Source organism: Paralichthys olivaceus, chromosome 14 (assembly GCF_024713975.1).
Source record: "Paralichthys olivaceus isolate ysfri-2021 chromosome 14, ASM2471397v2, whole genome shotgun sequence".
Taxonomy (NCBI): Eukaryota; Metazoa; Chordata; class Actinopteri; order Pleuronectiformes; family Paralichthyidae; genus Paralichthys; species Paralichthys olivaceus.
The window spans coordinates 1,722,323-2,010,680 of record NC_091106.1 but is presented as its reverse complement, the minus strand read 5'-3'; the positions used below and the strand labels follow the sequence as shown (position 1 = coordinate 2,010,680).

The following is a 288,358-nucleotide window of genomic DNA, read 5'->3' as shown; positions in this document are numbered from 1 at the left end:
TTGTCTTGGTTAAGAAAAGTTCTGCATTGGAATGCATCAAAAGCCATTTCCCCATGTGAATCCAGCCCAGATCACCTCAAATGGAGCCACTGATGATACTATTCTTCATAAGTGCTTCTCTTTGGGGTTGTCTTGGTTAAGAAAATTTCAGCATTAGACGATTCAGTAAAACTTGACAATCATTTTGACAAAGCCTGTATTTTGTTACACAACTAAGTGATCACACACTTTACCCTAACTCAAGCACAGACTTGACTCCTTAATGTAGTAAGTGCTATTTGTTGGGGTAGTGTAGCTGATTTTGCCATTCTTTTTCCTTCACACATTTCATGAAGACAGACATGTTACAATTGTGGGAAAAAAATCCCAGTTTAAGTCCTACCTATTCCCCTAACCTGAGCATTGACTGGACTGTTGAATACAGTAAGTGCTACTTGTTGGGGCAGTTTTAAGTGACAACAACAACTAAATGAATCAAAAGCCATTTCCCCTTGTGAATCCAGCTCAGATCACCTCAAATGGAGCCACTGATGATTCTATTCTTCATAAGTGCTTCTCTTTGGGGTTGTCTTGGTTGGGATTAGTAGGCAGTGGAAGTCTTGTGTTATGTGTACAATCAAGGGAAATTTCAGCAAGTAAGAGATCCTTTTCAGCTTTATTCAGAAACACAGCCTTTTCATATTATTCAGAAACACAACATTTTTACTGATTTCCAACACAAGAGGGTTTAGGTTTCATTGCTCTTTTATTCATACAATTACAACCAATGCCTCAAGTTTGAAGTATTTATGCAGTTCTAGTTGGTATAATGTGATATGTTCTGTAGTTGCAACTGCTGGCTACTATTTGGCAATGAGATACATTCTCAAAAGTAACTGGATTCTAATTGCCTTCTCATCTACAAGCCTGAATACATTTAAGATGATGGTGGTCTATTCAAGAAGGTGTGATCCTTTCCATAACGAACCATTAACAAGACCATTGAAACTTCATACAAAAAGAAGGTGGGGCAGGATGGGTGTGGCTACATTCTAGTTTAAGATGGGCAAAGCTATAGAAGAAATCCCACTGCTGCTGGGACACAACACAGAAGATACTGCAATGGATCATCTTGACCATGAGGAAAGTCTTACCTGAGGTAGAGTTCTTGTCCAAAAGGATATTGCCAGTGACCCAGCTCCAACTTAGTCAATTATTACTTTGTCACTAATATTACTCTAACATAAGCACAGACTTGACTTCTGAAAGCAGTAAGTGCTATTTGTTGGGGTAGTGTTGCTGATTTTGCCATTCTTTTTCCTTCACACATTTCATGAAGACAGACATGTTGCATCATCAATTGCTGATAAATTCCAAGTTTGAGAGTTGGTCCTATCTATTCCCCTAACCTGAGCATTGACTGGACTGTTGAATACAGTAAGTGCTACTTGTTGGGGCAGTTTTAAGTGACAACAACAACTAAATTAATCAAAAGCCATTTCCCATTGTAAATCCAGCTCAGATCACCTTAAATGGAGCCACTGATGATTCTATTCTTCATAAGTGCTTCTCTTTGGGGTTGTCTTGGTTAAGAAAAGTTCTGCATTGGAATGCATCAAAAGCCATTTCCCCTTGTGAATCCAGCCCAGATCACCTCAAATGGAGCCACTGATGATACTATTCTTCATAAGTGCTTCTCTTTGGGGTTGTCTTGGTTAAGAAAAGTTCTGCATTGGAAGATTCAGTAAAACTTGACAATCATTTTGACAAAGCCTGTATTTTGTTACACAACTAAGTGATCACACACTTTACCCCAACTCAAGCACAGACTTGACTCCTTAATGCAGTAAGTGCTATTTGTTGGGGTAGTGTAGCTGATTTTGCCATTCTTTTTCCTTCACACATTTCATGAAGACAGACATGTTACAATTGTGGGAAAAAAATCCCAGTTTAAGAGTTGGTCCTACCTATTCCCCTAACATGAGCATTGACTGGACTGTTGAATACAGTAAGTGCTACTTGTTGGGGCAGTTTTAAGTGACAACAACAACTAAATGAATCAAAAGCCATTTCCCCTTGTGAATCCAGCTCAGATCACCTCAAATGGAGCCACTGATGATTCTATTCTTCATAAGTGCTTCTCTTTGGGGTTGTCTTGGTTGGGATTAGTAGGCAGTGGAAGTCTTGTGTTATGTGTACAATCAAGGAAAATTTCAGCAAGTAAGAGATCCTTTTCAGCTTTATTCAGAAACACAGCCTTTTCATATTATTCAGAAACACAACATTTTTACTGATTTCCAACACAAGAGGGTTTCGGTTTCATTGCTCTTTTAATCATACAATTACAACCAATGCCTCAAGTTTGAAGTATGTATGCAGTTCTAGTTGGTATTATGTGATATGTTCTGTAGTTGCAACTGCAGGCTACTATTTGGCAATGAGATACATTCTCAAAAGTAATTGGATTCTAATTGCCTTCTCATCTACAAGCCTGAATACATTTAAGATGATGGTCGTCTGTTCAAGAAGGTGTGATCCTTTCCATAACGAACCATTAACAAGACCATTGAAACTTCATCAAAAAAGAAGGTGGGGCAGGATGGGTGTGGCTACATTCAAGTTTAAGATGGGCAAAGCTGTAGAAGAAATCCCACTGCTGCTGGGACACAACACAGAAGATGCTGCAATGGATCATCTTGACCATGAGGAAAGTCTTACCTGAGGTAGAGTTCTTGTCCAAAAGGATATTGCCAGTGACCCAGCTCCAAATTAGTCAATTATTACTTTGTCACTAATATTACTCTAACATAAGCACAGACTTGACTTCTGAAAGCAGTAAGTGCTATTTGTTGGGGTAGTGTTGCTGATTTTGCCATTCTTTTTCCTTCACACATTTCATGAAGACAGACATGTTTCATCATTAATTGCTGATAAATTCCAAGTTTGAGAGTTGGTCCTATCTATTCCCCTAACCGGAGCATTGACTGGACTGTTGAATACAGTAAGTGCTACTTGTTGGGGCAGTTTTAAGTGACAACAACAACTAAATGAATCAAAAGCCATTTCCCATTGTAAATCCAGCTCAGATCACCTCAAATGGAGCCACTGATGATTCTATTCTTCATAAGTGCTTCTCTTTGGGGTTGTCTTGGTTGGGATTAGTAGGCAGTGGAAGTCTTGTGTTATGTGTACAATCAAGGGAAATTTCAGCAAGTAAGAGATCCTTTTCAGCTTTATTCAGAAACACAGCCTTTTCATATTATTCAGAAACACAATATTTTTACTGATTTCCAACACAAGAGGGTTTAGGTTTCATTGCTCTTTTAAGCATGCAATTACAACCAATGCCTCAAGTTTGAAGTATGTATGCAGTTCTAGTTGGTATTATGTGATATGTTCTGTAGTTGCAACTGCTGGCTACTATTTGGCAATGAGATACATTCTCAAAAGTAATTGGATTCTAATTGCCTTCTCTATAAGCCTGAATACATTTAAGATGATGGTCGTCTGTTCAAGAAGGTGTGATCCTTTCCATAACGAACCATTAACAAGACCATTGAAACTTCATACAAAAAGAAGGTGGGGCAGGATGGGTGTGGCTACATTCTAGTTTAAGATGGGCAAAGCTGTAGAAGAAATCCCACTGCTGCCGGGACACAACAGAAGATGCTGCAATGGATCATCTTGACCATGAGGAAAGTCTTACCTGAGGTAGAGTTCTTGTCCAAAAGGATATTGCCAGTGACCCAGCTCCAACTTAGTCAATTATTACTTTGTCGCTAATATTACTCTAACATAAGCACAGACTTGACTTCTGAAAGCAGTAAGTGCTATTTGTTGGGGTAATGTTGCTGATTGTGCCATTCTTTTTCCTTCACACATTTCATGAAGACAGACATGTTGCATCATTAATTGCTGATAAATTCCAAGTTTGAGAGTTGGTCCTATCTATTCCCCTAACCTGAGCATTGACTGGACTGTTGAATACAGTAAGTGCTACTTGTTGGGGCAGTTTTAAGTGACAACAACAACTAAATTAATCAAAAGCCATTTCCCATTGTAAATCCAGCTCAGATCACCTTAAATGGAGCCACTGATGATACTATTCTTCATAAGTGCTTCTCTTTGGGGTTGTCTTGGTTAAGAAAATTTCTGCTTTGGAAAATTCAGTAAAACTTGACAATCATTTTGACAAAGCCTGTATTTTGTTACACAACTAAGTGATCACACACTTTACCCTAACTCAAGCACAGACTTGACTCCTTAATGCAGTAAGTGCTATTTGTTGGGGTAGTGTAGCTGATTTTGCCATTCTTTTTCCTTCACACATTTCATGAAGACAGACATGTTACAATTGTGGGAAAAAAATCCCAGTTTAAGAGTTGGTCCTACCTATTCCCCTAACCTGAGCATTGACTGGACTGTTGAATACAGTAAGTGCTACTTGTTGGGGCAGTTTTAAGTGACAACAACAACTAAATGAATCAAAAGCCATTTCCCCTTGTGAATCCAGCTCAGATCACCTCAAATGGAGCCACTGATGATTCTATTCTTCATAAGTGCTTCTCTTTGGGGTTGTCTTGGTTGGGATTAGTAGGCAGTGGAAGTCTTGTGTTATGTGTACAATCAAGGGAAATTTCAGCAAGTAAGAGATCCTTTTCAGCTTTATTCAGAAACACAGCCTTTTCATATTATTCAGAAACAACATTTTTACTGATTTCCAACACAAGAGGGTTTAGGTTTCATTGCTCTTTTAAGCATACAATTACAACCAATGCCTCAAGTTTGAAGTATGTATGCAGTTCTAGTTGGTATTATGTGATATGTTCTGTAGTTGCAACTGCAGGCTACTATTTGGCAATGAGATACATTCTCAAAAGTCAGTGGATTCTAATTGCCTTCTCTATAAGCCTGAATACATTTAAGATGATGGTCGTCTGTTCAAGAAGGTGTGATCCTTTCCATAACGAACCATTAACAAGACCATTGAAACATCATACAAAAAGAAGGTGGGGCAGGATGGGTGTGGCTACATTCAAGTTTAAGATGGGCAAAGCTGTAGAAGAAATCCCACTGCTGCTGGGACACAACACAGAAGATGCTGCAATGGATCATCTTGACCATGAGGAAAGTCTTACCTGAGGTAGAGTTCTTGTCCAAAAGGATATTGCCAGTGACCCAGCTCCAAATTAGTCAATTATTACTTTGTCACTAATATTACTCTAACATAAGCACAGACTTGACTTCTGAAAGCAGTAAGTGCTATTTGTTGGGGTAGTGTTGCTGATTTTGCCATTCTTTTTCCTTCACACATTTCATGAAGACAGACATGTTGCATCATTAATTGCTGATAAATTCCAAGTTTGAGAGTTGGTCCTATCTATTCCCCTAACCGGAGCATTGACTGGACTGTTGAATACAGTAAGTGCTACTTGTTGGGGCAGTTTTAAGTGACAACAACAACTAAATGAATCAAAAGCCATTTCCCATTGTGAATCCAGCTCAGATCACCTTAAATGGAGCCACTGATGATTCTCTTCTTCATAAGTGCTTCTCTTTGGGGTTGTCTTGGTTAAGAAAAGTTCTGCATTGGAATGCATCAAAAGCCATTTCCTCATGTGAATCCAGCCCAGATCACCTCAAATGGAGCCACTGTTGATACTATTCTTCATAAGTGCTTCTCTTTGGGGTTGTCTTGGTTAAGAAAATTTCTGCATTGGACGATTCAGTAAAACTTGACAATCATTTTGACAAAGCCTGTATTTTGTTACACAACTAAGTGATCACACACTTTACCCTAACTCAAGCACAGACTTGGCTCCTTAATGCAGTAAGTGCTATTTGTTGGGGTAGTGTAGCTGATTTTGCCATTCTTTTTCCTTCACACATTTCATGAAGACAGACATGTTACAATTGTGGGAAAAAAAATCCCAGTTTAAGAGTTGGTCCTACCTATTCCCCTAACCTGAGCATTGACTGGACTGTTGAATACAGTAAGTGCTACTTGTTGGGGCAGTTTTAAGTGACAACAACAACTAAATGAATCAAAAGCCATTTCCCCTTGTGAATCCAGTTCAGATCACCTCAAATGGAGCCACTGATGATTCTATTCTTCATAAGTGCTTCTCTTTGGGGTTGTCTTGGTTGGGATTAGTAGGCTGTGGAAGTCTTGTGTTATGTGTACAATCAAGGGAAATTTCAGCAAGTAAGAGATCCTTTTCAGCTTTATTCAGAAACACAGCCTTTTTATATTATTCAGAAACACAACATTTTTACTGATTTCCAACACAAGAGGGTTTCGGTTTCATTGCTCTTTTAAGCATGCAATTACAACCAATGCCTCAAGTTTGAAGTATGTATGCAGTTCTAGTTGGTATTATGTGATATGTTCTGTAGTTGCAACTGCAGGCTACTATTTGGCAATGAGATACATTCTCAAAAGTAATTGGATTCTAATTGCCTTCTCATCTACAAGCCTGAATAGATTTAAGATGATGGTCGTCTGTTCAAGAAGGTGTGATCCTTTCCATAACGAACCATTAACAAGACCATTGAAACTTCATACAAAAAGAAGGTGGGGCAGGATGGGTGTGGCTACATTCAAGTTTAAGATGGGCAAAGCTGTAGAAGAAATCCCACTGCTGCTGGGACACAACACAGAAGATGCTGCAATGGATCATCTTGACCATGAGGAAAGTCTTACCTGAGGTAGAGTTCTTTTCCAAAAGGATATTGCCAGTGACCCAGCTCCAACTAAGTCAATTATTACTTTGTCGCTAATATTACTCTAACATAAGCACAGACTTGATTTCTGAAAGCAGTAAGTGCTATTTGTTGGGGTAGTGTTGCTGATTTTGCCATTCTTTTTCCTTCACACATTTCATGAAGACAGACATGTTGCATCATTAATTGCTGATGAATTCCAAGTTTGAGAGTTGGTCCTATCTATTCCCCTAACCTGAGCATTGACTGGACTGTTGAATACAGTAAGTGCTACTTGTTGGGGCAGTTTTAAGTGACAACAACAACTAAATGAATCAAAAGCCATTTCCCCTTGTGAATCCAGCTCAGATCACCTCAAATGGAGCCACTGATGATTCTATTCTTCATAAGTGCTTCTCTTTGGGGTTGTCTTGGTTGGGATTAGTAGGCAGTGGAAGTCTTGTGTTATGTGTACAATCAAGGGAAATTTCAGCAAGTAAGAGATCCTTTTCAGCTTTATTCAGAAACACAGCCTTTTCATATTATTCAGAAACACAACATTTTTACTGATTTCCAACACAAGAGGGTTTAGGTTTCATTGCTCTTTTAATCATACAATACAACCAATGCCTCAAGTTTGAAGTATGTATGCAGTTCTAGTTGGTATTATGTGATATGTTCTGTAGTTGCAACTGCAGGCTACTATTTGGCAATGAGATGCATTCTCAAAAGTAATTGGATTCTAATTGCCTTCTCATCTACAAGCCTGAATACATTTAAGATGATGGTCGTCTGTTCAAGAAGGTGTGATCCTTTCCATAACGAACCATTAACAAGACCATTGAAACTTCATCAAAAAAGAAGGTGGGGCAGGATGGGTGTGGCTACATTCAAGTTTAAGATGGGCAAAGCTGTAGAAGAAATCCCACTGCTGCTGGGACACAACACAGAAGATGCTGCAATGGATCATCTTGACCATGAGGAAAGTCTTACCTGAGGTAGAGTTCTTGTCCAAAAGGATATTGCCAGTGACCCAGCTCCAACCAAGTCAATTATTCCTTGTCACTAATATTACTCTAACATAAGCACAGACTTGATTTCTGAAAGCAGTAAGTGCTATTTGTTGGGGTAGTGTTGCTGATTTTGCCATTCTTTTTCCTTCACACATTTCATGAAGACAGACATGTTGCATCCTTAATTGCTGATAAATTTCAAATTTGAGAGTTGGTCCTATCTATTCCCCTAACCGGAGCATTGACTGGACTGTTGAATACAGTAAGTGCTACTTGTTGGGGCAGTTTTAAGTGACAACAACAACTAAATGAATCAAAAGCCATTTCCCATTGTGAATCCAGCTCAGATCACCTTAAATGGAGCCACTGATGATTCTCTTCTTCATAAGTGCTTCTCTTTGGGGTTGTCTTGGTTAAGAAAAGTTCTGCATTGGACGATTCAGTAAAACTTGACAATCATTTTGACAAAGCCTGTATTTTGTTACACAACTAAGTGATCACACACTTTACCCTAACTCAAGCACAGACTTGACTCCTTAATGCAGTAAGTGCTATTTGTTGGGGTAGTGTAGCTGATTTTGCCATTCTTTTTCCTTCACACATTTCATGAAGACAGACATGTTACAATTGTGGGAAAAAAATCCCAGTTTAAGAGTTGGTCCTACCTATTCCCCTAACTTGAGCATTGACTGGACTGTTGAATACAGTAAGTGCTACTTGTTGGGGCAGTTTTAAGTGACAACAACAACTAAATGAATCAAAAGCCATTTCCCATTGTAAATCCAGCTCAGATCACCTTAAATGGAGCCACTGATGATTCTATTCTTCATAAGTGCTTCTCTTTGGGGTTGTCTTGGTTGGGATTAGTAGGCAGTGGAAGTCTTGTGTTATGTGTACAATCAAGGGAAATTTCAGCAAGTAAGAGATCCTTTTCAGCTTTATTCAGAAACACAGCCTTTTCATATTATTCAGAAACACAATATTTTTACTGATTTCCAACACAAGAGGGTTTAGGTTTCATTGCTCTTTTAAGCATACAATTACAACCAATGCCTCAAGTTTGAAGTATGTATGCAGTTCTAGTTGGTATTATGTGATATGTTCTGTAGTTGCAACTGCAGGCTACTATTTGGCAATGAGATGCATTCTCAAAAGTAATTGGATTCTAATTGCCTTCTCATCTACAAGCCTGAATACATTTAAGATGATGGTCGTCTGTTCAAGAAGGTGTGATCCTTTCCATAACGAACCATTAACAAGACCATTGAAACTTCATCAAAAAAGAAGGTGGGGCAGGATGGGTGTGGCTACATTCAAGTTTAAGATGGGCAAAGCTGTAGAAGAAATCCCACTGCTGCTGGGACACAACACAGAAGATGCTGCAATGGATCATCTTGACCATGAGGAAAGTCTTACCTGAGGTAGAGTTCTTGTCCAAAAGGATATTGCCAGTGACCCAGCTCCAACCAAGTCAATTATTCCTTGTCACTAATATTACTCTAACATAAGCACAGACTTGATTTCTGAAAGCAGTAAGTACTATTTGTTGGGGTAGTGTTGCTGATTTTGCCATTCTTTTTCCTTCACACATTTCATGAAGACAGACATGTTGCATCCTTAATTGCTGATAAATTCCAAATTTGAGAGTTGGTCCTATCTATTCCCCTAACCGGAGCATTGACTGGACTGTTGAATACAGTAAGTGCTACTTGTTGGGGCAGTTTTAAGTGACAACAACAACTAAATGAATCAAAAGCCATTTCCCATTGTGAATCCAGCTCAGATCACCTTAAATGGAGCCACTGATGATTCTCTTCTTCATAAGTGCTTCTCTTTGGGGTTGTCTTGGTTAAGAAAAGTTCTGCATTGGAATGCATCAAAAGCCATTTCCTCATGTGAATCCAGCCCAGATCACCTCAAATGGAGCCACTGTTGATACTATTCTTCATAAGTGCTTCTCTTTGGGGTTGTCTTGGTTAAGAAAATTTCTGCATTGGACGATTCAGTAAAACTTGACAATCATTTTGACAAAGCCTGTATTTTGTTACACAACTAAGTGATCACACACTTTACCCTAACTCAAGCACAGACTTGGCTCCTTAATGCAGTAAGTGCTATTTGTTGGGGTAGTGTAGCTGATTTTGCCATTCTTTTTCCTTCACACATTTCATGAAGACAGACATGTTACAATTGTGGGAAAAAAAATCCCAGTTTAAGAGTTGGTCCTACCTATTCCCCTAACCTGAGCATTGACTGGACTGTTGAATACAGTAAGTGCTACTTGTTGGGGCAGTTTTAAGTGACAACAACAACTAAATGAATCAAAAGCCATTTCCCCTTGTGAATCCAGTTCAGATCACCTCAAATGGAGCCACTGATGATTCTATTCTTCATAAGTGCTTCTCTTTGGGGTTGTCTTGGTTGGGATTAGTAGGCAGTGGAAGTCTTGTGTTATGTGTACAATCAAGGGAAATTTCAGCAAGTAAGAGATCCTTTTCAGCTTTATTCAGAAACACAGCCTTTTCATATTATTCAGAAACACAACATTTTTACTGATTTCCAACACAAGAGGGTTTCGGTTTCATTGCTCTTTTAAGCATGCAATTACAACCAATGCCTCAAGTTTGAAGTATGTATGCAGTTCTAGTTGGTATTATGTGATATGTTCTGTAGTTGCAACTGCAGGCTACTATTTGGCAATGAGATACATTCTCAAAAGTAATTGGATTCTAATTGCCTTCTCATCTACAAGCCTGAATACATTTAAGATGATGGTCGTCTGTTCAAGAAGGTGTGATCCTTTCCATAACGAACCATTAACAAGACCATTGAAACTTCATCAAAAAAGAAGGTGGGGCAGGATGGGTGTGGCTACATTCAAGTTTAAGATGGGCAAAGCTGTAGAAGAAATCCCACTGCTGCTGGGACACAACACAGAAGATGCTGCAATGGATCATCTTGACCATGAGGAAAGTCTTACCTGAGGTAGAGTTCTTGTCCAAAAGGATATTGCCAGTGACCCAGCTCCAACTTAGTCAATTATTACTTTGTCACTAATATTACTCTAACATAAGCACAGACTTGACTTCTGAAAGCAGTAAGTGCTATTTGTTGGGGTAGTGTTGCTGATTTTGCCATTCTTTTTCCTTCACACATTTCATGAAGACAGACATGTTACAATTGTGGGAAAAAAATCCCAGTTTAAGAGTTGGTCCTATCTATTCCCACATGAGCATTGACTGGACTGTTGAATACAGTAAGTGCTACTTGTTGGGGCAGTTTTAAGTGACAACAACAACTAAATGAATCAAAAGCCATTTCCCATTGTAAATCCAGCTCAGATCACCTTAAATGGAGCCACTGATGATTCTATTCTTCATAAGTGCTTCTCTTTGGGGTTGTCTTGGTTAAGAAAAGTTCTGCATTGGAATGCATCAAAAGCCATTTCCCCTTGTGAATCCAGCCCAGATCACCTCAAATGGAGCCACTGATGATACTATTCTTCATAAGTGCTTCTCTTTGGGGTTGTCTTGGTTAAGAAAATTTCAGCATTAGACGATTCAGTAAAACTTGACAATCATTTTGACAAAGCCTGTATTTTGTTACACAACTAAGTGATCACACACTTTACCCTAACTCAAGCACAGACTTGACTCCTTAATGCAGTAAGTGCTATTTGTTGGGGTAGTGTAGCTGATTTTGCCATTCTTTTTCCTTCACACATTTCATGAAGACAGACATGTTACAATTGTGGGAAAAAAATCCCAGTTTAAGAGTTGGTCCTACCTATTCCCCTAACCTGAGCATTGACTGGACTGTTGAATACAGTAAGTGCTACTTGTTGGGGCAGTTTTAAGTGACAACAACAACTAAATGAATCAACAGCCATTTCCCCTTGTGAATCCAGCTCAGATCACCTCAAATGGAGCCACTGATGATTCTATTCTTCATAAGTGCTTCTCTTTGGGGTTGTCTTGGTTGGGATTAGTAGGCAGTGGAAGTCTTGTGTTATGTGTACAATCAAGGGAAATTTCAGCAAGTAAGAGATCCTTTTCAGCTTTATTCAGAAACACAGCCTTTTCATATTATTCAGAAACACAACATTTTTACTGATTTCCAACACAAGAGGGTTTAGGTTTCATTGCTCTTTTATTCATACAATTACAACCAATGCCTCAAGTTTGAAGTATGTATGCAGTTCTAGTTGGTATAATGTGATATGTTCTGTAGTTGCAACTGCTGGCTACTATTTGGCAATGAGATACATTCTCAAAAGTAACTGGATTCTAATTGCCTTCTCATCTACAAGCCTGAATACATTTAAGATGATGGTGGTCTATTCAAGAAGGTGTGATCCTTTCCATAACGAACCATTAACAAGACCATTGAAACTTCATACAAAAAGAAGGTGGGGCAGGATGGGTGTGGCTACATTCTAGTTTAAGATGGGCAAAGCTGTAGAAGAAATCCCACTGCTGCTGGGACACAACACAGAAGATGCTGCAATGGATCATCTTGACCATGAGGAAAGTCTTACCTGAGGTAGAGTTCTTTTCCAAAAGGATATTGCCAGTGACCCAGCTCCAACTAAGTCAATTATTACTTTGTCACTAATATTACTCTAACATAAGCACAGACTTGACTTCTGAAAGCAGTAAGTGCTATTTGTTGGGGTAGTGTTGCTGATTTTGCCATTCTTTTTCCTTCACACATTTCATGAAGACAGACATGTTGCATCATTAATTGCTGATAAATTCCAAGTTTGAGAGTTGGTCCTATCTATTCCCCTAACCTGAGCATTGACTGGACTGTTGAATACAGTAAGTGCTACTTGTTGGGGCAGTTTTAAGTGACAACAACAACTAAACGCATCAAAAGGCATTTCCCATTGTGAATCCAGCTCAGATCACCTCGAATGGAGCCACTGGTGATTCTCTTCTTCATAAGTGCTTCTCTTTGGGGTTGTCTTGGTTAAGATAAGTTCTGCATTGGAATGCATCAAAAGCCATTTCCCCTTGTGAATCCAGCCCAGATCACCTCAAATGGAGCCACTGATGATACTATTCTTCATAAGTGCTTCTCTTTGGGGTTGTCTTGGTTAAGAAAATTTCTGCATTGGACGATTCAGTAAAACTTGACAATCATTTTGACAAAGCCTGTATTTTGTTCCACAACTAAGTGGTCACACACTTTACCCTAACTCAAGCACAGACTTGACTCCTTAATGCAGTAAGTGCTATTTGTTGGGGTAGTGTAGCTGATTTTGCCATTCTTTTTCCTTCACACATTTCATGAAGACAGACATGTTACAATTGTGGAAAAAACTCCCAGTTTAAGAGTTGGTCCTATCTATTCCCCTAACCTGAGAATTGACTGGACTGTTGAATACAGTAAGTGCTACTTGTTGGGGCAGTTTTAAGTGACAACAACAACTAAATGCATCAAAAGCCATTTCCCCTTGTGAATCCAGTTCAGATCACCTCAAATGGAGCCACTGATGATTCTATTCTTCATAAGTGCTTCTCTTTGGGGTTGTCTTGGTTGGGATTAGTAGGCAGTGGAAGTCTTGTGTTATGTGTACAATCAAGGGAAATTTCAGCAAGTAAGAGATCCTTTTCAGCTTTATTCAGAAACACAGCCTTTTCATATTATTCAGAAACACAACATTTTTACTGATTTCCAACACAAGAGGGTTTCGGTTTCATTGCTCTTTTAAGCATACAATTACAACCAATGCCTCAAGTTTGAAGTATGTATGCAGTTCTAGTTGGTATTATGTGATATGTTCTGTAGTTGCAACTGAAGGCTACTATTTGGCAATGAGATACATTCTCAAAAGTAATTGGATTCTAATTGCCTTCTCATCTACAAGCCTGAATACATTTAAGATGATGGTCGTCTGTTCAAGAAGGTGTGATCCTTTCCATAACAAACCATTAACAAGACCATTGAAACTTCATACAAAAAGAAGGTGGGGCAGGATGGGTGTGGCTACATTCTAGTTTAAGATGGGCAAAGCTGTAGAAGAAATCCCACTGCTGCTGGGACACAACACAGAAGATGCTGCAATGGATCATCTTGACCATGAGGAAAGTCTTACCTGAGGTAGAGTTCTTGTCCAAAAGGATATTGCCAGTGACCCAGCTCCAACTTAGTCAATTATTACTTTGTCACTAATATTACTCTAACATAAGCACAGACTTGACTTCTGAAAGCAGTAAGTGCTATTTGTTGGGGTAGTGTTGCTGATTTTGCCATTCTTTTTCCTTCACACATTTCATGAAGACAGACATGTTGCATCATCAATTGCTGATAAATTCCAAGTTTGAGAGTTGGTCCTATCTATTCCCCTAACCTGAGCATTGACTGGACTGTTGAATACAGTAAGTGCTACTTGTTGGGGCAGTTTTAAGTGACAACAACAACTAAATGAATCAAAAGCCATTTCCCATTGTAAATCCAGCTCAGATCACCTTAAATGGAGCCACTGATGATACTATTCTTCATAAGTGCTTCTCTTTGGGGTTGTCTTGGTTAAGAAAAGTTCTGCATTGGAATGCATCAAAAGCCATTTCCTCATGTGAATCCAGCCCAGATCACCTCAAATGGAGCCACTGATGATACTATTCTTCATAAGTGCTTCTCTTTGGGGTTGTCTTGGTTAAGAAAAGTTCTGCATTGGAATGCATCAAAAGCCATTTCCCCATGTGAATCCAGCCCAGATCACCTCAAATGGAGCCACTGATGATACTATTCTTCATAAGTGCTTCTCTTTGGGGTTGTCTTGGTTAAGAAAATTTCAGCATTAGACGATTCAGTAAAACTTGACAATCATTTTGACAAAGCCTGTATTTTGTTACACAACTAAGTGATCACACACTTTACCCTAACTCAAGCACAGACTTGACTCCTTAATGCAGTAAGTGCTATTTGTTGGGGTAGTGTAGCTGATTTTGCCATTCTTTTTCCTTCACACATTTCATGAAGACAGACATGTTACAATTGTGGAAAAAAATCCCAGTTTAAGAGTTGGTCCTACCTATTCCCCTAACCTGAGCATTGACTGGACTGTTGAATACAGTAAGTGCTACTTGTTGGGGCAGTTTTAAGTGACAACAACAACTAAACGCATCAAAAGGCATTTCCCATTGTGAATCCAGCTCAGATCACCTCGAATGGAGCCACTGGTGATTCTCTTCTTCATAAGTGCTTCTCTTTGGGGTTGTCTTGGTTAAGATAAGTTCTGCATTGGAATGCATCAAAAGCCATTTCCCCTTGTGAATCCAGCCCAGATCACCTCAAATGGAGCCACTGATGATACTATTCTTCATAAGTGCTTCTCTTTGGGGTTGTCTTGGTTAAGAAAATTTCTGCATTGGACGATTCAGTAAAACTTGACAATCATTTTGACAAAGCCTGTATTTTGTTCCACAACTAAGTGGTCACACACTTTACCCTAACTCAAGCACAGACTTGACTCCTTAATGCAGTAAGTGCTATTTGTTGGGGTAGTGTAGCTGATTTTGCCATTCTTTTTCCTTCACACATTTCATGAAGACAGACATGTTACAATTGTGGAAAAAAATCCCAGTTTAAGAGTTGGTCCTACCTATTCCCCTAACCTGAGCATTGACTGGACTGTTGAATACAGTAAGTGCTACTTGTTGGGGCAGTTTTAAGTGACAACAACAACTAAATGAATCAAAAGCCATTTCCCCTTGTGAATCCAGCTCAGATCACTTCAAATGGAGCCACTGATGATTCTATTCTTCATAAGTGCTTCTCTTTGGGGTTGTCTTGGTTGGGATTAGTAGGCAGTGGAAGTCTTGTGTTATGTGTACAATCAAGGAAAATTTCAGCAAGTAAGAGATCCTTTTCAGCTTTATTCAGAAACACAGCCTTTTCATTTTATTCATAAACACAACATTTTTACTGATTTCCAACACAAGAGGGTTTAGGTTTCATTGCTCTTTTAATCATACAATTACAACCAATGCCTCAAGTTTGAAGTATGTATGCAGTTCTAGTTGGTATTATGTGATATGTTCTGTAGTTGCAACTGCAGGCTACTATTTGGCAATGAGATGCATTCTCAAAAGTAATTGGATTCTAATTGCCTTCTCATCTACAAGCCTGAATACATTTAAGATGATGGTCGTCTGTTCAAGAAGGTGTGATCCTTTCCATAACGAACCATTAACAAGACCATTGAAACTTCATCAAAAAAGAAGGTGGGGCAGGATGGGTGTGGCTACATTCAAGTTTAAGATGGGCAAAGCTGTAGAAGAAATCCCACTGCTGCTGGGACACAACACAGAAGATGCTGCAATGGATCATCTTGACCATGAGGAAAGTCTTACCTGAGGTAGAGTTCTTGTCCAAAAGGATATTGCCAGTGACCCAGCTCCAAATTAGTCAATTATTACTTTGTCACTAATATTACTCTAACATAAGCACAGACTTGACTTCTGAAAGCAGTAAGTGCTATTTGTTGGGGTAGTGTTGCTGATTTTGCCATTCTTTTTCCTTCACACATTTCATGAAGACAGACATGTTGCATCATTAATTGCTGATAAATTCCAAGTTTGAGAGTTGGTCCTATCTATTCCCCTAACCGGAGCATTGACTGGACTGTTGAATACAGTAAGTGCTACTTGTTGGGGCAATTTTAAGTGACAACAACAACTAAATGAATCAACAGCCATTTCCCCTTGTGAATCCAGCTCAGATCACCTCAAATGGAGCCACTGATGATTCTATTCTTCATAAGTGCTTCTCTTTGGGGTTGTCTTGGTTGGGATTAGTAGGCAGTGGAAGTCTTGTGTTATGTGTACAATCAAGGGAAATTTCAGCAAGTAAGAGATCCTTTTCAGCTTTATTCAGAAACACAGCCTTTTCATATTATTCAGAAACACAACATTTTTACTGATTTCCAACACAAGAGGGTTTAGGTTTCATTGCTCTTTTAATCATACAATTACAACCAATGCCTCAAGTTTGAAGTATGTATGCAGTTCTAGTTGGTATTATGTGATATGTTCTGTAGTTGCAACTGCAGGCTACTATTTGGCAATGAGATACATTCTCAAAAGTCAGTGGATTCTAATTGCCTTCTCTATAAGCCTGAATACATTTAAGATGATGGTCGTCTATTCAAGAAGGTGTGATCCTTTCCATAACGAACCATTAACAAGACCATTGAAACTTCATACAAAAAGAAGGTGGGGCAGGATGGGTGTGGCTACATTCTAGTTTAAGATGGGCAAAGCTGTAGAAGAAATCCCACTGCTGCTGGGACACAACAGAAGATGCTGCAATGGATCATCTTGACCATGAGGAAAGTCTTACCTGAGGTAGAGTTGTTGTCCAAAAGGATATTGCCAGTGACCCAGCTCCAATTTAGTCAATTATTACTTTGTCGCTAATATTACTCTAACATAAGCACAGACTTGACTTCTGAAAGCAGTAAGTGCTATTTGTTGGGGTAATGTTGCTGATTGTGCCATTCTTTTTCCTTCACACATTTCATGAAGACAGACATGTTGCATCATTAATTGCTGATAAATTCCAAGTTTGAGAGTTGGTCCTATCTATTCCCCTAACCTGAGCATTGACTGGACTGTTGAATACAGTAAGTGCTACTTGTTGGGGCAGTTTTAAGTGACAACAACAACTAAATGAATCAAAAGCCATTTCCCCTTGTGAATCCAGCCCAGATCACCTCAAATGGAGCCACTGATGATTCTATTCTTCATAAGTGCTTCTCTTTGGGGTTGTCTTGGTTGGGATTAGTAGGCAGTGGAAGTCTTGTGTTATGTGTACAATCAAGGGAAATTTCAGCAAGTAAGAGATCCTTTTCAGCTTTATTCAGAAACACAGCCTTTTCATATTATTCAGAAACACAACATTTTTACTGATTTCCAACACAAGAGGGTTTAGGTTTCATTGCTCTTTTAAGCATACAATTACAACCAATGCCTCAAGTTTGAAGTATGTATGCAGTTCTAGTTGGTATTATGTGATATGTTCTGTAGTTGCAACTGCAGGCTACTATTTGGCAATGAGATGCATTCTCAAAAGTAATTGGATTCTAATTGCCTTCTCATCTACAAGCCTGAATACATTTAAGATGATGGTCGTCTGTTCAAGAAGGTGTGATCCTTTCCATAACGAACCATTAACAAGACCATTGAAACTTCATCAAAAAAGAAGGTGGGGCAGGATGGGTGTGGCTACATTCAAGTTTAAGATGGGCAAAGCTGTAGAAGAAATCCCACTGCTGCTGGGACACAACACAGAAGATGCTGCAATGGATCATCTTGACCATGAGGAAAGTCTTACCTGAGGTAGAGTTCTTGTCCAAAAGGATATTGCCAGTGACCCAGCTCCAACCAAGTCAATTATTCCTTGTCACTAATATTACTCTAACATAAGCACAGACTTGATTTCTGAAAGCAGTAAGTGCTATTTGTTGGGGTAGTGTTGCTGATTTTGCCATTCTTTTTCCTTCACACATTTCATGAAGACAGACATGTTGCATCCTTAATTGCTGATAAATTCCAAATTTGAGAGTTGGTCCTATCTATTCCCCTAACCGGAGCATTGACTGGACTGTTGAATACAGTAAGTGCTACTTGTTGGGGCAGTTTTAAGTGACAACAACAACTAAATGAATCAAAAGCCATTTCCCATTGTGAATCCAGCTCAGATCACCTTAAATGGAGCCACTGATGATTCTCTTCTTCATAAGTGCTTCTCTTTGGGGTTGTCTTGGTTAAGAAAAGTTCTGCATTGGAATGCATCAAAAGCCATTTCCTCATGTGAATCCAGCCCAGATCACCTCAAATGGAGCCACTGTTGATACTATTCTTCATAAGTGCTTCTCTTTGGGGTTGTCTTGGTTAAGAAAATTTCTGCATTGGACGATTCAGTAAAACTTGACAATCATTTTGACAAAGCCTGTATTTTGTTACACAACTAAGTGATCACACACTTTACCCTAACTCAAGCACAGACTTGGCTCCTTAATGCAGTAAGTGCTATTTGTTGGGGTAGTGTAGCTGATTTTGCCATTCTTTTTCCTTCACACATTTCATGAAGACAGACATGTTACAATTGTGGGAAAAAAAATCCCAGTTTAAGAGTTGGTCCTACCTATTCCCCTAACCTGAGCATTGACTGGACTGTTGAATACAGTAAGTGCTACTTGTTGGGGCAGTTTTAAGTGACAACAACAACTAAATGAATCAAAAGCCATTTCCCCTTGTGAATCCAGCTCAGATCACTTCAAATGGAGCCACTGATGATTCTATTCTTCATAAGTGCTTCTCTTTGGGGTTGTCTTGGTTGGGATTAGTAGGCAGTGGAAGTCTTGTGTTATGTGTACAATCAAGGGAAATTTCAGCAAGTAAGAGATCCTTTTCAGCTTTATTCAGAAACACAGCCTTTTCATATTATTCAGAAACACAACATTTTTACTGATTTCCAACACAAGAGGGTTTCGGTTTCATTGCTCTTTTAAGCATGCAATTACAACCAATGCCTCAAGTTTGAAGTATGTATGCAGTTCTAGTTGGTATTATGTGATATGTTCTGTAGTTGCAACTGCAGGCTACTATTTGGCAATGAGATGCATTCTCAAAAGTAATTGGATTCTAATTGCCTTCTCATCTACAAGCCTGAATACATTTAAGATGATGGTCGTCTGTTCAAGAAGGTGTGATCCTTTCCATAACGAACCATTAACAAGACCATTGAAACTTCATCAAAAAAGAAGGTGGGGCAGGATGGGTGTGGCTACATTCAAGTTTAAGATGGGCAAAGCTGTAGAAGAAATCCCACTGCTGCTGGGACACAACACAGAAGATGCTGCAATGGATCATCTTGACCATGAGGAAAGTCTTACCTGAGGTAGAGTTCTTGTCCAAAAGGATATTGCCAGTGACCCAGCTCCAAATTAGTCAATTATTACTTTGTCACTAATATTACTCTAACATAAGCACAGACTTGACTTCTGAAAGCAGTAAGTGCTATTTGTTGGGGTAGTGTTGCTGATTTTGCCATTCTTTTTCCTTCACACATTTCATGAAGACAGACATGTTGCATCATTAATTGCTGATAAATTCCAAGTTTGAGAGTTGGTCCTATCTATTCCCCTAACCGGAGCATTGACTGGACTGTTGAATACAGTAAGTGCTACTTGTTGGGGCAATTTTAAGTGACAACAACAACTAAATGAATCAACAGCCATTTCCCCTTGTGAATCCAGCTCAGATCACCTCAAATGGAGCCACTGATGATTCTATTCTTCATAAGTGCTTCTCTTTGGGGTTGTCTTGGTTGGGATTAGTAGGCAGTGGAAGTCTTGTGTTATGTGTACAATCAAGGGAAATTTCAGCAAGTAAGAGATCCTTTTCAGCTTTATTCAGAAACACAGCCTTTTCATATTATTCAGAAACACAACATTTTTACTGATTTCCAACACAAGAGGGTTTAGGTTTCATTGCTCTTTTAATCATACAATTACAACCAATGCCTCAAGTTTGAAGTATGTATGCAGTTCTAGTTGGTATTATGTGATATGTTCTGTAGTTGCAACTGCAGGCTACTATTTGGCAATGAGATACATTCTCAAAAGTCAGTGGATTCTAATTGCCTTCTCTATAAGCCTGAATACATTTAAGATGATGGTCGTCTATTCAAGAAGGTGTGATCCTTTCCATAACGAACCATTAACAAGACCATTGAAACTTCATACAAAAAGAAGGTGGGGCAGGATGGGTGTGGCTACATTCTAGTTTAAGATGGGCAAAGCTGTAGAAGAAATCCCACTGCTGCTGGGACACAACAGAAGATGCTGCAATGGATCATCTTGACCATGAGGAAAGTCTTACCTGAGGTAGAGTTGTTGTCCAAAAGGATATTGCCAGTGACCCAGCTCCAATTTAGTCAATTATTACTTTGTCGCTAATATTACTCTAACATAAGCACAGACTTGACTTCTGAAAGCAGTAAGTGCTATTTGTTGGGGTAATGTTGCTGATTGTGCCATTCTTTTTCCTTCACACATTTCATGAAGACAGACATGTTGCATCATTAATTGCTGATAAATTCCAAGTTTGAGAGTTGGTCCTATCTATTCCCCTAACCTGAGCATTGACTGGACTGTTGAATACAGTAAGTGCTACTTGTTGGGGCAGTTTTAAGTGACAACAACAACTAAATGAATCAAAAGCCATTTCCCCTTGTGAATCCAGCCCAGATCACCTCAAATGGAGCCACTGATGATTCTATTCTTCATAAGTGCTTCTCTTTGGGGTTGTCTTGGTTGGGATTAGTAGGCAGTGGAAGTCTTGTGTTATGTGTACAATCAAGGGAAATTTCAGCAAGTAAGAGATCCTTTTCAGCTTTATTCAGAAACACAGCCTTTTCATATTATTCAGAAACACAACATTTTTACTGATTTCCAACACAAGAGGGTTTAGGTTTCATTGCTCTTTTAAGCATACAATTACAACCAATGCCTCAAGTTTGAAGTATGTATGCAGTTCTAGTTGGTATTATGTGATATGTTCTGTAGTTGCAACTGCAGGCTACTATTTGGCAATGAGATGCATTCTCAAAAGTAATTGGATTCTAATTGCCTTCTCATCTACAAGCCTGAATACATTTAAGATGATGGTCGTCTGTTCAAGAAGGTGTGATCCTTTCCATAACGAACCATTAACAAGACCATTGAAACTTCATCAAAAAAGAAGGTGGGGCAGGATGGGTGTGGCTACATTCAAGTTTAAGATGGGCAAAGCTGTAGAAGAAATCCCACTGCTGCTGGGACACAACACAGAAGATGCTGCAATGGATCATCTTGACCATGAGGAAAGTCTTACCTGAGGTAGAGTTCTTGTCCAAAAGGATATTGCCAGTGACCCAGCTCCAACCAAGTCAATTATTCCTTGTCACTAATATTACTCTAACATAAGCACAGACTTGATTTCTGAAAGCAGTAAGTGCTATTTGTTGGGGTAGTGTTGCTGATTTTGCCATTCTTTTTCCTTCACACATTTCATGAAGACAGACATGTTGCATCCTTAATTGCTGATAAATTCCAAATTTGAGAGTTGGTCCTATCTATTCCCCTAACCGGAGCATTGACTGGACTGTTGAATACAGTAAGTGCTACTTGTTGGGGCAGTTTTAAGTGACAACAACAACTAAATGAATCAAAAGCCATTTCCCATTGTGAATCCAGCTCAGATCACCTTAAATGGAGCCACTGATGATTCTCTTCTTCATAAGTGCTTCTCTTTGGGGTTGTCTTGGTTAAGAAAAGTTCTGCATTGGAATGCATCAAAAGCCATTTCCTCATGTGAATCCAGCCCAGATCACCTCAAATGGAGCCACTGTTGATACTATTCTTCATAAGTGCTTCTCTTTGGGGTTGTCTTGGTTAAGAAAATTTCTGCATTGGACGATTCAGTAAAACTTGACAATCATTTTGACAAAGCCTGTATTTTGTTACACAACTAAGTGATCACACACTTTACCCTAACTCAAGCACAGACTTGGCTCCTTAATGCAGTAAGTGCTATTTGTTGGGGTAGTGTAGCTGATTTTGCCATTCTTTTTCCTTCACACATTTCATGAAGACAGACATGTTACAATTGTGGGAAAAAAAATCCCAGTTTAAGAGTTGGTCCTACCTATTCCCCTAACCTGAGCATTGACTGGACTGTTGAATACAGTAAGTGCTACTTGTTGGGGCAGTTTTAAGTGACAACAACAACTAAATGAATCAAAAGCCATTTCCCCTTGTGAATCCAGTTCAGATCACCTCAAATGGAGCCACTGATGATTCTATTCTTCATAAGTGCTTCTCTTTGGGGTTGTCTTGGTTGGGATTAGTAGGCAGTGGAAGTCTTGTGTTATGTGTACAATCAAGGGAAATTTCAGCAAGTAAGAGATCCTTTTCAGCTTTATTCAGAAACACAGCCTTTTCATATTATTCAGAAACACAACATTTTTACTGATTTCCAACACAAGAGGGTTTCGGTTTCATTGCTCTTTTAAGCATGCAATTACAACCAATGCCTCAAGTTTGAAGTATGTATGCAGTTCTAGTTGGTATTATGTGATATGTTCTGTAGTTGCAACTGCAGGCTACTATTTGGCAATGAGATACATTCTCAAAAGTAATTGGATTCTAATTGCCTTCTCATCTACAAGCCTGAATACATTTAAGATGATGGTCGTCTGTTCAAGAAGGTGTGATCCTTTCCATAACGAACCATTAACAAGACCATTGAAACTTCATCAAAAAAGAAGGTGGGGCAGGATGGGTGTGGCTACATTCAAGTTTAAGATGGGCAAAGCTGTAGAAGAAATCCCACTGCTGCTGGGACACAACACAGAAGATGCTGCAATGGATCATCTTGACCATGAGGAAAGTCTTACCTGAGGTAGAGTTCTTGTCCAAAAGGATATTGCCAGTGACCCAGCTCCAACTTAGTCAATTATTACTTTGTCACTAATATTACTCTAACATAAGCACAGACTTGACTTCTGAAAGCAGTAAGTGCTATTTGTTGGGGTAGTGTAGCTGATTTTGCCATTCTTTTTCCTTCACACATTTCATGAAGACAGACATGTTACAATTGTGGAAAAAAATCCCAGTTTAAGAGTTGGTCCTACCTATTCCCCTAACCTGAGCATTGACTGGACTGTTGAATACAGTAAGTGCTACTTGTTGGGGCAGTTTTAAGTGACAACAACAACTAAATGAATCAAAAGCCATTTCCCCTTGTGAATCCAGCTCAGATCACCTCGAATGGAGCCACTGGTGATTCTCTTCTTCATAAGTGCTTCTCTTTGGGGTTGTCTTGGTTGGGATTAGTAGGCAGTGGAAGTCTTGTGTTATGTGTACAATCAAGGGAAATTTCAGCAAGTAAGAGATCCTTTTCAGCTTTATTCAGAAACACAGCCTTTTCATATTATTCAGAAACACAACATTTTTACTGATTTCCAACACAAGAGGGTTTAGGTTTCATTGCTCTTTTAAGCATACAATTACAACCAATGCCTCAAGTTTGAAGTATGTATGCAGTTCTAGTTGGTATTATGTGATATGTTCTGTAGTTGCAACTGCAGGCTACTATTTGGCAATGAGATGCATTCTCAAAAGTAATTGGATTCTAATTGCCTTCTCATCTACAAGCCTGAATACATTTAAGATGATGGTCGTCTGTTCAAGAAGGTGTGATCCTTTCCATAACGAACCATTAACAAGACCATTGAAACTTCATCAAAAAAGAAGGTGGGGCAGGATGGGTGTGGCTACATTCAAGTTTAAGATGGGCAAAGCTGTAGAAGAAATCCCACTGCTGCTGGGACACAACACAGAAGATGCTGCAATGGATCATCTTGACCATGAGGAAAGTCTTACCTGAGGTAGAGTTCTTGTCCAAAAGGATATTGCCAGTGACCCAGCTCCAACCAAGTCAATTATTCCTTGTCACTAATATTACTCTAACATAAGCACAGACTTGATTTCTGAAAGCAGTAAGTGCTATTTGTTGGGGTAGTGTTGCTGATTTTGCCATTCTTTTTCCTTCACACATTTCATGAAGACAGACATGTTGCATCCTTAATTGCTGATAAATTCCAAATTTGAGAGTTGGTCCTATCTATTCCCCTAACCGGAGCATTGACTGGACTGTTGAATACAGTAAGTGCTACTTGTTGGGGCAGTTTTAAGTGACAACAACAACTAAATGAATCAAAAGCCATTTCCCATTGTGAATCCAGCTCAGATCACCTTAAATGGAGCCACTGATGATTCTCTTCTTCATAAGTGCTTCTCTTTGGGGTTGTCTTGGTTAAGAAAAGTTCTGCATTGGAATGCATCAAAAGCCATTTCCTCATGTGAATCCAGCCCAGATCACCTCAAATGGAGCCACTGTTGATACTATTCTTCATAAGTGCTTCTCTTTGGGGTTGTCTTGGTTAAGAAAATTTCTGCATTGGACGATTCAGTAAAACTTGACAATCATTTTGACAAAGCCTGTATTTTGTTACACAACTAAGTGATCACACACTTTACCCTAACTCAAGCACAGACTTGGCTCCTTAATGCAGTAAGTGCTATTTGTTGGGGTAGTGTAGCTGATTTTGCCATTCTTTTTCCTTCACACATTTCATGAAGACAGACATGTTACAATTGTGGGAAAAAAAATCCCAGTTTAAGAGTTGGTCCTACCTATTCCCCTAACCTGAGCATTGACTGGACTGTTGAATACAGTAAGTGCTACTTGTTGGGGCAGTTTTAAGTGACAACAACAACTAAATGAATCAAAAGCCATTTCCCCTTGTGAATCCAGTTCAGATCACCTCAAATGGAGCCACTGATGATTCTATTCTTCATAAGTGCTTCTCTTTGGGGTTGTCTTGGTTGGGATTAGTAGGCAGTGGAAGTCTTGTGTTATGTGTACAATCAAGGGAAATTTCAGCAAGTAAGAGATCCTTTTCAGCTTTATTCAGAAACACAGCCTTTTCATATTATTCAGAAACACAACATTTTTACTGATTTCCAACACAAGAGGGTTTCGGTTTCATTGCTCTTTTAAGCATGCAATTACAACCAATGCCTCAAGTTTGAAGTATGTATGCAGTTCTAGTTGGTATTATGTGATATGTTCTGTAGTTGCAACTGCAGGCTACTATTTGGCAATGAGATACATTCTCAAAAGTAATTGGATTCTAATTGCCTTCTCATCTACAAGCCTGAATACATTTAAGATGATGGTCGTCTGTTCAAGAAGGTGTGATCCTTTCCATAACGAACCATTAACAAGACCATTGAAACTTCATCAAAAAAGAAGGTGGGGCAGGATGGGTGTGGCTACATTCAAGTTTAAGATGGGCAAAGCTGTAGAAGAAATCCCACTGCTGCTGGGACACAACACAGAAGATGCTGCAATGGATCATCTTGACCATGAGGAAAGTCTTACCTGAGGTAGAGTTCTTGTCCAAAAGGATATTGCCAGTGACCCAGCTCCAACTTAGTCAATTATTACTTTGTCACTAATATTACTCTAACATAAGCACAGACTTGACTTCTGAAAGCAGTAAGTGCTATTTGTTGGGGTAGTGTTGCTGATTTTGCCATTCTTTTTCCTTCACACATTTCATGAAGACAGACATGTTACAATTGTGGGAAAAAAATCCCAGTTTAAGAGTTGGTCCTATCTATTCCCACATGAGCATTGACTGGACTGTTGAATACAGTAAGTGCTACTTGTTGGGGCAGTTTTAAGTGACAACAACAACTAAATGAATCAAAAGCCATTTCCCATTGTAAATCCAGCTCAGATCACCTTAAATGGAGCCACTGATGATTCTATTCTTCATAAGTGCTTCTCTTTGGGGTTGTCTTGGTTAAGAAAAGTTCTGCATTGGAATGCATCAAAAGCCATTTCCCCTTGTGAATCCAGCCCAGATCACCTCAAATGGAGCCACTGATGATACTATTCTTCATAAGTGCTTCTCTTTGGGGTTGTCTTGGTTAAGAAAATTTCAGCATTAGACGATTCAGTAAAACTTGACAATCATTTTGACAAAGCCTGTATTTTGTTACACAACTAAGTGATCACACACTTTACCCTAACTCAAGCACAGACTTGACTCCTTAATGCAGTAAGTGCTATTTGTTGGGGTAGTGTAGCTGATTTTGCCATTCTTTTTCCTTCACACATTTCATGAAGACAGACATGTTACAATTGTGGGAAAAAAATCCCAGTTTAAGAGTTGGTCCTACCTATTCCCCTAACCTGAGCATTGACTGGACTGTTGAATACAGTAAGTGCTACTTGTTGGGGCAGTTTTAAGTGACAACAACAACTAAATGAATCAAAAGCCATTTCCCCTTGTGAATCCAGCTCAGATCACCTCAAATGGAGCCACTGATGATTCTATTCTTCATAAGTGCTTCTCTTTGGGGTTGTCTTGGTTGGGATTAGTAGGCAGTGGAAGTCTTGTGTTATGTGTACAATCAAGGGAAATTTCAGCAAGTAAGAGATCCTTTTCAGCTTTATTCAGAAACACAACATTTTTACTGATTTCCAACACAAGAGGGTTTCGGTTTCATTGCTCTTTTAATCATACAATTACAACCAATGCCTCAAGTTTGAAGTATGTATGCAGTTCTAGTTGGTATTATGTGATATGTTCTGTAGTTGCAACTGCAGGCTACTATTTGGCAATGAGATACATTCTCAAAAGTAATTGGATTCTAATTGCCTTCTCATCTACAAGCCTGAATACATTTAAGATGATGGTCGTCTGTTCAAGAAGGTGTGATCCTTTCCATAACGAACCATTAACAAGACCATTGAAACTTCATCAAAAAAGAAGGTGGGGCAGGATGGGTGTGGCTACATTCAAGTTTAAGATGGGCAAAGCTGTAGAAGAAATCCCACTGCTGCTGGGACACAACACAGAAGATGCTGCAATGGATCATCTTGACCATGAGGAAAGTCTTACCTGAGGTAGAGTTCTTGTCCAAAAGGATATTGCCAGTGACCCAGCTCCAAATTAGTCAATTATTACTTTGTCACTAATATTACTCTAACATAAGCACAGACTTGACTTCTGAAAGCAGTAAGTGCTATTTGTTGGGGTAGTGTTGCTGATTTTGCCATTCTTTTTCCTTCACACATTTCATGAAGACAGACATGTTTCATCATTAATTGCTGATAAATTCCAAGTTTGAGAGTTGGTCCTATCTATTCCCCTAACCGGAGCATTGACTGGACTGTTGAATACAGTAAGTGCTACTTGTTGGGGCAGTTTTAAGTGACAACAACAACTAAATGAATCAAAAGCCATTTCCCATTGTAAATCCAGCTCAGATCACCTCAAATGGAGCCACTGATGATTCTATTCTTCATAAGTGCTTCTCTTTGGGGTTGTCTTGGTTGGGATTAGTAGGCAGTGGAAGTCTTGTGTTATGTGTACAATCAAGGGAAATTTCAGCAAGTAAGAGATCCTTTTCAGCTTTATTCAGAAACACAGCCTTTTCATATTATTCAGAAACACAATATTTTTACTGATTTCCAACACAAGAGGGTTTAGGTTTCATTGCTCTTTTAAGCATGCAATTACAACCAATGCCTCAAGTTTGAAGTATGTATGCAGTTCTAGTTGGTATTATGTGATATGTTCTGTAGTTGCAACTGCAGGCTACTATTTGGCAATGAGATACATTCTCAAAAGTAATTGGATTCTAATTGCCTTCTCTATAAGCCTGAATACATTTAAGATGATGGTCGTCTGTTCAAGAAGGTGTGATCCTTTCCATAACGAACCATTAACAAGACCATTGAAACTTCATACAAAAAGAAGGTGGGGCAGGATGGGTGTGGCTACATTCTAGTTTAAGATGGGCAAAGCTGTAGAAGAAATCCCACTGCTGCTGGGACACAACAGAAGATGCTGCAATGGATCATCTTGACCATGAGGAAAGTCTTACCTGAGGTAGAGTTCTTGTCCAAAAGGATATTGCCAGTGACCCAGCTCCAACTTAGTCAATTATTACTTTGTCGCTAATATTACTCTAACATAAGCACAGACTTGACTTCTGAAAGCAGTAAGTGCTATTTGTTGGGGTAATGTTGCTGATTGTGCCATTCTTTTTCCTTCACACATTTCATGAAGACAGACATGTTGCATCATTAATTGCTGATAAATTCCAAGTTTGAGAGTTGGTCCTATCTATTCCCCTAACCTGAGCATTGACTGGACTGTTGAATACAGTAAGTGCTACTTGTTGGGGCAGTTTTAAGTGACAACAACAACTAAATTAATCAAAAGCCATTTCCCATTGTAAATCCAGCTCAGATCACCTTAAATGGAGCCACTGATGATACTATTCTTCATAAGTGCTTCTCTTTGGGGTTGTCTTGGTTAAGAAAATTTCTGCTTTGGAAAATTCAGTAAAACTTGACAATCATTTTGACAAAGCCTGTATTTTGTTACACAACTAAGTGATCACACACTTTACCCTAACTCAAGCACAGACTTGACTCCTTAATGCAGTAAGTGCTATTTGTTGGGGTAGTGTAGCTGATTTTGCCATTCTTTTTCCTTTACACATTTCATGAAGACAGACATGTTACAATTGTGGGAAAAAAATCCCAGTTTAAAAGTTGGTCCTACCTATTCCCCTAACCTGAGCATTGACTGGACTGTTGAATACAGTAAGTGCTACTTGTTGGGGCAGTTTTAAGTGACAACAACAACTAAATGAATCAAAAGCCATTTCCCATTGTGAATCCAGCTCAGATCACCTTAAATGGAGCCACTGATGATTCTCTTCTTCATAAGTGCTTCTCTTTGGGGTTGTCTTGGTTAAGAAAAGTTCTGCATTGGAATGCATCAAAAGCCATTTCCTCATGTGAATCCAGCCCAGATCACCTCAAATGGAGCCACTGTTGATACTATTCTTCATAAGTGCTTCTCTTTGGGGTTGTCTTGGTTAAGAAAATTTCTGCATTGGACGATTCAGTAAAACTTGACAATCATTTTGACAAAGCCTGTATTTTGTTACACAACTAAGTGATCACACACTTTACCCTAACTCAAGCACAGACTTGGCTCCTTAATGCAGTAAGTGCTATTTGTTGGGGTAGTGTAGCTGATTTTGCCATTCTTTTTCCTTCACACATTTCATGAAGACAGACATGTTACAATTGTGGGAAAAAAAATCCCAGTTTAAGAGTTGGTCCTACCTATTCCCCTAACCTGAGCATTGACTGGACTGTTGAATACAGTAAGTGCTACTTGTTGGGGCAGTTTTAAGTGACAACAACAACTAAATGAATCAAAAGCCATTTCCCCTTGTGAATCCAGTTCAGATCACCTCAAATGGAGCCACTGATGATTCTATTCTTCATAAGTGCTTCTCTTTGGGGTTGTCTTGGTTGGGATTAGTAGGCTGTGGAAGTCTTGTGTTATGTGTACAATCAAGGGAAATTTCAGCAAGTAAGAGATCCTTTTCAGCTTTATTCAGAAACACAGCCTTTTTATATTATTCAGAAACACAACATTTTTACTGATTTCCAACACAAGAGGGTTTCGGTTTCATTGCTCTTTTAAGCATGCAATTACAACCAATGCCTCAAGTTTGAAGTATGTATGCAGTTCTAGTTGGTATTATGTGATATGTTCTGTAGTTGCAACTGCAGGCTACTATTTGGCAATGAGATACATTCTCAAAAGTAATTGGATTCTAATTGCCTTCTCATCTACAAGCCTGAATAGATTTAAGATGATGGTCGTCTGTTCAAGAAGGTGTGATCCTTTCCATAACGAACCATTAACAAGACCATTGAAACTTCATACAAAAAGAAGGTGGGGCAGGATGGGTGTGGCTACATTCAAGTTTAAGATGGGCAAAGCTGTAGAAGAAATCCCACTGCTGCTGGGACACAACACAGAAGATGCTGCAATGGATCATCTTGACCATGAGGAAAGTCTTACCTGAGGTAGAGTTCTTTTCCAAAAGGATATTGCCAGTGACCCAGCTCCAACTAAGTCAATTATTACTTTGTCGCTAATATTACTCTAACATAAGCACAGACTTGATTTCTGAAAGCAGTAAGTGCTATTTGTTGGGGTAGTGTTGCTGATTTTGCCATTCTTTTTCCTTCACACATTTCATGAAGACAGACATGTTGCATCATTAATTGCTGATGAATTCCAAGTTTGAGAGTTGGTCCTATCTATTCCCCTAACCTGAGCATTGACTGGACTGTTGAATACAGTAAGTGCTACTTGTTGGGGCAGTTTTAAGTGACAACAACAACTAAATGAATCAAAAGCCATTTCCCCTTGTGAATCCAGCTCAGATCACCTCAAATGGAGCCACTGATGATTCTATTCTTCATAAGTGCTTCTCTTTGGGGTTGTCTTGGTTGGGATTAGTAGGCAGTGGAAGTCTTGTGTTATGTGTACAATCAAGGGAAATTTCAGCAAGTAAGAGATCCTTTTCAGCTTTATTCAGAAACACAGCCTTTTCATATTATTCAGAAACACAACATTTTTACTGATTTCCAACACAAGAGGGTTTAGGTTTCATTGCTCTTTTAATCATACAATACAACCAATGCCTCAAGTTTGAAGTATGTATGCAGTTCTAGTTGGTATTATGTGATATGTTCTGTAGTTGCAACTGCAGGCTACTATTTGGCAATGAGATGCATTCTCAAAAGTAATTGGATTCTAATTGCCTTCTCATCTACAAGCCTGAATACATTTAAGATGATGGTCGTCTGTTCAAGAAGGTGTGATCCTTTCCATAACGAACCATTAACAAGACCATTGAAACTTCATCAAAAAAGAAGGTGGGGCAGGATGGGTGTGGCTACATTCAAGTTTAAGATGGGCAAAGCTGTAGAAGAAATCCCACTGCTGCTGGGACACAACACAGAAGATGCTGCAATGGATCATCTTGACCATGAGGAAAGTCTTACCTGAGGTAGAGTTCTTGTCCAAAAGGATATTGCCAGTGACCCAGCTCCAACCAAGTCAATTATTCCTTGTCACTAATATTACTCTAACATAAGCACAGACTTGATTTCTGAAAGCAGTAAGTGCTATTTGTTGGGGTAGTGTTGCTGATTTTGCCATTCTTTTTCCTTCACACATTTCATGAAGACAGACATGTTGCATCCTTAATTGCTGATAAATTTCAAATTTGAGAGTTGGTCCTATCTATTCCCCTAACCGGAGCATTGACTGGACTGTTGAATACAGTAAGTGCTACTTGTTGGGGCAGTTTTAAGTGACAACAACAACTAAATGAATCAAAAGCCATTTCCCATTGTGAATCCAGCTCAGATCACCTTAAATGGAGCCACTGATGATTCTCTTCTTCATAAGTGCTTCTCTTTGGGGTTGTCTTGGTTAAGAAAAGTTCTGCATTGGACGATTCAGTAAAACTTGACAATCATTTTGACAAAGCCTGTATTTTGTTACACAACTAAGTGATCACACACTTTACCCTAACTCAAGCACAGACTTGACTCCTTAATGCAGTAAGTGCTATTTGTTGGGGTAGTGTAGCTGATTTTGCCATTCTTTTTCCTTCACACATTTCATGAAGACAGACATGTTACAATTGTGGGAAAAAAATCCCAGTTTAAGAGTTGGTCCTACCTATTCCCCTAACTTGAGCATTGACTGGACTGTTGAATACAGTAAGTGCTACTTGTTGGGGCAGTTTTAAGTGACAACAACAACTAAATGAATCAAAAGCCATTTCCCATTGTAAATCCAGCTCAGATCACCTTAAATGGAGCCACTGATGATTCTATTCTTCATAAGTGCTTCTCTTTGGGGTTGTCTTGGTTGGGATTAGTAGGCAGTGGAAGTCTTGTGTTATGTGTACAATCAAGGGAAATTTCAGCAAGTAAGAGATCCTTTTCAGCTTTATTCAGAAACACAGCCTTTTCATATTATTCAGAAACACAATATTTTTACTGATTTCCAACACAAGAGGGTTTAGGTTTCATTGCTCTTTTAAGCATACAATTACAACCAATGCCTCAAGTTTGAAGTATGTATGCAGTTCTAGTTGGTATTATGTGATATGTTCTGTAGTTGCAACTGCAGGCTACTATTTGGCAATGAGATGCATTCTCAAAAGTAATTGGATTCTAATTGCCTTCTCATCTACAAGCCTGAATACATTTAAGATGATGGTCGTCTGTTCAAGAAGGTGTGATCCTTTCCATAACGAACCATTAACAAGACCATTGAAACTTCATCAAAAAAGAAGGTGGGGCAGGATGGGTGTGGCTACATTCAAGTTTAAGATGGGCAAAGCTGTAGAAGAAATCCCACTGCTGCTGGGACACAACACAGAAGATGCTGCAATGGATCATCTTGACCATGAGGAAAGTCTTACCTGAGGTAGAGTTCTTGTCCAAAAGGATATTGCCAGTGACCCAGCTCCAACCAAGTCAATTATTCCTTGTCACTAATATTACTCTAACATAAGCACAGACTTGATTTCTGAAAGCAGTAAGTACTATTTGTTGGGGTAGTGTTGCTGATTTTGCCATTCTTTTTCCTTCACACATTTCATGAAGACAGACATGTTGCATCCTTAATTGCTGATAAATTCCAAATTTGAGAGTTGGTCCTATCTATTCCCCTAACCGGAGCATTGACTGGACTGTTGAATACAGTAAGTGCTACTTGTTGGGGCAGTTTTAAGTGACAACAACAACTAAATGAATCAAAAGCCATTTCCCATTGTGAATCCAGCTCAGATCACCTTAAATGGAGCCACTGATGATTCTCTTCTTCATAAGTGCTTCTCTTTGGGGTTGTCTTGGTTAAGAAAAGTTCTGCATTGGAATGCATCAAAAGCCATTTCCTCATGTGAATCCAGCCCAGATCACCTCAAATGGAGCCACTGTTGATACTATTCTTCATAAGTGCTTCTCTTTGGGGTTGTCTTGGTTAAGAAAATTTCTGCATTGGACGATTCAGTAAAACTTGACAATCATTTTGACAAAGCCTGTATTTTGTTACACAACTAAGTGATCACACACTTTACCCTAACTCAAGCACAGACTTGGCTCCTTAATGCAGTAAGTGCTATTTGTTGGGGTAGTGTAGCTGATTTTGCCATTCTTTTTCCTTCACACATTTCATGAAGACAGACATGTTACAATTGTGGGAAAAAAAATCCCAGTTTAAGAGTTGGTCCTACCTATTCCCCTAACCTGAGCATTGACTGGACTGTTGAATACAGTAAGTGCTACTTGTTGGGGCAGTTTTAAGTGACAACAACAACTAAATGAATCAAAAGCCATTTCCCCTTGTGAATCCAGTTCAGATCACCTCAAATGGAGCCACTGATGATTCTATTCTTCATAAGTGCTTCTCTTTGGGGTTGTCTTGGTTGGGATTAGTAGGCAGTGGAAGTCTTGTGTTATGTGTACAATCAAGGGAAATTTCAGCAAGTAAGAGATCCTTTTCAGCTTTATTCAGAAACACAGCCTTTTCATATTATTCAGAAACACAACATTTTTACTGATTTCCAACACAAGAGGGTTTCGGTTTCATTGCTCTTTTAAGCATGCAATTACAACCAATGCCTCAAGTTTGAAGTATGTATGCAGTTCTAGTTGGTATTATGTGATATGTTCTGTAGTTGCAACTGCAGGCTACTATTTGGCAATGAGATACATTCTCAAAAGTAATTGGATTCTAATTGCCTTCTCATCTACAAGCCTGAATACATTTAAGATGATGGTCGTCTGTTCAAGAAGGTGTGATCCTTTCCATAACGAACCATTAACAAGACCATTGAAACTTCATCAAAAAAGAAGGTGGGGCAGGATGGGTGTGGCTACATTCAAGTTTAAGATGGGCAAAGCTGTAGAAGAAATCCCACTGCTGCTGGGACACAACACAGAAGATGCTGCAATGGATCATCTTGACCATGAGGAAAGTCTTACCTGAGGTAGAGTTCTTGTCCAAAAGGATATTGCCAGTGACCCAGCTCCAACTAAGTCAATTATTACTTTGTCACTAATATTACTCTAACATAAGCACAGACTTGACTTCTGAAAGCAGTAAGTGCTATTTGTTGGGGTAGTGTTGCTGATTTTGCCATTCTTTTTCCTTCACACATTTCATGAAGACAGACATGTTACAATTGTGGGAAAAAAATCCCAGTTTAAGAGTTGGTCCTATCTATTCCCACATGAGCATTGACTGGACTGTTGAATACAGTAAGTGCTACTTGTTGGGGCAGTTTTAAGTGACAACAACAACTAAATGAATCAAAAGCCATTTCCCATTGTAAATCCAGCTCAGATCACCTTAAATGGAGCCACTGATGATTCTATTCTTCATAAGTGCTTCTCTTTGGGGTTGTCTTGGTTAAGAAAAGTTCTGCATTGGAATGCATCAAAAGCCATTTCCCCTTGTGAATCCAGCCCAGATCACCTCAAATGGAGCCACTGATGATACTATTCTTCATAAGTGCTTCTCTTTGGGGTTGTCTTGGTTAAGAAAATTTCAGCATTAGACGATTCAGTAAAACTTGACAATCATTTTGACAAAGCCTGTATTTTGTTACACAACTAAGTGATCACACACTTTACCCTAACTCAAGCACAGACTTGACTCCTTAATGCAGTAAGTGCTATTTGTTGGGGTAGTGTAGCTGATTTTGCCATTCTTTTTCCTTCACACATTTCATGAAGACAGACATGTTACAATTGTGGGAAAAAAATCCCAGTTTAAGAGTTGGTCCTACCTATTCCCCTAACCTGAGCATTGACTGGACTGTTGAATACAGTAAGTGCTACTTGTTGGGGCAGTTTTAAGTGACAACAACAACTAAATGAATCAACAGCCATTTCCCCTTGTGAATCCAGCTCAGATCACCTCAAATGGAGCCACTGATGATTCTATTCTTCATAAGTGCTTCTCTTTGGGGTTGTCTTGGTTGGGATTAGTAGGCAGTGGAAGTCTTGTGTTATGTGTACAATCAAGGGAAATTTCAGCAAGTAAGAGATCCTTTTCAGCTTTATTCAGAAACACAGCCTTTTCATATTATTCAGAAACACAACATTTTTACTGATTTCCAACACAAGAGGGTTTAGGTTTCATTGCTCTTTTATTCATACAATTACAACCAATGCCTCAAGTTTGAAGTATGTATGCAGTTCTAGTTGGTATAATGTGATATGTTCTGTAGTTGCAACTGCTGGCTACTATTTGGCAATGAGATACATTCTCAAAAGTAACTGGATTCTAATTGCCTTCTCATCTACAAGCCTGAATACATTTAAGATGATGGTCGTCTATTCAAGAAGGTGTGATCCTTTCCATAACGAACCATTAACAAGACCATTGAAACTTCATACAAAAAGAAGGTGGGGCAGGATGGGTGTGGCTACATTCTAGTTTAAGATGGGCAAAGCTGTAGAAGAAATCCCACTGCTGCTGGGACACAACACAGAAGATGCTGCAATGGATCATCTTGACCATGAGGAAAGTCTTACCTGAGGTAGAGTTCTTTTCCAAAAGGATATTGCCAGTGACCCAGCTCCAACTAAGTCAATTATTACTTTGTCACTAATATTACTCTAACATAAGCACAGACTTGACTTCTGAAAGCAGTAAGTGCTATTTGTTGGGGTAGTGTTGCTGATTTTGCCATTCTTTTTCCTTCACACATTTCATGAAGACAGACATGTTGCATCATTAATTGCTGATAAATTCCAAGTTTGAGAGTTGGTCCTATCTATTCCCCTAACCTGAGCATTGACTGGACTGTTGAATACAGTAAGTGCTACTTGTTGGGGCAGTTTTAAGTGACAACAACAACTAAACGCATCAAAAGGCATTTCCCATTGTGAATCCAGCTCAGATCACCTCGAATGGAGCCACTGGTGATTCTCTTCTTCATAAGTGCTTCTCTTTGGGGTTGTCTTGGTTAAGATAAGTTCTGCATTGGAATGCATCAAAAGCCATTTCCCCTTGTGAATCCAGCCCAGATCACCTCAAATGGAGCCACTGATGATACTATTCTTCATAAGTGCTTCTCTTTGGGGTTGTCTTGGTTAAGAAAATTTCTGCATTGGACGATTCAGTAAAACTTGACAATCATTTTGACAAAGCCTGTATTTTGTTCCACAACTAAGTGGTCACACACTTTACCCTAACTCAAGCACAGACTTGACTCCTTAATGCAGTAAGTGCTATTTGTTGGGGTAGTGTAGCTGATTTTGCCATTCTTTTTCCTTCACACATTTCATGAAGACAGACATGTTACAATTGTGGAAAAAACTCCCAGTTTAAGAGTTGGTCCTATCTATTCCCCTAACCTGAGAATTGACTGGACTGTTGAATACAGTAAGTGCTACTTGTTGGGGCAGTTTTAAGTGACAACAACAACTAAATGCATCAAAAGCCATTTCCCCTTGTGAATCCAGTTCAGATCACCTCAAATGGAGCCACTGATGATTCTATTCTTCATAAGTGCTTCTCTTTGGGGTTGTCTTGGTTGGGATTAGTAGGCAGTGGAAGTCTTGTGTTATGTGTACAATCAAGGGAAATTTCAGCAAGTAAGAGATCCTTTTCAGCTTTATTCAGAAACACAGCCTTTTCATATTATTCAGAAACACAACATTTTTACTGATTTCCAACACAAGAGGGTTTCGGTTTCATTGCTCTTTTAAGCATACAATTACAACCAATGCCTCAAGTTTGAAGTATGTATGCAGTTCTAGTTGGTATTATGTGATATGTTCTGTAGTTGCAACTGCAGGCTACTATTTGGCAATGAGATACATTCTCAAAAGTAATTGGATTCTAATTGCCTTCTCATCTACAAGCCTGAATACATTTAAGATGATGGTCGTCTGTTCAAGAAGGTGTGATCCTTTCCATAACGAACCATTAACAAGACCATTGAAACTTCATACAAAAAGAAGGTGGGGCAGGATGGGTGTGGCTACATTCTAGTTTAAGATGGGCAAAGCTGTAGAAGAAATCCCACTGCTGCTGGGACACAACAGAAGATGCTGCAATGGATCATCTTGACCATGAGGAAAGTCTTACCTGAGGTAGAGTTCTTGTCCAAAAGGATATTGCCAGTGACCCAGCTCCAACTTAGTCAATTATTACTTTGTCGCTAATATTACTCTAACATAAGCACAGACTTGACTTCTGAAAGCAGTAAGTGCTATTTGTTGGGGTAATGTTGCTGATTGTGCCATTCTTTTTCCTTCACACATTTCATGAAGACAGACATGTTGCATCATTAATTGCTGATAAATTCCAAGTTTGAGAGTTGGTCCTATCTATTCCCCTAACCTGAGCATTGACTGGACTGTTGAATACAGTAAGTGCTACTTGTTGGGGCAGTTTTAAGTGACAACAACAACTAAATTAATCAAAAGCCATTTCCCCATGTGAATCCAGCCCAGATCACCTCAAATGGAGCCACTGATGATGCTATTCTTCATAAGTGCTTCTCTTTGGGGTTGTCTTGGTTAAGAAAATTTCAGCATTAGACGATTCAGTAAAACTTGACAATCATTTTGACAAAGCCTGTATTTTGTTACACAACTAAGTGATCACACACTTTACCCTAACTCAAGCACAGACTTGACTCCTTAATGCAGTAAGTGCTATTTGTTGGGGTAGTGTAGCTGATTTTGCCATTCTTTTTCCTTCACACATTTCATGAAGACAGACATGTTACAATTGTGGAAAAAAATCCCAGTTTAAGAGTTGGTCCTACCTATTCCCCTAACCTGAGCATTGACTGGACTGTTGAATACAGTAAGTGCTACTTGTTGGGGCAGTTTTAAGTGACAACAACAACTAAACGCATCAAAAGGCATTTCCCATTGTGAATCCAGCCCAGATCACCTCAAATGGAGCCACTGATGATACTATTCTTCATAAGTGCTTCTCTTTGGGGTTGTCTTGGTTAAGAAAATTTCTGCATTGGACGATTCAGTAAAACTTGACAATCATTTTGACAAAGCCTGTATTTTGTTCCACAACTAAGTGGTCACACACTTTACCCTAACTCAAGCACAGACTTGACTCCTTAATGCAGTAAGTGCTATTTGTTGGGGTAGTGTAGCTGATTTTGCCATTCTTTTTCCTTCACACATTTCATGAAGACAGACATGTTACAATTGTGGAAAAAAATCCCAGTTTAAGAGTTGGTCCTACCTATTCCCCTAACCTGAGCATTGACTGGACTGTTGAATACAGTAAGTGCTACTTGTTGGGGCAGTTTTAAGTGACAACAACAACTAAATGAATCAAAAGCCATTTCCCCTTGTGAATCCAGCTCAGATCACTTCAAATGGAGCCACTGATGATTCTATTCTTCATAAGTGCTTCTCTTTGGGGTTGTCTTGGTTGGGATTAGTAGGCAGTGGAAGTCTTGTGTTATGTGTACAATCAAGGAAAATTTCAGCAAGTAAGAGATCCTTTTCAGCTTTATTCAGAAACACAGCCTTTTCATTTTATTCATAAACACAACATTTTTACTGATTTCCAACACAAGAGGGTTTAGGTTTCATTGCTCTTTTAATCATACAATTACAACCAATGCCTCAAGTTTGAAGTATGTATGCAGTTCTAGTTGGTATTATGTGATATGTTCTGTAGTTGCAACTGCAGGCTACTATTTGGCAATGAGATGCATTCTCAAAAGTAATTGGATTCTAATTGCCTTCTCATCTACAAGCCTGAATACATTTAAGATGATGGTCGTCTGTTCAAGAAGGTGTGATCCTTTCCATAACGAACCATTAACAAGACCATTGAAACTTCATCAAAAAAGAAGGTGGGGCAGGATGGGTGTGGCTACATTCAAGTTTAAGATGGGCAAAGCTGTAGAAGAAATCCCACTGCTGCTGGGACACAACACAGAAGATGCTGCAATGGATCATCTTGACCATGAGGAAAGTCTTACCTGAGGTAGAGTTCTTGTCCAAAAGGATATTGCCAGTGACCCAGCTCCAAATTAGTCAATTATTACTTTGTCACTAATATTACTCTAACATAAGCACAGACTTGACTTCTGAAAGCAGTAAGTGCTATTTGTTGGGGTAGTGTTGCTGATTTTGCCATTCTTTTTCCTTCACACATTTCATGAAGACAGACATGTTGCATCATTAATTGCTGATAAATTCCAAGTTTGAGAGTTGGTCCTATCTATTCCCCTAACCGGAGCATTGACTGGACTGTTGAATACAGTAAGTGCTACTTGTTGGGGCAATTTTAAGTGACAACAACAACTAAATGAATCAACAGCCATTTCCCCTTGTGAATCCAGCTCAGATCACCTCAAATGGAGCCACTGATGATTCTATTCTTCATAAGTGCTTCTCTTTGGGGTTGTCTTGGTTGGGATTAGTAGGCAGTGGAAGTCTTGTGTTATGTGTACAATCAAGGGAAATTTCAGCAAGTAAGAGATCCTTTTCAGCTTTATTCAGAAACACAGCCTTTTCATATTATTCAGAAACACAACATTTTTACTGATTTCCAACACAAGAGGGTTTAGGTTTCATTGCTCTTTTAATCATACAATTACAACCAATGCCTCAAGTTTGAAGTATGTATGCAGTTCTAGTTGGTATTATGTGATATGTTCTGTAGTTGCAACTGCAGGCTACTATTTGGCAATGAGATACATTCTCAAAAGTCAGTGGATTCTAATTGCCTTCTCTATAAGCCTGAATACATTTAAGATGATGGTCGTCTGTTCAAGAAGGTGTGATCCTTTCCATAACGAACCATTAACAAGACCATTGAAACTTCATACAAAAAGAAGGTGGGGCAGGATGGGTGTGGCTACATTCTAGTTTAAGATGGGCAAAGCTGTAGAAGAAATCCCACTGCTGCTGGGACACAACAGAAGATGCTGCAATGGATCATCTTGACCATGAGGAAAGTCTTACCTGAGGTAGAGTTCTTGTCCAAAAGGATATTGCCAGTGACCCAGCTCCAATTTAGTCAATTATTACTTTGTCGCTAATATTACTCTAACATAAGCACAGACTTGACTTCTGAAAGCAGTAAGTGCTATTTGTTGGGGTAATGTTGCTGATTGTGCCATTCTTTTTCCTTCACACATTTCATGAAGACAGACATGTTGCATCATTAATTGCTGATAAATTCCAAGTTTGAGAGTTGGTCCTATCTATTCCCCTAACCTGAGCATTGACTGGACTGTTGAATACAGTAAGTGCTACTTGTTGGGGCAGTTTTAAGTGACAACAACAACTAAATGAATCAAAAGCCATTTCCCCTTGTGAATCCAGCTCAGATCACCTTAAATGGAGCCACTGATGATTCTCTTCTTCATAAGTGCTTCTCTTTGGGGTTGTCTTGGTTAAGAAAAGTTCTGCATTGGAATGCATCAAAAGCCATTTCCTCATGTGAATCCAGCCCAGATCACCTCAAATGGAGCCACTGTTGATACTATTCTTCATAAGTGCTTCTCTTTGGGGTTGTCTTGGTTAAGAAAATTTCTGCATTGGACGATTCAGTAAAACTTGACAATCATTTTGACAAAGCCTGTATTTTGTTACACAACTAAGTGATCACACACTTTACCCTAACTCAAGCACAGACTTGGCTCCTTAATGCAGTAAGTGCTATTTGTTGGGGTAGTGTAGCTGATTTTGCCATTCTTTTTCCTTCACACATTTCATGAAGACAGACATGTTACAATTGTGGGAAAAAAAATCCCAGTTTAAGAGTTGGTCCTACCTATTCCCCTAACCTGAGCATTGACTGGACTGTTGAATACAGTAAGTGCTACTTGTTGGGGCAGTTTTAAGTGACAACAACAACTAAATGAATCAAAAGCCATTTCCCCTTGTGAATCCAGTTCAGATCACCTCAAATGGAGCCACTGATGATTCTATTCTTCATAAGTGCTTCTCTTTGGGGTTGTCTTGGTTGGGATTAGTAGGCAGTGGAAGTCTTGTGTTATGTGTACAATCAAGGGAAATTTCAGCAAGTAAGAGATCCTTTTCAGCTTTATTCAGAAACACAGCCTTTTCATATTATTCAGAAACACAACATTTTTACTGATTTCCAACACAAGAGGGTTTCGGTTTCATTGCTCTTTTAAGCATGCAATTACAACCAATGCCTCAAGTTTGAAGTATGTATGCAGTTCTAGTTGGTATTATGTGATATGTTCTGTAGTTGCAACTGCAGGCTACTATTTGGCAATGAGATACATTCTCAAAAGTAATTGGATTCTAATTGCCTTCTCATCTACAAGCCTGAATACATTTAAGATGATGGTCGTCTGTTCAAGAAGGTGTGATCCTTTCCATAACGAACCATTAACAAGACCATTGAAACTTCATCAAAAAAGAAGGTGGGGCAGGATGGGTGTGGCTACATTCAAGTTTAAGATGGGCAAAGCTGTAGAAGAAATCCCACTGCTGCTGGGACACAACACAGAAGATGCTGCAATGGATCATCTTGACCATGAGGAAAGTCTTACCTGAGGTAGAGTTCTTGTCCAAAAGGATATTGCCAGTGACCCAGCTCCAACTTAGTCAATTATTACTTTGTCACTAATATTACTCTAACATAAGCACAGACTTGACTTCTGAAAGCAGTAAGTGCTATTTGTTGGGGTAGTGTTGCTGATTTTGCCATTCTTTTTCCTTCACACATTTCATGAAGACAGACATGTTACAATTGTGGGAAAAAAATCCCAGTTTAAGAGTTGGTCCTATCTATTCCCACATGAGCATTGACTGGACTGTTGAATACAGTAAGTGCTACTTGTTGGGGCAGTTTTAAGTGACAACAACAACTAAATGAATCAAAAGCCATTTCCCATTGTAAATCCAGCTCAGATCACCTTAAATGGAGCCACTGATGATTCTATTCTTCATAAGTGCTTCTCTTTGGGGTTGTCTTGGTTAAGAAAAGTTCTGCATTGGAATGCATCAAAAGCCATTTCCCCTTGTGAATCCAGCCCAGATCACCTCAAATGGAGCCACTGATGATACTATTCTTCATAAGTGCTTCTCTTTGGGGTTGTCTTGGTTAAGAAAATTTCAGCATTAGACAATTCAGTAAAACTTGACAATCATTTTGACAAAGCCTGTATTTTGTTACACAACTAAGTGATCACACACTTTACCCTAACTCAAGCACAGACTTGACTCCTTAATGCAGTAAGTGCTATTTGTTGGGGTAGTGTAGCTGATTTTGCCATTCTTTTTCCTTCACACATTTCATGAAGACAGACATGTTACAATTGTGGGAAAAAAATCCCAGTTTAAGAGTTGGTCCTACCTATTCCCCTAACCTGAGCATTGACTGGACTGTTGAATACAGTAAGTGCTACTTGTTGGGGCAGTTTTAAGTGACAACAACAACTAAATGAATCAAAAGCCATTTCCCCTTGTGAATCCAGCTCAGATCACCTCAAATGGAGCCACTGATGATTCTATTCTTCATAAGTGCTTCTCTTTGGGGTTGTCTTGGTTGGGATTAGTAGGCAGTGGAAGTCTTGTGTTATGTGTACAATCAAGGGAAATTTCAGCAAGTAAGAGATCCTTTTCAGCTTTATTCAGAAACACAGCCTTTTCATATTATTCAGAAACACAACATTTTTACTGATTTCCAACACAAGAGGGTTTAGGTTTCATTGCTCTTTTATTCATACAATTACAACCAATGCCTCAAGTTTGAAGTATGTATGCAGTTCTAGTTGGTATAATGTGATATGTTCTGTAGTTGCAACTGCTGGCTACTATTTGGCAATGAGATACATTCTCAAAAGTAACTGGATTCTAATTGCCTTCTCATCTACAAGCCTGAATACATTTAAGATGATGGTGGTCTATTCAAGAAGGTGTGATCCTTTCCATAACGAACCATTAACAAGACCATTGAAACTTCATACAAAAAGAAGGTGGGGCAGGATGGGTGTGGCTACATTCTAGTTTAAGATGGGCAAAGCTGTAGAAGAAATCCCACTGCTGCTGGGACACAACACAGAAGATGCTGCAATGGATCATCTTGACCATGAGGAAAGTCTTACCTGAGGTAGAGTTCTTTTCCAAAAGGATATTGCCAGTGACCCAGCTCCAACTAAGTCAATTATTACTTTGTCACTAATATTACTCTAACATAAGCACAGACTTGACTTCTGAAAGCAGTAAGTGCTATTTGTTGGGGTAGTGTTGCTGATTTTGCCATTCTTTTTCCTTCACACATTTCATGAAGACAGACATGTTGCATCATTAATTGCTGATAAATTCCAAGTTTGAGAGTTGGTCCTATCTATTCCCCTAACCTGAGCATTGACTGGACTGTTGAATACAGTAAGTGCTACTTGTTGGGGCAGTTTTAAGTGACAACAACAACTAAACGCATCAAAAGGCATTTCCCATTGTGAATCCAGCTCAGATCACCTCGAATGGAGCCACTGGTGATTCTCTTCTTCATAAGTGCTTCTCTTTGGGGTTGTCTTGGTTAAGATAAGTTCTGCATTGGAATGCATCAAAAGCCATTTCCCCTTGTGAATCCAGCCCAGATCACCTCAAATGGAGCCACTGATGATACTATTCTTCATAAGTGCTTCTCTTTGGGGTTGTCTTGGTTAAGAAAATTTCTGCATTGGACGATTCAGTAAAACTTGACAATCATTTTGACAAAGCCTGTATTTTGTTCCACAACTAAGTGGTCACACACTTTACCCTAACTCAAGCACAGACTTGACTCCTTAATGCAGTAAGTGCTATTTGTTGGGGTAGTGTAGCTGATTTTGCCATTCTTTTTCCTTCACACATTTCATGAAGACAGACATGTTACAATTGTGGAAAAAACTCCCAGTTTAAGAGTTGGTCCTATCTATTCCCCTAACCTGAGAATTGACTGGACTGTTGAATACAGTAAGTGCTACTTGTTGGGGCAGTTTTAAGTGACAACAACAACTAAATGCATCAAAAGCCATTTCCCCTTGTGAATCCAGTTCAGATCACCTCAAATGGAGCCACTGATGATTCTATTCTTCATAAGTGCTTCTCTTTGGGGTTGTCTTGGTTGGGATTAGTAGGCAGTGGAAGTCTTGTGTTATGTGTACAATCAAGGGAAATTTCAGCAAGTAAGAGATCCTTTTCAGCTTTATTCAGAAACACAGCCTTTTCATATTATTCAGAAACACAACATTTTTACTGATTTCCAACACAAGAGGGTTTCGGTTTCATTGCTCTTTTAAGCATACAATTACAACCAATGCCTCAAGTTTGAAGTATGTATGCAGTTCTAGTTGGTATTATGTGATATGTTCTGTAGTTGCAACTGCAGGCTACTATTTGGCAATGAGATACATTCTCAAAAGTAATTGGATTCTAATTGCCTTCTCATCTACAAGCCTGAATACATTTAAGATGATGGTCGTCTGTTCAAGAAGGTGTGATCCTTTCCATAACGAACCATTAACAAGACCATTGAAACTTCATACAAAAAGAAGGTGGGGCAGGATGGGTGTGGCTACATTCTAGTTTAAGATGGGCAAAGCTGTAGAAGAAATCCCACTGCTGCTGGGACACAACACAGAAGATGCTGCAATGGATCATCTTGACCATGAGGAAAGTCTTACCTGAGGTAGAGTTCTTGTCCAAAAGGATATTGCCAGTGACCCAGCTCCAACTAAGTCAATTATTACTTTGTCACTAATATTACTCTAACATAAGCACAGACTTGACTTCTGAAAGCAGTAAGTGCTATTTGTTGGGGTAGTGTTGCTGATTTTGCCATTCTTTTTCCTTCACACATTTCATGAAGACAGACATGTTGCATCATTAATTGCTGATAAATTCCAAGTTTGAGAGTTGGTCCTATCTATTCCCCTAACCTGAGCATTGACTGGACTGTTGAATACAGTAAGTGCTACTTGTTGGGGCAGTTTTAAGTGACAACAACAACTAAACGCATCAAAAGGCATTTCCCATTGTGAATCCAGCTCAGATCACCTCGAATGGAGCCACTGGTGATTCTCTTCTTCATAAGTGCTTCTCTTTGGGGTTGTCTTGGTTAAGATAAGTTCTGCATTGGAATGCATCAAAAGCCATTTCCCCTTGTGAATCCAGCCCAGATCACCTCAAATGGAGCCACTGATGATACTATTCTTCATAAGTGCTTCTCTTTGGGGTTGTCTTGGTTAAGAAAATTTCTGCATTGGACGATTCAGTAAAACTTGACAATCATTTTGACAAAGCCTGTATTTTGTTCCACAACTAAGTGGTCACACACTTTACCCTAACTCAAGCACAGACTTGACTCCTTAATGCAGTAAGTGCTATTTGTTGGGGTAGTGTAGCTGATTTTGCCATTCTTTTTCCTTCACACATTTCATGAAGACAGACATGTTACAATTGTGGAAAAAACTCCCAGTTTAAGAGTTGGTCCTATCTATTCCCCTAACCTGAGAATTGACTGGACTGTTGAATACAGTAAGTGCTACTTGTTGGGGCAGTTTTAAGTGACAACAACAACTAAATGCATCAAAAGCCATTTCCCCTTGTGAATCCAGTTCAGATCACCTCAAATGGAGCCACTGATGATTCTATTCTTCATAAGTGCTTCTCTTTGGGGTTGTCTTGGTTGGGATTAGTAGGCAGTGGAAGTCTTGTGTTATGTGTACAATCAAGGGAAATTTCAGCAAGTAAGAGATCCTTTTCAGCTTTATTCAGAAACACAGCCTTTTCATATTATTCAGAAACACAACATTTTTACTGATTTCCAACACAAGAGGGTTTCGGTTTCATTGCTCTTTTAAGCATACAATTACAACCAATGCCTCAAGTTTGAAGTATGTATGCAGTTCTAGTTGGTATTATGTGATATGTTCTGTAGTTGCAACTGCAGGCTACTATTTGGCAATGAGATACATTCTCAAAAGTAATTGGATTCTAATTGCCTTCTCATCTACAAGCCTGAATACATTTAAGATGATGGTCGTCTGTTCAAGAAGGTGTGATCCTTTCCATAACGAACCATTAACAAGACCATTGAAACTTCATACAAAAAGAAGGTGGGGCAGGATGGGTGTGGCTACATTCTAGTTTAAGATGGGCAAAGCTGTAGAAGAAATCCCACTGCTGCTGGGACACAACACAGAAGATGCTGCAATGGATCATCTTGACCATGAGGAAAGTCTTACCTGAGGTAGAGTTCTTGTCCAAAAGGATATTGCCAGTGACCCAGCTCCAACTTAGTCAATTATTACTTTGTCACTAATATTACTCTAACATAAGCACAGACTTGAAAGCAGTAAGTGCTATTTGTTGGGGTAGTGTTGCTGATTTTGCCATTCTTTTTCCTTCACACATTTCATGAAGACAGACATGTTGCATCATCAATTGCTGATAAATTCCAAGTTTGAGAGTTGGTCCTATCTATTCCCCTAACCTGAGCATTGACTGGACTGTTGAATACAGTAAGTGCTACTTGTTGGGGCAGTTTTAAGTGACAACAACAACTAAATGAATCAAAAGCCATTTCCCATTGTAAATCCAGCTCAGATCACCTTAAATGGAGCCACTGATGATACTATTCTTCATAAGTGCTTCTCTTTGGGGTTGTCTTGGTTAAGAAAAGTTCTGCATTGGAATGCATCAAAAGCCATTTCCTCATGTGAATCCAGCCCAGATCACCTCAAATGGAGCCACTGATGATACTATTCTTCATAAGTGCTTCTCTTTGGGGTTGTCTTGGTTAAGAAAAGTTCTGCATTGGAATGCATCAAAAGCCATTTCCCCATGTGAATCCAGCCCAGATCACCTCAAATGGAGCCACTGATGATGCTATTCTTCATAAGTGCTTCTCTTTGGGGTTGTCTTGGTTAAGAAAATTTCAGCATTAGACGATTCAGTAAAACTTGACAATCATTTTGACAAAGCCTGTATTTTGTTACACAACTAAGTGATCACACACTTTACCCTAACTCAAGCACAGACTTGACTCCTTAATGCAGTAAGTGCTATTTGTTGGGGTAGTGTAGCTGATTTTGCCATTCTTTTTCCTTCACACATTTCATGAAGACAGACATGTTACAATTGTGGAAAAAAATCCCAGTTTAAGAGTTGGTCCTACCTATTCCCCTAACCTGAGCATTGACTGGACTGTTGAATACAGTAAGTGCTACTTGTTGGGGCAGTTTTAAGTGACAACAACAACTAAACGCATCAAAAGGCATTTCCCATTGTGAATCCAGCCCAGATCACCTCAAATGGAGCCACTGATGATACTATTCTTCATAAGTGCTTCTCTTTGGGGTTGTCTTGGTTAAGAAAATTTCTGCATTGGACGATTCAGTAAAACTTGACAATCATTTTGACAAAGCCTGTATTTTGTTCCACAACTAAGTGGTCACACACTTTACCCTAACTCAAGCACAGACTTGACTCCTTAATGCAGTAAGTGCTATTTGTTGGGGTAGTGTAGCTGATTTTGCCATTCTTTTTCCTTCACACATTTCATGAAGACAGACATGTTACAATTGTGGAAAAAAATCCCAGTTTAAGAGTTGGTCCTACCTATTCCCCTAACCTGAGCATTGACTGGACTGTTGAATACAGTAAGTGCTACTTGTTGGGGCAGTTTTAAGTGACAACAACAACTAAATGAATCAAAAGCCATTTCCCCTTGTGAATCCAGCTCAGATCACTTCAAATGGAGCCACTGATGATTCTATTCTTCATAAGTGCTTCTCTTTGGGGTTGTCTTGGTTGGGATTAGTAGGCAGTGGAAGTCTTGTGTTATGTGTACAATCAAGGAAAATTTCAGCAAGTAAGAGATCCTTTTCAGCTTTATTCAGAAACACAGCCTTTTCATTTTATTCATAAACACAACATTTTTACTGATTTCCAACACAAGAGGGTTTAGGTTTCATTGCTCTTTTAATCATACAATTACAACCAATGCCTCAAGTTTGAAGTATGTATGCAGTTCTAGTTGGTATTATGTGATATGTTCTGTAGTTGCAACTGCAGGCTACTATTTGGCAATGAGATGCATTCTCAAAAGTAATTGGATTCTAATTGCCTTCTCATCTACAAGCCTGAATACATTTAAGATGATGGTCGTCTGTTCAAGAAGGTGTGATCCTTTCCATAACGAACCATTAACAAGACCATTGAAACTTCATCAAAAAAGAAGGTGGGGCAGGATGGGTGTGGCTACATTCAAGTTTAAGATGGGCAAAGCTGTAGAAGAAATCCCACTGCTGCTGGGACACAACACAGAAGATGCTGCAATGGATCATCTTGACCATGAGGAAAGTCTTACCTGAGGTAGAGTTCTTGTCCAAAAGGATATTGCCAGTGACCCAGCTCCAAATTAGTCAATTATTACTTTGTCACTAATATTACTCTAACATAAGCACAGACTTGACTTCTGAAAGCAGTAAGTGCTATTTGTTGGGGTAGTGTTGCTGATTTTGCCATTCTTTTTCCTTCACACATTTCATGAAGACAGACATGTTGCATCATTAATTGCTGATAAATTCCAAGTTTGAGAGTTGGTCCTATCTATTCCCCTAACCGGAGCATTGACTGGACTGTTGAATACAGTAAGTGCTACTTGTTGGGGCAATTTTAAGTGACAACAACAACTAAATGAATCAACAGCCATTTCCCCTTGTGAATCCAGCTCAGATCACCTCAAATGGAGCCACTGATGATTCTATTCTTCATAAGTGCTTCTCTTTGGGGTTGTCTTGGTTGGGATTAGTAGGCAGTGGAAGTCTTGTGTTATGTGTACAATCAAGGGAAATTTCAGCAAGTAAGAGATCCTTTTCAGCTTTATTCAGAAACACAGCCTTTTCATATTATTCAGAAACACAACATTTTTACTGATTTCCAACACAAGAGGGTTTAGGTTTCATTGCTCTTTTAATCATACAATTACAACCAATGCCTCAAGTTTGAAGTATGTATGCAGTTCTAGTTGGTATTATGTGATATGTTCTGTAGTTGCAACTGCAGGCTACTATTTGGCAATGAGATACATTCTCAAAAGTCAGTGGATTCTAATTGCCTTCTCTATAAGCCTGAATACATTTAAGATGATGGTCGTCTGTTCAAGAAGGTGTGATCCTTTCCATAACGAACCATTAACAAGACCATTGAAACTTCATACAAAAAGAAGGTGGGGCAGGATGGGTGTGGCTACATTCTAGTTTAAGATGGGCAAAGCTGTAGAAGAAATCCCACTGCTGCTGGGACACAACAGAAGATGCTGCAATGGATCATCTTGACCATGAGGAAAGTCTTACCTGAGGTAGAGTTCTTGTCCAAAAGGATATTGCCAGTGACCCAGCTCCAATTTAGTCAATTATTACTTTGTCGCTAATATTACTCTAACATAAGCACAGACTTGACTTCTGAAAGCAGTAAGTGCTATTTGTTGGGGTAATGTTGCTGATTGTGCCATTCTTTTTCCTTCACACATTTCATGAAGACAGACATGTTGCATCATTAATTGCTGATAAATTCCAAGTTTGAGAGTTGGTCCTATCTATTCCCCTAACCTGAGCATTGACTGGACTGTTGAATACAGTAAGTGCTACTTGTTGGGGCAGTTTTAAGTGACAACAACAACTAAATGAATCAAAAGCCATTTCCCCTTGTGAATCCAGCTCAGATCACCTTAAATGGAGCCACTGATGATTCTCTTCTTCATAAGTGCTTCTCTTTGGGGTTGTCTTGGTTAAGAAAAGTTCTGCATTGGAATGCATCAAAAGCCATTTCCTCATGTGAATCCAGCCCAGATCACCTCAAATGGAGCCACTGTTGATACTATTCTTCATAAGTGCTTCTCTTTGGGGTTGTCTTGGTTAAGAAAATTTCTGCATTGGACGATTCAGTAAAACTTGACAATCATTTTGACAAAGCCTGTATTTTGTTACACAACTAAGTGATCACACACTTTACCCTAACTCAAGCACAGACTTGGCTCCTTAATGCAGTAAGTGCTATTTGTTGGGGTAGTGTAGCTGATTTTGCCATTCTTTTTCCTTCACACATTTCATGAAGACAGACATGTTACAATTGTGGGAAAAAAAATCCCAGTTTAAGAGTTGGTCCTACCTATTCCCCTAACCTGAGCATTGACTGGACTGTTGAATACAGTAAGTGCTACTTGTTGGGGCAGTTTTAAGTGACAACAACAACTAAATGAATCAAAAGCCATTTCCCCTTGTGAATCCAGTTCAGATCACCTCAAATGGAGCCACTGATGATTCTATTCTTCATAAGTGCTTCTCTTTGGGGTTGTCTTGGTTGGGATTAGTAGGCAGTGGAAGTCTTGTGTTATGTGTACAATCAAGGGAAATTTCAGCAAGTAAGAGATCCTTTTCAGCTTTATTCAGAAACACAGCCTTTTCATATTATTCAGAAACACAACATTTTTACTGATTTCCAACACAAGAGGGTTTCGGTTTCATTGCTCTTTTAAGCATGCAATTACAACCAATGCCTCAAGTTTGAAGTATGTATGCAGTTCTAGTTGGTATTATGTGATATGTTCTGTAGTTGCAACTGCAGGCTACTATTTGGCAATGAGATACATTCTCAAAAGTAATTGGATTCTAATTGCCTTCTCATCTACAAGCCTGAATACATTTAAGATGATGGTCGTCTGTTCAAGAAGGTGTGATCCTTTCCATAACGAACCATTAACAAGACCATTGAAACTTCATCAAAAAAGAAGGTGGGGCAGGATGGGTGTGGCTACATTCAAGTTTAAGATGGGCAAAGCTGTAGAAGAAATCCCACTGCTGCTGGGACACAACACAGAAGATGCTGCAATGGATCATCTTGACCATGAGGAAAGTCTTACCTGAGGTAGAGTTCTTGTCCAAAAGGATATTGCCAGTGACCCAGCTCCAACTTAGTCAATTATTACTTTGTCACTAATATTACTCTAACATAAGCACAGACTTGACTTCTGAAAGCAGTAAGTGCTATTTGTTGGGGTAGTGTTGCTGATTTTGCCATTCTTTTTCCTTCACACATTTCATGAAGACAGACATGTTACAATTGTGGGAAAAAAATCCCAGTTTAAGAGTTGGTCCTATCTATTCCCACATGAGCATTGACTGGACTGTTGAATACAGTAAGTGCTACTTGTTGGGGCAGTTTTAAGTGACAACAACAACTAAATGAATCAAAAGCCATTTCCCATTGTAAATCCAGCTCAGATCACCTTAAATGGAGCCACTGATGATTCTATTCTTCATAAGTGCTTCTCTTTGGGGTTGTCTTGGTTAAGAAAAGTTCTGCATTGGAATGCATCAAAAGCCATTTCCCCTTGTGAATCCAGCCCAGATCACCTCAAATGGAGCCACTGATGATACTATTCTTCATAAGTGCTTCTCTTTGGGGTTGTCTTGGTTAAGAAAATTTCAGCATTAGACAATTCAGTAAAACTTGACAATCATTTTGACAAAGCCTGTATTTTGTTACACAACTAAGTGATCACACACTTTACCCTAACTCAAGCACAGACTTGACTCCTTAATGCAGTAAGTGCTATTTGTTGGGGTAGTGTAGCTGATTTTGCCATTCTTTTTCCTTCACACATTTCATGAAGACAGACATGTTACAATTGTGGGAAAAAAATCCCAGTTTAAGAGTTGGTCCTACCTATTCCCCTAACCTGAGCATTGACTGGACTGTTGAATACAGTAAGTGCTACTTGTTGGGGCAGTTTTAAGTGACAACAACAACTAAATGAATCAAAAGCCATTTCCCCTTGTGAATCCAGCTCAGATCACCTCAAATGGAGCCACTGATGATTCTATTCTTCATAAGTGCTTCTCTTTGGGGTTGTCTTGGTTGGGATTAGTAGGCAGTGGAAGTCTTGTGTTATGTGTACAATCAAGGGAAATTTCAGCAAGTAAGAGATCCTTTTCAGCTTTATTCAGAAACACAGCCTTTTCATATTATTCAGAAACACAACATTTTTACTGATTTCCAACACAAGAGGGTTTAGGTTTCATTGCTCTTTTATTCATACAATTACAACCAATGCCTCAAGTTTGAAGTATGTATGCAGTTCTAGTTGGTATAATGTGATATGTTCTGTAGTTGCAACTGCTGGCTACTATTTGGCAATGAGATACATTCTCAAAAGTAACTGGATTCTAATTGCCTTCTCATCTACAAGCCTGAATACATTTAAGATGATGGTGGTCTATTCAAGAAGGTGTGATCCTTTCCATAACGAACCATTAACAAGACCATTGAAACTTCATACAAAAAGAAGGTGGGGCAGGATGGGTGTGGCTACATTCTAGTTTAAGATGGGCAAAGCTGTAGAAGAAATCCCACTGCTGCTGGGACACAACACAGAAGATGCTGCAATGGATCATCTTGACCATGAGGAAAGTCTTACCTGAGGTAGAGTTCTTTTCCAAAAGGATATTGCCAGTGACCCAGCTCCAACTAAGTCAATTATTACTTTGTCACTAATATTACTCTAACATAAGCACAGACTTGACTTCTGAAAGCAGTAAGTGCTATTTGTTGGGGTAGTGTTGCTGATTTTGCCATTCTTTTTCCTTCACACATTTCATGAAGACAGACATGTTGCATCATTAATTGCTGATAAATTCCAAGTTTGAGAGTTGGTCCTATCTATTCCCCTAACCTGAGCATTGACTGGACTGTTGAATACAGTAAGTGCTACTTGTTGGGGCAGTTTTAAGTGACAACAACAACTAAACGCATCAAAAGGCATTTCCCATTGTGAATCCAGCTCAGATCACCTCGAATGGAGCCACTGGTGATTCTCTTCTTCATAAGTGCTTCTCTTTGGGGTTGTCTTGGTTAAGATAAGTTCTGCATTGGAATGCATCAAAAGCCATTTCCCCTTGTGAATCCAGCCCAGATCACCTCAAATGGAGCCACTGATGATACTATTCTTCATAAGTGCTTCTCTTTGGGGTTGTCTTGGTTAAGAAAATTTCTGCATTGGACGATTCAGTAAAACTTGACAATCATTTTGACAAAGCCTGTATTTTGTTCCACAACTAAGTGGTCACACACTTTACCCTAACTCAAGCACAGACTTGACTCCTTAATGCAGTAAGTGCTATTTGTTGGGGTAGTGTAGCTGATTTTGCCATTCTTTTTCCTTCACACATTTCATGAAGACAGACATGTTACAATTGTGGAAAAAACTCCCAGTTTAAGAGTTGGTCCTATCTATTCCCCTAACCTGAGAATTGACTGGACTGTTGAATACAGTAAGTGCTACTTGTTGGGGCAGTTTTAAGTGACAACAACAACTAAATGCATCAAAAGCCATTTCCCCTTGTGAATCCAGTTCAGATCACCTCAAATGGAGCCACTGATGATTCTATTCTTCATAAGTGCTTCTCTTTGGGGTTGTCTTGGTTGGGATTAGTAGGCAGTGGAAGTCTTGTGTTATGTGTACAATCAAGGGAAATTTCAGCAAGTAAGAGATCCTTTTCAGCTTTATTCAGAAACACAGCCTTTTCATATTATTCAGAAACACAACATTTTTACTGATTTCCAACACAAGAGGGTTTCGGTTTCATTGCTCTTTTAAGCATACAATTACAACCAATGCCTCAAGTTTGAAGTATGTATGCAGTTCTAGTTGGTATTATGTGATATGTTCTGTAGTTGCAACTGCAGGCTACTATTTGGCAATGAGATACATTCTCAAAAGTAATTGGATTCTAATTGCCTTCTCATCTACAAGCCTGAATACATTTAAGATGATGGTCGTCTGTTCAAGAAGGTGTGATCCTTTCCATAACGAACCATTAACAAGACCATTGAAACTTCATACAAAAAGAAGGTGGGGCAGGATGGGTGTGGCTACATTCTAGTTTAAGATGGGCAAAGCTGTAGAAGAAATCCCACTGCTGCTGGGACACAACACAGAAGATGCTGCAATGGATCATCTTGACCATGAGGAAAGTCTTACCTGAGGTAGAGTTCTTGTCCAAAAGGATATTGCCAGTGACCCAGCTCCAACTTAGTCAATTATTACTTTGTCACTAATATTACTCTAACATAAGCACAGACTTGACTTCTGAAAGCAGTAAGTGCTATTTGTTGGGGTAGTGTTGCTGATTTTGCCATTCTTTTTCCTTCACACATTTCATGAAGACAGACATGTTGCATCATTAATTGCTGATAAATTCCAAGTTTGAGAGTTGGTCCTATCTATTCCCCTAACCTGAGCATTGACTGGACTGTTGAATACAGTAAGTGCTACTTGTTGGGGCAGTTTTAAGTGACAACAACAACTAAATGAATCAAAAGCCATTTCCCATTGTAAATCCAGCTCAGATCACCTTAAATGGAGCCACTGATGATACTATTCTTCATAAGTGCTTCTCTTTGGGGTTGTCTTGGTTAAGAAAAGTTCTGCATTGGAATGCATCAAAAGCCATTTCCTCATGTGAATCCAGCCCAGATCACCTCAAATGGAGCCACTGATGATACTATTCTTCATAAGTGCTTCTCTTTGGGGTTGTCTTGGTTAAGAAAAGTTCTGCATTGGAATGCATCAAAAGCCATTTCCCCATGTGAATCCAGCCCAGATCACCTCAAATGGAGCCACTGATGATACTATTCTTCATAAGTGCTTCTCTTTGGGGTTGTCTTGGTTAAGAAAATTTCAGCATTAGACGATTCAGTAAAACTTGACAATCATTTTGACAAAGCCTGTATTTTGTTACACAACTAAGTGATCACACACTTTACCCTAACTCAAGCACAGACTTGGCTCCTTAATGCAGTAAGTGCTATTTGTTGGGGTAGTGTAGCTGATTTTGCCATTCTTTTTCCTTCACACATTTCATGAAGACAGACATGTTACAATTGTGGAAAAAAATCCCAGTTTAAGAGTTGGTCCTACCTATTCCCCTAACCTGAGCATTGACTGGACTGTTGAATACAGTAAGTGCTACTTGTTGGGGCAGTTTTAAGTGACAACAACAACTAAACGCATCAAAAGGCATTTCCCATTGTGAATCCAGCTCAGATCACCTCGAATGGAGCCACTGGTGATTCTCTTCTTCATAAGTGCTTCTCTTTGGGGTTGTCTTGGTTAAGATAAGTTCTGCATTGGAATGCATCAAAAGCCATTTCCCCTTGTGAATCCAGCCCAGATCACCTCAAATGGAGCCACTGATGATACTATTCTTCATAAGTGCTTCTCTTTGGGGTTGTCTTGGTTAAGAAAATTTCTGCATTGGACGATTCAGTAAAACTTGACAATCATTTTGACAAAGCCTGTATTTTGTTCCACAACTAAGTGGTCACACACTTTACCCTAACTCAAGCACAGACTTGACTCCTTAATGCAGTAAGTGCTATTTGTTGGGGTAGTGTAGCTGATTTTGCCATTCTTTTTCCTTCACACATTTCATGAAGACAGACATGTTACAATTGTGGAAAAAAATCCCAGTTTAAGAGTTGGTCCTACCTATTCCCCTAACCTGAGCATTGACTGGACTGTTGAATACAGTAAGTGCTACTTGTTGGGGCAGTTTTAAGTGACAACAACAACTAAATGAATCAAAAGCCATTTCCCCTTGTGAATCCAGCTCAGATCACTTCAAATGGAGCCACTGATGATTCTATTCTTCATAAGTGCTTCTCTTTGGGGTTGTCTTGGTTGGGATTAGTAGGCAGTGGAAGTCTTGTGTTATGTGTACAATCAAGGAAAATTTCAGCAAGTAAGAGATCCTTTTCAGCTTTATTCAGAAACACAGCCTTTTCATTTTATTCATAAACACAACATTTTTACTGATTTCCAACACAAGAGGGTTTAGGTTTCATTGCTCTTTTAATCATACAATTACAACCAATGCCTCAAGTTTGAAGTATGTATGCAGTTCTAGTTGGTATTATGTGATATGTTCTGTAGTTGCAACTGCAGGCTACTATTTGGCAATGAGATGCATTCTCAAAAGTAATTGGATTCTAATTGCCTTCTCATCTACAAGCCTGAATACATTTAAGATGATGGTCGTCTGTTCAAGAAGGTGTGATCCTTTCCATAACGAACCATTAACAAGACCATTGAAACTTCATCAAAAAAGAAGGTGGGGCAGGATGGGTGTGGCTACATTCAAGTTTAAGATGGGCAAAGCTGTAGAAGAAATCCCACTGCTGCTGGGACACAACACAGAAGATGCTGCAATGGATCATCTTGACCATGAGGAAAGTCTTACCTGAGGTAGAGTTCTTGTCCAAAAGGATATTGCCAGTGACCCAGCTCCAAATTAGTCAATTATTACTTTGTCACTAATATTACTCTAACATAAGCACAGACTTGACTTCTGAAAGCAGTAAGTGCTATTTGTTGGGGTAGTGTTGCTGATTTTGCCATTCTTTTTCCTTCACACATTTCATGAAGACAGACATGTTGCATCATTAATTGCTGATAAATTCCAAGTTTGAGAGTTGGTCCTATCTATTCCCCTAACCGGAGCATTGACTGGACTGTTGAATACAGTAAGTGCTACTTGTTGGGGCAATTTTAAGTGACAACAACAACTAAATGAATCAACAGCCATTTCCCCTTGTGAATCCAGCTCAGATCACCTCAAATGGAGCCACTGATGATTCTATTCTTCATAAGTGCTTCTCTTTGGGGTTGTCTTGGTTGGGATTAGTAGGCAGTGGAAGTCTTGTGTTATGTGTACAATCAAGGGAAATTTCAGCAAGTAAGAGATCCTTTTCAGCTTTATTCAGAAACACAGCCTTTTCATATTATTCAGAAACACAACATTTTTACTGATTTCCAACACAAGAGGGTTTAGGTTTCATTGCTCTTTTAATCATACAATTACAACCAATGCCTCAAGTTTGAAGTATGTATGCAGTTCTAGTTGGTATTATGTGATATGTTCTGTAGTTGCAACTGCAGGCTACTATTTGGCAATGAGATACATTCTCAAAAGTCAGTGGATTCTAATTGCCTTCTCTATAAGCCTGAATACATTTAAGATGATGGTCGTCTGTTCAAGAAGGTGTGATCCTTTCCATAACGAACCATTAACAAGACCATTGAAACTTCATACAAAAAGAAGGTGGGGCAGGATGGGTGTGGCTACATTCTAGTTTAAGATGGGCAAAGCTGTAGAAGAAATCCCACTGCTGCTGGGACACAACACAGAAGATGCTGCAATGGATCATCTTGACCATGAGGAAAGTCTTACCTGAGGTAGAGTTCTTGTCCAAAAGGATATTGCCAGTGACCCAGCTCCAATTTAGTCAATTATTACTTTGTCGCTAATATTACTCTAACATAAGCACAGACTTGACTTCTGAAAGCAGTAAGTGCTATTTGTTGGGGTAATGTTGCTGATTGTGCCATTCTTTTTCCTTCACACATTTCATGAAGACAGACATGTTGCATCATTAATTGCTGATAAATTCCAAGTTTGAGAGTTGGTCCTATCTATTCCCCTAACCTGAGCATTGACTGGACTGTTGAATACAGTAAGTGCTACTTGTTGGGGCAGTTTTAAGTGACAACAACAACTAAATGAATCAAAAGCCATTTCCCCTTGTGAATCCAGCCCAGATCACCTCAAATGGAGCCACTGATGATTCTATTCTTCATAAGTGCTTCTCTTTGGGGTTGTCTTGGTTGGGATTAGTAGGCAGTGGAAGTCTTGTGTTATGTGTACAATCAAGGGAAATTTCAGCAAGTAAGAGATCCTTTTCAGCTTTATTCAGAAACACAGCCTTTTCATATTATTCAGAAACACAACATTTTTACTGATTTCCAACACAAGAGGGTTTAGGTTTCATTGCTCTTTTAAGCATACAATTACAACCAATGCCTCAAGTTTGAAGTATGTATGCAGTTCTAGTTGGTATTATGTGATATGTTCTGTAGTTGCAACTGCAGGCTACTATTTGGCAATGAGATGCATTCTCAAAAGTAATTGGATTCTAATTGCCTTCTCATCTACAAGCCTGAATACATTTAAGATGATGGTCGTCTGTTCAAGAAGGTGTGATCCTTTCCATAACGAACCATTAACAAGACCATTGAAACTTCATCAAAAAAGAAGGTGGGGCAGGATGGGTGTGGCTACATTCAAGTTTAAGATGGGCAAAGCTGTAGAAGAAATCCCACTGCTGCTGGGACACAACACAGAAGATGCTGCAATGGATCATCTTGACCATGAGGAAAGTCTTACCTGAGGTAGAGTTCTTGTCCAAAAGGATATTGCCAGTGACCCAGCTCCAACCAAGTCAATTATTCCTTGTCACTAATATTACTCTAACATAAGCACAGACTTGATTTCTGAAAGCAGTAAGTGCTATTTGTTGGGGTAGTGTTGCTGATTTTGCCATTCTTTTTCCTTCACACATTTCATGAAGACAGACATGTTGCATCCTTAATTGCTGATAAATTCCAAATTTGAGAGTTGGTCCTATCTATTCCCCTAACCGGAGCATTGACTGGACTGTTGAATACAGTAAGTGCTACTTGTTGGGGCAGTTTTAAGTGACAACAACAACTAAATGAATCAAAAGCCATTTCCCATTGTGAATCCAGCTCAGATCACCTTAAATGGAGCCACTGATGATTCTCTTCTTCATAAGTGCTTCTCTTTGGGGTTGTCTTGGTTAAGAAAAGTTCTGCATTGGAATGCATCAAAAGCCATTTCCTCATGTGAATCCAGCCCAGATCACCTCAAATGGAGCCACTGTTGATACTATTCTTCATAAGTGCTTCTCTTTGGGGTTGTCTTGGTTAAGAAAATTTCTGCATTGGACGATTCAGTAAAACTTGACAATCATTTTGACAAAGCCTGTATTTTGTTACACAACTAAGTGATCACACACTTTACCCTAACTCAAGCACAGACTTGGCTCCTTAATGCAGTAAGTGCTATTTGTTGGGGTAGTGTAGCTGATTTTGCCATTCTTTTTCCTTCACACATTTCATGAAGACAGACATGTTACAATTGTGGGAAAAAAAATCCCAGTTTAAGAGTTGGTCCTACCTATTCCCCTAACCTGAGCATTGACTGGACTGTTGAATACAGTAAGTGCTACTTGTTGGGGCAGTTTTAAGTGACAACAACAACTAAATGAATCAAAAGCCATTTCCCCTTGTGAATCCAGTTCAGATCACCTCAAATGGAGCCACTGATGATTCTATTCTTCATAAGTGCTTCTCTTTGGGGTTGTCTTGGTTGGGATTAGTAGGCAGTGGAAGTCTTGTGTTATGTGTACAATCAAGGGAAATTTCAGCAAGTAAGAGATCCTTTTCAGCTTTATTCAGAAACACAGCCTTTTCATATTATTCAGAAACACAACATTTTTACTGATTTCCAACACAAGAGGGTTTCGGTTTCATTGCTCTTTTAAGCATGCAATTACAACCAATGCCTCAAGTTTGAAGTATGTATGCAGTTCTAGTTGGTATTATGTGATATGTTCTGTAGTTGCAACTGCAGGCTACTATTTGGCAATGAGATACATTCTCAAAAGTAATTGGATTCTAATTGCCTTCTCATCTACAAGCCTGAATACATTTAAGATGATGGTCGTCTGTTCAAGAAGGTGTGATCCTTTCCATAACGAACCATTAACAAGACCATTGAAACTTCATCAAAAAAGAAGGTGGGGCAGGATGGGTGTGGCTACATTCAAGTTTAAGATGGGCAAAGCTGTAGAAGAAATCCCACTGCTGCTGGGACACAACACAGAAGATGCTGCAATGGATCATCTTGACCATGAGGAAAGTCTTACCTGAGGTAGAGTTCTTGTCCAAAAGGATATTGCCAGTGACCCAGCTCCAACTTAGTCAATTATTACTTTGTCACTAATATTACTCTAACATAAGCACAGACTTGACTTCTGAAAGCAGTAAGTGCTATTTGTTGGGGTAGTGTTGCTGATTTTGCCATTCTTTTTCCTTCACACATTTCATGAAGACAGACATGTTACAATTGTGGGAAAAAAATCCCAGTTTAAGAGTTGGTCCTATCTATTCCCACATGAGCATTGACTGGACTGTTGAATACAGTAAGTGCTACTTGTTGGGGCAGTTTTAAGTGACAACAACAACTAAATGAATCAAAAGCCATTTCCCATTGTAAATCCAGCTCAGATCACCTTAAATGGAGCCACTGATGATTCTATTCTTCATAAGTGCTTCTCTTTGGGGTTGTCTTGGTTAAGAAAAGTTCTGCATTGGAATGCATCAAAAGCCATTTCCCCTTGTGAATCCAGCCCAGATCACCTCAAATGGAGCCACTGATGATACTATTCTTCATAAGTGCTTCTCTTTGGGGTTGTCTTGGTTAAGAAAATTTCAGCATTAGACGATTCAGTAAAACTTGACAATCATTTTGACAAAGCCTGTATTTTGTTACACAACTAAGTGATCACACACTTTACCCTAACTCAAGCACAGACTTGACTCCTTAATGCAGTAAGTGCTATTTGTTGGGGTAGTGTAGCTGATTTTGCCATTCTTTTTCCTTCACACATTTCATGAAGACAGACATGTTACAATTGTGGGAAAAAAATCCCAGTTTAAGAGTTGGTCCTACCTATTCCCCTAACCTGAGCATTGACTGGACTGTTGAATACAGTAAGTGCTACTTGTTGGGGCAGTTTTAAGTGACAACAACAACTAAATGAATCAAAAGCCATTTCCCCTTGTGAATCCAGCTCAGATCACCTCAAATGGAGCCACTGATGATTCTATTCTTCATAAGTGCTTCTCTTTGGGGTTGTCTTGGTTGGGATTAGTAGGCAGTGGAAGTCTTGTGTTATGTGTACAATCAAGGGAAATTTCAGCAAGTAAGAGATCCTTTTCAGCTTTATTCAGAAACACAGCCTTTTCATATTATTCAGAAACACAACATTTTTACTGATTTCCAACACAAGAGGGTTTAGGTTTCATTGCTCTTTTATTCATACAATTACAACCAATGCCTCAAGTTTGAAGTATGTATGCAGTTCTAGTTGGTATAATGTGATATGTTCTGTAGTTGCAACTGCTGGCTACTATTTGGCAATGAGATACATTCTCAAAAGTAACTGGATTCTAATTGCCTTCTCATCTACAAGCCTGAATACATTTAAGATGATGGTGGTCTATTCAAGAAGGTGTGATCCTTTCCATAACGAACCATTAACAAGACCATTGAAACTTCATACAAAAAGAAGGTGGGGCAGGATGGGTGTGGCTACATTCTAGTTTAAGATGGGCAAAGCTGTAGAAGAAATCCCACTGCTGCTGGGACACAACACAGAAGATGCTGCAATGGATCATCTTGACCATGAGGAAAGTCTTACCTGAGGTAGAGTTCTTTTCCAAAAGGATATTGCCAGTGACCCAGCTCCAACTAAGTCAATTATTACTTTGTCACTAATATTACTCTAACATAAGCACAGACTTGACTTCTGAAAGCAGTAAGTGCTATTTGTTGGGGTAGTGTTGCTGATTTTGCCATTCTTTTTCCTTCACACATTTCATGAAGACAGACATGTTGCATCATTAATTGCTGATAAATTCCAAGTTTGAGAGTTGGTCCTATCTATTCCCCTAACCTGAGCATTGACTGGACTGTTGAATACAGTAAGTGCTACTTGTTGGGGCAGTTTTAAGTGACAACAACAACTAAACGCATCAAAAGGCATTTCCCATTGTGAATCCAGCTCAGATCACCTCGAATGGAGCCACTGGTGATTCTCTTCTTCATAAGTGCTTCTCTTTGGGGTTGTCTTGGTTAAGATAAGTTCTGCATTGGAATGCATCAAAAGCCATTTCCCCTTGTGAATCCAGCCCAGATCACCTCAAATGGAGCCACTGATGATACTATTCTTCATAAGTGCTTCTCTTTGGGGTTGTCTTGGTTAAGAAAATTTCTGCATTGGACGATTCAGTAAAACTTGACAATCATTTTGACAAAGCCTGTATTTTGTTCCACAACTAAGTGGTCACACACTTTACCCTAACTCAAGCACAGACTTGACTCCTTAATGCAGTAAGTGCTATTTGTTGGGGTAGTGTAGCTGATTTTGCCATTCTTTTTCCTTCACACATTTCATGAAGACAGACATGTTACAATTGTGGAAAAAACTCCCAGTTTAAGAGTTGGTCCTATCTATTCCCCTAACCTGAGAATTGACTGGACTGTTGAATACAGTAAGTGCTACTTGTTGGGGCAGTTTTAAGTGACAACAACAACTAAATGCATCAAAAGCCATTTCCCCTTGTGAATCCAGTTCAGATCACCTCAAATGGAGCCACTGATGATTCTATTCTTCATAAGTGCTTCTCTTTGGGGTTGTCTTGGTTGGGATTAGTAGGCAGTGGAAGTCTTGTGTTATGTGTACAATCAAGGGAAATTTCAGCAAGTAAGAGATCCTTTTCAGCTTTATTCAGAAACACAGCCTTTTCATATTATTCAGAAACACAACATTTTTACTGATTTCCAACACAAGAGGGTTTCGGTTTCATTGCTCTTTTAAGCATACAATTACAACCAATGCCTCAAGTTTGAAGTATGTATGCAGTTCTAGTTGGTATTATGTGATATGTTCTGTAGTTGCAACTGCAGGCTACTATTTGGCAATGAGATACATTCTCAAAAGTAATTGGATTCTAATTGCCTTCTCATCTACAAGCCTGAATACATTTAAGATGATGGTCGTCTGTTCAAGAAGGTGTGATCCTTTCCATAACGAACCATTAACAAGACCATTGAAACTTCATACAAAAAGAAGGTGGGGCAGGATGGGTGTGGCTACATTCTAGTTTAAGATGGGCAAAGCTGTAGAAGAAATCCCACTGCTGCTGGGACACAACACAGAAGATGCTGCAATGGATCATCTTGACCATGAGGAAAGTCTTACCTGAGGTAGAGTTCTTGTCCAAAAGGATATTGCCAGTGACCCAGCTCCAACTTAGTCAATTATTACTTTGTCACTAATATTACTCTAACATAAGCACAGACTTGACTTCTGAAAGCAGTAAGTGCTATTTGTTGGGGTAGTGTTGCTGATTTTGCCATTCTTTTTCCTTCACACATTTCATGAAGACAGACATGTTGCATCATCAATTGCTGATAAATTCCAAGTTTGAGAGTTGGTCCTATCTATTCCCCTAACCTGAGCATTGACTGGACTGTTGAATACAGTAAGTGCTACTTGTTGGGGCAGTTTTAAGTGACAACAACAACTAAATGAATCAAAAGCCATTTCCCATTGTAAATCCAGCTCAGATCACCTTAAATGGAGCCACTGATGATACTATTCTTCATAAGTGCTTCTCTTTGGGGTTGTCTTGGTTAAGAAAAGTTCTGCATTGGAATGCATCAAAAGCCATTTCCTCATGTGAATCCAGCCCAGATCACCTCAAATGGAGCCACTGATGATACTATTCTTCATAAGTGCTTCTCTTTGGGGTTGTCTTGGTTAAGAAAAGTTCTGCATTGGAATGCATCAAAAGCCATTTCCCCATGTGAATCCAGCCCAGATCACCTCAAATGGAGCCACTGATGATACTATTCTTCATAAGTGCTTCTCTTTGGGGTTGTCTTGGTTAAGAAAATTTCAGCATTAGACGATTCAGTAAAACTTGACAATCATTTTGACAAAGCCTGTATTTTGTTACACAACTAAGTGATCACACACTTTACCCTAACTCAAGCACAGACTTGACTCCTTAATGCAGTAAGTGCTATTTGTTGGGGTAGTGTAGCTGATTTTGCCATTCTTTTTCCTTCACACATTTCATGAAGACAGACATGTTACAATTGTGGAAAAAAATCCCAGTTTAAGAGTTGGTCCTACCTATTCCCCTAACCTGAGCATTGACTGGACTGTTGAATACAGTAAGTGCTACTTGTTGGGGCAGTTTTAAGTGACAACAACAACTAAACGCATCAAAAGGCATTTCCCATTGTGAATCCAGCTCAGATCACCTCGAATGGAGCCACTGGTGATTCTCTTCTTCATAAGTGCTTCTCTTTGGGGTTGTCTTGGTTAAGATAAGTTCTGCATTGGAATGCATCAAAAGCCATTTCCCCTTGTGAATCCAGCCCAGATCACCTCAAATGGAGCCACTGATGATACTATTCTTCATAAGTGCTTCTCTTTGGGGTTGTCTTGGTTAAGAAAATTTCTGCATTGGACGATTCAGTAAAACTTGACAATCATTTTGACAAAGCCTGTATTTTGTTCCACAACTAAGTGGTCACACACTTTACCCTAACTCAAGCACAGACTTGACTCCTTAATGCAGTAAGTGCTATTTGTTGGGGTAGTGTAGCTGATTTTGCCATTCTTTTTCCTTCACACATTTCATGAAGACAGACATGTTACAATTGTGGAAAAAAATCCCAGTTTAAGAGTTGGTCCTACCTATTCCCCTAACCTGAGCATTGACTGGACTGTTGAATACAGTAAGTGCTACTTGTTGGGGCAGTTTTAAGTGACAACAACAACTAAATGAATCAAAAGCCATTTCCCCTTGTGAATCCAGCTCAGATCACTTCAAATGGAGCCACTGATGATTCTATTCTTCATAAGTGCTTCTCTTTGGGGTTGTCTTGGTTGGGATTAGTAGGCAGTGGAAGTCTTGTGTTATGTGTACAATCAAGGAAAATTTCAGCAAGTAAGAGATCCTTTTCAGCTTTATTCAGAAACACAGCCTTTTCATTTTATTCATAAACACAACATTTTTACTGATTTCCAACACAAGAGGGTTTAGGTTTCATTGCTCTTTTAATCATACAATTACAACCAATGCCTCAAGTTTGAAGTATGTATGCAGTTCTAGTTGGTATTATGTGATATGTTCTGTAGTTGCAACTGCAGGCTACTATTTGGCAATGAGATGCATTCTCAAAAGTAATTGGATTCTAATTGCCTTCTCATCTACAAGCCTGAATACATTTAAGATGATGGTCGTCTGTTCAAGAAGGTGTGATCCTTTCCATAACGAACCATTAACAAGACCATTGAAACTTCATCAAAAAAGAAGGTGGGGCAGGATGGGTGTGGCTACATTCAAGTTTAAGATGGGCAAAGCTGTAGAAGAAATCCCACTGCTGCTGGGACACAACACAGAAGATGCTGCAATGGATCATCTTGACCATGAGGAAAGTCTTACCTGAGGTAGAGTTCTTGTCCAAAAGGATATTGCCAGTGACCCAGCTCCAAATTAGTCAATTATTACTTTGTCACTAATATTACTCTAACATAAGCACAGACTTGACTTCTGAAAGCAGTAAGTGCTATTTGTTGGGGTAGTGTTGCTGATTTTGCCATTCTTTTTCCTTCACACATTTCATGAAGACAGACATGTTGCATCATTAATTGCTGATAAATTCCAAGTTTGAGAGTTGGTCCTATCTATTCCCCTAACCGGAGCATTGACTGGACTGTTGAATACAGTAAGTGCTACTTGTTGGGGCAATTTTAAGTGACAACAACAACTAAATGAATCAACAGCCATTTCCCCTTGTGAATCCAGCTCAGATCACCTCAAATGGAGCCACTGATGATTCTATTCTTCATAAGTGCTTCTCTTTGGGGTTGTCTTGGTTGGGATTAGTAGGCAGTGGAAGTCTTGTGTTATGTGTACAATCAAGGGAAATTTCAGCAAGTAAGAGATCCTTTTCAGCTTTATTCAGAAACACAGCCTTTTCATATTATTCAGAAACACAACATTTTTACTGATTTCCAACACAAGAGGGTTTAGGTTTCATTGCTCTTTTAATCATACAATTACAACCAATGCCTCAAGTTTGAAGTATGTATGCAGTTCTAGTTGGTATTATGTGATATGTTCTGTAGTTGCAACTGCAGGCTACTATTTGGCAATGAGATACATTCTCAAAAGTCAGTGGATTCTAATTGCCTTCTCTATAAGCCTGAATACATTTAAGATGATGGTCGTCTGTTCAAGAAGGTGTGATCCTTTCCATAACGAACCATTAACAAGACCATTGAAACTTCATACAAAAAGAAGGTGGGGCAGGATGGGTGTGGCTACATTCTAGTTTAAGATGGGCAAAGCTGTAGAAGAAATCCCACTGCTGCTGGGACACAACAGAAGATGCTGCAATGGATCATCTTGACCATGAGGAAAGTCTTACCTGAGGTAGAGTTCTTGTCCAAAAGGATATTGCCAGTGACCCAGCTCCAATTTAGTCAATTATTACTTTGTCGCTAATATTACTCTAACATAAGCACAGACTTGACTTCTGAAAGCAGTAAGTGCTATTTGTTGGGGTAATGTTGCTGATTGTGCCATTCTTTTTCCTTCACACATTTCATGAAGACAGACATGTTGCATCATTAATTGCTGATAAATTCCAAGTTTGAGAGTTGGTCCTATCTATTCCCCTAACCTGAGCATTGACTGGACTGTTGAATACAGTAAGTGCTACTTGTTGGGGCAGTTTTAAGTGACAACAACAACTAAATGAATCAAAAGCCATTTCCCCTTGTGAATCCAGCCCAGATCACCTCAAATGGAGCCACTGATGATTCTATTCTTCATAAGTGCTTCTCTTTGGGGTTGTCTTGGTTGGGATTAGTAGGCAGTGGAAGTCTTGTGTTATGTGTACAATCAAGGGAAATTTCAGCAAGTAAGAGATCCTTTTCAGCTTTATTCAGAAACACAGCCTTTTCATATTATTCAGAAACACAACATTTTTACTGATTTCCAACACAAGAGGGTTTAGGTTTCATTGCTCTTTTAAGCATACAATTACAACCAATGCCTCAAGTTTGAAGTATGTATGCAGTTCTAGTTGGTATTATGTGATATGTTCTGTAGTTGCAACTGCAGGCTACTATTTGGCAATGAGATGCATTCTCAAAAGTAATTGGATTCTAATTGCCTTCTCATCTACAAGCCTGAATACATTTAAGATGATGGTCGTCTGTTCAAGAAGGTGTGATCCTTTCCATAACGAACCATTAACAAGACCATTGAAACTTCATCAAAAAAGAAGGTGGGGCAGGATGGGTGTGGCTACATTCAAGTTTAAGATGGGCAAAGCTGTAGAAGAAATCCCACTGCTGCTGGGACACAACACAGAAGATGCTGCAATGGATCATCTTGACCATGAGGAAAGTCTTACCTGAGGTAGAGTTCTTGTCCAAAAGGATATTGCCAGTGACCCAGCTCCAACCAAGTCAATTATTCCTTGTCACTAATATTACTCTAACATAAGCACAGACTTGATTTCTGAAAGCAGTAAGTGCTATTTGTTGGGGTAGTGTTGCTGATTTTGCCATTCTTTTTCCTTCACACATTTCATGAAGACAGACATGTTGCATCCTTAATTGCTGATAAATTCCAAATTTGAGAGTTGGTCCTATCTATTCCCCTAACCGGAGCATTGACTGGACTGTTGAATACAGTAAGTGCTACTTGTTGGGGCAGTTTTAAGTGACAACAACAACTAAATGAATCAAAAGCCATTTCCCATTGTGAATCCAGCTCAGATCACCTTAAATGGAGCCACTGATGATTCTCTTCTTCATAAGTGCTTCTCTTTGGGGTTGTCTTGGTTAAGAAAAGTTCTGCATTGGAATGCATCAAAAGCCATTTCCTCATGTGAATCCAGCCCAGATCACCTCAAATGGAGCCACTGTTGATACTATTCTTCATAAGTGCTTCTCTTTGGGGTTGTCTTGGTTAAGAAAATTTCTGCATTGGACGATTCAGTAAAACTTGACAATCATTTTGACAAAGCCTGTATTTTGTTACACAACTAAGTGATCACACACTTTACCCTAACTCAAGCACAGACTTGGCTCCTTAATGCAGTAAGTGCTATTTGTTGGGGTAGTGTAGCTGATTTTGCCATTCTTTTTCCTTCACACATTTCATGAAGACAGACATGTTACAATTGTGGGAAAAAAAATCCCAGTTTAAGAGTTGGTCCTACCTATTCCCCTAACCTGAGCATTGACTGGACTGTTGAATACAGTAAGTGCTACTTGTTGGGGCAGTTTTAAGTGACAACAACAACTAAATGAATCAAAAGCCATTTCCCCTTGTGAATCCAGTTCAGATCACCTCAAATGGAGCCACTGATGATTCTATTCTTCATAAGTGCTTCTCTTTGGGGTTGTCTTGGTTGGGATTAGTAGGCAGTGGAAGTCTTGTGTTATGTGTACAATCAAGGGAAATTTCAGCAAGTAAGAGATCCTTTTCAGCTTTATTCAGAAACACAGCCTTTTCATATTATTCAGAAACACAACATTTTTACTGATTTCCAACACAAGAGGGTTTCGGTTTCATTGCTCTTTTAAGCATGCAATTACAACCAATGCCTCAAGTTTGAAGTATGTATGCAGTTCTAGTTGGTATTATGTGATATGTTCTGTAGTTGCAACTGCAGGCTACTATTTGGCAATGAGATACATTCTCAAAAGTAATTGGATTCTAATTGCCTTCTCATCTACAAGCCTGAATACATTTAAGATGATGGTCGTCTGTTCAAGAAGGTGTGATCCTTTCCATAACGAACCATTAACAAGACCATTGAAACTTCATCAAAAAAGAAGGTGGGGCAGGATGGGTGTGGCTACATTCAAGTTTAAGATGGGCAAAGCTGTAGAAGAAATCCCACTGCTGCTGGGACACAACACAGAAGATGCTGCAATGGATCATCTTGACCATGAGGAAAGTCTTACCTGAGGTAGAGTTCTTGTCCAAAAGGATATTGCCAGTGACCCAGCTCCAACTTAGTCAATTATTACTTTGTCACTAATATTACTCTAACATAAGCACAGACTTGACTTCTGAAAGCAGTAAGTGCTATTTGTTGGGGTAGTGTTGCTGATTTTGCCATTCTTTTTCCTTCACACATTTCATGAAGACAGACATGTTACAATTGTGGGAAAAAAATCCCAGTTTAAGAGTTGGTCCTATCTATTCCCACATGAGCATTGACTGGACTGTTGAATACAGTAAGTGCTACTTGTTGGGGCAGTTTTAAGTGACAACAACAACTAAACGCATCAAAAGGCATTTCCCATTGTGAATCCAGCTCAGATCACCTCGAATGGAGCCACTGGTGATTCTCTTCTTCATAAGTGCTTCTCTTTGGGGTTGTCTTGGTTAAGATAAGTTCTGCATTGGAATGCATCAAAAGCCATTTCCCCTTGTGAATCCAGCCCAGATCACCTCAAATGGAGCCACTGATGATACTATTCTTCATAAGTGCTTCTCTTTGGGGTTGTCTTGGTTAAGAAAATTTCTGCATTGGACGATTCAGTAAAACTTGACAATCATTTTGACAAAGCCTGTATTTTGTTCCACAACTAAGTGGTCACACACTTTACCCTAACTCAAGCACAGACTTGACTCCTTAATGCAGTAAGTGCTATTTGTTGGGGTAGTGTAGCTGATTTTGCCATTCTTTTTCCTTCACACATTTCATGAAGACAGACATGTTACAATTGTGGAAAAAACTCCCAGTTTAAGAGTTGGTCCTATCTATTCCCCTAACCTGAGAATTGACTGGACTGTTGAATACAGTAAGTGCTACTTGTTGGGGCAGTTTTAAGTGACAACAACAACTAAATGCATCAAAAGCCATTTCCCCTTGTGAATCCAGTTCAGATCACCTCAAATGGAGCCACTGATGATTCTATTCTTCATAAGTGCTTCTCTTTGGGGTTGTCTTGGTTGGGATTAGTAGGCAGTGGAAGTCTTGTGTTATGTGTACAATCAAGGGAAATTTCAGCAAGTAAGAGATCCTTTTCAGCTTTATTCAGAAACACAGCCTTTTCATATTATTCAGAAACACAACATTTTTACTGATTTCCAACACAAGAGGGTTTCGGTTTCATTGCTCTTTTAAGCATACAATTACAACCAATGCCTCAAGTTTGAAGTATGTATGCAGTTCTAGTTGGTATTATGTGATATGTTCTGTAGTTGCAACTGCAGGCTACTATTTGGCAATGAGATACATTCTCAAAAGTAATTGGATTCTAATTGCCTTCTCATCTACAAGCCTGAATACATTTAAGATGATGGTCGTCTGTTCAAGAAGGTGTGATCCTTTCCATAACGAACCATTAACAAGACCATTGAAACTTCATACAAAAAGAAGGTGGGGCAGGATGGGTGTGGCTACATTCTAGTTTAAGATGGGCAAAGCTGTAGAAGAAATCCCACTGCTGCTGGGACACAACACAGAAGATGCTGCAATGGATCATCTTGACCATGAGGAAAGTCTTACCTGAGGTAGAGTTCTTGTCCAAAAGGATATTGCCAGTGACCCAGCTCCAACTTAGTCAATTATTACTTTGTCACTAATATTACTCTAACATAAGCACAGACTTGACTTCTGAAAGCAGTAAGTGCTATTTGTTGGGGTAGTGTTGCTGATTTTGCCATTCTTTTTCCTTCACACATTTCATGAAGACAGACATGTTGCATCATCAATTGCTGATAAATTCCAAGTTTGAGAGTTGGTCCTATCTATTCCCCTAACCTGAGCATTGACTGGACTGTTGAATACAGTAAGTGCTACTTGTTGGGGCAGTTTTAAGTGACAACAACAACTAAATGAATCAAAAGCCATTTCCCATTGTAAATCCAGCTCAGATCACCTTAAATGGAGCCACTGATGATACTATTCTTCATAAGTGCTTCTCTTTGGGGTTGTCTTGGTTAAGAAAAGTTCTGCATTGGAATGCATCAAAAGCCATTTCCTCATGTGAATCCAGCCCAGATCACCTCAAATGGAGCCACTGATGATACTATTCTTCATAAGTGCTTCTCTTTGGGGTTGTCTTGGTTAAGAAAAGTTCTGCATTGGAATGCATCAAAAGCCATTTCCCCATGTGAATCCAGCCCAGATCACCTCAAATGGAGCCACTGATGATACTATTCTTCATAAGTGCTTCTCTTTGGGGTTGTCTTGGTTAAGAAAATTTCAGCATTAGACGATTCAGTAAAACTTGACAATCATTTTGACAAAGCCTGTATTTTGTTACACAACTAAGTGATCACACACTTTACCCTAACTCAAGCACAGACTTGACTCCTTAATGCAGTAAGTGCTATTTGTTGGGGTAGTGTAGCTGATTTTGCCATTCTTTTTCCTTCACACATTTCATGAAGACAGACATGTTACAATTGTGGAAAAAAATCCCAGTTTAAGAGTTGGTCCTACCTATTCCCCTAACCTGAGCATTGACTGGACTGTTGAATACAGTAAGTGCTACTTGTTGGGGCAGTTTTAAGTGACAACAACAACTAAACGCATCAAAAGGCATTTCCCATTGTGAATCCAGCTCAGATCACCTCGAATGGAGCCACTGGTGATTCTCTTCTTCATAAGTGCTTCTCTTTGGGGTTGTCTTGGTTAAGATAAGTTCTGCATTGGAATGCATCAAAAGCCATTTCCCCTTGTGAATCCAGCCCAGATCACCTCAAATGGAGCCACTGATGATACTATTCTTCATAAGTGCTTCTCTTTGGGGTTGTCTTGGTTAAGAAAATTTCTGCATTGGACGATTCAGTAAAACTTGACAATCATTTTGACAAAGCCTGTATTTTGTTCCACAACTAAGTGGTCACACACTTTACCCTAACTCAAGCACAGACTTGACTCCTTAATGCAGTAAGTGCTATTTGTTGGGGTAGTGTAGCTGATTTTGCCATTCTTTTTCCTTCACACATTTCATGAAGACAGACATGTTACAATTGTGGAAAAAACTCCCAGTTTAAGAGTTGGTCCTATCTATTCCCCTAACCTGAGCATTGACTGGACTGTTGAATACAGTAAGTGCTACTTGTTGGGGCAGTTTTAAGTGACAACAACAACTAAATGAATCAAAAGCCATTTCCCATTGTAAATCCAGCTCAGATCACCTTAAATGGAGCCACTGATGATACTATTCTTCATAAGTGCTTCTCTTTGGGGTTGTCTTGGTTAAGAAAAGTTCTGCATTGGAATGCATCAAAAGCCATTTCCCCTTGTGAATCCAGCCCAGATCACCTCAAATGGAGCCACTGATGATTCTATTCTTCATAAGTGCTTCTCTTTGGGGTTGTCTTGGTTGGGATTAGTAGGCAGTGGAAGTCTTGTGTTATGTGTACAATCAAGGAAAATTTCAGCAAGTAAGAGATCCTTTTCAGCTTTATTCAGAAACACAGCCTTTTCATTTTATTCATAAACACAACATTTTTACTGATTTCCAACACAAGAGGGTTTAGGTTTCATTGCTCTTTTAATCATACAATTACAACCAATGCCTCAAGTTTGAAGTATGTATGCAGTTCTAGTTGGTATTATGTGATATGTTCTGTAGTTGCAACTGCAGGCTACTATTTGGCAATGAGATACATTCTCAAAAGTCAGTGGATTCTAATTGCCTTCTCTATAAGCCTGAATACATTTAAGATGATGGTCGTCTGTTCAAGAAGGTGTGATCCTTTCCATAACGAACCATTAACAAGACCATTGAAACATCATACAAAAAGAAGGTGGGGCAGGATGGGTGTGGCTACATTCAAGTTTAAGATGGGCAAAGCTGTAGAAGAAATCCCACTGCTGCTGGGACACAACACAGAAGATGCTGCAATGGATCATCTTGATCATGAGGAAAGTCTTACCTGAGGTAGAGTTCTTTTCCAAAAGGATATTGCCAGTGACCCAGCTCCAACTAAGTCAATTATTACTTTGTCACTAATATTACTCTAACATAAGCACAGACTTGACTTCTGAAAGCAGTAAGTGCTATTTGTTGGGGTAGTGTTGCTGATTTTTCCATTCTTTTTCCTTCACACATTTCATGAAGACAGACATGTTGCATCATTAATTGCTGATAAATTCCAAGTTTGAGAGTTGGTCCTATCTATTCCCCTAACCTGAGCATTGACTGGACTGTTGAATACAGTAAGTGCTACTTGTTGGGGCAGTTTTAAGTGACAACAACAACCAAATGAATCAAAAGCCATTTCCCATTGTGAATCCAGCCCAGATCACCTCAAATGGAGCCACTGATGATACTATTCTTCATAAGTGCTTCTCTTTGGGGTTGTCTTGGTTAAGAAAAGTTCTGCATTGGAATGCATCAAAAGCCATTTCCCCATGTGAATCCAGCCCAGATCACCTCAAATGGAGCCACTGATGATACTATTCTTCATAAGTGCTTCTCTTTGGGGTTGTCTTGGTTAAGAAAATTTCAGCATTAGACGATTCAGTAAAACTTGACAATCATTTTGACAAAGCCTGTATTTTGTTACACAACTAAGTGATCACACACTTTACCCTAACTCAAGCACAGACTTGACTCCTTAATGCAGTAAGTGCTATTTGTTGGGGTAGTGTAGCTGATTTTGCCATTCTTTTTCCTTCACACATTTCATGAAGACAGACATGTTACAATTGTGGGAAAAAAATCCCAGTTTAAGAGTTGGTCCTACCTATTCCCCTAACCTGAGCATTGACTGGACTGTTAAATACAGTAAGTGCTACTTGTTGGGGCAGTTTTAAGTGACAACAACAACTAAATGAATCAAAAGCCATTTCCCCTTGTGAATCCAGCTCAGATCACTTCAAATGGAGCCACTGATGATTCTATTCTTCATAAGTGCTTCTCTTTGGGGTTGTCTTGGTTGGGATTAGTAGGCAGTGGAAGTCTTGTGTTATGTGTACAATCAAGGAAAATTTCAGCAAGTAAGAGATCCTTTTCAGCTTTATTCAGAAACACAGCCTTTTCATTTTATTCATAAACACAACATTTTTACTGATTTCCAACACAAGAGGGTTTAGGTTTCATTGCTCTTTTAATCATACAATTACAACCAATGCCTCAAGTTTGAAGTATGTATGCAGTTCTAGTTGGTATTATGTGATATGTTCTGTAGTTGCAACTGCAGGCTACTATTTGGCAATGAGATGCATTCTCAAAAGTAATTGGATTCTAATTGCCTTCTCATCTACAAGCCTGAATACATTTAAGATGATGGTCGTCTGTTCAAGAAGGTGTGATCCTTTCCATAACGAACCATTAACAAGACCATTGAAACTTCATCAAAAAAGAAGGTGGGGCAGGATGGGTGTGGCTACATTCAAGTTTAAGATGGGCAAAGCTGTAGAAGAAATCCCACTGCTGCTGGGACACAACACAGAAGATGCTGCAATGGATCATCTTGACCATGAGGAAAGTCTTACCTGAGGTAGAGTTCTTGTCCAAAAGGATATTGCCAGTGACCCAGCTCCAAATTAGTCAATTATTACTTTGTCACTAATATTACTCTAACATAAGCACAGACTTGACTTCTGAAAGCAGTAAGTGCTATTTGTTGGGGTAGTGTTGCTGATTTTGCCATTCTTTTTCCTTCACACATTTCATGAAGACAGACATGTTGCATCATTAATTGCTGATAAATTCCAAGTTTGAGAGTTGGTCCTATCTATTCCCCTAACCGGAGCATTGACTGGACTGTTGAATACAGTAAGTGCTACTTGTTGGGGCAATTTTAAGTGACAACAACAACTAAATGAATCAACAGCCATTTCCCCTTGTGAATCCAGCTCAGATCACCTCAAATGGAGCCACTGATGATTCTATTCTTCATAAGTGCTTCTCTTTGGGGTTGTCTTGGTTGGGATTAGTAGGCAGTGGAAGTCTTGTGTTATGTGTACAATCAAGGGAAATTTCAGCAAGTAAGAGATCCTTTTCAGCTTTATTCAGAAACACAGCCTTTTCATATTATTCAGAAACACAACATTTTTACTGATTTCCAACACAAGAGGGTTTAGGTTTCATTGCTCTTTTAATCATACAATTACAACCAATGCCTCAAGTTTGAAGTATGTATGCAGTTCTAGTTGGTATTATGTGATATGTTCTGTAGTTGCAACTGCAGGCTACTATTTGGCAATGAGATACATTCTCAAAAGTCAGTGGATTCTAATTGCCTTCTCTATAAGCCTGAATACATTTAAGATGATGGTCGTCTGTTCAAGAAGGTGTGATCCTTTCCATAACGAACCATTAACAAGACCATTGAAACATCATACAAAAAGAAGGTGGGGCAGGATGGGTGTGGCTACATTCAAGTTTAAGATGGGCAAAGCTGTAGAAGAAATCCCACTGCTGCTGGGACACAACACAGAAGATGCTGCAATGGATCATCTTGACCATGAGGAAAGTCTTACCTGAGGTAGAGTTCTTGTCCAAAAGGATATTGCCAGTGACCCAGCTCCAACCAAGTCAATTATTCCTTGTCACTAATATTACTCTAACATAAGCACAGACTTGATTTCTGAAAGCAGTAAGTGCTATTTGTTGGGGTAGTGTTGCTGATTTTGCCATTCTTTTTCCTTCACACATTTCATGAAGACAGACATGTTGCATCCTTAATTGCTGATAAATTCCAAATTTGAGAGTTGGTCCTATCTATTCCCCTAACCGGAGCATTGACTGGACTGTTGAATACAGTAAGTGCTACTTGTTGGGGCAGTTTTAAGTGACAACAACTAAATGAATCAAAAGCCATTTCCCCTTGTGAATCCAGCTCAGATCACCTCAAATGGAGCCACTGATGATTCTATTCTTCATAAGTGCTTCTCTTTGGGGTTGTCTTGGTTGGGATTAGTAGGCAGTGGAAGTCTTGTGTTATGTGTACAATCAAGGAAAATTTCAGCAAGTAAGAGATCCTTTTCAGCTTTATTCAGAAACACAGCCTTTTCATTTTATTCATAAACACAACATTTTTACTGATTTCCAACACAAGAGGGTTTAGGTTTCATTGCTCTTTTAATCATACAATTACAACCAATGCCTCAAGTTTGAAGTATGTATGCAGTTCTAGTTGGTATTATGTGATATGTTCTGTAGTTGCAACTGCTGGCTACTATTTGGCAATGAGATACATTCTCAAAAGTAATTGGATTCTAATTGCCTTCTCATCTACAAGCCTGAATAGATTTAAGATGATGGTCGTCTGTTCAAGAAGGTGTGATCCTTTCCATAACGAACCATTAACAAGACCGTTGAAACTTCATACAAAAAGAAGGTGGGGCAGGATGGGTGTGGCTACATTCTAGTTTAAGATGGGCAAAGCTGTAGAAGAAATCCCACTGCTGCTGGGACACAACAGAAGATGCTGCAATGGATCATCTTGACCATGAGGAAAGTCTTACCTGAGGTAGAGTTCTTTTCCAAAAGGATATTGCCAGTGACCCAGCTCCAACTAAGTCAATTATTACTTTGTCACTAATATTACTCTAACATAAGCACAGACTTGACTTCTGAAAGCAGTAAGTGCTATTTGTTGGGGTAGTGTTGCTGATTTTGCCATTCTTTTTCCTTCACACATTTCATGAAGACAGACATGTTGCATCATTAATTGCTGATAAATTCCAAGTTTGAGAGTTGGTCCTATCTATTCCCCTAACCTGAGCATTGACTGGACTGTTGAATACAGTAAGTGCTACTTGTTGGGGCAGTTTTAAGTGACAACAACAACTAAACGCATCAAAAGGCATTTCCCATTGTGAATCCAGCTCAGATCACCTCGAATGGAGCCACTGGTGATTCTCTTCTTCATAAGTGCTTCTCTTTGGGGTTGTCTTGGTTAAGATAAGTTCTGCATTGGAATGCATCAAAAGCCATTTCCCCTTGTGAATCCAGCCCAGATCACCTCAAATGGAGCCACTGATGATACTATTCTTCATAAGTGCTTCTCTTTGGGGTTGTCTTGGTTAAGAAAATTTCTGCATTGGACGATTCAGTAAAACTTGACAATCATTTTGACAAAGCCTGTATTTTGTTCCACAACTAAGTGGTCACACACTTTACCCTAACTCAAGCACAGACTTGACTCCTTAATGCAGTAAGTGCTATTTGTTGGGGTAGTGTAGCTGATTTTGCCATTCTTTTTCCTTCACACATTTCATGAAGACAGACATGTTACAATTGTGGGAAAAACTCCCAGTTTAAGAGTTGGTCCTATCTATTCCCCTAACCGGAGCATTGACTGGACTGTTGAATACAGTAAGTGCTACTTGTTGGGGCAATTTTAAGTGACAACAACAACTAAATGAATCAACAGCCATTTCCCCTTGTGAATCCAGCTCAGATCACCTCAAATGGAGCCACTGATGATTCTATTCTTCATAAGTGCTTCTCTTTGGGGTTGTCTTGGTTGGGATTAGTAGGCAGTGGAAGTCTTGTGTTATGTGTACAATCAAGGGAAATTTCAGCAAGTAAGAGATCCTTTTCAGCTTTATTCAGAAACACAGCCTTTTCATATTATTCAGAAACACAACATTTTTACTGATTTCCAACACAAGAGGGTTTAGGTTTCATTGCTCTTTTAATCATACAATTACAACCAATGCCTCAAGTTTGAAGTATGTATGCAGTTCTAGTTGGTATTATGTGATATGTTCTGTAGTTGCAACTGCAGGCTACTATTTGGCAATGAGATACATTCTCAAAAGTCAGTGGATTCTAATTGCCTTCTCTATAAGCCTGAATACATTTAAGATGATGGTCGTCTGTTCAAGAAGGTGTGATCCTTTCCATAACGAACCATTAACAAGACCATTGAAACATCATACAAAAAGAAGGTGGGGCAGGATGGGTGTGGCTACATTCAAGTTTAAGATGGGCAAAGCTGTAGAAGAAATCCCACTGCTGCTGGGACACAACACAGAAGATGCTGCAATGGATCATCTTGACCATGAGGAAAGTCTTACCTGAGGTAGAGTTCTTGTCCAAAAGGATATTGCCAGTGACCCAGCTCCAACCAAGTCAATTATTCCTTGTCACTAATATTACTCTAACATAAGCACAGACTTGATTTCTGAAAGCAGTAAGTGCTATTTGTTGGGGTAGTGTTGCTGATTTTGCCATTCTTTTTCCTTCACACATTTCATGAAGACAGACATGTTGCATCCTTAATTGCTGATAAATTCCAAATTTGAGAGTTGGTCCTATCTATTCCCCTAACCGGAGCATTGACTGGACTGTTGAATACAGTAAGTGCTACTTGTTGGGGCAGTTTTAAGTGACAACAACTAAATGAATCAAAAGCCATTTCCCCTTGTGAATCCAGCTCAGATCACCTCAAATGGAGCCACTGATGATTCTATTCTTCATAAGTGCTTCTCTTTGGGGTTGTCTTGGTTGGGATTAGTAGGCAGTGGAAGTCTTGTGTTATGTGTACAATCAAGGAAAATTTCAGCAAGTAAGAGATCCTTTTCAGCTTTATTCAGAAACACAGCCTTTTCATTTTATTCATAAACACAACATTTTTACTGATTTCCAACACAAGAGGGTTTAGGTTTCATTGCTCTTTTAATCATACAATTACAACCAATGCCTCAAGTTTGAAGTATGTATGCAGTTCTAGTTGGTATTATGTGATATGTTCTGTAGTTGCAACTGCTGGCTACTATTTGGCAATGAGATACATTCTCAAAAGTAATTGGATTCTAATTGCCTTCTCATCTACAAGCCTGAATAGATTTAAGATGATGGTGGTCTATTCAAGAAGGTGTGATCCTTTCCATAACGAACCATTAACAAGACCATTGAAACTTCATACAAAAAGAAGGTGGGGCAGGATGGGTGTGGCTACATTCTAGTTTAAGATGGGCAAAGCTGTAGAAGAAATCCCACTGCTGCTGGGACACAACACAGAAGATGCTGCAATGGATCATCTTGACCATGAGGAAAGTCTTACCTGAGGTAGAGTTCTTGTCCAAAAGGATATTGCCAGTGACCCAGCTCCAACTTAGTCAATTATTACTTTGTCACTAATATTACTCTAACATAAGCACAGACTTGACTTCTGAAAGCAGTAAGTGCTATTTGTTGGGGTAGTGTTGCTGATTTTGCCATTCTTTTTCCTTCACACATTTCATGAAGACAGACATGTTGCATCATCAATTGCTGATAAATTCCAAGTTTGAGAGTTGGTCCTATCTATTCCCCTAACCTGAGCATTGACTGGACTGTTGAATACAGTAAGTGCTACTTGTTGGGGCAGTTTTAAGTGACAACAACAACTAAATTAATCAAAAGCCATTTCCCATTGTAAATCCAGCTCAGATCACCTTAAATGGAGCCACTGATGATTCTATTCTTCATAAGTGCTTCTCTTTGGGGTTGTCTTGGTTAAGAAAAGTTCTGCATTGGAATGCATCAAAAGCCATTTCCCCTTGTGAATCCAGCCCAGATCACCTCAAATGGAGCCACTGATGATACTATTCTTCATAAGTGCTTCTCTTTGGGGTTGTCATGGTTAAGAAAAGTTCTGCATTGGAAGATTCAGTAAAACTTGACAATCATTTTGACAAAGCCTGTATTTTGTTACACAACTAAGTGATCACACACTTTACCCCAACTCAAGCACAGACTTGACTCCTTAATGCAGTAAGTGCTATTTGTTGGGGTAGTGTAGCTGATTTTGCCATTCTTTTTCCTTCACACATTTCATGAAGACAGACATGTTACAATTGTGGGAAAAAAATCCCAGTTTAAGAGTTGGTCCTACCTATTCCCCTAACATGAGCATTGACTGGACTGTTGAATACAGTAAGTGCTACTTGTTGGGGCAGTTTTAAGTGACAACAACAACTAAATGAATCAACAGCCATTTCCCCTTGTGAATCCAGCTCAGATCACCTCAAATGGAGCCACTGATGATTCTATTCTTCATAAGTGCTTCTCTTTGGGGTTGTCTTGGTTGGGATTAGTAGGCAGTGGAAGTCTTGTGTTATGTGTACAATCAAGGGAAATTTCAGCAAGTAAGAGATCCTTTTCAGCTTTATTCAGAAACACAGCCTTTTCATATTATTCAGAAACACAACATTTTTACTGATTTCCAACACAAGAGGGTTTAGGTTTCATTGCTCTTTTAATCATACAATTACAACCAATGCCTCAAGTTTGAAGTATGTATGCAGTTCTAGTTGGTATTATGTGATATGTTCTGTAGTTGCAACTGCAGGCTACTATTTGGCAATGAGATACATTCTCAAAAGTCAGTGGATTCTAATTGCCTTCTCTATAAGCCTGAATACATTTAAGATGATGGTCGTCTGTTCAAGAAGGTGTGATCCTTTCCATAACGAACCATTAACAAGACCATTGAAACATCATACAAAAAGAAGGTGGGGCAGGATGGGTGTGGCTACATTCAAGTTTAAGATGGGCAAAGCTGTAGAAGAAATCCCACTGCTGCTGGGACACAACACAGAAGATGCTGCAATGGATCATCTTGACCATGAGGATAGTCTTACCTGAGGTAGAGTTCTTGTCCAAAAGGATATTGCCAGTGACCCAGCTCCAACCAAGTCAATTATTCCTTGTCACTAATATTACTCTAACATAAGCACAGACTTGATTTCTGAAAGCAGTAAGTGCTATTTGTTGGGGTAGTGTTGCTGATTTTGCCATTCTTTTTCCTTCACACATTTCATGAAGACAGACATGTTGCATCCTTAATTGCTGATAAATTCCAAATTTGAGAGTTGGTCCTATCTATTCCCCTAACCGGAGCATTGACTGGACTGTTGAATACAGTAAGTGCTACTTGTTGGGGCAGTTTTAAGTGACAACAACAACTAAATGAATCAAAAGCCATTTCCCATTGTGAATCCAGCTCAGATCACCTTAAATGGAGCCAGTGATGATTCTCTTCTTCATAAGTGCTTCTCTTTGGGGTTGTCTTGGTTAAGAAAAGTTCTGCATTGGAATGCATCAAAAGCCATTTCCTCATGTGAATCCAGCCCAGATCACCTCAAATGGAGCCACTGTTGATACTATTCTTCATAAGTGCTTCTCTTTGGGGTTGTCTTGGTTAAGAAAATTTCTGCATTGGACGATTCAGTAAAACTTGACAATCATTTTGACAAAGCCTGTATTTTGTTACACAACTAAGTGATCACACACTTTACCCTAACTCAAGCACAGACTTGGCTCCTTAATGCAGTAAGTGCTATTTGTTGGGGTAGTGTAGCTGATTTTGCCATTCTTTTTCCTTCACACATTTCATGAAGACAGACATGTTACAATTGTGGGAAAAAAAATCCCAGTTTAAGAGTTGGTCCTACCTATTCCCCTAACCTGAGCATTGACTGGACTGTTGAATACAGTAAGTGCTACTTGTTGGGGCAGTTTTAAGTGACAACAACAACTAAATGAATCAAAAGCCATTTCCCATTGTAAATCCAGCTCAGATCACCTTAAATGGAGCCACTGATGATACTATTCTTCATAAGTGCTTCTCTTTGGGGTTGTCTTGGTTAAGAAAAGTTCTGCATTGGAATGCATCAAAAGCCATTTCCTCATGTGAATCCAGCCCAGATCACCTCAAATGGAGCCACTGATGATACTATTCTTCATAAGTGCTTCTCTTTGGGGTTGTCTTGGTTAAGAAAAGTTCTGCATTGGAATGCATCAAAAGCCATTTCCCCATGTGAATCCAGCCCAGATCACCTCAAATGGAGCCACTGATGATACTATTCTTCATAAGTGCTTCTCTTTGGGGTTGTCTTGGTTAAGAAAATTTCAGCATTAGACGATTCAGTAAAACTTGACAATCATTTTGACAAAGCCTGTATTTTGTTACACAACTAAGTGATCACACACTTTACCCTAACTCAAGCACAGACTTGACTCCTTAATGCAGTAAGTGCTATTTGTTGGGGTAGTGTAGCTGATTTTGCCATTCTTTTTCCTTCACACATTTCATGAAGACAGACATGTTACAATTGTGGGAAAAAAATCCCAGTTTAAGAGTTGGTCCTACCTATTCCCCTAACCTGAGCATTGACTGGACTGTTGAATACAGTAAGTGCTACTTGTTGGGGCAGTTTTAAGTGACAACAACAACTAAATGAATCAAAAGCCATTTCCCCTTGTGAATCCAGCTCAGATCACCTCAAATGGAGCCACTGATGATTCTATTCTTCATAAGTGCTTCTCTTTGGGGTTGTCTTGGTTGGGATTAGTAGGCAGTGGAAGTCTTGTGTTATGTGTACAATCAAGGGAAATTTCAGCAAGTAAGAGATCCTTTTCAGCTTTATTCAGAAACACAGCCTTTTCATATTATTCAGAAACACAACATTTTTACTGATTTCCAACACAAGAGGGTTTAGGTTTCATTGCTCTTTTATTCATACAATTACAACCAATGCCTCAAGTTTGAAGTATTTATGCAGTTCTAGTTGGTATAATGTGATATGTTCTGTAGTTGCAACTGCTGGCTACTATTTGGCAATGAGATACATTCTCAAAAGTAACTGGATTCTAATTGCCTTCTCATCTACAAGCCTGAATACATTTAAGATGATGGTGGTCTATTCAAGAAGGTGTGATCCTTTCCATAACGAACCATTAACAAGACCATTGAAACTTCATACAAAAAGAAGGTGGGGCAGGATGGGTGTGGCTACATTCTAGTTTAAGATGGGCAAAGCTGTAGAAGAAATCCCACTGCTGCTGGGACACAACACAGAAGATGCTGCAATGGATCATCTTGACCATGAGGAAAGTCTTACCTGAGGTAGAGTTCTTGTCCAAAAGGATATTGCCAGTGACCCAGCTCCAACTTAGTCAATTATTACTTTGTCACTAATATTACTCTAACATAAGCACAGACTTGACTTCTGAAAGCAGTAAGTGCTATTTGTTGGGGTAGTGTTGCTGATTTTGCCATTCTTTTTCCTTCACACATTTCATGAAGACAGACATGTTGCATCATCAATTGCTGATAAATTCCAAGTTTGAGAGTTGGTCCTATCTATTCCCCTAACCTGAGCATTGACTGGACTGTTGAATACAGTAAGTGCTACTTGTTGGGGCAGTTTTAAGTGACAACAACAACTAAATTAATCAAAAGCCATTTCCCATTGTAAATCCAGCTCAGATCACCTTAAATGGAGCCACTGATGATTCTATTCTTCATAAGTGCTTCTCTTTGGGGTTGTCTTGGTTAAGAAAAGTTCTGCATTGGAATGCATCAAAAGCCATTTCCCCTTGTGAATCCAGCCCAGATCACCTCAAATGGAGCCACTGATGATACTATTCTTCATAAGTGCTTCTCTTTGGGGTTGTCATGGTTAAGAAAAGTTCTGCATTGGAAGATTCAGTAAAACTTGACAATCATTTTGACAAAGCCTGTATTTTGTTACACAACTAAGTGATCACACACTTTACCCCAACTCAAGCACAGACTTGACTCCTTAATGCAGTAAGTGCTATTTGTTGGGGTAGTGTAGCTGATTTTGCCATTCTTTTTCCTTCACACATTTCATGAAGACAGACATGTTACAATTGTGGGAAAAAAATCCCAGTTTAAGAGTTGGTCCTACCTATTCCCCTAACATGAGCATTGACTGGACTGTTGAATACAGTAAGTGCTACTTGTTGGGGCAGTTTTAAGTGACAACAACAACTAAATGAATCAAAAGCCATTTCCCCTTGTGAATCCAGCTCAGATCACCTCAAATGGAGCCACTGATGATTCTATTCTTCATAAGTGCTTCTCTTTGGGGTTGTCTTGGTTGGGATTAGTAGGCAGTGGAAGTCTTGTGTTATGTGTACAATCAAGGAAAATTTCAGCAAGTAAGAGATCCTTTTCAGCTTTATTCAGAAACACAGCCTTTTCATTTTATTCATAAACACAACATTTTTACTGATTTCCAACACAAGAGGGTTTAGGTTTCATTGCTCTTTTAATCATACAATTACAACCAATGCCTCAAGTTTGAAGTATGTATGCAGTTCTAGTTGGTATTATGTGATATGTTCTGTAGTTGCAACTGCAGGCTACTATTTGGCAATGAGATGCATTCTCAAAAGTAATTGGATTCTAATTGCCTTCTCATCTACAAGCCTGAATACATTTAAGATGATGGTCGTCTGTTCAAGAAGGTGTGATCCTTTCCATAACGAACCATTAACAAGACCATTGAAACTTCATCAAAAAAGAAGGTGGGGCAGGATGGGTGTGGCTACATTCAAGTTTAAGATGGGCAAAGCTGTAGAAGAAATCCCACTGCTGCTGGGACACAACACAGAAGATGCTGCAATGGATCATCTTGACCATGAGGAAAGTCTTACCTGAGGTAGAGTTCTTGTCCAAAAGGATATTGCCAGTGACCCAGCTCCAAATTAGTCAATTATTACTTTGTCACTAATATTACTCTAACATAAGCACAGACTTGACTTCTGAAAGCAGTAAGTGCTATTTGTTGGGGTAGTGTTGCTGATTTTGCCATTCTTTTTCCTTCACACATTTCATGAAGACAGACATGTTGCATCATTAATTGCTGATAAATTCCAAGTTTGAGAGTTGGTCCTATCTATTCCCCTAACCGGAGCATTGACTGGACTGTTGAATACAGTAAGTGCTACTTGTTGGGGCAATTTTAAGTGACAACAACAACTAAATGAATCAACAGCCATTTCCCCTTGTGAATCCAGCTCAGATCACCTCAAATGGAGCCACTGATGATTCTATTCTTCATAAGTGCTTCTCTTTGGGGTTGTCTTGGTTGGGATTAGTAGGCAGTGGAAGTCTTGTGTTATGTGTACAATCAAGGGAAATTTCAGCAAGTAAGAGATCCTTTTCAGCTTTATTCAGAAACACAGCCTTTTCATATTATTCAGAAACACAACATTTTTACTGATTTCCAACACAAGAGGGTTTAGGTTTCATTGCTCTTTTAATCATACAATTACAACCAATGCCTCAAGTTTGAAGTATGTATGCAGTTCTAGTTGGTATTATGTGATATGTTCTGTAGTTGCAACTGCAGGCTACTATTTGGCAATGAGATACATTCTCAAAAGTCAGTGGATTCTAATTGCCTTCTCTATAAGCCTGAATACATTTAAGATGATGGTCGTCTGTTCAAGAAGGTGTGATCCTTTCCATAACGAACCATTAACAAGACCATTGAAACATCATACAAAAAGAAGGTGGGGCAGGATGGGTGTGGCTACATTCAAGTTTAAGATGGGCAAAGCTGTAGAAGAAATCCCACTGCTGCTGGGACACAACACAGAAGATGCTGCAATGGATCATCTTGACCATGAGGATAGTCTTACCTGAGGTAGAGTTCTTGTCCAAAAGGATATTGCCAGTGACCCAGCTCCAACCAAGTCAATTATTCCTTGTCACTAATATTACTCTAACATAAGCACAGACTTGATTTCTGAAAGCAGTAAGTGCTATTTGTTGGGGTAGTGTTGCTGATTTTGCCATTCTTTTTCCTTCACACATTTCATGAAGACAGACATGTTGCATCCTTAATTGCTGATAAATTCCAAATTTGAGAGTTGGTCCTATCTATTCCCCTAACCGGAGCATTGACTGGACTGTTGAATACAGTAAGTGCTACTTGTTGGGGCAGTTTTAAGTGACAACAACAACTAAATGAATCAAAAGCCATTTCCCATTGTGAATCCAGCTCAGATCACCTTAAATGGAGCCAGTGATGATTCTCTTCTTCATAAGTGCTTCTCTTTGGGGTTGTCTTGGTTAAGAAAAGTTCTGCATTGGAATGCATCAAAAGCCATTTCCTCATGTGAATCCAGCCCAGATCACCTCAAATGGAGCCACTGTTGATACTATTCTTCATAAGTGCTTCTCTTTGGGGTTGTCTTGGTTAAGAAAATTTCTGCATTGGACGATTCAGTAAAACTTGACAATCATTTTGACAAAGCCTGTATTTTGTTACACAACTAAGTGATCACACACTTTACCCTAACTCAAGCACAGACTTGGCTCCTTAATGCAGTAAGTGCTATTTGTTGGGGTAGTGTAGCTGATTTTGCCATTCTTTTTCCTTCACACATTTCATGAAGACAGACATGTTACAATTGTGGGAAAAAAAATCCCAGTTTAAGAGTTGGTCCTACCTATTCCCCTAACCTGAGCATTGACTGGACTGTTGAATACAGTAAGTGCTACTTGTTGGGGCAGTTTTAAGTGACAACAACAACTAAATGAATCAAAAGCCATTTCCCATTGTAAATCCAGCTCAGATCACCTTAAATGGAGCCACTGATGATACTATTCTTCATAAGTGCTTCTCTTTGGGGTTGTCTTGGTTAAGAAAAGTTCTGCATTGGAATGCATCAAAAGCCATTTCCTCATGTGAATCCAGCCCAGATCACCTCAAATGGAGCCACTGATGATACTATTCTTCATAAGTGCTTCTCTTTGGGGTTGTCTTGGTTAAGAAAAGTTCTGCATTGGAATGCATCAAAAGCCATTTCCCCATGTGAATCCAGCCCAGATCACCTCAAATGGAGCCACTGATGATACTATTCTTCATAAGTGCTTCTCTTTGGGGTTGTCTTGGTTAAGAAAATTTCAGCATTAGACGATTCAGTAAAACTTGACAATCATTTTGACAAAGCCTGTATTTTGTTACACAACTAAGTGATCACACACTTTACCCTAACTCAAGCACAGACTTGACTCCTTAATGCAGTAAGTGCTATTTGTTGGGGTAGTGTAGCTGATTTTGCCATTCTTTTTCCTTCACACATTTCATGAAGACAGACATGTTACAATTGTGGAAAAAAATCCCAGTTTAAGAGTTGGTCCTACCTATTCCCCTAACCTGAGCATTGACTGGACTGTTGAATACAGTAAGTGCTACTTGTTGGGGCAGTTTTAAGTGACAACAACTAAATGAATCAAAAGCCATTTCCCCTTGTGAATCCAGCTCAGATCACCTCAAATGGAGCCACTGATGATTCTATTCTTCATAAGTGCTTCTCTTTGGGGTTGTCTTGGTTGGGATTAGTAGGCAGTGGAAGTCTTGTGTTATGTGTACAATCAAGGGAAATTTCAGCAAGTAAGAGATCCTTTTCATCTTTATTCAGAAACACAGCCTTTTCATATTATTCAGAAACACAACATTTTTACTGATTTCCAACACAAGAGGGTTTAGGTTTCATTGCTCTTTTATTCATACAATTACAACCAATGCCTCAAGTTTGAAGTATGTATGCAGTTCTAGTTGGTATTATGTGATATGTTCTGTAGTTGCAACTGCTGGCTACTATTTGGCAATGAGATACATTCTCAAAAGTAATTGGATTCTAATTGCCTTCTCATCTACAAGCCTGAATACATTTAAGATGATGGTCGTCTGTTCAAGAAGGTGTGATCCTTTCCATAACGAACCATTAACAAGACCATTGAAACTTCATACAAAAAGAAGGTGGGGCAGGATGGGTGTGGCTACATTCTAGTTTAAGATGGGCAAAGCTGTAGAAGAAATCCCACTGCTGCTGGGACACAACACAGAAGATGCTGCAATGGATCATCTTGACCATGAGGAAAGTCTTACCTGAGGTAGAGTTCTTGTCCAAAAGGATATTGCCAGTGACCCAGCTCCAACTTAGTCAATTATTACTTTGTCGCTAATATTACTCTAACATAAGCACAGACTTGACTTCTGAAAGCAGTAAGTGCTATTTGTTGGGGTAATGTTGCTGATTGTGCCATTCTTTTTCCTTCACACATTTCATGAAGACAGACATGTTGCATCATTAATTGCTGATAAATTCCAAGTTTGAGAGTTGGTCCTATCTATTCCCCTAACCTGAGCATTGACTGGACTGTTGAATACAGTAAGTGCTACTTGTTGGGGCAGTTTTAAGTGACAACAACAACTAAACGCATCAAAAGGCATTTCCCATTGTGAATCCAGCTCAGATCACCTCGAATGGAGCCACTGATGATTCTCTTCTTCATAAGTGCTTCTCTTTGGGGTTGTCTTGGTTAAGAAAAGTTCTGCATTGGAATGCATCAAAAGCCATTTCCTCATGTGAATCCAGCCCAGATCACCTCAAATGGAGCCACTGATGATACTATTCTTCATAAGTGCTTCTCTTTGGGGTTGTCTTGGTTAAGAAAATTTCTGCTTTGGAAAATTCAGTAAAACTTGACAATCATTTTGACAAAGCCTGTATTTTGTTACACAACTAAGTGATCACACACTTTACCCTAACTCAAGCACAGACTTGACTCCTTAATGCAGTAAGTGCTATTTGTTGGGGTAGTGTAGCTGATTTTGCCATTCTTTTTCCTTCACACATTTCATGAAGACAGACATGTTACAATTGTGGGAAAAAAATCCCAGTTTAAGAGTTGGTCCTACCTATTCCCCTAACCTGAGCATTGACTGGACTGTTGAATACAGTAAGTGCTACTTGTTGGGGCAGTTTTAAGTGACAACAACAACTAAATTAATCAAAAGCCATTTCCCCTTGTGAATCCAGCTCAGATCACCTCAAATGGAGCCACTGATGATTCTATTCTTCATAAGTGCTTCTCTTTGGGGTTGTCTTGGTTGGGATTAGTAGGCAGTGGAAGTCTTGTGTTATGTGTACAATCAAGGAAAATTTCAGCAAGTAAGAGATCCTTTTCAGCTTTATTCAGAAACACAGCCTTTTCATTTTATTCATAAACACAACATTTTTACTGATTTCCAACACAAGAGGGTTTAGGTTTCATTGCTCTTTTAATCATACAATTACAACCAATGCCTCAAGTTTGAAGTATGTATGCAGTTCTAGTTGGTATTATGTGATATGTTCTGTAGTTGCAACTGCAGGCTACTATTTGGCAATGAGATACATTCTCAAAAGTCAGTGGATTCTAATTGCCTTCTCTATAAGCCTGAATACATTTAAGATGATGGTCGTCTGTTCAAGAAGGTGTGATCCTTTCCATAACGAACCATTAACAAGACCATTGAAACATCATACAAAAAGAAGGTGGGGCAGGATGGGTGTGGCTACATTCAAGTTTAAGATGGGCAAAGCTGTAGAAGAAATCCCACTGCTGCTGGGACACAACACAGAAGATGCTGCAATGGATCATCTTGATCATGAGGAAAGTCTTACCTGAGGTAGAGTTCTTTTCCAAAAGGATATTGCCAGTGACCCAGCTCCAACTAAGTCAATTATTACTTTGTCACTAATATTACTCTAACATAAGCACAGACTTGACTTCTGAAAGCAGTAAGTGCTATTTGTTGCTGATTTTTCCATTCTTTTTCCTTCACACATTTCATGAAGACAGACATGTTGCATCATTAATTGCTGATAAATTCCAAGTTTGAGAGTTGGTCCTATCTATTCCCCTAACCTGAGCATTGACTGGACTGTTGAATACAGTAAGTGCTACTTGTTGGGGCAGTTTTAAGTGACAACAACAACCAAATGAATCAAAAGCCATTTCCCATTGTGAATCCAGCCCAGATCACCTCAAATGGAGCCACTGATGATACTATTCTTCATAAGTGCTTCTCTTTGGGGTTGTCTTGGTTAAGAAAAGTTCTGCATTGGAATGCATCAAAAGCCATTTCCTCATGTGAATCCAGCCCAGATCACCTCAAATGGAGCCACTGATGATACTATTCTTCATAAGTGCTTCTCTTTGGGGTTGTCTTGGTTAAGAAAAGTTCTGCATTGGAATGCATCAAAAGCCATTTCCCCATGTGAATCCAGCCCAGATCACCTCAAATGGAGCCACTGATGATACTATTCTTCATAAGTGCTTCTCTTTGGGGTTGTCTTGGTTAAGAAAATTTCAGCATTAGACGATTCAGTAAAACTTGACAATCATTTTGACAAAGCCTGTATTTTGTTACACAACTAAGTGATCACACACTTTACCCTAACTCAAGCACAGACTTGACTCCTTAATGCAGTAAGTGCTATTTGTTGGGGTAGTGTAGCTGATTTTGCCATTCTTTTTCCTTCACACATTTCATGAAGACAGACATGTTACAATTGTGGGAAAAAAATCCCAGTTTAAGAGTTGGTCCTACCTATTCCCCTAACCTGAGCATTGACTGGACTGTTGAATACAGTAAGTGCTACTTGTTGGGGCAGTTTTAAGTGACAACAACAACTAAATGAATCAAAAGCCATTTCCCCTTGTGAATCCAGCTCAGATCACCTCAAATGGAGCCACTGATGATTCTATTCTTCATAAGTGCTTCTCTTTGGGGTTGTCTTGGTTGGGATTAGTAGGCAGTGGAAGTCTTGTGTTATGTGTACAATCAAGGGAAATTTCAGCAAGTAAGAGATCCTTTTCAGCTTTATTCAGAAACACAGCCTTTTCATATTATTCAGAAACACAACATTTTTACTGATTTCCAACACAAGAGGGTTTAGGTTTCATTGCTCTTTTATTCATACAATTACAACCAATGCCTCAAGTTTGAAGTATTTATGCAGTTCTAGTTGGTATAATGTGATATGTTCTGTAGTTGCAACTGCTGGCTACTATTTGGCAATGAGATACATTCTCAAAAGTAACTGGATTCTAATTGCCTTCTCATCTACAAGCCTGAATACATTTAAGATGATGGTGGTCTATTCAAGAAGGTGTGATCCTTTCCATAACGAACCATTAACAAGACCATTGAAACTTCATACAAAAAGAAGGTGGGGCAGGATGGGTGTGGCTACATTCTAGTTTAAGATGGGCAAAGCTGTAGAAGAAATCCCACTGCTGCTGGGACACAACACAGAAGATGCTGCAATGGATCATCTTGACCATGAGGAAAGTCTTACCTGAGGTAGAGTTCTTGTCCAAAAGGATATTGCCAGTGACCCAGCTCCAACTTAGTCAATTATTACTTTGTCACTAATATTACTCTAACATAAGCACAGACTTGACTTCTGAAAGCAGTAAGTGCTATTTGTTGGGGTAGTGTTGCTGATTTTGCCATTCTTTTTCCTTCACACATTTCATGAAGACAGACATGTTGCATCATCAATTGCTGATAAATTCCAAGTTTGAGAGTTGGTCCTATCTATTCCCCTAACCTGAGCATTGACTGGACTGTTGAATACAGTAAGTGCTACTTGTTGGGGCAGTTTTAAGTGACAACAACAACTAAATTAATCAAAAGCCATTTCCCATTGTAAATCCAGCTCAGATCACCTTAAATGGAGCCACTGATGATTCTATTCTTCATAAGTGCTTCTCTTTGGGGTTGTCTTGGTTAAGAAAAGTTCTGCATTGGAATGCATCAAAAGCCATTTCCCCTTGTGAATCCAGCCCAGATCACCTCAAATGGAGCCACTGATGATACTATTCTTCATAAGTGCTTCTCTTTGGGGTTGTCATGGTTAAGAAAAGTTCTGCATTGGAAGATTCAGTAAAACTTGACAATCATTTTGACAAAGCCTGTATTTTGTTACACAACTAAGTGATCACACACTTTACCCCAACTCAAGCACAGACTTGACTCCTTAATGCAGTAAGTGCTATTTGTTGGGGTAGTGTAGCTGATTTTGCCATTCTTTTTCCTTCACACATTTCATGAAGACAGACATGTTACAATTGTGGGAAAAAAATCCCAGTTTAAGAGTTGGTCCTACCTATTCCCCTAACATGAGCATTGACTGGACTGTTGAATACAGTAAGTGCTACTTGTTGGGGCAGTTTTAAGTGACAACAACAACTAAATGAATCAAAAGCCATTTCCCCTTGTGAATCCAGCTCAGATCACCTCAAATGGAGCCACTGATGATTCTATTCTTCATAAGTGCTTCTCTTTGGGGTTGTCTTGGTTGGGATTAGTAGGCAGTGGAAGTCTTGTGTTATGTGTACAATCAAGGGAAATTTCAGCAAGTAAGAGATCCTTTTCAGCTTTATTCAGAAACACAGCCTTTTCATTTTATTCATAAACACAACATTTTTACTGATTTCCAACACAAGAGGGTTTAGGTTTCATTGCTCTTTTAATCATACAATTACAACCAATGCCTCAAGTTTGAAGTATGTATGCAGTTCTAGTTGGTATTATGTGATATGTTCTGTAGTTGCAACTGCAGGCTACTATTTGGCAATGAGATGCATTCTCAAAAGTAATTGGATTCTAATTGCCTTCTCATCTACAAGCCTGAATACATTTAAGATGATGGTCGTCTGTTCAAGAAGGTGTGATCCTTTCCATAACGAACCATTAACAAGACCATTGAAACTTCATCAAAAAAGAAGGTGGGGCAGGATGGGTGTGGCTACATTCAAGTTTAAGATGGGCAAAGCTGTAGAAGAAATCCCACTGCTGCTGGGACACAACACAGAAGATGCTGCAATGGATCATCTTGACCATGAGGAAAGTCTTACCTGAGGTAGAGTTCTTGTCCAAAAGGATATTGCCAGTGACCCAGCTCCAAATTAGTCAATTATTACTTTGTCACTAATATTACTCTAACATAAGCACAGACTTGACTTCTGAAAGCAGTAAGTGCTATTTGTTGGGGTAGTGTTGCTGATTTTGCCATTCTTTTTCCTTCACACATTTCATGAAGACAGACATGTTGCATCATTAATTGCTGATAAATTCCAAGTTTGAGAGTTGGTCCTATCTATTCCCCTAACCGGAGCATTGACTGGACTGTTGAATACAGTAAGTGCTACTTGTTGGGGCAATTTTAAGTGACAACAACAACTAAATGAATCAACAGCCATTTCCCCTTGTGAATCCAGCTCAGATCACCTCAAATGGAGCCACTGATGATTCTATTCTTCATAAGTGCTTCTCTTTGGGGTTGTCTTGGTTGGGATTAGTAGGCAGTGGAAGTCTTGTGTTATGTGTACAATCAAGGGAAATTTCAGCAAGTAAGAGATCCTTTTCAGCTTTATTCAGAAACACAGCCTTTTCATATTATTCAGAAACACAACATTTTTACTGATTTCCAACACAAGTGGGTTTAGGTTTCATTGCTCTTTTAATCATACAATTACAACCAATGCCTCAAGTTTGAAGTATGTATGCAGTTCTAGTTGGTATTATGTGATATGTTCTGTAGTTGCAACTGCAGGCTACTATTTGGCAATGAGATACATTCTCAAAAGTCAGTGGATTCTAATTGCCTTCTCTATAAGCCTGAATACATTTAAGATGATGGTCGTCTGTTCAAGAAGGTGTGATCCTTTCCATAACGAACCATTAACAAGACCATTGAAACATCATACAAAAAGAAGGTGGGGCAGGATGGGTGTGGCTACATTCAAGTTTAAGATGGGCAAAGCTGTAGAAGAAATCCCACTGCTGCTGGGACACAACACAGAAGATGCTGCAATGGATCATCTTGACCATGAGGAAAGTCTTACCTGAGGTAGAGTTCTTGTCCAAAAGGATATTGCCAGTGACCCAGCTCCAACCAAGTCAATTATTCCTTGTCACTAATATTACTCTAACATAAGCACAGACTTGATTTCTGAAAGCAGTAAGTGCTATTTGTTGGGGTAGTGTTGCTGATTTTGCCATTCTTTTTCCTTCACACATTTCATGAAGACAGACATGTTGCATCCTTAATTGCTGATAAATTCCAAATTTGAGAGTTGGTCCTATCTATTCCCCTAACCGGAGCATTGACTGGACTGTTGAATACAGTAAGTGCTACTTGTTGGGGCAGTTTTAAGTGACAACAACAACTAAATGAATCAAAAGCCATTTCCCATTGTGAATCCAGCTCAGATCACCTTAAATGGAGCCACTGATGATTCTCTTCTTCATAAGTGCTTCTCTTTGGGGTTGTCTTGGTTAAGAAAAGTTCTGCATTGGAATGCATCAAAAGCCATTTCCTCATGTGAATCCAGCCCAGATCACCTCAAATGGAGCCACTGTTGATACTATTCTTCATAAGTGCTTCTCTTTGGGGTTGTCTTGGTTAAGAAAATTTCTGCATTGGACGATTCAGTAAAACTTGACAATCATTTTGACAAAGCCTGTATTTTGTTACACAACTAAGTGATCACACACTTTACCCTAACTCAAGCACAGACTTGGCTCCTTAATGCAGTAAGTGCTATTTGTTGGGGTAGTGTAGCTGATTTTGCCATTCTTTTTCCTTCACACATTTCATGAAGACAGACATGTTACAATTGTGGGAAAAAAAATCCCAGTTTAAGAGTTGGTCCTACCTATTCCCCTAACCTGAGCATTGACTGGACTGTTGAATACAGTAAGTGCTACTTGTTGGGGCAGTTTTAAGTGACAACAACAACTAAATGAATCAAAAGCAATTTCCCCTTGTGAATCCAGTTCAGATCACCTCAAATGGAGCCACTGATGATTCTATTCTTCATAAGTGCTTCTCTTTGGGGTTGTCTTGGTTGGGATTAGTAGGCAGTGGAAGTCTTGTGTTATGTGTACAATCAAGGAAAATTTCAGCAAGTAAGAGATCCTTTTCAGCTTTATTCAGAAACACAGCCTTTTCATATTATTCAGAAACACAACATTTTTACTGATTTCCAACACAAGAGGGTTTCGGTTTCATTGCTCTTTTAAGCATGCAATTACAACCAATGCCTCAAGTTTGAAGTATGTATGCAGTTCTAGTTGGTATTATGTGATATGTTCTGTAGTTGCAACTGCAGGCTACTATTTGGCAATGAGATACATTCTCAAAAGTAATTGGATTCTAATTGCCTTCTCATCTACAAGCCTGAATACATTTAAGATGATGGTCGTCTGTTCAAGAAGGTGTGATCCTTTCCATAACGAACCATTAACAAGACCATTGAAACTTCATACAAAAAGAAGGTGGGGCAGGATGGGTGTGGCTACATTCAAGTTTAAGATGGGCAAAGCTGTAGAAGAAATCCCACTGCTGCTGGGACACAACACAGAAGATGCTGCAATGGATCATCTTGATCATGAGGAAAGTCTTACCTGAGGTAGAGTTCTTTTCCAAAAGGATATTGCCAGTGACCCAGCTCCAACTAAGTCAATTATTACTTTGTCACTAATATTACTCTAACATAAGCACAGACTTGACTTCTGAAAGCAGTAAGTGCTATTTGTTGCTGATTTTTCCATTCTTTTTCCTTCACACATTTCATGAAGACAGACATGTTGCATCATTAATTGCTGATAAATTCCAAGTTTGAGAGTTGGTCCTATCTATTCCCCTAACCTGAGCATTGACTGGACTGTTGAATACAGTAAGTGCTACTTGTTGGGGCAGTTTTAAGTGACAACAACAACCAAATGAATCAAAAGCCATTTCCCATTGTGAATCCAGCCCAGATCACCTCAAATGGAGCCACTGATGATACTATTCTTCATAAGTGCTTCTCTTTGGGGTTGTCTTGGTTAAGAAAAGTTCTGCATTGGAATGCATCAAAAGCCATTTCCTCATGTGAATCCAGCCCAGATCACCTCAAATGGAGCCACTGATGATACTATTCTTCATAAGTGCTTCTCTTTGGGGTTGTCTTGGTTAAGAAAAGTTCTGCATTGGAATGCATCAAAAGCCATTTCCCCATGTGAATCCAGCCCAGATCACCTCAAATGGAGCCACTGATGATACTATTCTTCATAAGTGCTTCTCTTTGGGGTTGTCTTGGTTAAGAAAATTTCAGCATTAGACGATTCAGTAAAACTTGACAATCATTTTGACAAAGCCTGTATTTTGTTACACAACTAAGTGATCACACACTTTACCCTAACTCAAGCACAGACTTGACTCCTTAATGCAGTAAGTGCTATTTGTTGGGGTAGTGTAGCTGATTTTGCCATTCTTTTTCCTTCACACATTTCATGAAGACAGACATGTTACAATTGTGGGAAAAAAATCCCAGTTTAAGAGTTGGTCCTACCTATTCCCCTAACCTGAGCATTGACTGGACTGTTGAATACAGTAAGTGCTACTTGTTGGGGCAGTTTTAAGTGACAACAACAACTAAATGAATCAAAAGCCATTTCCCCTTGTGAATCCAGCTCAGATCACCTCAAATGGAGCCACTGATGATTCTATTCTTCATAAGTGCTTCTCTTTGGGGTTGTCTTGGTTGGGATTAGTAGGCAGTGGAAGTCTTGTGTTATGTGTACAATCAAGGGAAATTTCAGCAAGTAAGAGATCCTTTTCAGCTTTATTCAGAAACACAGCCTTTTCATATTATTCAGAAACACAACATTTTTACTGATTTCCAACACAAGAGGGTTTAGGTTTCATTGCTCTTTTATTCATACAATTACAACCAATGCCTCAAGTTTGAAGTATTTATGCAGTTCTAGTTGGTATAATGTGATATGTTCTGTAGTTGCAACTGCTGGCTACTATTTGGCAATGAGATACATTCTCAAAAGTAACTGGATTCTAATTGCCTTCTCATCTACAAGCCTGAATACATTTAAGATGATGGTGGTCTATTCAAGAAGGTGTGATCCTTTCCATAACGAACCATTAACAAGACCATTGAAACTTCATACAAAAAGAAGGTGGGGCAGGATGGGTGTGGCTACATTCTAGTTTAAGATGGGCAAAGCTGTAGAAGAAATCCCACTGCTGCTGGGACACAACACAGAAGATGCTGCAATGGATCATCTTGACCATGAGGAAAGTCTTACCTGAGGTAGAGTTCTTGTCCAAAAGGATATTGCCAGTGACCCAGCTCCAACTTAGTCAATTATTACTTTGTCACTAATATTACTCTAACATAAGCACAGACTTGACTTCTGAAAGCAGTAAGTGCTATTTGTTGGGGTAGTGTTGCTGATTTTGCCATTCTTTTTCCTTCACACATTTCATGAAGACAGACATGTTGCATCATCAATTGCTGATAAATTCCAAGTTTGAGAGTTGGTCCTATCTATTCCCCTAACCTGAGCATTGACTGGACTGTTGAATACAGTAAGTGCTACTTGTTGGGGCAGTTTTAAGTGACAACAACAACTAAATTAATCAAAAGCCATTTCCCATTGTAAATCCAGCTCAGATCACCTTAAATGGAGCCACTGATGATTCTATTCTTCATAAGTGCTTCTCTTTGGGGTTGTCTTGGTTAAGAAAAGTTCTGCATTGGAATGCATCAAAAGCCATTTCCCCTTGTGAATCCAGCCCAGATCACCTCAAATGGAGCCACTGATGATACTATTCTTCATAAGTGCTTCTCTTTGGGGTTGTCATGGTTAAGAAAAGTTCTGCATTGGAAGATTCAGTAAAACTTGACAATCATTTTGACAAAGCCTGTATTTTGTTACACAACTAAGTGATCACACACTTTACCCCAACTCAAGCACAGACTTGACTCCTTAATGCAGTAAGTGCTATTTGTTGGGGTAGTGTAGCTGATTTTGCCATTCTTTTTCCTTCACACATTTCATGAAGACAGACATGTTACAATTGTGGGAAAAAAATCCCAGTTTAAGAGTTGGTCCTACCTATTCCCCTAACATGAGCATTGACTGGACTGTTGAATACAGTAAGTGCTACTTGTTGGGGCAGTTTTAAGTGACAACAACAACTAAATGAATCAAAAGCCATTTCCCCTTGTGAATCCAGCTCAGATCACCTCAAATGGAGCCACTGATGATTCTATTCTTCATAAGTGCTTCTCTTTGGGGTTGTCTTGGTTGGGATTAGTAGGCAGTGGAAGTCTTGTGTTATGTGTACAATCAAGGGAAATTTCAGCAAGTAAGAGATCCTTTTCAGCTTTATTCAGAAACACAGCCTTTTCATTTTATTCATAAACACAACATTTTTACTGATTTCCAACACAAGAGGGTTTAGGTTTCATTGCTCTTTTAATCATACAATTACAACCAATGCCTCAAGTTTGAAGTATGTATGCAGTTCTAGTTGGTATTATGTGATATGTTCTGTAGTTGCAACTGCAGGCTACTATTTGGCAATGAGATGCATTCTCAAAAGTAATTGGATTCTAATTGCCTTCTCATCTACAAGCCTGAATACATTTAAGATGATGGTCGTCTGTTCAAGAAGGTGTGATCCTTTCCATAACGAACCATTAACAAGACCATTGAAACTTCATCAAAAAAGAAGGTGGGGCAGGATGGGTGTGGCTACATTCAAGTTTAAGATGGGCAAAGCTGTAGAAGAAATCCCACTGCTGCTGGGACACAACACAGAAGATGCTGCAATGGATCATCTTGACCATGAGGAAAGTCTTACCTGAGGTAGAGTTCTTGTCCAAAAGGATATTGCCAGTGACCCAGCTCCAAATTAGTCAATTATTACTTTGTCACTAATATTACTCTAACATAAGCACAGACTTGACTTCTGAAAGCAGTAAGTGCTATTTGTTGGGGTAGTGTTGCTGATTTTGCCATTCTTTTTCCTTCACACATTTCATGAAGACAGACATGTTGCATCATTAATTGCTGATAAATTCCAAGTTTGAGAGTTGGTCCTATCTATTCCCCTAACCGGAGCATTGACTGGACTGTTGAATACAGTAAGTGCTACTTGTTGGGGCAATTTTAAGTGACAACAACAACTAAATGAATCAACAGCCATTTCCCCTTGTGAATCCAGCTCAGATCACCTCAAATGGAGCCACTGATGATTCTATTCTTCATAAGTGCTTCTCTTTGGGGTTGTCTTGGTTGGGATTAGTAGGCAGTGGAAGTCTTGTGTTATGTGTACAATCAAGGGAAATTTCAGCAAGTAAGAGATCCTTTTCAGCTTTATTCAGAAACACAGCCTTTTCATATTATTCAGAAACACAACATTTTTACTGATTTCCAACACAAGTGGGTTTAGGTTTCATTGCTCTTTTAATCATACAATTACAACCAATGCCTCAAGTTTGAAGTATGTATGCAGTTCTAGTTGGTATTATGTGATATGTTCTGTAGTTGCAACTGCAGGCTACTATTTGGCAATGAGATACATTCTCAAAAGTCAGTGGATTCTAATTGCCTTCTCTATAAGCCTGAATACATTTAAGATGATGGTCGTCTGTTCAAGAAGGTGTGATCCTTTCCATAACGAACCATTAACAAGACCATTGAAACATCATACAAAAAGAAGGTGGGGCAGGATGGGTGTGGCTACATTCAAGTTTAAGATGGGCAAAGCTGTAGAAGAAATCCCACTGCTGCTGGGACACAACACAGAAGATGCTGCAATGGATCATCTTGACCATGAGGAAAGTCTTACCTGAGGTAGAGTTCTTGTCCAAAAGGATATTGCCAGTGACCCAGCTCCAACCAAGTCAATTATTCCTTGTCACTAATATTACTCTAACATAAGCACAGACTTGATTTCTGAAAGCAGTAAGTGCTATTTGTTGGGGTAGTGTTGCTGATTTTGCCATTCTTTTTCCTTCACACATTTCATGAAGACAGACATGTTGCATCCTTAATTGCTGATAAATTCCAAATTTGAGAGTTGGTCCTATCTATTCCCCTAACCGGAGCATTGACTGGACTGTTGAATACAGTAAGTGCTACTTGTTGGGGCAGTTTTAAGTGACAACAACAACTAAATGAATCAAAAGCCATTTCCCATTGTGAATCCAGCTCAGATCACCTTAAATGGAGCCACTGATGATTCTCTTCTTCATAAGTGCTTCTCTTTGGGGTTGTCTTGGTTAAGAAAAGTTCTGCATTGGAATGCATCAAAAGCCATTTCCTCATGTGAATCCAGCCCAGATCACCTCAAATGGAGCCACTGTTGATACTATTCTTCATAAGTGCTTCTCTTTGGGGTTGTCTTGGTTAAGAAAATTTCTGCATTGGACGATTCAGTAAAACTTGACAATCATTTTGACAAAGCCTGTATTTTGTTACACAACTAAGTGATCACACACTTTACCCTAACTCAAGCACAGACTTGGCTCCTTAATGCAGTAAGTGCTATTTGTTGGGGTAGTGTAGCTGATTTTGCCATTCTTTTTCCTTCACACATTTCATGAAGACAGACATGTTACAATTGTGGGAAAAAAAATCCCAGTTTAAGAGTTGGTCCTACCTATTCCCCTAACCTGAGCATTGACTGGACTGTTGAATACAGTAAGTGCTACTTGTTGGGGCAGTTTTAAGTGACAACAACAACTAAATGAATCAAAAGCCATTTCCCCTTGTGAATCCAGTTCAGATCACCTCAAATGGAGCCACTGATGATTCTATTCTTCATAAGTGCTTCTCTTTGGGGTTGTCTTGGTTGGGATTAGTAGGCAGTGGAAGTCTTGTGTTATGTGTACAATCAAGGGAAATTTCAGCAAGTAAGAGATCCTTTTCAGCTTTATTCAGAAACACAGCATTTTCATATTATTCAGAAACACAACATTTTTACTGATTTCCAACACAAGAGGGTTTCGGTTTCATTGCTCTTTTAAGCATGCAATTACAACCAATGCCTCAAGTTTGAAGTATGTATGCAGTTCTAGTTGGTATTATGTGATATGTTCTGTAGTTGCAACTGCAGGCTACTATTTGGCAATGAGATACATTCTCAAAAGTAATTGGATTCTAATTGCCTTCTCATCTACAAGCCTGAATACATTTAAGATGATGGTCGTCTGTTCAAGAAGGTGTGATCCTTTCCATAACGAACCATTAACAAGACCATTGAAACTTCATACAAAAAGAAGGTGGGGCAGGATGGGTGTGGCTACATTCAAGTTTAAGATGGGCAAAGCTGTAGAAGAAATCCCACTGCTGCTGGGACACAACACAGAAGATGCTGCAATGGATCATCTTGACCATGAGGAAAGTCTTACCTGAGGTAGAGTTCTTTTCCAAAAGGATATTGCCAGTGACCCAGCTCCAACTAAGTCAATTATTACTTTGTCGCTAATATTACTCTAACATAAGCACAGACTTGATTTCTGAAAGCAGTAAGTGCTATTTGTTGGGGTAGTGTTGCTGATTTTGCCATTCTTTTTCCTTCACACATTTCATGAAGACAGACATGTTGCATCATTAATTGCTGATGAATTCCAAGTTTGAGAGTTGGTCCTATCTATTCCCCTAACCTGAGCATTGACTGGACTGTTGAATACAGTAAGTGCTACTTGTTGGGGCAGTTTTAAGTGACAACAACAACTAAATGAATCAAAAGCCATTTCCCCTTGTGAATCCAGCTCAGATCACCTCAAATGGAGCCACTGATGATTCTATTCTTCATAAGTGCTTCTCTTTGGGGTTGTCTTGGTTGGGATTAGTAGGCAGTGGAGGTCTTGTGTTATGTGTACAATCAAGGGAAATTTCAGCAAGTAAGAGATCCTTTTCAGCTTTATTCAGAAACACAGCCTTTTCATATTATTCAGAAACAACATTTTTACTGATTTCCAACACAAGAGGGTTTAGGTTTCATTGCTCTTTTAAGCATACAATTACAACCAATGCCTCAAGTTTGAAGTATGTATGCAGTTCTAGTTGGTATTATGTGATATGTTCTGTAGTTGCAACTGCAGGCTACTATTTGGCAATGAGATACATTCTCAAAAGTCAGTGGATTCTAATTGCCTTCTCTATAAGCCTGAATACATTTAAGATGATGGTCGTCTGTTCAAGAAGGTGTGATCCTTTCCATAACGAACCATTAACAAGACCATTGAAACATCATACAAAAAGAAGGTGGGGCAGGATGGGTGTGGCTACATTCAAGTTTAAGATGGGCAAAGCTGTAGAAGAAATCCCACTGCTGCTGGGACACAACACAGAAGATGCTGCAATGGATCATCTTGACCATGAGGAAAGTCTTACCTGAGGTAGAGTTCTTGTCCAAAAGGATATTGCCAGTGACCCAGCTCCAACCAAGTCAATTATTCCTTGTCACTAATATTACTCTAACATAAGCACAGACTTGATTTCTGAAAGCAGTAAGTGCTATTTGTTGGGGTAGTGTTGCTGATTTTGCCATTCTTTTTCCTTCACACATTTCATGAAGACAGACATGTTGCATCCTTAATTGCTGATAAATTCCAAATTTGAGAGTTGGTCCTATCTATTCCCCTAACCGGAGCATTGACTGGACTGTTGAATACAGTAAGTGCTACTTGTTGGGGCAGTTTTAAGTGACAACAACAACTAAATGAATCAAAAGCCATTTCCCATTGTGAATCCAGCTCAGATCACCTTAAATGGAGCCACTGATGATTCTCTTCTTCATAAGTGCTTCTCTTTGGGGTTGTCTTGGTTAAGAAAAGTTCTGCATTGGAATGCATCAAAAGCCATTTCCTCATGTGAATCCAGCCCAGATCACCTCAAATGGAGCCACTGTTGATACTATTCTTCATAAGTGCTTCTCTTTGGGGTTGTCTTGGTTAAGAAAATTTCTGCATTGGACGATTCAGTAAAACTTGACAATCATTTTGACAAAGCCTGTATTTTGTTACACAACTAAGTGATCACACACTTTACCCTAACTCAAGCACAGACTTGGCTCCTTAATGCAGTAAGTGCTATTTGTTGGGGTAGTGTAGCTGATTTTGCCATTCTTTTTCCTTCACACATTTCATGAAGACAGACATGTTACAATTGTGGGAAAAAAAATCCCAGTTTAAGAGTTGGTCCTACCTATTCCCCTAACCTGAGCATTGACTGGACTGTTGAATACAGTAAGTGCTACTTGTTGGGGCAGTTTTAAGTGACAACAACAACTAAATGAATCAAAAGCCATTTCCCCTTGTGAATCCAGTTCAGATCACCTCAAATGGAGCCACTGATGATTCTATTCTTCATAAGTGCTTCTCTTTGGGGTTGTCTTGGTTGGGATTAGTAGGCAGTGGAAGTCTTGTGTTATGTGTACAATCAAGGGAAATTTCAGCAAGTAAGAGATCCTTTTCAGCTTTATTCAGAAACACAGCCTTTTCATATTATTCAGAAACACAACATTTTTACTGATTTCCAACACAAGAGGGTTTCGGTTTCATTGCTCTTTTAAGCATGCAATTACAACCAATGCCTCAAGTTTGAAGTATGTATGCAGTTCTAGTTGGTATTATGTGATATGTTCTGTAGTTGCAACTGCAGGCTACTATTTGGCAATGAGATACATTCTCAAAAGTAATTGGATTCTAATTGCCTTCTCTATAAGCCTGAATACATTTAAGATGATGGTCGTCTGTTCAAGAAGGTGTGATCCTTTCCATAACGAACCATTAACAAGACCATTGAAACTTCATACAAAAAGAAGGTGGGGCAGGATGGGTGTGGCTACATTCAAGTTTAAGATGGGCAAAGCTGTAGAAGAAATCCCACTGCTGCTGGGACACAACACAGAAGATGCTGCAATGGATCATCTTGACCATGAGGAAAGTCTTACCTGAGGTAGAGTTCTTTTCCAAAAGGATATTGCCAGTGACCCAGCTCCAACTAAGTCAATTATTACTTTGTCGCTAATATTACTCTAACATAAGCACAGACTTGACTTCTGAAAGCAGTAAGTGCTATTTGTTGGGGTAATGTTGCTGATTTTGCCATTCTTTTTCCTTCACACATTTCATGAAGACATACATGTTGCATCATTAATTGCTGATGAATTCCAAGTTTGAGAGTTGGTCCTATCTATTCCCCTAACCTGAGCATTGACTGGACTGTTGAATACAGTAAGTGCTACTTGTTGGGGCAGTTTTAAGTGACAACAACAACTAAATGAATCAAAAGCCATTTCCCCTTGTGAATCCAGCTCAGATCACCTCAAATGGAGCCACTGATGATTCTATTCTTCATAAGTGCTTCTCTTTGGGGTTGTCTTGGTTGGGATTAGTAGGCAGTGGAAGTCTTGTGTTATGTGTACAATCAAGGGAAATTTCAGCAAGTAAGAGATCCTTTTCAGCTTTATTCAGAAACACAGCCTTTTCATATTATTCAGAAACAACATTTTTACTGATTTCCAACACAAGAGGGTTTAGGTTTCATTGCTCTTTTAAGCATACAATTACAACCAATGCCTCAAGTTTGAAGTATGTATGCAGTTCTAGTTGGTATTATGTGATATGTTCTGTAGTTGCAACTGCAGGCTACTATTTGGCAATGAGATACATTCTCAAAAGTCAGTGGATTCTAATTGCCTTCTCTATAAGCCTGAATACATTTAAGATGATGGTCGTCTGTTCAAGAAGGTGTGATCCTTTCCATAACGAACCATTAACAAGACCATTGAAACATCATACAAAAAGAAGGTGGGGCAGGATGGGTGTGGCTACATTCAAGTTTAAGATGGGCAAAGCTGTAGAAGAAATCCCACTGCTGCTGGGACACAACACAGAAGATGCTGCAATGGATCATCTTGACCATGAGGAAAGTCTTACCTGAGGTAGAGTTCTTGTCCAAAAGGATATTGCCAGTGACCCAGCTCCAACCAAGTCAATTATTCCTTGTCACTAATATTACTCTAACATAAGCACAGACTTGATTTCTGAAAGCAGTAAGTGCTATTTGTTGGGGTAGTGTTGCTGATTTTGCCATTCTTTTTCCTTCACACATTTCATGAAGACAGACATGTTGCATCCTTAATTGCTGATAAATTCCAAATTTGAGAGTTGGTCCTATCTATTCCCCTAACCGGAGCATTGACTGGACTGTTGAATACAGTAAGTGCTACTTGTTGGGGCAGTTTTAAGTGACAACAACAACTAAATGAATCAAAAGCCATTTCCCATTGTGAATCCAGCTCAGATCACCTTAAATGGAGCCACTGATGATTCTCTTCTTCATAAGTGCTTCTCTTTGGGGTTGTCTTGGTTAAGAAAAGTTCTGCATTGGAATGCATCAAAAGCCATTTCCTCATGTGAATCCAGCCCAGATCACCTCAAATGGAGCCACTGTTGATACTATTCTTCATAAGTGCTTCTCTTTGGGGTTGTCTTGGTTAAGAAAATTTCTGCATTGGACGATTCAGTAAAACTTGACAATCATTTTGACAAAGCCTGTATTTTGTTACACAACTAAGTGATCACACACTTTACCCTAACTCAAGCACAGACTTGGCTCCTTAATGCAGTAAGTGCTATTTGTTGGGGTAGTGTAGCTGATTTTGCCATTCTTTTTCCTTCACACATTTCATGAAGACAGACATGTTACAATTGTGGGAAAAAAAATCCCAGTTTAAGAGTTGGTCCTACCTATTCCCCTAACCTGAGCATTGACTGGACTGTTGAATACAGTAAGTGCTACTTGTTGGGGCAGTTTTAAGTGACAACAACAACTAAATGAATCAAAAGCCATTTCCCATTGTAAATCCAGCTCAGATCACCTCAAATGGAGCCACTGATGATTCTATTCTTCATAAGTGCTTCTCTTTGGGGTTGTCTTGGTTGGGATTAGTAGGCAGTGGAAGTCTTGTGTTATGTGTACAATCAAGGGAAATTTCAGCAAGTAAGAGATCCTTTTCAGCTTTATTCAGAAACACAGCCTTTTCATATTATTCAGAAACACAACATTTTTACTGATTTCCAACACAAGAGGGTTTAGGTTTCATTGCTCTTTTAATCATACAATTACAACCAATGCCTCAAGTTTGAAGTATGTATGCAGTTCTAGTTGGTATTATGTGATATGTTCTGTAGTTGCAACTGCAGGCTACTATTTGGCAATGAGATACATTCTCAAAAGTCAGTGGATTCTAATTGCCTTCTCTATAAGCCTGAATACATTTAAGATGATGGTCGTCTGTTCAAGAAGGTGTGATCCTTTCCATAACGAACCATTAACAAGACCATTGAAACATCATACAAAAAGAAGGTGGGGCAGGATGGGTGTGGCTACATTCAAGTTTAAGATGGGCAAAGCTGTAGAAGAAATCCCACTGCTGCTGGGACACAACACAGAAGATGCTGCAATGGATCATCTTGATCATGAGGAAAGTCTTACCTGAGGTAGAGTTCTTTTCCAAAAGGATATTGCCAGTGACCCAGCTCCAACTAAGTCAATTATTACTTTGTCACTAATATTACTCTAACATAAGCACAGACTTGACTTCTGAAAGCAGTAAGTGCTATTTGTTGGGGTAGTGTTGCTGATTTTTCCATTCTTTTTCCTTCACACATTTCATGAAGACAGACATGTTGCATCATTAATTGCTGATAAATTCCAAGTTTGAGAGTTGGTCCTATCTATTCCCCTAACCTGAGCATTGACTGGACTGTTGAATACAGTAAGTGCTACTTGTTGGGGCAGTTTTAAGTGACAACAACAACCAAATGAATCAAAAGCCATTTCCCATTGTGAATCCAGCCCAGATCACCTCAAATGGAGCCACTGATGATACTATTCTTCATAAGTGCTTCTCTTTGGGGTTGTCTTGGTTAAGAAAAGTTCTGCATTGGAATGCATCAAAAGCCATTTCCTCATGTGAATCCAGCCCAGATCACCTCAAATGGAGCCACTGATGATACTATTCTTCATAAGTGCTTCTCTTTGGGGTTGTCTTGGTTAAGAAAAGTTCTGCATTGGAATGCATCAAAAGCCATTTCCCCATGTGAATCCAGCCCAGATCACCTCAAATGGAGCCACTGATGATACTATTCTTCATAAGTGCTTCTCTTTGGGGTTGTCTTGGTTAAGAAAATTTCAGCATTAGACGATTCAGTAAAACTTGACAATCATTTTGACAAAGCCTGTATTTTGTTACACAACTAAGTGATCACACACTTTACCCTAACTCAAGCACAGACTTGACTCCTTAATGCAGTAAGTGCTATTTGTTGGGGTAGTGTAGCTGATTTTGCCATTCTTTTTCCTTCACACATTTCATGAAGACAGACATGTTACAATTGTGGGAAAAAAATCCCAGTTTAAGAGTTGGTCCTACCTATTCCCCTAACCTGAGCATTGACTGGACTGTTGAATACAGTAAGTGCTACTTGTTGGGGCAGTTTTAAGTGACAACAACAACTAATTGAATCAAAAGCCATTTCCCCTTGTGAATCCAGCTCAGATCACCTCAAATGGAGCCACTGATGATTCTATTCTTCATAAGTGCTTCTCTTTGGGGTTGTCTTGGTTGGGATTAGTAGGCAGTGGAAGTCTTGTGTTATGTGTACAATCAAGGGAAATTTCAGCAAGTAAGAGATCCTTTTCAGCTTTATTCAGAAACACAGCCTTTTCATATTATTCAGAAACACAACATTTTTACTGATTTCCAACACAAGAGGGTTTAGGTTTCATTGCTCTTTTATTCATACAATTACAACCAATGCCTCAAGTTTGAAGTATTTATGCAGTTCTAGTTGGTATAATGTGATATGTTCTGTAGTTGCAACTGCTGGCTACTATTTGGCAATGAGATACATTCTCAAAAGTAACTGGATTCTAATTGCCTTCTCATCTACAAGCCTGAATACATTTAAGATGATGGTGGTCTATTCAAGAAGGTGTGATCCTTTCCATAACGAACCATTAACAAGACCATTGAAACTTCATACAAAAAGAAGGTGGGGCAGGATGGGTGTGGCTACATTCTAGTTTAAGATGGGCAAAGCTGTAGAAGAAATCCCACTGCTGCTGGGACACAACACAGAAGATGCTGCAATGGATCATCTTGACCATGAGGAAAGTCTTACCTGAGGTAGAGTTCTTGTCCAAAAGGATATTGCCAGTGACCCAGCTCCAACTTAGTCAATTATTACTTTGTCACTAATATTACTCTAACATAAGCACAGACTTGACTTCTGAAAGCAGTAAGTGCTATTTGTTGGGGTAGTGTTGCTGATTTTGCCATTCTTTTTCCTTCACACATTTCATGAAGACAGACATGTTGCATCATCAATTGCTGATAAATTCCAAGTTTGAGAGTTGGTCCTATCTATTCCCCTAACCTGAGCATTGACTGGACTGTTGAATACAGTAAGTGCTACTTGTTGGGGCAGTTTTAAGTGACAACAACAACTAAATTAATCAAAAGCCATTTCCCATTGTAAATCCAGCTCAGATCACCTTAAATGGAGCCACTGATGATTCTATTCTTCATAAGTGCTTCTCTTTGGGGTTGTCTTGGTTAAGAAAAGTTCTGCATTGGAATGCATCAAAAGCCATTTCCCCTTGTGAATCCAGCCCAGATCACCTCAAATGGAGCCACTGATGATACTATTCTTCATAAGTGCTTCTCTTTGGGGTTGTCATGGTTAAGAAAAGTTCTGCATTGGAAGATTCAGTAAAACTTGACAATCATTTTGACAAAACCTGTATTTTGTTACACAACTAAGTGATCACACACTTTACCCCAACTCAAGCACAGACTTGACTCCTTAATGCAGTAAGTGCTATTTGTTGGGGTAGTGTAGCTGATTTTGCCATTCTTTTTCCTTCACACATTTCATGAAGACAGACATGTTACAATTGTGGGAAAAAAATCCCAGTTTAAGAGTTGGTCCTACCTATTCCCCTAACATGAGCATTGACTGGACTGTTGAATACAGTAAGTGCTACTTGTTGGGGCAGTTTTAAGTGACAACAACAACTAAATGAATCAAAAGCCATTTCCCCTTGTGAATCCAGCTCAGATCACCTCAAATGGAGCCACTGATGATTCTATTCTTCATAAGTGCTTCTCTTTGGGGTTGTCTTGGTTGGGATTAGTAGGCAGTGGAAGTCTTGTGTTATGTGTACAATCAAGGAAAATTTCAGCAAGTAAGAGATCCTTTTCAGCTTTATTCAGAAACACAGCCTTTTCATTTTATTCATAAACACAACATTTTTACTGATTTCCAACACAAGAGGGTTTAGGTTTCATTGCTCTTTTAATCATACAATTACAACCAATGCCTCAAGTTTGAAGTATGTATGCAGTTCTAGTTGGTATTATGTGATATGTTCTGTAGTTGCAACTGCAGGCTACTATTTGGCAATGAGATGCATTCTCAAAAGTAATTGGATTCTAATTGCCTTCTCATCTACAAGCCTGAATACATTTAAGATGATGGTGGTCTATTCAAGAAGGTGTGATCCTTTCCATAACGAACCATTAACAAGACCATTGAAACATCATACAAAAAGAAGGTGGGGCAGGATGGGTGTGGCTACATTCAAGTTTAAGATGGGCAAAGCTGTAGAAGAAATCCCACTGCTGCTGGGACACAACACAGAAGATGCTGCAATGGATCATCTTGATCATGAGGAAAGTCTTACCTGAGGTAGAGTTCTTTTCCAAAAGGATATTGCCAGTGACCCAGCTCCAACTAAGTCAATTATTACTTTGTCACTAATATTACTCTAACATAAGCACAGACTTGACTTCTGAAAGCAGTAAGTGCTATTTGTTGGGGTAGTTTTGCTGATTTTTCCATTCTTTTTCCTTCACACATTTCATGAAGACAGACATGTTGCATCATTAATTGCTGATAAATTCCAAGTTTGAGAGTTGGTCCTATCTATTCCCCTAACCTGAGCATTGACTGGACTGTTGAATACAGTAAGTGCTACTTGTTGGGGCAGTTTTAAGTGACAACAACAACCAAATGAATCAAAAGCCATTTCCCATTGTGAATCCAGCCCAGATCACCTCAAATGGAGCCACTGATGATACTATTCTTCATAAGTGCTTCTCTTTGGGGTTGTCTTGGTTAAGAAAAGTTCTGCATTGGAATGCATCAAAAGCCATTTCCTCATGTGAATCCAGCCCAGATCACCTCAAATGGAGCCACTGATGATACTATTCTTCATAAGTGCTTCTCTTTGGGGTTGTCTTGGTTAAGAAAAGTTCTGCATTGGAATGCATCAAAAGCCATTTCCCCATGTGAATCCAGCCCAGATCACCTCAAATGGAGCCACTGATGATACTATTCTTCATAAGTGCTTCTCTTTGGGGTTGTCTTGGTTAAGAAAATTTCAGCATTAGACGATTCAGTAAAACTTGACAATCATTTTGACAAAGCCTGTATTTTGTTACACAACTAAGTGATCACACACTTTACCCTAACTCAAGCACAGACTTGACTCCTTAATGCAGTAAGTGCTATTTGTTGGGGTAGTGTAGCTGATTTTGCCATTCTTTTTCCTTCACACATTTCATGAAGACAGACATGTTACAATTGTGGGAAAAAAATCCCAGTTTAAGAGTTGGTCCTACCTATTCCCCTAACCTGAGCATTGACTGGACTGTTGAATACAGTAAGTGCTACTTGTTGGGGCAGTTTTAAGTGACAACAACAACTAATTGAATCAAAAGCCATTTCCCCTTGTGAATCCAGCTCAGATCACCTCAAATGGAGCCACTGATGATTCTATTCTTCATAAGTGCTTCTCTTTGGGGTTGTCTTGGTTGGGATTAGTAGGCAGTGGAAGTCTTGTGTTATGTGTACAATCAAGGGAAATTTCAGCAAGTAAGAGATCCTTTTCAGCTTTATTCAGAAACACAGCCTTTTCATATTATTCAGAAACACAACATTTTTACTGATTTCCAACACAAGAGGGTTTAGGTTTCATTGCTCTTTTATTCATACAATTACAACCAATGCCTCAAGTTTGAAGTATTTATGCAGTTCTAGTTGGTATAATGTGATATGTTCTGTAGTTGCAACTGCTGGCTACTATTTGGCAATGAGATACATTCTCAAAAGTAACTGGATTCTAATTGCCTTCTCATCTACAAGCCTGAATACATTTAAGATGATGGTGGTCTATTCAAGAAGGTGTGATCCTTTCCATAACGAACCATTAACAAGACCATTGAAACTTCATACAAAAAGAAGGTGGGGCAGGATGGGTGTGGCTACATTCTAGTTTAAGATGGGCAAAGCTGTAGAAGAAATCCCACTGCTGCTGGGACACAACACAGAAGATGCTGCAATGGATCATCTTGACCATGAGGAAAGTCTTACCTGAGGTAGAGTTCTTGTCCAAAAGGATATTGCCAGTGACCCAGCTCCAACTTAGTCAATTATTACTTTGTCACTAATATTACTCTAACATAAGCACAGACTTGACTTCTGAAAGCAGTAAGTGCTATTTGTTGGGGTAGTGTTGCTGATTTTGCCATTCTTTTTCCTTCACACATTTCATGAAGACAGACATGTTGCATCATCAATTGCTGATAAATTCCAAGTTTGAGAGTTGGTCCTATCTATTCCCCTAACCTGAGCATTGACTGGACTGTTGAATACAGTAAGTGCTACTTGTTGGGGCAGTTTTAAGTGACAACAACAACTAAATTAATCAAAAGCCATTTCCCATTGTAAATCCAGCTCAGATCACCTTAAATGGAGCCACTGATGATTCTATTCTTCATAAGTGCTTCTCTTTGGGGTTGTCTTGGTTAAGAAAAGTTCTGCATTGGAATGCATCAAAAGCCATTTCCCCTTGTGAATCCAGCCCAGATCACCTCAAATGGAGCCACTGATGATACTATTCTTCATAAGTGCTTCTCTTTGGGGTTGTCATGGTTAAGAAAAGTTCTGCATTGGAAGATTCAGTAAAACTTGACAATCATTTTGACAAAACCTGTATTTTGTTACACAACTAAGTGATCACACACTTTACCCCAACTCAAGCACAGACTTGACTCCTTAATGCAGTAAGTGCTATTTGTTGGGGTAGTGTAGCTGATTTTGCCATTCTTTTTCCTTCACACATTTCATGAAGACAGACATGTTACAATTGTGGGAAAAAAATCCCAGTTTAAGAGTTGGTCCTACCTATTCCCCTAACATGAGCATTGACTGGACTGTTGAATACAGTAAGTGCTACTTGTTGGGGCAGTTTTAAGTGACAACAACAACTAAATGAATCAAAAGCCATTTCCCCTTGTGAATCCAGCTCAGATCACCTCAAATGGAGCCACTGATGATTCTATTCTTCATAAGTGCTTCTCTTTGGGGTTGTCTTGGTTGGGATTAGTAGGCAGTGGAAGTCTTGTGTTATGTGTACAATCAAGGAAAATTTCAGCAAGTAAGAGATCCTTTTCAGCTTTATTCAGAAACACAGCCTTTTCATTTTATTCATAAACACAACATTTTTACTGATTTCCAACACAAGAGGGTTTAGGTTTCATTGCTCTTTTAATCATACAATTACAACCAATGCCTCAAGTTTGAAGTATGTATGCAGTTCTAGTTGGTATTATGTGATATGTTCTGTAGTTGCAACTGCAGGCTACTATTTGGCAATGAGATGCATTCTCAAAAGTAATTGGATTCTAATTGCCTTCTCATCTACAAGCCTGAATACATTTAAGATGATGGTCGTCTGTTCAAGAAGGTGTGATCCTTTCCATAACGAACCATTAACAAGACCATTGAAACTTCATCAAAAAAGAAGGTGGGGCAGGATGGGTGTGGCTACATTCAAGTTTAAGATGGGCAAAGCTGTAGAAGAAATCCCACTGCTGCTGGGACACAACACAGAAGATGCTGCAATGGATCATCTTGACCATGAGGAAAGTCTTACCTGAGGTAGAGTTCTTGTCCAAAAGGATATGCCAGTGACCCAGCTCCAAATTAGTCAATTATTACTTTGTCACTAATATTACTCTAACATAAGCACAGACTTGACTTCTGAAAGCAGTAAGTGCTATTTGTTGGGGTAGTGTTGCTGATTTTGCCATTCTTTTTCCTTCACACATTTCATGAAGACAGACATGTTGCATCATTAATTGCTGATAAATTCCAAGTTTGAGAGTTGGTCCTATCTATTCCCCTAACCGGAGCATTGACTGGACTGTTGAATACAGTAAGTGCTACTTGTTGGGGCAGTTTTAAGTGACAACAACAACTAAATGAATCAACAGCCATTTCCCCTTGTGAATCCAGCTCAGATCACCTCAAATGGAGCCACTGATGATTCTATTCTTCATAAGTGCTTCTCTTTGGGGTTGTCTTGGTTGGGATTAGTAGGCAGTGGAAGTCTTGTGTTATGTGTACAATCAAGGGAAATTTCAGCAAGTAAGAGATCCTTTTCAGCTTTATTCAGAAACACAGCCTTTTCATATTATTCAGAAACACAACATTTTTACTGATTTCCAACACAAGAGGGTTTAGGTTTCATTGCTCTTTTAATCATACAATTACAACCAATGCCTCAAGTTTGAAGTATGTATGCAGTTCTAGTTGGTATTATGTGATATGTTCTGTAGTTGCAACTGCAGGCTACTATTTGGCAATGAGATGCATTCTCAAAAGTCAGTGGATTCTAATTGCCTTCTCATCTACAAGCCTGAATACATTTAAGATGATGGTGGTCTATTCAAGAAGGTGTGATCCTTTCCATAACGAACCATTAACAAGACCATTGAAACATCATACAAAAAGAAGGTGGGGCAGGATGGGTGTGGCTACATTCAAGTTTAAGATGGGCAAAGCTGTAGAAGAAATCCCACTGCTGCTGGGACACAACACAGAAGATGCTGCAATGGATCATCTTGATCATGAGGAAAGTCTTACCTGAGGTAGAGTTCTTTTCCAAAAGGATATTGCCAGTGACCCAGCTCCAACTAAGTCAATTATTACTTTGTCACTAATATTACTCTAACATAAGCACAGACTTGACTTCTGAAAGCAGTAAGTGCTATTTGTTGGGGTAGTGTTGCTGATTTTTCCATTCTTTTTCCTTCACACATTTCATGAAGACAGACATGTTGCATCATTAATTGCTGATAAATTCCAAGTTTGAGAGTTGGTCCTATCTATTCCCCTAACCTGAGCATTGACTGGACTGTTGAATACAGTAAGTGCTACTTGTTGGGGCAGTTTTAAGTGACAACAACAACCAAATGAATCAAAAGCCATTTCCCATTGTGAATCCAGCCCAGATCACCTCAAATGGAGCCACTGATGATACTATTCTTCATAAGTGCTTCTCTTTGGGGTTGTCTTGGTTAAGAAAAGTTCTGCATTGGAATGCATCAAAAGCCATTTCCTCATGTGAATCCAGCCCAGATCACCTCAAATGGAGCCACTGATGATACTATTCTTCATAAGTGCTTCTCTTTGGGGTTGTCTTGGTTAAGAAAAGTTCTGCATTGGAATGCATCAAAAGCCATTTCCCCATGTGAATCCAGCCCAGATCACCTCAAATGGAGCCACTGATGATACTATTCTTCATAAGTGCTTCTCTTTGGGGTTGTCTTGGTTAAGAAAATTTCAGCATTAGACGATTCAGTAAAACTTGACAATCATTTTGACAAAGCCTGTATTTTGTTACACAACTAAGTGATCACACACTTTACCCTAACTCAAGCACAGACTTGACTCCTTAATGCAGTAAGTGCTATTTGTTGGGGTAGTGTAGCTGATTTTGCCATTCTTTTTCCTTCACACATTTCATGAAGACAGACATGTTACAATTGTGGGAAAAAAATCCCAGTTTAAGAGTTGGTCCTACCTATTCCCCTAACCTGAGCATTGACTGGACTGTTGAATACAGTAAGTGCTACTTGTTGGGGCAGTTTTAAGTGACAACAACAACTAATTGAATCAAAAGCCATTTCCCCTTGTGAATCCAGCTCAGATCACCTCAAATGGAGCCACTGATGATTCTATTCTTCATAAGTGCTTCTCTTTGGGGTTGTCTTGGTTGGGATTAGTAGGCAGTGGAAGTCTTGTGTTATGTGTACAATCAAGGGAAATTTCAGCAAGTAAGAGATCCTTTTCAGCTTTATTCAGAAACACAGCCTTTTCATATTATTCAGAAACACAACATTTTTACTGATTTCCAACACAAGAGGGTTTAGGTTTCATTGCTCTTTTATTCATACAATTACAACCAATGCCTCAAGTTTGAAGTATTTATGCAGTTCTAGTTGGTATAATGTGATATGTTCTGTAGTTGCAACTGCTGGCTACTATTTGGCAATGAGATACATTCTCAAAAGTAACTGGATTCTAATTGCCTTCTCATCTACAAGCCTGAATACATTTAAGATGATGGTGGTCTATTCAAGAAGGTGTGATCCTTTCCATAACGAACCATTAACAAGACCATTGAAACTTCATACAAAAAGAAGGTGGGGCAGGATGGGTGTGGCTACATTCTAGTTTAAGATGGGCAAAGCTGTAGAAGAAATCCCACTGCTGCTGGGACACAACACAGAAGATGCTGCAATGGATCATCTTGACCATGAGGAAAGTCTTACCTGAGGTAGAGTTCTTGTCCAAAAGGATATTGCCAGTGACCCAGCTCCAACTTAGTCAATTATTACTTTGTCACTAATATTACTCTAACATAAGCACAGACTTGACTTCTGAAAGCAGTAAGTGCTATTTGTTGGGGTAGTGTTGCTGATTTTGCCATTCTTTTTCCTTCACACATTTCATGAAGACAGACATGTTGCATCATCAATTGCTGATAAATTCCAAGTTTGAGAGTTGGTCCTATCTATTCCCCTAACCTGAGCATTGACTGGACTGTTGAATACAGTAAGTGCTACTTGTTGGGGCAGTTTTAAGTGACAACAACAACTAAATTAATCAAAAGCCATTTCCCATTGTAAATCCAGCTCAGATCACCTTAAATGGAGCCACTGATGATTCTATTCTTCATAAGTGCTTCTCTTTGGGGTTGTCTTGGTTAAGAAAAGTTCTGCATTGGAATGCATCAAAAGCCATTTCCCCTTGTGAATCCAGCCCAGATCACCTCAAATGGAGCCACTGATGATACTATTCTTCATAAGTGCTTCTCTTTGGGGTTGTCATGGTTAAGAAAAGTTCTGCATTGGAAGATTCAGTAAAACTTGACAATCATTTTGACAAAACCTGTATTTTGTTACACAACTAAGTGATCACACACTTTACCCCAACTCAAGCACAGACTTGACTCCTTAATGCAGTAAGTGCTATTTGTTGGGGTAGTGTAGCTGATTTTGCCATTCTTTTTCCTTCACACATTTCATGAAGACAGACATGTTACAATTGTGGGAAAAAAATCCCAGTTTAAGAGTTGGTCCTACCTATTCCCCTAACATGAGCATTGACTGGACTGTTGAATACAGTAAGTGCTACTTGTTGGGGCAGTTTTAAGTGACAACAACAACTAAATGAATCAAAAGCCATTTCCCCTTGTGAATCCAGCTCAGATCACCTCAAATGGAGCCACTGATGATTCTATTCTTCATAAGTGCTTCTCTTTGGGGTTGTCTTGGTTGGGATTAGTAGGCAGTGGAAGTCTTGTGTTATGTGTACAATCAAGGAAAATTTCAGCAAGTAAGAGATCCTTTTCAGCTTTATTCAGAAACACAGCCTTTTCATTTTATTCATAAACACAACATTTTTACTGATTTCCAACACAAGAGGGTTTAGGTTTCATTGCTCTTTTAATCATACAATTACAACCAATGCCTCAAGTTTGAAGTATGTATGCAGTTCTAGTTGGTATTATGTGATATGTTCTGTAGTTGCAACTGCAGGCTACTATTTGGCAATGAGATGCATTCTCAAAAGTAATTGGATTCTAATTGCCTTCTCATCTACAAGCCTGAATACATTTAAGATGATGGTCGTCTGTTCAAGAAGGTGTGATCCTTTCCATAACGAACCATTAACAAGACCATTGAAACTTCATCAAAAAAGAAGGTGGGGCAGGATGGGTGTGGCTACATTCAAGTTTAAGATGGGCAAAGCTGTAGAAGAAATCCCACTGCTGCTGGGACACAACACAGAAGATGCTGCAATGGATCATCTTGACCATGAGGAAAGTCTTACCTGAGGTAGAGTTCTTGTCCAAAAGGATATTGCCAGTGACCCAGCTCCAAATTAGTCAATTATTACTTTGTCACTAATATTACTCTAACATAAGCACAGACTTGACTTCTGAAAGCAGTAAGTGCTATTTGTTGGGGTAGTGTTGCTGATTTTGCCATTCTTTTTCCTTCACACATTTCATGAAGACAGACATGTTGCATCATTAATTGCTGATAAATTCCAAGTTTGAGAGTTGGTCCTATCTATTCCCCTAACCGGAGCATTGACTGGACTGTTGAATACAGTAAGTGCTACTTGTTGGGGCAGTTTTAAGTGACAACAACAACTAAATGAATCAACAGCCATTTCCCCTTGTGAATCCAGCTCAGATCACCTCAAATGGAGCCACTGATGATTCTATTCTTCATAAGTGCTTCTCTTTGGGGTTGTCTTGGTTGGGATTAGTAGGCAGTGGAAGTCTTGTGTTATGTGTACAATCAAGGGAAATTTCAGCAAGTAAGAGATCCTTTTCAGCTTTATTCAGAAACACAGCCTTTTCATATTATTCAGAAACACAACATTTTTACTGATTTCCAACACAAGAGGGTTTAGGTTTCATTGCTCTTTTAATCATACAATTACAACCAATGCCTCAAGTTTGAAGTATGTATGCAGTTCTAGTTGGTATTATGTGATATGTTCTGTAGTTGCAACTGCAGGCTACTATTTGGCAATGAGATACATTCTCAAAAGTCAGTGGATTCTAATTGCCTTCTCTATAAGCCTGAATACATTTAAGATGATGGTCGTCTGTTCAAGAAGGTGTGATCCTTTCCATAACGAACCATTAACAAGACCATTGAAACATCATACAAAAAGAAGGTGGGGCAGGATGGGTGTGGCTACATTCAAGTTTAAGATGGGCAAAGCTGTAGAAGAAATCCCACTGCTGCTGGGACACAACACAGAAGATGCTGCAATGGATCATCTTGACCATGAGGAAAGTCTTACCTGAGGTAGAGTTCTTGTCCAAAAGGATATTGCCAGTGACCCAGCTCCAACCAAGTCAATTATTCCTTGTCACTAATATTACTCTAACATAAGCACAGACTTGATTTCTGAAAGCAGTAAGTGCTATTTGTTGGGGTAGTGTTGCTGATTTTGCCATTCTTTTTCCTTCACACATTTCATGAAGACAGACATGTTGCATCCTTAATTGCTGATAAATTCCAAATTTGAGAGTTGGTCCTATCTATTCCCCTAACCGGAGCATTGACTGGACTGTTGAATACAGTAAGTGCTACTTGTTGGGGCAGTTTTAAGTGACAACAACAACTAAATGAATCAAAAGCCATTTCCCCTTGTGAATCCAGCTCAGATCACCTCAAATGGAGCCACTGATGATTCTATTCTTCATAAGTGCTTCTCTTTGGGGTTGTCTTGGTTGGGATTAGTAGGCAGTGGAAGTCTTGTGTTATGTGTACAATCAAGGGAAATTTCAGCAAGTAAGAGATCCTTTTCAGCTTTATTCAGAAACACAGCCTTTTCATATTATTCAGAAACACAACATTTTTACTGATTTCCAACACAAGAGGGTTTAGGTTTCATTGCTCTTTTAATCATACAATTACAACCAATGCCTCAAGTTTGAAGTATGTATGCAGTTCTAGTTGGTATTATGTGATATGTTCTGTAGTTGCAACTGCAGGCTACTATTTGGCAATGAGATGCATTCTCAAAAGTAATTGGATTCTAATTGCCTTCTCATCTACAAGCCTGAATACATTTAAGATGATGGTCGTCTGTTCAAGAAGGTGTGATCCTTTCCATAACGAACCATTAACAAGACCATTGAAACTTCATCAAAAAAGAAGGTGGGGCAGGATGGGTGTGGCTACATTCAAGTTTAAGATGGGCAAAGCTGTAGAAGAAATCCCACTGCTGCTGGGACACAACACAGAAGATGCTGCAATGGATCATCTTGACCATGAGGAAAGTCTTACCTGAGGTAGAGTTCTTGTCCAAAAGGATATTGCCAGTGACCCAGCTCCAACCAAGTCAATTATTCCTTGTCACTAATATTACTCTAACATAAGCACAGACTTGATTTCTGAAAGCAGTAAGTGCTATTTGTTGGGGTAGTGTGGCTGATTTTGCCATTCTTTTTCCTTCACACATTTCATGAAGACAGACATGTTGCATCCTTAATTGCTGATAAATTCCAAATTTGAGAGTTGGTCCTATCTATTCCCCTAACCGGAGCATTGACTGGACTGTTGAATACAGTAAGTGCTACTTGTTGGGGCAGTTTTAAGTGACAACAACAACTAAATGAATCAAAAGCCATTTCCCATTGTGAATCCAGCTCAGATCACCTTAAATGGAGCCACTGATGATTCTCTTCTTCATAAGTGCTTCTCTTTGGGGTTGTCTTGGTTAAGAAAAGTTCTGCATTGGAATGCATCAAAAGCCATTTCCTCATGTGAATCCAGCCCAGATCACCTCAAATGGAGCCACTGATGATACTATTCTTCATAAGTGCTTCTCTTTGGGGTTGTCTTGGTTAAGAAAAGTTCTGCATTGGAAGATTCAGTAAAACTTGACAATCATTTTGACAAAGCCTGTATTTTGTTACACAACTAAGTGATCACACACTTTACCCTAACTCAAGCACAGACTTGACTCCTTAATGCAGTAAGTGCTATTTGTTGGGGTAGTGTAGCTGATTTTGCCATTCTTTTTCCTTCACACATTTCATGAAGACAGACATGTTACAATTGTGGGAAAAAAATCCCAGTTTAAGAGTTGGTCCTACCTATTCCCCTAACTTGAGCATTGACTGGACTGTTGAATACAGTAAGTGCTACTTGTTGGGGCAGTTTTAAGTGACAACAACAACTAAATGAATCAAAAGCCATTTCCCATTGTAAATCCAGCTCAGATCACCTTAAATGGAGCCACTGATGATTCTATTCTTCATAAGTGCTTCTCTTTGGGGTTGTCTTGGTTGGGATTAGTAGGCAGTGGAAGTCTTGTGTTATGTGTACAATCAAGGGAAATTTCAGCAAGTAAGAGATCCTTTTCAGCTTTATTCAGAAACACAGCCTTTTCATATTATTCAGAAACACAATATTTTTACTGATTTCCAACACAAGAGGGTTTAGGTTTCATTGCTCTTTTAAGCATGCAATTACAACCAATGCCTCAAGTTTGAAGTATGTATGCAGTTCTAGTTGGTATTATGTGATATGTTCTGTAGTTGCAACTGCTGGCTACTATTTGGCAATGAGATACATTCTCAAAAGTAATTGGATTCTAATTGCCTTCTCTATAAGCCTGAATACATTTAAGATGATGGTCGTCTGTTCAAGAAGGTGTGATCCTTTCCATAACGAACCATTAACAAGACCATTGAAACTTCATACAAAAAGAAGGTGGGGCAGGATGGGTGTGGCTACATTCTAGTTTAAGATGGGCAAAGCTGTAGAAGAAATCCCACTGCTGCTGGGACACAACAGAAGATGCTGCAATGGATCATCTTGACCATGAGGAAAGTCTTACCTGAGGTAGAGTTCTTGTCCAAAAGGATATTGCCAGTGACCCAGCTCCAACTTAGTCAATTATTACTTTGTCGCTAATATTACTCTAACATAAGCACAGACTTGACTTCTGAAAGCAGTAAGTGCTATTTGTTGGGGTAATGTTGCTGATTGTGCCATTCTTTTTCCTTCACACATTTCATGAAGACAGACATGTTGCATCATTAATTGCTGATAAATTCCAAGTTTGAGAGTTGGTCCTATCTATTCCCCTAACCTGAGCATTGACTGGACTGTTGAATACAGTAAGTGCTACTTGTTTGGGCAGTTTTAAGTGACAACAACAACTAAATTAATCAAAAGCCATTTCCCATTGTAAATCCAGCTCAGATCACCTTAAATTGAGCCACTGATGATACTATTCTTCATAAGTGCTTCTCTTTGGGGTTGTCTTGGTTAAGAAAATTTCTGCTTTGGAAAATTCAGTAAAACTTGACAATCATTTTGACAAAGCCTGTATTTTGTTACACAACTAAGTGATCACACACTTTACCCTAACTCAAGCACAGACTTGACTCCTTAATGCAGTAAGTGCTATTTGTTGGGGTAGTGTAGCTGATTTTGCCATTCTTTTTCCTTCACACATTTCATGAAGACAGACATGTTACAATTGTGGGAAAAAAATCCCAGTTTAAAAGTTGGTCCTACCTATTCCCCTAACCTGAGCATTGACTGGACTGTTGAATACAGTAAGTGCTACTTGTTGGGGCAGTTTTAAGTGACAACAACAACTAAATGAATCAAAAGCCATTTCCCCTTGTGAATCCAGCTCAGATCACCTCAAATGGAGCCACTGATGATTCTATTCTTCATAAGTGCTTCTCTTTGGGGTTGTCTTGGTTGGGATTAGTAGGCAGTGGAAGTCTTGTGTTATGTGTACAATCAAGGGAAATTTCAGCAAGTAAGAGATCCTTTTCAGCTTTATTCAGAAACAGAGCCTTTTCATATTATTCAGAAACACAACATTTTTACTGATTTCCAACACAAGAGGGTTTAGGTTTCATTGCTCTTTTAATCATACAATTACAACCAATGCCTCAAGTTTGAAGTATGTATGCAGTTCTAGTTGGTATTATGTGATATGTTCTGTAGTTGCAACTGCAGGCTACTATTTGGCAATGAGATACATTCTCAAAAGTCAGTGGATTCTAATTGCCTTCTCTATAAGCCTGAATACATTTAAGATGATGGTCGTCTGTTCAAGAAGGTGTGATCCTTTCCATAACGAACCATTAACAAGACCATTGAAACATCATACAAAAAGAAGGTGGGGCAGGATGGGTGTGGCTACATTCAAGTTTAAGATGGGCAAAGCTGTAGAAGAAATCCCACTGCTGCTGGGACACAACACAGAAGATGCTGCAATGGATCATCTTGACCATGAGGAAAGTCTTACCTGAGGTAGAGTTCTTGTCCAAAAGGATATTGCCAGTGACCCAGCTCCAACCAAGTCAATTATTCCTTGTCACTAATATTACTCTAACATAAGCACAGACTTGATTTCTGAAAGCAGTAAGTGCTATTTGTTGGGGTAGTGTGGCTGATTTTGCCATTCTTTTTCCTTCACACATTTCATGAAGACAGACATGTTGCATCCTTAATTGCTGATAAATTCCAAATTTGAGAGTTGGTCCTATCTATTCCCCTAACCGGAGCATTGACTGGACTGTTGAATACAGTAAGTGCTACTTGTTGGGGCAGTTTTAAGTGACAACAACAACTAAATGAATCAAAAGCCATTTCCCATTGTGAATCCAGCTCAGATCACCTTAAATGGAGCCACTGATGATTCTCTTCTTCATAAGTGCTTCTCTTTGGGGTTGTCTTGGTTAAGAAAAGTTCTGCATTGGAATGCATCAAAAGCCATTTCCTCATGTGAATCCAGCCCAGATCACCTCAAATGGAGCCACTGTTGATACTATTCTTCATAAGTGCTTCTCTTTGGGGTTGTCTTGGTTAAGAAAAGTTCTGCATTGGAAGATTCAGTAAAACTTGACAATCATTTTGACAAAGCCTGTATTTTGTTACACAACTAAGTGATCACACACTTTACCCTAACTCAAGCACAGACTTGACTCCTTAATGCAGTAAGTGCTATTTGTTGGGGTAGTGTAGCTGATTTTGCCATTCTTTTTCCTTCACACATTTCATGAAGACAGACATGTTACAATTGTGGGAAAAAAATCCCAGTTTAAGAGTTGGTCCTACCTATTCCCCTAACTTGAGCATTGACTGGACTGTTGAATACAGTAAGTGCTACTTGTTGGGGCAGTTTTAAGTGACAACAACAACTAAATGAATCAAAAGCCATTTCCCCTTGTGAATCCAGCTCAGATCACCTCAAATGGAGCCACTGATGATTCTATTCTTCATAAGTGCTTCTCTTTGGGGTTGTCTTGGTTGGGATTAGTAGGCAGTGGAAGTCTTGTGTTATGTGTACAATCAAGGGAAATTTCAGCAAGTAAGAGATCCTTTTCAGCTTTATTCAGAAACACAGCCTTTTCATATTATTCAGAAACACAATATTTTTACTGATTTCCAACACAAGAGGGTTTAGGTTTCATTGCTCTTTTAAGCATGCAATTACAACCAATGCCTCAAGTTTGAAGTATGTATGCAGTTCTAGTTGGTATTATGTGATATGTTCTGTAGTTGCAACTGCTGGCTACTATTTGGCAATGAGATACATTCTCAAAAGTAATTGGATTCTAATTGCCTTCTCTATAAGCCTGAATACATTTAAGATGATGGTCGTCTGTTCAAGAAGGTGTGATCCTTTCCATAACGAACCATTAACAAGACCATTGAAACTTCATACAAAAAGAAGGTGGGGCAGGATGGGTGTGGCTACATTCTAGTTTAAGATGGGCAAAGCTGTAGAAGAAATCCCACTGCTGCTGGGAAACAACAGAAGATGCTGCAATGGATCATCTTGACCATGAGGAAAGTCTTACCTGAGGTAGAGTTCTTGTCCAAAAGGATATTGCCAGTGACCCAGCTCCAACTTAGTCAATTATTACTTTGTCGCTAATATTACTCTAACATAAGCACAGACTTGACTTCTGAAAGCAGTAAGTGCTATTTGTTGGGGTAATGTTGCTGATTGTGCCATTCTTTTTCCTTCACACATTTCATGAAGACAGACATGTTGCATCATTAATTGCTGATAAATTCCAAGTTTGAGAGTTGGTCCTATCTATTCCCCTAACCTGAGCATTGACTGGACTGTTGAATACAGTAAGTGCTACTTGTTGGGGCAGTTTTAAGTGACAACAACAACTAAATTAATCAAAAGCCATTTCCCATTGTAAATCCAGCTCAGATCACCTTAAATTGAGCCACTGATGATACTATTCTTCATAAGTGCTTCTCTTTGGGGTTGTCTTGGTTAAGAAAATTTCTGCTTTGGAAAATTCAGTAAAACTTGACAATCATTTTGACAAAGCCTGTATTTTGTTACACAACTAAGTGATCACACACTTTACCCTAACTCAAGCACAGACTTGACTCCTTAATGCAGTAAGTGCTATTTGTTGGGGTAGTGTAGCTGATTTTGCCATTCTTTTTCCTTCACACATTTCATGAAGACAGACATGTTACAATTGTGGGAAAAAAATCCCAGTTTAAAAGTTGGTCCTACCTATTCCCCTAACCTGAGCATTGACTGGACTGTTGAATACAGTAAGTGCTACTTGTTGGGGCAGTTTTAAGTGACAACAACAACTAAATGAATCAAAAGCCATTTCCCCTTGTGAATCCAGCTCAGATCACCTCAAATGGAGCCACTGATGATTCTATTCTTCATAAGTGCTTCTCTTTGGGGTTGTCTTGGTTGGGATTAGTAGGCAGTGGAAGTCTTGTGTTATGTGTACAATCAAGGGAAATTTCAGCAAGTAAGAGATCCTTTTCAGCTTTATTCAGAAACACAGCCTTTTCATATTATTCAGAAACACAACATTTTTACTGATTTCCAACACAAGAGGGTTTAGGTTTCATTGCTCTTTTAATCATACAATTACAACCAATGCCTCAAGTTTGAAGTATGTATGCAGTTCTAGTTGGTATTATGTGATATGTTCTGTAGTTGCAACTGCAGGCTACTATTTGGCAATGAGATACATTCTCAAAAGTCAGTGGATTCTAATTGCCTTCTCTATAAGCCTGAATACATTTAAGATGATGGTCGTCTGTTCAAGAAGGTGTGATCCTTTCCATAACGAACCATTAACAAGACCATTGAAACATCATACAAAAAGAAGGTGGGGCAGGATGGGTGTGGCTACATTCAAGTTTAAGATGGGCAAAGCTGTAGAAGAAATCCCACTGCTGCTGGGACACAACACAGAAGATGCTGCAATGGATCATCTTGACCATGAGGAAAGTCTTACCTGAGGTAGAGTTCTTGTCCAAAAGGATATTGCCAGTGACCCAGCTCCAACCAAGTCAATTATTCCTTGTCACTAATATTACTCTAACATAAGCACAGACTTGATTTCTGAAAGCAGTAAGTGCTATTTGTTGGGGTAGTGTTGCTGATTTTGCCATTCTTTTTCCTTCACACATTTCATGAAGACAGACATGTTGCATCCTTAATTGCTGATAAATTCCAAATTTGAGAGTTGGTCCTATCTATTCCCCTAACCGGAGCATTGACTGGACTGTTGAATACAGTAAGTGCTACTTGTTGGGGCAGTTTTAAGTGACAACAACAACTAAATGAATCAAAAGCCATTTCCCATTGTGAATCCAGCTCAGATCACCTTAAATGGAGCCACTGATGATTCTCTTCTTCATAAGTGCTTCTCTTTGGGGTTGTCTTGGTTAAGAAAAGTTCTGCATTGGAATGCATCAAAAGCCATTTCCTCATGTGAATCCAGCCCAGATCACCTCAAATGGAGCCACTGTTGATACTATTCTTCATAAGTGCTTCTCTTTGGGGTTGTCTTGGTTAAGAAAATTTCTGCATTGGACGATTCAGTAAAACTTGACAATCATTTTGACAAAGCCTGTATTTTGTTACACAACTAAGTGATCACACACTTTACCCTAACTCAAGCACAGACTTGGCTCCTTAATGCAGTAAGTGCTATTTGTTGGGGTAGTGTAGCTGATTTTGCCATTCTTTTTCCTTCACACATTTCATGAAGACAGACATGTTACAATTGTGGGAAAAAAAATCCCAGTTTAAGAGTTGGTCCTACCTATTCCCCTAACCTGAGCATTGACTGGACTGTTGAATACAGTAAGTGCTACTTGTTGGGGCAGTTTTAAGTGACAACAACAACTAAATGAATCAAAAGCCATTTCCCCTTGTGAATCCAGTTCAGATCACCTCAAATGGAGCCACTGATGATTCTATTCTTCATAAGTGCTTCTCTTTGGGGTTGTCTTGGTTGGGATTAGTAGGCAGTGGAAGTCTTGTGTTATGTGTACAATCAAGGGAAATTTCAGCAAGTAAGAGATCCTTTTCAGCTTTATTCAGAAACACAGCCTTTTCATATTATTCAGAAACACAACATTTTTACTGATTTCCAACACAAGAGGGTTTAGGTTTCATTGCTCTTTTAATCATACAATTACAACCAATGCCTCAAGTTTGAAGTATGTATGCAGTTCTAGTTGGTATTATGTGATATGTTCTGTAGTTGCAACTGCAGGCTACTATTTGGCAATGAGATACATTCTCAAAAGTCAGTGGATTCTAATTGCCTTCTCTATAAGCCTGAATACATTTAAGATGATGGTCGTCTGTTCAAGAAGGTGTGATCCTTTCCATAACGAACCATTAACAAGACCATTGAAACATCATACAAAAAGAAGGTGGGGCAGGATGGGTGTGGCTACATTCAAGTTTAAGATGGGCAAAGCTGTAGAAGAAATCCCACTGCTGCTGGGACACAACACAGAAGATGCTGCAATGGATCATCTTGACCATGAGGAAAGTCTTACCTGAGGTAGAGTTCTTGTCCAAAAGGATATTGCCAGTGACCCAGCTCCAACCAAGTCAATTATTCCTTGTCACTAATATTACTCTAACATAAGCACAGACTTGATTTCTGAAAGCAGTAAGTGCTATTTGTTGGGGTAGTGTTGCTGATTTTGCCATTCTTTTTCCTTCACACATTTCATGAAGACAGACATGTTGCATCCTTAATTGCTGATAAATTCCAAATTTGAGAGTTGGTCCTATCTATTCCCCTAACCGGAGCATTGACTGGACTGTTGAATACAGTAAGTGCTACTTGTTGGGGCAGTTTTAAGTGACAACAACAACTAAATGAATCAAAAGCCATTTCCCATTGTGAATCCAGCTCAGATCACCTTAAATGGAGCCACTGATGATTCTCTTCTTCATAAGTGCTTCTCTTTGGGGTTGTCTTGGTTAAGAAAAGTTCTGCATTGGAATGCATCAAAAGCCATTTCCTCATGTGAATCCAGCCCAGATCACCTCAAATGGAGCCACTGTTGATACTATTCTTCATAAGTGCTTCTCTTTGGGGTTGTCTTGGTTAAGAAAATTTCTGCATTGGACGATTCAGTAAAACTTGACAATCATTTTGACAAAGCCTGTATTTTGTTACACAACTAAGTGATCACACACTTTACCCTAACTCAAGCACAGACTTGGCTCCTTAATGCAGTAAGTGCTATTTGTTGGGGTAGTGTAGCTGATTTTGCCATTCTTTTTCCTTCACACATTTCATGAAGACAGACATGTTACAATTGTGGGAAAAAAAATCCCAGTTTAAGAGTTGGTCCTACCTATTCCCCTAACCTGAGCATTGACTGGACTGTTGAATACAGTAAGTGCTACTTGTTGGGGCAGTTTTAAGTGACAACAACAACTAAATGAATCAAAAGCCATTTCCCCTTGTGAATCCAGTTCAGATCACCTCAAATGGAGCCACTGATGATTCTATTCTTCATAAGTGCTTCTCTTTGGGGTTGTCTTGGTTGGGATTAGTAGGCAGTGGAAGTCTTGTGTTATGTGTACAATCAAGGGAAATTTCAGCAAGTAAGAGATCCTTTCAGCTTTATTCAGAAACACAGCCTTTTCATATTATTCAGAAACACAACATTTTTACTGATTTCCAACACAAGAGGGTTTCGGTTTCATTGCTCTTTTAAGCATGCAATTACAACCAATGCCTCAAGTTTGAAGTATGTATGCAGTTCTAGTTGGTATTATGTGATATGTTCTGTAGTTGCAACTGCAGGCTACTATTTGGCAATGAGATACATTCTCAAAAGTAATTGGATTCTAATTGCCTTCTCATCTACAAGCCTGAATACATTTAAGATGATGGTCGTCTGTTCAAGAAGGTGTGATCCTTTCCATAACGAACCATTAACAAGACCATTGAAACTTCATACAAAAAGAAGGTGGGGCAGGATGGGTGTGGCTACATTCAAGTTTAAGATGGGCAAAGCTGTAGAAGAAATCCCACTGCTGCTGGGACACAACACAGAAGATGCTGCAATGGATCATCTTGACCATGAGGAAAGTCTTACCTGAGGTAGAGTTCTTTTCCAAAAGGATATTGCCAGTGACCCAGCTCCAACTAAGTCAATTATTACTTTGTCGCTAATATTACTCTAACATAAGCACAGACTTGATTTCTGAAAGCAGTAAGTGCTATTTGTTGGGGTAGTGTTGCTGATTTTGCCATTCTTTTTCCTTCACACATTTCATGAAGACAGACATGTTGCATCATTAATTGCTGATGAATTCCAAGTTTGAGAGTTGGTCCTATCTATTCCCCTAACCTGAGCATTGACTGGACTGTTGAATACAGTAAGTGCTACTTGTTGGGGCAGTTTTAAGTGACAACAACAACTAAATGAATCAAAAGCCATTTCCCCTTGTGAATCCAGCTCAGATCACCTCAAATGGAGCCACTGATGATTCTATTCTTCATAAGTGCTTCTCTTTGGGGTTGTCTTGGTTGGGATTAGTAGGCAGTGGAAGTCTTGTGTTATGTGTACAATCAAGGGAAATTTCAGCAAGTAAGAGATCCTTTTCAGCTTTATACAGAAACACAGCCTTTTCATATTATTCAGAAACACAACATTTTTACTGATTTCCAACACAAGAGGGTTTAGGTTTCATTGCTCTTTTAATCATACAATTACAACCAATGCCTCAAGTTTGAAGTATGTATGCAGTTCTAGTTGGTATTATGTGATATGTTCTGTAGTTGCAACTGCAGGCTACTATTTGGCAATGAGATACATTCTCAAAAGTAATTGGATTCTAATTGCCTTCTCTATAAGCCTGAATACATTTAAGATGATGGTCGTCTGTTCAAGAAGGTGTGATCCTTTCCATAACGAACCATTAACAAGACCATTGAAACTTCATACAAAAAGAAGGTGGGGCAGGATGGGTGTGGCTACATTCTAGTTTAAGATGGGCAAAGCTGTAGAAGAAATCCCACTGCTGCTGGGACACAACAGAAGATGCTGCAATGGATCATCTTGACCATGAGGAAAGTCTTACCTGAGGTAGAGTTCTTGTCCAAAAGGATATTGCCAGTGACCCAGCTCCAACTTAGTCAATTATTACTTTGTCGCTAATATTACTCTAACATAAGCACAGACTTGACTTCTGAAAGCAGTAAGTGCTATTTGTTGGGGTAATGTTGCTGATTGTGCCATTCTTTTTCCTTCACACATTTCATGAAGACAGACATGTTGCATCATTAATTGCTGATAAATTCCAAGTTTGAGAGTTGGTCCTATCTATTCCCCTAACCTGAGCATTGACTGGACTGTTGAATACAGTAAGTGCTACTTGTTGGGGCAGTTTTAAGTGACAACAACAACTAAATTAATCAAAAGCCATTTCCCATTGTAAATCCAGCTCAGATCACCTTAAATGGAGCCACTGATGATACTATTCTTCATAAGTGCTTCTCTTTGGGGTTGTCTTGGTTAAGAAAATTTCTGCTTTGGAAAATTCAGTAAAACTTGACAATCATTTTGACAAAGCCTGTATTTTGTTACACAACTAAGTGATCACACACTTTACCCTAACTCAAGCACAGACTTGACTCCTTAATGCAGTAAGTGCTATTTGTTGGGGTAGTGTAGCTGATTTTGCCATTCTTTTTCCTTCACACATTTCATGAAGACAGACATGTTACAATTGTGGGAAAAAAATCCCAGTTTAAAAGTTGGTCCTACCTATTCCCCTAACCTGAGCATTGACTGGACTGTTGAATACAGTAAGTGCTACTTGTTGGGGCAGTTTTAAGTGACAACAACAACTAAATGAATCAAAAGCCATTTCCCCTTGTGAATCCAGCTCAGATCACCTCAAATGGAGCCACTGATGATTCTATTCTTCATAAGTGCTTCTCTTTGGGGTTGTCTTGGTTGGGATTAGTAGGCAGTGGAAGTCTTGTGTTATGTGTACAATCAAGGGAAATTTCAGCAAGTAAGAGATCCTTTTCAGCTTTATTCAGAAACACAGCCTTTTCATATTATTCAGAAACACAACATTTTTACTGATTTCCAACACAAGAGGGTTTAGGTTTCATTGCTCTTTTAATCATACAATTACAACCAATGCCTCAAGTTTGAAGTATGTATGCAGTTCTAGTTGGTATTATGTGATATGTTCTGTAGTTGCAACTGCAGGCTACTATTTGGCAATGAGATACATTCTCAAAAGTCAGTGGATTCTAATTGCCTTCTCTATAAGCCTGAATACATTTAAGATGATGGTCGTCTGTTCAAGAAGGTGTGATCCTTTCCATAACGAACCATTAACAAGACCATTGAAACATCATACAAAAAGAAGGTGGGGCAGGATGGGTGTGGCTACATTCAAGTTTAAGATGGGCAAAGCTGTAGAAGAAATCCCACTGCTGCTGGGACACAACACAGAAGATGCTGCAATGGATCATCTTGACCATGAGGAAAGTCTTACCTGAGGTAGAGTTCTTGTCCAAAAGGATATTGCCAGTGACCCAGCTCCAACCAAGTCAATTATTCCTTGTCACTAATATTACTCTAACATAAGCACAGACTTGATTTCTGAAAGCAGTAAGTGCTATTTGTTGGGGTAGTGTGGCTGATTTTGCCATTCTTTTTCCTTCACACATTTCATGAAGACAGACATGTTGCATCCTTAATTGCTGATAAATTCCAAATTTGAGAGTTGGTCCTATCTATTCCCCTAACCGGAGCATTGACTGGACTGTTGAATACAGTAAGTGCTACTTGTTGGGGCAGTTTTAAGTGACAACAACAACTAAATGAATCAAAAGCCATTTCCCATTGTGAATCCAGCTCAGATCACCTTAAATGGAGCCACTGATGATTCTCTTCTTCATAAGTGCTTCTCTTTGGGGTTGTCTTGGTTAAGAAAAGTTCTGCATTGGAATGCATCAAAAGCCATTTCCTCATGTGAATCCAGCCCAGATCACCTCAAATGGAGCCACTGTTGATACTATTCTTCATAAGTGCTTCTCTTTGGGGTTGTCTTGGTTAAGAAAAGTTCTGCATTGGAAGATTCAGTAAAACTTGACAATCATTTTGACAAAGCCTGTATTTTGTTACACAACTAAGTGATCACACACTTTACCCTAACTCAAGCACAGACTTGACTCCTTAATGCAGTAAGTGCTATTTGTTGGGGTAGTGTAGCTGATTTTGCCATTCTTTTTCCTTCACACATTTCATGAAGACAGACATGTTACAATTGTGGGAAAAAAATCCCAGTTTAAGAGTTGGTCCTACCTATTCCCCTAACTTGAGCATTGACTGGACTGTTGAATACAGTAAGTGCTACTTGTTGGGGCAGTTTTAAGTGACAACAACAACTAAATGAATCAAAAGCCATTTCCCCTTGTGAATCCAGCTCGGATCACCTTAAATGGAGCCACTGATGATTCTATTCTTCATAAGTGCTTCTCTTTGGGGTTGTCTTGGTTGGGATTAGTAGGCAGTGGAAGTCTTGTGTTATGTGTACAATCAAGGGAAATTTCAGCAAGTAAGAGATCCTTTTCAGCTTTATTCAGAAACACAGCCTTTTCATATTATTCAGAAACACAATATTTTTACTGATTTCCAACACAAGAGGGTTTAGGTTTCATTGCTCTTTTAAGCATGCAATTACAACCAATGCCTCAAGTTTGAAGTATGTATGCAGTTCTAGTTGGTATTATGTGATATGTTCTGTAGTTGCAACTGCTGGCTACTATTTGGCAATGAGATACATTCTCAAAAGTAATTGGATTCTAATTGCCTTCTCTATAAGCCTGAATACATTTAAGATGATGGTCGTCTGTTCAAGAAGGTGTGATCCTTTCCATAACGAACCATTAACAAGACCATTGAAACTTCATACAAAAAGAAGGTGGGGCAGGATGGGTGTGGCTACATTCTAGTTTAAGATGGGCAAAGCTGTAGAAGAAATCCCACTGCTGCTGGGAAACAACAGAAGATGCTGCAATGGATCATCTTGACCATGAGGAAAGTCTTACCTGAGGTAGAGTTCTTGTCCAAAAGGATATTGCCAGTGACCCAGCTCCAACTTAGTCAATTATTACTTTGTCGCTAATATTACTCTAACATAAGCACAGACTTGACTTCTGAAAGCAGTAAGTGCTATTTGTTGGGGTAATGTTGCTGATTGTGCCATTCTTTTTCCTTCACACATTTCATGAAGACAGACATGTTGCATCATTAATTGCTGATAAATTCCAAGTTTGAGAGTTGGTCCTATCTATTCCCCTAACCTGAGCATTGACTGGACTGTTGAATACAGTAAGTGCTACTTGTTGGGGCAGTTTTAAGTGACAACAACAACTAAATTAATCAAAAGCCATTTCCCATTGTAAATCCAGCTCAGATCACCTTAAATTGAGCCACTGATGATACTATTCTTCATAAGTGCTTCTCTTTGGGGTTGTCTTGGTTAAGAAAATTTCTGCTTTGGAAAATTCAGTAAAACTTGACAATCATTTTGACAAAGCCTGTATTTTGTTACACAACTAAGTGATCACACACTTTACCCTAACTCAAGCACAGACTTGACTCCTTAATGCAGTAAGTGCTATTTGTTGGGGTAGTGTAGCTGATTTTGCCATTCTTTTTCCTTCACACATTTCATGAAGACAGACATGTTACAATTGTGGGAAAAAAATCCCAGTTTAAAAGTTGGTCCTACCTATTCCCCTAACCTGAGCATTGACTGGACTGTTGAATACAGTAAGTGCTACTTGTTGGGGCAGTTTTAAGTGACAACAACAACTAAATGAATCAAAAGCCATTTCCCCTTGTGAATCCAGCTCAGATCACCTCAAATGGAGCCACTGATGATTCTATTCTTCATAAGTGCTTCTCTTTGGGGTTGTCTTGGTTGGGATTAGTAGGCAGTGGAAGTCTTGTGTTATGTGTACAATCAAGGGAAATTTCAGCAAGTAAGAGATCCTTTTCAGCTTTATTCAGAAACACAGCCTTTTCATATTATTCAGAAACACAACATTTTTACTGATTTCCAACACAAGAGGGTTTAGGTTTCATTGCTCTTTTAATCATACAATTACAACCAATGCCTCAAGTTTGAAGTATGTATGCAGTTCTAGTTGGTATTATGTGATATGTTCTGTAGTTGCAACTGCAGGCTACTATTTGGCAATGAGATACATTCTCAAAAGTCAGTGGATTCTAATTGCCTTCTCTATAAGCCTGAATACATTTAAGATGATGGTCGTCTGTTCAAGAAGGTGTGATCCTTTCCATAACGAACCATTAACAAGACCATTGAAACATCATACAAAAAGAAGGTGGGGCAGGATGGGTGTGGCTACATTCAAGTTTAAGATGGGCAAAGCTGTAGAAGAAATCCCACTGCTGCTGGGACACAACACAGAAGATGCTGCAATGGATCATCTTGACCATGAGGAAAGTCTTACCTGAGGTAGAGTTCTTGTCCAAAAGGATATTGCCAGTGACCCAGCTCCAACCAAGTCAATTATTCCTTGTCACTAATATTACTCTAACATAAGCACAGACTTGATTTCTGAAAGCAGTAAGTGCTATTTGTTGGGGTAGTGTTGCTGATTTTGCCATTCTTTTTCCTTCACACATTTCATGAAGACAGACATGTTGCATCCTTAATTGCTGATAAATTCCAAATTTGAGAGTTGGTCCTATCTATTCCCCTAACCGGAGCATTGACTGGACTGTTGAATACAGTAAGTGCTACTTGTTGGGGCAGTTTTAAGTGACAACAACAACTAAATGAATCAAAAGCCATTTCCCATTGTGAATCCAGCTCAGATCACCTTAAATGGAGCCACTGATGATTCTCTTCTTCATAAGTGCTTCTCTTTGGGGTTGTCTTGGTTAAGAAAAGTTCTGCATTGGAATGCATCAAAAGCCATTTCCTCATGTGAATCCAGCCCAGATCACCTCAAATGGAGCCACTGTTGATACTATTCTTCATAAGTGCTTCTCTTTGGGGTTGTCTTGGTTAAGAAAATTTCTGCATTGGACGATTCAGTAAAACTTGACAATCATTTTGACAAAGCCTGTATTTTGTTACACAACTAAGTGATCACACACTTTACCCTAACTCAAGCACAGACTTGGCTCCTTAATGCAGTAAGTGCTATTTGTTGGGGTAGTGTAGCTGATTTTGCCATTCTTTTTCCTTCACACATTTCATGAAGACAGACATGTTACAATTGTGGGAAAAAAAATCCCAGTTTAAGAGTTGGTCCTACCTATTCCCCTAACCTGAGCATTGACTGGACTGTTGAATACAGTAAGTGCTACTTGTTGGGGCAGTTTTAAGTGACAACAACAACTAAATGAATCAAAAGCCATTTCCCCTTGTGAATCCAGTTCAGATCACCTCAAATGGAGCCACTGATGATTCTATTCTTCATAAGTGCTTCTCTTTGGGGTTGTCTTGGTTGGGATTAGTAGGCAGTGGAAGTCTTGTGTTATGTGTACAATCAAGGGAAATTTCAGCAAGTAAGAGATCCTTTTCAGCTTTATTCAGAAACACAGCCTTTTCATATTATTCAGAAACACAACATTTTTACTGATTTCCAACACAAGAGGGTTTCGGTTTCATTGCTCTTTTAAGCATGCAATTACAACCAATGCCTCAAGTTTGAAGTATGTATGCAGTTCTAGTTGGTATTATGTGATATGTTCTGTAGTTGCAACTGCAGGCTACTATTTGGCAATGAGATACATTCTCAAAAGTAATTGGATTCTAATTGCCTTCTCATCTACAAGCCTGAATACATTTAAGATGATGGTCGTCTGTTCAAGAAGGTGTGATCCTTTCCATAACGAACCATTAACAAGACCATTGAAACTTCATACAAAAAGAAGGTGGGGCAGGATGGGTGTGGCTACATTCAAGTTTAAGATGGGCAAAGCTGTAGAAGAAATCCCACTGCTGCTGGGACACAACACAGAAGATGCTGCAATGGATCATCTTGACCATGAGGAAAGTCTTACCTGAGGTAGAGTTCTTTTCCAAAAGGATATTGCCAGTGACCCAGCTCCAACTAAGTCAATTATTACTTTGTCGCTAATATTACTCTAACATAAGCACAGACTTGATTTCTGAAAGCAGTAAGTGCTATTTGTTGGGGTAGTGTTGCTGATTTTGCCATTCTTTTTCCTTCACACATTTCATGAAGACAGACATGTTGCATCATTAATTGCTGATGAATTCCAAGTTTGAGAGTTGGTCCTATCTATTCCCCTAACCTGAGCATTGACTGGACTGTTGAATACAGTAAGTGCTACTTGTTGGGGCAGTTTTAAGTGACAACAACAACTAAATGAATCAAAAGCCATTTCCCCTTGTGAATCCAGCTCAGATCACCTCAAATGGAGCCACTGATGATTCTATTCTTCATAAGTGCTTCTCTTTGGGGTTGTCTTGGTTGGGATTAGTAGGCAGTGGAAGTCTTGTGTTATGTGTACAATCAAGGGAAATTTCAGCAAGTAAGAGATCCTTTTCAGCTTTATACAGAAACACAGCCTTTTCATATTATTCAGAAACACAACATTTTTACTGATTTCCAACACAAGAGGGTTTAGGTTTCATTGCTCTTTTAATCATACAATTACAACCAATGCCTCAAGTTTGAAGTATGTATGCAGTTCTAGTTGGTATTATGTGATATGTTCTGTAGTTGCAACTGCAGGCTACTATTTGGCAATGAGATACATTCTCAAAAGTAATTGGATTCTAATTGCCTTCTCTATAAGCCTGAATACATTTAAGATGATGGTCGTCTGTTCAAGAAGGTGTGATCCTTTCCATAACGAACCATTAACAAGACCATTGAAACTTCATACAAAAAGAAGGTGGGGCAGGATGGGTGTGGCTACATTCTAGTTTAAGATGGGCAAAGCTGTAGAAGAAATCCCACTGCTGCTGGGACACAACAGAAGATGCTGCAATGGATCATCTTGACCATGAGGAAAGTCTTACCTGAGGTAGAGTTCTTGTCCAAAAGGATATTGCCAGTGACCCAGCTCCAACTTAGTCAATTATTACTTTGTCGCTAATATTACTCTAACATAAGCACAGACTTGACTTCTGAAAGCAGTAAGTGCTATTTGTTGGGGTAATGTTGCTGATTGTGCCATTCTTTTTCCTTCACACATTTCATGAAGACAGACATGTTGCATCATTAATTGCTGATAAATTCCAAGTTTGAGAGTTGGTCCTATCTATTCCCCTAACCTGAGCATTGACTGGACTGTTGAATACAGTAAGTGCTACTTGTTGGGGCAGTTTTAAGTGACAACAACAACTAAATTAATCAAAAGCCATTTCCCATTGTAAATCCAGCTCAGATCACCTTAAATGGAGCCACTGATGATACTATTCTTCATAAGTGCTTCTCTTTGGGGTTGTCTTGGTTAAGAAAATTTCTGCTTTGGAAAATTCAGTAAAACTTGACAATCATTTTGACAAAGCCTGTATTTTGTTACACAACTAAGTGATCACACACTTTACCCTAACTCAAGCACAGACTTGACTCCTTAATGCAGTAAGTGCTATTTGTTGGGGTAGTGTAGCTGATTTTGCCATTCTTTTTCCTTCACACATTTCATGAAGACAGACATGTTACAATTGTGGGAAAAAAATCCCAGTTTAAAAGTTGGTCCTACCTATTCCCCTAACCTGAGCATTGACTGGACTGTTGAATACAGTAAGTGCTACTTGTTGGGGCAGTTTTAAGTGACAACAACAACTAAATGAATCAAAAGCCATTTCCCCTTGTGAATCCAGCTCAGATCACCTCAAATGGAGCCACTGATGATTCTATTCTTCATAAGTGCTTCTCTTTGGGGTTGTCTTGGTTGGGATTAGTAGGCAGTGGAAGTCTTGTGTTATGTGTACAATCAAGGGAAATTTCAGCAAGTAAGAGATCCTTTTCAGCTTTATTCAGAAACACAGCCTTTTCATATTATTCAGAAACAACATTTTTACTGATTTCCAACACAAGAGGGTTTAGGTTTCATTGCTCTTTTAAGCATACAATTACAACCAATGCCTCAAGTTTGAAGTATGTATGCAGTTCTAGTTGGTATTATGTGATATGTTCTGTAGTTGCAACTGCAGGCTACTATTTGGCAATGAGATACATTCTCAAAAGTCAGTGGATTCTAATTGCCTTCTCTATAAGCCTGAATACATTTAAGATGATGGTCGTCTGTTCAAGAAGGTGTGATCCTTTCCATAACGAACCATTAACAAGACCATTGAAACATCATACAAAAAGAAGGTGGGGCAGGATGGGTGTGGCTACATTCAAGTTTAAGATGGGCAAAGCTGTAGAAGAAATCCCACTGCTGCTGGGACACAACACAGAAGATGCTGCAATGGATCATCTTGACCATGAGGAAAGTCTTACCTGAGGTAGAGTTCTTGTCCAAAAGGATATTGCCAGTGACCCAGCTCCAAATTAGTCAATTATTACTTTGTCACTAATATTACTCTAACATAAGCACAGACTTGACTTCTGAAAGCAGTAAGTGCTATTTGTTGGGGTAGTGTTGCTGATTTTGCCATTCTTTTTCCTTCACACATTTCATGAAGACAGACATGTTGCATCATTAATTGCTGATAAATTCCAAGTTTGAGAGTTGGTCCTATCTATTCCCCTAACCGGAGCATTGACTGGACTGTTGAATACAGTAAGTGCTACTTGTTGGGGCAGTTTTAAGTGACAACAACAACTAAATGAATCAAAAGCCATTTCCCCTTGTGAATCCAGCTCAGATCACCTCAAATGGAGCCACTGATGATTCTATTCTTCATAAGTGCTTCTCTTTGGGGTTGTCTTGGTTGGGATTAGTAGGCAGTGGAAGTCTTGTGTTATGTGTACAATCAAGGGAAATTTCAGCAAGTAAGAGATCCTTTTCAGCTTTATTCAGAAACACAGCCTTTTCATATTATTCAGAAACACAACATTTTTACTGATTTCCAACACAAGAGGGTTTAGGTTTCATTGCTCTTTTAAGCATACAATTACAACCAATGCCTCAAGTTTGAAGTATGTATGCAGTTCTAGTTGGTATTATGTGATATGTTCTGTAGTTGCAACTGCAGGCTACTATTTGGCAATGAGATGCATTCTCAAAAGTAATTGGATTCTAATTGCCTTCTCATCTACAAGCCTGAATAGATTTAAGATGATGGTCGTCTGTTCAAGAAGGTGTGATCCTTTCCATAACGAACCATTAACAAGACCATTGAAACTTCATCAAAAAAGAAGGTGGGGCAGGATGGGTGTGGCTACATTCAAGTTTAAGATGGGCAAAGCTGTAGAAGAAATCCCACTGCTGCTGGGACACAACACAGAAGATGCTGCAATGGATCATCTTGACCATGAGGAAAGTCTTACCTGAGGTAGAGTTCTTGTCCAAAAGGATATTGCCAGTGACCCAGCTCCAACCAAGTCAATTATTCCTTGTCACTAATATTACTCTAACATAAGCACAGACTTGATTTCTGAAAGCAGTAAGTGCTATTTGTTGGGGTAGTGTAGCTGATTTTGCCATTCTTTTTCCTTCACACATTTCATGAAGACAGACATGTTGCATCCTTAATTGCTGATAAATTCCAAATTTGAGAGTTGGTCCTATCTATTCCCCTAACCGGAGCATTGACTGGACTGTTGAATACAGTAAGTGCTACTTGTTGGGGCAGTTTTAAGTGACAACAACAACTAAATGAATCAAAAGCCATTTCCCATTGTGAATCCAGCTCAGATCACCTTAAATGGAGCCACTGATGATTCTCTTCTTCATAAGTGCTTCTCTTTGGGGTTGTCTTGGTTAAGAAAAGTTCTGCATTGGAATGCATCAAAAGCCATTTCCTCATGTGAATCCAGCCCAGATCACCTCAAATGGAGCCACTGTTGATACTATTCTTCATAAGTGCTTCTCTTTGGGGTTGTCTTGGTTAAGAAAATTTCTGCATTGGACGATTCAGTAAAACTTGACAATCATTTTGACAAAGCCTGTATTTTGTTACACAACTAAGTGATCACACACTTTACCCTAACTCAAGCACAGACTTGGCTCCTTAATGCAGTAAGTGCTATTTGTTGGGGTAGTGTAGCTGATTTTGCCATTCTTTTTCCTTCACACATTTCATGAAGACAGACATGTTACAATTGTGGGAAAAAAAATCCCAGTTTAAGAGTTGGTCCTACCTATTCCCCTAACCTGAGCATTGACTGGACTGTTGAATACAGTAAGTGCTACTTGTTGGGGCAGTTTTAAGTGACAACAACAACTAAATGAATCAAAAGCCATTTCCCCTTGTGAATCCAGTTCAGATCACCTCAAATGGAGCCACTGATGATTCTATTCTTCATAAGTGCTTCTCTTTGGGGTTGTCTTGGTTGGGATTAGTAGGCAGTGGAAGTCTTGTGTTATGTGTACAATCAAGGGAAATTTCAGCAAGTAAGAGATCCTTTTCAGCTTTATTCAGAAACACAGCCTTTTCATATTATTCAGAAACACAACATTTTTACTGATTTCCAACACAAGAGGGTTTCGGTTTCATTGCTCTTTTAATCATACAATTACAACCAATGCCTCAAGTTTGAAGTATGTATGCAGTTCTAGTTGGTATTATGTGATATGTTCTGTAGTTGCAACTGCAGGCTACTATTTGGCAATGAGATACATTCTCAAAAGTCAGTGGATTCTAATTGCCTTCTCTATAAGCCTGAATACATTTAAGATGATGGTCGTCTGTTCAAGAAGGTGTGATCCTTTCCATAACGAACCATTAACAAGACCATTGAAACATCATACAAAAAGAAGGTGGGGCAGGATGGGTGTGGCTACATTCAAGTTTAAGATGGGCAAAGCTGTAGAAGAAATCCCACTGCTGCTGGGACACAACACAGAAGATGCTGCAATGGATCATCTTGACCATGAGGAAAGTCTTACCTGAGGTAGAGTTCTTGTCCAAAAGGATATTGCCAGTGACCCAGCTCCAACCAAGTCAATTATTCCTTGTCACTAATATTACTCTAACATAAGCACAGACTTGATTTCTGAAAGCAGTAAGTGCTATTTGTTGGGGTAGTGTTGCTGATTTTGCCATTCTTTTTCCTTCACACATTTCATGAAGACAGACATGTTGCATCCTTAATTGCTGATAAATTCCAAATTTGAGAGTTGGTCCTATCTATTCCCCTAACCGGAGCATTGACTGGACTGTTGAATACAGTAAGTGCTACTTGTTGGGGCAGTTTTAAGTGACAACAACAACTAAATGAATCAAAAGCCATTTCCCATTGTGAATCCAGCTCAGATCACCTTAAATGGAGCCACTGATGATTCTCTTCTTCATAAGTGCTTCTCTTTGGGGTTGTCTTGGTTAAGAAAAGTTCTGCATTGGAATGCATCAAAAGCCATTTCCTCATGTGAATCCAGCCCAGATCACCTCAAATGGAGCCACTGTTGATACTATTCTTCATAAGTGCTTCTCTTTGGGGTTGTCTTGGTTAAGAAAATTTCTGCATTGGACGATTCAGTAAAACTTGACAATCATTTTGACAAAGCCTGTATTTTGTTACACAACTAAGTGATCACACACTTTACCCTAACTCAAGCACAGACTTGGCTCCTTAATGCAGTAAGTGCTATTTGTTGGGGTAGTGTAGCTGATTTTGCCATTCTTTTTCCTTCACACATTTCATGAAGACAGACATGTTACAATTGTGGGAAAAAAAATCCCAGTTTAAGAGTTGGTCCTACCTATTCCCCTAACCTGAGCATTGACTGGACTGTTGAATACAGTAAGTGCTACTTGTTGGGGCAGTTTTAAGTGACAACAACAACTAAATGAATCAAAAGCCATTTCCCCTTGTGAATCCAGTTCAGATCACCTCAAATGGAGCCACTGATGATTCTATTCTTCATAAGTGCTTCTCTTTGGGGTTGTCTTGGTTGGGATTAGTAGGCAGTGGAAGTCTTGTGTTATGTGTACAATCAAGGGAAATTTCAGCAAGTAAGAGATCCTTTTCAGCTTTATTCAGAAACACAGCCTTTTCATATTATTCAGAAACACAACATTTTTACTGATTTCCAACACAAGAGGGTTTCGGTTTCATTGCTCTTTTAAGCATGCAATTACAACCAATGCCTCAAGTTTGAAGTATGTATGCAGTTCTAGTTGGTATTATGTGATATGTTCTGTAGTTGCAACTGCAGGCTACTATTTGGCAATGAGATACATTCTCAAAAGTAATTGGATTCTAATTGCCTTCTCATCTACAAGCCTGAATACATTTAAGATGATGGTCGTCTGTTCAAGAAGGTGTGATCCTTTCCATAACGAACCATTAACAAGACCATTGAAACTTCATACAAAAAGAAGGTGGGGCAGGATGGGTGTGGCTACATTCAAGTTTAAGATGGGCAAAGCTGTAGAAGAAATCCCACTGCTGCTGGGACACAACACAGAAGATGCTGCAATGGATCATCTTGACCATGAGGAAAGTCTTACCTGAGGTAGAGTTCTTTTCCAAAAGGATATTGCCAGTGACCCAGCTCCAACTAAGTCAATTATTACTTTGTCGCTAATATTACTCTAACATAAGCACAGACTTGATTTCTGAAAGCAGTAAGTGCTATTTGTTGGGGTAGTGTTGCTGATTTTGCCATTCTTTTTCCTTCACACATTTCATGAAGACAGACATGTTGCATCATTAATTGCTGATGAATTCCAAGTTTGAGAGTTGGTCCTATCTATTCCCCTAACCTGAGCATTGACTGGACTGTTGAATACAGTAAGTGCTACTTGTTGGGGCAGTTTTAAGTGACAACAACAACTAAATGAATCAAAAGCCATTTCCCCTTGTGAATCCAGCTCAGATCACCTCAAATGGAGCCACTGATGATTCTATTCTTCATAAGTGCTTCTCTTTGGGGTTGTCTTGGTTGGGATTAGTAGGCAGTGGAAGTCTTGTGTTATGTGTACAATCAAGGGAAATTTCAGCAAGTAAGAGATCCTTTTCAGCTTTATACAGAAACACAGCCTTTTCATATTATTCAGAAACACAACATTTTTACTGATTTCCAACACAAGAGGGTTTAGGTTTCATTGCTCTTTTAATCATACAATTACAACCAATGCCTCAAGTTTGAAGTATGTATGCAGTTCTAGTTGGTATTATGTGATATGTTCTGTAGTTGCAACTGCAGGCTACTATTTGGCAATGAGATACATTCTCAAAAGTAATTGGATTCTAATTGCCTTCTCTATAAGCCTGAATACATTTAAGATGATGGTCGTCTGTTCAAGAAGGTGTGATCCTTTCCATAACGAACCATTAACAAGACCATTGAAACTTCATACAAAAAGAAGGTGGGGCAGGATGGGTGTGGCTACATTCTAGTTTAAGATGGGCAAAGCTGTAGAAGAAATCCCACTGCTGCTGGGACACAACAGAAGATGCTGCAATGGATCATCTTGACCATGAGGAAAGTCTTACCTGAGGTAGAGTTCTTGTCCAAAAGGATATTGCCAGTGACCCAGCTCCAACTTAGTCAATTATTACTTTGTCGCTAATATTACTCTAACATAAGCACAGACTTGACTTCTGAAAGCAGTAAGTGCTATTTGTTGGGGTAATGTTGCTGATTGTGCCATTCTTTTTCCTTCACACATTTCATGAAGACAGACATGTTGCATCATTAATTGCTGATAAATTCCAAGTTTGAGAGTTGGTCCTATCTATTCCCCTAACCTGAGCATTGACTGGACTGTTGAATACAGTAAGTGCTACTTGTTGGGGCAGTTTTAAGTGACAACAACAACTAAATTAATCAAAAGCCATTTCCCATTGTAAATCCAGCTCAGATCACCTTAAATGGAGCCACTGATGATACTATTCTTCATAAGTGCTTCTCTTTGGGGTTGTCTTGGTTAAGAAAATTTCTGCTTTGGAAAATTCAGTAAAACTTGACAATCATTTTGACAAAGCCTGTATTTTGTTACACAACTAAGTGATCACACACTTTACCCTAACTCAAGCACAGACTTGACTCCTTAATGCAGTAAGTGCTATTTGTTGGGGTAGTGTAGCTGATTTTGCCATTCTTTTTCCTTCACACATTTCATGAAGACAGACATGTTACAATTGTGGGAAAAAAATCCCAGTTTAAAAGTTGGTCCTACCTATTCCCCTAACCTGAGCATTGACTGGACTGTTGAATACAGCAAGTGCTACTTGTTGGGGCAGTTTTAAGTGACAACAACAACTAAATGAATCAAAAGCCATTTCCCCTTGTGAATCCAGCTCAGATCACCTCAAATGGAGCCACTGATGATTCTATTCTTCATAAGTGCTTCTCTTTGGGGTTGTCTTGGTTGGGATTAGTAGGCAGTGGAAGTCTTGTGTTATGTGTACAATCAAGGGAAATTTCAGCAAGTAAGAGATCCTTTTCAGCTTTATTCAGAAACACAGCCTTTTCATATTATTCAGAAACAACATTTTTACTGATTTCCAACACAAGAGGGTTTAGGTTTCATTGCTCTTTTAAGCATACAATTACAACCAATGCCTCAAGTTTGAAGTATGTATGCAGTTCTAGTTGGTATTATGTGATATGTTCTGTAGTTGCAACTGCAGGCTACTATTTGGCAATGAGATACATTCTCAAAAGTCAGTGGATTCTAATTGCCTTCTCTATAAGCCTGAATACATTTAAGATGATGGTCGTCTGTTCAAGAAGGTGTGATCCTTTCCATAACGAACCATTAACAAGACCATTGAAACATCATACAAAAAGAAGGTGGGGCAGGATGGGTGTGGCTACATTCAAGTTTAAGATGGGCAAAGCTGTAGAAGAAATCCCACTGCTGCTGGGACACAACACAGAAGATGCTGCAATGGATCATCTTGACCATGAGGAAAGTCTTACCTGAGGTAGAGTTCTTGTCCAAAAGGATATTGCCAGTGACCCAGCTCCAAATTAGTCAATTATTACTTTGTCACTAATATTACTCTAACATAAGCACAGACTTGACTTCTGAAAGCAGTAAGTGCTATTTGTTGGGGTAGTGTTGCTGATTTTGCCATTCTTTTTCCTTCACACATTTCATGAAGACAGACATGTTGCATCATTAATTGCTGATAAATTCCAAGTTTGAGAGTTGGTCCTATCTATTCCCCTAACCGGAGCATTGACTGGACTGTTGAATACAGTAAGTGCTACTTGTTGGGGCAGTTTTAAGTGACAACAACAACTAAATGAATCAAAAGCCATTTCCCCTTGTGAATCCAGCTCAGATCACCTCAAATGGAGCCACTGATGATTCTATTCTTCATAAGTGCTTCTCTTTGGGGTTGTCTTGGTTGGGATTAGTAGGCAGTGGAAGTCTTGTGTTATGTGTACAATCAAGGGAAATTTCAGCAAGTAAGAGATCCTTTTCAGCTTTATTCAGAAACACAGCCTTTTCATATTATTCAGAAACACAACATTTTTACTGATTTCCAACACAAGAGGGTTTAGGTTTCATTGCTCTTTTAAGCATACAATTACAACCAATGCCTCAAGTTTGAAGTATGTATGCAGTTCTAGTTGGTATTATGTGATATGTTCTGTAGTTGCAACTGCAGGCTACTATTTGGCAATGAGATGCATTCTCAAAAGTAATTGGATTCTAATTGCCTTCTCATCTACAAGCCTGAATAGATTTAAGATGATGGTCGTCTGTTCAAGAAGGTGTGATCCTTTCCATAACGAACCATTAACAAGACCATTGAAACTTCATCAAAAAAGAAGGTGGGGCAGGATGGGTGTGGCTACATTCAAGTTTAAGATGGGCAAAGCTGTAGAAGAAATCCCACTGCTGCTGGGACACAACACAGAAGATGCTGCAATGGATCATCTTGACCATGAGGAAAGTCTTACCTGAGGTAGAGTTCTTGTCCAAAAGGATATTGCCAGTGACCCAGCTCCAACCAAGTCAATTATTCCTTGTCACTAATATTACTCTAACATAAGCACAGACTTGATTTCTGAAAGCAGTAAGTGCTATTTGTTGGGGTAGTGTTGCTGATTTTGCCATTCTTTTTCCTTCACACATTTCATGAAGACAGACATGTTGCATCCTTAATTGCTGATAAATTCCAAATTTGAGAGTTGGTCCTATCTATTCCCCTAACCGGAGCATTGACTGGACTGTTGAATACAGTAAGTGCTACTTGTTGGGGCAGTTTTAAGTGACAACAACAACTAAATGCATCAAAAGCCATTTCCCATTGTGAATCCAGCTCAGATCACCTTAAATGGAGCCACTGATGATTCTCTTCTTCATAAGTGCTTCTCTTTGGGGTTGTCTTGGTTAAGAAAAGTTCTGCATTGGAATGCATCAAAAGCCATTTCCTCATGTGAATCCAGCCCAGATCACCTCAAATGGAGCCACTGTTGATACTATTCTTCATAAGTGCTTCTCTTTGGGGTTGTCTTGGTTAAGAAAATTTCTGCATTGGACGATTCAGTAAAACTTGACAATCATTTTGACAAAGCCTGTATTTTGTTACACAACTAAGTGATCACACACTTTACCCTAACTCAAGCACAGACTTGGCTCCTTAATGCAGTAAGTGCTATTTGTTGGGGTAGTGTAGCTGATTTTGCCATTCTTTTTCCTTCACACATTTCATGAAGACAGACATGTTACAATTGTGGGAAAAAAAATCCCAGTTTAAGAGTTGGTCCTACCTATTCCCCTAACCTGAGCATTGACTGGACTGTTGAATACAGTAAGTGCTACTTGTTGGGGCAGTTTTAAGTGACAACAACAACTAAATGAATCAAAAGCCATTTCCCCTTGTGAATCCAGTTCAGATCACCTCAAATGGAGCCACTGATGATTCTATTCTTCATAAGTGCTTCTCTTTGGGGTTGTCTTGGTTGGGATTAGTAGGCAGTGGAAGTCTTGTGTTATGTGTACAATCAAGGGAAATTTCAGCAAGTAAGAGATCCTTTTCAGCTTTATTCAGAAACACAGCCTTTTCATATTATTCAGAAACACAACATTTTTACTGATTTCCAACACAAGAGGGTTTAGGTTTCATTGCTCTTTTAAGCATGCAATTACAACCAATGCCTCAAGTTTGAAGTATGTATGCAGTTCTAGTTGGTATTATGTGATATGTTCTGTAGTTGCAACTGCAGGCTACTATTTGGCAATGAGATACATTCTCAAAAGTAATTGGATTCTAATTGCCTTCTCATCTACAAGCCTGAATACATTTAAGATGATGGTCGTCTGTTCAAGAAGGTGTGATCCTTTCCATAACGAACCATTAACAGGACCATTGAAACTTCATACAAAAAGAAGGTGGGGCAGGATGGGTGTGGCTACATTCAAGTTTAAGATGGGCAAAGCTGTAGAAGAAATCCCACTGCTGCTGGGACACAACACAGAAGATGCTGCAATGGATCATCTTGACCATGAGGAAAGTCTTACCTGAGGTAGAGTTCTTTTCCAAAAGGATATTGCCAGTGACCCAGCTCCAACTAAGTCAATTATTACTTTGTCGCTAATATTACTCTAACATAAGCACAGACTTGATTTCTGAAAGCAGTAAGTGCTATTTGTTGGGGTAGTGTTGCTGATTTTGCCATTCTTTTTCCTTCACACATTTCATGAAGACAGACATGTTGCATCATTAATTGCTGATAAATTCCAAGTTTGAGAGTTGGTCCTATCTATTCCCCTAACCTGAGCATTGACTGGACTGTTGAATACAGTAAGTGCTATTTGTTGGGGCAGTTTTAAGTGACAACAACAACCAAACGCATCAAAAGCCATTTCCTCATGTGAATCCAGCTCAGATCTGCTCGAATTGAGCCACTGGTGATTCTCTTCTTCATAAGTGCTTCTCTTTGGGGTTGTCTTGGTTAAGAAAATTTCTGCATTGGAAGATTCAGTAAACCTTGACAATCATTTTGACAAAGGCTGTATTTTGTTACACAACTAAGTGATCACACACTTTACCCTAACTCAAGCACAGACTTGACTCCTTAATGCAGTAAGTGCTATTTGTTGGGGTAGTGTAGCTGATTTTGCCATTCTTTTTCCTTCACACATTTCATGAAGACAGACATGTTTCAATTGTGAAAAAACTCCCAGTTTAAGAATTGGTCCTACCTATCACCCTAACCTGAGCATTGACTGGACTGTTGAATACAGTAAGTGCTACTTGTTGGGGCAGTTTTAAGTGACATCAACAACTAAATGCATCAAAAGCCATTTCCCCTTGTGAATCCAGCTCAGATCACCTCAAATGGAGCCACTGATGATTCTATTCTTCATAAGTGCTTCTCTTTGGGGTTGTCTTGGTTGGGATTAGTATGCGATGGAAATCTCAAAGTCATGCGTACAATCGTGGGAAATTTCAGCAAGTAAGAGATCCTTTTCAGCTTTATTCAGAAACACAGCCTTTTCATTTTATTCAGAAACACAACATGTTTACTGATTTCCAACATAAAAGTGGTTTGGGTTTCATTGCTCTTTTAAGCATACAATTACAACCAATGCCTCAATTTTGGAGTAGGTATGCAGTTCTTGTTGGTATTATGTGATATGCTTCTGTAGCTGCAACTGCAGGCTACTATTTGGCAATGAGATGCATTCTCAAAAGTAATTGGATTCTAATTGCCTTGTCATCTACAAGCCTGCATACATTTAAGATGATGGTCGTCTGTTCAAAAAGGTGTGATCATTTCCATAACAAACCATTAACAAGACCATTGAAACTTCATACAAAAATAAGGTGGCTGTGTGTGGACTGAACATGCACACAACTTTTTATTTTTCATAAATCAATCCGCGGATCACGTGTGTGCTCAACCGAAGATATTGATCCGAACGGATCACGGATCAATGATGATCCGTTGCACCACTAACAGAAAGGGACACAGAGATGAACACAGAAAGGCACACTGGAGAAACACAGGGCGGAACATAGAGGAATGCAGAAGGGAACACGAGAGGAACACAGGGTGAAACAGAAAGAGAAACACAGGGTGAAGCACTGGGTGGAACATAGAGAGGAACACAGAGAGGAACACAGGGTGGAGCACAGAGGAACACAAAAAGGGACACGAGAGGAACACAGAGATGAACACAGCGAGGGACAAAGAGGGGAACACAGAGTGGAACACAGGACAAAATTAAAACATGAATTCAAAACGTAACAAAACGCAGTATCAGGATACACCAATCAAAGGCACCGTAGGACGGGTCATGCCCATCATGCCACGGTGTACCTGGCAGCCATCAACACGAGACCTGAGCACGATCACGAAAGTTTGACGGTTGATGCTCTCTCTGCATATCATTGCCCAATGGATACACTGCAGACAAATGAACCTCCCGTTGGTGTTAAGTAAATGTACGTATATTAAAGAGTTACTTACATCAGATTTTCTGTTTATGTAGTGTTGGCTTAGTGATAGTTAGCTGAATGCTAAAGGGTACACATTAAACCGAGTGAGAAATGTGGGAATTCTCAGTTTAGAAGGCATAATTGTGCATATGAAATTACACTTGCCTAAACCTACAGATACCCTGTAAAATAGAATGTTTTTTTCAAAAGAAAAAATGATGGTTAGATAGTGTATTGGTCATACATTGCTTAGCTAAGAAATATAGCAACTCACCCATAAAAGTTTGGAGTAACTTGGAGTCCTTTGGGCGCTTTTAGATCCACACGGCGCATATCCATATGGTATGAGTAGATCTACATACCATATGCTGGAAATAAGGACCAGGTTGAAAAAAAACGAACTTCTTTTAAAATATTACACATTTTAATGAAACTCGTATTATTTACAACAGTTTTGTCACCATTTTATCATGTATAAGCGACTGCTCTACAAAAAAAAAACAAAGACTTGTTGTGGTGAAAACTAAGTTCCACTGGTGGTCCAAAAGTCCAGAGATTCAGTCGAATAAAAAGCAGGAGAAGTCAACTTAAAGGCAACAGAGTTTTATTGTCGACAAAAAACCAGAGAGCATTCAGTAGCGAGCCTGAGCTGCACCAGAAAAACTCTGCCTAACAGTTGAGTGATGCTGTCTTATAAACCCGTTAGAGACCACACCTGTTAGCATTTCATTGTTTTATTGTTACATCGTGGCCACACCTGTCCTCATTTCATTGGTCTATCGTTACATCGTGGCCACACCTGTCATCATTTCATTGGTCTATCGTTACATCGTGGCCACACCTGTCATCATTTCATTGGTCACTTTAGTTAGCTTTTGGGGACTTTCCACTGGAAGTTTTTGTTCTACCCAGACATGTCCAGGCATGTCTTTTTACTTTTTACTACAAACAGTTTTGACCATTCGTGACACCATTATCTTCTGTTTAATTTGTTTACTACTTTTTTTTTAAAAGATATTGTGCTTACTTTTGACACCATTATGTTTCAATTTGGTCAGATTGCCTTTTTTAAAAAGATTATTATTTCTTCACACAAGTTATACATACACATCATATTGTTTGTTACACACAGAGTATATCGTTTGATTCGTAATTTCTTTTTTAAACTTATTGTAATCATTAGCAAATTATGTTTCAATCACACATAGTTTGTTGTGTTACACACAGAGTATATAGTGACATTTATATGTCTTAATCTAGTGACCAGAAATTATACTATAGTCTCTAAATGAATGCATGAACAACACTACAACACAGTAATCTCATGACATTAACCATAGTTGTAGTACTCTGTAGCAGTGGTTCCTACTTTTAAGTACCCTTAAACTGACACAAATTAGACCACAAACACCTGTCTGATAAGATTTTTCTTATAGATGTTTTAGTACACAAAGTCTATTAAACATTAACCAAAGTTTTATATGGATGGGAATATAGTAAAATGTTAATTATTATTTTTTGCAAACCCCATTGTGTGAACCAGAGCTCTACACAACACATACTATATTGTTATGCTGACAGTGTCATAACATAACCTGGTGATAAAAAAAGTCCTTTTGAGTATTAAGCAGTTTGCCATTAAATCTGTTTGTTTGCATTCTTCCTTTGTTCTCTAGCTACTCATTATGAGGCAACCCGTAAACTAAATGCACTGTTGAATGAAAATGGACCTCCAGAGCTGACCAAGAGGGTATCAGTCCGCCCTGAAAAATATTAGGATGATCCAGATGACTCAGATCCAGGTGAGACTCAGATTCTGACTCAGTCATTGCAAGCCTCAGTCATTGAACCTCATAAGAGATCCAGTTCAAAGCTGACCACCCCACGACTGCCCCCCCAAAGATCACCCCAGTCCAGGCCTGGTTCATCATCTGCAGATTCACTGCTGTCCCTCCCCAGATCTTCACCGTCCAGCTCCACATCAGAGTCTGTCATTCCATCAACAATGGACTCCCTGTCGTCCAAGGTAATTGATTTTTAAAGAATAAATAAATACAATGCATAAATTGGATCTACTGCCTCTCAGATGTACATGTATGAGTATGGCAGATCTAGTTTTTGTTTTAATGTCTTCAGTCTCTAGGGGTGAGCAAATTATTTTTGAACCCTAAATACTTACCATGTCTCCTTGTTTAAACAGGTGGAGATCCATCCTGGGACTGGAGTCATGGTAGAGAAACTGGCTTAGGCCTATGCAGTTAATGCAAATTTGGCTACAGTATTTGTGAGGCTTCTGCTCACAGCAGTCTTCCCATTGGAGATACTGCTGGTGAGCAATCTTCGAGGGGGGAAACGAGGCAGAGGAGATGCCCGTCTACCTCTGGACAAAAGTAAACTGGATGCTATCTACAGTAAGTTTTCAACCTTTTATGGTTTGTGTTTTGACAATAGTCCATTGACAATAGTCCATGCTTTTTTGTTGCTGATTTCAGTCGAGGAATATGTATGGAGTCATACACCATACCATCATTCTACAACGTCAGACTTTAGTGGCAGTTGTGTTAAATTCGATGAGAGGCACGGAGAACATATCTACCCAACATTTCTACAATGCATAACTGTTAATGAAAAAATTACTCTGTCAAATGGAAGAACGTAATTCATAGAATACTGTCTGATCTTCCTTTTCTTATATACTGTATTCTATACAAAGGTGTAATATTGATCTTCTCATGAAATGCTATTGTAGGCTACCACTTTCTCTGCCGTTTCAAGTGCCTTTGAAAAAATTTTTTTTGTCCAACAGCAAATACACAAATGAACACATTTAGGAAAATATGTTTTTTTCAGTCTAAGGTATGATCTTGCATTTGATAGAGGCATTTATTTATCAAAGGTCATACAGTGTGATGTATTTCCTTTTAGTTAACTTCTCCATGCATCTCCAATACAGTGCAATAGACCCGGCACCATTATACATTATATAATGCCATGATATTTTTTTTATTATTCTTTTCCATTTCCCCCTATTCTTGTGTTCATAATATATAGGAGAGGTGGCCTGGGACCCAGCCCTCCAGCACTGGCAGCACAAGATCACAGAGCTCCGTGCCAAAAGTAAAACTGTTTCTGTTACAACACCCCCTTAAAACACTGTTTACCACACCACAAACATTATAGACCTGGAAGTCACTGTTACTGTTACAGTGTCACATTTGTAGCCAGGTTTTACCTGTTAGAGGGAAATTGTTATAAGTGGGCAGGTTTTTATCCCTCCCTAGTTTTTCCCATGTTGATGTTCACTTTAATATAAGTTCAGTAGTGCTTGTGCAGGTTGAGTTAAATAGATATATAAGCGCATCAGCACTGAGAAAATCACTACTCAAGTTAAGAGTTAAGTTAAGCACAGAGTCTTTAAAAACAGCAGAGAAATGCATTAATTATATGGCGGTAGTGTGCAGGAGGAGAAACTTGACCACAGAGCAAGGGACTGTAACTGTAAATAAAACAGGCAGATGATCTGATACACATGTATCACAGATTACCTTGACATAAACATGTAGGCCATGAGATAAGACAAGGTCTAATGTGTGCCCCTTTTTTTATTTGTGGGTCCAGACACCAACTAGGTGAGATTTATGAAGTCTTTAGCCATAGGTTTAGTTTAACATAAAAATTCATAATAAGTCATAATCCATCAAATTACCCGCTATGAAGTCTGCAAACTCTGGCATATAATCCTTCTTGTATTTTGGGGGACGGTACACTACAAAGAAAGCAGCTAGGGTAGGTGACAGTTACAGACCCCCCATCTTTACCAGTGGTCTGAGGAGAGCTGAAATCCAGCCCACGAGATGTGAAAAGTCATTTAGTATAAAGGTTTTGTTGGATAGAGACCTTGCATTAATCCGAGCCATGTGGAGAGTAAGGTCCATTCTGTCTGGCTTTGAGGTGCAGCGCAGCGTGTGAAGATTGTTGAGGTTCACATGCCGATCATCACAAATAAGGTCCATTCTGGGAGTAATCCTGACCGGAATGCCATAGGCTGTGGGTGATGGTATACTGCAAGCGGGAAACTGGAAATTGTCCATAAGGGGGAGCTAGTGGCTGTGTGGGGGGCATGACTGTTTAAGATGGCAAAAGAAGAGCGGGGGGTAGCAGGTGATGTAAATAGTCAGTCATGAAACCAATGTTGTGAGTGGAGCATACGGACTGGAGCCAGGTGTGGAGGCTGAGGATCCCGCTAAAACAACCAATTCCGCAACCCAATGTGGGAATTGGTCCTGAGATGAAAGCAGGCTTTCCCGTGCTGTTCAGCAGGTCAAACAGATGGATGAAGTCAGCAGTCTGATGAAGCTCAGACTGCTGGCGACTTGTATCATTTGATCCGACGTGGACTATTATTCTTTTAATAGTCGTTGGCAGTGAGGTGATGAGTGTGGGAAGTTTCCCGATGATGTCCGGCATGGTAGCACCAGAAAGGAAACCGTGACTGCATGAATGAAGCGTATATTTCTCACGATGGAGTCTCAGATTATTAAAGTAGTTGGAGAGATTAGGGGCCGCAGGGGTGTTTCTGGCTTGGACCATCTTGGAGAGTGCCTAGTTTCTGCACCATATGCTGCAGACGTGAGGCGGCATCTTTCTCTATAGGGAGTGGATTCCCTGCTGTGGCCAAACCAGTGAAACTTCCAGAGCACCTCCTGATTACAGCCTCCTTCAACAACGTGCGGAGATGGAGGACTTGACCGCAGGATGGAGTGTGGGTCCTTCCAGAGGTGGAAAGTGCTCTGTATTCAGGATGTCGAATCTGTTGGACAGCTGGAGGTCTTGATGTGGATGAGGGGGAGATGGGCATCCTGCACCATGCTTGTCCTTGCTGTCTACAATCCACTGCTCCTGTTGACAAGGAGCATTTGGGGCCTTCGTGGTACGATCACCCTGGGGTGATCGCGTCTTCACTGGAGCATGATAGGGAGTGGAGCTGGCTATTATTTTAGGCTTTGCTCCCCTTGTCACCCACGGATCATCAGGCTGTACTGGAGTAGCCTCTGGATCTGGAACTCCTGTGATGGTGGCTGTGGCTGAGGGTCAGAGCGGTCGTCCTCCAACCAGAAGGTCAAGGTTTGATCCCCAGTCTTTCCATCTGCATGCCAAAGTGTCCTTGGGCAAGATGCTGAACCCCGAATCGCCTCATAAAACAACAAAAAATGCTGTTAATAGATGCACTGTATGTATGAATGTGTGTGTGAATGGGTGAATGGCAAACTGTAGTGTAAAGCGCTTTGAGTGGTCATCAAGGCTAGAAAAGCGCTATATAAATACAACCATTTACCATTTGCCGAGCCACGGCAGTGTAGGATCATTATCCAACCCTGGAGCGGAATAGCCATGGAGACTTGGCCTAGTTGCATTCAGGTGATAACTGCAACCAGAGGTTTTCAAGGTCGCCATGTGTGATGCCTGACTCATGGCGACAGTGGTGAAGTCTTTCTCCTTGAGTTCAGCCTTCAGAGAAATAATGCTTTCCCTCAGCATTGACACGGTAAGATTGTAAGATTCACAGTCAGATCCAGCCATCATAATATTAGTTTGTAAAGGTGCTTAAAACTGAGAGTCCAGAGTCAGTCACAAAAGCTCTCAGAGATTGTGTATATGTTGGCGGAAGTGCTAATGGTAAGCTGCTGTATACATCTGGCACCTGGTACAGGTCTTTGTACTTGGCCCTAAACATCTCAGAGAAACACTGTCTAACCAGATGGTCACATTGAGAGGCATTAGCTTTGCCATCAGCTCTGCTATGGGAAACTTGGAGTTATCTTGGACCAGGACATGATAGTTGAACCAGGTACACAAGTCTCTAGTACAGCTTTCTTCCACCTGCGCAATATCATGAAAAACACAAAAGGTTGCTGAGACCCTGCACCATATTATGCACATTAATATCCCAGATCTCCCTTGATACAGGCTCACTTGTGGTTCTTAGAATCTGTAAGAGTAGAACAGGAGGTAAAGCATTCAGCTACCTGGTTCCTCTACTGTGGAACCAGTCCCCACTCTGGGTTCGGGAGGCAGACACCATCTCTACATTTAAGGTTAGACTTAAAATTATCCTTTTTGATAATGTTTAGGGCTGGATCAGGTGAGTCCTGAACCATCTCTTAGTTAAGCTGATATGAGTCTGATCTGCTGGGGAATCTCTCATCATGCACTGAGCACCTCTTTCTCCCTTTCACACTCACTGTCTCCACCCATCTTTCCCCATGTAACACATGACGACAAGTCACATACTGTAGTATTTCTGTAACCTGGAGAACCTCAGTTGTTTTGGATAAAAGCATCAACTAAATGAAATATAATGTAATGTGCTGCTATCATTAATAACATCATTACATCTATAAATATAACTATTATTATGTAACAACCAATCTGATTAAACTTAAACATGACAGTTACACACCTGTTCCTGGTCTCCCTCCCCCTCTCTCTTCTCTCCCTACTTTTAACCCACCTCTCCTCTCTTTTCCATTTTTCTCCTCTCACACCATAAGCTTCTTCTCCATAAGCGCCATTTGCTGGCTCAGTGTAGGAACTCGTTTCTTGTTACGCACATTTCCTTGAGATAATGTTTGTTGTGTCGGATCAGATTTTATTTGTATAGCCCATATTCACAAATCACAATTTGTCTTATAGAGCTTTAACATGGTGTGACATCCTCTGCCCTTAACCCTCAAAAAAGAAAGAAAAAAAAAAACTACCAAAAAAAACCCTTTAACATAGGAAAAAGAACATAGAAACCTCAGAGAGAGCCCCATGTGAGGGATCCCTCTACCAGGACAGACAGAAGTGCAATAGATGCCACATATAATGGAGAGAAGAAAAGCCTATACTTAAGTGCATAGAATCATTTACTATCAAAATGTTCTTAATTAACTATGGCATCATCAAAACACAACTACAGTCAATCTATTTCCATTGTAGTGATGCAAAATGCAAATGCATCCCTCTTGGTCCACCCTGAAAATGTTGTTGCTCTGAGCTGTAGCAGCTTTGAAGAGGGACCTCTAACATCTTCTCAGTTGGCACCGTGGAGCACGTGATCTGAAAGAGAATTCTGTTTGTTTTGTTCCTGGGTGAAGCAGGCAGCAGGAGCATCAAGTTAGTCAGAAAAACTCAACAAGCACTGCGCCTCTGTGTTTAAATTAAGATTATAGATGTATCCTTCACCAACCTTATACTAATCATATAAATATCATAAGCATTTTTAATTTTGCACTCATAGTTAATTGTGCACTCATAGTTAGTAAATACGTTGCTATGAGGGGGAAACCACGGTGAGCAACTCAACTTTTTTATTTGGATGTTTAAGAAATCCTTTATGTTTATTTTATTGTGAAAAACACAGACGGAAGTCATATGCTGTTGCGGTGCGCTTTACACGGAGGAGAACAAAGCAGCAGAGCTGAGGACCATGGACCGAGCCTGGGCAGAAAAGACTTTGTCCTCCTACCTTCCTCGTCTCAAACTATGAGAAATGTCTATTAACCATAACAGCAGTTCACAACGTCGACATGGAGCCACTATGGTAGTCCCCTTCACAGCGTCTTGTCGGAGCTGTGGAGTTTCCCTCTGCCGAACTGGAGCAACACACACTCCATAAGTAAGTAGCGTCAAAGTGAGCCGTCCTTTGTGTTGACATGTTTGTCTCCTCTGTCCAACATCGCACGTGTCTCTGTGTGCTGAGGAAGCCACTGTTAGTGTGCTCAGGGATAAATCCGTGTAATAAAGCAGGACTTCGTGTGAGGGATCCTGTGGGACGTGTTGTACAAGTTATCGCCACCTGTTGCGCGACGTCAGCGTTTGACCAGAACTGACAAAACTCCCTCTGGAGAGGACATCGACGATAATGGACCGTAATAAACAGTAATACGCAGTCATTAAAGTATACTGCACAGTATAGCACATGACTGACGGGAATATGAGAAAGTACAGTTCATATTAAAGGGTCAAACAAAGCGAAGGAACATTGATTCATAACAGAGGAGTTGTCCGTTTCTGTACATTCGTTGACTTTGTTTACTGGAAAGTGGACGTTGTGATTCCACTTTCATGGTCACGGTCTTCAAACATACTTAGAGCACACTTCTCGGTTGAGTTACACAAGTTTTTCAACAGAGCCCATGTTGAGTGGGGATTTATGATTTATATACAACCTTTTATTACAGCCAGAGCTAAAAAGGCTCTGTTGACGGGGATCAGATGAGCCAGATTAGAGAGAATAAACTAGATTCAACAAATGCCATTACATTATTGTTTAGAACCTGGGGTTAGCTAGAATAACCAAAGCAATATCCTCCAAGTCTTCATTTAAAGAAAACAATTTGATTAACCTGCCCAAAGTCTCATAGCCTGGATTAAGGTTAGTCATTCAAGACTCTGTTTCACTTGTCCCTGAATGTCTCCCTCTCACACATTGGTGTGTCATCTATTGTTTGCATGGTAAACTGGTGTTCAGGTCCAGTGAGTAAGATTTAGGTGAAAGGGATCTATTGGCAGTTATTTAATGTAGAATAATCCTCATGATGTTTTCACTAGTTCATTTCATCTAAATTGTATTTGTAGTTTTCTTTACCCCAGAAAAGGCCCTTTATATTCAAATACTTTATATTTACATCGAGGGGGTCTCTACGGAGGCCGCCATGTTTTTTACATTAGTCCAGACTGGACAAACTAAACACCTTTTGAGTTTTTATGACAATTAAAGGCTACCACAGTTTCTTTTTCACTTTTGGAAGGAGAGGGTGAGGTGAGGGGTGTTCAGCTGCAACATGCAATTTCAACACTAGATATCACAAAATTCTACACACTGTACCTTTAAAAGTTACTGCCACGTTCTTGGACTATATCCTTACCCATTATCACATGTGTTTATATATTTTGTTCTTGTGCGTGTTTGTGTGTGGGAGAAACATGAAGAAAAAGTATTTCTTGGTACCGTCCAAAACCCTGGTTTCCAATCTCCTCAGAAATCTGCTAATGTACTTAGTTCTCAGCGTCAGGGGCAACAACAGACTATAGTACTATTGTCTATCTCAAACCCAAGTCACAGGTCAGGTATGCAAGATGAGCACACTGGCTTGACTGCCTGGTTTGCCGTTTGACCACCCTCTATTGAATGTCAAGCTCACTGTATTTGCTCAAGTGGAGTGCCACAGTTATGAGTAAGGGTCATAGCAAAGTGTTGAGCCACAATAAGCTGCCAGGACAGCTCAATTGTGCTGTGGTATTTATCCTACACATCTCTGGAAGGAACACCATTCTTCGTAAAGATATTCCCTTATTTACTGTTTAGATGTTGGTAATGGAAAGAGCTGTCTATTACACTGGTCCTAAATCTCAGAGGGGTTCAGATTGGTTGAGATCTAGTGACTGGAAAGACTTAAGTATCTGTTGTCAGATGATGATGATGATACTCTGAGATGGTCTAAGCTACAACAAGAGTTGGTCAAAATGTGTTGGGATGCAGTTTCCTTTTTCATCGTGAGAATACCACAGTTCATTAAGAACATTTCAATTGTAAATTTAGACATGCGCTTCAACCTAATTTGTACAGCATCAAAACACAACATATATTATCGCAAGGCAATTTACGTTATAAGGTGAGGACCTTATAAAACTATAGAGAAATGCAGTTCCCACAAAGAGCAAGCACAAGGCGCCTGTCGAGAAAAAAATTGACCTTTAGCAAAGAGAAATCTCTGGAGCTGAGCTCAGTGTGGCTGGAAAAGAGGGGAGAGAAAATGGAGAGGAAACATGTCTAGTCTCTTGTTGCAGTAATTGCAGTCTGTGCTTCTGTCCTGCAGTTTTTCTTTTTGTATTGAAGTTTTGTATAATAAATATTCTGGAAATACGTCTGCACTATGCATAATCTGTACAAGTAATAAAGTTAAGAGAATAGTAATAGCTGTCTTGCAGTTTCCATACATACCCTTTGGAAGGATTTATATTGACATTTTAAGAAAATCACATATACTGTGATATATGCCGTTACTGATCGTGCTTTAGATTATACTGTGATATAAATTCTGGGCCATATAGCATAGCTATGTTTTCCATTTAAAAGGTGATTAAATGTCTCTGTGAAAATATCTCTATGGTTTATACAATGCTCTTTGCTTTAAAATAGTGATATAAAACATGGTGCTGAAATAAAACACAATGCATCTGTCACTCCAACATCTTTCTTTTCATCCTTCATGACCACATCAGATATCTCAAACAGTTTGAGGGGAGGGGACATCTTCCTGTTGGCAGCTATGGTTTTCAGAAGCCCTGGAAGCAGGGTGGTGCGTGCCATCTGGAACTCTGCTGTCTTGGGGTTGGAGAGTTCATTCATACTTGTACATAGTCAGAGCATCCCGAGGTCCAGGGAACGACTGCTGTGTCAGAGGCCTGTCCATACCTGGTTCTAGGCTTCATTATTTTATTAATTGCCAATTTATTTGACCTTCTATGTAAAGTGCCTTGAGATAACGTATATTATGATTTGGCGCTATACAAATAAAATTGAATTGAATTGTTGACATGTTTATAATTGATTTTCAAAAAATGATTTTTGAAATCTCAAAATTATTTAAAGGTCCAGTGTGTAAGATTTAGGTGAAAGGGATCTATCGGCAAAAACATTTATGTAGAATAATCCTCATGATGTTTTCACAAGTTCGTTTCATCTAAATTTTATGAATTGTAGTTTTCTTTACCCCAGAAAAGGCCCTTTATATTTAATACTTAATATTTACATCGAGGGGGTCCTCTCTACAGAGGCCGCCATGTTTTTTACATTAGTCCAGACTGGACACACTAAACACCTTTTGAGTTTTTATGACAACTGAAGTTCACCACAGGTTCTTTTTCATGTTTGGAAGGAGAGGGTGAGGTGAGGGGTGTTCAGCTGCAACATGCAATTTCAACAGTAGATATCACTAAATTCTACACACTGTACCTTTAAACAATCCTTGCATACATTTTTGCAGTAAATATATTGATGGTTTTATACAATGTACATGGAGCCATTCCACATTTCAACATGGGTTAATTAAATGAGTGACCTTACCCCGTACCACAACTAGGCATGTTGATTAGATTTAGCAGAACGGTGTTACCTGAATGTTTTCCTGGTAGGGTTCTGCAGGCACAGGTGAATTTAGAGAATATAGCATAACATTTAGGTGAAAGGGATCTATCGGCAAAAACATATAGTGTATATAGCGTGTGAACAAGAATGGAAGGCATTAAAAATGCTTTGGAGCACAGCCAATTTCCAGAAAAGTAGTGGGGAAAAAAAGTGAGTTCCTGGCACATATATATTTAATCCTCTGGATGTGGAACAAAATATATACTTAACAACAACACAAATCCTCAACAGAGCATGAGAAACATCATTTTAATGTAATTCGTATGAAAATCTGACTTTCCATAGTTTTCACTGGGCAGGCAGAAGAACACTGCCATTCTTTGTTTACATTCAGAATTTTCACATAATCTCAGTAAGCAGGCAAAAGGATTTGTGATAAATTGTCCCACTCTTTCATGAGTTTTGAAAAGTGCAAGTACTTATTAACCCCTGAACTTGCCCTTTACCTGAAGTAAAAACATTTAAAGATCAGTTAAGCTTACTGGGTAAGTGTATTACCTCAAGTGGTTAATAAACAGCATATCATGGAGTTTAATGTGGGGCACATTTTCTTAATTTAGACTCATTTTCATGGGAGTTGGACATTTCACCACATTTGTAGTAGTTGTATAATAGGTTTTAGAACACACTGCTGTGTAGTTGGTTTTCCATTGGATAAGACTCTACCCTACAAATTGGGGACACGCACCCAGTCATTATAAGGTGAAATGGAATGTGCTTGACACACTTTTTTGAGCTAAACATGAACATTTTGCATGGAAGAAGTTCCCTGGCTGCCATCATATTCCCCCCCCTTTAAATCATGGCCAACAGGAAATCCTGTCAGACAGGATCGAGGTGCTCAGGGATGGTGGATGCTGACTTGGTCAGGAGGTTTGCTTTCAGAGCTGCTGTTGCTAACTCGATGAACTACTTCACAACCCAGCTTGGAAGTTTTTTGGAAGTTTTGGAAAATACTTGGAAGTATTTAAGGTAATTTGTAGAGTAAAGCTTTAGCTTACTAGTTAATGAATTATTTGCAGCCCAAAGGTAAGTAGCTTCACAGTATGGTTGTTTTACTTTGACAAAAGCTTCAAAATCTTAAACTATACAGTATCTGTCTTACTGCAACCAAAATTGAGATAGATCTTTTACTATAAAATATGCAGACTGTTGAAAGGCCAGGGCTGTGTGGAGTGTCGCTAGGAAAACATCAGTTTACTAAAAACCACAGGGACCTGCCTGTTTACCAAGCCTGGACTGTGAAGGAAAAGTCTTTTTCCAACCAAAACACCCCCAGAAGTCCCCCTGCTGTTTTGTTTTGACAGGATGGGTTGGCCCAATAGAATCCCTCTAGATGTGTGACGAGGAAAGGCGGAGAAAGATAGACAAGAGATTTAAAAACAGCCATGTTTCCTGCCTGCTGTCAATCTGTGACCTCTTACTTTCCAGGAAATCGTTATGTTTTCTCGCTGTCCCTCAGTCACATAGCGAACCAGTAAATAACAGGAAAGACAAATCCAGTCTTTTTCAAAACAGTTTTTTTCCCTTACCCAACAGCTTGAATCCATTTTTGATAGGAAAGACACCTATACTTCTTGTCAGTATTCAGTACTCTGTACTCAAAAAGTACATCCCAAAAGGGGAAACTGCACTGAGGCCATGGCACACCGCAGCTCTTCATTGGAGTCCAAACTAATGACACTTTGTAGAGGATTAGTAGGTTCATAAGCCACAGTGAAGCACCCCACCTACTAAATGGTATAGGATGGTGGAGGAAAGACACATTTTTGTATGTGGATAAAGAATTTGTTTGCAAAAAATTCTTCAACAAATGCTGAACCCTCACGTCATCTATGCTGAACCTCATGACTGGATAATAGGACTTTGTTGTACTTGAACAGTGGGGGTCAGAGGCTACTTCCTTACTCTACATTTTAGTTTTTAAACACATCACTGTTAGGGCTGGGGCGATGCATCACTGTAATCGATTACATAAATATGTTGACTTCCGAAACCTGCGTTGAATGCGTTGTAACAAAAGTGGCTGCTTTTTTCGTCTTTATGGTTGTAAATCCTGGCAGCACACTTCTCTCACTGAATAAGAGAAAGTGGGAATAAAAACAAAATGAGTTAAAGCTGTTTGGTTGTTAATATTTGTTGAGATTGTTTATATTTGTAATGTAGTTATATATTAAGAAAAAAGAAGAAAAAGGGAAACTCAAACTACATCTTTTTATATTTTTTTTCTAAAATTAAACACTTTATTTTAAGATGTCTTTTTCAAAAGCTCTTAATTTTTGTTTTTAAATGCAGACCTTATTTTATTTGAAATGCAAAAAGTACACATATTTTATTATTAGAGTACCCTCCAGTTCAATGTGAAAATGAATAATAAACATTGTTGAAATACTATTGTACTTTCTTTATTTTATTTGACAGTCAGTTTTTGACTTCATACAGACATTAATACAACAACACACAGTGAGATAATAGGAGCGTTCATGTGAAGCAGTGATCAGCTGCTTCATGATGAGAGCAGAGGCTTGGTTTGTATCGAGCTGGAGTTTCTGTTTCCTAGTCCACTCTGAGCTGCTCTCATTAATAAACACTCATCACTAGTTATCAGGACCTGATCAGTACATGAAGTAACTCAGTGTTTCTTTGATTCGCTCCAGAATTTATGAGGCTGCATTTAAACATCATGAACAATAAGTCATCCACATAATGTGTGTGCTCAGTATAACATGAGACGTGATGTGAACAGTCAGGTTTAAGTGACCGGACCGACACAGATTCCTGATCGTACACCATTGATCAATAACTTAACACATGATCGTCATCTAAATAATCCCAATAAAAATGGAACAAATGAACATGAACTAGTTCATTTTCAAGTGTATGAATTGAACTAGTTCTTCTTAAGTGTGAACTGGCACAACACTTCTCGTCAGTCTCTGTTTACACCCTGAGTCACTTCCGTTGAAGTGCTCATGAAAAAGTCCATTGTAGTGGGAACTGGGGGGGAGGGGGGTTGCTGAGACACTAGTTACACATGAATTACAGGCATTCTGATGCCGTTTTAGCCTATGGATTTTTAGAATGAAATGATTAATTAACAAAGTAAAAAAAATCTCAACCATAGGTGTTTTTCGGGGTCCAAGGCAATTGCTGACCTTTGCCTAATGGTTAAGTCTGCCTCTGTCTTTGAGTCCCAGTGACACCAACTGATCAGTAGTTGAATACATTTTCTCAAGGTGGTTTTGAGATATATCACATTCACAAGAATGGGACTTATGTACCTGATGGCATATCAATATAACTGAGAAACAGAGCAGCAAAACCATATTTTCCAAATCAATTTCGACCTCATAAATCTCCTTTGAGAGTGATCTTAACTGGAATTATACAACTGTTACTCTAATGTATTTGTTTCCTTCACAGGCAGTTCAGCAGACATAGAGGACTCTACAGACATCATGCCTTCCAGTAATGTCAGTCAACCCTGCAAACGGGAGAAGGGCAGTTTCTTCAAGGTACTTGTCACATGTCTGTAATATGTGTTTTACATCATTGTTTTTTGTGCTATAATCATTAAAATTTACACAAAGGTCTTGGACAAGACTGCTGACATCTCCAGCACCAGGAGATGTGGGTGGGGTGCTACAACCCTTTTAGTGAGAGGCTAAATTCTGGACATGGTTACAGAGGAGGGGAGAGAGCTCTGTTGCATACCTTCCTGTTAAGTTTTTCATGCCTGTTTGTTCTTGTAAACCTTAATTTGTCCAGGATTGCTTAACAGAAGGAAAATTGAGAAGTGAGCACCAGACTGAGCTGTCATCAAATATTCCCACTTTACCTGCTCAATAAATTTAGAATTTGTGTCACTGGAAATTTGACGTTGATGGTTAAAGATGTGTGGTGCAGTGTCAAATTTTGTGCAATTTGGAAACATGATGCGTTCAGTGTTGATGAACTTGTTAGGAACCGGGCTTGGACACAGAGGCAGAGGCTGAGGCAGGTTTCAAGTTACTGAGTTTATTGGAGAAGTCCAACAGTATGAGCAGGCAGACAGGCAGGCAGGCGGGCAGGCAGACAGGCAGGGCTCTGGAACTGGAGTCAGGGCTGTAATCCAGCTGCTGGTCCTGAGCAGGAATACAGAGAAGTTAGGTTGCAGGCTTGCAGGACGTATACAGAAAGTAATAGTTTCGAATAGCCGCAGCTATCACTAACTTAACGGAGTCTATAGTCCGGCGCCGACTGAGAGCAGTGGTTGAGCTTAAATAGGCAGCTGGTCAATCAAGACCCCAACTCCAGCACACCAGGTTTGCATGATTAATCAGCCCTGCACCTACACACCAATAGAGAGGGAGAGAGAGAGAGACTAGTAGGCAGGTGAGGAGGAGGGCATGACAGTACCTCCCCCTCTACGGGCGCCACCTGGCGCCCTCAGGAAGCGGTCGGGGTGATCCCGGCGAAAGTCAGTGATGAGGGAGGGGTCCATGATGCTCCGCCGGGGAACCCAACAGCGTTCCTCCGGACCATAACCCACCCAGTCCACCAAGTAGTGAAAGCCACGCCCCCTACGCCGCATGTCCAGGATGCGACGCACCGTGTAAACTGGACCACCGTCCAACATCCGGGGGGGAGGGGGGGCAACAACAGGAGGAGATAGGGCACTGGACTGAACCGGTTTTAATTGTGACACATGAAAAGTGGGGTGAATCCGACGAAAGGAGGCAGGGAGCTTCAACCGGACCGCACAGGGGTTAACAATAGCCTCCACCTCAAATGGACCAACATACCGAGGGGCAAGCTTCCTAGAGTCCACTTGAAGAGGAAGATCCCTGGAGTGTAGCCATACTCTGTCCCCTGGGGCATAAGCGGGCGCTGGGGTGCGGCGACGGTTGGCCTGGACCTGAGTCCTGGAGGAAGCACGGAGCAGGGCAGCACGAGCACGCCTCCAAGTGCTATGGCAGCGACGCATATTGTCCTGGACCGAAGGGACGGTGATCTCGACCTCCTGATCAGGAAACAGTGGGGGTTCATAGCCCAGAGAACAGAGGAAGGGAGACATACCTGAGGAGGCGTTAGGGAGTGTGTTGTGGGCGTACTCCACCCAGGGCAGCCGAGCACTCCAGGACGATGGCTCCGCAGCAGAGACGCAACGGAGTGCCGCTTCCATCTCCTGATTTGCCCGCTCAGACTGGCCGTTGGATTGGGGGTGATAACCCGACGTCAGGCTGGCGGTTGCTCCAATGGCTGTGCAGAAAGCCCTCCACACCTGAGATGAAAATTGTGGCCCTCTGTCGGAGACGATGTCTGATGGCAACCCGTGGATGCGGAATACATTATGCACCAATAGATCAGCAGTCTCCCGAGCAGAGGGTAGTTTGGGCAGGGCAATGAAATGGGCCGCCTTGGAGAAACGATCAATAACAGTAAGGACCACAGTATTACCTTCAGATGGGGGAAGACCGGTTACAAAGTCCAGGGCAATGTGGGACCACGGACGACCAGGGATCGGTAGAGGACGGAGCAAACCAGAACTGCGCTTGGTGGAGGTCTTATTCCGGCAATAGACGGTGCAGGCTGCTACGAATGAGCGAGTATCCGTGTCCATGGTCGGCCACCAGAAGCGTCGCTTGAGGAATGAGATGGTGCGGTGGATCCCCGGATGACAGGTAAGGCGGGAGGAGTGTGCCCACTGCAGTACCTGAGAGCGGACAGAGTCTGGGACAAAGAGACAGTTAGGAGGTCCAGTACCTGGATCGGGCTGGGTGATCTGAGCCTGACGGACCGTGGCTTCGACCTCCCAGGTGAGAGCAGCGATGATGCAGGACTGAGGGACGATAGTCTCTGGTTCCGCGTGGAGCTCCTCCACCGTGAACTGGCGGGACAGGGCGTCCGGCTTCACATTCCTGGACCCTGGACGATATGTCAATGTAAAATTGAATCTACCCAGGAATAGGGCCCACCTTGCCTGACGAGAGTTAAGCCGCTTGGCGGTCTGGATATAGGCAAGGTTCCTGTGGTCCGTCCAGACAATGAAGGGGTGCTCCGCACCCTCCAGCCAGTGTCGCCACTCCTCCAATGCCAACACCACAGCAAGTAGCTCTCGGTTACCAACATCATAGTTCCTCTCCGGGGGATCAAGCTTGTGAGAGAAGAAAGCACAAGGATGCATCTTGTTATCTAGGGGAGAGCGTTGGGATAGTATAGCACCTACCCCAGTCTCAGACGCATCCGTCTCCACAACAAACTGAAGTGATCGGTCAGGGTAGACGAGGATGGGAGAGGAGATGAACAGGCGCTTGAGGTTGGAGAAAGCTGCCTCGGCCTCAGGAGTCCAGCGGAATGGAACTGAGGAAGAGGTGAGCGCTGTCAGAGGAGCTGCCATGGTGCTGTAGTTCCTTACAAACCTCCTATAAAAGTTGGCAAACCCGTTGAAGCGCTGCAGCTGCTTGCGATTGGTAGGAGTTGGCCAGTCCGCGACAGCAGAGACCTTGGCAGGATCCATCCGGAGCTCCCCCTTAGAGATGACGAAACCAAGAAAGGAAGTAGTAGAGGCATGAAACTCACATTTCTCGGTCTTGACAAACAGCTTGTTCTCCAGGAGTCGCTGCAACACTGAGCGAACATGCACCTGATGATCCTGAAGAGAGCGGGAGTAGATAAGAATATCATCCAAGTATACAAAAACAAAACGGCCTAGCATGTCACAGAGCACATCATTAACTAGGGCTTGGAAGACTGCTGGGGCATTTGAGAGACCAAAAGGCATAACTAAGTATTCGAAATGACCTAACGGGGTATTGAATGCGGTCTTCCATTCATCCCCCTTCCTGATGCGCACCAGATGGTAGGCGTTGCGCAGGTCCAGGGTGGTGAAGATGGAGGCTCCTTGAAGAGGGACAAAGGCAGAGTCAATGAGAGGCAGAGGATATTTGTTTTTTACTGTAATGTTGTTAAGACCTCTATAATCAACACAAGGTCTTAAGGTGCCGTCCCTCTTCCCGACAAAGAAAAATCCAGCACCCACTGGAGAGGATGATGGACGGATGATCCCAGCCGTCAGGGACTCCTGAATGTACCTCTCCATGACCAGTTGCTCTGGACGATTAAGTTTGTACAGTCGGCTGCTGGGATGAGGAGCCCCAGGCATGAGCTCAATGGCACAGTCATACGGCCGATGAGGAGGAAGAGAGAGAGCCTGCTCCTTGCTGAAGACTGGGGCGAGGTCATGGTAAACTTGGGGAACCGAGGACAGGTCCGGTGGCACCGCTACAGGCGGTGGCTCAGATGTGGGACTTTGGGCAGAACGGAGACAGTGAGAGTGGCAATATGGACTCCAGGAACAGATCTTTCCTGTAGTCCAATCAAAATGGGGGTTGTGGAGTTTCAACCAGGGAAATCCCAGGAGTAGGGGAACGTGAGGAGTGTCAATAACATGAAAACGGATCTTCTCCTGGTGATTTCCAGATAGATGTAAGGGAATGGGGACAGTTCTACGGTCGACCCTGGCCAGCAACATACCATTCAGGGCCTTGGTATCCAGTGGAACATCGAGGAGCTCCGTTTCGATGCCCAACTGCTGACAAACCCTATTGTCAATGAAACTCTCATCAGCCCCTGAGTCAATTAGTGCTGTGAACGGGAATGCCCTCCCTTGCCACAAGAGGGAGGCATCGAGTTGCGGACGTTCGGGGGGAGAGGAACTCACAACACGGCTCGACAGTAACTCTCCCACTACCGCCGAGCCGGACCTTTTACCGGGCGGATGGGGCAGTTAGCAATGAAATGACCAGCTCGGCCACAGTACAGGCAGGACTGGGTCTTCATTCTGCGGTCTTTCTCACCGGAGGACAGACGGAGACCGTCCATTTGCATGGGCTCTGGTTCAGAAATCATCGGCTTTTCTCGCTGGAACCCGAGGGAAGTCAGCTGTTCAGAGCGACAGTAACCCGGGGAAACAGCGGAGTCCTCACGCCACAGCAGGAGTTGATCGCTGGTTTTAATGGCGAGTTGAATGACCTCATTCATTGTCTTGAACTCTCCCCGGAGTGCAATCTCCCTCCCAATGTCCCGGTTTAAGCCATTCTGGAACGCCGTGATCAGTGCGGCTTCGTTCCAGCCCGACTCCACCGCCAAACCTTGGAAGTGAATCACAAACTCCCGGACTGTCAGACCTCCCTGGCGGATCCTAGAGAGCTGCTGCCCGGCTTGCTGACCCCGTATCGGGTGATCAAACATCCGCTTGAGCTCAGTAGCGAAGGCATCGGCAGACACGGCCAGCGGAGAGTTTTGCTCGAAGAGGGCATTATATAAGCTGAGCGGACGGCCCTCTAATAAGTTGACCAGGTAAGCGATCTTAGCATTATCACTAGCATATGTAATGGGTTGTGCATTGAAGGCTAACTGGCATTGGGTGAGAAACTGGCGACAGGTGTTGGGATCCCCAGAGTACTTAGCTGGTGGAGGAATCCGGGGTTCCAGGACAGCAGAGGCTGGTTGTGCGGCTGGAGGGGCTTGTTGAACTGGAGCAGAGACCTGAGCAGCGGGGGTAGGAACTGTGTCCAGCCGAACGATGAGAGCCGACAGGGCGGTGGTGATCTGATCCAACCTGTCGCTGATATCCGTCAGAGCCTTGTCGTGATGACCCAGATGTGCTTCCTGGTGAGTCATTGCCTCTCTGAGGGACTCAGCTTGCTCTGCCAAGTCCATTGTGGCCGGACTATACTGTTAGGAACCGGGCTTGGACACAGAGGCAGAGGCTGAGGCAGGTTTCAAGTTACTGAGTTTATTGGAGAAGTCCAACAGTATGAGCAGGCAGACAGGCAGGCAGGCGGGCAGGCAGACAGGCAGGGCTCTGGAACTGGAGTCAGGGCTGTAATCCAGCTGCTGGTCCTGAGCAGGAATACAGAGAAGTTAGGTTGCAGGCTTGCAGGACGTATACAGAAAGTAATAGTTTCGAATAGCCGCAGCTATCACTAACTTAACGGAGTCTATAGTCCGGCGCCGACTGAGAGCAGTGGTTGAGCTTAAATAGGCAGCTGGTCAATCAAGACCCCAACTCCAGCACACCAGGTTTGCATGATTAATCAGCCCTGCACCTACACACCAATAGAGAGGGAGAGAGAGAGAGACTAGTAGGCAGGTGAGGAGGAGGGCATGACAGAACTCTGAATAAACAGGCAACCAAAGCTTTGTAGAAGTGACAGTTGCGACTCATCCACGTGAGGAATGCTGTCAATCACGACAAAGGGTGCATTCACGACAACTGATGTTTGCAGTTACAGGTGACTTTTATAGTTTTAGAAAAAAAGGCCATTCTGTTTGAATGGAACACTAAGACAGGCAGGTTTAGAATGGACATTGCAATGGTAAGTAAAATAAAAGACAGAGTATTTAGTAGGAACTATGTTATTGAGAAAAAATACAAAAGGAATCATAAGGAAATCTCCCCAAAAAAGAGAAGCGAAAATAAAAACATAAACATCCACATTAAAAGTAAAACACAACAAACACAGTGAATGAGAAAAATAGGACGATTCAATGTCCCAGATCATTTAAATGCTAGTACCACAATACCAGCATACGTTAGTATACAAAAGATACGAAAAGATACCAGAATAAATAATGCCTCAATGCACAAATTGTAACTAGTGTGGCTCACCAAAACCCTCTAAATTCATGAATTTAACATTGGAAGGAGAGAACAGTTCTGCAATATGATCATTTTATAACAGAGCTTCATACTGTAAATTGAATGATTATGGGCAGTGAGTTGGCGATTTGTTTAATGTGTGAATGTCTGACTTTGACTGGAGACTCTATTCATACAAAATACTGCCCCTGAATGTGATTTGATATTCCATTTTATAAGCGTGTAAAAGTATTTTGTTAACCATTGTAACCCAAACCTCAACATGACCTGCTGCAATATATCAATGATGTTCCTTTACGTTAAAGGAAAAGAACATAAGAAAATTAAACTTATTTGAAATATTCAATGCCAGTATTCAGAAAAAATAATTGTAAAAGGCATTTACAATTTCAAATGGATTTCTGTATGTTTTATATTTATCATAAAACTGTGAATACATTACAGGATAAGTGTTTTTCTTGTTTAATGGCTGGTTTATTATATCGCTGTTATTTTAATCTTTTGTGAGCTTTCATTAATCCTGTTTGGGAAATGTTTTAATTTTTATAATTCTGTATCTCATATAAATGGACAGATTAACGGTTTTACATATATGATGGCTGGTTTTCAGATATGTTTAGTAAGCCATGGTGTATTTCAATTCAATTTTATTTGTATTGTGCCAAATCATAATATACATTACATATACATTATTTCATTATCTCATTAGTAAGTGCGTTGCAATCAATCAAATTTTATTTGAATAGCCCATATTCACGGATCACATTTTGTCTCAAAGGTCTTAACAAGGTGTGACTTCCTCTGTCCTTAGCTCTCAGCTAGAGTGAAGTAAACCTCAGCTAGAGTAGAGTTAATCACCCCATAAAATACACTAGAGGGAAAATACATAGAAACCTCAGGAAATATGAAAGAATTCACCTTACTTTTAACTGGACATTGATTACTTCTATGTCAACACACCATCAAATATATGTGAAGGAAAATAACTGTCTTTAGGGCTCAGATTTTTTACAAAGTACATCCAAGAATTGATTTACAAATGGTGACAGGACGTCAGAGAGCAGAGGAAGTTAGAGGGTTTATGTATTTCAATATTCCTGTTGAGTTAAAGGTTCAGTGTGTAGAATTTAGTGACATCTAGGGGTGAATTTGCATGTTGCATAGTGCAGCTGAATATCCCTCACCTCACCTCCACCCTCCCCTTCCAAACATGAAAGAGAACCTGTGGTAGCCTTTAGTTGTCGGAAAAACTCTAAAGGTGTTTAGTTTGTCCGGTCTGGGCTACTGTAAAAAACATGGCAGGCTCCGTAGAGAGGACCCGTTCACGATATAAATATAAAGTATTTCAATATAAAGAAAACAGCCATTAATATGATTTAGTCACTAGAAATATGTTGTATTCAATTTCCACCAATAGATCCCTTCACCTAAATCTTACACACAAAAAACCTTTTATTTGAAATGTTTACTAACTAACCATTACATTTTTGAAGCCAGAGTCAAAATCACATTATAATTATAAGGAAAATGGAGTATAAAGAATTAATGAGGTGTGGGTATTGATGTTTATAAAGCAATGTCTTGCACTAGAACCTGGGTACTTAGACAGTCACTTGGTATTCTGTGGTTTCTGCGAGGGTGTGTTTTCGGTGAGTTTGTCATACCACAGATATGCAATATTTCCCTCACTGCATGGCTGCTTTCGAGACTTGTAGGAGTTCCTATTGACATTGATGGATGGCTTCTAGGAAGTCTTTACTCACTATTTAGTTTATCTTTGTAGTAAAAAAACAGAGAGGTGGAGCTTTACATTAAGCTTTAGTTAGGTAAAAAAAGATTACGCACTGTAGGTCATCTGATATGAACATTCGATTTTTCCTTTAAGGAAATTTCCCGTTGGACCACATTTAACCAGAGCTACCAGATACACTTGTTACTCCTGTTTCTCACACATTTAGAAGCTGATATCGTCTACAGGCTAAATTTAGGTCAGTCTTATTAATGTGCTTTTAGAGACATGTGTCGAACTGCATAGCTATATCTCCTACCCACCATGCACTGAGAAAAAAAGTCAAAATTTGTAATTTCCTGGTAAAACAGCCAACACAGCTGCTTAAAAGCAGCTGTGATGTTACGCAACACAAAATTCATCAGATAAAAGGGAAATGAAACAAACAACGCCAGTATCACAAGAAAAATAATCAATCTGTAGGAGGTAAAGGAGGTAGTTGACTGCTGTAAGATATTCAGATTTTACTGATCAATAACTAATAAGTAAAACATCCTTAAAACACAACCAGTTACAGCATAATTTTCATCAAGTCGAGCAGAAATCAGATCAGGAGGAAAACCATATGCACAGCAGGCAGTGACACGAGTGGGCAGGGTCTGTCTACATAGTGCAACGTCAAAAAAACATACTGCGAAAATAAACAATAGCGTCACAGCTCTACAGTGTAGAGTCACTCAAATCAATACACACAGGTAGTGTCCTCCTGGTCAGACTACAATTCTCACTTAAGAAAAATATGCTGTGGCATAAAACAGTGACCCTAATTACTAGTAATAATAAAGAAATCTTCAAATTATGCAAAAACACAGCAGCTGTGATGTTACGCAACAGAAAACACGTCAGATAAAAGGGAAATGAAACAAATGACGCCAGTATCGCAGTAAAAATAATCAATCTGCAGGAGGTACAGGAGGTAGTTGACAGTGTAAAATATTCAGATTTTACCGATCAATAACTAATAAGCAAAACATCCTCAAAACACATGCAATCATGAGTTTAACCATCAGGCAGTTCACAGCACAAGAAAAACTGTGGAGAGAGATGAGCCAACTACTTGAAGATTAAAAAACACAGTGCAAACAGATCTCTGTTTATTGAGCCATTATGTCTGTCTCTTTGCAGCTGATTGACTCATTTGCCTGGGAAATTGGCACACTGAAGAAAGAGATGGGGAAAAAGACTGAGCCTGCAGAGGGAGACCACAAGCCAGATGCACTCCTTGGGTGAGTTTGTACTGTGTCTGTGTATAGGACACTATAAATGTGTATATGCAGGGCTGTAGTGGCAACAAAAAGGTGGGTAAACAGCTCTCTCACGCCATTATTGAAAAGGTGGATGAACTTCAGTCACCCAGACTATATATAGACTAGGAGACTAGAACAGCTGAATCAAATTATATAGACCAATTAATTAGCATTTTATTTTTATTATTGTTATATATTCGTACTGGTGTGGAGTAAACAATTATGCAATGTAACTAAGTACATTTACTCAATTGCGGTATACAAATTTGAGGCACTACATTGCTTCTAGCTTAAGTAGTTACTTCACAAATTAATTTTTGTATATATTAACAGTCAAATCCTGCTTTTACATTACTGCTTGTGTAATAACACATAACAACATACACTGAGTAAATTCTTTGTAAAAATGGTCAAGTTAGTGTCCAGCCAGCATCATAGGAAACTATTAAAGGTCCACTGTGTAAGATTTAGGTGCAAAGGCATTATTGTCAGAAAAGTAATGTAGAATAATCCTGATGATGTTTTCACTAGTTCGTTTCATCTCAATTGTATGAATTGTAGTTTTCTTTAGCCGAGAAAAGGCCTGTTATATTTTAAATACTTCATATTTACATTGAAGGGACCCTCTTACTGTCATCCGGACTGGATAAAAACACCTTTTGAGTTTTAATCACAACTCTTTTTCATGTTTTGAATGAGAGGGTGAGGTTAGGGGTGTTCAGCTGCAACATGCAATTTCAATACTAGATATCACAAAATTCTACACACAGTACCTTTAAATGACATCAGTGGCGTTAAAACACTGGTCCTATGTGCTCAACACGATGATCGCTGTGATCCAGGGGGTGTACAAACCCAGACACCAAACAATCTGTAAGAAGCATGAAGAGGTCAGACATTTTTACCATCACGTCACAAACCAACATGACTACACACACACAGCCCTATATGTTGCCCTAGGTTACAGTGTCTAACATCATAGAGCTGATCTGTGCATGGTTGTTGAAAGGGAAAAGTCCACCGTATGCCTGTGTCCCATTTTGGTGAACCGTTCATACAGCATGGAAAAGTTCATACTAGGCCTGGGCTGATAATCAATAAATCAATTAATCGCACGATAAATTAAAATGAACTCGATAATTTTTCCGGCCTCGATATATCGCCATGTGCATGCGCGTTTGTTTTCCTCGTCTCTCACCTCCAAGCAGGCTGGATGACAAGAGGGTTCACTCTGTGGCGTTTGTTGCGGAATGAACGGAGTGAACCCTCTTGTCAGTCATCCAGTCTCTTTGTCTCTGTGGGGGGAGGCGGGGCCACTAGCATTAGCTCCACGCAGAGTGCAGCAAGTGAGCGTCGTGCAGAGCAACTCAAGCTCGACAAAGCAAATATAAACGGAACAGCGCAAAATGGTGTGCACTCACAGAAAGTGAAGTTCGCTGCATCGCAATAGAAATGCTGCCCTTTAATACAGTTGAAAAGCCAGCACTTAAAGAAATGCTGCAAACGTTCGACAGACAGTACGAATTGCCTGCGAGAAAATACATGTCACAAACGGCCTAAATGTTCAATATTTATTGAAGTGCAATTTTGTTTGTCAAGCCATTTTATTAATTGTATTGGTTGTGTGTGGTCTTATATTTGGGTGCTGTTTTTCTTAACAGAGAAGGGGTCTATTTTATTGTTTTTGGTTGTGATTTTTAGTGCAATTTTTGCTAACAGACTGAGAGTCCATTTAATTTTTTGTTTATTGTTTTTTGTTTGTGTTATTTATTTAGGTTATTTAAACGTTCTTGAAATTACAATTACAATGGTAAAAAACACTGAGAAATTAAAGTTTATTGTATTTGAAAGGGTGTGCATTATTATGATATATTATCATGTTGACAATAATATCGTGGGACAATATATCGGCCAGCAAAATTTGTTATCGTCCCAGGCCTAGTTCATGGCCCCAGAGGAGCTCGACCAGTTTGTTAAAGAGACTTGTCTTTGAAAGTATACCAGCAGCAAATGCTGTACACTAAGAACACAAGAGAGGAGGGGTCGTGTGCCATCGTTTGGGGCAAGGTGACGTGCTCTGAACTGGCATGTAATGCTCAGTAAACAATGTTGAATTTGAACTTTAAAAAATCGGACGATAACAAGTTAGTAAAAAGGTACCTAAACTGTGTTTAAGTGCGTTTACCCCCATACAGTCCTGTGTGTTTGTCAGATACCACCCTGTGTCCCAGCCGGTTGGCACTGTAATTTAATGTGTTTGACAACCAGCAGAGAGCGCTCTTGATAGGCCTTTTAGGTGGTTAGGTGTTTGCTTACGCGTTATGTGCAATGTTGTGTGAAGTGTGATGACTAAATACTGACACATAGCAGTCACATAGTTATTTCAATAATCGGCAGATAGCAGGATGTACTAATGAGTTTGCCAGGTACTGTTATTTAGTGACTCTCTGAACCTAACTATTAATCTCCTAAACTCCTAAAAAAACCTCCAGATTCCAAAAACCAGATCACACTGACAACAGTGCATATCACGCCTAGCATTTTTCTTCAAAGGCAATTTTTCTGTGGTATTCAGAAAGTACCTAGATGTTAGATGTTGAGGAAGTGTGAAAGAGGCTGCTGGCTGTGACCCTGTAAAAGAATTCCACTTCTTTATCTGCTTCAGAATTATTTCAATTGAAATCTCCACAATATTTTTTTTTAATGTTTGCTTCTGTTACTTGAACCAGTTTATTCACAGTGTGTGTGTGTGTGTGTGTCAACCAGTATTAGTACTAGATTAGTGTATGTATATACATCCACTCTACTACAGTTCAAAGGGGAAATAATGAGGTTCCTCCTTTTATTTGACAGCTAAGACTGTTTACAGATAAAATATACTGTATGTTTGTTGCCCTGTGTTTAAATTACATATAATGCACCATAATTTAGTACAGGTATATTTTAGTGGAATGCTACTGACACATATGGACCAGTGCTAAAAATAGTATAACACTCACGAGAACCATGTTTTAGCACAAGGTTTAATGTTTGATACATTAGGGAATAATCCTTCTTCTACCTCTGCAAATGTATCTCGTTAGGAAACAGGGAAGACATTTAGTTATTTTATTAAAATATTTTATATTATATTACATTATAAAATCACTCCGATGGAGTTCACCTGCAGCTTCCTCTGTATGTGATACCGTTTATTTATTTACAAAACGATAAACTAATGAATAATGGATATAAATCTGTCACATTGCTGTCATACTGTAATCCTAAAAACAGTTGCCTTAGTTACCATATTCAGAGGTAATCCTGGTGTGTCCTTGATTTTAGGCTGGGTGAGGAGGTGGGAGGTCTCTTCCTGCAGGCATCACCTTGCACTGGGATTGGTCTGGGACTAGCTCGGGTGAGAGATTCGGGCTATGACTCTCTTCATCTCCGGCTCAGTGTTCTGGACAGACTGGTGCACACACACGCTGTGTGGTTACAACTGTGTCTCAGCCACCAGGATGCCACCGTCATGCTACAGAACCAGCCAACCGGGGTGAGGGAACAGCAGCGACTGTGGCTTCTTGTATCCAATACTTTCACTCTGCTTTAAAAGTTCAAAAAACATACATAGAAACAGTAAACACACCACAAGAAACTAAATGCAATACAATACAACACCATAAACCCTCTTACATTATATTGTACTTTTAAGAAAACTTTACTTGTCAATTAAATTGAAGGAGTTGAGGGACTCCGTTTGTACTTGTAGAAGAGTGGAAGTAAAGAAACACTGATAACCACTACTACAAATATTTTTCCACCCCTCCACAATTTAAAAGCCTAAGTGTGAACAGTTGGCATCAGACTGTTGATTCCCGTCCTCTAACATTTGAATAGAAGCTAATAATTACTTAAGTAAGAAAAAGTCAAAAGTCAAGTCAAAAAAGTAGATAGCAACATGCAGCTCATGGAAGCATCTTTATATTTCTGTTTAAAAATGGTATTATTACAAATTCAATCATACAATCATTGTTCAAGAAATGTCCCTGTTTGTGGGACAATAACAGGGAAATTTCTGATTCTGATTCATTTTTTAAGAGAATGGTAATGCATCATTCAGTTTTGCTTATTAAATGTTGTACTGGAAAATGTATGTGACTATACTTAAATGGCAATCTCCCCAAAGACAGTTACTGAGCACAAAATGAAAGCCATTAGTTGACAGTCATACATCACCTAGACTGTGAGAGGCACTGACTGCGAGTGTCAGTGTTGAAGCTGATGTTTTCATTATAACTTGACCAACCAATCATAAGGGTGTTCCACTATCATTTTTATTTTCAAATCATATAAATCAAAGATAATAGATAATACATGTTGGAAGACATGTATCCATTAATTCTTGACATATTACAAATCTTTCACAAATCTCCAAAAAGAACAATGCAATTCATCACTACTGAGTGAACTTTATATGTTGATTTCTTGCCTGGCCTGCAGATGTTTGTGGTGAGGAAATCTGCCAGCCTGCAGAGGAAAGTCATATCTCTTCGCATGGACAAAGACTCTGCAGTTCCTGTCAAAGACTTCCCTGTGAAGGAGAGCCAGTACAGTGAGCATCTTGAAACTCTGTTCACATGCCAGTTTTAATGTTGCTGTTTTTTGTTCTTTGAAATACGAGAGGCTGCCAAACAGGTTTCCTCCTCCAGACATTTCACGCAGGAGCTATTAGACAGTGGAATGAAGTTAGCAAGTGATCAGGGGAAATCCATTTGCAGTCTGTCCCCACCCACAGAAGTTGCTTTGGCTACACACAAAAACATTTGTCTCAGTTCCTTAGCTGAAAAGGCCAGGCAGCTAGATTTTGGACAAAGTACTTGTAGTCATGACATTGTCATTAACACAGACACCTGTAATTATCATATAGGCCTTAATCACTGTAAAATGAGGTGTCTTAATCAAGTCAAATGAGTGGTGAAAATTATTTTTCCAACCATTTCAGTCACAGACCAAAGAGGTAATAACTAATACAAGCAAAAATAAACTTCTTCAAAGTAACCCACTTTTACTCCGATCAAACAGTATCACCAAACTTTCTGACTTCACATAGACAGCAAATTAGTCCAATATTTATATTGACTGCCACATTGATTTTCTACTTAGAACTGTGCACAATGCATTGATTCATACAGCTCTACCTTACCCCTCTCTCTCTCTCTCTCTCTCTCTCTCACACACAAACAAACAAACAAAACATTGATGATGGACCCTCTTCTCAGTGCACACTCTGAATCTAAACATGATGATGCGTGGGATGAGGAGTTGTCGTAGGTTACAGGAGAGGAGAATATTTTTAACATTTCAAGGCCTCAGCCAGTGCTGCTGTAGCAGCTCAAGCTGCAAGAGAGGGTCGGGAAGGGATAGCTGTTGCTGATGAAGAGGGAGACATAGGAGAAGAAGAGGTGGACTGCAGCCATCTATCAGAGAGATATCCGATACATCTGGACTAATGAGGATTATTTGATGGAGTAATATCTCAATTGCCCAGCCCCCAATATTCACATAAAAGTGCTGCTTGGAAATGCACATTTATTTCATTTTTAATTTGAATATTAAAGTCTGGATAGACTTGGTTAGTGGGACACATCACTTAGTTCATGTGTAAGCGTAACTGGAACAATGACTGGAACAGCTGCATTCTGACTGGAGATGTTTTTCAATGAAAGGGGTCACTGAAAGGTTGTAACTTACCACAGCTGTGATAGAGCTGAAAGCCATTGCTGAACGTGAAAATTAAGCTTGATTAAGCTTGATGAATTAAGCTTAATTTGTTATGTTTCAGACTCATCTTAAAATTAATTAAATTCATTATTTTTCCCCATCAATCTACACAATGAAAAGGCAAAAACTAGTTTTGGGAGTTTTTTGTAAATTTATTAAAAAATAAAAGTGTGAAATATCATTTATATACCCAGTCTTTCCCATTTATGTCCAATGAATTCAATTGGGCACAGGAGGATTCCAATCAAGATGTAGAAGCATCTCATTGATAGAAGTAGGATGCACCTTTTATTTTTTTTAATACATTTACAAAACACTCCAAAAAACAGTTTTTGCTTTGTCATTATTGAGAATTGTGCGTAGATTGACGAGAAAACCTTTGGATACTCTGTATGTCTTGAGGGTTTGGTGCAGCTCATCAAAATAAAAGCAGACCCTGGCCTATATGTAAAAGCTTCTTAGACAGGCTCCATACCAAAATAAACTCTTTGTATTTGTCTGTACTGCAGTCTCTTTGAGGCAAAGTCACATGGAAATGCATCTGAGGTTTCAATACACTAAAGCTTTTGTCACTTTTTAGCCCGTTTGTTCTTTTCTTTTTTTGTGCTTAAACCAAACATCACCGATGTGAACTGTCCTCTGTTGTACCTGTGTTCTCATGCTTGACTGTGTCAGCACCAGACTGGAATTTCCTAATGCTTGCGTAGTGAAGATACAGTATGTGCTGCGTGTGAAGTACCACCCACTGCAGCTACTTTGGAGCTGTCTGTCAGTCTTGAGTGGAACAGAGACAGCAATGGGTTGTGCCGAACAGATACAATCTGTGTATGTCTCCTCAGAATGAGAAAAAAACCTTAGGACGTATATAAACTTTATAGAAGTTGAGCATTAAACATTTTAACATTTCCTGACCTGAAACCTCTCCTCAAATGCCTAAAGGAGTTTTACAAACTCCCCAGTATATTCAGATGTCACTGCAGGCTGTTTTTGCAGTGCAGGAGCTTGCTCGGTGTTAACCCTTTTCAGTTGCACTTGCCACAGCTCTATTGTATCAAACTCAGCAATACCACGTACAGCAATGGCTAAATGAGTGGTGTTTATTATGTCTGTTGTTCCATTGCAGGCCAGAAACAAAAAGCTGTGTTCTGTAGTGTTTTTTCACTATCATGTGTCATATCAGTAATTTGCTCTGCAATGGTTCTTTGAGACAAGCTCACACTTTGTAACAATGTCATTGCAGTTCCACAGCATTAACTTTATATAAGAGCTTTGTCTTTGTAACTCATCCAGTTTAGACACTTTTTTTCAGTTGGACCGATGCTGAGATGTGACTTCATCACTGCAACTGCATCCCTTTAAACTAGACACTTGCCTTTTGCTTTTTGTCCATTTCTTTTGGAAAGTGCATCAACCTTATTCTCTTGACATTCGCCGATGTGTTTGTTAGCTATGACAAGCAACAACTGCATTTTTATTCATCTTGACTGGGATCTGACAGGCATACATCAAGAGGGAACCAACTTGACGGAGATGTTAGTGGACTGTTTTATGTTATTTTCTTTTATTTGAGGAAAAAGTAATTTGCAGTCATGAGAAGATTTTTCTGTTTCTGAGTTGTTAGTTGTATTTTTGTATCTATGAAATGTCTCATGGCCTGAATATAGCCTGGATGCCACAGGTTCCTCAGACCTGGTCCATAATTATTTCCATAAAGGCTAACAGAGTTTATCCTGTTTTAGAGGGGTGTAAGGTTAATCAGATTTAGTTAAATGTTAACTGGGATGAATTGATTTTGAAGAGTCACTTGTGATGAATCATTTTATCATAACTTTTGGTTGATTCTTTGTTCCTGCAGCGTTCTCTCTGGAAGGATCAGGCCTGAGCTTTGCAGACCTTTTCCGTCTGGTGGCTTTCTGCTGCATCAGCAGGTGACTTCATCATTCATGCTTACTCAACAAAAGAAATGCAAAATTATAAGTATTTAAATATAAAGGACCTTTTGTGGGGTAAAGAAAACTACAATTGATACAATTTAGATGAAACGAACTAGTGAAAACATCATGAGGATTATTCTACATTAGATATCTGCCAATAGTTCCCTTTCACCTAAATCTTACACACTGGACCTTTAAAACACCAGTCTACCACGCAAACAATAGATGACACACCAATCTGTGAGAGGGAGACATTCAGGGACAAACGAAACAGAGTCTTGAATGACTAACCCACATAACCTTTATCCAGGCTATGAGACTTTGGGCGGTTGAATCAAATTGTTTTCTTTAAATGAAGACTTGGAGGATATTGCTTTGGTTATTCTAACCTAAATCTTACCTTTAAAATAGAATTACATGACTTATGCATAACTCTTCCATTTCACAAAGTTCCGTAACATAGTAATTCTGATGCAGAGATCACGCTTTATTGTTTATAGCACGTGTTAGAAATGTCATCATCACCCAATTGGTCACAGTTTATTTTTTGCAATAACTTATCTCACTGTCATTGCAGTAATGTCATGTAAACAGAACAGTGTGGGGTATTTTAGTCTTGATACAGTTTAATAACTGAATGGAGGTAATAAAGATTCCTTTAATGCAATGTCACCAGTACCAGATGACAGTAACATGTTACCTGTCAGATGTACTGTAACACACTATTTATTATTAACCTCACATCTAGATAATGCCCCCATGGCAATAATGAAGTCAGCTTGAAGTTCTGTTGAAGTCTATTCCAAGTGTGTGGAATACAGTAAGAAAAAGCTGATTTTTTTTCTTTGACACCTGCAGGGTAAGCCATGTTTGAAATTGGGTAAAATGACTACCAACATTCCATGACAGCAGGTCAAAGAGATAGATGGGGAGCTTTTCTAAATTAGCTTTGTACATAAAGATATGTACAATGCTGATCCCTCCTCACTGAAAGCAGGGACGCCAATCTTTCAAGTCCAAAAACTATCTCCAGAAATCAAGTGCGGAGTGATAAAGCACATCTAAGGTTTGAAGATGGAGCTTGCTGCCCATCAATAAATAACATCACCATAGTCCAGAACAGAGAAGAAAACTGCTTGAACAATTCTTTGGAGAATGTCTGTAGAGTTTGCATTTTACACATGAACAACTCAGCAGGAGATTCTCTGCTCAGTTCACAACACACAAATCTCTGTAGTGTTCAGGAGGGGAGTCGTGCAACATGCAAAGACAAGACTTAACATAGTAATCCAGCTGAGGAGATCACGCTTTTTTGTTTATAGCGTGTTGTCACGTGTTAGAAATGTCATCATCACCCAATTGGTCACAGTGAATTGCAGAAGATGTCCTGCTGCATTTTGAGATCGTCTTCTTCAGACAATGTCTAAGTGAGAGCCTGCGGACTCTCTGCTGAGTTTTTACTAGAGGGCTGGCCAGGGAAACTGCAGAAAGTCCAGAGGCTCACTCAGCCCTTTGGAGACTGTCTGGATCTTCTCTGGATCTCAGTGTATGTCTGAAAGCAATTTAGGACAGGAAAAGCCATTTCATTTATAGCTACACAATTTGTAGTTGCTATGCCACTGATGTGACAATACTATAATCCTTAAGATTTCTGAAGGAAACTATAAGTTTTAGTTTTTGTGTCCATGGGGGAAAACTTTGGAAACTACTCTGTAAAACCTCTTGGAAAATATTTGGAGGTGGGGGAGTGGCAGGAACATTTCAACCTCCAGCCAATAACCAAGTCTCACTCCTTTTTTACAACTCAGTGACTCACTCATACACTTCTAGGAATAGGTTTTCAGTCCCACCCATTTTCACCCACTATCAATTTTTCTAGTTTTTCTAACTTTCACTCAGTCTTTTTCTTTTTTCTTAGGGATGTGTTGCCCTTCACTCTGAAGCTTCCAGAGGCTATCGCTTCAGCCAGAACGTCCGCAGATCTTGAGGAGGTTGCTAAACTTGGATCAGGTTTGTTGATAAATATATTGTATCTTTGGGGGGCAAGCATACATGGATGAAGTCTGTGAAGTGACAATAGACTGAAAGTCATTTTGCAATTAATTGCAAGAAAACATAGTATGTGTAATAATGATCATAGGTCAGGGAAAGGATTACTATTTGATCTGATTAAACCTATAAGAGTATACTGTAGGAACTTATGTGTGCAGATGCATAGTATCACTGTATAATGTTGTGAGTTTGTCATAAATCCTTCCTTGGGAGGCAGTAGCTCAGTCCATAGCAGCTTGGCTTGGGAACCAGAGGGTGGCCAGTTCAAGTCCAGCATGGACGGAGGTTGGAGAGGTGCCAGTTCACCTCCTGGGCACTGCTGAGGTGCCCTTGAGCAAGGAACCCCCCGAACCCCCCAATTGCTCCCCGGGCGCCTTCATGGCTGCCCACTGTTCCGTGTGTGGTCACTGTGTGGATTGTGTTCCGTTTGTGCTCCGTTCACATGGATGGGTTAAATACAGAGGTCAAATTTCCCCATGTTTGCATGTTGCATGCTGTGTGTGGGACCATAAAGAGGAATCTTAATCTTATTGCATCAACAGACAGCATCACTTTTTGTAGCCAAACTGATGTGTGTACCTGGTTCATCTCTATGAAGACTCTGCACTGTTTTCTGTCATTCCACATCTGTTATGTGTAAAAACTGTGGGATATTTTTCCTCTGGCATGACACTCGTAAACTCCAAGTCAACCCCGCTCAAAGCATTAACTGGCATTTCAAGCCTTAGTTTCTCACCCTGAGGGACAGAAGCCTTATCCAGGCCCAGATATGTGATGTGTTGCTGGGTATTGACTTAGCTCGACACCTCTGGAGCTTTTGCTCCACCCAGACTGTTGAAGCCCTTGGCCGTTTTACAGCCATGAACACAGAACTTGAACATTTCATTCTAAGTTCTTAAAAAGGGTTCAGTCACTTTTACTGTACAGTAGACAAAGATTATCACCAACCCTTCTCTGCTTGTTCATTGTAATTATTTGTCTCCTGCCCCCGCTCAATTAGCTGGTGGCGCTATAACTGAAGCACAAAATGCAAAAATTGAAGGACCATGCCCCTCACACATACTGTACATACTGTAATTCTGATTGATTTGAAATTTGTCCAGCTCAATGTGGTCTTCCAAAAAGCCATATAAGTTGTTTTTGCTAATTTGTATAAAAGCAGTAAAATGAATGGAACTTTTTGTGATTTCAACTTTATCAATGGCAAATTTGGTGCACAGACTTGGCGGACAGAATTTGTTATTATAAACTTAAAAGAATCAATAACTTAATCAAAATGTCGCCATTGGTGGGGCTTAGCAGGAATGTGCCTATAACTCTTAACAATTCGTCCAATCATAGTCCAATCAGTCAAATCTCAGAGAGATAGATAGAATATAGATAACAGAAACAGGGCAAAAAACTGCTTAGGATAATAACAGCATCTTTCATTGCGTTACCCATTTTCTCTTTTCATAAGCCTTCCATTAACTCCAGTTAAAGTATTAACTTTTGTTAATTTGGTTTGGGAAAATATTTATAAAACCCAAGTATTTTTTTTCATTAATGAGCTCCTCAGTGCATTTACTGTACAGTAGACAAGATGAAATGAACATGAGCTCTGTTCATTTTTTTTATTTTTCTGCAAACATTGAGACGATGAAACAGGTGTGTGATTGTCTCAAATCAAAATTAAATTGAAGTAATTTTTCTCAGTCTTGTCCATTCTAAAACTTCTTCATTGCTCTTATTCATATTGGACAACCAAGTTTAGAAGCTTTGAACCCTCAAATTGCCACTTGCCGCTTTGATTTTGCCATATACATGTTTCCTCTAACTCATACTGTACCTTTTTTTTTTACTTGATTTAGCTGATATAAAACAGTGGGCTAGATAGTGGGTATTCCCACCACTTTGTGTCTATTCAGGCCCTGCTTCTGTGACTCACCTCAGAGCTATCTGTCTTTTTTCCCTGCCTGGCTTCCAGTGTCTTAAACAGTCATAATGAGTTCAAAGTGGCACACAATGATTTGGGACATTCCCTTTTAATGTGGTCTTGAACAGACATGCATTCTCTGTCTTGAATTCCTCAGTGTCTTCATTAGTAAATCGGCCCCTGTTTTTTAGTGTGGGGACACAACAGTAGGTTTTGTGTCTGTGAAGGTAATTGAGCAGCAGTGAAGAGTTGAACTTAAAGGTAGTTCTGATGTAGATATGAATAACTGTGTGTGTGTGTGTGTCTGTGTGTCTACCTGGGAAAGCTGAAAAGAGTACTGTTGACTCTGACGTTGTCACAGAATCGCTGCTTTAAGACATGCACTGAACTCTGCAGATACTCCGGAATTTCCCAGAGGAGGTGCATGTGTGAACGCAAATGTCCAAGTGAGAGGCTCCGCAGTTTGGGCAGACTTTCTCCACCAGGTCCCGTAGTATAAAGTACATAGAAATTCAGGAAAATTCAATGTGTGAACACAGCAGGGGATCCACACTGGATTCACCACAAGCGAGTGGGGGGTTGATGAGACTTCTAACGCATAGCAAATGCAAAATTTGAAAAAAAAAAAACATTAAATATCTCCCGTTGAAAAAGTTGTGTCATACACGTGGAGTGATTACGTTTTTCCTGCCTCTGTCTGCTGCACCTGGCTGCTCCACCTCTTGCCTAAATAATGCGGAGGATTTGTTGCTGTTGTTAACGCGTCTGTGAAGAGAACCTCCCACTGTGTTGTGCATGTGTGAAAGACAGATTCTGGGTAAACTCCGGAACCAATTCTCCGGATTTTATTTCATTTCTGAAAACAGCTCATCTTACTACCTTGTTGCTCTCTACCTGTGATGACAGTTTTGCTAAAATAGTATTGTATGGTCTTTATTCTCTTCGGTCTTTATGAACAGAAATCATGTGTTTATTGACATATAGTGGGGAAGTGGTCACAGAATGCATTCTAATGCCAAGTGTGAATTTACGTACTTAATGCTGTCACTTGTGATCAGACCTCTTAAAACGGATGTTAATACCAGATCTGAACATGGCCTTTCTGCTTGTTAGAAATTTGTTAAATTCAAGTATAAGAAGCTTGACAGTCCATTATTTCTACACTCTCAGAAAACTAAAATTTTTCTCACAGTGGGATACTACTCGGACCCAGGTTTGCTGTGTGTCACTTTGTTGGGGTGGTGTACATTATAAAGGACACACAAATCCAATCCTCACAATCAGTGTCAGGGCTGCATTGACAAAGACCATAGATGAGTCAGGTATTAGCAAAGTATAACTGATTTACATTATACACAGATGTTGATAGTGTCGTAAAATTCTGTGCTTAATTTTTCAATTACATCCATTGAATAGAAGCCATGTAAGACTGGTTGTTATAATAATACTGATATTTATAGATTTAATAATGTTATTTATAACAGCGTAATCATATTCTTTGCTCTGTGCCTTGCTTTGCCAAGACACGATGCCAACCATACTGGGTATTTCTCTGGAAGAACTAGTTTGTTAGGACAGTGTGCTGCAAGTTCCCAGGTCATACGTCAATCACACTTAACTTTAATGCTCAGGGCTTTCATTCCCAGGTGTACAATAGTGTGTGTGTGTGTGTGTGTGTGTGTGTGTGTGTGTGTGTGTGTGTGTGTGTGTGTGTGTGTGTGTGTGTGTGTGTGTGTGTGTGTGTTGGCTGGAGCAGAGTAATGCTTTGCTTCGCACATACGTGTGTGAACATGCTTTCATGAAGTGTCAAAAAATGATCTATTATAGATTATTATTATATCTATCTGAAAACATTGTATTGGCAACTTAATAAGTAATACAGTCACAATGTGTAATGAAGGAAAAAGGAGAAGACATAAATAGATGAAAGGGTTAACAAGAGTCATCAGGGAAACAGTAAAATGTTTGTCCCTGTGTCATTGAGTGAGAGAACAACTGGCCATGCAGCTTGAGCTGAATGGGAGGGAGAGAGGCGGGAGCACTGTGCTAATATCCCGCCCACACACATCAACATGAGTGAGTCACAACACAGATTTAGTGTGGGTGAGCTCGAGAAGCCAGTCAAGTTTCAGCTTGTGTAGATGCAGCAGTTAGCCTCTGCAGCACCATCACATTAGTGCAAAGTTTGAATGAGTTTGAGATCAACAGCTCGTCTGTGTGTCAGGCAGCTTTGGGATCACAGTAAGTATTGTTATCCCCTCTTCTGCTCCGTAGTTATGTGAAGAGCTGCTCTGTGTCTGGCACTGGTATTCCTTATGTGGTATTGTTTCCACTGTGTCTGTGTGTGTGTGTGTGTGTGTGTGTGTGTTTTGCTTTGTCTAGCACAGCCTGGACTCTAAAAAGTCAACAAATGGTTGAGTTAATGTTATTTGGTTATATTTTCCTCTTTGGTGCTTGCTTGGGGTTGTACTTAGTATTTAGAGGTCTTTTGAGAGAGATAACATTTGCAGGATTTCCATTGCATCATTGTTGGTTGAGAGGTCAATTTAAAGTAGTCGTTTGTTAAGCATTTTTCAGTTTTAGATTGTGCTTGTTTTTTGCTGCTGCTCACTATTGTTCTGTAGGATTTGCTTTAAGTAAAATTGTCAGCTTCCAAGAGAACAACATGAGACCAATAAATGACATAGTAGGGCTGTAATGGTATATTTTATATATTTTCACTCATGGCAGTGGCTCAGGGGGTAGAGCAGTCATTCTTTAACTAGAAGCTTTTATCTATCTGTCTACATATATATATATACAAACATTTATACATATAATATATATATGTGTAGCATTATTTTGGCTTTGCAGTGAAAGTGCTGCAATAGTTGACATATTGTGATTTCAGTGCTTCTGAGAGCTGGGCTAATCTCATTAGCATATTTTTGCCAACAAAAACTTCTCAGGTTATCTGGTTGGAACACTAAAACTGTAATTAGAGTTTAGTAGAGTAATTGCAATACAATTATGATTTGTGGTGCTTACCAAACCAATTTAAGCCGTGTTGTTTACTGAATGTACTGTTCATTCCTTCTCTCATTGGTGTTTCTCGTTTCTAGTGATACAAGAGTATTAGTTACACAGTAAATTATTTTGTCAGAAAGCCATGGTCCAGTTGTGTCAAAAGATAATGTAATTCACATCCATCTATATTATGTTTGTATAAATACAAACCATTTAGCATTATTTGGATCGTGGCACTGTTTACTCCTGGGGATCAGACAAGAACCAAATATATTCAACTTTACACTTGTGTGTTATTGTCATCAACAATATTGTTCTCACTGTCTCTTCCAGGCTTCTGGGACACTCAGTTGTGCCATAGGAGGAAGGGCTCAGTCTTGTTGTCAGGGGAAGGAGGTCCCAACAGACCACCTTCTCCTACTCAGGGACCAGTCTCCTTGGCAGCAGCCCCAGGGCTCCCATGGCTTCAAACTCGCACCCCATCTGAGCTTAAGTGTTGCCAATCCAATGGAGCACTGTGCTTCATCAACCCCCTCTTCCTAAAGGTCCACCAACCAGATGGTGATTCGAAGCAGGTGTTTGGGGAGGAACCTATTAGCAACAACGGAGAAACCAGCCAGGATACTCAGCCCTGTTGTAGCAGCGGTTCTCAGGTCTGCAGCTCAAATCACAGTGACAGAAGCCAGTCGGGTCCAAGCGAACTGCAGAGCCTCATCAGAAACACAGAGCTACAAGGAGATAACAGTCAAGCCAACAACAGTCAGAAGCTAACTGTGTCTCGGTCCCCACCCCCTCGTCCACCTCTTCCACGCTCTGTGCCACGGCGCTCAGCACCCCCTGTCAGACAGCGCAGCATGCCAGAGAAGGTCTCCTGGATCAAGATCCCCAAGGAGAAGGCTGAGGATAGAGAGAGGGGCAGCAGCCTCCTGTCTCGTCTGGGCTCCTCCTTAAGCATCAGCCCCTCATCCTCCCCTCCCAAGAGATTCAACATCAGCTCCCCTATATCCATCTCCCGGCCCTCCCTGCCCCTTTCTCTATCTTCTCTCTCCTCCTCTCCACGTCGGGCCAAGTTCTCACCACCATCCAGCCAGGAGGATGCTCAGTGCCACTTGGCACTGGAGGAGCAGACTATTGAGAAGGCCCTCTTGCGGGCCAAAATGTCACAGTGTAATGCCAGCAGAACCACGGTCTCCAGCAGTCCTCCAGAAGATTCAATGATGACAACTAGCAAGCAGGCAGAGAAGCAACAAGGAGAAGAAGAAGCAGGTGAGGAATGCAGTGGAGGCAGCCAGCGGCTGAGCGACATGAGCCTCTCCACAGATTCCTCTGATTCTTTGGATTTCTCTCAGTCCTCAGTGTTCTTCCTTCCTCCTCTGCATGACCCGAGCCTTCCAACTGAGGCTGACTTTGACACACACCTCCCCCTCTCCCTCCCACCATCCCACCTGCCTTATGGCAGCATGGAGGAAGATGATGAAGATGATGATGACGAGGATGAAGAGGAGCAAGACTATGGTGTGAGCCTTGAGAGTGATCAAGACCAGGACCTGACTATGGTGCCTCCGGGACATCGCACAAATCGTCGCCCCAGTGCCAGTGCTTTGGTCCTCCAAAAGGCCCTGCGAGGGCAACTGCGCAAGATGAGCGGGGTTTTCAACTCACTGCTAACGCCTGAGAAGAGGGCGATCCGCAGAGTTGTGGAGCTGTCCAGGGACAAACGATCATACTTTGGCTGCCTGGTACAGGACTACCTGAGCTACATGGGTGAGGGTGCGGGCACCCAAGCCTGGCAGGGCTACGCCTCTGGACTTGAGCTGCTGCAGACTCTCCGGCAGTTTATTACTCAAATGAAGAGCTACCTGAGACAGAGCTCAGAGATGGAGCCACCAATTGAGAGCCTAATTCCTGAAGATCAGATTGGTGAGTGCCAGGAAAAGTTGTTCTAGGCTATTTTGCTCTAGTTCTTAGGTCTGTAATGTCACCCTTGTTATTTTTCTAGTGTTTTAAGGAATCAGCTCGTGCACTTCAAATATCAATGTACCTCATTCTGGCAAACAATGTGAGCATAATCCTTTAATTATAGTAATTATACGTTTTCCTAAAGGTTTGGTCAACTCCTGTTAGATTACCACTGACATGCCCGGACTGCTCAACTTTTCAACATGTTTGCCTACTGAACTCCTCCTCAACTCAGTAGGAGTGGTGGTGGTGGGAGTCATTTCTGTTTGTATTTGCAAATAATTCAGTGATTATTTTTAGGAAGTGTGAATGGGTTATGTTTCTACGGAGAAAGCTTAATTTTGCAGAAACACTTGAGTCATGAACATTTTATTTAATGCAGATACAGAGGTTTCACTTCAATATTTTAGCAGTTAGGACTTTGGAAAACTTGTCCTCACATGTTAGCTGCTGAATGTGTACGTTCCTGGTGAAGCCATGGCCATAAGTCTGGTTGTAGTTAATAGTATGTTGTCATATAAGCGTAGGCGTATAATCAGTCTTACCTGTTTACCAGACATTGTTCCCTTGTGCTCTTGTTCAACCTGTCCTCTGTTGGTAAACCATTTAATTAGTTGAAGGCAGCGTCCAATTGATTCACATTCCTAAGTTGTAGTTGACACAGCTGTCACTTTCTGCCAACCGTACATCTCTGCCCACCAAACATGCCAAAAAGGACTAAAGGTCAGGACACATCATCTCAGATGCTTCAGTTTTGACCAGTCTTTAACATATTAAGCTCCGAATGTCTGCTATGAATAAAATCCCATAGTGAACAGGAAGTTAGGTCTTTTTTTATATCAGCAGTGATCAGGGGATTTGGAAATGGAGGCGGATTGGATATGGAAATAAATTTCTGTCTCTAAAAATGCCAAAAAAAGTGTTAATTAATTAGATGATGAAACATCACAACATTCTTCTTATCTAGTCATCTACAGCACCAACTAGTGGCCCATGGTTTAAGGCTGTGACCATGAAGTGCAACATCCCTGGTTTGTATGTGGCTGGTGACCCATATTGCAATTAATTCTCCAACGCTTTTTGCTCTCATTTACTTCCATCACCGGTCAGCAAGTAAATAAAGAGAAGACTTGAAAAAACTGAGAGAAAAGACAAAAATATTAGATTGTTTTTCATGGTTTGTTTGTCACGTGTCACGGTTTCCCGTCTTGTGCCAGTTTTCTGAGTGACCTTGTTTTTCACAGTGACACACTGGGCACTGCTGCAGTTTTAGTTCTGGGAATAGTTGGACAATATTTTTTTGTAGCAGTTTCAGAGAGTGTTTTCTCCTCAGCTCAGAAGCTGGCCAGCCCAGATGGTTTGAGAGGCTGCCTGCCAAGTCATGCAGTCCCAGTCTTACTCCACTTCTTTTATACCAACTCTCCAATCAGGGTGTGGGGATTTGAGGCAAGCCCCCTTCATGTCTGTCTCTGACACTCTTTCTTTGCATTTTGTTTAGGTTGCTCTCTCTCTGGTGCTCTCCTTGCTTTTAGTGGAACTGTGTGAGTGTAAACATTACACTCTGGTGTTGTTTACACTGTAAAGCATCTCAATTTGTCAGTTTCACAGGATAGCTCAGCAGATTATTTGCTGAGTGTTATGAAAATAATGATATCACTGTCATATCCAGCTGTATGAAGCTATGTACAGATATGATATTTTTATCTGAATTAAAACAAGAAAGCAAATACCTGTGTTTCCAAAGTGGGGAACTCTTTTCATTTTACAGAACAATCACTCTATGATTCTTTGAAGAAATTATTTATTGTTTTGACCCAACTCACTTTGTCATGGAGATGTTGAGGAAATTAATTATTGTTTGTGAATCAATCAATAAGGGGGTTCTAAACATTAGTCTCAACCTGCTGCATTTATGTCCTGATGTACAAAGACTATTTTAAGTTGTAGGAAGTCAGCCGTCTGTGTATCAGGAGCGTTATCTTGGTTAAGTGACTGAACAGATAAACACATCCCCCCTGATTACGTCAGGCTATATATACCACAAGGACACATTGTTGCTGTTTACATGCCTTTGCCCTTCTCTCTGTGTGTATGTGTGCATGTCTATAGTGACGGGTTTCATGTTTCTGTCTGTGAAGCTGATGACAAAGACCTGGTGCTTGAAGCTTTTACATTTGCTGCTCTGAATAGTTTGCTGTCAGTTCAGATTTACTGTCATGTCCAAACATATGGCTAAGGCTAACATACTGTACATTCAGGTTAACAAACTATTCATCATTATTCAGTGAAGCAGACATAAAAACACTACAATCATAAGGGTCAGAGCGAGCACTGTTAAATTAGTAGCAAAAACTTGGATCCAAACAAGGTCCATGTATTTTCTCCTCTTGTAGCAAATGTGATGCTTTGCTGGAATTGCCTTTTAAGTATGCTGAAGTGATGAAGAGAAATCTGTGTGTGTGCTATTTGTTGACCACTGATGTTGCTGCACAGCTCTCACAGGTAAACTACTACTACAACACGAGGGAACTCCTCAGAATATACTGCACTATTGCTGGATTCCGGGATGATGCCCTGGAGTTTCAGTTGCCAGTTAGCTCGTCCTGCTCAGTGGCCAATGCGGTCATGTCCTGAGGGTTGCAGTTCAGCCATGTTTCAATAAAAGCAAAGAGGTATAAAAAGTTCCTATTCAAAATATTTGGTCAGAGGCCAGTGTGTCTGCATTTGTCGGGTAAAAGTCATTGTGTGGCACAAATTAAATAAAATAGAAAATGAAGAGTATCAGGTGCTTTGTTTCATTTCCCTGGGACAAATGTAAAAGGACAATAGGTATTAGAGGCAAAAAGCGTATGTTTGTGTTTTGTGGCAGATGAGTGGATTTTTAGTAGAATGGCCATTCCACAGAAGTCTGGAAAACCTATGACCACAGGGAAAATACTGTCACACTCCTGAAACTCTATAAGACACAGTTCTTTAAATGGAAAATGAAAAATCTGGACACATCTTCCTATTAAAATTATCTTAACAGCTCTCAGTCTAATGCCCAGTGCAGAGTGTGGAATGTTGGCTCTGCATTCCCTGTAATCACACAGACCTGTGAGGCGTCTTGTGATGACCAAGCTGCAGGAAAAATATCACAGATTAAAGACAAATCTAAAAACTGGAGACATTACATTTACATGTTACTAAACAAATAAATGTATGTTAAAATATGTGCAGGACTTTTTTCTATAAATGCTAGATATTAGTGACAAATGCAGTACCTGTTTCTCCAGTGTCCAAGGCGCCTTTTTTTTTTCATCTGATCAACAGAACAAAACAGACCTTTTTCACCTCATAGCAGGAGAAACATAACTGTCATCATAAGTGTGGGTTTGGTAATGTTCATGTTGACTCACTGGCCTGGCTGGAACATAGCCATTGGTATTCATACCTTGGTTTTTCCTGCTGACATAAGTCAAAATCTCTGCTGTGAAAAAGTCTACAAACAAAGAAAACCAGCAGGTCACTGGAGAAGCTGGTCACAGTGAATTCTGAGATTTTTGCTTAAAGGAAAAACTCAACCTTTAATCGGAGGCAGTAAAATACATTTAACATGCTTGGCACCCACTTACTGGCAGCCCTCAGTCTGTAGTGGTGGAATAAGGAAGTGAGAATGTGCTGTGTGTGAGTGGCTGGCACGCGAGCCATGCCTCTGGAAATCACTTTGCCCTTACCTGTCAGGCCCGAGTCCAGTAGAGGTGTGGGGTGCGGACAAACGTTCCATTAAAGCCAGGAGAGGTGGAATAAAATTAGATTTATGTGATGTGTGTTAAGTGTTACTGGCTGTCATCCAACTCAAATCTGTGTCTGCAGATGTGCTCAACCAAAACTGCTGACTTCCCCCAATTTTGGAGAATAGTCAGCAACACACACAGACAGCACTCAACACATGGTCCTTATTCAGCAGTGCTGTGGTTTGGCCTCCATCCTGTGTATTCAATGATATCATGGTGTTTGTTAGTCAGACTGCACGAGCTGAGCTTGTAGAAGCTGATGTTGACACTGTCACTGTGTGGATACAGACCTCACTCTGGTCTCTGTGCACATTATACTGCTCCAGCTACAACAACACACTCAACTTCCTTAACTGGGATGTGTGCAGATGGGGAACAGCAGCAACTTGGGTTTCACATACGTCATTACAAGTGACCTTGACATTCTCCAGGAAGTTTGTGAATCTTGACTGATACCATTGTCTCTCACAGTGTTCACAACTAGACTGATAAAGAATGAAAAGTTAACCTTCTGAAATAGACAATATCTGACAGGAAATTACCTTAAAATAGACGTTACAGAGACACACAAACTTTTATAGAAATAGTCACCGCCAACTTATCAGAGAGTTAATTCATATTGTCCACACTCACAATCAGTCAGTAATCTAATCACAACCCCAAACCACAGCCCAGCATATTCTGAACCACTGAACGGAAGTGATGAGTACACAGCAATGGATCAGAGAGGAGAGTCAGAGTGGATCGTCTGTTTGACCTTTGCAAAAGCATGTTGTAAAGTCTGCATGTTGTCACCAATCAGACACCTCGTCTTTAAAGTCAGAGTCAGGAGGAAATAATCTGGTGGATTGTTTTGGTCCATGTTGAGTTTTCCTAGAGCTACTAGCACTGAATATAGAAACACTGTTGTATTAAACTGTGACATTTGTGTTTTTGCCTTGGCTTAACTGGAATTAACTTGTGTGTTTTTCTTGTGGTTGAGACTGAAACTGACTCTCTACGTAGATTGAACTATGAAACTGGGGATCATCACAATATCACACAATATTATCGTTTGTCACCATTATTTCTGGGACAATATATCCTCCAACAAAGGTAGTTATCATGACAGGCCTAGTTAAATGTTTCCAATTATAACTTCATCCTAATCAAAAAGATTCCTCCTCTCTGTATAGACCAGGTCCTGGAGAAAGCCATGCACAAGTGTGTGTTAAAGCCTCTCAAGCCGGTAGTGAGCGCGGCCCTGCAGGAGTTCCAGGTGAGCAGCGGAGCGTGGCAGGAGCTGAAGGAGAACCTGTCACTGGCCAAGGCACGGCACCCGCAAGAAGTGGGTGTCGCAGATATGCTGCCCCCGGATAATGTCGCCATTGAGAAGATCAAGCACAAGTTCCACACCATGTGTAAACTGTATTCTCCAGAGAAGAAGGTCACCCTGCTGCTGAGAGTCTGCAAACTCATCTACACCATCATGGAGGACAATTCAGGTAGAAACTCACAGGTTGAAACTGACTTCTCACTTAACCAATGATGTTGACATGCGGTAGAACTACTCAATAACCTGTAAATAATATTCATGTTTGAGCAAGAAATCTGATGAGCCTGCTGTCTGCGTCTCAGGTCGTCTATATGGTGCTGACGACTTCCTGCCGATGCTCACCTATGTGTTGGCCCAGTGTGACATGCCTCATCTGGACAATGAGATACTTTACATGATGGAGCTGCTGGACCCTTCACAGCTTCATGGAGAAGGTATCTGAGTTAAATCCTCCAACACACACTCTCCACACTCTGCTCAACCCTCTGTGTAGTCTCACATATCCACACCTACCTCCACAGCTCAGTGCTGGAAAATGTTCAGACTTTAAACAAACACAATCTCTTTTTGCCGCACTAAAATACAGTGACTGCAAAATAGTGTCCATGAACATTTGAATAATTAAAATTAAAATAGCTGATTCCACTCAAAGAAGATGCCACAGTAAACAGTGACAGACGTGTTGATTGTGATTGTTTCTATCTTTTGTCAAAACTTTCCAACTCAAAGGTTGTTGATGTTTCTTGTAGTGAAGGTTATTTTGAACATGACAACAGACATGTGGCCAGCGGGAGGTTTATGCCAACAGTGTACATGCAGTGAGTCAGAGTAGCCTCTGTGCTCTGAGGACTGAGCCTCTGTGTGTCCATATCCAGGTGGTTACTATCTGACCAGCGCCTATGGAGCAATGTCCTTGATCAGAAATTTCCAGGAGGAGCAGGCTGCTCGAGTCCTGAGCTCTGAAACCAGAGACACACTCCACCAGTGGCACCGCCGCCGCACCACCCAGCGCTCTGCTCCCTCCATTGATGACTTTCAGGTAAAAACACACACAGACATATATGTAGATCAAGTCAAATTAAAATCTAAAGTATTTTGAAAATCTTATCCTACAAGTACTATTTATGCATTTATTAATATTTTCTGCCACAAAATACATAATGATATATGTTTCAATTGTCCTCAATACAGACAGTATAACTGCTTTGTTTCATTAGTTGTTGTTTGTATAGGTCATACCTTGACTTCATGTGTTAATGAGTAACAGTGAAGAGTAATATGTCTATATTTTGTTATTTTTTAACACATGCACACACTCACAAACTATTTGTGTTTTTCTTACCTTCATACTTTGTTTTGAAAACCTTTTAATGGAAAAACCAGCAAAGAAGAAGTCTCTGTGAATCATTATTATTATTTATCAGAAACAAACCTCCCCTGACCAGCCCCACCCCCCATGATGTTGGGTTCAAGGTGGGCAGGACTTGACTCAGAGTCCATGAGAATTATTCCTCTTATGAAGCTCAGTGTTTGTGTTTGAGTGACGCAATCAGTTCTGCCTTTGAAAAAATGAGAGTGAGGAGGACGTACAGTCCATTAAATTAGTTTTCTTGTTTTTCTTTTTACTTACAGAATTACCTGCGGGTGGCGCTCCATGAGCTGGACAGTGGCTGCACGGCCAAGACTCTACAGGTCCGCCCTTACGCCACTGTGGAGGAGGTGTGCCAGCTGTGTGCCCAGAAGTTTAAAGTTTCTGACCCTCAGAACTACGGCCTCTTCTTGCTGATGGAGGGCAGCAGTCAGCAGCTTGCACCGGACACCCACCCTCAGAAGATCAAGGCTGAGCTCCACAGCCGCACACAGGCTGCCCCCTTCCACTTTGTCTTCCGACGTGTTGCCAACAGCAGCACTCTGTCGACAGCTCCCTTCGATACTACCCCCAACCTGAATGAGCTCAGCATGGACCTGTCTGAATCCTCCCCCCAACCCCGGCGAAGCTCAGGCCTGTGCCCAGCTCCGATCCTCGGCCTGCCAGGGGTCCAGCTGGAAGTTTGAACAGGGGCTTTGTCTCCCTGCTGTGAGAATAATACTCATAATCTCTAACAAACATGGCGTCAGGAGACCTTTCAAAGGGCCGAAAGGGTTTAACTGTGCAAAACCGTGCCAGTCTTTACAAGGCCCAACTTCTCCTTTTGGGTGGCATTTCTGTCTCAGTCAACATCCCCTCGCTGGAATGTCCTTTCCGACAGACATGGTGAAAGAGGAAAAGAAGAAAGAAGGGAAGGAAATAAGAGAGATTGGGTCTTTTTTTGGACTTCCTTGGCTTTAGATTTGGCATCAGAGCTCTTAATGTCTAAACACATAGTTAAGATAGAAATGTAGGGCATTATGTACAATTTTATTGAAGACCATGTGTTCAGTCCTGCCTTAATGCTGGTGCATGAGTTGCAGTTTCAGGGTCAGTTTTTATTGTCACTGCCTTTGAGGTACGGAAAAGACTAATCTTTGATTCATCACTTTAAATATATCATAGATTTATTTAGGTAATATGTACTATTAACTTCTATTTACTTGTTACAGTTGCTGGTAAACTGTATTTTGTTGTTTAAGTTTTGAAACTGTTCATCCTTTAGTCTGAGGGGCTTTAAGTGACGCCCAGTGGTGCCTGGTGCACATAGCAATCTAATATTTTCCATTAGAATCAGGACATTTAAGGCCCCAGTTGGAAAGTAAAACAGCCACATAACTGTACATTGACTCAAGCAGAATAAATATATTTTTTAGTTTTTTCTTTGCTGTATCTGTGGCCTTCCTAATTCTTATCTGTAAATTACAATCCACTCATATCCAGTCTATGCACAAGCTCGTGGTTCATTAATCTTTCATTGAGAGAGCCACGGCCACTTGTTGCTGGGTGTTTTCTCACAGATCCCATCATGGTCAATGAAAGATGGAACATATATACAACTGATTTCACATATACAGACTGGAAACTGAAAACACACTTTGAAGTGTTAAATTGTTTCTTCTTTAAGCATTCTTAGAAGCACATTTTTTTAGACACAATTGACATGAATATACTTAGAAATACAACAATGTTTTGGTAAGAAACAGATATTGTGGGTGTTTGTATGAGAATTTATGAGAGTCTATGAGAATTTGTGAAATATTGTTCCTGCATATAATTTGTGTGTTAGGGTAATGTTGGAAACAGGCAGGTCTGCCAGTGTCAAGAACAATTTAACATTCATGGATTTATTTACTGATTATCCTGGTGATATGAAAGATACTTGTTGCTTATTGCTTGTTAACTTTTCCATTTAAATTGACAACATGTGACAGAGATTGACAACTGTGTCTGTGTACTCCTGACAGATGATAGAGGATTTTGTTCTGCTGAGAAGAAAAGAGGGTAAATGAAGCTTGTTGCAGCTCTGAGGTCTCGGCCAGGGAAATGCTGTGTGGCCGTTGTTTAGAGAGAAATACTGAGATGTTCTGAGTCTGTGACACAGTCTGTATCAGTAATGAGTTTGGATCTGTCAGGAAAAATTACTTGAAACTTTCTTGTGAATTTAAAACGTTTCAGTGAGTGGAGAGGGATGTGAAAGGTGATGCGGCTAAAGGAAACCTGTTGGAACTAGTTGAGAAGTATTAATATCATGTGTTATTGTGTATACAGTAAAGCCTGTACCTATCTCACCATGCGTATCTCTGTGGGTGGAGTGTTCACAGCCTGCATTGACTCATACTGCCATGTTATTGGCAGTGTCTCTCTGTGATTAAGCAAATTGAGTATTTATATGTATCTGTGCAGGGATTTATCACAGATGTTTTTTCATGTTTGTAATATTGTGTATTGTGTCAAAGTATAATTTTCATCCAGCAGAAATATTCCTGCTTATTATTTGTCATTGAACAATATCATGAATATTTTGTACCTTAATAAACATTGGATCTAGAATCACTTTTGACTTTGTCTTCTTTCTGTTGTACCAGTACCCAACCACTAGATGGTGATCACATCTCACATTTTTCACATGACGGTGTGAAGCTCCAATCTGCTGATCTCACATCAGGATTTATCATACATTTTACTTGGATCATGTAACTTAGAGATAAGCCCTGAGCTCCCCAACATAAAGTCAGATTTAAAATTAATTTCCTCAGCTATAGTTTGTTTAAATGTATTTATTGAGAGGTTTGTTAAATGCAGTCAGGCAGACAGGTGGAGGCGTTATGGTAAATGGTACATGGACTGACATTAATGTAGATTTCCATAACTTACCCAAAGACACAACATGGATGGAACCACCAATCTTCTTCTAATTGTTCTTCTGGTTATCAGATGACTGAACCACGGTGTCAGCATGGCTGAAGTTATGTGAGGGTTTAGCACCCAGGTCTGCACAGACACACTGTCCTGAATGTACAAGCCACAGCCAAGCAGGCCAGAGGGCATTATTTTAATATCAGTTCACAAACAAGGACCACACCCCAACTATATGTGGTTTAAAGGTTCGAATGAAAATTGATATCTTGGATTTAAGGAGCAACAAATAGAAGCTGAGTGAAGGCGTCAGGGTGGATGCACTGGGGACCAGGCAGAGGGAGACTCAGAATGGGGGCATCATTCCACCCAAAAAAGTACCAAGAACAAGATATACACCAAGCTGAATAAGAGATGCCAGTAATCCCTACTGGCATCTCTCCATTCTCTCCTTCTTGGAGGATGAAGGGGTAAGGGTAGGGATGAAGGGATGCGTAGGGATAGGACGATACAAAAATGAGTGAAGGAGGATGAAGAGATGAGCGATGAAAGGATGAGGGAATGACAATGCTGGGATGAAGGGATAAGGGAACGAGGATGAAGGGATGAGGATAAGGATGAGGGATGAACGAATAAGGGAACAAGGATGAGGAATGAAGGGACGAGGGAATGAGGCTGAAGGGATGTAGGGACGAGGGAACAACGGATCATGATGAGCAGAAAGACTTTATGTAGTATAAGACACATTCATTGTGCATCATGTATTTAGCTCATAATTCTTACTTTTTACTAGTGTTAAATTTCTGAGGGACATTCAGTTGTATTTCGACACTCCTTAATACTACGTTCTTCGTCCACAACCTAACTCGACCTGTGTACAACACATAGATAAAACTATACAACTACTCATTAACTGATTTCTGCAAGCATGTGTGAGTTTGTAGTTCAAAAAAAGACTTACTACAGTAAAATGGTTGTGTTACCTTAAGCAAGGACAACTTTATTACTGCTCAGGTAGCAAAAAGATCTCTAAAATTACATTTGAAACATAAACATAAACTAAACCATTCTGCAGAAAAGTTTCTTGAATAGGAAGAGGTCAATCTGGGGTAGTTTGGGGGATTCATCATCTGCAAACACTCTCATCTCTTATATCCTACATTAGCACTAGCATGCATTCATCTAGGATATCCAGTGCCATCTAAACACGCATTTGACTCTAATCCCAAAAGTACATCGAAATTTACCATAAAGTATTAATCATATTGGAATATCTCCATGCAAGTGAACAAAGACCAACAGCTTCAGAGATCTCAAACACATGAAAGCAAAGGGGATACAAGGGCAATCTAGGATCTATGAAAATATATTCAACGGATATACAGATTAAGACAAAAAATATATAAATACATTTACACATTTATATACATATGTACATCAGCAATATATCACCCATGTGAATATCACAAATAATTTAGAAATCTCCTCTAGAAGACGCGTCATTTCAAAATGTCAGCGTCATTGTGGTAGTTTGGTTTTTTTTCAAAGACATGGTACCGTTTGTCTGGGTTTTAGGTACATGCAGTGAATAGCAGCACAAAATGTATTGAACCAAATAATCTGTGACATCAGTTGCGTAAATGGTAAAGTGCATGATACAGATATTTTTAGATATATGGAGAGTATCAACCAAAAAAGTCTGTTAATGATAATACTGATAATGTACAATTCATGTTTTGCAGACAGTGATTCTTCAACAGTGTGACATAAGAGTAAATATCTGTATCAAAATGACCAGTACAGAGAATTGTATTTAATGATAGAAATAGATAGAAACATACACACATGAAGACACACTTATTATATTCAATAACCAACTGTTATGGTAATTTTTCCAATGTACCAACAGTGTTTTGTGGATGTGTGACTTTCAGATAATAAGCTAACACTATAGTCTAAGTCCCATGTCCTCCTAACAATTTCCTAGAAAGAAACTGAATTCTTATGAAAATCTTTTCTCAAACTCTGTAGTTTGTTACAAATTATAAGTAAATACATTTACAGTTCATACAATTCCAAACAAATAACTGCCAAAGTAAAGGTGGACAATGTGATTCCAATCAAAACCCCTTTATTCGGATTCAGAAAGAAACGCCTCACAATCCTCAAGCTCTTTGTTGTGAGTGTGTGTGTGTGTGTGTGTGTGTGTGTGTGTGTGAGCTGTGTTCCTACAGCTCTCTAAATGGGTGAGAGGCAGGGTGGTTGTCAGGACAGGTTGTCAGTCTATCACACAGCCAACATCACAGAGACACACACCAGGTCACACTCACATGTACACATTTACAATCAATTTAGATTTTCTAACCACAATCGGCATGTTTGTTTGTTTGTTTGTTTGTTTGTTTGTTTGCTTGTTTTCTGGACTGTGTGAGGAAACCCGCACAGAAATACTGCCCGGAGGATTCAAACCAGGAACCTTAGTTGAAAATGCTGACCTAATAAATTGTGACACATACACTGACCATAACGCAGCATGAATACTTTTATTCTATTCTATTCAAATTTTTTCTTTCTGTGGGAAATGTTTTTTCCACAGAAATGTGCATCTAAACACATAATCTCCAGATTCATTCTCAAAAAAATTCAAGTTACTTTATAAAGTGTGTCATAAAATGATTGATCTTTTTCCTACAGTATAATTAGTACCCTGTTAAATTTGTCTTTTAGAGGGCATTCTGAGAAATTATTAGGAAACAATGGGACATTGGCAACATATTGTAAAAGAAAATCAGAAGCTGTGTCTTTAAAAGCTGTTATTGAAATCCAGAGACATTTCGAGCCTTATAGTTCATGGCAAAGAAAAATACTTGCAAACATAATGACCAGCATGTATCTGGCAGTGATTCAAACTATTCAACTCATAAATAATTGAATATTTCTGCGTTGTGATGATATTTGGAGTTCTGTATGTTAATAACAGTCTTGTTCTGATAAAAATCATTTCACAAAGACTGATGAGATTTTACAGTGTTACATACTGACAGACATCATTTACATCTGTTAAAACTCGAATACAAATTTCCCCTTAAATTTCCTTAAAGCAGCATATTTACATATTTGTAAGCTGAATTATTGCATTACAGAAGATTCAAACATGTTTAACCCTGTGTTCCGGTCATATCACAGATAGCTATGTATGTGTCTCTGAAATAAATAAATATGATTGATACATAAACAAAAACAAAATTAATTATTTCTACATTCAAAAGACAATAGTTCTCAGAATAGATATTTTATTTTTATATTACTGATCAATAAATTAAAAATGTACCTGAAACAAATCAGACTTTTTGTTTCTTGTTGTCTTCCCTCAGTGAGAAAAAACAGGAGTAGGCCACTTGACGTTTGAAATGAAGCTACATGGACGAGCAGCTGACGTTTTGATGGGCCTTGTGTGAATCAACAGACTGTTCACTTTTACAGTGGTGGAAGAGAGGGACTTTGCTGGCGTGTCTTGACTCCCGCAGTGGAATAAAAATCTCCCGTACGGGTTCACAAACCACAGTGTACATGCTCTAAAAACTAGTAGGAATATTTATGTACCACAAGCCTACCATAATTGGACAAATCTAAAACATTAGGCATTACAAAATACAAATTCTGGATAAAAAATAAAGTTGAAACCCCAACCATAGTATTCAAGCTGGGATAAAAGTCCTGATGCTTTATATTGCATCTTTACTCTACTCCTACGATACGACCACTTAATCACCTGACTTCAAGCAGGACACACGATCAGCTCACCGGAAATATCATCTCACAGCTGTCGCTTTCAATGATTCTGCCACTTTTCTGTGTCTATTTGGTCAGTGTTTTTGAGAAAAAGCAGTCACTAAGTGGATGAGTACAGACTATGACATCTGCCCACAATCATCCCCCCAAAATACAGCATCTGCCTCCTGAAACCTCGACATGATTATTTATCATGAACCTGCTTCATTTTACAAGGATCACATCCTTATAATCAGCATGCATTAGGAGCAGCCTCCCTGTGAAGTTAACATCTTCAGTGCAAGTTTGAATTCTCTTGTTTACACACACACACACACACACACACACACACACACACACACACACACACACACACACACACACACATAAAACATAACTGCATTGAAGTCAAGTTAGTACTGAAATAATCAACAGGACAAATACCTTCAGGGCTAATTGTGCTTTTTTCTACAAGAGTGGTCATCTGAACTGATCTAGGTTTTGGATTTCAACAACCCTGGTTCCATAAATAAAACCTGTGGCGGAGAAATGTGCGTATCACATGAATAAATAATAAATAGAACATCTGGAGTATTTACAAAAGTGCACTATTTACAGAAGGAAAAAAAAAATCACTCCTTAAAGCTAGGTCCCTTCCAATGCAGAACGTATAGGCTACAAATGTGATATTACTGAAGTTAAATTATAAAAAGCTGACGGGATAATGCCCTGCTTCTGTGTACGAGGGGGGGGTTTGTTTTGTAGCCTCAAGTCTAAACTTTAGTAAACAAACTCAACTGTATTCATGAACACATCAACATAATGGCAATGTAAATAGTCCTACGAAATGTTCTCTGCCTGAAGAAGACAAATTGTCAGATCGTCATTACCTGCACCACAACAATACCCCCCCACCACCACCACCTCTCTACGCCATTGCTTTTATCATTATTACTCTCAACTAGTAGATCTAAAAGACACAACTTTCCACTTGGGAAAGGTTAGCAGCTAGTAAACATCACAACTTTTACACCTAAACATGGGAAGTTTCAAAATGAGTTCTAAAGTCTTTTTTGTGTGTCGTTGTCGTCAGTGCTGCCCTGTCTGTGAGGGCTTGTGATGAGTCCATCTCTGCTCCTCAAGTCGCTGGTGATGAGCAAACACCAGATCCACGCTGCACTGAGCATCCAAAAACAAAGAAAGTGGGAGCTCCTCTTACAGGAGACAGTGTGTGAACCACACCTGGCTTCATCTGCCATTCATCCACTATCTACATAATACTGTCTGTCTGTGTGTGTGTGTGTGTGTGTGTGTGTGTGTGTGTGTGTGTGTGTGTGTGTGTGTGTGTGTGTGTGTGTGTGTGTGTGTGTGCACGCGCTTATCAGTCATCCCGGCAAGTTGGCAGGTTGACAAAGGTGAAGATGTTGTACTCGATGAGGCAAGAGAAACAAAGGAAGACGGAGTAGAGGAGGAGACAAATGACACCAAAACGCTTGTCCAAGGTCCACTTGTTTAGGTGAATTCCAAGGACCTGGACAGACAGACAGACAGACAGACAGAGAGACAGACAGATAAAAAGAATATGAGAGGCGCACTGTGTGCTGCTACCAGAAGCTGTGACCAGATGTGTTGTTGAATACTCACTGTGAGAAACACAGACCCCAACAGGAGCCCAACAGAGAAGATCAATCCTTTGCTGTTCAGTTTGATCTACAACAAGATAATGAGTGAGCCGTCACTATTCACACTTCTACACCTCTATAACCTAAAAATGTTGAAATGTTCCTTTATTTTTCGGTATGATAATGATTTTGATATTTGTGGAACTCTTCCTTCGGACTTGTGTTTGAGCTTTATCTGTTATTTCCTGGCTTAATTACCTGGCTGTACCTGTCCTGATGTATTTCACCTGTTACCTCTGCCTCCCCTGTGTGTCTGTCTCCAGTCAGTTCGGTTGCTCGTGTTCTTGGTGAATCTTGAGCTTTTTCTCATGTTCTGTTGGTCGCTCTTTATAGTTCTGTTAGTTAGTTTGTTGAGTGTTTTGGACTTCCCTAAAAACCCAACAACCAGAAACTGTAAGCCTGTCAGTTACAAGCAATATTCATGTCATAGGAGCATGTTATTGGAGTATGTTATTGTTTTTTTGGCTCCTAAGTTTGTGGACATTTACCTGGGTTGTGTTGGATTTGTGTTCATTCAATGAGTAGTTCTAGTTCTTGTTTGTGTGTATCCAACTAGATTTCCTGCCCCTTTTTTACCACCCTTGTGATCATCTGCACCTGTTACTAATGTGGACACCTCTGTTCAATCACCCCTGCCTCCCTTATGTTTTTAAGTCTCTATTCTTTCCTTCCCCTTGTTTAATGTCGGTTGTGTGTGCCAGAGCATTTCCTGATGTTTCTCTGAGGATTGATGATTTGGATTTAGATTTTTAGTTCATTCTCTTTTTCTGCAAGAGCATTTGCTTCAATTGAAGACATTTTTTTTTTTTCACCTAAATTTTTTTTCCTGTATTTGGGTCCATCTTCTCAATACAATATAACAGACGACTTCATACGGACAACTTCACATCCCTTGTAAACCAGCTAATTAAGTAGTGGAAACATCGTACGATGTGAGTAAAAATGCAGGAACATGTGTAAAATGAGACTAACTTTGAATTGCCCTGGTGCATGCTGGGAAACTTTACCCCATGCTTGCCGCTAGGGCACTACAGGATCTTTTTCACTTATTTTAATATCTTACACTAATTGCCTGAGATGTTTGTGTTTTTGTTTGCTGCTTTTGTCATTAATTATACACTGAGGCTAACAGAGATTTCAGATGGCTGCAGTATAGTTGTAATTTTGAATGTGTTTCTAAATGTAACTGATCCTGTACACACACAACCAGATGGATATATTATAGGTGAGATTTGGAGCCATGGCTCAACAAGGAGCGACATCCTCTGTCCTTAACCATCAACAAGAGTAAGGAAAAACTACAACAGGGAAAACTTGGAAATCTAAGAGAGAGCCACATGTGAGGAGGGATCCCTCAAAATTACAATATTTACGACATTGATTAAAAAGTTGATTAATAACAAGTCTTCTTGTACATACAGATGTTTCTCTCCATATCTTTTGTTAAAGTTGTAACTATGGACCAGAGGAGTGACCAACTTACATCGGAGCCGTAGTTGATAGCCAGGGTCTTTAGGGACCAGGGGAGACCAAGCCCCACCAAGATGTCAAATACGTTGCTGCCGATGGAGTTGGAAACTGCCATGTCTCCCATTCCTGAACACACAGACGGACATGGAGTCAAAATGTACCAGAACAAAGGAACAGGAAAAAAATGCATAGAGAGAAAGTATGAAAGGGGAAGTGAGCGGGAACCAAGAGACAGATTGGTACACCGGAGGTGAGAAGGCGACAGATTCGGAGGAGGTCAACCCCTGTGAGGTCGCTGGAACTGTCTGTCCAACTGACAACCCAAAGGAAACTATGAAGAGACTGCAGCCACAAAGCAGAGGATGGACAACTGAACTGCAACAGCGTCTCACAGTGAGTGGCCACACGCAGACAGACAGGGCCTGTTAAATATTTGATGGCAGGAGCAAGAATAAACACAGATAAAAGGATGGAGGAAGGGACCCTGTCGGGCTGTCTTCCCTCTGTTTTTATAGACTCACCACAGGGACAGACGAGGGACAGTGGAAAAAGATGACAGGCCAATAATCGCACCCAACCTCAATCCTCTCCACCCTTTTCCATCTTTGTCATCTTCCAGCTCTTTGATAGTGGCTTTACTCGGATTCTCGTCGGCCTCCATCACGCACGATTCATGTTTGTGCATAAATGCGACCAAGCTTGTAACAGCCTACACATATCCGACTGATGGAGTTTTACAATAATTTATTTGACCTCTTAACGTTGGACGAACCCAAACTCTTATTCCACAATCACATTGAGTAAATTCACAGTTATCCTGTAGCCTACTGAAGTCATTGTTTCCCCTTCATCAATCTACATGCAATAAACAAACAGACTTTCAAAGTAAAGTAAAGGGCTATGGAATGGAATGTAAAACTAAACATTACAGGGCATGATATAAAAACTGTATAATTCCACAGTTAGTCCTGCCTCTACTAGATTCCCCACTTCAACAGCTTTACAGAGGTCAATGCATGAAGGAGCGCATATTTACCAAAACACGAACGAAGGAGCTTATACTTGATGAGAAAAATACAAACTGAAATTTGAGAGTATTGGTAGCTTGTCATTTTGTGTGTGTGTGTGTGTGTGTGTGTGTGTGTGTCTGTCACCTTGTCTTGCCACTATAAGGCTGGCCATGCAGTCAGGTACGCTGGTGCCAGCTGCTAAGAAGGTAATGCCCATGATGACATCTGGGATCCCGAGGGTGAAGCCAATAACTGTCACCTGACAGACACAAGAAAGACGACAGTCAAGGAGTTGAACCTCCCGCTCCCTTCAGCTCCACAGCCTCTTAGCCTCTCTTAGCTCCTTTGTTTTAGTTGACCTGCTCACAATCCCTCACTTTCATCAAACTCGTTTTTAATTTGTAAACCTATTACTTTCAGTTTTTTCTTTATTTTTGTTCAGTCATTCAGTTTGTTTAGGTTCAGGTTTGGTTTGGCTGCCTTCCTGCCACATCTAACATCTACCATATGCACACTAGCATGCATTACCATGTGAGATCATGTGAAGTGGTACCTTTCTCCCTCCGTGATGATTATCACAGGATCTTGATTTACAGCTTGATTTTTAGATATTGTTGTGTGTGCATGATTGAAACCATTTTTGGAGTTTGTACTTGTTTTTGATGCAACCCAATTTGTAAATGGGTTTGGATTTAATAACTGTACTCAATAGCAAATTGTATACCTTTGTTTAATGTATTTATCGTATTTAATGTTTTTACTCAATGTCTGGTTTGATGCAGCAGCACCCGTAATCCAAAACAAATTGCTCCCACAGGAGACAATAAAGGAACCTTAACCCTAACCTCTCTGACAATATCAGGGTCTACAGCTGCTAAACTTTACCAGCTGGCCAATAACCTTGCCTGCTTTTGCTGGTTAGGTGGTGTACTATGTATTTTTTAATTAATAAAATGTATTTAATTTCATCCTGTCTGTCTTCACTTGTAATCTTAAATGATGCTTATTTCTCCTTTTCACTCATGTACTTCCTCTATCAGCAGCAGCAGAACTCCCTCCCTGCTCCAGTTTGGTCTTTATTTTTCAAGCAATTTTGTCTATATCAGCCAATTCTCTCTTTTATCCTCGTTTATACTTTTTTAATTTCACATGATAATTGATTAGCAGCAGCATAGCATCTCAATGTCAATAGAGTCTTTTTTATCTACATGTCTGTCCTCACCATCCAGACCATGATGTAGGAGAAGGCAGCAATCCACAAGGTGGAGGCGACGAAAGACAGCATGAAGCAGTTCTCCCAGCGAGGCAAAGAGCAGTTGGGGACGGTGAAGTAGAGCAGCAGGCACAGAGGCCAGGCCAGCAGCCATTTCAGCTTGTTACACACTCCCGCTGCAAATACACACAGCCACAAAAAGTCTCACAATGAGTAAATACTAACATACTGAGATAAGTTTACTATAAATAACTTGACATTCCTATAGAATAATTTGCAGCCTATGAAATAATTTCTCAAATTACGGAATTTACAAGACCTTCTTTGTGTGATTTTAGTGTATTCATGAATATCATGCACTTAATTTAAGCAAATCAAATAAACTATACTTAAATAAACCTGCAGGAATAAGATGAATCTTGTGCAGGTGGAATTAATGAAAATGAACAAATAAAAAATCTTGATCTTTAGCTTGATTTGATAGACATTTTCTTTGACAAAAACAACCACGGACAACACAGAAAGATAAACAGAGTTTTTCAGAAGCGAACAAACAAACATGTAAGTACTACTGATTTTCCAGTTTTTTCTTTGGGAAACAAAGTGTATGTATTTCTCAAAATGCTGACGTATTTCTTTTAACAAAGGAATAATAAAATAAATAACATTGATCATGGAATTCCTCCAGCTGGTACCTGGGCACTGGAAGGGAACAAAGGGTCCCTCCCCATCCTCCTCTTCTTCCTCTTCGTCATTCTCATTGTTTTCATTGTCTTCATTCTCCGTCTCATTGCCCGCTTCACGGTCATCATGGTGAACATTGACACCTTTATCTGCCTCGGACAGCCCGTTTTCTATGCCCCGCCTACTTCCTCCTTTCACTGGAACGTCGGAGTCACCATTGGTCATATTCCGTGTGTTGATTAGACGCTGCCTCTGTAGAATTAATTCAACCATGTATATGCAAGCACAACAACAGAGAAGCAGGAGGGATTCAACACATATTACACCACTGGTGCTCGTAATCCTTTTATTCTAACAATTTGGTATATTTGATACTTTTGTTTCTAATTCTTAAAAGCTAGAAAAGGGTATTTGAAGATCTAAAATTGTTCTTACAGGTATTAGCCTATATGTCCCATAAGTTTTCCTGTTGCCAAGGAAACATGTCATGTGGTGGTGATGGTCACTAACTAAGAGCTGTGTATGAAATAGATATAATTTGATATTGCTTTCCATCACTGGAGACAGCTGTTGGTGACTGAAGAATGAAGTATGTTGCAGAACTCACAACGTTTCTGATAGATTGGAAAGTAAAAAAGCTGTCACTGGCAAACTCTTAAACATAACAACATTAAACCTCTCGGCCTCTAAGTTTGAACCAAAGTTAATTATCTTTGGCAGTATTAAGCACAGGATGCAGCTAAAGTGCCGCTGCAAAATAGTGCTGGAGGAAAATTGTTTGGTGAAACATTTAGAGGTGGGAGACAATCGTCATCGTGGCTCTAATCCCTGCGTAGAAAATGCCTCAGAAAACAGTAAACGAAGTTTGTTGACAGCATGATTGTACAATCTAAATCTTTCTCAAAGGGGATTTTTGAAATGGTAACCAGCTGGAAGCAGTAAAGGAGGAGAATGCTGCGTGAGACATGTGGCCAATAGGAGGCTTATACACACAATCAGACTCCGCAGAGACAACCAAAAACTGTAGCTTATGCCACAGATAGTATTTATGTGGAAATGATTCATCAAATGGCTTCTGACATCCCCTCCTATTCATTCTTATTTATGTTTTTAAATAACTGTTATACCATGAATGCTTTTAAGAAGAGTGCATTATCACCATTTGCCATCAGGTCTCACACATCTTTACAGTGGCACACACACACGCACACACACTCGCAGAATCATGGGTAATGCCCTGAATGAAGCTGCTTCGTTGGCGGTGACCTCCATGCATCACCAGATTACCTTGTTAATGAAGCTGTGTGAAACACTTTCCCCACTGAGAAAAACATGCTGCACTCTGTCAAATTGGAAAAGGCAGCAATCCTTTTTTTTAGAATCACAAGCAGAGCTGTCCTTACCTCGGTGATGAGCATTCGTGAGGCCATGGTGAGGCGGGTTCTGGGGGAGAAGTGGCTGGTGATCATGATCCTCATGCCGGCCTCAGAAAAGGACAACTGATGGGGGTAAGCTGACAGCAGCTCATCCACCATAAGCACTGATGGCTTCCTGTGGTGGTTTGCTATAAGACACATATACATGACCACTACACCACATGTTCACATGTTCCACTACATGTAATATCTGTATTAGCAAAACTAAATAGCACTTTTGTTGCTCAGCTATTTTTCAAGTGAGTCATAGAGATTGTGATATTATATGACATTAAAGGTACAGTGTGTAGAATTGAATGATATCTAGTGGTGAAGTTTCATGTTGCAGCTGAACACCCCTCACCTCACCTCTTCAAAACATAATGGAGAACCTGTGGTAGCCTACACCTCAAAAGGTGTTTAGTTTGTGCAGTTTGGACTACTGTAAAAACATGGCGGCCTCCGTAGAGAGGACCCGCTCCTGATGTAAATATAAAGTATTTAAATATAAAGGGCCCATTCAAGGGTAAAGAAACCAACAATTCGTATAATTTAGATGAAACACACAAGACAAAACATCACCAGGATTATTTTATATTCAATTTCTGTCAATAAATTCCTTTCACTTAAACTTTACACACTGGACCTTTAACACTTTGTTAATTTTGGTTTTCTGTCAGCCACAGACCAAAATGCCTCTAGACGCAAATGGACAGACCTATCACCAGTCCGATCCGTCTCTGAGAGCAAATAACTATGAGCTAGCTGATTAATCTACACTAATAAAGCTCAGTCCATAGCGACTTGGCTTGGGAACCGGAGGGTGGCCGGTTCAAGTCCAGCATGGATGGAAGTTGGAGAGGTGCCAGTTCACCTCCCGGGCACCTTCATGGCTGCCCACTGTTCACTGTGTGGACTGTGTGGATTGTGTTCCGTGTGTGCTCCGTTCACACAGATGGGTTAAATACAGAGATCAAATTTCCCCATGTTTGCATGTTGCATGCTGTGTGTGGAACCATAAAGAGGAATCTTAATCTTAAAGTAGATCCACCCAATGTCTGTATCACAGGTCTATATAGTGTTACCTGTGTGAGGCAATGTGATGCAGCAGCATGGTGGATAAGGACCTGGTGCCAATAATGGTTTAAACATCAGTAATGTGAAGGTGGTTTGGCTTTAGTCGGACATTTGGCAAAGCAAAGATACCTGTATACCTCCAGAGGTAATACGACAAATCTATTCAACCACTATCTATTCAATTTTTTCATAATAAGCATATGAATTCTTGACTTATGGCCAAAACCATGTGTTGAGGTCCCACTGACCTTTGACGAATTCTCATCTAACCAAATTCTGATCAGATTTGCCTTGAGTCAGAGTGAATGTTCATAAAATGTTAGGTCACAGTGACCTTGACAATTTTAATCACCACAGTAGATTTATTTAATTGAGAATGTCTGACTATTGGGATGGGATTCCCTCAGGGTGTTCCCGAGATATCTATTTATGAGACAAAAACTGTGTTGTGTGAGATCAATGTGACCTTAAACTGTGACAAACAAAATCAGTTCACCCATTTCTAAAAAAATTACATTCCCAGGAGTGGGACAAAAATTATATTGCAGAGTCAGGGCGGCTGTGGCTCAGGAGGTAGAGTGGGTCGTCCACTGACCAGAAGGTTGACGGTTTGATCCTACTCTTACTCATTCTGCAAGCCAAGTGTCCTTAGTGTGTGAGTGATGTATGATAGAGAGAGTGCTGCACATAAATGCACTGTGTGTTTATGTGTGTGAATTGGTCATCAAGACTATAGACATATGATATGATATGATAATAGCATGCAACTATGAAAAAATTAGGTGGTCACAGTCTGTATCTGTATAGTCATGTATCTCATGGTATTATCTATCAATATGTTTTAAAAGGTGCAAATAGATAAGTCCATATACATGATGGATTTAAATATAGAACAACAGGCACTACAGTACTTGCTGAAGCATAGAGTAGACGTAACTGTACCTTTTTTCAACAGGACTGCTGTAGCATCACAGCCATCATCTAGTTCAGCATTACTGGCAGCTCCATTCCTCAAACTGGATGAGTTCTTCTTCCTCCTCTCCAGAAAATGAACAATGTGGGAATTCAGCCTGGAACAGACATTGTATGTTATAGTTAACAACTAACAGCTCTACAAAATAATGCATTTCATTGATATATATGCTTCATGATAAAATTTGCTTTGATTAAGAGCTGACCTAACTCTAGCAGACCATTCAAGTTGGTCACACTGAAGAATAATACACTGAAATACTTTGACAGGTTGCTCATAAGCAATGGGTTAACATTGTTAACAGTAACTATCAGTCTTTTACAATAAATCATAAGTTGCTTTCACAGTGTTATTATTTCAATCACACTCACTTCATGATCAAAATGTAGACGAAATACATCAGAATCAGCGTCAGAGCTTCCCACCTGGAAAACACAGTTTGAATCTGTTTACCATGTGTATTATTTTGTAAACTATCATGTGTATGTGTGTGTGAAAGTGCTGATTTTTGTCTTTTCACAAAAGTTTTAAGCAATCAGTACTTATGTCGATTGACTTACCAAACCACTTTTTCATCATATATGAACTGTGGAATAGAAAAATGATGGAGTAGTGAAAATCATCACCTTGAACATGAACATCTATGCAGTTATTGAAAGGCATTGTATTTCTGTGAGGTAACTTTCTCTTGACCAACTCAAAATAACTAGATTTACCAGTGAGATGGTAAAGGTTTTTAATTGTTCTCCACCTTAGGAAGAACGGCCTCAATCTTACACAAAGTTTTGGAAATGTCAATATGGCTACAAGCTGTTCCTTACCACTATGAGAGCAGAGATAGACAGGGTGTAGTAGACAGAATCTCTGAGCAGAGGCCAGTGGGACAGATGAATCGTCTGTGAAACAGACAGACAGACAGACGGAAGATAAACAATCAGAGATTGGGACATTTTATGACTTTAAAACTTGCATTGACTGAAATACTGTTGAGTAACACATCCCACAAGGTACTCACTGCTGTGCACTACTAACAAGATAAACCAAGCTCTCTGAGTAACTTTGTGTTTGTGTGTGTGTGTGTGTGTGTGTGTGTGTTTGGGCCTTACGTAACTTGTAATCTAAATAGGATTCAAGTATGTTTCTCTTTTTTCTTTTCCTTGTGGGATTATAGTAGTGGAGGGACAGATATCGCTATCACACAGACTGAGACAGTGTGTGTTATTTCCACCCAAGATTTTTAATGTGAACATGGATATACCGTATGAACTGCAAAGGAAAAATCACTCAACAAATGTTACTGAAAGTGTATGTCTTGTGTACCGTACCTGTGCAGTGAATATCCCACACACTCCAATAATGCAAAGGATGTTGAAGACTGCTGAGCCCACAATGGTGCCAACCCCAACATCACCTTTAGTGATGAACACTCCTATACACCAGAGACACACTGACTGATGATCACATATTACAGACAATCTGTTCACACTTTAAATTCTTTCTGCTTCTGATTTTTTCTGTCTATATATCTGCTAGTCTCTGTGTGTGTTTTTCTCACCAATGACAGAGGTGAACAGTTCAGGAGCTGAACTGCCTGCTGCCATGAAGGTCGCTCCTGCAACATCCTCACTCAGATGAAGACGCTAATGATGATAAGAAAGAAAGAAAGAAGCCCTTCATAATAACAATCCATAATAAACACTACTAGGATAATTGTGTGTTAATGCAAGCTCAGCAGAATCACAGTGGTATCTTACCTCACATATCTTCTCTAGTGAGGGTACAAAGTAGTCGTCACACACCAGGGCAAGGGCATAGAACATGTAGACTGCCTGCAGAGGCCAAACACACGCACACGCACACGCACACACACACACACACACACACACACACACACACACACACACACACAGAGATCAGTTAGTCTGTTTGTGGTGGTGCCATGATTGAAGTCAACACCTGCACTCCTGTGAATGTCTGTCAGTCTAATATGGTGACATAAAATATAATCTGGTGGAGATTTTGACCCAGTTGTCGAACACTGCTGAAGTTAATCTGAGGACGTAGAAGGTACACTGCCCCACCCCAACTGACTGCTACAGAGAGCTGTTGTTTATTCACACTTTATTAATGTTGAACGTATTATTGCATTAAATGTGCAAATTGCAGCAAAATTCGACATTGCACTTCCTCAGGCCATTATGAATAAAAGATATCTGAGCCGACGACAGATAGACCTTTGTGGAATTAGCAGGTAAAATAAAAGCCCCAGCCTATATTTGAACATTTACAGTAAACATGTTTGAGAATGAGACAGATAGCTAAAACAGCTTCACAGTCACTTTGGAAATGTTTTTTCTTTACTGTGTATATGTTGACATATACACATGTATGTAAAATTTACAGATGAACAGATCAGGCTTCCACAGGAGAAGGTATAACCTCTGCTTGTACTCTAGAGGAGTTTGGGTATCTTACTTCTCATATCACACATAAATGTCTGCTCAACATCTGCTAAATACTTTCACTATCTCTATGAATTTACTGTCAATGAAACATGAAACTTCCTGCGCATGTTACACATTATTAGCCTTAAAGCATCTCAAAGGACATAATAAACCACCATCCTGGTTGGCTTTTAATTTATGTTTTTAAGCTATTTTCAAATGAAAAGTTTCTTTAAAAGTGAAAATGAGAGCAGCAGAGTGGTGAGTATGACATGACTCTGTTCTTGTATAAACGAAATCGGTGTTGTGTATTAAAAATATTAGGGTAGGCCTCTCATGATAACAAATTTTGTTGGACTTTATATTGTCCCAGGAAATATTGTGATGAATAATATCATTGTCATCATTTTTAAACCATTTTATACCACTGATAATGCAATAGCATAATTATGCATTATTATTATTATTCATAGAGCAACTAAGTCTTACTCTAAAATATATTCAGTCTTACATATTATGCAGAGGTGAGGAGAGAAAGACTAGTAAATGTTAGAGGTGCAGATGCACACCGGTGTGCGAGCAAGAAACATTGTAGTCACACTTTTCTCGATTTTTGTATTTTGAATTGCCTCACGGCTGGATCAAACAGTCTTGTGGACTGTGTATGGCCCAGAGGCCAGACGTTCCCCACCTCTGATCTAAACCTTCACAAATGAAGATACCAGGGGCTACTGAGGAAATAGTGATACTATATCAAACAAGTGTGGACACAAACTGCTCCAGGTGACACTCACACAGAGGACATGCAGGCCAACTGCTCCTTCAGCTCGCTCCTGGTTGGTGAAGTAATCCCTGGGGAACTCGTGGATCGCTACAGAGAAACAAAGAGACAAATGCTGATGCAGTGAAAGGAGACAAAATATTAAATATTAAATATCGACTCCAGTTAAGGGAAGATACCCTAAGGATGGAACCTCTAATTGATCAGAGAAGCTTAAAAAATACAATGAAGGTGGCAAGCATAGATACAAGTCAAGACAAGAAAAGTAGACTCAACAACGTAGCAGTGAATTTAAAGATACAGCCATATAGTCACCCAGAGTGCCATAAAATATATTTACTAGCACAATGAATTACTAATCACGGGACAAAAAACAGAGCAAGGGACAACTGTTCCGGGAAAACTTGTCAAAGGCAAGAGGATTAAAGACTTCCTGGTTTTGTAGTTAGTCAAATCATCAATTCAGCGGCCGCATCCTTAGACGCGTTGGCCGAATGGAAATGAGGTGGTCTGGTCTTCCTATTGTGTCACTAGCTTCTCCCACCCTTACAGCCTTTGCTTGCAACAAAGACACGAGCAAAAACGTTCTTGGTTTGTTAAAAACTTTGAGGCCTGATCTTATGTCTGATCTAATGTTTGTGCAAGGTAAATTTTCCCTGTCAGCACCCACAGAGTTTAAATAGCAATAGAGGAAACCATCTGAGCACCCTTGGGTGTGTTGGTCTTTAAATGAGGTCTGATCAGATTGTTTAAAGTCAGTGATGCAGAATTTCACTGTTTTTTTGTACGTATTGTAAATAAACATTTTGAAAATATTTGAACGTCTACTCCAAAGCTTGACTAGTTTTAAGAAATGTCCCTTATTTAAAGTGGACATTAAGAGGAAAGGACGTGTTTCCTTGTTTCCTCTCTACTTATGTCTGATGTGCGAGGGAAGATGCAAGTGGAGGAAATGTAGATGACGTAAGGCAAGAGGGATGTTGCTGCTTACAAAATATAGCCACAGATTCTCTTCTTTACACCGTAGGAAACAGCTGGGCATCACTGAAGACAGCAGTTTACCCTGGCCTTTGCCCTTGCTTGTCATTCTCAGCATTAACAAGCTTTCAAGCTGTCAAATGATGACAACGTCAGTTGGGGCTGTTCAGAACAACAACACATCATGTTTTCAGTGAATCACATACAGCTCTCTTGGAGTGTGAGCCAAACCTGCACACACAGGCAAACAGATTTATTTTGAAGAAACAAAAGAGGAGTCGCGCCCACAGTTTCAGTCTCGCGTTGCATATATGTTTAGAGTGCAGCAGGGTGACATAACACGTTGATACCACTCCGTCCTTGATCCAACAGAGGTGACACTGTGAATCCATCATTGTCTGACAGCAGTGACCAATCACAACATGCCAAAATATGCCACATATTCATTCATAGCTGTCATGTGTGTTTCCTGTTGCATATGAGTCGGCTCATGAGTGGCCAGGTTAAAAATAGCCTCAGCCCAGTGTGACTGTGTGTGAGTTTGGGCTTTGCTCGGCTTGATCTGTGCGTGTGCTATCCGTGCAGTAAGGATGTGTGTTTGTGTACTTGCCCGCTGTATGTAATTGCTGTGTGTGAATGTGTGTGTGTTTGTGCATGTGCGTGTGTATCATGATGGCGACCCAATGTGCAGTGACATTCTCTCTCTCAACAGCCGAGAGCTTGTGAGTCAGGCGGCCTCAGCCTCAGCCTGTCCTGAGTGCCACAAACACAACACGAGCCTGTCCGCTCAAAGGAAGCGACAGCAGCATGGAGAGAGACAGAGAGAGGCTGACATGATGCCGAACTGCCACTGAACAAACGAGTCATTCTTGGGCAAGCAGAAAAGGAAGGTTAACTGGGAATGAGACAGGGAGACCTTTCCGAGTATTCTCGTCTTTTATGGTGAAATGTGTACTAAGCCCTAAGAAGTCATGAATTGGTCATGTAGACAGCTGATCATCATAAACCATCGCAACCTCAAAATCCAAATGTCAATATGACACACCAAAATAAAATGTTTGAATTGTTCAGAAAATTAAATGTGTTAAACAGACCACATTACAGATAAACATGATAACCACAACAGATGTGTTGGTAAATGGTTATGTTATTGGACTCTTGATGCCACAATTTCATTGTGCTAATGTACGAAGTACGACTGTGCAATGACAATAAAGTCTTTTGAAAAAATTTTTAGGGAATTATGTGGTTTTCACTGTTGCCGACTACTTGAAGGAGCTATGGGAGTACTGTGGCAATGGGAACATCAGAAGGGGTTAAAAAACGGTTTGTTGACATCGGGAGTTCTTTTGCTGCTGAAGAGTTATTTGGATAAACGCTCACATAGGTGTAAAGCAAACAAGGAAGTCCCTATCTAGTTCATCCCAGCAACTCCTACAGTGGTGACTTATTGTTCCTATGCATGTACACTCAGTGGACCAGGCTGTCTAGCATTCTCCAGGTTATGGATGAGTTCCATTGCCTCCTGACCAAGTTTCCAAGTCTATGACAGCCAACCTTGTCATCGATCATCACAAAACATGGAACATCATATCTCAACTGCCGGCCCATTGGTACACACTCTGAGCCTGCGCTTAGACCTAGCCAAGCTAGCTAACATCATAGCTAAGTTTGAGAGCATGAAGTGCCTTAGCATCATTCATCGTTCCTGCAGCCAGCTCTCCTTCATGGGTGGATGAGTCTGTCACTGAATGAGCTGCAGAGGCTAATCAAGACATTAAGGAGAGGGTGATACGGAAAGTCCAATATTGTCCTTACTTTGGACAAAGTTCTCCTCTCCATCACCACTGTGACATTGTCCAGTCCCCCCCCAACAACATGGCTGGCTTTCCTGATTAGCTTGTTGAGTCTATTAATGTCCTTCTTCTTCAAGCTGCTGCCCCAGCAGACAACAGCAAACATTTTGGCACTGGACACAACAGACTCATAGAACATCCGCAGCATCGTCCTGTCTATGTTGAAGGACCTGAGCCGTCTCAGAAAAGAGAGATGGCTCTGGCCTCTTTTGTAAATCGTGTCCACATTTTCTGACCAGTCTAGTTTATTATCTAAGTACACCCCCAAGTACTTGTAGTTTTCCGCCATGTCCACACTGGCCCCATGGATGGGGAGGCTGTAGGTGGTTTTTACCGCTCCATGTGACAAAGTTGTCCACCACAGTCCGGTACTCACTCTCATTCCCATCAGTGATACATACTACTACTGCAGAGTCATCAGAAAACTTCTGAAGGTGTCAGGTCTCTGTGAAGTAGCTGAAGTCTGTGGTGTAGAGAGTGAATAGAAAGGGAGAGAGGACAGTCCCCTGAGGAGTCCCAGTGTTGCTGACCACTCTGTCTGACATGCAGAACGGCAAGCCCCCCTCCTTTGCGCTTACTGCTCTGAACGCTGTCTCTGTCCACGCGCACAGTATGGAAGCCCTTGGTGGTGGTGTTGTCGTCGGGAACATCCTGGTGCAGCCATGTCTCCCTAAAGCACATTAAACTAAACTCACGATACTCCTTCTGACTTTGGGCCAGTGCAGTCAGCTGGTCCATCTTATTCCCCCACGATCTCACGTTTCCCATGACAATGGAGGGAAGACTCGGCTTATAGCTCTTCTCAATAAGTCTTCGTTGTTTCACAGCCTCCCTTTTCCTCCGTAGTTTTTTACTTCCTCTGCATCCCCTGTGTGTCCGTCTCAAGATTTCAGCCGGAATATTGTTGTCCGTGGTCACCAAAGGCGCCGGCTTCAGGTCGATCAGCTGATCCCTGTTGTAAACAATGCGGGCAGCATCGAGTTGCTGTGCCGCTGTGCCGGTGTAGAGTTGTGTAGCAGCTAACAAAAACACCAAAACTCTAGCAAACCAAATGATGATTCGATGTGAAGTATAAGTGATCCCCAAACTCGAAAAAAGAAATTAAAGAGAAAGTTAAGTCTAAGAAAAGTATAGAAAAAGTGGTTGGGTATCGGGAGCGCTCGTAACAGGCAGCACACGACTTCGCGCATGCGCACAGGCAGCAGACACCTTCTCATTATGGTGGACAGGACCAGTCATTTGCCATAGCGCCTGTTGGTAACGGCAGCCGCTAATTTGGCTGAGGCATTTATCAGAAGATAAGTTGCTCGGTTTGGCATTCCACTCTTCTGACCACGGCCTGAAGTTTTCTTCCAGGCTCTGGAACACAGTGTTAGTCACCAAACTACAGCATACCACCCACAGGCTAACAGGCAGTTTCATTAGTATGAAAGCTGACTGCTGCTAGTGAATAATAGACGGGCCTACATGTTTACCCCAAGCTTGACCACTTAGCCTTTTGTTTCCAAAGACAAAGAAGAGCTTCCAGAACTCAGTCTCCCAGGGTTTTGCACCCTTTCACACCTACCCCTGGATCCAACTTTCAGTCACTATTGGTCACTGTGTGCCTCAGGACACATGACGTCACCAGGCCAGTAAACCCCCAGTTCCCCTAGGCTCACTCTCTTTATTATCACTTCTTCCAAATAAATTAATCACTCTCTCTCTCAGATTATCCAAAAAGAGAAGAAGATCTCTGCTCCATCTTCCAACTCCAAGCCAGCTCTCCAGACTTTCATGCAGGCCTGTTTAAAGCAGACTGCTACCACCTTCTTCAAAGGGAGGGACGCAAGTGCCTCCCTAATAACTTCAGCATGAACTGCTACAACACAAAGTCTCACCAGCAGATTAACGACAAAAGGAACCAGAGTTAGCATTGAGTGGCTTATTCTTTCTGGACTCAACCAACCAGCATGAACAGTTCACTGGGCTTGCAAAAAGCACCAAAATTGACTTTTTCTCCAGTAATGTAACTGGGCCTAGCATAGCATAACACAACACGGCTAAGCAATAGACTGTATTAGTGTATCATATTGACAAGTTCAATATATTGAGTGTTACTGCTATTTCTTTTAGTGGTTATTTTATGTGCCACGGTAAATCTAGTACTAGGTCTTGCATGTGGCTAACCTCTTTTAACCTGGCCCCCTCTTTCCTACATCATTAGCCTTAACAAAGGCCCCATCCACACCTGGTATTAACATGTGTTTTTTGTGATCCGATCACATGTGGACAGGTCTGAGAGCGTGCGTTTACACCAGGCATTAAAATGTGCCCCACATACGTATTGTCATCGGATCTTAGATCGTCTCTTACCTCCCTGCTCGACAAACAAACATGTACGTCATTTCTGTTCACGAAGACCAAGTTCTGTGGTTTTACCCAGTCTGAGTACACAAGTGTGTCTGATGTCACTGTGCGTGTGTCGGCACGAGCGAAAGAGAGGTAGAGAGACGAGTCAGGAGAGTCTGAATGAATCTCGTGCAGCTGTGGTGAAAGATTTTACTAATTTAAGCTGTCCACTTGTGATCGGATCATAAAAAACACATGTTGATACCAAGTGTCCACCGGGTCAAGGAAACAAAGCACTTACATGTTGAATAACTCTTTCTTATTCTTATAACATTTTTTCAGGAAAGAGCAAGCTTTTACATATAAAGAATCTGTTCTTGTGTCTACTTTTACACTATGACCCCCATTCCATTCAACCCCCAAACTGGTGCAGTTGCTTTGTTGTTATGGATCATGCTGTATGTTCTATGTACAAATCTTTTGTATGATTATATTTCAAAAGAACTGTCATGTTTTCTTATTTTAAGCACATGTGGTCTAACCTTGCTCCCATGTATCTCATTTTAAGGAAAAGGTTTGTCCACAGTGCTGGAACGGACGCACAGCTTGTCTAAAACACAGATTCAGAAAGATCTATTTTGATTATGGGCAGTAACAAGGGAATCTGATCAAGAATTTGATCAAAGCATTTTGCACAACAACTCTTTATGTTAGTCCATCACTCTCACTGCTTCTCACCACACTTTTAGACTGATTTAATATCCACTCTATCTAAGGGCTTCATAACAGCATAAGCTGGATATGCCTGATATCAAATTTAGAGTTTGTCAGTAAGGAGTGGTTATTATCTCTTTTGGTAAAAATCTCTCGGGAAACTACCTCAGTTTCATTTCCAGATGTGGAATGTGTTTCCCACTGAACCTTCACAGCCAATCAGTCTGTGCTGAGAATAGTGCCACACACGCAAACACACACGGTGATAATGTACTACTGCCTGCAAAAATGAGAGAGGGAGAAAGAGAGAGAGAGACTGCATAAAGGGATAGTTCACAGAAAAATTACAATGAAAATTCACTCATCATAAGCCGATTGAGGGGTGGGTAAATTGTCCAAACCGTAATCCTGTTTCATAATGTTAATGAGGAATACTAGAGAAATAGATGCTGGAAGTGTACGAGATTGGGACTCATGGGTGGCCTGATAATGAGCCAGTCTGCAACACCCGGATGAATTTACCGCTGTTTGAGACGTTCTTGGAAGAATCTGAAACTTCTGTGGGTTCCAACGTTAACCAGTACACTTACTAAAGACAAAACAAATAAACTAAAATAACCCTCAGACTCACATACTAACACAAACACTCAAAATACAAAAGGAGATGTACAGCAGTTGGTTTATATACATCAGACAGCCCTTCACCTGATTTTGTTGACCACAGTTTGTCCACAGTTTGTCCACTTCTGAGCAGGACACACAGTAGTTGAGTGTGACTGAGGCAAGCACTTTAAAAGGGCTCGATTTGGCCAAAATTCTAGTTCTTATTTTAGGTGTCTGATAAATTAATCAAGAATATTTCAAGTACTTCAACATTTATTTTGCCAGTAATTTTATGCTCCAATCAGGATCCCACTCTAGTCCACAGAACACTTTTGGAGTTTCAGGGGTAAACAGTTTTGCAGCCAAATCCAATACAAATGAAGTCACTGGTGACTCCTTTTTCAGACGTAATAATACGACAGAAACAAACACAACATCCCTTCCTTCTGCTTGTGTGGTGTCATCCAAGTGTCAGTAAGCCCCGACATTCAAATTCGACTCGAAATGGCGTAATTCTCACCATGTTTTTAACCTTGGGCGAGAGCTTGTATGCAGTGTGTGCAGTGATTCCAGTGTGTGTGTGTGTGTGTGCGCATGAAGGTGAACTTGGCACAGAGGAGGATCTTTAGGCTAAAAACATGGTTTAAATGACAACGCTATCAAATGTCGGGGCTTCCAGGAAAATGGATGACACTACAGGAGCAGTATGTTGTTTTTTATGTTTGAAGAAGTGGTCATCATTTACTTCAATTTTATTGGATTTGGCTGCAACACTGTTTACCCCTTAAGCTCCAAAAGTGTTTTGTGGACTAAAACACTTCATCCACCCCTCCACTGGCATAATGATGAGTAGATAATGAGTGAATTTTCATTATTCCTTTAAGCCAATTCCATAGCCTCAAAATAACAACAGCCTCTATTGTCATAACAGGTTCTTTTGCATCTAGGAGGACTCTTTGTGTTTCAATTCACAGATTAGAGGCTCACTGGATCTGGCCAAGCAGGCATGGACACAGGCCAACTCTGTTTCTATCAGAGAATGCATGTGTGTGTGTGTGTGTGTGTGTGTGTGTGCGTGTGTGTGTGTATGTGTCTATATATTGTGTGTCTCTTGTGTGTTTGTCATCCACACAAAGCTGTCCTTTCTCTTTTCTTTCACCTCAACTTGGCAATGATACAGACCCTTCCTGAGGGAAGAACAGGCAACATACTGTGAAATATCTGCCATTCAAACATACATAATCAATTCAATTCAGTTTTATTTGTATTGTTTGTATGTCATGCCAAATTATGACACATTATCTCAAGACACTTTACATAGTGAGGTTGAGACCATAAAAATATAGGGAAACCCAACAGTTCGAGCAACAAGCAAATCCTTTGGTGACTGTGGAAAAAAAACACTGAAGGAAACTTCTGGCAGAACCAGACTCAATGTGGGCAGCCAGAGTTGTTTGAACTCTGTGGGCTATATTTTCTGTTTTATTTAGGTACCTCACTGTTAGAGCCCCCCGATGTTTGATAAAATGTTGTTGTTGATGATTATACTACAAATGTATATAAATTAAAAAGGCAGGTTCGACATTTTTATGATAGAATGAGTGATAAATTGACCAGGAAGTTACAGCATGAAATATTGGCTAAAGGTAGATATACAAATTAGTGTAAGTAAGAAGAAATTATAAGACCAAACATGCACACTAGGTTTGGGAAGTTGAAGGATAATATTTTCACTTTAACATGCCCTGCCTATGCATCTTGGTCAATGAAAGTAAAAATTCAACAAACTGGACTGTTTTCTTAATGTTGTGTGTTAAAAAAAACACTACACAAAACATGACTATCTTATTTTTAAATTCCGAACATCACTCATTATTGAGTACACTTAAATGCAAGTAAACCCTAAGACTAGGGGTGCAACGGATCCACAAAAAAAAAACTCTCGGATCAGAGTCACGTATCGGATCATTTTTCGGATCAGCAAAACAAAACAAAAAAAGACAAGACAAATAAACATGGATAGTGAGTGAAATAAAGCCTATGTCCATGTCATCTATGTCATCAAAGAAGAATAAAAGAAAGAAAGCAAAGCGTACCTGAGCTTATAATTTCAAATTCTTTTTCAAAAAGACAAGGATGTCTACATTGTCTGGGGGGAGTGTGGACTTCTTTGCAGTCACTATGTCCCCTGCTATGGCTCTGTTCCCCTGGACGTCCACCCATCTGTCATGAGCGCAACAGAGGATGCTCGGGATAGTTCATCCACAACTTTTTTCTTCTCCTGCTCATAAAGATCTGGCACAATCTTTTCGCACAAGTGGGTGCGCGATGTCGTAACGTGGCTCAAGCACTCCCAGCATGTGTTTAAAGACCTCGTTTTGCACAACCGAATATGGCCTCATGTCTTCACCTATAAACACACCGATAGCGTTTGTGATGGCTTTAGCATGGTCGGATTGTGCAACAAGGGGCTGCATAAATGCTGCAGTGATATGCAATTGTTGAGCAGCCTTCGTTTTCACTCCTGTCACTGAAACACCGGGGTGATGTCGCTTCAAATGTGTGGCCATGCTTGATGTGTTTCCACTGTCATATGGCTTTCTTGTGCCACAGTGCCTACACACCGGTTTTATCCACTTACCTCTTTCCTTCATCATTATATTTGACAGGGAAGCCAAAATGCTCCCATACAGGGGATTTAAATGACGTGGGGCGTTCAAGCTCCTCTGTTCCTCCACTCGCCATGACCACACTGTGTGTGGACTGAACATGCACACAACTTTTTTTTTTTTCATAAATCAATCAGCGGATCACGTGTGTGCCAAACCGAAGATATTGATCAATGATGATCGTTTGCACCACTACCTAAGAAATTAGTTTATCACTTACAGTGTATGATAGTTTACAACACTTATAAGATTATGTGATTTTTAGATAATGCAAAATAAATAAACAAATACAATTATCTGAGTTGAGGAGATCTAACTTCAAACAGAGTTATACTGAACTATAAGACCCTTTAACCTCAGTTGCATTCACAAACTGTATTTCTATCGACTGTATGGTCTCCACTTACTCCCACTGCACAAAATTTAAGGTAAAATATCTTGATCTAGATATGGGTGATAAAGCCAGAGTCTGCACTGTAAAAAGCAGTGTGAAAAGACCTATAATGACAGAAACCATGTTTGTAACATTATTTATTTGGAATGTACTTTGATTTCTTATTCTGTCCATGTGTGATTAAGCTAATATGGAGGAGGCTGGGTTTATGTCCTATACTGTAGCTAGCCACCAGGGGGAGATCCAGATGTTTTGGTGTTACCTTTGCGAGCTATCATGTTGTCCATCTTTATACAGCCATTGGTTAAATCATGTTGTGCAACAGGTTTGAGTTAAACCTCAGATAGAGCCAATAGTGCAATCCATACAGGACCAGATGTCTGTAGACACGAAGAAGAAACTTTGAAAAAGACTTTAACATTTTCAAAGAGAGGTTGTGTGAGTTGATACGTAAATTTAAACATCAAAATAATGTCACTTCGCCCAGGCACAGGGACAAAGAAATGGTGCAGAACAGTTGGGACGAGATCAGACGGGAATAGTGGAGGTCTGTGCGAGACCACTTCCTCCGGGCACACAATAAGCATGTTCACAAACCATGAGTGTAGGTTGAAACACAGCCTCTGAGGACACATTAATTAACTGGCCTGGAATTAATTTTGCAACTGCATGTGTTGATATGTAGATTACATTTACAATCTAGCCTTTGATTTATCTTGTAGCTGGGACAAGGATAAGAAAGACAGATGGATTTGTCTTGACAAACTCCATTCTTTGACTGTTGATCTTCTGGTTTTGGTTGTATGTCGGGTTGCCCCCCTCCCTCCCTCCCTCCCAGAAGAGCTGATGGATGGCAAATGTATTTATGTGATTATATCCATTCTTGCCCTCTGCCACAATGGATAAAAGCTTCTGCTAAATGCTTGATATGTTAATGTAAAAAAGCTTTCTTCTCATGTTTAAAACAATCTGTCATATATGAGCATACACCAGATTTAGGATTAAACAAACTCTTATGGCGGCTGACATCAGTGCTGCAATGATACCACCCTCTCATGCTGCCCTAATCTTGATACATATTCTGTGAAGAGTGGATGTCAAACAGTGAGTGAAACAAAGCATTGCATAATGTCTCATTTATTTATTTGAATACATGTCAATAACTATGTTTCTTTTTTCTCCCATAGTCCCTCTCTCTCTCTTTCTCTCTCTCATTGCAGTTATATCTGACTCCAGAACTACAAGAGAACAACTATTATTATTATTATTATTATTAACAACAATACTTATTAGTAATTAATTATTATATGAATTGTTGCTGGTATCATTAATAATAACTAACTTCTTTACACTGTTATTGTTTTCATTTTAACTAGTCAGATCTGATACCTGATGGTGCACAAGCGTTCCCGGTCTCTCTCACCTCTCTTCCCCCACTCCTTCCCCTCCCCACTATCTCTCTCTTCTCTCCCACCCATCTACCCTCTCCTCCCCATTTTTCTCTGCTCACCCCAACCAGTCGAGGCACATGACCGCCCACAGTGAGTCTGATTCTAGAGGTTTCTGGACTTTTAATATCTGAGCTAACTAGAATTGGGTTAGACTCACTCTACAGCCTCTCTGAAAGGCTTTATACAGTAAAGGATGAGGAGAACCGGAAGGAAATTGGGATGGAAATTATTAGTCTGTGTATATAAGCATCGGAGTCCTTAGTAGGCTCAGCTGTTCGGCTAAAACCAAATCTAGTTAAAAGCATTGCAATGATTTTATATTTCAAAATTCATGAAAGACTCAAAGATGCAAGAATATTTCCAATTTCCTCCATTCCCCATTCATGCTTTCAAGCAACCCCTCTCCATTCAAAACAAATATTACTGTGCCACACATGGCGCAGAGTTATAAGAGCCTTAACTACAATTAAAAACGTAATTTAGAATAGATTTCTAAATTTTTATGACAAGCTTACATTGCTCTGAATAGCCAAGCTCAACCATTTGGCTGTCTGTCTTTACTCCAGTAACCGCTGCCTCAGGTCATCTAACACAAGAGCTATGTTATGTGAATGTTCAATGAAGCAATGAAGACGATGTAGTATTAAGATTAAACCTTTTGCTGCCATACTGTTATATTTCTTGGATACACTTCCCTACCACACCTTAGCCTTTCTCTAATCAATCCTAAATCTATATCTCCCTTGTAACACCATTGAGACAAACGCATGTAAAACTATGCCTGTAAAGATGATCATAAGTAAAAGAAAAACCAAAACACAACTGTTTAAACATTTTAACTGGTTTAACAGAAGCATAGTGGGTGCAAAATGTAATTAAAACCATCACAGTTAAATTTCAGATTATATTTATAATGGTAGATTTGCAGGGTAGTAAGAGAGAAAGATTATCTTTCTAATCTGCACATTTATGATGCTGACAAAAAATTTACAGATTGCAAAACATAACGCTCAAAACAAATCAAAAATCAAATGTAAAAAAAAATTACTCCTAAAAGTTTGTTCATCTCTGAGAATGAAACAAATGTGAGGTAAAACTCACACACACACCCCCCTATCTTCATGAGGACACCCATTGACATACATTGGCTAGTCCCTTACCCTAACCTTAACCATCCAAACTAAATGCCTAACCCTAACCCTCACTTAAACCTATAAAAACCCTTACCCTAAAACCAAGTCTTAACCCTCAACCCTCAGCTCATTGAAAATGTGAGGACTGATCAAAATGTCCTCACTCTATGCTTAAAATGGTCCTCACAAAGATATAAGTACAGGAATACACACACACACACACAACTTGTCAAATCCCTGAGCTGTGTGGAATCAGTGTGGATTGACCCAGCGGAGACGGATTGCTCGTCACTCCAGGGACAGAGAAAAAACAGTTGACCCCCCCCCAATCCCAACCCAGTCCACTGCCACCCCCAACACTTATGTAATACCACGAGCATTACATAAGAGCTCTGTGGCTCCAATACAGACAGAGACACAGAAAGAGAGAGAATCCTCCAAATCCTATACATCATTAAAGGAATGTGAGGAGGTTGCTGTATTTTAAGCACAGCAGAAAAGACACTGCTTCATGGAGATGACAGATGGCTTTTCTTGCATCTATGACAAAGCATGCTGAGCATCTGTTGTGATAAAGCTGCACATACAAACGCACATGAGCTGTGTCTCAACTCAGGGGCTACCCAGCACACTATGACTGCCTCCTTCGTGGGCTGCATAGACCGCAAACGTCGAACTAGAATGAGACTGTCTGGATTTCCGTGATTGCCGTGACTAGCTTGCCCCACCCTTATTGGTGTTGAGTAGAAACAGACGTAAAGTTGGACACAAAGAGTTTTTAATGCCCTTTGGTTTTGAAACCTGTGTACCGTTAGCTTTTCTGTTGAGTCTAAGTCTGGTACTCAAGCATTGGATATCTCATCGCTTGCCACCACCATTACCTCTTTGAAAAGCGGTTGTCACGCAAGAGCAATGAATCCTAGGACAGGTTGGACATAGGGCTGGGCGATAAAACGTTGAAGAAATTATTATATTAAAAGAATTCTTACATACATTCAGTATACACCTTTTCACTGTAGTGGTGTGTATGAAATGTTCTAAGTAAAGTGTATTGGCACAGGATGGTTGTACAGGCAAGTAAAATGGGTTTGTGCATAAGAAAAAAATGTTGTACATAAGAAGAGGATTGTACATAAACAATGTTTTTTTCTGGTTATTTCATTTATTTCACGATATATAACGATGTCGACTGATATGACTTTTTTTTTTTTCCATATCGCCCAGCCCTAGTTGGGTGGGAAGGATCCACCTGTAGCAGCCTTCGTTGCTTGGGATGCATTTGTCAAGGGCACTTTTGAAGGAGCCTTCAAAATGATAGCCTAGTCCCATCGCTGTGACGCAACCGGTCTCCACAGGGAGCCCCTGAAGGAAGCAGCCCATGAATTGAGAAATAGCACAGGAAGAAATAAACAATAAATACAACAGCCCTGCTATCACTTGAAAACCTTGAAGCCTTTTTTAGCTGGGATGACCTCATATTCTTGAGATTATTGAATATATTTTTATATGAGGTAAAAGGTTGAGGGATTTTATAAAACATCAATAAATAATTTTGAAAATAAATATTTGTGGTTTCAGTTTATCCATTATTAAACATTAACTATTTGAGAAGCATTTCCAGCCACAGGGTTAGGATAGGGAACAGAACCCTTTTCCTTTGTAAGGACACATTGGTGGGAGCGTGCTCTCTATCCCTTTGTCCAAGACATGTAGCTGGGGACAACTGCATCTCCATCACCACTTCTCCATCTAGACCATGTCTGTTTTCACCTTAGGTATTTCTTGATAGTAGTTAATCCTTGTGGTGAAAACAATTGTTTTAAATTTGTTGAGTAGAATTCAAGAACATTTGAGCTAAAGGTGTCAGACTTTGACATCATAAACCTGAGAACTGTCTCATGTATCAATTCTCCGAACAGAGCAGCTCAGGCTGGAGACACTCATCACCTCATGTCATATATACACAGCAGTGGGCACCGTGGACAAACACTGTATAATGTAAATGTAAATGCTTGACCCTGTGCCTTATGCCTGCAAGTGGTTCAGTTCACATAAGAAAGCATGCAGCAAACACACACACACATACACACACACACACACACACACACCAGCATGTGGTTGCATTTATTTTCTGCCACAGTGCTTACAAGTTAGTGGGTGGTATTACCTAACAAGTCGGACATTCGTCAGCAGGACAAAAAGTGCAGAAATGAGGAGGAAGCACAAAGAGAGGTCGACTGTGTGTGCATAATTTTCCTGTAAATCGCCCACTAACATCAGTGTTTAATAAGTGCAAATAAACATGTCTTTATAAAGGCTCTTAATGTCAGCAGTACTGATAAAATATGACTGTTACCAAGATAACAAGGGTAAACTTGACTCTCATTTAAGATTCTATGTTGGATTTACAATTTTGGAAACACGGATAACTCTGAAGAATAGTGTTTACCAGGACACTCAATCCAAGAGATTTATATTCCTTAAAAGTACGTTCCACAAAAACCATGTTAAAAAAAAAAAAAAAAAGACTCTCTTTTTCTATGACAGGGACAAGTTCAGGTTCAGTATCTTGCCCAAGGACACTTCGGCATGCAGATGGAGAAAATTGGGGTCAGCTGGGGGGCAGTGATCACACTAGCCCCTTTATAAATAAACATTTATAAAAAAGACACAATTTTACAACTGTGTGGTTATTAACTGAATCATTTTTTGATTTCAAATTTTACTTACATTCAATCATAGTTCCACTTTACTATCTTGGTGTAGCACTTACCAAAACATGGATTAGTTCTTGTTTTCGTGTGGATCTGGAAAAGCCTTGTTGCTTCAATGACGTCCTAAAAAAACTGAAATGTAGCTAAAAACTTTTTATAAAACTACACCAGTGGCAGTTGGTTGATACGGGCTGCTGGGGTACCAGCCCCTCCAACACCCTGAGACAAAAAAGCCAATAGAAAATGGTATCAAGAGGGATTGATTTATGTTTTTTAAATTTAATGTGATTGGTTGACGCCGCCTCAGTTACATCCGACGTCACTGAGCTACATCCACTGCGAGCTGACCTGTAAACATATACTTTACTAAATACTTCAAATTGAACTGTGTTAAATCTGGTGATTTCTTTACAGAAACACCCCAACAAGACAAGAAGGAAGCTTGGTCCAGACCAACCTGTTTTACAGATTCAGCAGCAAGTAATGAGGACGAGCTTACACCTAGAGCTTCTTGATATAAGAAATATAAGTTGACTAACTGGATGTGGTGCAAGTAATGTCTTTTATTACTTCCTCTGCTTGCTGTTTTGTGAGACCTGACCTCTGAGAAATGCAAAAGGCATGAAAGTTGCCAAAGTCGCAATGAGGCTACATTTTCAATGAAGGAACTGACATAGTGTGTGGTGTGTGTCCAGCTTTAGTTTATTGGTTCAAGGAATGAACATTAATCAACTACATCCAGCTAGAATCGTTTCACGGACTGGGTAATAATCTAACCACTATCTTCAGGTTTTGAATTTCTATTTTAGTGATTTTTCATTTCCAGGTCTTAACTTGTTGAGTACAAACAGCCTCATTCACCAATCATTCTAAAGAAGACCCTTCTCCTTACAAGAAGATTCTGACATTCACCAATGTTTTCTTATATGGGATTTGTTCTTAGGTAAGAAGTGCACATTTACGTACACTTGACAACTTGCTTGTGGAAAAATGATCAGTAATTGGAACATTGGTGAAAATCCACAAAAATAAATCCTCAGTTCTAATAGAGCTGAAATTATCCTCTGATGTGTTTTTAATGGTTTTAATATTCAAAAGTGAAAAACAGACAACAAGTTTCCAGTATTGCTTTGTTTCACATTCCCTCCTCACATCTATTGCATTTCAGTGAAATCCAGCATGAACCTATAAGAGTTTAGGACATGACTTCACAGCATCCCTCCTCTCCACAATTTCAACTTCACCACTGTGACAGACTATCAACAAGCTTTGACCAGGAGTATACTCTCTCTCTCTCGCTCTCTCTGTGCCCTCTCACATTTACGGAGAAGGAAGAGAGCATTGCACAGGAAGAGGGTATCAATGCTGGCTCAACAGGCAGGCAAGTGTGAAAGGTAGACAAATAAGAAAACACAAAGAAAGAGTGATGGAGGAAGTGAATGGATCTGTGTATAGAAGCTAGTATATATCTATCTGTGGGCGATGAGTGACAGCAAAATCTGCTTTTTGTTGCAGATGGAGAAAACTACAAAGCTTGTTGTGTTTGTGTGTGTGTGTGTGTATGTGTGTGTGCATGCGTGTGTGTGTTTGTGTGTAACTTTCCAGCTAAAGGTTACATGGTAATACTGGCATTTAATCAGTGAAGCAGCAAACGTGGGCAGCAAGAAATCAGATTACGACCTGTGCTGACCTGGGACTCATATTATACAACATAGAAAATCAATATATTCTTTTTTCAGTGTCTCACCTGTGGATGATGAAGGAGTGTGGCTGGAACATGTCCAAAATATTTCTCTGCCCCTGTATTGATAACATTACACTGTAAAGTTTTGTTGTTACCACTGCTGTTATTCTACTTTTCATGTCCACAGACAAGAGAATTCACATGTCCGCTCCTGACAAACATGAATTGAATAATTCAAAAATCAAAAGAACCAAATGTCTACTTAAAAGCAGCTGCATTGGATTTTTAAAGTGTTTTAGAAGTTTAGGTAACATATATTGTTCAAAAAGTACATAGGTGACTATATTCCAGTGTAAAAAAAATAGAGTTATGTCTGCGAGTAATTCTCTTAATAAAAGGTTATTACAAATTCAAACCCTTAAACATGTGAAGCTCATGTTTATCATAAGCTTTGAAACAAAGTAAAGAATGACATTGTTAGAATCATGCTGCTGGTGTGTCAAACGAGACTACAAAATGTTTGCAATACAAATATTACCTTGAAGGTTTACAGTTGAAAAGTGACATGCAGTTATTTAATATTTTTAGCATTATACTTTAATTTTATATATAAAGAGACTTTTCTACATTTTAAAATCGAGGAAGGGGCAGGGTAGATGTTTAGTTACGCATCTACTGCAGTTATATGGTGAGCTAGTGTGAGCACTTCTTCTCTGTGCTAATTGTGGCTGGGGGTTGCACACACTAAGAAGAACTGCTCATATCTTCATCCTTTTCATTTTTCATTTAATTTCTATGATTTTTTTCCATTGCTTTGTGTCCCTTCTGTCCCAGGTTCTAACAAGAAGCTTTCACTGTTCTGCTTTGCTTTGGAGATAATTCTCAGTGTTTATGAAGGGACAATACACCCACACAATGAAGGACACGGTTCACATTATGGTGTGCTTTTGATTTATTGTTATCAAACTTTATTCCCAAGAAATATGGAATTTAATATGTAGATCTGTCTTTTAGGCCATTGGTGTAAAAAAGTTGGTACATCAATGACAAGGTCTCTCTGATTAACCAGCCATTGACAGGATAGAGCTTGTTATTTAACTGTCTGTAAACAGGTATGTGTTAATAGAATCAAGTCATAAAATAAATAGGGCTGTCAGTTTAGCACGTTAATTAGATTAATTAATTACACTGCAAATAAACGCGTTATTAAAATTATCGCAATTCATTATGAGTATCAAAGGTGGCTATTCAATGCGCGAGCATTTTAAATTTGGCCCATTGAAGGACCGGTAGGCTACTTGGCAGTGCTACGCCACTTCCTGCTTGCGTCGCTAGGCAAACAAACAAGGCAGAGTAACAACAAACATGGACGCGACTCAGGGGAGCGAGGCAAGTAAATCGTTACTAGGGCCAAGTTTATTTTTAAAAAGAACTTAGATGGGACTATCAATAAGAACGTGGTGATTTGCAGCTTTTATAAAAAGGAGTTTTCTTATCAAAGAAGCTGCTCCAGTCTGACGTATCACTTAAATGCTAAACATGTCCGGACAAGTTCCACTGTTACGGGTGCTAGCACCATGTGTTTTTTTAATTTGAATTTATAGCATTTCATATTTAAGAGAAAAATATCCTCTGGTTATTTCTGTATAATTAGAAGACATAGAAGACAAGATTTGAAGAACATTTTGCTTGGTGAAAGTGGTACCTCTGCATATATCGTTCTTGGGTCTCTTGAAAAGTGCTTTATAAATTCCCGTAGTTATATATCAAATCATTTTGATGGTATACCTTATGTCTGCAGATGACTGGGCTGTAGAGGCATTGTGTCCTTTTATATTACTACTGGGAGATGCCAAAGCCAGAAATCTTCAAATTTGACACAGTTATAATTTAACTGTTGCTTAATGTTACAGTTAAAGTGGAATTTTGCAGATTTTCCACCTGCTTTACATCATTACAATATCGATAGTATATAAGGATGAGCAGCCTGTCACTAGAACTACAACATGAGCTTCTCCATTTTTTGTGAGACTGATCACAGTTCGATCCGGACAGTGATGGTACCAGAGTAAAAACATACTGGTTGAAATGAAGTGGCTAGAACAACTAGTAGACCATAGCAGGGGGAATATCCCAACAGATATGTAAGGAAAATTGTTGAAAGTGTATTGCTCGATTTCTTTAAAAAAATTATATTTGGAATTTGATTAAAATGCTATAAACTAGGGCTGGACAAATAACAATATCAAGAATTATCACAATATGATTTTCATCAATAGTAATATAATAAAAGTTCACTATGGATTAATATATTACTTGTGCAGTAAGGATGCAATACACATCTACTCCAGATTTTTAAAATGTTTTGATGTTTGGGGCAAAAGGCAGTCTTCAGAGAATATTAGAAAAAAAACAATCACGTGACATTTATTGTGATAGTTATAAATATATGCTTATATGAAAATGTTTACCTTAATATAATTTTTGGGCAAGTCCTACTACTGACAGCTAAGCTTTTTGTACCTTCTTTAAACTACTGACCTCAGCTCTGTCTCACAGTCCTGTATGTATCTCTCTTTCATGCTCTGCACTTCAGTTAATACCATGAAATCAACAGCACAATCTCCTTCTGACCAACAGCAAGATTACATGTGCCCTGGCTTTAGTGTGCCCTCCTGACATGGGCTACACTATCCTCTTTATACCTTTATTGTCTGTAGAGCTCCATAATGCCCCAGCCCTGCCCTACACAACATTAAACACAGAGCAGTACAACACACACTGTCCACATACAAGTTGCTCATACACATATGAACACACACTCCACCCATTAGCCATGCCCCCATCATATACATAACATCTGTGTCTGCGTTAACAGATGGTCTGATTTTATCCCCAACACACGCACACATATATATGAGCCCCAACATGATGCTTACATCCTTCGTTCCTGTAAACCATTACATCACTGTGTGTGTGTGTGTGAGTGTGTCTGTGTGTGTGTGTGTGTGTGGGGGGGGGGGGGGGGGGGTAACTAGGGTTTACTAGCATCAGAGCTTAGTAAACCTTTATTCAGCCCCAAATGTAATCGTGCTGATGGTCCTCTTTCAAAAACACCACAAATGCTTTGTTGATCCTTGAAGTATCATGTCCTACCTGTTGACCACAGCTAGCAGGACCTCCTCCACAGTACTGTTATTATTCTCATTATGCTCATTCCCTTTGCCCCTGAATATGAGCCTTATAACTACAGATACAGAACATACCCTCTTCATTCTGTTTTTCCTAGTGAGCCCTATGCTCATTTTAGCTTGACCAATCAAGAAGTTAACCAGACAGATATTCCCACGCCTTGCTGCAGAGTATCTTGGACAAAAACTAGGTAAAATAAAGTGGAGCCAGTCTGGAACATATAGCCACAAATGATCTAAGGTCTCATCAATTTGGCACAAGAAACTATAATAATAATGACTTTCTCCTCTATGGTTTACATGTGCCAAAAGACACATGCTAAGGACTTAAAGGATTACGGGACTGTGGCTCTGACAGCAGTACTCTATAAATGTATGGAAAGAGTGCATGACCACCTCTCCAGCATGCTGTCGGACAAACTGGACCCACTTCAGTTTGCCTATGAGGCAAAAGAGGGTGTAGAGGATTCAGGTCTCACACTTCAGGACACTTTGACCAAACACATGGACTCTGCACACCCCCACACTAGGGTTTTATTCATGGACTTCTCTTCTGCTTTTAATACTCAGGTCGTCCCAACACTGGTTTTATGGATGAGAGTTTTTGACAGAATAGACCACAACAGGTGTTTTTAAATGGGTTTTAAATCCAGTAATCTGATTTTAAACACAGGGTTCCCCCAAGGTTGTGTATTATCATGCAGCAGTGAAGGTATTACACTTTTTAAGTATGCAGATGACATGGCCCTGGTGGCCCAGCTGGCTGGCACAACTTGGTCAAAACCATTAGTGAAAATACACTTGAGCTCTACATCACAAAGACCAAGGAGTTATGCTATCGGGGAAGAGAAAAATAAGAATCCCTTTTTCAGCCTCTCAGGATCCAGGGTAAGTTAATGAGAATGTTCAGGTTTAGATACCTGGGAACAGAGATAAATGGTAAATGGTTTGTATTTATATATAAAGCTTTTCTAGTCTCGATGACCACTCAAAGCTCTTTACAGTACAGTTTTGCCATTTACACACACATTCATACAGTGCATCAATAAGCAGCACTTTTTTTGTTCTATGAGGGCAATTCGGGTTCAGCATCTTGCCCAAGGACACTTCGGCATGCAACAACACCACAACCTCCCCAGATAGAAACCTGTTTGCCCTTTTCCTAGCATAAAAAAAGGCAGGCCACAGTTCCTTTGATTTTAAATGTTAATTGTGTGTATTGTTGAGCCAAAATGAGAATTTATTTCACTTGGGACAGACAATAAAGTTTATCTATCTATCTATTTATCTTATATGATCTTGTGTGACCACATTTACATGCCAAAAATGCAACATATTCATCGCCTACTAGCAACAGGAGGCATACCTCAACAGAATGTGACATTTAACTCCTTTCTGCAGCTGTGTCAACCAACCTCCAGCAACTACACTGCAACCGCAGGACACCCCGACGTACGTGGACTGCAAGGATCCGACCATCGCTGCTTGCAGGCTTTATTTCACTTGGAGCTCTTGGGTTACAGGCAGATAAGAGCACTTTGTTATTTAAATCAATCTGTCCAGGACTTGCTAAGTTACGTTTGCCTTTTGTGAAATCCACAACCTTTTGTTTTAGGTTTGCCTTGATGTGATGTATAGAGCCTCTTCTGAATTTTGAACAATAAACAGAATTGTGTTGCTTTGCTATGATTTCTGTCTCTTGTACTGCGCATTGAATAAAACTCATCTGAACCAGCAACAGAATTTGACCTGAAGGAATGTATATTATTCTACAAGATGATGGATGGATGGATGGATGGATGGATAAAGCTGGCGAACAATTGTGCATCTGTGGGTTGATATAATGATGACAACTGAAGAAAGGAGCATTTTAAAGGCGAGAAGCTATCAGGTGGGATACAGAGTGAGAAGGACCAGGCAGGTGTGTCCAGGTCCAGATCAGACATGCTCAACAGATACATTCATGAAATATGATCTGGCCATGGTATGTGTCCTTTATCCAGCTGTACACACACACACATCATGGATCGTGGTGGTGGATCTTGATGGCAGCTGATCATGGACTATGATTACTACAAGAATACCTGATACTACTACTCAAATATTCTACCATTACTGGCAATACATCCTCCATTTCAATTGTCATTGCTGCTCCTCTCTATCAGACATTTTCTGACATTGTATGTATAAATACTTTAAACATTGACACACCTTTCCATTATGTTAAAACTTTTCTTCTAATCAATGTTGTAAATGCCTCAGGCATCATACTCTGCTTCTGATGGGCTTACTCTGATATTCCTATCCTGACTAACTAATCACCAGTCCAAAACCCACTCACCCAACCAACAAAGTATTAACCAAGCAGAGGCAGAGTAAGGAGGATAATGCTTTCACTGTCCTAGGAAAGAAAACTTGCAGGACACAACTGAATGATGCGCACCAGAGGAGATTAAGAAGGTACGATAAGGAACATTGATGGGGAGGTGGTGTAACCTGTACAGTTATGGCTTGCATATTAAATTTAGCGATCTTCATTTCTGCAGCACTCATTTCATCAACACAGCAACACGAGCAACGTCATGCACATCAACTGCAGGAAGTGTTGAATTTCACATCTGCAACTAATGAAAGTGTGTGAACAATTATGATGCAAAGTCGCTCAAATGTAAAATGACTGTGATGATGTGCAACATTATTCTGGATTCATCAAGACAGCAGATAAACATATAGGAGGTGTTAAGTTTGCATGAACAATAAAATTATGATATATTATATTATACAATATTATAAGGTATATTATTGTATATTATAGGGTGTATGTAAGTATTTACTTATTTTTATTAATTATTAATTAATTAATTTTGTTGTTGTGGTTACATACATAAATTACTGTCATATATTTATTACTACCAAAGTACAAACACCACATCCATTCGTCTCTCTACTCCTCATACCTCACTTTACACACACACACACACACACACACACACACACACACACACACACACACAAACACACACACAGACATACAGAATATGAATGAATAGAACATTTCTAAGTCAGTGGAAAATTTAAACTGTAAACTATGATTCTGGGTAGTAGTCAGTATCTTGTCTGATGCATGTGCCTTTGAAAGACGCAAGTTTCTACTATGATATTGTATTTGTACCACAAGTAAAAAAATATGTATAGTGTATTATTATTAGTGTCAATTATTGGTAATCAGTTTTCATCAATTTTGTGTATCTCCTTATGCAACAATTATACTTGTTATTTTAACACACATTTTGGCTTCAGTGTCATAAATTTTGTGTGTCTATATATCATCATCATTTACAGGCTGTTGTCTTTCTTAATGAAAAATCTGCAGTGAGAAAACAGTGAAAAGGGTCAAAGGCAATGCTCCAGAGAACCCAGTGTCTGTGGTCACTAATGACAGATACAAGTCACAAGGGATCTTCTGCCTCTCAGTAATTTCCTCTGAGGATTATACACTGACAGAAAAATCTCAGACACTCTACTTTTTGCATGTGCAGGTTTGGTGTCCAGGACAAACGTAGGGGGTGAATTCAATTAAAGAGAATAAAGGATGTCCCACTAGGCTCCATATGAGGACATTCATCACCCAGTAAGATGTCTGCTTGAAACACAACAACAGTCAATTAACATTGATTTTCCTCCACTCTGGCTTGTGTTAGTGTGGATTTAATGTGTGTTTAGAAGGTGATTTATTGGCTTTGTTAATACAAGATCCCCTGCTGAAATCCCAGTGGGATTTAACATCAGAAGTGATCAGTAACATTTCCATTTTTGTAACCATGAAGCTTTTTCTAAATGTGATCAGCTTTTGGTCATTCATCACCACTCTCATTCATCAGACCAACTAGCTACTCACACTCACCACTGGCCACTGAGGATGGTAATTAATAGAGATGTGTTCATAAATTAAAAATGGTATAAAATAAACTCACAAGCTAATTCTCCTTTTGCATAGCCAGCAAGTCTTAAGTTTTGGTAATGAAGTCAGGGGCCAAGTTCCAATGGAAGAGCTTCACTTCCTTTTTGTCTGAGCTTCTAGACATCAGGAGTCAAAACTTTCTGCTGAGACCTGAGATGTTTTATTGATTGAGGAGGCAGTGGTTTTTGGGTCACAAGTCTTCATGTTTTCTGACTTTGACATGTCATAGTCATCATTTGATAAGTCTTTTCCCCTGTCACATGACTAAATTAGATGTATATGACTTCCACATGTAACTAATGAAAACTATATATTTAGAGCAGACTTGTATTTTTTTCCTTGCTGACATGTCATTGAAAACTACACACACACCATGAAGTTGAACAGTGACACGTTGAGCACACACTAATCCACACAAACACATTTACAGCCATCCATAAAGAGTTGGGTCGCAGAAGGATTTCACAGTATACCATGATATCACAACTGATGGTTATCATACCATGTACATTTGTGAATGGAGAAATGAAGAATTTCAGCTTTGTGAGCATTTTGCTTCCCCCTGTACTGCATGTCAGACTTTCTCTCTTTCACACAGACACACACACACGCACACACATGGAAGAGCACCATCCCTCCATGCAGATCATCAAAGTGTCCTGGTTATAACTTTAATCCCTACAGAAAAAAAACGTGTTAATCTTTAAATGCCGATCATAAAATGGGATATTGAAATAATTGTTTTTTCGTCCACCTCTGATTTACAGACAGAAACACACTGACCCTGATATGACCCCATAGAGACACACTCTTTCCTGCCTTACAGTAAATGGTCAACTACTTTGATAAATTGTTTTAGACCAAAAAAACATTAATAGTGAAAATAATCCACATAATCCACATAAATAATCCATAAATCCACAATGAAAACAATCATTGGTCTCAGTTGGACAAAAAAATAGTTGAAATAAACTGGGCCTCGACCACAAACAACCTACAATCCTGTGCTTGTGGAATGTGAATACTAACATGCTTTACTGTACATGTAATTTTGTATCACGATAACAATTATTTTATTGATAATAGCATATAAATTGTATATTGTGATACAGTGATTGGGATGGCAATCATCAAATCTGTTAGCATTGCAGTGCTGATACAGTCTCTAAATGTTTCCCTGACACCTTCACATAACTTTTGCTGCACAAGCTCTGCCAGGATCACAAATACACCAGTAGACTGTAGTAACACACACACACACACACACACACACCACCACCACCACCACCACCACCACCACCACCACCACCACCACCAAGACACTGATTAAATCCCACACTTGTGTAGCTTGCTTTACCATTACACAGCTGAGTAATATGACATCAAGACTTAATCTCAATATATGTTTGTGCTTGTGTGTGGACATGTCCCTGTGCAGAGGAAAAGTGAGTGCAGTGCCACACTGTGCATAATGTTAAACCATTATGCAGAGTGTGGCATGACTTCCTGAACAAAAGAGGAGAAGAGACACAGCGGTAGATGTCAGATTTAAGCATGCACATGCACTCAAACACAAGTGCACGCACGCACGCACGCACGCACGCACACAAACACACACACACACACACACACACACACACACACACACACACACAAACACACACACACATACTTTATTGACAGTCTGCCCCCACCTGTTACAATTGTTCAAAATTATATCACACAATTGTAAGAGTCTGTCGGGAGCTCTGAGCATCACTGCTTTGACATCCCAGCAGGCTAAAGTGTCAAAATCTATCATTCAAGAATCACACACCCACCTACTGCATGCTGGGCATGTTCACCATGTTCAAGGCAATTTCTTTTACCACAATATGCATAAACACACTGCTTCCATGTTGTTCTAATGCACACAGGAAGAGCAGAGAAAGGGAACATCTTGTACAAGTGGCCTTTATTTATCTATAGGGTTAGGGTGTTTGACAGTGTCTGAACACACAGTTCCAAAATGCCAATAAGCTCTATCACATTATGAAATTCAACCTACTATTGAAAATGATGTATATCATATTTTTTATTCTGCAAAATAACAGTTTTCATATTGGTCCATATGGACAGACATACAGTATATACAGATACTGGTATGTCTGTGGTGTCCTAATGGCAGATTTTAAATGGTCAACTGATAAATTAGTCTCTTTTCATTGGCTAATGCAAAATATTAAAAAAAACGAAATATCTGTTTGGTACAGATGTTATGTCTGAATAATTTAAACCAGGTAAGTGTTTTTCCAGAAAAATTATGTTAAAATGATCCCTGCACCACACACCATAAGAGTTCAACAAACCTGTATTACATTGCACATGCACTGAGTTTGACATTGTATAAAATAGTTATTTGTGAATCACCTGTATCTCATCCGGTTCCTTTTTATTATTTATTGAGAGGAACTCATTCCATTGTAGAACAGAAAATTAGCCAATATTCTTCCTCCTGATAGTGTGTTTCTCTTCTCTCGGGTTTTGGATTATTTCATGGTGGTGGGATTATTTAACAGGAAATGATGTGATATGACATGACAGAGATCCCCGCCCCCCATCCTCCAATCCCCACACATAGATAAACACACACACCCTCCCAGCTGGCCTGCAGTCTCTGACATGCCTAGTGAGCATTCTTAGAGTGACAGATGGACCGCGGGCAAGGAAGGGATGGCTTGGTAAACACACACATATAAACAGACACACGCACATGCACAGTACAGAGTGGATGGGGCAAACACACGTCCATGTCCTTCTCTGCCTTCTCTACATAAAGCTGGAATCATGCCCCCTCTCCTGCCTTTGCCCACAGTCAATGTTCAGGGCTGGTCCTCCTGGGCTCCACATACAGGGCGATACATGAGCTGCCTGCCTTTCACTACCTGTTTGTTCTCCCGCCCTGCCAAGCACCACAGGCCACACAACACATGCAAGGATGGGCTCCGATGTCTAAATAAATCAGATTGCAGTGATTTCTTTCCCAGAGAAGCTGGACACGGTGTCGCAGCTATGCAGATTTGCTCTGGTTTGAATATCTGATCAGCTCCAGTCAGCATCGCCCTCTGATATGATATGATCAGAGAGAAAGTATTGATTATCTGTCAAAAGCACTGATGCCAAAATGATACGAAATCTCCTTGTTAGTATTGAGAAGTATTAGAAATATAAAAAGCTATCTTAGGCTATTCCTATTAATTTAAATGAAACCTGGATGATTTGTTTTTTGGGCAAAATACAAATGGCAGCAGGCTAACATGCTCACCATGACACAAACTGTGTCCCAAATCCATCTCTCATTCACTATTAATACCCACATCACAGTCCAAAGTTAACTAGGTACTGAGATTTCATACTCTTATACATACAACAATGCAAATTACCACATCTATTAAATTTGATAGGCAGGAATATTGCCTCGTAGGAGGGAATACTACAGGAAAGAGCATTTTCTTTGTATTGTTTGAACTTTTGGGGGAATTATAAAGAACTTCAATCTCATATTCAAAGGTTGGCCTTTCAAATAACAAATATAAAAGGGAATCTATTTTAACTTAAAACATCACCCTGATGGTGCTATTATGAGCCAGGGGAACGCTCAGCCTGGTCCATGGACTGCATCCCTACTGTGCGGCTCTCTGGAGCCCGTCCTGGCTCGGGTCCTCATGATGGATGGACCTAGTGAGGTCGCCGGTCTGTTGCAGGGCTGATATGGAGGGTCACGCAACCACCAGACCTCCCACCTGAGGACCTCCCACCTGTGGAGCCATGGGTCCTATTACTGCGCACGTGAACCATGAGGGAGGCAGGAGTGCCTGGGGGGACCAACGTGCCCTTGGAAGACCATGCAAACGTCCATGTGGAGATTCCCGGGCTGCATTCAAGCCCCTGACCTGACACGAGACTCAACCCCCCCCATCATTTCCTTTTGTTCCCCTATATTACTTGTTATTTCTCCGTCCACACCGAGCCCGGTTCTGCCGGAGGTTTCTTCCACCTGGGAGTTTTTCCTCCCTGCTGTTGCTCATGCTTGCTCGGTGTGGAACAAGTTGGATTTTGTGTTTCTTAAGATCTTGGACTTTTGTGCAGCACCCTGAGACAACTGTTTGTTGTGATACCGTGCTTTATAAATACATTTGATTGATTGATTGATCCCCAGCATTATTGGCAGTCTGGAAAGGCTTCATCGAAAAGCTCAGGAAAACAGATGCTGTTTAAAGGGGAACTTATAGGTCCTGTCAGACCTGGTGTTAACATCTGTCCTGAGAGATCCAATCACAAGTGAACAGCGCTAACACCAGGCACAGTTCACATCTGGCCAGTCACATCTGGCCACCTGTTAAAATGTGTCTTTCCACTTACCTCCTTGCTTTATATGTAAATAATCACATTGGTGTAAACCTAATGATTTTTTTTTAAATCAGTCTGAGTTTAGGTATCATAATAAAAACGTGCTTGCGTCTTTCAATTTCATTTTCCATTTTACTGACTATTTATAATAGAAATGTTCTATTCATTCATATACTGTGTGTGTGTGTTTGTGTGTGTGTGTGTCGTGACTCATGAGTGTCTATACAGTATGTTGGCACAAGTGGGAGATTGAAATTGTGAGAAAGAAAGACAGAGTGTGAAGAGGGGGGTGGGGCTGAGATCATTAATGAGCAGCGCGAAGATCTGCTATCAATCATTATGTGGTGGTCAGCGTTGATATCATGGCCACAAACAAACCATTGTATGGGCACATAGAGGGGTGAAAAGGCCTTCATTTATTTGTGAAAATTTCAACCTCTATGATTGTGATCAAGTAAAAACAAACAAAATTGAGTAATCGAGTGGAAAAGTTTGACCTGCTGGTGGCACAAAAGGACCATTGAAGTCAGTAGGATTCAGGGGCCCATGAATGTCTGTGCAAAATTCAGTGGCTGAGATATTTCGGTCCCGATAAAAGTGGTGGACCGACCGACCTAGCCACATAAACAACCTCCTAACAACTCCAGGCCTCTGTATGTTTCCTAATATCCACTTTTAATAATGTTTTTTCTGCCTCTATTCTCCCAGAATTGTCTCCAGATAGACTCTCACTCTGCCTTTACGGCTCATTTTGGCTCAGTGTGCAGTAATGGAAAAACAGAAAAGGGTCCCATTAAGCAGATAATTAGCTGCATGTTGGGAAAACCTGCAGGACACATGCTGTTGATCATGGTCTACTAGGACTCGAGGCAGTAGTTTCTCAAGCGTTCTTAAAAGGATTTACAAAGCATTTGACTTTTGGGAGATGGTGCAAAACACAGAACACTGACAGTATCGACTGGAAAATAGATGTCTAAAGCCCAACTGGGCCAACTCCAGACTCCTGACACACTGTTTCATTACACCCCACAATACAGAAGTGTTGAAAGGAACAAACAACACACAGCAGCTATTCTTAAAGCCTACCAATAATCAGGATAAAAACTTTGTCTGTGGTGCTGCAAGAAAATGTTTAGCTTGTTGAGAGCACATAAGTCAGAATCAGAATCAGAAAAGCTTTATTGCCAAGTAAGTTTACACATACATGGAATTTGTTTTGGTGTTGTTGGTGCATGTCAGACATCACTAAATATAAGAAGATAAGAAAATCAAGTATTAAAATTTAACTTTATAAAAATATATACACAGTATGTTTTTGAAGGTAGAAAGAAAAAATAAGAAGAGCAGTACAGCTGTGTCTATAAAGTGGCTATAAATATCTATTACAACAGTTAAAACATCATTTCAAAATCAATTGAAGAAATCTTAAATTAAATTTCCATGAATAACTACAAATTAAACATTGCAATAAGGGTAAATAGACAAAGCTGGATACATCTGAGAAAACAAGGGGAAAAAAGCCACCCAAAAAACTATCCTCTATATTAGTTGTTAGTTGTTCCACTGAACACCACTTTGCAATACATTAATCTCTTCAAAGGATGTTAGCTCAATCTTTTGGGAAGAAAGAACATCAGATGTAGAAGTAGCCAAACAACAACCATGAGACGTGTACCACAATGTGATAAAAAGGTATGCTAACATTACCTTGAAGAGCTGTGCATGTGGATGTAGCAGTAATGATACTATGAGTTGTTTTTATCTTTACAGGGTGTTGCAAGGAGTGAGGGCAGGATTAAATTAGGCTTCTACACTTGATGACAAGATGTTTGTTTAAAGAATATCATTGTACAACTGTGAGCAGCTGATCCCAAGCTAAACCCAGACTGAGAACAATGAATTAGGGAACAAGTGAGTGAGTACAGCTCTAGCGATCAACCCTCTTTGCACAGCTTTTTGTTGACTAAAACTAACAATAATCAAATGACTACAAGGTGATGAAAATGGATTCTACATTCTAGAGTTCATGATACAAATAAAATGTTATATGTTATTTCTTTCTCTAATTAATAGAGAGAGCAGAGTGAAGAGAAGAGCAAAGGAGCGTAACCCTTTAAATCATTTCATTTGTGCAACAGAAATGTAATTAGAACGTAACAAGTCATCGTTTTATGGTTCATGAAGACATGATAAAGCAATAATAAGCTAAAGTGTAACTGATGAGACAGGTCAGGTGTCTGCTGAGCCATGATCACGGGTGTTAATGATTGGATGAGATTGAATTAGATTAGAAGAGATAGGAGTCACAGAGGAAAATAACAGACAGGAGCTACAATGGCGCTCACACACATAAATACACACATACTAATGAGGCAAGGGTTGCTGTTTGTGGTGCATGAGCAGAGAGGAGAAATTTGGCAATTGTAAACATGATTATCTCAAATCCGACACACTCCACTGTTATAATGCATAATTGAAGTGTGTGTGTGTGTGTGTGTGTGTGTGTGTGTGTGTGTGTGTGTGTGTGTGTGTGTGTGTGTGTGTGTGTGTGTGTGTGTGTGTGTGTGTGCAGCCATACCAAACACAAAAGATGAACAAACTAATGAATAGCTACAAATATATGCATGTCTGTGTTTGTGTATGTGAGTGTTTGCATATGAAAGTCCTCTTGTGTCTCTTCTGTAAGAACATTTGTTCTTCTGTGTGAATGAGTGTGGATACTTTTGTGGGTGGTTAGATAAGAGGAGGAAGTAAGTGCCACTGATCTGACCAATTAGAGCACAGAGTGCAGGGCCTTACGTGGCTGCTGTACAGATGTACACAAACATCTCCTCTGACAGATTAGAGCAGGGCTTTCTCACTCATGAATCTGCTGCTGCTGCCTGTTTAAATCTCAGTGTTGCTTTTTTTTTGCTATAATTAGCTGTCTATCAAATACAGCTGACGTTCTTTTTCAACCATCTTTAGTTTGATCATAACTTTCTTTATCCGATTTTAACAAAGATTAGTGTCAGTGCTAAAAGGAAAAAGGATGTTGAGAATTAAACAAAGGCCTTCATCTACAAAACATAACTGATTAATTAAATGCTAAGATTTTCTGTTTTACATCAATAAATGTTTATGTTGATTGTAATGAACCTAGACATGCAACCTTGGGCTCAGGGGAATTCAGATTCTAAAGATCATGAGTCAGTACATCATGTCATATGACCATCCAATGTGTACTGTATGCCATGACAGTGTGTGTCCACATCAGGCCCGAGATTTGCTCTGCTTCAAAAAAAAAGGTTCACGAAAAACTTAAAGGTCCAGTGTGTAAGATTTAGGTAAAAGGGAACTATTAGAAATTTAATGTAGAATAATCCTCATGATGTTTTCACTAGTTCATTTGATCTAAATTGAATGAATTGTAGTTTTCTTTACCCCAGAAAAGCCCCTTTATATTTAAATACTTTATATTTACATAGAGGGGACCCTCTTTTCGGAGGCTTCCATGTTTTTTACATTAGTCCAGACAAACTAAACACCTTTTGACTTTTTCTGACAACCGAAGACTACCACAGTTTATTTTTGGAAAGGAGAGGGTGAGGTGAGGGGTGTTCAGCTGCAACATGCAATTTCAACACTAGATATCACTAAATTCTACACACTGTGCCTTTAAGGTTGTTTTTTCACACAGTTAACTAACTAACCTAGATATTCTCATATTCATATATAAAACAAAGTCAGGCAGTCGGAAGCTCGAGATAAAGCTGGTGACTGGGCTTTGAGATAAAAATTATTTTGGCATCAGTCATGCCTGACCTTTCAGACTCAAAATGCATTGAGCCAACATCTGTGCTCAGTGCAGACACTGAACAGAATGCATCCTGATTTGTTTCTTTTTTAGCTTTGGTAAACGGTTTATTTTATCTACCTCATGAGCCACATGTATCTCTCATGAAGACCATCATGCCTCTTATGCTGCATTCAGCTCGGCACAGTTCAATTGATTTGCTCACTTGAGGGAGCCACACAGACCCCAGCTGGCCTGAGTCAACAGCAGAAGAAGCAACGTTATTTTGGGGAATTTGCCGTCACGTGTCAAAGATCCACTGTTGCGTATTTGCATGGAGGCTGTCAAGCGCACACCACTAAAAATAGGACCCAGGCTATTTCTCCCGAACTGCTCCTGTGAAAGCACAACAATAGACACCCCTTTTCCCTAGTAGAGGCATGTCACGCTCATTCCAGCAAATATCCTACTCCCTTATTCTCACATAGTACCTTTCTTACCTCCTTTGCAAAGGTACATTTTGCTTCCTATCTCAACGTAGTGAATCCTCCACTTAACATTTTCTTGTGAAATAATTTATACTTGCATGTCCAGTGACTCAACCTGAAATAAGCTATGAAATATGCAACAAGAATCTACAACATTTCGAGATCCTGTCATTTGGTTTTGGGGTTAATCACGCAGACAGTTGAACAAATGAAACAAATCCAATTAATGACTGCCAGAATCTTCACTTTCTTTGAGAAGAGTAAGGTTTGAATGCTGCACTTGAACCTGAATATTAGTTTACATGGAAACAGTATGTGTCTGTGTGCATTAGAATATGAGCATCTCCTCAGTGTGTGTATGTTTCTACAGTACATAATGAATGCTCTACAATTTGAAATTGAACTGATGATTGTGTCTGGTAAAAATTACATCAATAAATAAATGAGACAGGCGGAAAACCCAAAGATGACAGAGACAGTGCTTCGGGGGAACGAGAGAGCTGAACAGACAATAATGCAGTGACAGACAGAGAGAGAGGGAGTGAGGCGTAAGGAGCACATTGTGAAGAAAAGCAAGAATAATCCTTATTAAGGTAATTAGTGTTTCAGGAGACCAAGTGTAATTAAACAGAAACAGCCCATAAACAATATGCTGTCTAAAAATAGCTTGTCCATACAAATTCAGTCAGACATCACTATCCATCGTCGCATCCCCTAACTGCAGGAAGGAGGAGTGTGTGTATGTGTTTGCATGCATGCATTAGATAGAGATGGTGTTTACAATGAGATCAAGAGAATGCTTGGCAGAGCGTCAGGCTTGTAAAGCCCCACAGTTCCACATGGAAAACACACACACACACACACACACACACACACACACACACACACACACACACACACACACACACACACACACACACACACACACACACCGACAAGTCCACAGGGAAGCAAACACAAGGTGTAAACTCAGGAGATACTAGCAGAAACACAGGGATGCACACATGGTGACGCTGGAAGCTTTCAGTTTGAAGGAGAGCACAGAGAATTTCTACCTGAGAGAGTTTTTCATCAGCTTTCATCTCAATCTCAACACCCGCTTGTTTTCTCTCTCTGTTTGTCTCTGGCTCCTCAGCAGAGTTAGTGCTGCTCATATTTCAGCCTCAGTCTCCTGAGACTGCATGGTGTGTTTGTAAAGGTGAAGGGAAGAAGAGGCAGGATATTTCATTATACAGGATGTAATGACTAAGCAGTTTACCTCCACAACTGAGTTAAAAAAGAAAAAGCCTGGATCTTCATTAAATATTATCTAATTATATCTATTAGGTCTGAAACTGAGCATGGTCTTTGAGTTTGAGAGTAGGACTTATTGATTGAAAACAATATCTGTCCTGGCAGCAGAACTATTTTTTTAAAAATTGGGATTTAGCCCCCAAATGATGAACTATCTCACCTTTTAGAATCCACTATTACAACTAACTTAGATTAACAGGAACGTACAAACATTTACATTAAATGTAAAAAAAAACCATTGACAATAAAGCCCAAAATTATTTAAACATTCAAAAATAATCGAATGAACAAACCTTATAATGAGTCAAAATAATGTGAATTGACTGAATGAGCAATTTTTTTCAAAGCGCTTTCCAGGACAAGTCACCCATTCCCACAAATTCATACAGCACTGTCTATATACTGTCAACAGCAATTTGTCGTCCTGTCAAGGACACTTCGGAATCTGGATGAGGGGTCAGAGGTCAAACCCCTGACCTTCTGGTTAGTGCATGACCTGTTGTACCTCTTGAGCTATAGCCCTCCACAAATACACACACATCCATAAAACTAGATCCAACAAAGTCAAACAGTGCATATTATATAAAGTCTCTTGACATATTCGTGTGATCATGTTCTAATCAAAGCATCAACACAACATTTGGAGATAGTAATTCCTCTGCCTTTCAAAAAACACAAGGGGTTCTTTAAACAGCTTAATGTCTCAGAGCACTGCTTTCTGCTCCTGTAACATGAACTTTTCCATATGAAGCTTACATTTAACCTTGTCACACAAGCTTACCTGGTTCGGTGCAGTTTTTCTCAGGCTCAGAATAGAGCTTTGACTCATTGTCAAAGACTTCTTGTAGAAGGTGACGACTGTCCCACCTTGACTCCTCCACGACCACAGCTCTGGAAACAAGATATCCTGACAGAGTAAGAAAGAGACAAACAGAGGGAGATGATGGGATGGTTAGAATTGCTGCACAGTGAGTCTTATTGTTGTTAACAATCCACCGGCTAGCTAGGTGAACGACAGTGAATCCATCATGTTGCATTCAGAAAAGGTTGTTTTATATAACCCAATAATTACAGACTGAGAGATCCTTTATACTGTTGGTTTTAAAGATGAACATTAGGGAGTTACTTCATATTCTCAAAATAGAGACATAATAGAGGCATAGTAGAGACATGCTTCTAGTGTCACCGCATAAGTACATCAGCACGCAGAGCGCCACGAGGGTGATCATTCCTGCTCAGTCATCCGTGTCACGGTATCCTCAAGCGCCCCACCTCCGACCCATCTCCTCTACCACCATGCAACAGGCCCTGACTTGGGTGCATAGTACGCCAGGGCCTCTATAAATAGCACCACACTCAGCTATATTTATAGAATAGCAGAAACATGAAATGTTTGCAGCGTTTTGCAAACAGCCATGACACAGTCAATGGAAGAGCAGAAAGACTGAGCTGGAACATGATACTGTGGAGTGATGACTGCAGCTGCAGGAATGTGGCATGTATTACAGTGGATAAGTGCTTGGAAGCATAGATTTAGCTAATAACATTGAACGCCAACAACTATCCTATAGAATATCAACCAAGCTTCCTCACATGGCAATTAAAGGGCCAGTACACCCTAATAACTAAATAAATACGCTATCACTTTCCTTGCCAATAGTTATATTATTTGAGTGAATTTAGTTTGCTTCATCAGGGTGGAGGATTTACTGGTATATTATATCGGGGCTTGTATTTATTAGCGATAGGCCCTTTAATAACCAAAAAAGGTTCATCTGGATTGTTACCAGCTGACTTTGGGACATGGTTAGACGATGTCCAAAACATTTAAGGTGCTCTCTTCATGTGAACAAACTAAAGTTTGTATTATCTTTCTTCACTAAAGCATTTGCAAAGAGTATTTTTAACAGTATGAAACCAGTTCTGTTTACATTGTTGTTGACTTGCTAGAAATCTTTTTCTCTGTTGCCTTTGCATTTTTTGTTGCCACCTGTGCATAAAAGACTGTAAACTGTGTCACATGTGCAGGAGCAACTTCGTACAGAAGACTAACAAAATGGTCTCCTTTCTCAGCATGCGACAGGGCCTGACATAGGTACAGAGCACAATGCTCAGCTATATGGGAAAACAAATGACTCCTCCGTGGCTGTACAGCATGTCAAAACCGCTGTCTTGGTATTTACTGCAGTATTTATCTTGTATTTATTGTTCATTTAACTATACTGTCTATGAAATGAACTAATCTGCAATGAGCGGGACTGCTCAATGGTAATATTATTATTTCTTTCCATTTTAATTGTTTGTGTATCTATGTGTAAGCTGTTCATATCCAAAATATGTACCACCACCTAATTTTAAGCTGTCAAGGGATTTTAGTTATACTATATAATACAGGTAGTATAGCCTATACTTTTTAATATTTCATGATGATAAATACTGCTGCAAGGTAGAGTAACATTAACTGTTATGAAGGATTTCTTCAATATGAGGGTGAGCTCTCTGTTAAATTATTAAATTATTCATATGCTGTAGTTTTGGTAACATATTGTGGCTGTGTGTGCCGTACAATTAGTGGGTTAATCAATGACTTGAGTGTGTGCTCACACACACACACACACACACACACACACACACACACACACACACACACAAAGTGCACACTGTCAACAATTAAGTTGAAGAACACACAAACACAAACAGATCTCGGTGAGTGTTTTAGCTTTTTGCTGCTGGGTGTGACATGTACGAGATACTGTACCTCTAAAGTACGCCTTTGCAGATTTCCAGAGGAATTCTAATTTGTTTCATTACTGTCATTGATTGAAAAAAAAATCAATCTCTGCCTCCATCTTCTTTCTGCTCCTTGTCATTGAATGATGAAAATCACCACCTTTGTGTATCAGATGTAGCTTCAGTCATGACTATATGCAGGTAAACTGGAGCATGGCTGCTCATATGGATTAAGCCTATACTGCATGTACTAAAAGAGGTCAATTAGAGAAAAGATGTGGAGTGGAGTAGAACATAAAGTCCCTCGAAAATGGGTTAAGAGTTCTCCATTAATCAATGAGATTTAAAATCATCCAACATTTTAATTTAAGTGCATTCGTTTGTCTATTTGTATTTACTGGGGATCTGTCAAATTTGTTATCTAAACAGCAGTTAAAATAATCCCCCAGCACTGTAAAGGAGCATTTGTATTCCTCCAAATGTGCTGCTATCCCATGGACAAGGGCCTACCTTCCCTCAGTAACTCTTTCGCATTTGCTACTGTAAATACAAATGGGGTGTATCAAGATAGACTGAATATTAATGAATAATAACACTGACCTACACAATCTCATCTAAATTCTATTTGCTCTTTGTCCACTAAATTAAATTCTTGTAAAAAAAAAACTTAATATTTTATTTTGCTTTATTGAATGATTAATCAATTTTATATTAAATGTACAGAACGTGATGTTATTTATATCTGAACAGACCAATGTAGACAATCCTCGGTCTATAAATACTCTGGCCGCCGGCGGCATCTGTCCATCTTGACCTGGTCATTTTTCACAGTGACATTCAGGATTTTTGGTAGCCACATCAGAAATGTTTAGCATTGTCCCCCTCAGTCCCTTCTGGCAGGTTGCCGATCTTTAAGTTGTTGTGCCTGGACCTATTTTCCTCTCACCATGTCCTATGTGTCTGAGATTCTCTCTTCTGCATCATCCACTCTTTCTCTTTCTTCACTGATCTTAGTCACCAGGCTGTCATTTTCCTCACCTTCTGCCATTTTTCCACCTTGCGGGTCTCTGGAAACCCACTTAGTTTTCTGGATTTAGCACAAAGTTCACGCAGTCCTAGTCACTCTGCATCACATGATCATCTCCATTTGTGTTTTAATTTCATGGCATCATTTCATTACAAATATGGTACTGAGTCTGAACCAAAACGGTAGAGCTGAAACAAATCTGAGGCTAAAATGTTGCACAGAGCTAAGGGCTTCTTTACAGTTCCACATTATACATCATCACTAGATCCAATGTTTATATTACTGTTGATCAGTGCAGGTAGACATTGGCAAAAGCAGGGAGATAAATATATAGAGGAAGGTGTCCAATTGAATAAATATGTCCATAAATACCACATGATATGGAGCAGCCACCCATTTCAGAGATTTACACCAGCAGTGTGTGTGTGAGTGTGTGTGTGTGAGTGTGTGCGTCCATACAGTCTATGGTCCATACAGAGAATGCTTTGGGGAATATTTAAACACTAAGGACTTTTAGGCATGAACCTAAGAATATTCTCTTCATGTATCTTGATATAACCCTCTCCACATTGCATTGATCCATCCACCTATCTCTCTATCTCTATCTCTCGCACTCTTACATTGTCCTATATTGGCCACAAAGTCCTAAGTCTATAGGTCCAAGCTAACCCAATAATGTCACATAACATGGCCGCCCATCGCTCCTCACTGTCATACTTAATTAGCTACTTCATCTTCATTAGCATCCCTTGGCAGGCATGTGCATGTGTGTATGCCTTTAAGTTCTGTATGTATGTGTGTCACATATTTCTTTGTCTAAAACAAGTGTGTCTGTGTAAGTTTCTATGCATGAATGTGTGGTGTGTGTGTATACATGTGTATGTTGTGTATGTGTGTGGACGACCAACACTGATCTCTGTTGTGTGTGTGTTCCCTCAGTGAGTGCTAGCCTCAGCCTTGTCCCTGGAGAGAAAAGAATGAGGCCATGAGCACGTGTCTCATACGATACGGTGCTATAACATACTGCACGTGATAGCAGCATTCTTGGCTCCTCATCATAAGACATAAAATAACTAGGTTATAGTTTTTCCTATGTATTATTATACAATACATGCATTATACATAATGCACTGTGCATGCATAATTATATAACTCATCATGTGGGCATTGCATTTTGTTCACCTGTCCTGCTCAAAGAAAGCTCATCTAATTTACGTTGGGAATGTGTAAAGAGGACTGACTTGTCAAGTCACTACACACTATGATGTGGAAATTAGCAACAGCATGATACCAGCATCTACTGTCTATGATAATGCTTTAGACCACAGTAAGGTGTTGGTTCCAGTTTTAGAAATTTAAGGATTTACTACTTGTTTTTTCATTAACTGTCAAGTGTCTGTGTCATATTAAAAATTCCAACTTATGATTGCATATCCAAATAACAGCATAAAGAATAGAAAATGGGGATTCACATATTATCACACACCTGCAGCTGCTGTGAACAACAGGCACTAATAGGCCTACAAACATTTTTTTAAGTAAATAGAAAATAGTATCCAGACTTTCTTATAATGAACAACAGATGAACCAAACTCTTACTATGCAGGACAATTAGCAGAACTTATTTAAATAAATAGAAAATATTTGTCAAACCCTGTAATGTATAAACACATTAACAAATGCAATAAAAAAAACCTAAACCACATGGAAACTTATAGTTTTAGAACTCAGAATAAAAAACAGAGGACAGGCTTAACTCAGTCCTCAGCAGAGTGGACAACTTGTGACCACATGCTGTGGGGTTAGGAACTTTCCTATGAATAGTAAACTGGTTTTGGACTGTTGTTTATAAAAACATGTTTTAACTATTTTGCATTTTGTGGATCAGAAAATTAGTTGCTAAAGATAACTAAAGTGGAACTCACAGAAAATTTGTCAGGAGAGCTACATTACATATTTTCTACTTGAAGCTTTGGAACAAGCTGCGTCTCGAGTCTATTAGAGTGCATGCGAGATATCTGTGCAACTGTGTGTGAAAACTTAACAGATGGACTTCTGCAGTCATGTTGAATGTTGAGTTAATGTGAGAGATGTGTATGGTAGATGGCACCTTGATACAGCATCATTGAAGAAACAGAGAAATCAGTGATAGATTTTGTTCGGTCAGTTTCTCATGGCAGAGCTGTTCAATATGATTCAATATGATTTCTCAGCAGTTTGATTTCTCAATGTTACTGAAAACAGTCACATTTGTGTCACTGTGATTGGTCAAAAATCAGATGGATAAAGATACTATGACTCAAATTCAAATGCGTCTTTTTATTGATTAAAAACAAATTTGGATTTGTTTCGCATAAATAATGACAGATGTCTGCAATGTGCTTTATAGGACAAGAAATGAACTTCATAGCTTTTTGGTCAAATTCAGAGGCAATGCAAAATAAATTGATGTAAGAGAAAGGGGGAAAGACTCATCATGCCTACAGGGTATGCTACATTAACGCATTCTACTGCCATGTTAATGATACTGCATACTGCATGTACTGTTTACTCCAGGATAATATCTTGTGCTATCATACAAAACACAGCCCTCAGGATACATGTACTGTACATTTCCCTCTACCATAAATCTTTCTCTGTACATTATCAAGGATATATTCAATGTGTGTACATTACGAGTATTCAATGTATATTTACTTTTTTTATTTTTTTATTTTTTTTTATTGACCGCTATGAACCTACCAACACCAATTCAAATCCCTCATATGTAACCTGTTACTTACTTGGAAATAAAGAAGATTCTGATTCTGATTCTGATCATCTTTAGGATAGCCAAGGCTGGTCTATAGTCAAAGAAGAAGCAACATGTGAGGGTATATCAAATCATCTTAACTGTGATTCTATTCTAATTTGACTTTTCTGACCTTTCCCCCAGTCAAACAAACTAAATTGGCTTTTTCTCTCTGGCCTACAGCACATCCATGTCAGTTTAGATGAGCAGTATACATGTCACATACAATAACCAACGTTGCTGTCAACTGCTGTCAACACTGTCTGAAATGTATAACATAATTGTCATTACGGGTGGATAGTGTAAACAAGAAGGTACGCCAGTAGATTTGTTCTTCAGTGTTAAACATCACCATACTGTGCTAACTGAGCTCTCATAGATCTAACGGCAATGTCATAAATGCACCTGTGGAGGCAGCAATTCACTAAATTAGGCCTTTATTAAACATAAGCTGTGTCTCCTTTCAGAAGCAGTATCCTTTGGAGGACTCCACCTATTCGTCTCTCCATGTGGGTAACATCTACACCACACAGGGTGAACCAAAATGAAACAGTCTGGTCTATGGATGATTTCCTATTGTGACACCGATAGCCTGTCCCACCCTTACAGTTGCATCGTTAGCTTCTTTGAGCCGCTACACTTACCACAGCTTGGCCCCCGCATGGCTAGCTAGCTCGCAAGCTTTATCACTGGTGCGAAATTAGCCCTGGAAGAGTTTGGTCTGAGAATTCATCCATCCATTGGATCCTTTGTTGCTTGGGAATTTCTAGAGTGCATTTCATTCAATCAATCAATCAATCAATAAATTGTATTTGTACAACCCATATTGGTTGTATCGCAAGGTGCAACATCCTCTCAACAAGCTATAGAACTAGCTATAGAACATAACCTTGGTTACACTCTCTGTCTCTAAAATGCATGAGTCTCTGCATGCACATCAGTCACACGCTGCACCACCCACCCCTACGTAAAACTGTCAACCAGTGGGAAATACTGCTGCAGGCTGTGTCATCATCAGTCTGCACCAGCAAATCATCACTTTGTCAGGAAACAAAGAAAATGTGAAAGGCACTGCTCCCAATGAATAGGAGAAAACAATGCCTTCACTTTAAAATTTCAGGAAAAAACATAGCACATTATATACCATTACCATCAGATTATATTGTCATAAAGGTCTTAGGCCATATTGCCCAGCACTTACTATCAGCTTCCTTGTGTCAATGTAACACACACAAAGTTGAAGACACAAAGACTTACTGCATGATTTACTTCTTCCACACTGCCACATAGCAACATGGGCCAAATAATGTATGAGCTTCACAGCAGCAAGAGGGAAGAGTGAGTGTGTAAGGAAGATTATCACTGTGGAAATGTTTTATGTGTGCAGATCTGCCCAACACACACACAGAGACACACACATAAACACACACACACATGATTGCACATACACACACACAAATTTCAGTACAATTAATCTCTTCGGTGCAGAAATGACTTCAGACAAGATAGTTACGTAATCAGGGTGTATTTGCCTAAATTATCCAAAGATGGACTGAAGGGATGTGTATGTGTGTGTGTGTGTGTGTGTGTGTATTTTCTGTGTATTCCACAGAAGGTTTGGGTTGGAGGAAATTTATAAAAAATTATCTAAGCTAGACAAAGCTTAACATAACTACAAATCAGTCTTAAAACAACAAGCTCTTTGCAAGAAACTGAGTCTATATCTTCCTTTGTGGACCAATACATTTAACACTATTAAAATGTGACATTAAAGAATAGTGTGTCTTATGCTTTGTACTTTTGTCACTCAGCATTTTACTGCATGAGATGATTTTTTTAAATTACATAAAATGAAATGAAATAAATAGATATACAAGCATATATACAGCATTTGCTACAGATCTGATTCAGGCCTCTGGTTGGCTTCATCTTCCCAGGAACAAAAGATAAGGTTAATGACCCTCAGTCAGGACCATTGAAAAAATCAAAACTGTTGGCCATTGGGTCAACCTAAGGAGGTTCCTTTGTTTCTACATCATCTTATAACGATGTCCTCTCAAGAAGAGCAAAGAATCACAACAGTTCACATTAATAGATATAGAGGAAGTAAGCAGATTTGGTATAAGGCCTAAGTTAAGGGAGATCGGGGTGGATTTATCATCCAGTAAAACATCCAAATCTAACCCGAACCACAAAATTTCCCTTAAATAATCATTAACCCCTTCAACCTGACTGAAACTGTGATGACCCTGGACTTAACACTAATTTCCTGTTTTATTTAGTGTTTCACTCACTCTGTTCATGGACTCCAACTTCCCTTCCTCCTATTTTCCCAGTTTCCCGCCACTGCCTTCCCCACAACTACATCAGTCACTCAGTATATACAGTGTATATTCTTGGTCACATACCATTTCCTTGCCAGATTGTCTCTGCGCTTCATGATGAGCTCAGCATTCATTCTTTGTGTAAACCTGCTGTGTATGACTATGGCCTGTTTTTGTTTCCAAGACTACCTGTGCCCTGTAAGTTGTTCTGCCTTGTTCTAGTATTTGACCTTTTGCTTGCTTTTGGATTTTGTCATTTCTGCCTGGGGATTCCCTGCAACCTTTGCTTCACTGACTGCCTTCTTGTGTATGACCTCTGCCTGCATTAACACTGTGATTGTTGATTTGAACTTAGACCTTTGTCTTATTCCTGCATGTGAGTCTCTGTTCTTGGTCCAGTCAACAAAAAACTTTAACCATAGTGCTGTCACACTAAAGGTTTATCAAAGATTTACAAGATTATTCAACAATGACATGATGGATCAGATCAAAAAGCACTTATGTGATATTCTTTCAATCAATCAATCAAAATGTATTTGTATAGCCCATATTCACAAATCACAATTTGTCTCATAGGGCTTTAACAAGGTGTAACATCCTCTGCCCTTAACCTTCAACAAGAGTAAGGACAAACTACAAAAAAAAACATTTTAACAGGGAAAAAAGAATCATTTATATTTACATCGAGGGGGTCCTCTCTACGGAGGCCGCCATGTTTTTTACAATAGTCCAGACTGGACAAACTAAACACCTTTTGAGTTTTTATGACAACTGAAGGCCACCCAGGTTCTTTTTTATGTTCAGAGGGGGAGGGGGAGGTGAGGGGTATTCAACCGCAACATGCAACTTCACCACTAGATGTCACTAAATTCCTCACACTGTACCTTTAAAGGTTTAGTTTGTCCAGTCTGGACTATAGTAAAAACATGGCGGCCTCCGTAGAGAGGACCCCTCTCGGAGGCCGCAGTGTAACCAGCAGTGTAACCCCTTGACTCATCAAGGCGTTACACTGCTGGAGAGTGGGCCAGGATATAAGATTTAAAAACTCATCTGTTTCATCACATGGTAGGTTTGTTGATGACTGTTAACCAAACTAGGTTGACAGGTGCTGTCCCTTTATATTTTAGTTGCCCTGAAATAGTAAGGATTTTGAGTTCCATTTCTGCTTACTGTTTTTGAACATAGAAACAGCATTCAGTGGCCTGTTGGGTCAGTTAACTAGTGACAAAACAATCTAAAAACAACTCTGTCAGCCTATATGCCACAAATATTCTCTTGTCTTTGAAATGCAATACACAATATCTATCCCACTTGATAACCAACAGTTAGACTTTAATAGAATGGCTTCTGGCAGCCATACTTCTGATTAAACAGTGAGTTATCCAAGTGAAGAGCAGGCTGCCGATAAGGAGACAGTTCAACTCATTATCTTACCAGTGAAGAGATGTATATCCTTAGCATATTTGTTTTAAATAGGAAGTGCTTTTCTAATCTCTACTATAATAAGCTTCTCTCAAATTGTCTTTCACACACACAAGCACAGGAACACACACATTTACAAACACACACACAGTTAAATTTCATTCGGAGTCAACTGAGAGTATGATTAATCTGATCTGAGTAATTAAAAGCGTAATGGGTTCCTCTGACCCTACTAAGTGCAGGTGAATAGCGATGTGATTGTGTTTGTATTGTTCACGGGAACAAAGGGCCCTGCAGGCTAATCGCTGCAGGAGAGCTCGATCACACACCGGACCATGTCATTATCAGCCAAGAGCCACTCAGAGAATTCAGAGATTAAGCTTGTAGGTATTTTCACATTTTTTTGTCTCATGCTGGTGGTAAGATATGGAACAAAACATTGTTGGTTATGGGTTTGAGGGCCTATCTGTACATTCAGTTTCCTAATTTTGTCTATCTCATATCCATATGCTTTTACATACCTGTGCAGTCATCCTCTATCACTGCACTTCACTGAAATACTTTTTTCTATACGAACAGTATTTTGTCTGTAGTAAAAGGTGTATATTAAGTACACATTCTGTATCTTTTTATTGTTTTATTCCATTATTGTGTTTGACTTCTTTTATATTTTTACTCTCTTGTGTACCTCATTCTGACCCTAACAAAGGAATTTACCTTGTATGGGATCAATAAAGTTTTATCATTATCATTTTTATGTTAATCATCTTGAAAAAGAATCAAGTTATTGGTTATTGGTTTCAAAGGGATACAAAACAAATGTATGAATTTTTTTTTCAAAAAGAATGAACTTTTTCGAATATTCTCTAAAAGCCTTAAGTGAGCACTTATCCCAATGACAAAATGTGTTGAGTGTTGCTGTTCTGTTGCATTTTACAACATGAAACAATATTCAGAGACATCAGTAGAGCTGCAAATTTTTCAGCTGCAACTAGAATTACCAGCCTGTGGTATTATACCTCTGCCAACCCTTTAACTAACTAATTAATTAACTAATTGACTGCAATTTCTGTCTACCTACATTTTTGTTCTTAACTCATGAGGTCACCATGACCACCACTGATATTTCATCAGGTAATCTTAAGTGACAACTGGCCAAAATGAAGACATTCTCTCAAGGAAGACTTATATCATGTTTAAGAGGCCAAAGACATGTATTGTAAGGCCACTTTGACCTTTAACCTTTGACCACCAAAATCTAATAACTTAACCAATGAGTGAACATGTGTGCCATATTTGAAAGAATTACCTTGAGGTGCCCTTGAGATATCACATTCACAGGCAAAACATAAGTGACCTTGATCTTTTAACAACAAAATACCACAAAAATATAATCAGCTCATCCTCAAATTTTAAGACATTCTTTCAAGGCATTGTTGAGATACAAAAATGGGACGGATGGATGGACAAACCAAAAGCATAATGCCTCCGGTCAAAGAACACAGTATTAAAATGAGAAGAAGTGGACCCCCTGGGTAGTTTGGAAGTGTGTCTTTCTGACAGAATCCCTGCCTGTCAGTTAGGGAACAGTGTATTTGACAGCTCCAGGGTAAAAGATTCAGTAACAAAATCCAGCAATCAAAGATTTAGACATGATGTCCATAGTTCTCATGCTTAAAAGTGCTATATAAATGCAGTACATTTACCACACTATACTATTAGGTACCATACCATTCAGTATGTCCTGAAAGACAGTGACAATTACTGACGAAATCAAGTAATCAGGGACAATATGAAGAAATAAAGGAAGAAGATGTAAAGGCAGATACATATTCTTATACAATGGCCACACTCCTCAGGAATGAACCCCTCGATTCAACTCATCTTCCTTTCATCTGTCTCTCCAAGAAATCCCAGAATACACATGACTGTTGCTATAAAAGGCTTTGGGTTGGGTGATGAATTAGCCAGGGCGTATTTGGGGAGCAAGGGAGAGAGAGACAAAGAGAGGGAGAGAGAGAAAGAGAGAGAGTGAAATAGCTTCTAGTGTTTAATCACAGCTAGATCTTATTCAGTATGTGGCCCACAGACAAACTCAGTGACCCTTGATCAGATTTGCTCATCCATCATTTCAGAGCCCTGTATGTTTTATCTGTGCATGCATTCGTTCAAATGATTTGATTATTAACATGTGAAAACAGGCTCCTGAGGGTAGGAGATGGGGCTGTTGTTAACAGACTGGGGACAATCATTTGACAAGGACGAACACACACACACACACACACACACACACACACACACACACACACACACACACACACACACACCAGTTTCATTAACCAGAAGGGCGGTGGTTCAATCCCTAGCTCCTCCATTCTGCACTTCTGAAGCATCCTTAGGCAAGATACTGAATTTCAAAATGCCCCTGACTGGGCTCACACTGTATGAGTGATGTGTAATACACTATGTGCTGCACATCGATGCACTGTATGAATGTGTGAATGGAAAAATTGTACTGTAAAGCACTTTGAGTGGTCATCAAGACATACATACAGTATACTTACAAAATGTCTGATATGTAAAGTTAGGACTTCTGCTTTTCTTGTTTAAATATAATTTTCAAGTCGGTAAGAACTACATTATGGCACAGAGCCCCATGGCCTCAACATTAAGAAATTAGGAAGGGCTGCATCTCATAATAATTAATTGTTAATTGTTCTTCTGAAGTTTGGTTGCTTGTTCTATAAACCACCCGAAAATATTGTAAGATTACCATAACAACTTCCGAGAGGCCATTGTTGCATCTTCACATGAAATTAGTGAATAAATCTTTGCATTTAAAAAGCTGAACATACTGATTTTTTGTCATTTTTGCTCAAGAAATTTATGAAATCATTAAATCATCAAAAGTCTTGCTGATTATTATCAGTTGAATAAATTATCGATTAATCAACTTATCATTTCAGCTACAGAAGAATAATAAAAGATCCATGTAAGGTGCTTGTTGTTGGAGTTGATAGTAAGCTTTGGTGGAGCATATTCTCACACACACTTGAAGGCCCTCTGACCTCCAGGGTCCCAGGGTAGTTTCTAAATGTTCCCTTTTGGTGATCCAGCCATAACTAAGGTAAATCAATTTGTGATATCATACCGTACTATATTTAGAATACATTAGCGCGAGTTCACTTAGAACTTGAAAGTAGACAGAGTGACTTGGCTGCTGATGGATAAGCTAAGTGGCCACTTAATTATCAGCTCAATAGCAGAATGTTTCCAGGAAAGTGCACACATCAACATACTCATCACCTTTTTCACTTTCACACATGTACATTTATGCACAAACACATTGTCAGCATCACCACACTGCTGCTCCTCCACGGCTCTCCAACATGTAATCCAAAGTCCCCCTCCACAGTTCAAAGTGTCATGCTGTCAGTCTACTCACACATGGATCAGCTCTGCTAAGGATTCATCATCTCCAGGCTTAAATTACACATAAGCAGAGACTTCCGTGGAATCAGGACTCTCATGATAACCTCATTGGGCCTCATTTACCTACCGTTCTTAAAAATGTTTCTTCTAATTTCTTCTTTAAAACCCACAACTAAGTTTTACGTTGTTTATGACATTCTCACACATACTCTGCAACACACCCACACCCTCCTGATGTTGCACAGCTCGCTCATGGTTGCACATAAACTGTGCATGCCTGCACTTTATATATTTGTATATAAATATATCTCTTCCTTTCTTCCTTATACTATATTGTCAAAATAGTAATAAATATCTTTATCTTTTTATCTTATCCTAATGTCAAGGAGAGCCATCGATAAGCCTTTCACTGCACATCGTACTGTGTATGGTTGGTGTATGTGACAAATAAACATTTGAATTTGAATTGACCAATGTTTTTTTATGTGGGATTCATTCTTATGTGAGAACAGAATCTATAAATCTATGAAGAGCACTGTAAAGAAAAAAAACACTTCACTACAGGCATGCTTAAAAAGACAAACATGCTTCAGTGCATAATTTAACTTTAACTGCAAATTTGTATTAATTTCTTACTGTCTCCGATAATTTAAATACATTGACATGGACTCAGATACTACTACCATTATTGACAATAATTCCTCAATTAATTTACCTTCCATTATACTACAAACTATTTACTACCAATGCTGTAAAAACTCTAGGTTTCTACATCCTTTCCCCCCTGTTAAAAGGTTTTTGATTTTGTAGTATTTCCTTACTCTTGTTGAGGGTTAAAGGTACAGTGTGTAGAATTTAGTGATATCTAGTGTTGAAGTTGCATGTTGCAGCTGAACACCCCTCGCCTCACCCTCCCCTTCCAAACATGAAAAAGAAACTGTGGTAGTTTGTCCAGTCTGGACTAATGTAAAAAAACATGGCTGCCTCCGTAGAGAGGACCCCCTCAATGTAAATATAAAGTATTTAAATATAAAGAGCCTTTACTAGGGTGAAGAAAAGTACAATTTGTACAATTTAGAAGAAATGAACTAGTGAAATCATCATGAGGATTATTCTGCATTACATTTCTGCCAATAGTTCCTTTCACCTAAATCTTACACACTGGACCTTTATGGGTAGAGGATGTCACACCTTGTTAAAGGCCTATGAGAGAAATTGTGATTTGTGAAAATGAAAATAAAATTGTATTGATTGATGTTGAATAGGAGAACACTGTCACAAAATAGTTACTCATCTTTAAGACTTACATATTGGTGTTTACATGTGTAACGTTTCATGGTTTTACAGCTACAGCGTTTAGTTAAAACTTTCCATCCAAGTGTATCCTATTTATTCTGAAATCTAATTTATTTCTTATTCTGAGATGACGAATGGCTCAGGAGATGCATCCATGCCACACAGTGTGCGCACTCGAACCAGAAAGGCATTCTGGTCGACCCAAGCACAATGCAGTTAATGTAGCTGCGCTGAGTTTGTCTTACTCCGTCCTTCACACAAATGGTTATTGATTGTTTTCCCACATTACAGACATGTGAGGTGTGAAAAAAATCTGCCCAGTCAAAGTGAACCACCCTTTTCCTTCCCCCTCTCTCTTCAGTGTTTGACAATATGTCTCTTGACTTCTGTTTTGAGACTACAATTGTGCATCTTTCTTCTGATACCGCTTCCACTTTCAACCATCGTCTTTGCTTGCGGCTTCTGCTCTGTATTTTATTTCAAATCAAATTTTATTTGTACAGCCCATATTCACAATTTGTCTCATAGGGTTCATGGCGGTTTTTTCACCTTCCAAACTTTGCATTTGCAAGCATTGTCACTTCTTCTTTTGATGACTTTAAATTTGCCTGCTCACCACAAACTGCAATCCAAAATGACTGTCAATTCAAAAATGTGACTAAAAGCAACTATGAAAGGAGACTTGCAAAGAAATGTGGTTTCCATTTAACAGCACAGCTAGTGTTGTACTACTGGGCTACTGTTTCCAAATCAAACAATACATTTATGTATCACAATACTCACATAATAATGTCTGTCTGTTTATATCCTGTTGGTGTGCTATTTAATTAACAATTGGTTTGAAGATATGTTACATTCCACAGGCACAGTTTGTTGTGTCAGCGAGACCAGATGAATATGTGGCATTGCGATGAGTGAACATGTCTGAGTTTTTAAGGGGCCCCTCCTGTGCTAAGACCTGGCGTTCAGTGACAAAAGCATGGACCTGTCATCCACGTGTTAATACAATGGTACAAAAGGAGTTTTGAGTGACTCGCACTTGCAGCTCATTGGTCTGTTCAAGGTACATTACTAAAGCAGAACAGGAAAAATGGAAAGTGCTGACCCCTCATCCATCCCACAATGACACACAGACTTTCAGGACTCTGCAGACCCCACCAAACAAGGTCTGATCAGTTTGAACCACATACAGACACAATGATACAGTGCCGTGGTAAATAAAACATTTCAAGTCAAAAATGTAACTCCTGGTTGTATTTGTGAACATATCAAGATTAATCATTGAGTAGTGACTTTAGGGCTGGATGATATGTCCAAAAATAAAATCAAGATTTAAAAAAATCTGTATCAGTCTATATTGATAATTATCATGACAAATGTCCCATTATATATCTTTTATTTTATTCTGGTCTTCTAGTGGTACCCATGGTAAAATCTAAAGATGGTGAAGTAGTTCTTAGTCATTATGCTACACAGCACTGGAACCAACAGCTTGATCCTCTTAGGAATTCTCCATCCAATGCAATTTTTAAAACCAGGTTAACAACCTTTTTATTCACAAGCGCCTTTAACAAAGCTTTTTTATTATGTCATACCATCATTGTACTTCATTCTGTTTTCATATTATTACCATACAAAGTTCTATTTTACTCTTTTCTTTTCCCTTTCAATTTATTTTTAAAATTTGGTACAAAATTGCACTTTTTATTTCTTTTACGTATTTTAATATTTGTATCTCTTTTATAATACTCTTTTAAATCTTTTTATTTTCCTTGAAAATTGTTTTAATAAATGCTTTCAGATTTAAAATAGTTGGTGTGTATTTATATTGCACTTTTCTAGTCTTGATTACCACTCAAAGTGTTTTAGGGTAAATTTTTTTACCATTTCACCCATTCACATGCAGCACTTTCTCTATTACACATCAGTCACACACTGTTGGCACAACCGTCTGGGGAAATTTGGGGTTCAGTATCTTGCATGCTGAATGGGACAGACTGTATTTGAACAGCCCACCTTCTAGTAAGAGCATGACCGTTTTTTATGTACCTGTACAGCACCTTGAATCTACTCCTGTGTATGGAATGTGCTTGGAAAATTGCTTTGCCTTATAGTTGAAAGACTTATTTTTGCTCCTGAGTAAAGGTTGTGGGTTTAAAGTCTTCTTGATGGACAGAGAATACTGCTAAAGATGCAGATCAATGATGTGATATAGATTCTCATTGTGTTTACACAATGCAGAAGCAATGTGTCAACATATATTGAGCCGATAATATTTATGTGAAATTGCACTTGTGCCTACATTCACACATCTGTGCACAAATTTGCAGATTTGTGTACACACGTACAGTCTCAAAACAGATTTTACATGTTTACAAGTCTGATAATGCACACACAGATTCAGAGCAAAGATTTGCAGATTCCTGTACACATTTGCATATCGTAGCACAATGTGTGTGATTATTATTGCTATAATATTGGCCTTTCATCCATCTGTGCATATCTGTGCTAGTGGCTGCAGCCTTGTGTTGGCACAACTGTACATAGTAACAAGAGTGTGATCCTGTCCATCATTCAGTCACAGTAGAAGAGAATATGATCCCCAGCAATCTAACCCAGAGAGAAGACACGGTCCATTAGGTGCTTAGCTTGTTACAGTAACACAAAGCCATCTATCAAAACCTGCACTCACTGTCACAAATCTTGCAAAGAGCAGCTCCTGTAATGAAGTGTGACATGACCATTGGCTCAAAAGGGCTGTACAGCAGAAAGCAGATGTGAAAGGTGATAGAAAGGAAGAGAGAGGGAGAATAAAGCAGTACAAATAACAAGTAAATAAGAGAAAAAGAGAGAAATCCCCATATAATGTAGTCCCTGATCAACACCAGGCCATTTACACACACACACACACACACACACACACACACACACACACACACACACACACACTTCCTCTCCTGTAGCTACTGTACTCTTGATTTTACAGCGGTGCATTGCCACATTTTCCTTTAACATAAGAAACATTAACATTAACATTCGTATGCTTGTGTGTATGACCCTGATGTGCATGTTGTAAATTGTGCACAAGTTCAGATGAAGGTCAGTTTAACCATGCTTAGCGCAGTCACTCATATCAAAGGGGAGAGGTTAATCTGTGTGTTCCTGACGTGCCTCCCTGTACACATATTCACACAGAACACACAAATGTAATATTTCTCTGGTGAATACATTTACATTTGAATCCGTTTGACTCAAGTTATCCATATTTTCATATTAACCTTACATTATATTTCTAAACTGAATGTGGAAGCTGTTGGGTGTAGTGATAATCCAGAGAATCATCACTCAGCTCTGTAAATTCCCCTCAGCTCTCAGAAGTGTTTTAGTGTCTTTAATCTCAGTATTTTGGTTTTACAACCCCCAACGTGACTGTTTTGGTTTGGCTTTCACTGCTCTCATTCATAGGTTTGAGGCTCATTCACAACTGATCTAACATTATACTGATATCTGGAATCCAGGTCAGTACCCCATGGTGTGTTTTTCGGTATTTTCAGTACTCTGTATGTAGGTGTAAAACGTATTTCATTTTTATATTTTCTGAAAGGTTTGGGATGAGGATTTTGATGCCTCACTAAAAGCTTCATCACCCATGGAGGGTTCACCTTCTTTGGTGCTATACGGCAGCCTTGCAAAATTGCTAACATTATTTGCAGCAGCTATGTTTCCTCAGGTTAGATGTATTGCCCTAACCAGCTTAGCATTCCTCAATACAAATATAATGAAAATAATATGCATAGTGCCACATTATTATATACATTATCTTAAGGCACTTTATGTAGAAGGTTAAGGCAACAATGAGCGGTAGGGGTGATTAGAGAAAAATGGGGAGGAGAGGATAGATGGGTGGAAAAGAGGGGAGAGAAGAGAGAAAGATAGGGGGGAGTATAGGGGGAGAGGGAGAGGAGCGAGAGACCAGGAACAGTTGTAACTGCTTTCGGCTCGTCATTGACCTGATTCACTGGGTAATCGCTTTATCTGTTCTTCTTCTATAGCTTCGAGGTGCCTTACCACCACCCACTGATCTGGAGTGTGGACTCAAGTAATACTCTCACCCATATCACCCAGATGGTCTCTCAGGTAAAATATGCCACCATTTGATTTAAGATGAATTTGCTTTGTGGTATCATCAGTCAATCAATCAATCAATCAATCAATCAAATCTCATTTGTATAGCCCATATTCACAAATCACAATTTGTCTCATAGAGCTTAACAAGGTTCAACATCCCCTGCCTTTAACCCTCAACAAGAGTAAGGAAAAACTACCAAAAAAACAACAGGGGAAAAAAAGTTCAGAGAGCCACATGTGAGGGATCCCTCTCCCAGGACTGACAGAATGGAGTGCAATAGATGTCACAAGTAGCTGAACACATGAATAAAATTGCAATATTAACAACATTGATTGGAAGAAACCGTTTTTAACATAATGGAAAGTTGTGTCAATGTTTAAAGTATTTATATGTATCAACGTAATACTACCAGCATTACTCACCGACTCAGTTTACAAACTGAATTTTGAGCAAAAACAGCAAAAACAAAAATGTGTACACAACCTGCTCATCACCAAACAAGAAATAGTTGATAGAGACCAAAACTTTTAAAACAAGGATGAAGGTTAGGGAGAAACATTGCTAATGCTACTCTCTTATTTTAATCAGTTGGATGAGTAAATAGCATGACCAAAATATATGTTAATGCAATTTTGTTATACATTTATAAAGTTATAATCCATCCTCTGGTACACATTCATGTGTGTACAAGAGAATCTCAGATATGGTGGTCCATACCAAAACTGAAAAACCTATTCCTGAAATATCCTCCTCTACTGATACTTAAAATAACTTAATGTGCAGCTTTTGTCAAGTCCCAACATCTAATACATCAGTAACCACCACTATACTACTGTATATGTATCAACCAAGACAAGCAACACTTATGTATCAAAGTTCATGTGGTGAAAAATTATTGAAACTAAAGTTGATGAAAAAAAGATCAGGCATTGTCACATAAGTACAATAAAAAATGAATATCCCCTACTCACAAAGAAAATGTCAAAACGTTAATTTTTTCTTCTCAGGTTAAGCTGCATTTAATACGCTTGGGTAAACACACCAGAAGGACTGAATATAACTCCGAAGCAAAGATGCAGAGATGGGATGGTAAAACTAAACAAATAAATGAGTCAACAAACAGGCAAGCGGTGCTGGAGCAAATTCTGTGAAAAGGTTTTTGAAGGCTGTGTGCCGATGATACAGGAGAGCCGAGGGAGAGAAAGAGAAATTTAGCATGAGGGGTGGCTACGAAGGACTTAAGGGTTGCAGCTACAGGGGTATACAACGAAATGATAGCTGAGTGCCACCAAAATGGAGGAAGAGAACGACAAGATGAGAGCATAGTGGCCGCTAGATGGAGGGGATGATTGGGAGAGAGTATGACAGGAAGGAGAAATGGATGGATAGAAAAAGGAGAGCAGGGCTGTTTATGTCTGCCTCAGACTGGGGGGACGTTGCTCTCTGTTCACGCAGGCTGACCCAGATGCAGCTGAATTAGACACGAGCCTGCGTGCAGAGGTGTGTGTGGTGGATCACAGTGTAGGTATGAAATCGACACAGCTGTAAAGACTGACAGCAATTCAGGAGATGCCTGTTATCAAAACTAGCTGCAAAAAGCGAAAAGTTTGGCTCGGTAAGTTATCTAATAATACTTTGTTCTAGTACTATAGCTAAGGTTTTATGGCAAGTTGTTTTTTATTATTCAATACATTTAAAAGCAAATATGCAAAATATCCCATGATAATGCAAATAATACATGGGCATAAAATTGGTCTAGAGGACATTTTCAGACAGTTCACAACCAGCAGCCTCAGGCAATCAGTGAAACAAATATTTTAACAAATACTCCTCCAGCCCTGCTGTTTACCTCTTAAATATCAGAGGAGCAACAAAGACAAGAAACAGAAACAAATACACAGAACACTGTAAACTGAGGAGTGTCCTGTATTACAGCTGACTGAGAAGTCTGATGGCTATCTACTTGATGATAATAATTAATAATGTTGCAGGCTTGAATAAACTGTTATATGTTCTCATGCATCAATCTGCTATAGGGTGCAAATGACTTGGCTTGTTTGTATTTATTTGAACCAATTAATTGCTCCCCCTTGTGATGGGGGGGTTGTTTTTTTCAAAAAGAAGAAGAAAGAGAAAAGAATGAAATGTTGTAAAATGGTGACTGTGTGATTGATCCAAATCTAAGGTTTCATGTAGTGATGGGGTATTTGAAAACAGCAAAAGGAACAGTTTGGAGCAGTGCTTTAAGGGTTCACTCTACCACACACAGTGTAACTCTGAGTCAGGCCTCTGAACAGCAGAATAAAGCTGACTGCAATTTATATATGTACTGTTGGTAACTACAACAATACTGCACACATCACACAAGTTAGTTGTAGTATGTATATTGTTGCATCATAATTACTGGTAAAATCCAGAGGGTGGCTGTGGGGGTAGAACAGCTGTCCTCCAACCAGAACGTCAGTAGCTCAAATCCCATGCCATGTAAGTTGTACCCAAAGAGCTTATATTGGAAAGGACACGTTTAAACCTTCAATGCTATATTTCTGATTGTTGCCACATCCATCCATGAGAGCAAATGTTGATCTAATGTTACATGTTTGTTCACATTTCTGTGAAAATGAATTGTCAGTAGTGACTCAGTGATGTTACTCCCTTTTCTCATCCCAGGCTTTTAACTGTGAATACGTCTTCTATAATCTGTAAAGTGTGTGAGTTTCTGCAGTTTATGTCACACTATTACTTTAAACAATTGTAAAATGAATGGACTGATATTTTGACATTATTTTCATGCATACATTTGCTGCACTGAGGTGAGGTTTTGGTCCCGCTGATCCTCTTACCAATCTTTAAGTCAATTATCAGTCTTAGCAGTCAGTCATGATGTCTCTCTTCACTTGTTATTTCATTAAATAATTAAAATCTAATTTTACAGAATCATGAACCCTGGCATCAGTGTGATACCAACTACCTAAATGACAGACACAAAATGTCCTTATTTTTGTTTGATGCGTAATCTGACTTTTTAGTTTGGTCAGTGTTCCATCTGCTAACATGGAGGAGTTAAGGTTTATGTCCTCTACCACAGCCTCCTGAAGGTGATCAATATGTGTTGGCTTCAATTTTGGGAGCTTCCACATCGTCCATCTTTATTTATAGTCCATGGTTAAGACCGCACTGGGTTAGGAGGGGCGTCTTAATGGAGCTTTGGTGAATGCTTTGTGTCTTTACAATAGGTTGTATATGGGTTTCTGCAGGTATTTTCTGAATAGTGATATTTTTCTTCTTGTTATATTTGCAATGATGATCCACTATCAAATCTACAACAACTACAAGCCCTGGCCACCACTGTCATGGAGGATAAATCTGTTACAACACTTAATTAAGCTGCAGTTTGGGTTTTTACTTTCCTTTCTCGTGCCTTAAGCAACACGTCACCAAATTTTAAACTCTGTGATAAGATGTTTTGTGCCAAAAGTATACCTTGAAATGTGTATGTTCACAGGCTCAGATATTAAAACGTATCAATCACTGTACAGAAAAAGTGTCCTCACCCTGCAGCTGGTCAAAGTTTCATCACTCAAAAGTCTCTTGAATCTGTGATAGTGGTTTACAACTTCGTTTATTTCCGCAAAGGACTTATCATCCATGTCACTGTGTTAGATCACGAGGAATAACGACCATTGTCCATTGCTGTTACAATTGTCTTTTATTTTTAGTTGTTTCTATTCGTTGTTGATCCTCTACACTGCTGCTACACTCATTAGAAACTGCTTAGTATAAAACACTTATAAATAAAATATTAGTTTGGACATATTTATAAAAAGGCACCGATGAAATAATGGCTGCATTCCTTTCAAAACCTCACCCTCCTCGTTTTCCTCTTGCTCTCTAATCTCTCACCTTTTCTCCCATCATCACTTCATCCACCTCAACATGAACAAGCTCCCTCCTTCATTATTTTCTTTCTTCTCCTCGCCTGCCTTCCCCCATTGCATCTTCCTCTCCTTATCTCACTTTTTCCCTCTCTTCTTCCCTCCACCTCCCTTCATCACTGCCAACGCTGTCCTTGCTTGCTCCCTCTTTTCTTTTTCACATCACCTCCTCGCTGCGCCTCCTCCTCTCTTCCCTCTACTCTTGTCTCTTTTCCTTTTTGTCTAATTCAGCTCTGAGTCCTGTGGCATCGTCAGCGTAAAGTGCTCCGTCTGTGCCTTTCTGCTCAACGCTCCCGCCCCCTGCTTGTGTGCAAAGAGAAGGGGACCCACCAACGAGAGCTTTAAGTTATGTAATGAGATCATCTGGAGACTAATGCTGTATAGCAGATATACTGAGCAGCCATTAGTGGCTTCTCTATAGCATGACCATTTGTCTGGCTGGTACACACGTCTTTAAGGTTTGTCACAGATGGATGATGGAGGGACTTTGGCTTGAGTTGCAAAGCTCAATGATATTAAAACCTACAGATAATAGCGGCAGTAACATGTGTTTGCTCATATGGGTAATCCTCCCTCCTATGGTGCTTTTGTCCCGGATCCTGCTTTTACCTTGTATTTTCAGGAGTTGAGATATGAACGGGTGCACGGATGAAATTAAAAGGATGGTGGAGGACAAGGGGAGATGAGGAGAGGTGTGTGCACACCCACGTGTTGGTCCACAGGCAGAGCAATGCACAAACCTTAACACGTGTTTGTTTGTGCGTGTGTGTGTGTGTTCAAGATCTAGAAAAGCTCAGTGTGCCCGTGGGCTGCTATCATCACTATCATGAGAGGAGGTCCTGCTCTCCCATGTGGCAGTCTCTGTGAAAACACAGTACTCAGAACATGTTCCTCCATCAGGGGAGGTCAACATAGAGGTTTTAGTCTAATTACTACACAGTCCAGTGCTGAAACAGTTTGTCCATAAAGGGGCTTGGGTAGTACAGCTGGTTAGCCATGACTAATAGGGTTGTTGGTTCAATTCTTTTCTTCACCAGTCCAAATGTCAGAGTTTCCTTGAGCAATATGCAGGACCAACCTGCTCCCATGTAATGTACATGTATGTAATGTCATTCACACCACTGAAACGTCTTCATCATTTGAATGAGATGTCGCATCTTTTCAAAGAATCAGGTGCTTATAAAATTGTGACTTTCACAGACAATTGTGTTGGCAATTTTTAACTACGCTAAATCTAAACTGACTACTCATTCATTTCAAAGACAATGAATCTTTTCAACAACAAAACATTCCTGATTCTAATATCTGTAATGTGTTTGGGCTTTAGGCTAGCAATAATGCAAAATAAGGACTTTGAAGAAGCCACCTTAGGCTCTGTAATTATGACTGCAAACAAACTCTATAACCTGAGGAAACAGCTGAAAGTACTCCCTACCTTTGTAAACAAACTATTTCCAAGGTTAAAATTAACTTTTATGCAAAGTAAGCTGATGATGAAAATAACAGCTGTAACACTAGCAGCATTAACAAAAGGTTTGAGAGAGGGGATCAATTAAAGGGACAGAGAGAGAGAGAAAAACAAAGAAATAAATTAAGAATGAGAAGTATACACTCCTGCAGTTTGTATAGAAGTTCAATATTCAAGCATTTCTTTAGCCATAAAGTTACTAACGTTCATCCTGTTAGCTTAAAACTGCACACATTTCAAACATCACATAAAACAAGAGATCATGTATTGAAGACTGCCACAATCAATTATTTTCACTAATGATTTGATCAGAAAAAAGTCAAGACTGCCAATCACAGTTTCCAATATTCCGACCTGGAAAATCCTCACAAGCTGGAGCCTGAATGTTCAGTGAACATCCTCTTCTGCATCATTGTGTGTCCTTTTCAAACTGAAGCACCCAGACAGAATTCTACACATCAGCAGGATGCAGGCATTCCAGCTCTGGGATTATCTCTATCTCACAGCATTTAGGCTGTTTTTCTGAAACCATGATATAGATGTACTCTATAAGTGCCCCTATATGAAATAGAAAATAAAAAAGAATAGAAGAAAAAAAATCCAAATGAATGCAGATCATAATGGACTCAGGATATGTTTTCACCAAATTAAGTTCAATTCAATTTTATTTGTATAGCACCAAATCATAATATACATTATCTAAAGGCACTTTACATAGAATGAAGACCTTAAAATCTTATTAATATAGAGAAACCCAACAGTTCCCACAATGAGCAGCACTTTGGTGACTGTGGAGAGAAAAACCACAGTGTGACACTGCTGAAAATTTTATGCATACACAATTGCGGATTTGACAGGACTAGACGGTGACTTTTATTGTCTCTGGAGAACTTGTAGAGCCACTTATATATTTTACACTTTAAGTTTAAAGAATTGCGTTATGATCTTTGTAATTACGTTTTGTATTAAAATGAATAATGTTGCATGTAAATACTGATTTATATCCCTTCAATATATGATAAATTATCATGTGTTCATTAAGACTCCCTAATTTCAAACATTTGTCCTTGGCTAAAGAAGCAGCATCGATCCCTGTTCGTGTCTCTGTGATCATTCTCCTCCTCAGGAGAATCCCCTGAAATATTTCTTATCCTCAATATATCACAGCTGCACCAGCTGTTGTGTTTCCTTCCTGGTAACACCAATGGGCAGCTTTCAGAGGCGACTCTGTGATATTAAACAACATTAACTGGGCTGCTGACTTCACCATTTACAAGACCTACTTGGCAAAAGACAGCAAAACATTGGCTGAGCTCAGAGCTGGCAATGACATGGTGCTTTTCTTCATAAGCCAGTCAGTATGAAAAGCCATGTCGGTGGCGATAAGCTTGTGTGAGTGTACATTTGTGTTTCAACTTAAAGATTGCTGTCCTCAAGTTTGCCACTGAGTCAGCATGGTCTTTATTTATATAGAGAGCTTTTCTAGTCTTGATGACCCCTCAAAGTGCTTTACAGTGCAGTTTGCCATTCACACACACATTCATACAGTGCATCTATTAGCAGCACTTTCTGCGTCCATGATCATGGCTCCAGGTATGAACAGCAGGTATTAACATAGTAATATCCAGCTGAGCGGTTGTCCTCCGCCTGCTGTCGTCCACAGAAGATGATTTCTGTTGAGTAATTCAACGACACAGAGCAGCAGAGACACTGCGACCACTTCCAGGGATTATTGGTTACAGATGTTGAGCTACATGAATGCATGTTGTTGTTGTTTGCTTTACAGTGACAGTAGATGTGAGCTGATACACTAAAGCTCTATCAGACACACTGATTCTCATCTGATGTGTTTTAGCGATGACAGCCAGCACTGTGGGCTTCAGCATACTGTTACATATGGTTTCCATCTATTTTATAGAGCACACACTTGGAAAGTGTCCGTGTTGTTCATAAGTCAGGGGGGACCGTTCTCTCCTGCACTGATGCTACTGTTTTGCACGCTGTCACACATGATTCCTGATGTTCACATTCACACGCGACACGTTCATCACAACACGGATCATTTAGATGTTTTAGGCATTTCAAAAGAGAAGCGATTCAAACCAGCCACGAGCTGCTGCTCGCCGTGTTGTCTTGTTCACATGGTCAACGCGTGCCTCATGTCGACCATGAGACAAAGACGAGCCTCTCACCTGCTCTCTGAGACACACACTGGAGCCCCGCGACCAGCCCCAGCATTACCCCCGCGAAGCACATCTGGACGCCGAACAACTCCTTTCGCTTCCTCCGCCGGGCTTTGCTCCTCCGCCGGTTCAACACCACTCCTCCTCCGACGGCCGTCTCCGGCATCCCGTCAACCACCACGCGAGCCATGGCGCTGGGCAGCGGGCAGCGGTCAGACGGAAAGCTCGGTGGCGGAGCAAAGGTCCGAGAAAGTGAGGCGAGCTGTCAGCGGCGGCGGGCGGCGTGTGCGTGCACCCTGAACTCACTGCACGAGAGGGGATTCGACCGCAGACACTCTCACCAAGTTCACCAGAGCATCACGGGAGTACACATCCGGCCCGGAATTTCAAAATAAGACAGCCACCTTATTTCAAATGTTTTAGTTATTTGTGTGTGACACCACAATAGCTTATAGCCTGAAAATAAATAAATCCCATGGTTGGTATTGGTACATTCATCAGCGACAGTGCATATAATATGATTTTCTTGCCAAAAAAAGAAAATCTGACCATTTGCCTCTAGATTTTTTAGGCAATATAAGCTTGTCTGCAACAATAACATACTTGGTCCACAAAGAATCACAGCTATGCTAATAATTAAATATGTAAATAGAAATTGCATCTGTCAACTCGGTTCTAATGTTTTAATGATGGATACTTTTAATGACTCTCTTTTAATGTTTTTCTTTTTAATGTTTCTCCTTTTAAATGTTTCACGTTTTTAATGTTTCTCCTTTTAAATGTTTCACATTTTTGCTTTTAACTATGTACGGTGTCCTTGAGTGACAGAAAGGCGCCTTTGAAATAAAATGTATTATTATATATTATTATAATTATTGGTTTATGTTTTCTGGATAATTCGAGATTATCACACAGTTCTTCTCTGGAAGACATGCTGTTAAAATGTAGGGTAAAGACAAATAAAGGAAATGTCTGTAGTGTATGTACATTTACAAACACTAATCCAAAGCATGTCACATACAGATTAGGCTTTTAATTTTGAATCCTCTTTTCCGGTCGTTTCTTAAGTATAGGGCACTTGATGCAGTTTGAAGAGGTCGGTGATCGGTGCCTCCACCGTCTATTCCTCCTCCATTGCTGAAGTCAGAGGGCGGACCTCCCAGCTGAGCGACCCGGGACAGGAGTGCGGTTTCTCGGCGTGGATGTTAGAGCGCAGCGCGGTGATGCTGCGGAGCTGGGGCTGTTCCAGAGGGGGAGTGAGAGAGGGGTGTGTGCGTGTGGATGGTGAGCTGTTGTTGCTGTGGAGAAATTACTTTGATGACCAAGACAACGAAAATGCGTGAAACCCAGCAAAAAAAATTGCATTTTATTTTGGATATTTTGACATGATAACTTCTTTTCGTTTTTTTTCGATTTAGGTGAAAGGATCTATTGGTAGAAATTTAATTTATAATAATCCTCATGATGTTTTCACTAGTTTGTTTCATCTAAATTGTATGAATTGTAGTTTTCTTTACCCCAGAAAAGGCCCTTCATATTTGAATACTTTATATTTACATCGAGGGGGTCCTCTCTACGGAGGCCGCCATGTTTTTTACATAAGTCCAGACTGGACAAACTAAACACCTTTTGAGTTTTTATGATACTTAAAGGCTACCACAGGTTCTTTTTCATGTTTGGAAGGAGAGGGTGCGGTGAGGGGTGTTCAGCTGCAACATGTAATTTCAATACTAGATATTCAGATTCTACACACTGTACCTTTAAACAAATGTATTGATCATGCCGAACAACAGCAGAATAATGATGGGAATCAGCTGAACTAAAAAAAAAATTACATTGTAAATAAGTTGTGTTTTAGAAAGTGAGACTCTCGTGAATAAAGGTGCTGCTTTAAGTAAAGAATTCTGGCACCATTATAATTAAAAACTATGAGATTGATCTTTCACCCTCGAAACACACATATACACCCACAATGTACTGATTGGGTCAGAGGTCACACCCTCTGACCTCTTCATGGTGACGCGTCACATGGATTCTGCTTTTGTTCATTAAAGGAACAGAAGAGGCAGTCGCAGTTGTCATTTCGAATTCAGCTGTCACTGTACCGTGGAGAGCATCATGGAAATGTACCATCATGTCTCTACACAGAACTCTCCAGTTTTTGTTCAGCTCTCCTTCTCCCACTGAGGTCCACAATGATGTCATCGCAGGAAGGACTGAAACCAGAGAGCCATAATGCCATGTGAGAGATAGAGAGCAGTATGGCATTAGGGAATGAGCTCCCAGATTACACCTACAGCCTCTTATGTGCACACATACACACACTTCCTTCATGACGGATTGTGTATAATCCTCATGAGCAACAGCGTCTGACAGGCTGGGTTGGAGACAATGACGATGACATATCGAGCGTGTTGGATTAGGATACAGCGTGGGATTTTTACCCTCCGCCCTTTGGGTCAAATCTTTCACATCAACTTGTTATAAACATCATGTCATATTCTTTTGCAACTGACAGGGAATAAACATACTGTATGTTGTATGGAAAAGAACCTCATGTGTGATTTAGCTAGAATGTGACATGAACCAAAACAGGAAGGACCTGGGTCCTCACTTCATATGAAACATAAATTGAAAATGACATACACCAAAAAATAAACCAGATGGATGAATGGATAGATAGATAGATAGATAGATAGATAGATAGATAGACAGACAGACAGACAGACAGACAGACAGATAGATAGATAGATAGATAGATAGATAGATAGATAGTACTTTATCGATCCACAACTGGGATACATACTCCCAAAGTAAATGATACACAATAAAGTTCTAAAATGAATATAAGATCTGCAAATTCACAGTTATTGCAGTGTAGTCAGAGAGTTTTGGTGTGGACAGAAACTATACAGCTCAGGGTTGTGAGAGTTCCCCCTTTTGACAGAGGTGACAAAGTTGTACAGTGTTCCGCTGTCTGTCCACTAGGTGGTGGAGAGGTTGCTCGTGATTGTCCATGATGGATAACAGTTTGTTCAGTGCCCTCCTCTCCACATCAAAGTACTGTGCACTGGCTACGACAGACTGATAGAGATTTCCAACATCTTCCTGCACACGTTGAAATATCTCAGCCTCCTCAGAAAATAGTCTGCTCATCCCTTTTCTTGTACATAGTACACGGTCTTCCACTTCAAAATGTGGATGCCCAAGTACAGTCATCCTCCACTGTACCATCACTCTCTACACAGTGCATATGCATACACATGGTATGTTCTTCCTATAGTGGTGACCTTCTCTTTTATCTCCCACTCCTTTTCAACTTCACAAAATATGATTTAATTTCCCTTCCACTTCTAGTTGTAATGTTAATTAATACATTTACGAGTTCTGTATTTATATATAAAAGCTTTTCTAGTCTTGATGACCACTCAAAGCTCAGTAAAGCTTTTCATTCACCTCATCTTTGTGCAGCTCTTTCTCTATCATAGATCACTCATACACAGCTGTCAGGGGCAATTTTGGGTTCAGTATCTTGCCCAAAGGCATTTTGACATGAAGAATGGAGGGCTGGGATCAGAGCGGCAACCCCTGGTAAGTTGACGAGCTCTACCTCCTGAGACAAACTTGCCCTTATAATGATGCACTTCAAAAATGCATCTAGTTTGACCTGAAGTTGCTAAATATGTAATATACTGAATTGGTTGATTATATTTCTGTGCTCTCCATGTGTTACGTCCAACAATTATGTGGCCCTATGAGGCAAACAACATGTAAAATCACTAAAATATAAATTTCTAAAATTAATCTGTATCTTTTATACAATATGTTCCATTGCCACGAAATGCATCCATTTTTATGTTCCTTCCAAAGGAGACAGTCTCATTTGGAGTAACTGACCCCATTACTCTAATGAAACTGAAACAAACAATTTCCAGCCCCACAGCTGGATACATGGTTGTGCTGTGTCTGAAATATAACATTTTATGTGGGTCTTCAGCAGAGATTCAGACTTTTAATCTTGTTGGGACATATGCTATATATGAGCTGTGTGTCGCATAGGTGCAGTTCATCTCCGATGCTCTTTTGAGGAAGATGTGATTAATACAAACATGTATAACTATGTGCATGTTAAGACATGTGTGGAGTAGTTGCAGCTTGTCAGACAGGAAAGGTCATAGTGAATAAAGCTTTGCTGCCCTCTTGGTGAATAATGCTGTCCTTCGTAAAAAGATTACAGTTTTTTATTCCGGTTTCTTGTGCACTTATATGCACAGAATGATTTACCTTGATTAGAGATTATACATGAGAGCAGGTGCATACACAGACTCGACAAACATAGACGTTGTTGTGTTCGGGTAACCCCCAAAGACTCACAGAGACACACACATAGCTGTTCACTCCCCAAAGCTCTTACCTGCTCTACTTAAACACATAACGTGTTTGTGTGAGGGAACATCCTGTTCTGCAGAGAACTGCTCTCTGTCAAACACACACCCACACACACACGCAATTCAATTCAATTTTATTTGTATAACGCCAAATCATAAAATACATTATCTCAAGGCACTTTACATAGAAGGTCAAGGCCTTAAAATCTTATTAATATAGAGAAACCCAACAGTTCCCACAATGAGCAAGCACTTTGGTGACTGTGGAGAGAAAAACCTCATTAACAGGGAGAAACCTCTAGAACCAAGCTCAATGTGGGCGATCATCTGCCTCGACCGGTTGGTGTGAGCAGAGAAAAATGGGGAGCTCTAGTATCAGCTCTGACTATTTAAAATGAAAACAATAACAGTGTAAAGAAGTTATTGATTATTATTGATAGCAGTAACAATTGATATAATAATTAATTACTGATACGTATTGTTGCTAATAATATTATATTAATAACAATGTTAATACTAATATTAATAATAATAATAATATTACTACTGCTACTACGACACTCATTGGCATAATGCATTTGACAGCCCCTTACCTAACCTTAACCATCACAACTAGATGCCTAACCCTTAACATAACCTACACACAAACACACACACACACATTATACAGAATATACAATCAAGAATTGGTGACACAACCAACCTTGAAATCAACATTCTCAATCTGATCCTGAAACGCTATAATCTCTGAAATAGAGAACACATTCGTGAATGAAGCAATACATTCTCCAGTCATGCCTGCCAGATAAAATGTCTATAAATGATGTGGAGTGGGGGAAATGTTCAGAGTGATCTTCTCCACCTGTTTGAAGTGTGTCACATGATGTGCATGATGTGCAGCAAGTCTTCTTCTCCAAGCTGATGTTCGTGATAACGCTTTAGCTGTAGCTCGCTTTTAGACTGGTTTGTCTGATGATCAGTACTTAGTGATGATTTCCCTTGCTCTGTAATATTCTGGCTCTTTCAGATATGTTGCAGCTTCTGCTGACCTCTGGAAATGTGATCCTCATAGTGTTACATAACTGTCACTGACTGTGTGGGATCTGAAATTATGATGTAATGGTAAATGGTTTGTATTTATATAGAGAGCTTTTCTAGTCTTGATGACCACTCAAAGTGCTTTACAGTACAGTTTTGCCCTTCACCCATTCACACACACATTCATACAGTGCATCTATTAGCAGCACCTTTTTTTATAAGGGGCAATTCAGGGTTCAGTATCTTGCCCAAGGACACTTCAGCATGTATATGGGGACGACTGGGATCATACTGCGGACCTTCTAGTTGGAGGATGACTGCTCTACTCACCAGTCACAGACACTGAGCCAATGTCATGTAAACTAGCGAAATTCCTGCTTTCTGTGTTGCCTGCTATATGATGTTAACTGCCTTATCAATGGATGGTTGAGTCTGAATGACAAAACACTTATTGAATTTTAAAACATGATTTGATTTGCATTGTGTATGCTATTGTTGGCTATCGAGCAGTGTAAAATATGTTATCACTGCAACCAATCAGCACTGACACTATGATCCCCATGCATTTTCCTTTTGATTTTCTACAACCAAATCCCTCTTTTTGTACCACTCATACATGCTGTTTATACATACTGTCTGTGTGCAATTGTGTGTTCAGTGTGTGGACAGCTGTAACAGAAACATACATAACAGGTTGATGATCCACATGTTCATGTCCATGAAAATGTGGTTGTCTGCCAGAACCTGTGTGTAAGCAAGGGGTTTAATATGGTTCTCCAGTCGCTCACTGTTCTGCATTTCACCAGCCTTCCCTGGGGGGATTCTCCACAGCACTAATGTCTCTACTCTATCTGTGCTATTCCAGTAAAACAGGCTACCATAGACTCCGTACTCTATATTTGGAAGAGATCCATTGCAAAGTCAGCCCAAGGAGAAAGAGGAGGATGGGATGGAAAAAAAGGGTGTGATAAAGGGGGACAATGGTAGAGAAGAGAGAAAAGGGTGGTGAAATACATAGGAAAGGAGAAGTCAAGGGCAGTGAATAGAATTAAAAATCCTTTGTAATGAGCTCAAATTCAATTTCAGTTCACGTTTCGTTAACACAGTGCATTTTCAAATTATAATTGACAATACAAAGAGAAGCAACAATGACAGGTTGCTATCTATCAGGCTGTTTTGACACAAGTTTCAGAAAGTGTGTTGACATGGTAAGTATAATATAGACTAATGTGAGGGAAACGCATGCAGATTGTAAATTAGAAAAGCAACTGTCAACATATTAAAGGGTCAATTCACACAATTTCCATAGTTAGCAATTTCTTATGTATGAATATTTTGAAAAGCTTTCCATTATAATAAAAACTGTTTAGTCTCATCAGTGTTGTAAATATTGTTATTTTGCTGATGTTCTCCATTACGCGTGGCATCTATCGCACTTCTGTCCATCCTGCCAGAGGGATCCCTCACATGAGGTAACGACAAATTGTGATTTGTGAATATGGGCTATACAAATAAAATTTGTCTGATGATTGATTGGTTGAATGTGTATGCTAGTTACTTTGATAAGCCACAGAACATACTGAGAACAGTTTCAACAGGTACTTTATCTTCAAAATAAGATTGTCTAATATGAAACCAGTTCTGTAGAGATACGATTTACAATGACTTAATCAGTCATGTTTACATTTAGTTTCAAAGTGTGTCTTCAATAATGCATTCTGTAAAGATTAAGGCAATCATTTTGGTATTCTTATTAAGATACTGCACAAGAAAACATTATTTTTACCCAATATGGGTAAAATGGGTACTGCACAAGAAAACATTATTTTTAACCCAACATTATTTTCACCCATATTGGGTTATTTTTAACCACAGTGACTTTCCCTCCAAATTGGTCTACTGTTTAGCAGTCTGTCCCACAACGTTTATTTGCTGCTTCACTTCTTCACTCTCATAGTGCTTACACTGCACACTACCTGCTCAGCAACTGAAAGCATTAACAGTTAAAGAACAGCTGTTGAATATACTGGTGCATTTAGCTGCTGAAGATATTTCTCACTTAGAATTGGTAAGGACCAAAACAGAGCCAAAATTGAAAGAGTATTTACTTGGACTCCTCATCTGCTTGATGTTGAAATAACTGTTTGCTATAAAGTTCCAACTATTAAGTTAGAAGCTGATGATATGGAAATGTTGTCTCTAAAAACATGCCTCTCTCTGCCTGAGCCACTGTTGGTTGCTACTATCTGTCAATATGCTTTTATGACTCTGTGGTGGCATTGGCCATGTTCTTTGGAGGAGTTTGCTGTGGCAGAATTTCTGCCCTTGCTAGGCAAATGTCCCCTTTGTGGGTTAAATTAAGGATTAGCTTATCCTATCTTACAACTCTCCCTCTCCAGTCCCAGAAAAAGGCTCTTCCTCTGCACATTGTTGGAAGGCTCATCCAGTGCACTGACCAAACCTGACCAAGTACTAGTGATTAAAGATCCAACTCAGTTATTGATGATTCAAAGTCATAGAATGAGTTAACAGAGTGGTTTGTGTGAAGATTTTCAGATGGTATTTAACGTAAATAATAACAAACAAATAGCACTGATGATAATTACCATTAATCTTCTAATGGCCAAGATAATGGATTTGTCTCATCCTGCATTGTCTTAGCACTGAATTCAACACAATCAATCACAATATTTTTGTTACAGGGTTTGGGCTTAATGAACCACACTAAGCTGGTCCAAGTTATACGTATCAGATATATACCTGGTTTTTAATGTTAACAATGATTCTTCCATGCACACAAAAGTTGGGCATTAAGTTCCAAAAGGTTAGTGCTGACAATACATTGCATGTAAGCAGTTTTAGAGGTCTGTCAAGGAATCGACACAATCTTCCTACCTAAGTTCACTTTTCTTCAAAATAAAAGCTTGATAGTTGAGCTTGATATAAATTACAACAGCAATGAAAACAAACGCTTTGACTTGAAAGACAACTTGCAAAAGAGGAAGTGATCTATGAATGCTGCTGCCGTGATGGAGATCAGCACCTGTGAATATCTTTTACTCCGAAATGGTTACATAAAAATAATCAGATTATCAAAAGGATCTAGCGGTTCATCTCTGTCCACAGACTTAATTCACACTGCCCCGCCCCCACTGACTGCTACAGAGAACTGGTCGCCTGTTTATTCAAATTGTTTTATTAATATCTAACATATTACATATCAAAATAACACCAACATTTACAGTACACTTTCTGAGACCATTAACAATACACACGCCAAGTGTAAAGCATATAAGATTAATATGATATGGGTTTTACAGACAGACAGACGGACAGATGTTTGTGGAATTAGTAGGTAGCTGCAGTTACTATAGGTGGCATTAACTTGCCTTACTCACCTCTCTCCCCATTTCTCCCCTCTCAACCCAACCGATCAACACAGATAACTCTTGACCCCATTTGTTACCTTATTTTCCAGAGTGCATTGGATGGTCAAATGAAACAGGATGCGAGGATGTAGATGAGTACAAGCAGGAGAGTGAGTGTTTTTGTTTGAATAAATGAGCTTGTCTAATGTCAGGATAATCTGTCTGATTGACATCTCATCTCCTCTGATGTCACACACACACAAACACAGCAGGAAGAAAAACTGTGAGCAGTACCTTTTCATAAAAAGACCTCCATTACCTGCAGGTTAACATAAATGTTTTGTCTTATTCAACATAAAAACATTTTGCTGCCTTTAAGATGGTCAGATTCCTGTGTTTGAAGTCTGTGTATAGAGCCACAGTGTTATAGGCAGTAGGAGGTGAATCAATATGAACACAGAGGAGTGATACATACTGTAGGTCTTTTTTACACCCCCCCCCCCCCCCCCCCCCACACACACACTCAGGCACATTAGCCTTTATGTATTCTCACAAGAGGCACCACTGAAGCACAACTACATGCTTCAGTTGTTAAGAGGAGGGTGTGATGTTGTGCAACACACACAGTATTCATTTACCACTATGAAACTGACTCATTAAAAAACAATCATCATCAAAGTGGAATATAAACATGTGCTCTCAATTGTGAAAATGTATTTACAATTAATTGTACTGACAGACAAACTTGTGTTAATGTAGACACTATGTGATGGGCAATGGTAACAGCCAATGAGATGCACAGGTGATGTGTATGTATATATGTAAATGGGAAGGTGTCAATACTGTTCTGTGTGAATTCAAACAGACTGATGCCCCAGTATATGTTTATTCCTCCGTTATCGTTTTCGGTCTAGTTTTGGTTGTGCATGCCAGAAATGCTGAGCCAGCTGTTAATCAGTTAATCAGAGACACAAATCCACACACAGAGAGATTTGTTATATATATGTTATATTGTGAGAGTGCAGAGTTGAGTTGCCATTAGTCTTGGCTAATTTGTGATGGAGATGAAAAACATTAGGACGTATTAGGGCCACATTCGGTTGTAAGGTTGCTGGTGATGCATTAAGCAGTGGATGAATAATGCAGAAATCTTTGAGAAACTATAGAGTTCAATGTTGACTTCAAAACTGAAGCAGAAAGAGCGTTGAAAGACGAGATCCAGGCAAAAGTTATTTACAAAGCGTTGTAGCCCTTGAAGAGAGGTGTAAAGAAAAGTAAGGAGGGGGGCTTATGGAGGATTAAGAATCTATTGATAATTTAAGGATAATTTGACACCCACAGCCACACTAACTTATTCAAGTGATCAGAACCGGGTGTAGGTTGGAAAAGTAGGTGTAGGTCTTCTTCTTTGACAACTGTCCTTTTCAGGGATGACTTTAAAGCATCACATATAAGCCATTTTCAGAGATTTCCTTTCACACATGTGCAACAAAGCGGGAAGTTCACCGCTCATATGCGTTCACAACAGCAACAAATCCTCTGGAGGATTCAGGTGAGGGGTGGTGCAGCAGGCAGATGCAGGATGTAACATATTAATTCTATCAATTCTTTTGAATTGAATGTGTAGAATTTTGTGACATCTAGTGGTGAGGATGTATGTTGCAGCTGAATACCCCTCACCTCACCCTCCCGTTCCAAACATGAAAGAGAACCTGTGGAAACCTTCAGTTGTCACAAAAACTGAAAGGTGTTTAGTTTGTCCAGATTGGACGACTGTAAAAAATGTGGTCGGAGGACCCACTCCAGATATAAATAAAAAGTATTTAAATTGAGATCTAGAGCTGTTGTGCAAGAGTGATGAGAGTTAAGAAAACATATATCCAGACATACAGTGATTTCTTGATACTGAGAAACTGATTTTCAGCATTTTACACAAACTAACTCACAGAAGAAGTCCCATGAACACATTCTGGTTAGTCTGCAAAAAAACACACTCAACCATTCAACCTGATAGATGTTAAGCCAAAAGCTGTCATGAACTGGCTGTGGATAACATCACAATCATATTCAACAGGAGTTGATGTGTAACGAACAAATTTCATATGAAAAATGCAGAATCTGCCGCACACTGCTCAACAGGGGCAGGGAACTGTTTGTTGATGTGTCTGTGCACATGACAGTGAGATGAACATAGAGGGAGGGGGAGAGAGAGAGATTCAGTGTGACTGAGAAAATCTGTGTTCCCTTTCAAGTGAGTTGACTAATCCTGCACCAATCCCAGTGTGGGCAAACTAATGCCATATAATCCATGCAAGTCTATATCAACAGTGTACACTTGCAATGGGACAGCAGTAACATGAACTGCTTCAGCATCACGTACAATGCTTTGTGACCAGTGTAAAGACTTACTGGTCACACCTCCAACAAGTTATTTGTCCAAGAATACAAAATAACAAACAAGTATTATGCAAATAAATATACATGAGCCAAGATTACATAACCGAGCAGCAGTGACCCTGGCTCCTAATTTCGATGGTTATGTAATTTGTTTATGAAGTCATTTGAATTGTCACTACATGGGGCGGCTGTGGCTGAGGGGTAGAGTGGTTGTCCTCCAACCAGAAAGTCAATAGTTTGATCCTCAGTCTTCCCCATCTCAATGCCAAAGTGTCCTTGGGCAAGATACTGTTCCAGAATGGCCCCTCATAGATGTTGAATTCACTAAATGTAATTCACTTTGGATAAAAGCATCTGCCAAATGGAACATACATTTGTTTATATTGAGTGTGGGATGGTCTGATGTGGGATGACTTCTGTGTGGGTGCTTGAAACTAAATCAATCAAAGTGTGTTTTATCATATAAGAACTGTATGTAAGTGTATTAATCTTGTTCACATAAGGTAAGATGTGGAGTGGGGAGACCTGCTTCTCTGAGTCTCCGGAGGGGGTGGAGCTGCTGCTGGGCTTTTTAGATTTTTCTTAAAAACTGAAATTGTTTTAATTAAACTTACAGACTATCACCTCCAGTTTGGATGGACGCTCAAAATGTTTAATCAGTAAATTTCTCTGAAGAAATAAGTATTAAAGGTTCAGTGTGTAGAATTTAGAGATATTGAGTGTTGAAATTACATGTTGCAGCTGAACACCCCTCACCTCACCCTCTCCTTCTAAACAAAAGAAACTGTGGTAGCCTTTAATTGTCATAAAAACTCCAAAGGTGTTTAGTTGGTCCAGTCTGGACTAATGTAACAAACATGGTGGCCTCCATAGAAAGGATGCCCTCGATGTAAATATAAAGTATTAAAATATAAAGAGTCTTTTCTGGGGTAAAGAAAACTACAATTTATACAATTTAGATAAAATGAACTAGTGAAAACATCATGAGGATTATTCTACATTGCATGTCTGCCAATAGATCCTTTCACCTAAATCTTACACACTGGACCTTTAAATATGCTGTTGTACACAATTGTAGAGCTGTGTGTGTGTGTGTGTGTGTGTGTGTGTGTGTGTGTGTGTGTGTGTGTGTGTGTGTGTACATGCACATTTCATTCCCAGAGCTTTCTCCTCCACAGAGCAGGTGTCTTACCTCAGGGCTGACAATGACTTCTCCTATCTAACTCAACTGTCCTCATGAGTGCACTCACACATCCACTTTTCCATGACTTCAACTTCAAACTCGGAATCTTTTGTAATGTTTCAAGTATTAAACTGGAATTGCAGTGCAGCTAATGTGGCTGGCACCCTATGAATGTTGAGGCATAGAAATGAGTTTGCTGGTTCATCATAGTGAATCATGGCTGCAGCCAAGAGAAAGACCAAGAAAAGGAATTCTCCTGACCCAGAGATCGAGGTTTCTGATGCAAGAGCTGTCACTGTCTGACTGTATAAGGCAGTGTGTGTGTGTGTGTGTCCAGTCATGTTCACTGCAGATACTTTACACACAAAAACCAACATGGCACATATTACTAAAAACTATTGATGTTCTTTTCTGTTGTCCTTTAATGCAATCTTAGATTTGTACACAATCTAGTTAACTTAATGAATGTGTTGGAGGTGAAAATGTCTCAGGATATTCACTCTTGAAGGAGAAATGCCATGTAAATGTAACCTTTCTGTGTTTTTGAGTTGCCTATGTCTGAAACACATGTGAATCAGTGAGCGTTTCAGATTTGGACCCCCAATTTACATTAAGTGGTAGAGCTCATGGTATTAGACTGCCCCCCAAACTACATCAAGTCTCATCCCACAAATTCAGAACTACCTGTGCCTATGGATGGAGTTTTTTTCACACACGCTGGAGGTGTTGGAATATGTAGAAGTGAGCCAAGCACACAAAATACTTCATTCGTTGCACAGAGGAGAACGCATCTTCACATCGACCATGCGGCTCAGAGGAAACAAGAGTTATTTATTTATCATGGCAACTTAACATCCCAACTACAGTCAGGAAAGTCACATCGGAACCAAAACTTGAGACCCATCTTTACAGTTCAATGCGAATTGCAAATACAACTTGCTTGGCTGGGCCTCTTCTTCTACCAGCAGCACCAACATAAACTCAGACACCACTGTGCATGTTCTTGACTTTCCTGAGACTTCCCGCTGAGGAGACAATAGCTGCAGCCAGTGGGAAGGCAGAGGTGGAAAGTCCAG

At 39.7% G+C, this 288,358-nt stretch overlaps 2 protein-coding genes and 1 long non-coding RNA gene across 6 annotated transcripts; 1 reads left to right on the top strand and 2 right to left on the bottom strand.

Moving 5' to 3' along the window:
* The first annotated feature begins 155,569 nt into the window (after positions 1-155,569).
* rin2a (Ras and Rab interactor 2a) lies at positions 155,570-197,721 on the top strand. 4 transcript variants are annotated; one of them, XM_069538297.1, is made up of 12 exons: positions 155,570-155,824; positions 162,782-162,873; positions 171,919-172,019; positions 175,365-175,575; positions 176,523-176,634; positions 179,659-179,731; positions 181,656-181,747; positions 187,044-188,630; positions 193,621-193,929; positions 194,063-194,194; positions 194,636-194,799; positions 195,393-197,721. In XM_069538297.1, the coding sequence occupies exons 2-12, from the start codon at positions 162,817-162,819 to the stop codon at positions 195,813-195,815; spliced, it is 3,261 nt and encodes a 1,086-aa protein (XP_069394398.1). In that variant the 5' UTR covers positions 155,570-155,824; positions 162,782-162,816; the 3' UTR covers positions 195,816-197,721. The 4 variants fall into 4 exon arrangements, with proteins under 4 accessions (XP_069394398.1, XP_069394399.1, XP_069394401.1 ...); XM_069538300.1 differs by lacking the exons at positions 175,365-175,575; positions 176,523-176,634 and having other exon boundaries at positions 155,579-155,824; XM_069538298.1 differs by lacking the exons at positions 175,365-175,575; positions 176,523-176,634; positions 179,659-179,731.
* LOC138413613 (uncharacterized) lies at positions 168,118-168,472 on the bottom strand. The gene is made up of 2 exons (XR_011246005.1): positions 168,333-168,472; positions 168,118-168,244 (listed from the first exon to the last, which is right to left on the bottom strand). It is a non-coding gene; the product is annotated as an uncharacterized lncRNA (long non-coding RNA).
* A 5,319-nt stretch (positions 197,722-203,040) lies between the features above and the next one.
* Positions 203,041-275,237, bottom strand: slc24a3 (solute carrier family 24 member 3). Its single transcript, XM_020103544.2, has 17 exons — positions 274,918-275,237; positions 248,953-249,078; positions 214,561-214,637; positions 213,077-213,151; positions 212,878-212,962; positions 212,648-212,751; positions 212,144-212,218; positions 211,883-211,908; positions 211,694-211,747; positions 211,292-211,419; positions 209,261-209,421; positions 207,869-208,109; positions 207,183-207,349; positions 206,105-206,219; positions 204,964-205,076; positions 203,443-203,508; positions 203,041-203,329 (listed from the first exon to the last, which is right to left on the bottom strand). The coding sequence occupies exons 1-17, from the start codon at positions 275,096-275,098 to the stop codon at positions 203,180-203,182; spliced, it is 1,944 nt and encodes a 647-aa protein (XP_019959103.1). The 5' UTR covers positions 275,099-275,237; the 3' UTR covers positions 203,041-203,179.
* Between the last annotated feature and the right edge of the window lie 13,121 nt (positions 275,238-288,358).

Coding starts and splice junctions, on each gene's coding strand:
- slc24a3 (XM_020103544.2), bottom strand. CDS start 275,098: ATGGCTCGCGTGGTGGTTGACGGGATGCCGGAGACGGCCGTCGGAGGA. Junction 211,748..211,882: donor TATGATGAAAAAGTGGTTTG/GTAAGTCAATCG, acceptor TGTGTTTTCCAG/GTGGGAAGCTCTGACGCTGA. Junction 207,350..207,868: donor TGTTCCCTTCCAGTGCCCAG/GTACCAGCTGGA, acceptor GTGTATTTGCAG/CGGGAGTGTGTAACAAGCTG.
- rin2a (XM_069538297.1), top strand. CDS start 162,817: ATGCCTTCCAGTAATGTCAGTCAACCCTGCAAACGGGAGAAGGGCAGT. Junction 181,748..187,043: donor GGTTGCTAAACTTGGATCAG/GTTTGTTGATAA, acceptor TGTCTCTTCCAG/GCTTCTGGGACACTCAGTTG. Junction 194,195..194,635: donor TTCACAGCTTCATGGAGAAG/GTATCTGAGTTA, acceptor GTCCATATCCAG/GTGGTTACTATCTGACCAGC.